Here is a 288,358-nt window from a genome sequence, read left to right on the forward strand (position 1 = left end):
TGCTGTTGCTTTCATGACAGGGTTTCATTGTGTTGTCCTGGCTGTCCTGGACTGCTATAGACCAAGCTGGCCTCGAACTCACAGAGATCTGCCTGCCTCTGCAGCTGCCTCCCTAGGGATTAAAGACAGTGCCGCCACCACCTGCTGTTTTTTTGTTCTGTTTTGTTTTGTTTTGTTTTCTCTGCACAGCACTCTTTTCAGTGGTCTCACTCATTTGCTTGGCCACCGGGGTTTTAAAAAACGCCAACAGCCGAAACTCAGTTTTGTTCGGCACAGTCTTCTGGGAGGCCCTTAAGAACGGTGGCAAACAGTAGGTACTGGGTAAATACTCCTGAAATGAACACACTTCTGAAGGAACTAGTACTTTTGACCTCTGCGAAGTAACCAGAGTAGCAGTTACTTTTGGTTCTGAAAGTGGTTCTGGGAGATAAGACACACCTTTCACCACCCGTACTTTGTTTGCTGAGGACAAGGGTTCAAGGTCATCTCTGGGAGGAGAAAGAAGTGGGGTGAAGGGAGGGAGGAGGTGAGGGAGGATTGCCATGAAAAGGTGTGTGTATGTGGGGGGGTGGGGTGGGGAACGGTTCTAGGAAGCCAGGGGAGCAGAGGAGATACAAAACGGGGCACCTTGCTTCCTGTTGGGACTGAGCAGGGCATGGCCTGACTAAGGGTTAAAAAAATGCACACAGAGAAAATGAAATCTAGCCACCCAGAGGTGCCAAGGGGAGACTAGAATTAGAAGTGGCGCGGGCGGGAGAGGGCGCTCAGAAGTTGCCCACTGGGGAGAATGCAGTCAAGCGCAGCCTACAGGCTGGGACCAGGCAGCACAGGGCAAGAGGGGTCTGGCCCGAGAGGCGCGGGGTGGAGCCGAGGGGAGTGGGGTGCAGGGGCGCGAGGGGCGGTGCAGCAGCAGGCGGGGCGGCCCCGGTGGCCAGCGCTCACTTCCGGGAGAGCCGGGCGCCCTGGCCACCGCCCGCTCGCAGCTGCCAACTAGCTGGGGCCGCTGAGCCTGTGAGTGCGCAGGCCAGGCCGCTGCTCGGCGTCTGCGCAGCTCGGTCCACCGTCCGTCACCATGGGGGCATCGGGGAGGCTGCTGCGCGCCGTGATCATGGGGGCCCCGGGCTCCGGCAAGGGCACCGTGTCGTCGCGCATCACCAAACACTTCGAGCTGAAGCACCTCTCCAGCGGGGACCTGCTCCGCCAGAACATGCTGCAGGGCACAGGTGGGAGCTGAGACCGAGGGCTGGCAGCGTGCGATCGTCCCGGAGGGGCTTTGCGGGAAGGGATCGAGGGTCCTGCGATGCGGGTGCAGCGCTCCCGACCTCGCCTGGGGAAAGAGCCTCTGGCCTCAGTGGGTAGCTTCGGGTAAATTACGGGGGTGGGGGTGGGACTAGGAAGTTCAAAGACCGAAGGAAAGCCCTCGGCTTTGTTCTAGGCACACAGCCGACCCGGCTGGCAGCAACAGCAGGGGTCCAGACCGAGGAACTGAACCCCGCTCTCCACGTGTACACGGAAGGCAGGCTTTGCTTCCCTCTGTCAGGGTTAGCTTTCTTTTCTACCCTTCCCCCCCTCCCCTCCCGCCCTTGGTAAACTTCGTGGGATCTTGTAGTTCTGACCTTTCTCTCTCCAAGGTCAAGTATTACTTATTCTCTTGGCAGTCACAAAGTTGGCTTAGATTTTGATGCCCCCAGACATTTCTTAGGCACGAAAGTTATCCCGGTGCATGGTTACATAAACAATTGTTGTGTTTCTCTTGCCAAATTCTTCCAACTCAGCACAAATCTAGTCAACAAGCTGCTCTTTACAATGGATGGGTTTGTGGTAAATTCTATTTTAGGAACGCATTTTAATTTTTTTGAGACTTCATTTGACGTAGCCAAGGTCAGCTTTAACTTAAACTTGAGATCCTCCTGCCTCAGCCTCTCTAGTGAGAGCTGGGATTACAATTTCCAGCCAACTAACTGACGCAGGCTGCTTTTAAAAGTTAACTCCAGATGTTTTCTTCACGCTAGCATTGACCTTCAATTCAGTACTATTGCCTATTTTTAAATTCATTTGAACTTATTTACATAGAAATAGTACCTGTTCAAGGTGAAAGAAAAAAAATGGAAGAAGTAAGCAAAGGTCCTGGAGAGAAGGGGAGACAGAAAGGAAGAAAGTAAAAAGCAAAGCTTCCCCTTAGTCCTGCCCCTACCCTGTTCTTCAGAGAGAAACAATGCATTTCCTTTTGGAAGTGTCTTTTTATGTCAAGCACATGTGTATACCCTCTGTGTATCATGTTACCATAGATTTACTCAGCCTCCGTGGTTTCACACTCTGATCTAGTCTGACCTCCCATATGCCCATTACCCTGTTTGGTTAGCCACGTTTTTTAGCCATGGTAAATTTACTTAAGCTCTCCCCCCAACCCCATGAGTCTATAACTAATTTCCTGGAAAGGCAGCTTTTTGTTGTTGTTGTTTTTGTTTAAAAGACACCGACATTCAACTGGGGGAGAAAAAAAAATCACCCCACTGTTTTCAGTTTCTTTGGTTGACTCCTCAGCACCCCTGGGCCCTGTTTTCACTCTCTTCTAATGTTGACCTTAAGAAATAATAAAGGTTGCAGTGAATTAAACTTTATCAAAAGGTTGTTTGACTCTTGCTAAATGTTCTTAGTGCAACAGATTGCAGTTTTATTTAGGGCAAACAGTCCTGAGTCCTGGAGACTGCCTGGTTGGTTTGCTGCTATCCAAAGTACAGCAGAAGACTTTGGGGAATGATCTGCAGGCTGACTCAGCGCTCACTTGACTGGGTGGCAAAGAGTGCTCACTGACTAGGAAAACACAGACCATTTTAAGAGTAAATGAAAGGGAATTTGAGGGCTGGAGAGATGTCTCAGTGTTCTCCCAGTGGACCTGGGTTCAGTTCCCAGCACCCACATGACAGCCCACAACTGTCTAACTCCAAGATCTGACACCGTCACAGAGACATACATGCAGGCAGAACACCAATACGCATAAAATAAAAATATATACATATATTATAATAATGTACAATATAATACATATATAATGTATATCTGTTTTTGTAGTATATGATGTATACACACATATATAATATGAAAGGGTATTTGAGTAAAGAAACAACACTTCTTGCTTCACTTTACCTGTAAGACTCAGGTATCGCGACTCTATAACGTGGAAGAAGGGCACAGAGATGTTCAGCACCTCATTCTGTAGTTTTAATGGGCAGTTTTTTTTCTTTTTAAAGACACAGAAGGACAAATACTTTCTTAAAACCTTGAAGATTCATTATCAGAAGTAGATGGGTTTTTTTTTTTGTTTTTTGTTTCTTTTGACAGGGTCCCATACAGTAGCTCTGGCTTGTCTTGAACTTGTAGCAATCCTCCTGCCTCAATTTCATGAGTGTGGGGATTGCGGACTCACCAGACTCAGCTGGAAGAATTAAGGTTTGTGAGAGAAGTCTTTGCAGGTCAAAGTTCAAGGTACACATGGGGCTTGGTCTCTGTTCAGTTGGGAAAAGTTACAGATCTCAGTGGGAAGCCCAGGCCAGGCCTCTCGGAGTTTCCCGGAGTCTGGCTCATCTAGCTAATTTCTGAAATCCAAAACTGGCAGGTTCTGAGATGGCTGGGTCACTGCTCTGCAAAGAAGTATGAGCAACTCCTTAGCCAGAATAGAAGACAGAGCTCAGGAGGTGACATGAGACTGTTTTCACAGATGTTAATAGTTAATACTTTGTTATACAGAGCATTCACTGAATGGTGGTATCCAGCAGGTTCTGTAGGTCAGGACTGAGGATATATTCCCAGTAAATATTTGTGAAAGGATTGAATATTTCCCACAGGCACAACCAAAGGAGAAGTAATCTTTAAAAAAAAATAAATGTAAAAGGGCCTGAGAATTCAGAAGAGGAAACTGACACCCTGTAAGTTGGCCTCCCCAGGAGACATGATGGACGGGCCCTGTGGTGTGCTCTTGTATTCTCCTTCTTTTCTTCTTGTATTTGTGTGCAGCGGGACAGTTGTTATCAGATGCTTTGTGTTCTCATTTGTTGTGAGTATGTTTATACAGTATCAAGTCTCAGACTTAATTTCAGGAAGATTGCACAATTAATTTAAACTTTGCTCCTGTTATTAGCTATTGAATTTTTTTTTTCCGGTGCCAGAAACTGAATCTGCATGCTAAGCTATCACTGTGCCCCGGAGCGGGGTCTCCAGACCCCTGTTGACTGGACATCTGTGTTGTTAGCCATTTTCTGATGTAATAAAGACCGCCGGGTACCTGAGCAGCTGGCTGCAGCTTTGCTTACTTTCCTTTGAGTAAATTCCCAGGGTGGCATTTCTAGGAACTCGCCATCATTTCACGGAAGTGCTGCTTTGTAACATCCGACTATACAATCTGAAATGCGTTTGGTGGCGGTGGGAGGGTCTGGTCCTTCCATTAGTAATCGCTTCACCCTTACCCATTTTCGGACCTAGACACCTTCCTCAGCTCTGTTAGATTTAAATTCGCACTGTGCTAGCATTCATTAAAACAAAAGGTGCGTGTGAGAACAACGGCTCAAGAGAGACAGTCATGGCTCCGGAAACACAAGGTGACCTGGTGAGACCCTAGCGCACCAGCCAGGACAGCGGACTCAGAAGGTTTGAGGCTGAGACTTACTCCATTGCCGTAATCCTCTCATTCCTTTCCTGAGAAAACTGAATGCCACAGAGGTTGAAGAATTCCCTCAGTGATAAACAGCCTTTCTGTACTCACCTGGGCAGCACCACGTATCTAGGTTGCTAGGATACGGGAATCCATTAGTACAGGGCCAAGACAAGGATGAGATTCCCATTCGTGAACTAACCCCAAGTGAAAATAAGCAGCCTTTTCTGGGGTCCCCGGGTGGAAACCCAGGCTCACAATGCAGTCCTTCCCAAATGGAGGTTCATAAAGTCATTTTAGATAGACTTATTTATTTATTTATTTCAAGGTGTATTTGCAGAAAAGAACTTATTGCTGTGAACATTTTAGCTGATTTAAAAACGTGTGTGGCTTAAAGGAAACAGTAATGATTCAGATGTGGCAGGCATTGTAAGGTAAGACATCGAGTCTGTGAGTGGCAGAGTCTGGCCTGGCTCACTGATGGCTGCTTCGTCTCTGGTGCCGGGCTAGAGGGCTGACCCTTTAAAGCTCATTTGCTATCATCTGTATGTTGGGAGACTCTAACTCAGTAGATAATCTCAGGCCCCCAAGTGTCCACATGGCCAAGCATCGTTGTGTAGGCTCTTGAAGCATACTGTGCATAACTAGACTTAAATCGAAGGTAGAACAGGTTATTTTTATAATGGGAATTTGTAATAGTCACTACATTTACATGGTTTGGCATTCCAAGACAAAACAAAAAACATCTGAACGAGTATTTAGTGAGGAGAGCCTTGTAAGGTATTTCATGCACACGTGACTTGGCGCTAACCTGTCTTCGTTAGTGTTTTGGTTTTCTGTGAGTGGGAGTACAGGGTCCATAACGTGTAACAGTGAACTTTCCAGGAGTGTTTCACACCCGCCCCAGCATTGGCTCGGTGAGCTGATTCACTGCCACCCAGCTTCAGCATTTAAAGTGTCTGTATGTATCACTGCCATGTAACTTCAACATTTAAAACATGTGCATGTAAAATCCAGTGCCCTTAGTATGTCATAGAGTTGGCTGTCACCACAACAGGTTTCAGAACATTTTTATTACCTACAAAAAAATCCCTTATACCTATGAGTCACTCCCATCCCCACCCACCCCACCCAAGCTTCTGGCAACACGACTCTATCTTTCAAATCTCATGTTTGGGACACGTCCCAGAAATGAAATGGTGTCTGTGGGCTTTTCTTTCTGGCTTCTTGCACTTAGCATATTATTTTTCTTAATTGTATTTATTTTACTTAGAATGTAGTGTACTTGTATATATGTGTGCCATGGTAGGTATGTGGAGGTCAGAGGACAACATGGGGGTGGGTGGACTGTCACTCTCTGTCATGTGGGTCCAGGAATCCAACTCAGGGTGCAAGGCTCAATGGCAAGCTTCTTTGACCTCTGAGCTGTGCCTGCTGTTTTGAGACTGTCTCACTGTGTTACCCAGGCTAGATATATGAACTCTGTGTTTAAGTGACCTTCTTATCTCAGCCTCCTGGGTAGCTGAAACTCAGGATGTACTGTACCCATACCCAGCCAACTCTATGACAGCCTGATCTGGGCTTTTTTTTTTTTTTTTGGTTTTTTTTGGTTTGGGTTTCTCTGTGTAGCTTTGGAGCCTGTCCTGGAACTAGCTCTTGTAGACCAAGCTGCCAGGCTGGCCTCGAACTCACAGAGATCTGCCTGCCTCTGCCTCCCGAGTGCTGGGATCAAAGGCGTGCACCATCACTGCCCAGCTTGACTTGGGCTTTTAAAGATCCCTTCATGCTATAATATTAGGACTTGGTTACTTTTTATTGTATTATATGGATGTTTTATGTTTTGTTTAGTTGATTTTTGAATTAGCTTCCTTTTCCCCATTATTTTGTATCTAAGTAATTCAGAGCAATCTTTAAAAAGAGACATTGGTTTAGGATTGTAAACTGTTCAATTTTTTTTTCATTTTTCATATTCAAAATAAAGTTTCCTGTTGATGCGCTCATGTATATGTGTTATTGTATTTTGCTGTCATTCGTTCCCCACAACACACTGCCTGAATTCATAGATTAATTATTTAATAAAACACCGTAGCTAGAAACTCAGAAGAATCCTCACCCTCGTCTGTGCCCACATACCGATCCATCTACCCAGTGAGCTGCGGGTCCATTAGGCATGCGTACGGAGTGTGGGGATTTATGTCACTGAAGGTGCTCACAGCCAGGGTGTGGGTTTGGGGTCAGGCGGGCACACAGATGTGTGTATTAGTCACCGACGCTGCCGTAATAGCACACCACAGACTGGTGGCTCAGATGGCAGAGCCTAGAGGTCCAAGATCAAGACTCTAGAAGGGCTGGTTTCCAGCATGGCTTGCTGTTCTGGCAGGTAACCAGCCTTCTCACTTTGTGGCCTTTCTTCTGGGCCCAGGAATCCCACTGTCTCCCCCTCAGTGTTTACAGTCTCTCTCAGATTGAGGCCCAACCCCTATGACCTCATTCAACCTCAGTTACCATCTTAAAGGTAAATATGGTGTAAATATAGTCACAGTAGGGTTTAGGTTAGGATTTCAGTATATGGACTTGGGACTGCTCAGTCCATAGCAGGATTAGACAGGTGGCTTCAGTTTACTGGATCGGAGGTGCCAATCTGGTGGCTGCAGCTGGCAAAGGCTGTGCTGGGTTATCCCATGCAGGTGAGCGGAAGGGCGAGCGGGTGCTTGAAGAAGAAGGAGACCACGTGAGCACTTGCCCAGGACCCACTCCCAGAGAACTCACCCAGCATCGTCATCTCTTCATGAGGGTGGGCTCCGGACCCAAACACCTCTCAAAGATTCATCTTTCAGCAGTGTTTCTCTGGGCACCAGACTTTATATTGAGTTCTGGCTCATGAGTGTCTGGCTACCCTAACACATATCTGTATCTTCTGATTTGCTTATTTTGGATAAGCCACATCCAAAACCTGGTGGAGAGTCCGATGATCTATCAAAAGAAGGAGCAAGAAGCTTCTGCTGAAGCTAGGAGAGGGCTGGGGTTTGTTACTCTCCCGCTAGGGGTGTACCGGAGGGAAGAGGGCAAGTGGGGAAGGGAAGAGGAAGGGTGAGGGCAGACAGCAAGGACCATGTGCATGCTAGGCAAGCGATGTGCCACCGCCAGACCTGTGGAACTGGACTGGGGCTGAACTGGGGGCAATCCGAATGTCTTTGCTTCCTTTTGGTTTGCTTGTTTTGAGACAGGGCACTCTGTAGCACAAACTGGCTTTAAGCCCGCGTACGTACCTGGGGCTGGCCTTGATCTCGGCATCCTCCTTCCTGTTGGTACTACAGGTGTGTGCCAATGTGTGAAGCATAACCTCTGCTTGTAGCAGAGAAGCTGTTGATAATGCCCTGTCTCACGGGCCTGACGTCTGGAAGTATCCTGTAGAAAATGAATTCCTGAGATCTGGAATAGGATAAAGCAAATACACTTACTGGCTTTTCCCTCTGCTGTAGAAATTGGTGTGTTGGCCAAGACTTTCATTGACCAAGGGAAGCTCATCCCAGATGATGTCATGACGCGGCTGGCCCTTCACGAGCTGAAAAACCTCACCCAATGTAGCTGGCTGCTGGATGGTAAGTGCAAATACGCAGGGCCCAGAGTATCTCTGCCTCCTGAAGTAATGAGTTCCGGCAGAATGAACACCTGGGACTAGGGACCATCATCAGGAGGGCAGCCAGTCACCTTTTGTCTAATTTTAAAATTTAATTAGTGAACTGATTAACTTGTTTTGAGACAAAGTCTTCTGTATCCCTCACTGGCCTCCAGGTTTCTATGTAGCTAAGGATGAACCACACTTTTGATCCTCTTGTCTTTGCTCCCAGTTGCTAGGGTTATAGGAATGGGTGGTCAAGCTTGTGTATGTGGCGCGGTGATCGAACTCAGGGCTGCCTGCATGCTAGGCCGGCATGCTACCAGCTGAGCGATATCCCAAGCCCAGGGGTCTGGTTCTTTACTTGAAAGGAAAGAGAGCGTGAGCCGCATGCTTTCTAGTCTGCTTTCGATGCGACTTTAGTTCCTTCCCCACGCGAAAGAATATCTTTTGACTTTTCAAACTTCTGTTGTTTGCCTTTTTGAGACAAGGTCTTATGATGTACTCCAGGCTGGCCTTGAACTTGTGAACCTCCTGCCTCACAATTCCAGGCATGCAGCACCATACCCAGCTGAGAATATTTTGTGCTTAGAAAGGATCTGCGCAAAAGCCAGTTAGACTGAAGAGCGACTTGTATTACGCAGTAGACTTTTCCCAGCCAGAGTCCTGGCAGAGTCTCAGGGCAGGGTGGCTTGTATACTCTGCTTTCGGGTATAGGAAGGACACAGAAGACAGGCCTTTAAACATGGGACACTTGCCTTCAAGATCCAAGTTCTAAAGCCATCTTGCAAGGGATATGCTAACGGCTCTTCTAGGGGCTTCATAAGGGGCTTATGGAGGTGAGGTGATTAATGGGGTTTTGACTGATGTCCAACTCACAGTAGGTCCAGTGGGTTCCTGAATTGATCCTGTGGTTATTTCCCCGGTTCCAGAATTTATAATTGGGACACACGTACTTAGAAGTTAACAGAATTCTCACATTGGTTCCCACCTGTGGACTGAGGAATATTCTGGTCAGAAAGGGTAAACGAAGTCTTTAGAGTTGCCTCTGCCAGGGGAAATAGCATCACATCCCTGGAGGAACTGCAGATGTTAGTGCCACCATCAAGAACTTGAAGGGTGCAGGGGTGGAGGTTCCTACCACATCTCCCTTTAATTCTTCTATCTGGCCAGTGCAGAAGACAGATGGACATAGAGAATGACAGTGGACTATCAAAAACTCCATCAATAGTGACTCCAACTGCAACTGTTGTAACAGATGTGGTGTCCTTACCTAAGCAGATCAACACATCTTTTGGTACACCGTATGCAGCTGCTGATCTAGCAACTGCCTTTTTCCTGGTACCTGTTCCTAAGGGCTCCTAGAAGGAATTTGCTGAGGCCAGTAGTACCCGTGCCTTTACAGTTTTACCTCAAGGGTATGTGAACTCTCCAGCCCTGTATCATAACTTAGAAGGTATCTTGATCATATGTCTCTTCCACAAAATATCACACTGGTGCGCTATATTGATGACATTGTGCTCATTGGACCAAGTGAGCAGAAGGTAGCAACCACTTTGAACTTGTTGGTCACATATGTGTATACCAGGGGATGGGAAATAAATCCAACCAAGATTCAAGGGTCTTCTACCTCAGTGAAATTCTTAGGAGTCCAGTGGTATGGAGCATGCAGAGATATTCCTTCTACGGTGAAGGATAAGTTATTGCACCTGGCCCCTCCCACCACCAAGAACAAAGCACAACATTTAGTGGGCCCATTTGGATTCAGGAGACAGAACATTCCCTACTTGGGTGTGTTACTCTGGCCCATATACCGAGTGACTCAGAAAGCTTCTAGCTTTATGTGGGCCCTGGAGCAGGAGAAGGCTCTTCAACAGGTCCAGGCTGCTGTGCAGGCTGGTTTATCATATGATCCAGCAGACCTGATGGTACTTGAGGTGTTAGTGGCAGATAGGGATGCTGTTTGGAGCCTTTGGCAGGTGCCCTGATAGATGAATCATAGAAGATACCTTCGGGATTTTGGAGCAAGGTTCTACCATCATTTACTGACAACTGTTCTCCCTTTGAGAGACAGCTCTTGGCTTGCTATTGGGCTTTAGTGGAAATTGAACACTTGACACTGGGCTACCAAGTTACCATTTGACCTGAGCTGCCCATCGTGGGCTGGGTGTTATCTGACCCAGCAAGTCAGAAAGTAGGGTGTGCATAGCAGCGATCCATTATCAGATGGAAGCGGTATATATGTGACCAGGTCTGAGTAGGTCCTGAAGGCACAAACAAGTTACATGGAGAAGTTGCCTATGGTTTCTACTCCCATTACAATGCCATCTGCCGCCAAGCATGCACCTGCAGCCTCATGTGGTGCTCCCTGTGATTGGTTGGCTGAGGAAGAGAAGACTGGGGCCTGACTTGATTCTGTACATTATGCCAGTACCACTCCCCACCCCCGTTTTTCTTTCTTTCTTCTTTTGTCTTTTTTTCTTTCTTTCTTTTTTTTTTTTTGAGACAAGGTTTAGTGCCTGTCCTGGAACTAGTTCTTGTAGACCAGGCTGGCCTCGAACTCCTAGCGATCTGCCTGCCTCTGCCTTCCTAGTGCTGGGATTAAAGGTGTGCGCCACCACTGCCCAGCACCGGCACCACTTCTTACAACTCTTTTCTGGGGCAACCCTGAAAGATACTGCCAAAGGGAAATCATCACAGCAGGCAGAACTTAGGGCAGCGGTGCACATGGTCATACATTTTATTTGGAAGGGGTGGCCAAACATGTGACTGTTCACTGATTTATGGGCTGTAGCCAATGGGTTGGCTGGATGGTCAGGGACCTGGAAAGAGCGTGATTGGAAGATTGATGAGAAAGACGTCTGGGGGAAGATGTATGTGGAGAGATCTCTGCCAATGGAGGAAGGATGTGAAGATACTGGTGTCCTGTGTAAATGCTCACCAAAAGATGACTTCGGCAGAGGAGGAGCTCAGTAACCTCATATATAGGATGACCCATTCTGTGGACAGTCAGCCTCTTTGTCACACCTTCCCTGTCATTGCCCAGTCACACATAAAGTGGCCATGGTGGCAGAGATGAAGGTTATACGTGGTCTCAGCAACATGGACTACAACTCACCAAGACTGCCCTGGCTACAACTGGTACTGTGGGCCAGATCTGCCCACAACAGAGACTAACAGAGTCCCAGATATGGCACTATTCCCAGGGGTGACCAGACCTGGTGACAGGTTGACTACACTGAACTGCTTCCTTGTGGAAAGGACAACATTTTGTTCTTCCTGGAGCAGGTACTTGTTCTGGTTATAGACTTGCCTTTCCTGCATGTAATGCTTTTGTCAAAACCACCATCCATGAACTTCCAGAATGCCTGAGCCATTGGCATGGTATTGCACACAGTGTTGCTTCTGACCAAGGGACTCATTCACAGCTAGAGAAGTGTGACAGCGGGCCCGTGATCATGGAATCCACTGGTCTTACCATGTTCCCTACCATGCCTGACAGAAAGATGGAATAGCCTTTTGCAGACATAGTAACTGCACCAGTTAGGTGACAGCAGCCTGGAGGGCTGGGGCAGGGTTCTCCAGAAGACAGTGTATGCTTTGAATCAGTGCCCAGTCTATGATACTATTTCTCCCATAGCCAGGATCCATGGGCCCAGGAATCAAGGGGTGAAAGAATATGGCCCCCAAAGGGAGTGGTACTATTAGGAGGTGTGGCCTTGTTAGAGGAAGTGTGTCACTGTGGAGGTGGGCTCTGAGGTTTCATATATGCTCAAGCCATGCCCAGTGAGACAGATCACTTCCTGTTATCTTTAGATCAAGAGGTAAAATTCTCAGCTCCTTCTCCAGCACCATGTTTGCCTGTATGCCGCCATGTCCCACCATGGTAACGGACTAAAGCTCCGAACCGTAAACCACACCGTTAAATGCTTTCCTTTATAGGAGTTGCTGTGGACGTGGTGTCCCCTCCCAGCAATAGAAGCTAAGACAGGAACACGGAATAGTTTCGCTCACTGTCCCCCCCAGTGACCCACTAGGAAGATTTTGCTTCCTGTTCTCGTGACCTTAAGTTCTGATGACCTAGAAGTTTTGGATCCAGAGCGGGTTGAGGGTACTTCTGCGAGGAGATACAGCAAACTTTCCATTGAGCTGGAAGCTCAGGCATCCCTGTGGCCACTCTGGGCTTCTGATGCCCTCAAGCCGACAGACTAAGAGAGGAATAACAGTGTTAGGAGGAGTGGTTGATCCAGATTACCGAGGGGAATTGGATTGCCTCTGCACAATGAAAGTAAGAAGGATTATGTGTAGGGCAGGAGATCCTTTAGGGCATCTCTTGGTGCTACCATGTCTTGTGATAAAGGGCACAGACCCTTCAGCAAGGAAGGTATGGGTCACTCCTCCAGGAAATGAACCAAGACCCACTGAGGTACTTGCTGAAGGCGGAGGAAATGCAGAATTGGTGTTAGAGAAAGGTAGTTATGAATACCAACTAAGTTGCAGACACGAGGATTATAATTGACATGAATGTTTCTGTTATATTTTATTAAGAATGCGATTGTGCAGAGACTTGTGTTCTCGTCCTGCCATTTCTTTCTAATGTGATATCAATTAAGAGAGTATCAGTGGTTATTATATTTAAGTTCTGAGATACTAAGAGTGTCCCTCCTGTTGTCACTTATAGTACATGTATAATACATTTGTAGTTGTACAAGGGAGAGTTATGTTAGGCATAGTTATGACCTGGTTAAATATATAATGTGTTTGTGATTGTACATGGGATAGGTAGGCATTATTGTGACTGGTTGTTTTCATTTGGAAAGTAAGCATGCAATAAAGAGATACAATTTTGTGTCAAGTTGACAAGGGGTGGCCTTGCGATGGTTGTTCTTGGTCGTCACCTTGATGACACCTGGAATGAACTACAACCCAAGTGGCTGGGTACACCTGTGAGGATGTTTTTTTCCCTTAATTCATTTGAAGTGTGAAGACTCATTTTTAAACTGGATCTTCTGAGGCGGGAAGTTACACTTTTAATCCAGATCTTCTGAGATGGGATGATCCACCTTTAATCTGTGCCACGCCCTCTGCTGGCAGCCTGTATAGAGGCCATGCGAGAGGGAAGCTTGCTCTCTCTGCCTGCTGGCTGTAGGTCTTGCTGCCAAGTCCATTCCTTCACGGGCTTTAGAGCCTACCGAAGACCAGCTAAGACACCCAGCTTCATGAACTGAACAACTATTGGATTCTCGAACTTTCTATTGGTAGACAACCATTGTTGGACTAGCTGGACAACAGCCTGTAAGCCGTTTTAATAAATCCACATATATGTACTCATTCTATAAGTCTGTTCCTCTAGAGAATCCTGGCTAATACGCACATAAACCAACGTTTGCAATTTGCATTTCAACTGAAGTAAACTACAATGGACAGGTTTGCCTCAGTGGGCTAAAAGATGCATTTTCTTGCATTTAGCATACATATTATACTTTAATTCCTTCCTTGAGGACTACTTGTGTTGCAGCCAGGTTCTCACTGTTTGGGACGACGCAGCAAAGCATGGCCTTAGGTTTCTTCCCCGTCTCTGGGTATTTTGAGTCAGGTCTTTTATGGTTGTTTTATTCCAGTTACTGAAGATAAACATCTAAAAATCTGTGTAGAGTGCTTGGCCTGCACACATGTTTGTGCACCACAAGTGTACGGTGTCCATGGAAGCCAAAGAGGGTGTCCGAGCTCCTGGCAGTGGAGTTTCAGGTGGTTGTGGGTGCTGTGTGGGTGATGGGAATCGATCCTGGGCCCTTCACAAGAGCAGCAGGGTGGACACTGAAATGAAGCTCAGGTCAACAGAGGGGTATTTTTGTTGAGACTCTTTTCAGTGTCGGCTCCTTGGTTACAGGTACAGGTGTTACCTTAGATAGACTGCTTGTGTTCACACGTGATTGCCACTGCCTAACAGCTTCCTCATCTGTCAAGTGGTGATAACAACAGCATCTCTCTTAGGGGCATTAGGGCAGTTGAGAGAAATGGTCCCTATAAAACCTTTAACATACGGATGTCGGATGTCGGCATCTGAAAGCCTTCTGTGGAATAAGCTACTATACTCTATTAGTCTCATTAAAGATATTACAATTGCTTCTCTCAGGATGACTTTCTTCATTAAAAATTTTATAGTAAATGCTTGTTTGTTTTTTCTTTTTTCCAGCTTGGGGCTTTATAAAGTGTTACGGGTTGAACTTCTTGCCCTTAGCTTTCTTTGGAGGCTGTTTTCCCTCGATCCAGATTCCTCAACAGTTGTTTTATGACAGTGTAAGGAAGGACTAAGTCATAAGCAAAATTTTCCATGTCCCAGCATCAGCAAGATATGTTTTTAGCTCTCACAAATCATTGCATATGCATTTTAGCCTTTGTCACCTTTGGGGAATTTATTATTCCCATCAATCTTAGCTTCCCCATGTGTTCTGGACAGAATGTTCCTCGTCATAACATTGTAAAGTGAAACACTTGGGATCAGAATACTATTTTAAATTCCCCAATGTACTTGTGTCTATTCTGGGACTCAATAATCAGTTCTAGTTGCTCTCTCCGTATTTTTGAACCACGTTGTTTAAACTATTTTAGCTGCACTGGCTGCATATCCCGTTTTTCAAATGCCTGAGGCCACATGTTTCCTATTTCAGAGTTTTGTGCTTTCAGCTGTGTGGACTACCAGCTGAGCATTCCTGAACACCCCAAGTTCCAAACTGGACACTTTCTGACATCACTGGATCTACATGTCTGCAACAGGGTTGTTCAGACTACAAAAATTGTTTCTTATGTCAGGGTTTGCCCCTCTGTTTGCTTTCTGTCATATTCCAAACACAGCCTTCTGAGATTTTGAGTGAAGATAAATCTTTTTCTTCTTTTTTCCTTTCTTCCTTCCTTCCTTTCTCTCTCTCTCTCTCTCTCTCTCTCTTTCTTAAGATAGTCTCACAGTGTAGCCCTGGTTAGCTTGGAGTTCACTGTGTAGACCAGGCTGGCCTTGAATTTAGAATTCAGCCTTCCTCTCTGCCTTCCTCTCTCCATTTCTGTCTTATTTTTAAAGGTGTGTGTGTGTGTGTGTGTGTGTGTGTGTGTTGTTGTTGTTAGCCTGAAGCTGTCAGATTCTTTGGAGCTGGAGTTATAAGGTGGTGTGAGCCACTGGAGGAGAGTACTTTGTGTTTGGCTGGTTTTTTGTTTTTTTGTTTTTATTTTGGAGGTCTTTTGCTTTTTTAAATTTCTGTTTTGTTTTGTTTTGTTTAGAGAACCATGGTGACTTACACTTGTTTCATTTAAGATCATTTGAGAGTATTATGCTTGCATGTTATGTATGTGTACCATGTGCATGCCTGGTGCCCATGGAGGCCAGAAACTAAAATCCGAACCCCTACGGCTGGAGTCATGGACAGTTTTGAGCTGCCATGTAGGTTCTGGGGACTGAACCTGGGTCCTTTACAACAGCAGCAAGTGCTTGTTTGCTTTTAAGACAGAGTTCATGTAGCCAAGACTTTGAACTCCAGATCCCCTTGCCTCCACTCCCCAAGAGCTGGGATTACCGGCGTGCTGTCACACCTGACGGATCCTGTGTGGCTGGTAAGCACGGTGGCAGGCAGCCAGTTCTCTATTACTTTTCTCTGCACCGGCTTCCAGCTGTTTCATCGAGGCTTACGCACCCGGAAGGGCAATGCGCTGTGTTACGCAGAAACGCCCTCACGGACACACTCAGAACCTGCACGCTACAGTCAAGCAGACACCACACAATTCAGTCACAGTTGTGTTACAGTTCTGGCCGACCTGCCTGGTTTCATTCCTTGGATGCAGTTTGCCCAACTAGTACTTTTTCTTTCTTGTCTCCCCCTCCCCTCTCCTCATCTAAAGGTTTTCCAAGGACGCTTCCACAGGCAGAAGCCCTGGATAAAGCTTACCAGATAGACACAGTCATCAACCTCAACGTGCCCTTTGAGGTCATTAAACAACGCCTCACTGCTCGCTGGATTCATCCTGCCAGTGGCCGCGTGTACAACATTGAATTCAACCCTCCCAAAACTGTGGTGAGTAACTGCAGCGGGGGCTGACATACAGCAGACTGTCCCCGAGTTCTCCTACCCTAGCAGGCATAGCCTCTGTAAGCCTGGACCGAGCAGGACTACTGTAGGGCATTACTTGATGAGTCTAGTGCACTCAAACTTGGTAGTAAAGATGCGTTCCTCGGCAGCAGGTCGGCTACCCACTCAATGTCCCCTATAGACTCACTGTGTTGACTGCTTGGTCCCCAACTGGTGGTGTAAGTTTTGAGGTGGAGCACACCCGGAAGAAGTAGGTCACTGGGGCATTGCCTCACAGATCATGCCTGATCCGTGTCCCTTCCCCCTCTCTGCTTCTTGTGCATCCTATGAAGGAAGCCACATACACACACATGTACACACACACACATGCAGATATACACATATAGACACACAGACACAGACACACACACATGCATACATGTATATGCAGACACACACACACATAGACACACAGAGACATAGACACACACAGAGACAGACATACACACATGCACACATGTATATGCAGACACACACACAGACACACATACACATGCACAGACATATATGCAGACACACAGAGACAGACACATACACATGTATATGCAGACACACACATATAGACACACAGAGACACAGACACACACACGCACACACTTATATGCAGACATACACACATATAGACACACAGACACACACACACACACCGTGATGTTCTGAAGTCCAAGCAGGCAAGCAGCCCAGATCTGAACCCTCTGAAACTATGTGCCCAGATAAACAGTTCGTCCCTTCTGCTTGTTTTTCTCAGGTGTTAGTTACAGCAATGAGAAACCTGACACCGGAAAAAAAAAACAAAAACAAAAACCAAAACATGGATTTTCTTAGTCCGTGCCAGGGTGTGAGAGAAGGGCAGAGGCAGTGGGGATTGCAACACTGGCTTATAGCTGGAATTTCTCCCACCTCCCAGAGCCCACACCTGGGAACCAAGACTTGAGAACCTGGGCCCAAGGATAGAGAAGGGCTTCCACATCCAAACCGTACAGCACCCTCGGGCTTCTCACAGCTGCAAACACCTGCCTCTAGTTTGGATCCTGTTTACTAAAACGTTAGCCCATTTTTGTGATTGGCTAGACTACAGAGGCTGTCTGCTCAGAGATACCGTATTGCTGAGCTGACGTCTTACCAACGCTGTCTTAGGGCATTGACGACCTGACAGGAGAGCCTCTGATTCAGCGCGAGGACGACAAACCTGAGACGGTGATCAAGAGACTAAAGGCATATGAAGCCCAGACGGAGCCAGTCCTGCAGTATTACCAGTGAGTTCTTGCTTTTTCAACTTCTCTCATACAATCAGTTTTGATTTTCCATACGTTACAGCTGAAGCCCCAGTCCCAGTTGGCTTAAGCAATGAAGAGATTTCTAGGCAGCTGTCACAGAGTGGGCGGGGCCTCAGTCTCCAGCTTTCCTCTGTTTTGCCATATTCTCTTAGTTTCACCTGCTTCTGTGTACTGACTTGCTTTGTCCCTCCTGCATGGTTGCTGGTTTTTCCCAGAAAGGCCACGCCTTCCTCTTTCCCGAAGGGCTAAGGAGCAAACCTTTATTTAGTGAACGAAAGCTCCAAGCATCACTCAGATGAAACACTATAGCCACTGGTCAGGAAACCTCTTTCTTACTGTGCTAGCCTGGGTTATTTCCAGCTCCAGAATCAGTAATGGGGCTTCGGAGGGTTGACACAGGCTAGTTCACATCCAAGGTTTGGAGGTTCATTTCAGTCCACATTCTGCCATGTAGTGGAGGGCTGGAACCAGTGCTGGGGCAATGAGCCCAGTAGAGCCCACCAAGCATGCCAAGAGAGGCCACTTAAGCACAGCATATCAAATGGCCGCCAACTGTCAGAATCATCTGTGGTCAACAGTATTGGAAAGCTCCCGCTTACATGTTTTTATCTGTTCTTCGAGGAAGTCAGTATCACACACGGAATATGAGAATTACCCGTCGCAGGCCAAGAAGCAGCCTGGCCTCCTTCCTCAGCCCTTCCTTCCTTCTTCCGGGGATGAGTGCTGCTCTTTGCTTTCTCTGCGTCCTGCTAATGATTCGGGGCCAAAGCAGTACATGCTGCTGCAGTAAGAGCATAGACCCCAGAGTCAGAAGGCCCAAGTTCAAAGCCCAGCTCGCTATTCAGTTAACATGGCCCTCACCTCTCGCTTAAGTTCTGACTGGTTTCTCTTCCGCAAAATGTGGATGAGGTTAGAGGCTTGAAAATGAGTTCATGTGTAGGCCTCATCACACTGTCCCGGATGCACAGGAAGCACGGGACATACATTAGCTGCTACTGTGGTGGCCACTGCTGCTACATTACTGCCACATAAGTATGCAGGGAAACCGGAACCAGTCTCGGGATTTCTGACAGCTAATTTCCGGAGGGTGAAATTATGAGAGTTGGCGATTCCCTTTTTACAGCAGCAATTACTTTAAGCTTGTGTTTGTATACTGAGCCTGGCTCTATATCCCTGGTAAGGTGTTTCTCCTCTGCGCCACTGACTCCATGTTTACGGTCAGCCAGTATTAAATACCCGCTTTACAGAACTCTTATGAAGGGGCCTGGAGCGAGAGAACTGTTATAGAGACTTAGAGCGGTCCTCAGCTATGGAATCAGTCACTGTTGAGGACTCTGCTGGCACTGCGCCAGGCCCTTGTCTAAGCAGACAATTAGACTCAGTTCCTACAAGCCTCCTAGTAAGTCACCTTGTATGGAAAGACAGGAAAAGTGTGCAAATACCATGTATTGTGCAATGAGATACAACACGGCTTATCATCAGAAATCATCCCCACCCTGGCTTATGCAAACCAGGGTGGGGGGGGTGTTAGTCCTATACCCAAGAAGTCCCAATACAGATGGCCGGCTCAGGGGCTTAAGGAATGCCATCAAAACTCGGCCCTTCCAGCTTCATTCCCTGTGCTGGCTTCAGTCCAGGTGGCTGTAGTGTCTTCTGACTTTAGCCCAGCTCCTGCCAGCTCTGCTGACTCAGCAGAAAAGAACCATCTCCCTCCTCCCACCCCAGCTAAAGTATGATTGATGGCGATTAGCTTCAGCCATGCATTGTCGAAGAGAGGGTGTGGGAGCAGTCTCACTTGAGCCTCGTGTACTGAGTGTGCGCCATTTGACTGTCCGTAGGACTCACAATAAAGAACACCTTGTGCCTGGGCAGACAGTAATACTCCCAAGAGGCCGGGTGGAGGAATGCCTGGAGGGAGTAGTTCTGATACAAGGTGGAGGTTGGGGAACACTACAGAAATTAGTGACTTGGGGGTCTTTCTTTCTGGGCTCCTAATGCTTCTTGACTTAAATTCACGCTTTTCTGCCTAAGATCAAAGCGCAGACTTACGGCTTGCACTCTCCTTATTCCCGGGGAACGCTCATCTGCCTAGAAATGCGGTGTTCTTACTCTTGGGAAGACTGGTTTTTGTAGCCGGTTCCCTCTCATTACAGAGAAATTACAACGGCAAATGTTCACACACAGTACAGCGTAGGAGGGAATGGGTGCCTGCAGTTCTGCCTCGGTAATACGTCACTCCTGGCACTGCAGCTGATACTGACGTGTCTCCAGGAAGCTTTCCCGTTCAAAGCTTGCTCTGAGTGCTCTACCTGCCCGAGAATATAGACGCGTAAGGGCTTCTCCTGTGTAGATACTCCCTTTGTATCAGTTTTTCTGTAGTAGACGTTTTCAACCGGAAAACAGCTGCCGTTATTTAAGTTAACCACGACAAATGTGAGTTGTCCTTTTGCCCCAACGACAGCCTAGTGAGATCAGCCACACAGCTATGGCAGCCGTTTCTGGAAAGCAACAGACCATGTTATTCATCTGCTCTTGGGTGTCCCGGCAGCCAGTGTGCACACCCAGAAATGTGTGTGGGTCCGGGAGTTCAGAAGCTTACGGTGGTCCGTGCGGTGCGAGAAGCAAACCCCAGGATTCTGAGCCCACACTTCATCCTCTCTCTCCCCTACTCAACTCTGGAGTAAAGTCACTCTTTGATGGCCGGTGTGTCATCATGACAAGCCAGACACACAGGGATACACAGGGAACTCTACCAAGAGGAAGATTCAAGAAGGTAGAATAGAAGGGAAAGGAACTTGGTAGAAAGGAGGCATGAGGACTGTTAGAAAAGTTTCAGACTTCAGTGGGCAAAGCGGTACTGAATGCTGGGATGATGTCCTGGTGGCCGACGACCGTTTCTAACCTGCCAACCTGAGGATTGAGGCCGAGTCCCTTCCCAGAAGGCATCTGCAAGTAGCATATAGGCTTACCTAGCCATCCAGGCCAGTCTGACAGCTGACATCTTTTTAAAGAGCCCCTTCCCTGATGCCAGAGGACAAAACCCGAACTAGAATCTAGATTTTGCTATGCCCAGCCAAGTTCCTTCTCCCGGGTCAGAGACCTAACCTCATAGACTTCTAAATTCACATGAATTTTACAAATTCCTCTGAAAAATCTCATTACCTATCTACTTACCTATTTTGTTTCTCATCTTTAGGAAGAAGGGGGTCCTGGAAACATTCTCTGGAACGGAAACGAACAAGATCTGGCCCCATGTATATTCTTTCCTACAGACGAAAGTTCCAGAAACTACCCAGAAAGCCTCCGTTACTCCCTGAGGAGGGCAGTTAATTAGCAGGGTGAAGCGGGGCCTCCTCGCCTCGCCTGTTTTCGAAGCTCTTTTCCTGAGACTTCTCTGAAAATTATGACTTACTCCTAATGACTTTCTTTTGGATGTTACTAAGGCCGTGCCAAATGAGTCAGACACTAAGGCTGATCTGTTAAAATAACCTCGTGTGTTTAATCTAGTTGTCTTCTGTGGATGTGCAATTAGAAAACATCAGAGATGCTGAAACTCAAAAAAGAAAATCAAAAGAGAGCAACTGGTAATTGTCCACCCCCCGTTAAGTCAGCGGCTGATCATTTTCATGTTTTTCTGAAAAAGTTTAAAAAAAATTACACATCACCAACCCCTCCCAAAATGTCTTCTAGCCCCATGGGATGTGGTATTTGGGGAGACTGTCTATAGATTCCAGAAAGCAAGCAACTGGCTTTATTTACAGATGTTGCCAGATGCAAACTCTGCTGCCTTTGCAGAAAAAGCAAGGGCACAGGCTACCCTGCAGTGCCCTCCATTTACTAGTTTCCAGTTTGCTGTAAAGATGCAGCCATGGCAGTTAAATGTGACTTCGATATGGCTTGGCTTGTTTTCTTTTCCAAACATGCATGAATCAAGGGATGTTATGTGTTGACTAAAGTTTGCACTGGCAAACGACAATCTCGCACGTCACTCAGGCTGTTTTAGGACCTACCTGTCAGCTTCTCTCTTTCATACAAATGGACTGTCTGCCTTGATGAGCAGTGATATAAAGAGAGAGGGTAAGAGAACACCCACGGCAGTTTGCCACTTAAGTAGATGTGGTATGCTGGGGACAGCCCCTTGACAGAAAGACGACCGATCAACTAACTAGCCACCACATACAGCAACAAAAGGCATTTGCAGCAGGGGTTAAAAGGCCCCATAACTGAGTTCCCTCAAGGACATGTATATCGCTATCAAGGTCCTTGATTTCAAGAGCCTCTTGTCTCAGCCTCTCAAGTGCTACCAGTTGTCACCCGACTTCACTGGGAACATCTAAGCAGCCTCCTCTTCCACCTGCAGCACTGTGGCTCCAACTCAGCCTTGTATGCTGGGCGAGCACCCTACCACTGCCATACCTCCAGCCCTTCGTCTTTTTTTTTTTTTTTTTTTTTGAGACAGGATCTCATTACGTAGTTCTGGCTGTCGCAGAACTATGTAGACAAGGCTGGCTTCAAACTCATAGAGATCCGCCTGTCTCTGCCTTTGAAGTGTTGGGATTAAAGGTATGGACACCTGGCCCCAGCCCTTAGTTTTTGAGACAGGGTCTCACTATGTAGCACAGGCTAGCTTGAAATGATGTAGTCCAAGCTGGCTTCATGTTCATGATCCTCTTGTTTCAACCTCCTGAGTGCTTAAATTACAGGAATATACCACTAAACCAAGCCTGAGAAACCATTTTAAAACTTCAGCCACTTCAGATTCCTTAGTGGGGCAAAGACATGTCCTTACATATTGTGGCCAAATGTAAGATATGAGAAATGGAAGAAAAACAACTCGACCTTCGAGGAAGATGTACTCTGTATTTTACTTGGTGCTAAATCAAAGAATCAAGCCCTTGTACAAGACTTTGAAACTTTGGCCAATTTTATTTCAGAAACTTTAAGTACAAATGCTAGCAAGTGGTTCTTATACATCTGGGAGTGGGGAAGGAATCTTTTGATTTTTAAATTTCACTGTTGAACTTTCAAAATGGACATGCCTTTAAATAGGATTACAACAAGCATCTTGTCTTTTGTGTTTCTATATGCCTTATCTGAATGTTGGTTAACTGGGTTCTAACAATGTTGTGAACTTCTCTAACTTAGGACTGATCAGCAGGTTCTGTTACACGTGGTGATTTCAGCACTGTGATGTTGCCCTTGGCTGCTCGACCCCCAACCCTGCTCCTGTCTGCTGCTGTGGCTTCTCACTGGCTTCTTTCTAATAAACCGGTCTTCACATAATGCATTTTATGACATTATCTCCTGCTATACTAATGCAGTCACACTAGCTTCCATGACACTGGAGATGCTGAGGTCAAGAGGTTGGAGAACATGAAGTGACAACCTTTTTCTTCCTTTGACCAGAACAACCAAGATTTTGTATGTACATCCATTTGGGAACCGTGTGGCTTCTATTAGAACAGACAAAGACCAGTTTTCTGCCGGATAGGTTAATGTCAGACAACTGATAAAGCTATCATTGCTGGGGATGGACAAATGGCTCAGCAGTTAGGTACAACGGCTACTCTAACAGAGGACCTGAGTTTGATTCCCAGCATCCACATGGAAGATCATAACATCTCTAACTCCAGTTTCAGGGCATCCAATGCCCTCTTCTGGCCTGCAAGGGCATCACGCACACACGTTGCACAAACACATATACAGGCAAACACCCATACACATAAAAAACCATTCCTGAATACATCCTGCTGAAAGTGCTGTGATGACCAGTGCAAGCTTTTATTTTTGTGCCACATGGAACAGCCATGGAGCTGAATACCCTGGGCAAGAGCACTGTGTTTTCTCATTTTCAAAATCTCTTCATTAATAACTACAGCTAGCACCTAAAGATTTTCAATCTTAAGTTAGGACTATTATTTTTTTTTTTTTTACAGAATAGTCTAACTGGGCTCAAAAGCGCTGGTAAAAGCCAGTAAGGTTTCTGAATCTGTGGCATTCTCCTGCAGTATTTTCTTAAAGGTTTCATTTAGTGTGTATGTGCGCATGTGTGCGGGTACCTGCAGAGGCTACAAGAGGACATCAGATCTTCTCAAACTGGAGTCACAGGAGCTTGTGAACCACCAGACATGGGTGTTGGGAGTCAAACTGGCCCTCTGCAAAAGCAAGTGCTCTTAACCAAAAACTCATCCCTTTAGCCCGTTTTTAAAGGTCTCTAAAAACCGTAAGTTTTTCTATATACAGCACCAAATAGTGTCATGTCATGCCAAGTGCAGACTGGCCCAGCAGCTTCCTATTTCCTCAGGGGATTCCAAGTGTCGCAAAAACATACCAGGTGAACCGGCTTCCTGGACAACCTATGAAGTAGTACAAGCATACCCACACACGTGGGTACTGAAGGCTGCAGGATCTAAGGGTCTTCTGGCTAAATGAATGGTATGCTGGAAAATGGAAATGGGAAACCCAACCCCAACCTGGACAAGTACCACCTTTTCCCACATCAATTTAAGAACTGACATCTGACTTGCTCTGAGAATAGTAAGGTTTTTTTTTTTCTGAAATACCCCAGGATTAACTTGAGAATCACCTTGCCTATATTACACTGTCATGAAAACCACTTAGTAATGGAGATATGTGTGCTCATTGGGAAGCATGTTAATTCACTTAAATTAAAAAAAAAGTTTTAAAAATAAACTTAAAATTTACAATATTTGTGTGCATATGTGTTCTCCTGTGCATGTATGACAGTCTGATGAAACTAAGGAATTGGTTCTCCTGCCACCATTTAGTCCCAGATACTCAACTCAGGTACTCGGGCTTGGCAGCAAAAACCTTTACTCAAGTGAGCCATTCCAACAGCCCTTACTCACTTTAAAAATGATAATATGAATGCTCGTCTGAAAAAAAGCCTAGTATTTCTGAAGAGAAATTATAGGATACTATAAGCTCCTTGGGCAAAATTTTGAAAGAACCACAGATGGTATAATTAAGAGACTCTCAGAGCAGTAATTCTAATCAGTGTTTTCTCCGTTATCAGCAACGGAATGACAGTTCACAGGGTAAATGGAGTTACAGCTATTTGTTCCTCGCTCTCCTTCTAAGACAGTCTCATGTAGCCACAGGCAGGCCTTGAACTTGCAATGCAGCTGAGGAAAAGCATAAGCCCTCATGTCCTCACCTCCTAGCAGGGCCGAGGGCCACAGGTATGTGACACCATGCCCAGTTTATGTGGTGCTGGGGATACAATCGAGGGCTTCATGCACCCTAGGCAAGAACTCTACCAACTGAAATTGTATCTTAAGTCTCCAGCTGTTTCGTTTTTTAAAAAATGAAGGAAATAAAAGGACTCAAATATACTGTCATTTTGTTTTGTTTTTTTGAGATAGGGACTCTTTATGTAGACCAGACTGTCCTCTAACTCAGAGATTCACTCCCCCCTGCCTCCCAAGTTCTGGGATTAAAGGCATGTGCTCCCACACCCAGCCCAATATACTGCTGTAATACTAAAGACCTGCCAATGATTAAGTTACCATCCCTAGTACAAATTATGACATTAATTAGTGGTTCCTCCAAACAAATCAATCACACTTTTACACACTAAAACACAGAACACTTCCTTTGGGGGAAAAAAATTCTAGTCAAATGTCAAAAGGTTTTTTTTCTTAATCAATTTTTGTCTTAGAAAACAAAACCAAAATAAACTTTAACTATATACTCACTTTGCTATTACTTTTCTGTCACCAGTTTTGGGGCTTTAAGAGTTTAAATTATAGAAGGCAAAAATGAAAGTCACAAGCATTTGACTGAGCACAGAGAGGCAGACAAGTGTGGCAGAAGTGAAGTCGGTGTGGAAACCTGTCAGCCCAGAACCACTTCTGTGAGACCAGGATTCTGTCTGTCTGTCTGGTGTAAAGAGGGTAACTGAGACCATGCTCAGACAAGAAGAAAAAAGAAGAGAATACAACAACGAAATACAACAAAAACAAACAAAAAAGTCTTCCATGATTAGGTCACTGATTAAAAAAATTGCAAGCCAGTGAGCACTACTATATAAATTAGTCAAACATTTTATTATAGAGTATATTTTTATATCAAAAGCACAAAAAGACTTTTATTCTGGGAACCAGGAAGATTGACGACATTACAGGAATATGATTCATGATTCCAGTCCATTTCCACAAGTACTGGGCACCCCATCACCTAATTCAGCCACTGGCTGAAAAGACAGATGAAGCTGAGGTCACAGCTGTGACCCAGGCAAGCAGCTCAGCACGATTTCCTTATCCAAACTGAGACCTACATTCCCAACCCCAAACACCCACTTTCCAAGTATTTGCTACAAATTGAAGTGGGTACTGAGCCAAAGATTACACTCAACTATAATGCTCCTGTAAGTCGGAAGATTAATCCTCAAATAATAAGGATATCATAATTGGCACTGTCATCTAATTCTAAATAAAAAGAATCATCAAACATCCTGGTGGATCTGCAGTGACTTACAGAGGAAGAAGTAAAGCTCAGAAGCATCTCGGAACTGAGCTAGAAGCGAGTAACAGCTGGAGTGAAACCCATCACAGCCGAGGGTGACTTATCAAATTCTTAGACGTGGTTGGCAGCTCAAGGCGGCTTAGTTCTACATTTCTCAAGGCTTCACCAGAGGGAAACACAGTAACGGTGACTTAACAATGATCTTACTCCTCCTGTTTGTTCTCACAGGCCGTTACTATTCTTCAAAACTTACTCCCTGAGAGGTCCCAGACTATGTCAAGTGAAGAAGTCAGAGTAAGCTTGCAGTTCATCTCGTTGGAAAAACAAATCTGTACGGCTCTCTACACACGCTACACTCCTTAATATTTAACAGTCATCAGGACAAAGTCAACTCACTTCTGAACAGTTTTGAAACTACTTGCAGGGTAAATGTCATGTTTTTAATATCAAGTTTATAGTCAAGGAGTTAACTGGTGGTGTCGAAAATACAAATGGTAAATATTACCGTAAAACAATAATTTGTGTCATCCAGTTTACTGATTAGTAAAGTAGGTTACCACTACTGATTTATTGCTTTTAATGTGATGAACACCAGATGTGACAGCTGAACTTTGCAGTGGGACACAAGCACACTTTTCGCTTTAATTCTCTCTGTGAAGCGGGACATGTACATATCCGTGTTACAACTCTGTAGCAGATACCTCCTCAGTCAACCAGTCTTGTAAACATTGCATTGTGCAGATTTTCATACTTTGATTCCAAAATTAAGAATAGTTAAAGGCAAATTTAGTAACTGAGGGGTGGGGGAGAGTCCAGTTTGACTTCCTGCAACATATGGTACCACTCCTCCCTTCAGAAACAAAACAAAACAACAAAAACCCTAGCAGCACATAAAAAAAAGTTGCAAAACATTTCAGTACTCTTTTCCCTCCCATCAAAAATCGAACAAAAATAAAGTGCAGCACCCATAAAAGTGTCAAGAAAATAGCCAAGCTCTTCCTTTCTTGTAACAAAATAGTCCTTGGCCTCAGCAGTCTTAACTGAATTACACAGTGTCCATCATTTTGTCCTCATCTTCTTTCTGCACCTCTGAGTTTAAACTGCAGAGAGTTGTGTTGATAGAACACTGAAGATAATCTGGATTCTGGGGGAGAAAGGAGAAGGAAGACACTTAGTAAGCAGCTCCATGCCAGCCCATCACCTGTGCATTTGGGTTCACGTTTTCTAGTCTGCTGCAGCTCAGCAAGTAAGAAAGAAAATGGGATTTTTTGAGTCTACTTGGGCTGAAACCCAAAGAACTAAGGGTAGGATAATATTATTTAATCCAAAGAGATGTGATAAAGCCAGAGTGGATATATGTGAACAAAATGTAATACTACCCTTTTAGCCCTTTCAACAAAACTAGCATAATTCTTTAACCATACAAGGACAAATTTCCCCATAAGCATATATTTTCATAAATATGGCTTCCGGGGGTCTGGAGAGATGACTCAACAGTTAAAAGCACCTGTTCTTCCACAGGACCAGGGTTTGGTTCCCAGCACCTACATGGTAGCTCACAACCACGTGAAGCTTTAATTCCAGAGGCTCCAATGCCCTTTTCTGACTCTGTGGACACTGCACGCACATGGTGCACACACGTGTATTTAGGGAAAACATCCATATATATATAAAATAATATTTTTTTTATTCTGTTAAAATAAAGTTTTTAAGTCAGGAAGTGGTGGCACATGCCTTTAATATAAAAGTCAATATTCTTGTTATATTACCGTATTTCCACAAAGTAGTGCTAGGTTTTTGCAGACATCCACTTCAGATTCCAGAGCCCTTCAAGACCAAACTTACAGTAACTCTAGCTTGATACTCAGAACTGAAAGTCATCAATATTCCTAACCTAAGCGACACTGAAATTCCACTGGTTGCCCCATGGGTCGGTCTGTCAGCATTTTCACTTGTCTCAGTACACATTCTCCCCAAGAGCACAGGACTCCGTGTAGTGTAGGACTCCGAACTGGGGAAGGATGCATCAGCCCCACCATTTACTGTGTTGACTTTAGGCAAACTAATTAACCTCTGTAATTTTCAATTTACTTATGTGCAAAATGATTTTAAATAATCACAGCGTTTTTAAGATTAAATAATACATTTCAACATAATGTACAACCCATGAAGTGATATAAAAATGGTATAGCACTATTACAGTAAGATTCTTTTCAGACTTCAAAACTGTCAGCTTGGTCCCTTGGGTGCCTCCCCCTTCCACTTCCTTCATCTGTCACTATCTTCAGCGACTAACAGCCATTTCAACAGTACTCCTCTCCTTGGGGCTGTCTAGGTCAGGGTGCCTAAATTCTCACCCTGTAAGGAGCAACTAGTCTATTAACCCAGAGTACTTAAGGATGAAGGTTCCTGATAATAATTCAAGTGATAAAATTCCATAACTCCAACCTTTTCTACACAAGTGACAGTGGAGGCCTAGCCACTGGTGTCAGCTGTAACTGCTATGTATGAGAATGACTTAATTCTCTCCGACCGGACATATCTTCTTGATAATACAGGTTGCTTAGACTTTAACATGTGTAAAGAACCAACGACATCCCTTAAGTCTCTTTTTCCTCTGCATGCATTAGGTGACTAAGTTTATCTACTGCCTTTGACATCATCATAAAACTCCTTGGAAAAAACTGCTTTCTCACATGCTACTTCTAAATATTGTAAGTAACATTAAAGAAGTAATCTGGGGGCTAGAGATGGCTCAGCAGTTTAGAGCACTTGCTCCCTTGCAGAGGTCCAGGGTTCACTTCCCAGTACCCACAAAGTGGCTCACAACCATGTGTAACCAATAATTTCAAAAGATTCAAAGCCCTCTTCAGTCTCCCTCTTTGGGCACCAGGCACAGGTGTTGTATACATATATACAAGCAGTAAAATATTTTCATACATATAAAATAAAGCAAATCTTAAAACATTAAAAATAAAGAAATGATCTGTAGGCATTCTTTAGGGGCATATTCCTGACATGTCTAATTAAAGGAGAACACTAGTGATTATTTAAAGTCAGAATGTGAATATTTACATCTTTGAAAATGGTTTTGGTTGAGATAAGTATGACCAATTGCTTTCCTTACTATTTTAGATCCTACATTAGGTTAAAGTGCTATTGTGAAATTTAACAGCTGTTTTAAATACATGTTACTAAAATGGTAAAATTATAGTGCCATAAGGTCAAGAAACGGAAAATCTCAATTTTTACCATTTTATGAGGCTTAAAGATAAATACAGGACTCTCCTCATATTGTCTTCTGAATGACACTTTCCATCTCCCAATGTAGACAACAGAATAAACTGGCTAAAGCTGGTCTTAAAATCTTGGAGCCTGGAAATGAGAGATAACTGGGCTCTATTAAGCTGCTAACTCTAAAATCACAATGGGCAGGGACTGTCTGACAGTATCGTAAAGCTCTGTCAACTATACTAGTGATCTGCTCTCCTCTTTCCACTGATGACATTCTGTCGTGTTAATAGTACAGCTTTTATCTTCATCTAACAGCAGACTCCGAGAAGGGTCAAACAGTTCATATACTATTACTGGATATATAACATACAAAAAGTACTGCTTAACAAGGTATTAATTACATAAAGCCATGCAAAAGATCGCTGTAGATACCATTCATATGTCTGCTTTCAAGCTAATTTCATCCTTTAGAAAATTGCCAACAGCGTATTTTACTCAGAAGATGTTGTGAGGAGCCACCAGAGTTTATGAATGAGATGACCAATAGGCAGTGACAATTGAAATTAAAATGTTTAGCTACAGCTCATCTTTTCCACATAAAATGAGACAGAAGAAACTCAATGCCAAAGCATGGAATGAAATAAGACTAGGAGTTGTTATTCATTCATTATTTCAGAGACAAGGTCTCTCAACATACCCCTCATTGGTCTGGAGCTCAACACGACCATCAGGTCTCACACTCACACTCACATCTGCCTCTGCTTCCTAAGGGCTTGAATTAAAGGCAGGAGCTACTACATCAACACTAAGGGTTATTTTTTTGAGGCAAGAAAATTTTAAGGAGTCATACATACATTATGGATGAGTGTGCTAAAGAACCAAATTATTGACATTATGAAATGAGTGTGTTCCCTTTCCCCGCTTACCTGTGATAAGGAGTCTAAGGAGCCTATACATCCAACACTAGAATGGGGAACATGATTCTGAACTGTTGCAGGTTGAAAGCTCTGTGATTGAGCATAAAGTCTTACTCTTGACTTGAAAGCTTCAAGTTCATTTTTGAATGCTTCAAAATAACCTTCTTCCTCTGCCTAGAACACAAAGAACCAGACAAGAAGACTGTTTCTGGATGAAACCACAGAGTGAATTTCAAAAGCACACAATAGAGTTAGAGCAGTGGCAGTAAAGAAAACATGCAATGTCAAAATGCAGAAACCAGTACAGTCTCCTGGCAGATTTGTGAGCAGTTTCTTTTATAGGCACATTTACAAATAGTTGGTCTGCTCTATGTTTAATTCTGCGTCAGCAAAATTAACTAACAGGAGACAACACTTCTACACATATACACGGAGTAGGAGTGGCCTGATGGTACAGCTTTTAAGACCAGATACTCAGGAGGCTAAGGCAGGAGGATGGCAAGTTCAAGGTCTGGTAGGCAAAAGAGTGAATTTACCATGAACAGGGAAACTTAGTGAGAGCCTCAGACGGATCTCTGTGAGTTCAAGGCCAGCCTGGTCTACAGCCAGAGCTACACAGAGAAACCCTGTCTTGAAAAAAAACAAAAACAAGTTATTTTTTATAACTTTTATTTTGAGATAGGGAGGGGCACTTGCTTGGCACACACAAAGCCCTAGGCTCAATCCCTACAGCTGCAAACAAACTATCAACCTCTCATGTTCACTTTATCCTCACTTCACTGGGGAGAGACGCCGTAACCTCTCTAGTACATCTCTAACCTGGTAAGTCTCTATTTGCAAAGGTTACAGAAGACAGACTCAGCATTCAACTTAACTATTATAAGGGTATTGTAAGTGTTCTAGCTTAGCAAGCGCCTGTCTGGCGTCTGGAAATAAACAAGCACGGTAACTCAGGCTGGGGTAGGGACTCGCTGTGGCATCCCATCATATAGGCGTTCTACATGAAAAGCCCCTCTCTACTGACAGAGGCCTCCTTTTAAACATTTCCTCTGTGTGTACCTGGCAGGGTGTGTGCCCTAGGCTAACAACATGCTGCCTTTAAGTTCAAGGGGTAGAAAGACTTTGTCAATGGAGTTTAGATTGCAGAATTTGGTTGAGATTGTACATTAGTTCCGGGTTAAATAATGGAAATTATGTTCTGGGAGGATATCCTGTCTTTTTAAGTAATTTCCTTAGTTAAGCTTAACATCTTACTGTAGTAACAACTAGACAGAACTTGAGCAGACCTATGCTACTGTCCAATGCTTGTATCCAAAGGTAACTGCTATCAAAGGCAAACAGAATGACTGCTGACTCTCCTGTAATCATAAGGCTAAGAGCTTAAATCAAGAAATCCAACTCTGTTTAATGAAGTAAGCTACAAGACTTTGTTTTCTTATGCCAGTTTCCTCCCTTATAAAATATGAGTAAGAACCTTCATAAAATGCAGAAGGATATAAGTTAACACACGCAAAATTCTTAAAATAATGCCTGTCATGACTCACTTTGTGAGTACTTACTACCTAATTTTTAATATTAAAACTGTTAAGGCTGAAGATTTTACTGAGTTTTCAGTTCTGTTTTATCAAAGAAGAAAATTTATAAGTAGTGTGACAATGTCCCATGACGAAATTAAGTATCGGTTGAAACACATTAACGTATCACCAAAAAGTATGGTTTTTATTGCTTCTTCTATGAGCCAAATAAAAATTTATTTACCATAAGCCTAGCTAAAATTTCAACCCAGTCGTCATCTGTTCATTAAGTCATTAAGTAAAATGCCTTAAGATCATAGGAAACTGCAGGCGTACACTGCACTTCAGAGTTTCAGCACTTAAGGTAGGACTACTGTCATTTGGTATTTTTTTTTCACATTTAAAAATACAATTAGTTTTGTTGTTTGTTTCTAACAGGAAGTATTCATAGCAGTAGATAATAAAGAAAATGAAAATAATAATTCTATCTCTTATGCATAATCAAAGTTAAACTTCTGGTATATTTCCTTTTAACTTTTAATTACAGATGATGAAATATGCAAAAAACTATATAAACATATGTGTGGTGCCCACAAAACATGTATGTGCAGTTTACTGAGCAAAAATCCCACTATGTACCCACAGAAATTCAGAACCAGTTCATCACCAGTACCTCAGACAGCAGTTCCCAAGGTTCCTCTCTTCCCCATGTCTCAGTCATTCCTTTGCTTTACTTTTCCTGCTCACACATGTGGTTCTCAAAAACATACCGTTTAGTTCTGCTTTTATAAATGCTGTATAAAATACCTAAAACTACCAGCTTTACAAAATATGTCTTCAAAACTGATACTGGCTAGCTTGTTTCATTCATTCCTATTGTTTGTCTTTTCCATCTATACTGATGATGGATTATATTAATCAATACACGCAGTTAATTCTTAGGGTTGCTGTAAGCAGACCTAGAGGAAGCACAGAACGGGGTGCAGAGATGAAGAGCTGCCCTGGGACAGTCACTCTCAATCTCACAGCTCTCCTACACCAAAAACGCATGACTTCTCCTTGTGTTTACATCAGTCAATACTTCCTGTGTTCAGACACTTAGAAGACCCAGGAACAAACTTATTACATGCTGCCCCTAGCAGTGCATTTTTGTTTTACACAACTGTGTTTTTCCAGAGCTAAATGTATGATGACGACCAATTATTTCTCCTTGAGACTAGGAAAAGGTGACCAGTAAAGCCCAGGAATGTGACAAGTCTGGGCAGCAGTGACACCTGTTCTAAAGCATGGGAACCCAAGTTTGGATCCTCAGCTCCCATGCAAAATCCCGGCATGATGGTACACATTTGAAACCCCAGCACTGAGGAGGGGGAAGGGGAGCTGACAAAGACAAGCAGATCCTGGGAATTTGCTGGCTTAGCCAAAATGGCAAGCTTCAGGTTCACTGAGAGACCCTGTCTTGGAAAATGGGATGGAGCTGACAGAGGAAGATAACATGTTGTGACTTCCGGCCCCCACACTATGTGGAGTAAACTTGCACACACCCAATACGTAATAGCTAAAGACAAAAACTGTCTGTAAAGCGCCCTCCCTCAGAGTGAGAATAGTAAATCTGCTCTCATCTTCTCAAGCTCCCACGTCTGGCTTAACAGACGATAACAGGCTCTGTCACCTGCTTCTGCACGAGTGCACACCCCTGAGAGAACAGTGAAAGCAGTCACCAGCACCACAGTAGCATTATGGAAACCACTGTTCCCAAGGGCCTCCTGACGTTCAGGGCCCCTGCGCACATGCTGAGAACCTGCTCTCGATGGTGCACTCCTCAAAATGGTTTTGCTATTCAGATGTGCACCTGCTCAGTTCCACCGGACGTACTTCCAAAGGGGCTGTTCTAATGTATACTTCTGTATTGCTACTTGCAGTAAATTCAGTTCTTACTGCTTTGCTTCTTAGCAAACTTTTAATTACCGATCCAGTAAACACAAACCAGTAATCTTTCTGTAAATACCTATTTTCTTTAGTAGGGCCAACATTATGTTTCCATAAACTAACTCTTTAAACATTTTCTTAGATTATTAACAATGTTCCATAAATATGTAATAGCTGCCTAATATGCTATGTACACTGTACTTTCTGAAAGTTGTCCTCAAATGTGACATGCTTAGGTGGCTTGCCTGCTTCCTTCTTTCTCCCTTTCCTGTCTCCTCTACTCTCTCTCTCTCTCTCTCAACAGGATCTTACTAGTGCAGCCTGTGCTGACTGCCAACTCATAATTCTCTTGCCTCACCTTCCCAAGTGTATATTTTTTTCATTACAAATTTGGTTTCCTAAACAGTGAGTTCCACATGTGGAGGATGCTGTATCTTTTTTACTTAACACTGCAATTGAAATGGCTTTGCTTTCCATTAGTAAATACTCTAAATGGACAAATGATGAAGTACTCCAGAAGAGTCACATTAATTTGCATGGGTTTCAAAAATATATGGTCTAGTGCAGCCGCTTACTCATTTTGTCTTAACCAGCACAAAAATCAAAATACTATATTGTATTATAAACGCTAACTTATATTGTATAACCACTATTCTAGTTTATATATACTAAGTACAGACACTATACATTTCTTTTCACTAGAAAGCCTACAGCACTTAGCAGCTGTATCTATTGCCTAGATAGCTTCCTGATATGCACAGAACAAAGAGAGCTCAGCTACAGTCCAATCTTCTTATTTAACAACACCAAATAACTACTTACTTTGGCTTTCTGGAAAAACAAACGAAAACAGCCTCTTGGATCCACATTACAGTTTTTGGCCATTTCCATAATAAACTGCATTACCACAGCTTGATGTGCTATTTGTTCCATTAAAGCACCTTTCTGAAAAAGACATACACCAGGGTTAAAGAAAATACTTCTGGAAAGAGACTAAACTGGTACAGGGCAAATTTTGAATTTGAGAGTACTTTTGATTTTACTCTTTATGGTTAAATAAAGCACTACATAAACAGAAACTGAACGTCTTCCTGCTGTATGTGTGCCAGAATAACTACATGCGTTTGTCCGGGTCACATTAAGATGACTTTCCACTCAGGAAGAACGACTGTAGTGCATGGGAGTGAGCAGAAGGCAGCAGAGCCGGCACACTGGGAACAACGGCAATAACACTTTATAATCCCTTTTAATAACCTTCCTGCTTTCTTTTCTTCTTCCAGACAGGGTTTCTCTGTATATCCCTGGCTGTTCTGGAACTCACTTTGTAGACCAGGCTGGCCTTGAACTCAGAGATCTACCTGCCTCTGCCTCTGGAGTGCTAGGATTAAAGGTGTGAGCCCACCACTGTCCAATCCCCTGCTTTCATTTAAAGTAAATAATGAAAAAAAGAAAAAGTAAAACCTTCTAATTCTAGTAAGGTTTCTAGCCACTGAAGGTTCATAAATACCTGCTCAGCTTCTAGGTGAAAACACCATAAAATAAGATATTTAGCAGTTTCTTCGCATACAAGGTATGGGTGGTCAGACAGAAATCTCTGACTATCGTCCCACCGACTCAACATACCTGTAAAAGAGAATTGAACCACAGATGTCAATCATCTCCTTTCTTCCTGTGAGGCGAGAAGTGGATTTTAAATGTTTCTTAAAAAGACAGTTCCCAGTACCAGAGCAGTGTGTTATGTGACAGGGTAAGCCAAGAGCACCGATACCCCTCAATAATATCCAGTAGGCTGGAATCTCAGCAAGTTTCATTTCAGATAATAAGTCTGATTTAAGAAGAGTGACCAGCGAAGTCCCCTGCTTATAGGAATGCCTGAAATCCCACATACACTTGCAACACTTGGTCTTCCCTTAAGGTTAAAGACAGCAAATGATTGAGATACTCAGTATCATTTACTAAGAGAACAGAATACTTTTTCTTAGAAAGATGGTTAAAAATTTGTTACTGAGTGGCTGGGACAAATGGTCACAGAGCCTGTTCAAGGACAGCCTAAGCAACTTTGCAAGACCTTGTCTCAAAAGAGAGGGAGGGGCATGGTTCAATGACAAAAGTATTTGACTATTATGATGCATGAGGCCTGAGGCTCAATTTTTAGTCCAAAAATTTTTCAAAAACAAAGACTTCAAAAAAACTATACTTAGCAAATTTAAGGGCTTACTAAAAATTCAGAATACTCTATTATCTCAAATTTATTTTTAGAGTGTCCAATATATAGTAAAATGTAGACATTTATTAATTTAGGAAACTTTATCAACTGGAAAACAAGTAAGTCAGTATAGCAGTAACTAACATACTGCAATTATTTTAGTCACATTAGGCAGTTACTAAAGCTGTCTGTTCAGTGTATACAGTAAACAATAATTTTTTTTAAAAATTAGTTGAACATATATGAAAAGCTACCATTTCATTTCAATATATTAAAAGAATCCAAAGTAGTACTTAGTATGGACCTGCATGTTTACCTAACTTAACAAAGTCACTATGACCAAGTAACAGAATCTGGAATGTGCTAGTTAGGGTTACACTTGAATGAAATGAGTATCACATGTCAGAAACCGTAGACTTGAGATCCACACACAGCAGCAAAAACAGTGTGGCTGTTACTAAGCTATCATCGAAGTTTCATAGAACTGTCTTGAGAGTATGACAACAAACCTTTGCTCTCAACAGAATGAATTCCTACATCCTAAATTTCACATGAGAACATAAGATTTAAACCAAAGGCAAACACCTTACACCGCAACATGTGGGGAACCAACTGAAACTACACTATCTTTAGAACAAAGTTAGGGGCAATTTCAGCATTTTGTTTGTTTGGTTGGTTGAGAAAAAAGGGGTAGGGGGAAGATCAGGGTCTTCTATATAACTCAAGAATCCTTCAACCTTTAAGCTTTTTGCCTCTGCCCCCAGTGCCAGGATTACTGACAACTGGGTCATTTACGATTCTGAGACACAGAATGAATCTGCAGTTTTACTTAAAACCACTTCCCCAGGAATTAACGCTGAGCTGGTGAAAGCACAATCCTTATTTCTTATACCTGAAGACATAAAGGGATCCTACGGCAGTGTCTGCCCCTTCCCCTTTCCCCATGCTCTCTTTTGAGAGAGTCTCATGGAACTCAGCTGACTTTTAACTTGCCACCATGCTTCTCTTCCTCTCCCCAGTGCTGGGATTATAGGACCTTGCTCCACCATGTCTGATTTTTGCAGTTTTAGAGATGAAACCTAGGGCTCCAGACATATTAGTCATGCACTCTACCAAATGAACTAAATTTCCAGTCCCTTTGCTAGCCTGCTTATACTTCTACAGAAGTAATACTTTTATCTACAATCAATCATCTTCAATTTCCTCAACATGGCAGCATTATGACTTTATTAACAAAACCCTGTCTGTTTGGATTCTGAATTAAAGACAGTATGAAAAGGACTGGCAACACTTGTTACCAATCTGTTACATGCTGAAGTTTTTATTTTTTTAATACCCAAGACAACTAAGACTAAACAAAGGTTTTCTGTATGTAAGTAAATTAGAACTTGAATTAGTATGAAATTGAGATGTTACAAGTAGTCCATATATGTCTTAAAGAAAAAAGGTGTGGAATTTATAACAAAGTATTTAAAGAAAATCCATAGTTACAGGAACAGAACATATCTAAAATTACTGTTATTTTGAAATCTGTAAACAGTAATACAATCGAGGATGATGGACAAGGAAACAGATGTTAGAGCTAAACAACCTTTGTTTTGAACTTCAGCTTCACCTTGGGCAAGTTCCTTTATATACCTCTGTATCTTCCCATGTAGAGTGAGGCTAAAATAGTACCTGACATGAAGGATTTTTATGAATTAAAGCTGTTAATTCATAAAAAGCACTTAGAACAGTGCCTCAGATTGTAAATACTCAATAGGAAGTATTAACACAATAGTGAATAATTTACTCATGTAGCAAATATTTATTAAGACAATCTTTTGGTTAAGGATAAGCCAGCCACTCAAACTAACCAATCAATTTCTCTGAATTCTTAGAATAGCTTACTTTGGCAAGTTAAAATAAGTTAATTACACATTTCAAACCATACGTCTTCCTGATGAACATCTAAATGTCATCAGTTCTCAACAGTCATTTGATTCTTAAAACTGCTCCCAGTAGAGATACCCTGCCTTCTGTTTACAGAATACACGTAACACTTTATACCATTTATCATAACTGCTTGATAAACTCCCCTAGCTACGAGGCAAGACCCTTGAGATTGTGACTACTTTTACTGCCTGAGCCCTCCCTGTGTTTCCCATCACCTATCAACAGACAACTGTTTTTCACTTCCATGCCTATGCACAGTCATGGTAGTTAAGACCAAATCCACCCTTCTCTCTGCCATCCCACAATACTCTGAGGTTCCAGGTTATCCCCTCAGGTATTCTACAAACTCCTCTGACTTTTCATTTCTCTAGCATCAAACTGACCATGAAGATCAGCAGTTATACTATTAGATGCTCAATACATTTTTTAAAATATTAAGCCATACCAAAATTTTAGAATAAGACCTTAAAATATTTTTCAGGTATTAAAAATGAAGTATATTTGTTGTAAAAAATTTGGAAAGTCCCCAAACTAAAAAAAATATATGCAATTGTATTACAGAGACAATTTAAATCCTATAAAAATTATGATTTCAATTCATTTTACTTTATATTTTATTCAAGTACCTCATAGCATGTTTTTCAAAAACAGGATATTAACATTTTTTAAAGTAAATACAATGACGATATTATAAATGAAAAAAGATTTTACATAAATATTTATAGTTTTTGATAAAATTTCCTGTGACCACTTCCTACACAGATTCAGAAAACGCTGAATCAAAGCTAACTATGCCTGGAAGGGAAATGATGTGCTCTGAAAAACCACTGCACAATTCAAAAAGCGTCTCTGAGGACCAAAGGCAGTGATGTAAAGGTGCAAACAACTGGAAACTGCTGTGAATTTAAAGAGTAGACAAGCTCTGTATCTATGTCTGCATTTTGTATTTCTAAAGCACAAGTCAACCAATAAACATGTAAAGGAAAATCAGATTTCAATAATCTGTATGTAACACTACAATAATGGTACCATTTACCATTACTTGGCAAATTGTACTTAAGTATAATGGTAAAAATAAAAGCAACAGGAAAACGAGAGTCATCAAACAGCATAAAGGACAATCAGGAAGAACTCTGAAGAAACTGCACAAATGAGAAATGTACTGGTGTGAAGTCCCTGCTGCCCTACACAGACAGCTCCTGGATTCACCAGACCCTCTTTTTCAAGAGTCTACAATGGAATCCAACTTTGGAAAGTTTTCACTTGGAAGCTTTAATTACAGCTACCATTCCAGATGGTTTTTTCTTTTTCATTCTATTTTTCTTTCTTTCTTTTGTAAAGAGTTCATCAATATACTTATCTGTAGCACAAATCTAACTGGTCTTAATAATAAAAACCTGGAGTCAGATATTAGGGGGTGAAAGCTGAAAGATCAGAGAAGCAGAGCAGCCAGCTACTAGTTCTTATTCTAAGAAATCCTCAGAACCAAATGGGCAAGAACCTGTCTCTACGACTCCACTATGACTGAATGCTGTCTCTGTGAAATCTCAGAGTGAATCCTGAACTCCTGTCTCTTCCCGTCTTATATTACTCTGCCTGCCTAGCTATATCACTTCCCATCTCCACCTCCTTAGTGCTGGGATTAAAGGTGTTAATCCCAGGAAAAAGGCTGTTTCTCTTTAAGATTGATTCAGTCTTGTGTAAACCAGTATGGCCTTAATCTCACAGAGATTAGTCTGCCTTTGTCTCTCCCAAGAGCTGGGATTACAGGTGTGTGCAACCAGTGCCTGGCCTCTATAGCTAAGTAGTGCGGCTATCTCTGAACCCTCATCTTCAGGCAAGTTTATTTGTTAAAGCACAATGTATCACTACACCCGACTAGCAGCCAGGCAAATGCTTTTTCCTTTACTAATAAGCATGCACTAGCAGAAGTACTCACTTTCTCCAAAGGTGAACAGCATCAAGCCCTCAAACTCTTGTCTCAGGCCTCTATCAACTGTGCTATCGCTTTGTAAATATGGATTTTGTTATCTCATCACCTCATGTAACTGTAAATTTAATCCACTCTATGCTGATGGAACTTGGCGAGCAGAAGTAGCAGATGCCCAAGATACCTATTTATATATAAGATACACAGATGCCAGAGAGTGGACAGTTAAACACATGGAAAGTTTGGGAGCCGACTACCTTAGGAACATTTCTGTGGATCCAATGTGCTGCAGCAAGTAGGATATCTCCTCCAAAGTGAAAAGCCAATGTGCATTTCCACTAAGAAACAGGTACAATGTGAATCTGGGAGTGGCTATCAGTCTGGTTGGATTTGAAGACAGCAAGGGTCTGGTTAGTATTATGAGATGAGATGCTGGAAGCTCACAACATGCAATGGTAAAACAAATGCTTATTAATCATCTGCGGAGGCCAAGCCAGCCTTTTTTTCCTGTCCATCTTATTAAACACACAGTAGTTTCATAAACTAAGGGGGCCATGTCTTAGGTGGGCATAGGGCGAGGTAATGCAGAGACTCAAGAGCATGGACTCTTCCCATCAAGGAGGTTTCAGTCATCTAGTCCAGTAGAATCAATGAACACTAAACTTTTCAGGAGCAAAAACTCATACAAAACCCACAATATGGCACCATATTCTATAGAATTAATTATCCAGTAATAAAGTAGGAGCTTGAGTTTTTGATCCAATTTCTTCTTGGAGGGATTAATAATCCCTCATACGAATAAGCCTGTTCTAGAACTGGAAATATCCTTTCTCTTTATTATACTTCAACCAGAATTACATTTTGGAGTGTACTAGATGGACTGGTTACTGTACCACATTATTTTTGATTCATTTTCTGTCAAAATAAATGATGAATATGAACTCATGAAGTTTACTGGTCTTACCATGGACTAGTCAGAAACTGCCAGTTTTACACAGGGAGGAAAGGGGCTACTGGAGATGGAGTCTCAGTGTCAGGTGACTACAACACCTTGTAAAACTGGGATGTATTCCCACATAGAACTGCATTGAACTGAGGCACTCAATCCACAACAAAGAAGGTACTATCTCTCACTTACTAGGTGACATGGCTTTAAAGCAGCCAGCCTGTGGATGCCAGGTGAGCAAAATCACCACTAGTGACACTATTCTACCAATGCCTTGTGTGTCCCGAAAGAAGCACATATTTTCCTGCAGCAGAGCACATGGGTCCTGGTAGCAAGGACTGTAGGCAAGAATGACAATGACAACACAGGACTCATTTGCAAGTTACTGTCTTCTATCCCTGTGATTCAAGACCCTGTTGGTTTAAAGATGTTAATATCTATCCGAGAGAGGGCTGCTTATTCCTGTTGTTTCTATTATATGAAATGACACAATAATATAGGTAGGAAAGTGAACTTGTGTTTAGCTCCTCAGATACTAGCCTTCTTTCTTGTTTTGTTGTTGTTGTTGTTGTTTGTTTTTGGCTATTTGTGACAGTCTCATAGTCCAGGCTAGCCCTGAACTTGTTATCGCCTAGCTCCAGCCTCTTCAGTGCTGGGATTACAAGCATGTGTCATCATGCCCAGCTGTCTTCAGGTACTAACTATTCTTACATTAATGCACAATTTTTTTCTTTTGAAGCAAAAGTAGTACTTTAAGGGGGTACAAATGAAAAAAGATTTCAACATATGCCAAAATACAAACAAGAACCATGTCTGTTAATTCACACAATACTTAGTGAAAAAATATAGTCTGAAATTCAACTCCTCACATTTCCCAGCAGCATTTTCAGGCTAGCATCATCACACTGCTTGCAAGTCTCAGAGCACAGCATACTTATTTTCTGCATTTCTAATGTTGTGGCCTAATCTCCATGGGAAATTCTTATCTGCCCTTCATAAAGAAACCCAAATGATACCTCCTCCAGAAATCCTTCATTTACTTCAACTTCACCCACAACTCTTCTTCCTGCAATAGAAAATGCCAGTTCTGGAACTAGAGAGACTTCAACCATTAGAAGTGATTCCTGCTTTTCCAGAACCTGAGTTCAGATGCCAGCACCCATGTTGGCAGCTCACAACCACCCATAACTTCTGCTCCAGGGAATCTGATGTCCTCTTGCAGTCTCCATTGGCTCCTGACACATGTGGCATTTACTTACATAGACACAAACACATACACATAAAAGAGGCTAAAAAATAAACCTTAAAAAAATGGCAAAAGTTGTATCTTAAATCCGTGTGTGTGTGTGTACACACAGACACATGCAGAGATGCATTTTTATTCTATTATCTGAGCATCATGTCAAGGAACTATGATTTACATAGCATCATATCCAAACATGAAGAAAGAAAAAAAGTGAGTGTTGGAGCTGGAGGGATGACTCAGTGAGGAAGAGTACTTGCCACCAAACCTAATGACCAAAGGTCAATCCCTAGAACTCACACAGTGGAAAAGGAAAAATCTGAATCTGTGAAGTTGGACTCTGACCTCTTCACATGTGCTGTGGCATGCCCCAACCCCTCCCTACTGTCTATGAAAAATATACATAAAATGTTTAAATGAATGCTAATCTTTTCATGTTTAAAAAAATATCAAAAGAAAAAAGAAAAAGAAAAACATCCTAGCAGTCAAGAAATGCAAAGCAGTGTCACCATCACAGAGAGCAGCATTAGCGGACTGAACTGGGCTTCTCTTTATAACACAGTTTAAGACACAAGCAAGGTGAAGCAGCTCTGATGACCCTGCCATAAGCAACAACACGAGTGGACTTGGCCATATGTTTTTCAGACCTTATCTCAGAGGCTCAATTTTATACACACACCAATGATATCAAACACAATAAAGAGGGAAACTTAAGTAGTAGACTCACCAAAATGTCGAATTTTTTGCTCATATTTCTGCATAAATGATTGTGATTTATCTTCATCTTCTGTTTTTCTTTTATCTTGATTAATAAAACTCTGAAAAAATTAGTAATGAAAATCAGTATTGTAACCAAATCTCTTCAGATACTAAATGCTTAGCAAACTTTACTATAGACGTGATGTAATAAAAATATGGCGTAGTACTATACATCATTAAACTAATCTGTTAAACTTGTCATTCAAAAGTTAAACATTCTCATATGGTAGTTCCATTTGCTTTGTTTTAAATTATAAATTTATCTAGCAATCATACAGGAGAAAAGCTGAATGAGTCTTTTCATTATGCAGATTACCCTATCAAAGACAGGAATGGAAAGATTCTTGATATGTGTTATTCATTTCCAATAAATATTTGCAACTCCAGCCCAATCTTTGGGTTTCTTGCTAGAAGCAAACTCAGCAATCCAAAACACAAAGAGTCAAAGACATTTACTATAAATTCTTTGAGAGAAGACAGAATAAAAAATAAACTTTGACTGCATTTCTAAAAACTCTCTCTTGGGAAGAGAGTTTAACTCTTAAAACTAAATACAAACTTCTACCGAGGAAGCATTTATATTTGTTAAGAAAGTCATGAAGCAGAACACGTTTCTCATCTTACCAACAAAACTGGCACAACAGTTACCCGGAGTATTCTGTGATACACCTTATACCCTGATACTATCACTGCAAATTGAAAAGCACAAGTTAGCTCCCTGCCAGCTTGTATTTCAAAATAAAAGCACCTTTTAATGTTTTGTTATATAGATCAATACTGTCCTAGTCACAAATACACCTTAAAATTTTCTACTAGCTCCATTAAAAAGCAGAAATAAATAAACGTTCATAACCTAATGTACTCAACATATTATCATTTCAACATGGAAGAAACACCAAAAAATTATTAACAAAGTATTTCACTTCTGGTGTTTTGGTATTTAGTAATGGAATCTGGAATATATTTTACAATTAGAGCACATTTCAAATGCTCAAAGGCTTGTATAGTATTGATTGGTATGGCCTGAGGATAATGTGCAAAATTATGAAGCATCCTATACTTAAATATATCACATATATTTATTATATAAAAAATACATATTATATATATTTAATTTTTAAAAAATTTATGCCCTGGCAATGCTGAAGCATGCATGGGCAGCCGTACATGGTGGTTCTATTGAACTTGTCCATATTGGGTTTCATGGTCTAAGCTGATGAGGACAACTGACCAGGTCTCTTCCTCAAGGGGACACCAGATTTCGCACCAGATCTCATTACAGATGGCTGTAAGTCACCATGTGGTTGCTGGGAATTGAACTCAGTTGAACTCAGAACCTTTAGGAAGAGCAGGCAGTGCATATATATTAGTTTTACTTCATGTGATGGAGCATTTTGCTTGTCTGCATGTATGTGTACAATATGCATGCCCAGTGACCAGAAAGGTCAGAAGAGTGTTAGAGTCCCTGAACTGAAGTTACAGATGGTTGTTAAGTTGCCATACAGGTGCTGGGAACTGAACATGGGTCCTCTGCAAGAGCAACAAGTGCTCTTAAGTAATGAGTCATCTTGCTAGCCCTGTTCTACATTTCTTAAACTGTGCATAATCATATTAAGCAAATTAAGTCAATCTCAGAAAGGGATTTTCTCTTATACGTGGGTACCACATTTTGTACAGATACATAAAATTACGTATGTATATATGACATGGAAATAAAAGCTAAACTGTCTAAGGAAAGAAGAGGACTGAGAGGAAGGTGTAGGGGAGCACAGAACTAAAGTCCATCATATACTTATTTGATGTGGAATGCCCCTCTGTATGCTATGAATATGTTTTATTACCATTGGTTAATAAAGAAGCTGATTTGGCCAACAGCCAAGCAGGAAATCTAAGGAAAGATAAAGGGAAAAAGAAAGTGAACTCGGGGAGATACCAGCAGCTGCTTGAGGAGTAAGATGCCTTTACAGTAAGAGCATTTCCGATAAGCCACGGGGCACATGGCAATACACAAATTATTAAGAATATGTTAATTTATCAATAAGAACCCTGAGCCATTGGCCAAACAGTTTATAAGTATATTAAGCCTCAGAAGGGCAGGCACGAGACAAACCTCCAGTTACAAATGGCGTACCAACTTTAGGCTCTTGAATTTCTATAGGGTCTAAGAAAGTTTTTAAAAAAGTTCTAAATGCTCAGAAACAGAGTCGCACTGGGCTCCCTAGTCTCATGCCAGGTACAGTACAGAGGCGCATCTCTGGACAGTCACCCCTCCAGACAGCCGCATGCCAAGATGGAGCCAGCAGCTAACTGCTGTAGGCTAAGCAGCAAGGTGGACTCGCGTGGTCTCTCACTGACACAGAACAAAGAGGCTTCTCCCAGCCATTGCCTGTGGACTTGAGAGCACAGCTGTAGGCCTAAGAGCCTGGCTTTGTGCTACGTGCAGTACTGCTTCCCAGAGTTGAAGAGGTACGCATGACATGCCTGGGTACCTCTGCCATGTTGAAAAGCCAAACGGGGGCTGGAGAGATGGCTCAGTGGTTAATAGCACTGGCTGCTTTTACTGATGTCCTGAGTTCAATTCCCAGCAACCACATGGTGGCTCATAACCATCCATAATGAGATCTGGTGCCCTCTTCTGGCCTGCGGGCATACATGCAGGCAGAACACTATGCACAATAAATTAAAAAAAAATCTTTAAAAAGAAAGAAAAAAGAAAAGCCAAAGTCTCCACTTTTGTCCTAGTCACACCTGCTTAGCATTTTAAACTCTCCTGATCAAAAAATGATTAGATATGCAATAAAGACAGATTCAGACAAAAGGCCTCTAAATGTGTGTTTGATAAATATGCATAGGCTTGGGAGGAAGGATAGACAGTCATAGATTAAAAGAATAATTTAAAGATAGTAAACCGAGGTTCTTAAAAAGGAAAGAGTAATAAAAAATTATAAGCCACATAAAGATGGAAAATATACAGAGTCTGGATTACATGTACTATTGTGTTTTCTTTGAATTTTTTGACTGTTAATAAACTAACTGCAGAGAGACATTTGATTGTGGATGCTGCTAAGCTAAACTAACATAAAGGTATCTTGACTTCAAAATTTGGGTCTAAGGATATTCTGGTATGGAAAAGAGGTTCTGCTTTTGTTTCCACAGAAGATGAAAAGCTATGGACTCCTTCTAGGCTATTATGGTTTGATCAAGTAAGACCACTGACAGATCTCCCATGGGAGTGATGACCCAGGTGATCCAACATTCAGAACAGCTTCAAGGCAACTGGCTGAGATGATGCAGCCTCACAGACTACCAGAGCCAATATTTCATCATAATTCTACATTTTCTCAGGGTCCCCATAAGATACACTTCTTGAATGTTTTTATGAAACCAGTGTTATAGTCAATGGAAGAAAAAAGATCATGTGGCAGCAGCTTTGAGCCCGAGAGCCCAGATTTAAACCATTTCTTTCAATTCTTAAGTTCCCACAAACACCAATGTACCAATTTTTGTAAATTACTTTTACAACCCATTTCTTCTTCAGACTCACAAGGAAAAGCTAAGGTTTCTACACACTAATGAGAAACAGAATAATGTCCTGAAAAAAACAAATAACTTAGAGCTGGTGAGGTGGCCAGGCAGGTCAGGGACTAACTTCACATTATGGAAAGAGAAGATCAACTCCAGTAATTATCCTCTGACCCTCACACATCCCCTGGTAAGCCTTACCTGTAAGTAATTATCCTCTGACCCTCACACATCCCCTGGTAAGCTGCTCTTGTGCACACACCTGTTCTCTCCCCATCTCCTCACACACACACACACACACACACACACACACACACACACACACACACAGAAAAAAGTAACCTAAAAATGAAACAAAAACTACGAACTTTGCCAGTTAGTGGCCCCATCACTCACAAGACAAGAAAGAGGGGTTGTTTGTTTTGCTATGCTGCTATTTATTTATTTATTTATTTATTTGAGACAGGGTCTCTCTACGTAGACAAAACTGTCCTGGAGGCTGTAAACCACACTGGTTGCAAATTATAGACACCCACCTGCCTCTGGCTGGGGATTGAAGGCATGTGGCACAATGCCCTGCTGATTGAGTTTGGAGACATAGATACATGGCAAGATCTAGTCTCAAGACTGGGTATAGTGTCACATGTTCTCTTTGGAGGGTAGGGAGAAGCAGAGGCAGGCAGATCTCTGAGTTTAACGACTGCCTGGGGTACAGAGCAAGTTTCAGACGGGCTAGGGTCTGAAAATGAGACCCTGTCTAAAAAACAAAGTAATACAAAACAAACTGATTATGTCTAAAGAACAAAACAAAAAACCTTATTAATTTAGCGAAAGTACTATTCTATTTAAGAGACTGAACTATCTAGATTAATTTTAAAGGACAGTTTCAATGTTTCAATACTAATACTTAAGTCAACACTGGCACCTAAAACAAGACAATACGGTGCTTGATGGCTTACAGCAGTAAGATAAAAGAAGACTAGAAAAGGAAGAAATAAATGTGTTCTTATTTGTAAATAATACAGTTCTACTGGTCAGAGACCCTAATGACTACATCAGAAATGTCTTTAAGTTGATACACTTTCAGCAAAATGGTAGGATACAAAACTAACATAAAAATCAGTAGCTTATAGACTAATAACATGCTAAGAAATAAATCAGAAAAAAAATCGTATTCACAATTGCATTAAATACAGACAAAAACAAAGACTAGAGGTTATCACTGTGCTTGACTTCAAATGTACTAGAGCCACGGTAACAAAACAGCATGCTACCATGCAGCCACAGCTGGAGATGTCGAAAATAAATTAACGTATCGGAGAAAAGGCAGACTCTTCAAGTGATAATGGCAAAATAGGATATCCACATGGAAGAATCTAGATCCTTCTCTCTCATCCAAATGGATCAAAGACCTTAATGTGAGACCAGAAACTGTTATTAGTAAAGGAAAAGGTACAGAAAACACTTTAAGATAACAGAACAGGCAAGACTCTGAATAGGACTTCAGTCATTCAAGAAGTAACACCAGCAATTAACCAGAGACTTACAGAGTTTCTGTGTAGAAAAACAAAGAGGGGACTGGAGAAATGGCTCAGGACTGCTGCTCATTTAGAGGTCCTGAGTTCAATTCCCAATGACCACGTGGTGGCTCACGACAGAATATGTGGGGCCATCACAAGAAAATTTCCAAGTGTTTCTCCCTTCACCATGTGGGTCCTAAGGATCAAACTCAGGTCATTAGACTTGGTGGCAAGTATGTTTACCTGCTGAACCATCTCACTCACCCTAGTATCTTCTGCTATAGTAGACAACCAAAATACTAAATAACAAGAAATCACACAACCCAATCAATTAATGGGCTAATGAAATGAGTACACAATTCTTAAAAGATAAAACACAAATGGCTAATATATGAAAAAATTTCGACACCACCAGTCATCCAAGAAATGCCAATCAAAACTATACTGAGAGTCTGTCTCACCCCAACCAAAAGAGCGTCGAGCAGTCATTACAAAAGCAGGTAACAACAAATGCTGGTAAGATTACAGACAAAAAGAAGCATTTACACACAATAGGAATGTATGAGAGCCCAGCTACTATGGAAGCTAGAAAGTGGCTTCTCAAGAAACGAAAAATACATCTGCCATACAGCCCAGCTATATTACTCTTGTATATCAGATATACTTGCATATCAAAATTTGCTGCAGCACTATTTTATTAGTAAGAACAATAGCTAAGTATGGGACTAACATGGGTGTCCAACAGCTGAATAAATAAAATGAGATTAAACATACACCAGTGCAAAAGTACACACACATATAAATATAAACATATGTTGTGGGAGTAACTTCCGCTGCCTCAACCAAGTCGCTGAAATACGAGCCCACAGTGCAGCGGGGAGCGACTTCTGCTCCCTCAGCCAATAGCTGCTGAAATACCAGCCCACTGGGGCGTGGTATATTTCTCTTTTAAAAAGAGAAGCAGATCCGGATCAGGCCCTCTTGGTTCCGGTGCTTGATCCCGGCTCCTGCTCCAGCGACTAGGCTCCCTTCCTGACGGTTTATGGTGTATGTAAGTTTTACCCCCCAAAATAAATAACCCCTTAAAACATAACTGGTGTGGGATTGATTCGCCGATAAACACATTACTTTATAGCCATAAAAAAAAGAATGAGGTTATGTGATTTGCAGGAAAATATATTGCACCTAGATATAATCATATTGCCTGTTTTCTCTCCTGTGTGGGCCCTAGATTTTCTATAAATGCACAAAATTCCTAAAGTACAGACAGTGTGAAACCATCTAGGGGTACAAAGGCAACTACAGGAATGGGAATGGGTGAGAAAAGGGAGAACGGAAAGGTATAAGAGCTGGATATGCCAAAGTGCATTGTATACCTGCATGAAAATGGCTTTATGTAACCCAGCAGAATGAAATTTAATTTTAAAAAAAAAAACAAAAAGAGAGATTGCTTGAGCTTACTAAACCTGTGCTGGTAAACTGAAGGGCTATATTTCTAAGTCCAGGAACTATGTGTGTTACAGAACTGATAGAAGCTGACAGGACAGCAACAGCAGGAGTGCTCACATTAGCTGCAGTGCACAGGCCCATGCTATCACAGTACCTTTGGAGACATCACCTGACTAATCTTCCCAGCTACTCTACATGTTGAAGAAAGCAAGGCTTGTAGATGTTTGCTGCTTAATGAACTTTGCTAACAGTTATTTACAGAACTATTTTTCCTTCTTCGTTTTTATTTGTGGAGCTGGGAATGGAACCCAGGGCCTCTTGCATGCGCTACATATGAGCCACATACCCAGCCCCTTCTCTTCTTCTTTTTTCTTTTATGGTCCAACAAAAGTTCATACCTTATTAAAAACATCTTTGCTAATGGCATCCATGTTCCACAGACACATCCTCTCTCTTTGGACCAGAGCCTCTTCTTTCTGTCGCCATTCTTCTTCTCGCTGCCTCAGTTCTGACACTGCGGTCTGTGCTTTGGCATGTTCCTGATCCAAGGACTCAGAGTTATGCAGTGCTAAGCTGCCAAGTTTCTGCTGGGCTTCAGCAAGATTCCATTTGCACGCCACAGAGCTCTTCACAAATTCTTTCTGTTTTTGGCAAGCCAGCTCAATTCCATCGCTATACATCTAAATAAAAATTAACAACAACAGTATTAGTGAGGAATGAAGGTGGCAGCAATGACACAGTTCATGGTTTTTCAACTCAAAGGATCTCTGTATGGTGTTTCCGGAGCACAGCATATCTGTATTCTTTGTCTACAATTACATTTTACATTCATCAATTAGACTCTGAGCTTCTTTGTTCATCTATGCCCCTCCCCTGACAACTAACAACACAAAGCCTGGCAACTGTCAGTAACTTGCATACAGCTGGCCCACAGCAAGTATCAGATGTGCAGGTTCCAGAATCCTTCACCAGAAAGAAAGCAAAGCTTAAGTCCAAGTTCATCAGTCACTTACGGCTCCTCCTCTTGAAAACCAGACCTTTAGAGCTTTAACCTGCAGGTCCTTCCTGCAATGAGCATCCTTCTACTTCAAAGCAATCACTACTTTATTTCTGTGTTATCACAATTTGTGGTGATGTGAGAGTTTGTAATAGAAAATTCTACTTATAAATGATTATATCATATAGACATACATTAACTTAATCCAAATCAAAAAGGTAAAGAGTAAATTAGGAAGTGCAACTAATCTATCCTGCCAACTCTGATCTACTCAGGAATAATTACTTTTAATATTTGCATAATCACTTATGTAAATGCAATAGGTGTTTATATCCCTTGTTTCAACAACAAAAGATGAGGGCTTTTTTTCCTTTCAGGATTTCGAGGCTAAAAGCACAATTTTATATTACTGAAAACCACTGTTGTCAATCTGTTCCCACAACTGTTTCAGTATTCAAGCCTTTATAACTTTACATTTCAACTGTGCAAACATAGCCTACTCTAAGTCTTCAGCAGCCATTCTCTACTGGGTGATCCTTAAGGGGGGGCGGGGCTCATGTTATTTACCAGAGTCCATTATTTACGCTCCAGTTACCTTTACCTCCTGGCTTTTTCTTCACACCCTCAGGACTGTTTTCCCTTTCCACTGATAACCCTCTGTCCTCTATCCAGCACCTGCCCAATCCTTAAGCCATTTCTTATCCATTCTCTCCAAACCCAAGCTATACACATTTCCATAGTACCTTTTTTGTTTTGGTTTTTTTGAGACAGGGTTTCTCTGTGTAGCCCTGGCTATGCTGAAACTCACCTTGTAGAACAGGCTGGCCTCAAACTCACAGAGATTCAACAGCCTCTGCCTCCTGAATGCTGGAATTAAAGGTGTGCGCCACCACTGCCCAGTAATGGTATTTATTTTTAACATGATACATACTTATTTCTTCTCTCTGACTATCAGTTAAGGAGTCAGAATTTAATAACTGCTAGATGAATAATCTAATCTTTATCTCTTGGACAAACTGTTCTGAGGCAGGTAGAAACAAGGCTGTCCTACTTCCTGAGTTTTCAGGCACAGTCACGATTCTAATGCATGTGTATGTGGACCGTGGCTGTTTATGTGGACACTCGCTATCCTGGTTCCTTATTTAGTCATGAGGGTTTAAAGCCCAGATAACAACATGTCTCTAAACAACCAAGTAAAACACTTATTTTTACTTTTTGATTCACTAGAAAAATTATGGGGTTAGAGAGTTGGCTTGGTGGTTAAGAGCACTTGCTGCTCTTGCACGGGACCTGGGTTCAATTTCTCCCACTATGACTCGCAATTATCTGTTAACTCCAGAGCATCCTGCACCCTCTTCTGACCTTGGCAGGCATCAGGAATGCATGGGGTACACACACACTCATGCAAGCAAAAACACTTACATACATGAAATAATAAAATGATTTTTTAAAAATGAAAAATAGTAAGATAACTAAACTTTAACATGGAGTCCCAAAAATGAGGAAAATGAAGCTGTAAAACTTAACTGTAAAAGACAAAACTATACAAATAAAAGCAATTATGAATAAATGGGGTATCTTCACTTTCTAATTATACAGAAACAAGTATTTCTCAAATCAAACCGAACACAAGAATGATTTATATTTAAATTATCATAGACTACCCATATATCATTTGGCCATACTCTCCAACGTGCATTGAGATGACTAAGTATAATATAAAGTATTTAAAAGAGAATCCAATACAGAATATTTAACCCAAGTTAGGTCAAGAACTCTCTGCTGAGCTACATTCCCAGCCCATATTAGGTCTTATTTTAATCACTGATCAACTAAATTTTTAGGAGGACATAATTTTAATGAACAAAAACTCTGCAAAGGGACCAATACAAAACAAGCTTAGTGGGGTTTTGTGGGCATTTTATTTCATTTTAGCATTTTAAAATAATTTTATTTATTTATTCTTACTGGTCTTTTATTTATTTTGATTTTCACTTGGGTGGTGGTTTTGTTTTTTGTTTTTGTTCTTAAGAGAGAGAAAGAACATAAAGGTGGGTGGATAGTGAGGTGGGGAGGATCTGGGAGAAGTGGAAAAACATGATCAAAACATAGTGTATGAATTCAATAAAAAGATACAATTTTTTTTTTTTAAGTTCTCAAATAGGACTTCCAAATTCTGGTTTGCCTTTTCACACATCACTTGTTATATTGAGACAGCGCGCTCTCGCTCATATGTGATAAAAACTAAGCCAGTCATTTCATACAGATTTTAAAAGCCTGTTGACTGGTTAAACATCTTGTTTTTAAATATTCTAATTCCTATATATAAGTCCTAAAGCTAACAAAAAATATAAGTAGGCTTGTAATTACTATAAGTCCTTAGGAATAATGACTTGGCAGATTCTGTCACCATTAAAAGGCCTTCTCATACAAATACAATTTCACAGTATTTCTCCAGACAGGATGTGCAGAAGTAGGTTGGAAAAAACACTGGACTAGGAGTTAGGAGTTCTAGTGGGGAGTCTGCCACTAACTAACCAGAAAGACCTCAGGGAAATCTTTTAATGAGGAAAATAAAAGCCTCCTTACTTTTAAGCCCCCACCACCTAGACAAATGCACTGGTAAAATGTGTTTTAAAATACTGCATTTCTTGGGTTACTTCTTTGATCCAACCACAGTGCGCTGAAATTCCTGAGATCATTTTCCCTCGCCACATCTGTTCAAACCGACACTAGCAATTGTCCACTTTCTCCCTCTGTCATACTACGTATACACACAGATGACACCAGCGAGCCATAATTAGTAGGTGACTACTGCCCCTCACTCATTTTGACTCACTTTCCCTGTGGCTAGCTGGATGAACATAGTCTGTGGTTATGAAACAGCACATTGTTGTGTGAGCCCGGCTAACCCAGCTGGCTGACATAACATCAGTATCCTACACTTGCTGGCAGACAGCTGAAACCGGTCATCTTTATTTCCAAAACCGCTATTAATTCTGTTAGAATATTGTACTGCGTTTTTGCAAAAAACGCCTAGGGGGAAAAACACACTGACAATCAATTTCATTGAACAGATTCGTGTTTTGTCTGTGCTCTTGAAATCTAGTTCAAAACACACCCAGGTGAGGAGAGACGTCAGGGCAAGGTGATGTATGTAAGCACTCCCGGAAAAACTATAAATGATATGTTTTCTAAGGCAGAAGAGCAGGGATGAAAACCACAAGGGACATCAGGAACCTGGGATAGAAGTCTGAAAGAAGAGCCAACCTATGGCTGTTATGTTTTCACTGGAGACTGAGGCGGAGTGAAACTATTTTTACTGTAAGGGACCAACGACTGAGCGAAAGGGAGGTGTGTGCCAGCGTCCAAAGTGAGGTTTACAGAATCTGCGGAGATGCCAGCGTGGGAAAGAGCACGTGAGATGTTTATGTAGGGACTCGGTGTACTCTCATAGAAGTACAATCACTCACTGTCCCCATCAACTGCACAAAGTCGCCGGAGCTGGCAATAAAGGCTCGAATGGAAGCACGCACAAGGGGACAAAGGGTCAATGTTCTACAGCCGGAGCCGCCCCCCTATCTCCTCACCGACACGCGAGCGAGAGGAGGAACTTCTTGCAAAGCTGAGGGGCAGTCAGCCGAGGTGAAGGGACGAGTGTGCGTGGACATGGGGGTCGGGGATGAGCGCGTGGCCACCTCCTCTCGCGGAAGATGCTGCCACAACTAGGGGCTGCCATCGGGGCCCCCGCGATGCCCGTGGACGGTTCCCCTCCTCCCCTTCCCCCCAAGAATGCAGGCTGCTTTTACCTGGGCGCCGCCGCCAGGCACCGGCGGGTAGTGGGACGAAGAGGGGGACACGTCCAAGTCGCTCTCCTCCTCCGCCTGCCCGTCAGTCCTCGGGAAGCTCCAGGGGCCCGGCGGCGGCCACGGCTGCTCCATGTCCCGCTGCTCCGGGCCCGACAACCGCCACCGCCAACTGCTCCGGCTTGAGTAGAACCTGCTGGGCGGAGCCAGCCGCCCGGCTGGCCACGGTCGTTACCCAGAATTCCTCTGCCGCCGGCAGAGCCGACGCACGCCGGGGAAGGCCTGGGCCGTGCCGCCGGCCGACTGCGGAAGAAGAAGTAGCTGGCCTGGGCGTCATTTCCGGTGGGCAAGACGGGGGGCGTGGCCTGGCCTGAGCATAGCGGTGAGGTTAGCCGCGGACGTCCCGGGAGGCTAGGGATTTTAAGGGTTCGGATCCCGTTGATCAAAGGGCGTTTTGGTTTGCTCCTTCTCTCGTGTTTCAAAATTGCAGCTCTTTCGTGTAGAGCGGTCTAAGTCGGCGTCGAGGCAGAGCCAACTTTGCCTTAACTTCGAGTTACCCACGACAAGACAGTTCTGCAAACCCTGGTATCGCGGGGAAGGACACTAAAGATAAAACACTGGAGCAAACACGTTTGTGAAGACTTGAGACAAGTAGTAGACATATCGGAGGGCTTCCTACCCCTCGTATCTTGTAGAATCGTGAAGATCCGTGTGCTGCTCTTTTTCTTCTTTTTGGGGGTGAAATTTTCCCAAATTCTAAGAGAAAGATTCAGAGGCCAGCAGTGGTGGTGCATACCTCTAACCTTAGTACTCCAGAGATAGAGGCAGAGGCAGGTGGATCTCTGTGAATCTGAGATCAGCTTGGTGTCCAGTGTGACGGCACAAAGAAATCCTGTCTTGCAAAGCAAGAGGGGGAGGGAAGGAAGAGACTGAGACCCAGGGAAAGGCCTGGGAATGTAACTTGGTGGTAATGGCCTTGCCTAGCACAGGCAAGGTCCTAATCTCAACTTCTAGAACCAGAGAGAGAAAGAGACAGCTAGGATTCAGGGAGTCTAACTTCACAACCTGCGTGTTTAACAACCAGGCCTGTTGTCTACTCACAATCAGACTAGACAACAGAACATCAATAGTTGAGTCTTTGATTGGCAAACTTTCACAGGAGTAGGCCAGATAAAGTCTCTCACCGAGCCCGGAGAACTCCCAGGCAAGCCCCATGATCCGTGTCACAGGCCCCTTACAGAGCCTTTTTACACGATTGTTGGGGATTTGAACTCAGGTCCTCCTGCTTGCAAAGCTAGCTTTCTTACCCACGGAGCCATCTGCACCTCGCAGAGTTGGTTGACAAACTCCTAAGATTGGTAAATCCTAATGGTTGGCCACTGCATGAGAAAGAAATGCAGCCAGAAATGCTGTGTGATGACCTCTAGGGAAATAGACTAACATGAGAGGCATGTGTGCTTTTCTGCTCTTTCGTGACCAGGAAAACACCCAACAATATTCTTACGGCAGTAGCCAAAGATTTATGCACAAAGATGTTTTGGGGTGATAAGAGAGCACTAAAAATAACTAACTAGAAGCAGTGGAGTTGCTCACAAATGAAGAGTAAAGTAGATCTTGTGTGCTGATAGGGAAATATCTTTGCAATGAACCAATGTGGTGGTAGGTGATACATGTCTGTAATCCTGGGAAAGGCTGGGGCGTGAGAAGTATCAAGTTCACCGCCACCCCAGGCTACACAGACAGGGCACTGAGTTAAGGAAATCTATGTAGAATGAGAACATCCTTATTTTTAAAGGGTGTGTGTGTGTGTGTGTGTGTGTGTGTGTGTGTGTGTAAAATTCTTGGAAGGTATAGAAGAAATTTAATTGTTTCCTTGGTGGATAAGGCCAGGAATCAAGTTTCTGAGGATCATACTTCCACTGTCAGCATTTCTGTATTGTGCTGATTGATCTTCCTACAAGTATATAACTTTATAATCATAAATAAAAGTTGAAAAGCATTTTACTCGACCTCTGTTGAGGTCAAGCTTAAAAAGCCACAGGGGAAAGTGTGACAGGCGAGAGAAAAGGCAGAAACTTTTTCCCCCTCTTCATTTGAAACCACAAAGTGCTTGGAGTGGCACCTGGCAAGGAAACCAGCTCTCTGTCGATGCAGAGTTCGCTGTAAGTTCTAAGTTGCCCTCCTCAATTCCCTTCTCCTCTGCCTGACCTCTAATTTTAGAACTCCTCAGATTTTTATGTGGGGGAGGATCTCGTCAATGACCGTAGCTTTAAATAACGTCTGGGTATTGATCGTTCCCAAACTGGAATCTAAGCCTTGACTTTCACCCCAGCACTTCAGCCTCATGTTGTGTGTCTGCAGTTTGGACATCCCCATTGAAATGGATTATGCACATTTAAAATTTAATATGTCCAAATATGAGCTATTTCCTTATAATTTAAACATTCCCCTCTCCTCACAAAAGGAGGGCTGTTCTAAGACCCAGAAAGTTACACGATTCACAAGTCCAGGCTCCCAAAGTTATCAAAGCAGGAAACACTGAGAAAAACCACCCTCTGTTCCTTCCCCCACCCCGCCTCTCTGCTTCTCATATGAGGCTAGCCTAGTCACTAAGTCTAAATCGGGTTCTTACTCCCTTCCTAACCTGTAACCCTTCATCTTACCACTTTGTATACTTTTTCTTGCTGTTCATGGTACTATCTTTTCTGGTTCTTATTTGTTATTTCTTCCCTCACTAGAATGTAAGCACCGCATGGTTGCAGGTTGCATCTCATTCGCACTTGCAATACTCCGAACTGTGCCACCTGCGTAGTAATGCTGACTACACACACGGTGGATAGATGAATGGGGGATGACAAAGGATGGAGGGAAACGGGATTAAATCAAGGCAAAAGAGGGCAGATGAAGGACATGAAGGGGTTTATTTTTTGACAGATGACTTTGTTACTTTTCTGATTTGTTATAAAATACCCAACAGAAGCATCTCAAGGAAGAAGGAGTTTATTTTGGCTCACAGTTTCAGAGGTAACAAGTCCATCATGTTGGACCAGCACCACCGGTGGTGGGCACAGGAGGATTCAGCTGCTCGCATCTTGGCAAATCAGGAAGCATATGGCTTGGCCCAGGAACAGACACACACATAACCTTCAGGGTCTACTCCCAGAAATCCAATTCTCTAAGCTAGTCCATATATTCCAAAGGTTCCACAGCCTTCCAAAACACTGAGATCAACTGGTATTTCAGGTGTTTAAGCACATGAACCTGTTGGGATATCTCATAGTCAAATCATAAATGATGAAGGGATGGATATAACAATATGGGAAGCCTCGTTGTGAGACACTGTTAACTTCAGGGCATAAAGCCTGTGCCTAGGTACAGTCATTTTTTTCATTATTACACTGCGTGTGTGTGTGTTCTTGCCAAAGTGTGCAAGCACGGAGGTCAAAGGTGGAATGTATGCTCTTCTTACACCTTTCCAGGGAGGTTCCATTGATTGAACTCAGGCTGCTAGGTTCATGTAGTAAGTACCTTGACCAGAGATTCATCTCACTACTCCTAATACTTAAAATAACAACAGTAATAAAACAAGTTTTGGAACTTCATCATAACCCTTTATCTTCTTATGGTTTTAGAAATTAATTTATATTATAATATGCCTACCAATCAGAAAGCTCGCCTTTCTCAAGGAAATGACTTTCCAACTGCAGAGTATATAGGACAAATTCCTAGAAGCCGTTTGTCCCCTAGGAAGGGTTTGTGTGCCATCATTGTCAATATTGAGGCCACAAATGCCACTGAGTCCAGCTCCAGCCAGGGTGTAGTCTGGCTCATGAATGCTAATGCCATTATAAAAAAAAATAGTCCCATGTGTAGGCTCAGATCCATGACAGATCCATGTTATAGGCCTTTGGTTTTAATTTGCTTTTTCTTTGGAAGCATTCCCAAAACTAAGGGAAAATTCTGGAGAACAGAGTATTTGTTTTTTCTTTGTTTGTTTGGTTAGTTGATTTTATTTTATTTTATTTTTGAGATAGGTTTCTCTCATAGCCCTGGCTGAGAGCTATGTGTTCATTAAGAAATATTAAAACTGCCAGTTTGTGCTTGGTATTAAGGCCACTGCTCTTAAAGTGCAGGGCCGCAGTCTTCTTTCCATGGTGTTCCTTCTGAAATAATTGCAAGATATTAATTATACTGTATAGCAATTATCTTGTCTGCATCTTCATTGAATTTACTAGCATATTTTCATTTTATATGCATATGATATGGCTATGAAAGGAGATGGAAGGCTGATGCCCACAGTCCTTTTAATGGGCTAGTGTAGGGCTGGAGGTTCATGTAAGCAGGTGGTAGCTTTTTCTATTTAAGCACATATTACAGATTGAAAGGCATATATTTTAAACACACAAATGTTTAGACTATAGAAAGCTCCTATCACCATCCCACAACTCAATCATTGTCAGGATTTTGCTACATTTGCTTTATTTTTTTTGCTTCATTTCCTGGAATACTTGAAAGAAAAAAATATCTCAGCTTTCCGTAATTTTACGCTACATGTCTATGATGATCAGTCTTTATTGACCCACACTTGAAGATGGGTGACCCCATCCAATGGACTGCTGGGAATGAAACTGGGAATGAACCTCCAAGTTTCATGCTGGCCAGGCAAGCAGGTTGCCAGTGGAGCTATCTCTCCAGCCTTGACAGGTTCTGGAGCAAGTGAAGAAGCCGCATCCATCTTCCCTCCCTGACTATAGACCCAAGCAAAGTGAACAGCCGCTTCAGTCTCCTGTGGCCGCATGGTACCCACCATGATGGACTATACTCTCCAACTCCGAGCCAAAAGCAAGCCTCCCTTGAATTGTTTTGGTCAGGCATGTTTGCAGAGTAACAAAAAGGCAATGCAATACCTGAATGTGTGTCTCTACACCAAGTTAATGTGTCTGCACAAAGACACAAAGGCTTTATCATACCTATCAAAATTAATCACTGGGTATTGTATAACTCCAAATATAATCAACAGTGCCTGGAATTCTCAAACACCGTTTGAGTTGGTTTGTTAAAATTCAGGGTGCAGGGCTGGAGAGATGGCTCAGCGGATAAGAGCATTGCCTGCTCTTCCAAACGCCCTGAGTTCAATTCCCAGCAACCACATGGTGGCTCACAACCATCTGTAATGAGGTCTGGTACCCTCTTCTGGCCTGCAGGCACATACACAGACAGAATATTGTATACATAATAAATAAATAAATCTTTTAAAAAAATCAGGGTGGGGGCCGGAGAGATGGCTCAGTGGTTAAGAGCATTGCCTGCTCTTCCAAAGGTCCTGAGTTCAATTCCCAGCCACCACATGGTGGCTCACAACCAGCTGTAATGAGGTCTGGTACCCTCTTCTGGCCTGCAGATAGAATATTGTATACATAATAAATAAATAAATATTAAAAAAATCAGGGTGCAAAAATGGCCCACATACAATATTTGGCTGTTGAGAGTTTGAAAATCTATACCATTTACTGCCAACACTTCCTTTTCTCTAACAATGCCATTGACTGTTTAGTTGCCAAGGCGAAGGCTCAACATTCTAGATGTGACTTCTGGGATGGCTTCTTTGTGAGGTTATTACTGTGCTTTTTAGCTGACCATGTTGCTCAGTGGTGGAGTCCTTGCTTGCCGTGCACAAAGCCTTAGGTTTTACCTCTGACACTGTAAAACAAATGAGAACATATTTGTCCTCCACATCTCCTTCAAGAGTAGTTAAGTCTAGCAAAATCCTTCACACTAGAACAGTCTTTGGTGATGGAAACGATCTCTTTGCGCCGTCACTGGGAATGTGACTGGTGCCACTGAGGAGCTCAACGTTTTTGTTACTTTGTTTTAGCTCACTTAGTTACATGTCGCCACCATATTGGTAACGTGGCACTAGCAGCCTGATTCAACTTAGTGCACATTTTCTCAGTCAAAATGCTTTCTATAGATCCATCCTTTTAATAAAACAGGTAGGTATGTAGTGTTACCATAGTGACAGAATTAGTAACAGCCTGACCCTTCTTGGAGAGTTCCCTAAAGGATGCAGTTTAAATAATATTTTAAATATAAACTTCTGCTTTACAGTTTGTTAAAACTGGAAAGAGCCAGGTACAGTTCATTTATTCATAGTAAAAAAAAAGGTAAAAGTTCTTCTTGACACATTGAGAAAGCTAAATTGTTAAAGAACGTTTTAAAGAAAGACTTTGGGGGAAGGATGGATATAAGAGATAGGTTTTTCTGTCTGAAGGCTTCGTTCGTGAACAGGGACAAAATTAGTGCCCTGGGAACATGTTGTTGCTGAGATAATCCGAACTGTCCATGAACTTGGTTATTTTTTTTCCAGCAGGCATTTCTCACAAATAACTCACTTTGGAAATCAATCTTCTGGCATTATTCATGCCTGCTGAAGGACAGTTTGCTGGCATGGAAGACTGGAGGGTCTAGCAAATCAGCCCACCGAGTGGAGACCTAAATAAATGCATTGGGACAGTACTTTAGAGGCCTTTCAGTCATGTATTATGGACCACGGCCGCCTTCAGAAGAAGGTATAAAGATGACGAACAGGCGGCCTCTCTCCTAACAGAAACTGTGTCAGATAACCCAGGTAGCCTTTCCACTCCACGAGAGCTTGGCAAGCATTCAGCCGCCATCCTTTGACATGAGGTGACCAGCAGTCCTTTGAAACTCTGAAGAAAACCTGTTTCTTCTTGGACAATCTATGTCAAAAGATGCAGGAAATGTCTGCTACTATTTCAGGGTGTGGGATTCCTGAAACACCTGTGGATCACAGAAGCAATCACTTGCCCTGGAAGTAGAAGTGGCAGATACCTTCTCATGGGTGTTTTTGTGATGAGGATACGCAGGCATTGGCTCCCACCATTGAAGAAGAGTGGGCTTTTGCTCTTTCCTATGCTTTTAGACTTCTCTTTTTTTCTGTTGTTTTATGTTTTTTAATTGTTTAATTTTTCCATTTTTGAATTCAGTAATAGAGGTTGTTGGGAATAGTACCCTTTAAAAGCACCAAAGGATATTAAATGAAAAGCAAGGTTCCCTTCAATCACTCTATCTGAGGCTCTTTCCTGTTGGGTGAAGCCACTTGTTCATTTCCCAGCAGCCCAGACACCCGAAATAATCACACAGAAACTATATTATTTAAATCACTGCTTGGCCAATCACAAGTATTGCTAGCTTATTTACTCATATCTTAAATGAACCCATTTCTATTATTTTATATTTTACCACATGGCTCATGACCTACCAGCAAGGTTCAGGCTGGCAGCTCTTGTCTTTCTCCTCTAGATGCTCAGTGGCTTCTCCTGACCCTGCCTTCTTTCTCCCAGCACTCAGTTTAGTCCAGTTCCTGCCCCCCCCCCCCCCAGCTCTACTCTGCCCTATCACAGGCCAAGGCAGCTTCTTTACTCATTAACCAATAAAAACAACACATAAACAGAAGGGAATCTCACATCACTTTCCAAACATGTAGCTTTATTAAGTTTGTAGTGATTCCCTGCCCTCCTGCCCCAGAAACACTTTAAGCATAATTATATACATCGTATTGCCTTCTATTTGAAATAGCAGTATACTAGATGTATTTTTTGTGCCCTGCATTTATTTTCCTCTTAGAGATTCTTTACTGTTGAAATCCACAGCTCTGCTTCATAGCCATCAGCTTTAATATGACTCTACTTAGTGAAATTTGCTTGATTCTTAATTTTTTTAATCCTAATGATGAGGCATATTTCTTCATGGTTTCTTTGTGAAAGTATATCCACAGAATAAATTCCTTAGCAGCAGAAATACTGAGCCACATTAGAATTTTTGAGAGACATTATCAAATCACTTTCTAGAGAAGTTGTCTGTTGTAAGCAGGAAAATTGTCCCCAAAGACGTCCATATCCTAATCATGGAGACTGAAAGGATGTTATTTTACCTAATAAAGGGGATATTAGGTTTCAGATGAAAATGAGGTTGTTAGCCAACCAATTTTAAAATAGGGGAATTATCTCGGATTCTCTGAGTGGTCCTGATGTAGTCACAAAGATATTTTTTAAATAAAGATTATCTTATTTTTAAATTATCTGTCTGTCTGTCTGTCTGTGTGTGGGTATGTGCACATGAGTGCAGGGGCCAGGAGAGGCCAGACTCATTAGATCTTCTGGAGCTTGACTTACAGTGAGTCAAACTTCATCAAGTGAGTCCTTCAACATAGGTGGTGGGAACCGAACTTGGGTCCTTTGCAAGAGCAAAGTGCTTTTAAACCGTGATCCAGCTCAATCACGAAGACCATAAAAAGTGAAGAACAGAGTCAAAATAGAGGTAGCATGGGCAAGACTTGATGTTGCTAGCTCTGAAGATGGAAGAAGGGAGCTTTAAGCTGAGGAGTGCCGGCAACCTTTAGCAGCTAAAAATTCAAGAGAACTAAAAGGTGATGGGGTACAGCCCTCCTGCCACCTACATTTTTGACTGGTAAGATGCCAAGTTAGACTGTTATTCCAAAAAACTGGAAGATAATAAAAAATTTTAAGATTCTCAGAATACATAAATTTGTTAGTCAAAGAAAACTCACACATTTTTTTTCATTCCCACCAACAATATGTGTTTCCTTATACATATTCCTTTGGTTCCTTAAAAAATTAGTTTCTCCCCTCATATAGTTGCTGTTTCTGTTATTTGAAAAGAAGTATTGATGATGTTAGGTTAACAATTCCTTGTTTTAAGTTAAAAGGAACATCTTGATCATAAGGATCCAGTTGTCATGTTCTTCCTTCTGGTTAACTCACTTTTTGGAAGGGGGAACGCTTTCATTTTCTCCTCTGTGGCCAGGATGTGGCCAGGATGGGTGAGGTGGCATCTCTGCAATGCTGAGGCCATTACACTAAACTGCAGAAATGTTCTGGGAGAAGCTGTTCGCTGGCATCTGTTTATTTCCACAAAACATACTGTCTCGAGGTTTCTATTGTAACACAACACCATGAGCACAGTCAACACGGGAGGAAAGTGATTATTTCCTCTTCCAGCTCTCAGGTCACATTCTGTCCCTGAGGCCAGTCAGAGCAGGAACTCAAGACAGAATCATGCGTGCAAAACTGAAGCAGAAGCCATGGGGGAAACACTGCTTCCTAGCTTCTCTGCTTGCTTTCTTATACAACTCAATGGTGTAGGAGGTCCTTCTTTCTATGTGTTGCTTATATTGGTTAATGAATAAAGAAACTGCCTTGGCCTGATAGGGCAGAACTTAAGAAGGTGGAGAAGACAGAACTGAATGCTGGGAGGAAGAAGGCAGAGTCTGCCTGAGACAGAGGCTGGGAATTTTACCTGGTAAGCCACTGCCACGTGGCGATACACAGATTAATAGAAATGGGTTAAATTAAGATGTAAGAATTAGCCAATAAGAAACTAGAGCTAATGGACCAAGCAGTGATTTAATTAATACAGTTTCTGTGTGGTTATTTCGAGGCTAAGCTAGCCAGGCGGCTGGGGTAAACAAACGGATCCTCTTCCTTTGAAACAACTCAGGACTCAGGGATGGCATCATCCTCTGTGGGATGGGCTCTTCCACATCACTCATTAATCAAGACAATCCCCACAGACTTGCTTACAGACCAGTCTTATGAAGGCATTTTCTCAATGAAACGTCCTTCCCAGAAATGTCTAGGCTTATGTCAAGTTGACAAAAATCAACCCAGTACAGGAGATGAAGCCATTCCTTTGACTTGACTTGGTGACAGTTCAATCCTTGAATGGCTTTACTTGGTCTCCAGCCAAGATGGACAGCATCACTGATTAAGGTTTGCAAGAGGGGCTTGAGACATTATGTCTGTAGCAACTTCCACCTTTCTGCAGAAGGTCATCTGGGTGTCCGAGATGATCATGGTGAGGAAAACAAGTAACCGGAATGGGAGGAGCTAAATAGGGATCTGGGTGGCATATGAAAACTTGTGTGCATGTTAACCAGTATCTGTATTGAGTGTCACCTCAGTAAAGGGCAGCGAGTTAAACAAATAACTCTAAAACTACTAGTTGGCCAGGTAAAGGAGAGAAAACACAGACAAAAAGAATGGCCAGAGGGAAATCCATAGAATTCAGGGCTCTATCATCCCATTCAGGTGAGCCTAGTGATAAACAAGTGTTAGAAAGGGAGGGGAGTCTAATAATAAATAGCAAGAGGTACAAAGGCTAGGAAACAAAGAGCATGTGGATAGGACACTGTCTCCAGGGACCAATAAGATCTCTGGGTTGTGGAGGCAGTGGGGGTAGGGGCCTGGACTCAAACATGATTGTTGTTATTAGTTCTGTAGCCATGAGAAAAAAAGGCTGTTTGGCTCCCAGTCTGAAGCTGTAATATACAGATAACATCTCCCTCAGAGAATTGCTGGGCCAGTGAAATGGCAGCATGCAACATGCCCACCTTTCTGTAGATCTTCGGGAAGAACTGGTCCTCCCTTTTGTTTTACCCCTGGAAACTTAACTATAAATTTGTTCGGCACAGTGTTAGTGTTATCAATTGGTGGTATCCCTGTGACATCACAGGTCCTGTGCCAGTTAGCTGTCATGACATATCTGTGCTCTGGGGATCCAGAGAGCTGAGCACCCATCTCTATAAGTCTTTGGGGGGGGAGAGAGAGAGAGAGAGAGAGAGAGAGAGAGAGAGAGAGAGAGAGAGAGAGAGAATTAAGAGCTGGGTGTAGACGTAAGGCTTCATTCTTCACTACTGAGTTTTTTCCTTTCAGAAATATGAACTACTATAGCTACTAAAGTGAATATCTTCAGCAGTATCTTTTTAGGGATATCCTCTTGCACCATTTCCAACTCATAGATCTCACTGTCAAGTATTAATAATAAATCACAATATAATGTCTTTAAAATTGTCTTATTGAGGCAGGGTCTCATGTAGTCCAGGCTGACCTCAAACTCATTAGCTGTTCCAGGCTAATTATGAATTTCTGATTCTCTTAACCGTGCTAGGAGTAAAACATCGATTAAAGACAGATTTATGCAGTTCTGGTGAACACTGGACTGGGCAAACGCTACTAACCGAACCACATGGCCCAGCCCTAATTTTTAAGAATATTATGTATTTAGTTGTTTAATCTTTTGAGACATCGGCCTTCAGTGAAATTTTGGATCTGCTAAAAGCAGCCATATTCTCCTCCTGCTCACTGTTGTTGTTTTAAAAGTCACATAAAATGGGGAAAAATGTCATTTCATTGCTGCTTGAGAAGTCATACTCTGTCTGCCCCTGCCCCCTGACGGATCTCCTCTGGGAGATGATGCAAGTCAAAGCCTGTCTTAAATTACTCGGAAAGGCTGAACTGTGCAGCGAAGAGGGAAGTCACAGCGTTGTTTCTAGACACGAGATTCCTAACTCGCCTCTTTAGACATGACCTAGTTCCAGTTAGTACATTGTTTAATTTCTTATCGATAGTGAGCATGTTTTCTGAGGCAAAGAAGGAGACATTTGATGAGGGAGTCCCCTAGGGAACAGGCACCTATGCTAAATAGAAATTGTCACAGGAATCTCAGGGTCGGAGGTCTCACAGCCACCAAAACATGATTACACAACAGAGCTAGGATCTCATTCCACTTTTGGGATGGAAACTGGTAAACATTTGAACACAATAACTGGGGTCAAAGAGCGTCCAGGGAAAGACCACAGAAGTTCCTTAGCTTCTGCAGACAGGTTCCCAGGCCCTTAGGCAGTCACTGGCCAGGCCACCTCAAGGAGGCTGACAAGAACTCCCGTTCCCAGCAGAGCATTAGCGCGCATGCGCCTAAGCTTGCCGGTGTTCCAGGGGGAGAAGGTTGAGCGTTTGAGTGTCCATGGCAACCCGACGCTTCAGCCTTCTGGAAGCTTACAATCTATAGCTTGTGAGATACCCGTCCTGGTGGGAGGGACCTGGGCTGGGGGACTGATGGGGGAACAAAGGGGTGGGGTGGGGGACCAGGGAAACTTGATGTAAACTAAGAGATAATTGATTCAAGGCTCAGCACAAAAGGATCTTGTCTTTCCGGTGCTTTCGCCCACCCAGGGAAGGATGCCTCTGGAGGTGGTGGTGGAACTCCAAATCCGGGCGGTAAGAGATCGGCGAGCCTGCGCTGCTAACCCCACATTTCCCATCCATTTACTCCACACACATCGCTTTTGGCACACGCTGCACTTCTGTCCCTAGGTTTCTGCACATTTATCATCCGTGGACCTCTTAGACTTTAATTCAGCTCGGTCTGTCCCGAGTTTTATTTTTCTTTGCAAGACCAACGTGTTTCTTGGTTTCTTTAAAATGAAGGACTTTTGTTCCAAAGATAAAGGATTTAACTTTGTTTCTTTAAGTAATCAAAGAACATAGAATTTTAAAAGCTCCATTCTTGACCAATGTGCCACCTCCAAGAGGCAAAGCGTGTTCCCTTGGCTTTGGGTTGTTAATTTCAACAGGACACTCAGTCTAACAATAAGCTTTGTAATTACCCACCAACTCCTCCTAACGCTGGAGCCCAGAGACGATGCTCCTATTTGGGAGCCAGTCAATCCTTTTGTATCATTCTCCCATCTATAGTAACAAGACTGGCATAGAGCTTGGCCTCCTAATTATAAGAGGCTTCACTACCTACTGGCCATAGTTACAGTGGATGCTAACAGGACCCTGCATGGAAATTCAGCTAGATGCCATACAACAGCAAACTCTAGGGTTTCATGGAGCTTGTTGACCTTAAAGGGCCCTGGTTTGGTTCCACTTTACTGACATTATCAGTTGCGCTGTATCAGTTTCAAGTGCTCAGGAAGAGGAAGGAATCCCTACAAGGCCGGGAGATCTCTCTTACAGCAAGACAAATTAAGATTTCATCCCATGTCATTCAACATTACTGGTTAATTTATTTTGATTTTAAAAAGGCATCCTTCAGTGTGCAGTAATTAACAAAAAAAAAAATCAGTTTTTTACTCGAGAGAATTTAGAATGATCCATGAAGTCAGGTAACTTGATCCGTTCTGTGCTTTAGAAAGCTGGCAAATTCAGGCCCCAGCAAACAAAACATGAAATTCCAGAAGTGTAACTAGAAACCAGAAGATAGGCCCTCAGTAATCAGACCTGGGGACACAGTAAGAGAAAACACCATCCTTCAAATGCCTGGCCTGAATGTTACAATTAAGAATGATCTCTGAAGGTGGGTGGTGGTGGTGCACGCTTTTAATGGCAGCACTCGGGAGGCAGAGGCAGATCCCTGTGGATTCAAGGCCAGCCTGGTTGGTCTATAGAGCGAGTTTCAGGACAACCAGAGATACACAAATAAACCCTGTCCCGAAAACCAAACCAAAATAAACCAAACCAAAATCTGAAAATTTAAACCACACACTCAGACCACTTAGAACCTCACAGCTTGGCAGAGTCAGTAAGCAACGAGGTAGTTAGTGTTCAGGGTGTTGTGGAAATGCAATGACTGTTTTACTCAGAGAAAGAACTGATCCTGTTGGTGTGCCTAGCCCCCACTCTCTATGGTCCTGCCTCCTCCCAGTGAGAACCGTTTAGCACAGCCATTCTGCACAGTCTGGTCCATACCCTTGCATGTTAGATCACATCCAACAATCCGTTCTATTTATAAATGCCAGAACAATTGGTCACTAAGATTATCTGACGACCCCACTGCCACTGGGGATTTAAAGGTTTCCTTTCCCGTCAGAGCAGCATTTACAGATTTATATAGCACATACTCCTTTTGGTCTTTCCAGGTTAGACAGGAATCAGAAACCTACCACATTATTTGGTCATCTTTGGTCTAATGATTGGGGGAGGCGCGTGGACGAACACCTTTCCATGTAAACAGAAATTTAGGAGTTATCCCGGGTGCTCATGTAGGGCAACAGGCTCTCCCGAAGAATTTCAAGTTAAGTACTGTGATCAAAAATGTGCTGGACACAGCAAAGTGGAACTGATGAAAATGGGTAGCATACAGTCATCCCTGTGACATACACAAGGACGCTATGCAGCATGCTGAACACCACACCTCTTTTCCATTTTTTTTTCCTTAGTAGAGGACCCTATGCTCTATTCCGTAGAGATGATGGGGAGCAGGGCTTCATCTCCTGCCCCTGGTCATTGACATTGAGGGTCTGTCTGTTTCCAGATCCTCAGTCTCCCCAGCAGCCCAGCTTCTTGGCCCCCTGCTATTCATGGCTACTGATTGTCATCAGAAATGAACAGTAGTCTCATACTTACATTTCTGTGGGACCCTTAGACAAGCCCACTTTTTCAGTATGTCTTCTTTAACATCTTGGCTTGTTGTACGAATGCTAAAAGACACTATTAGAGAGCAGTGGAAAGTAAATATCTAAAGACCTTTTGAGAGCAACAGGAAGAAAGGCAAGTGCTGTGTGTAACCTCTTATTACCTAATCCACAAAGGTAGGAGACCTTGTTAAGCAATCAAGATACAGAAAAAGCTCCAATTATGGCAACAGATGTTCAGAGAATAAACTGGAAAAAATCTGCCTCAAATTTAAAAAATACTGCTTAAAACCTACAACAGGGAAAGGGACGGGAATAAGCACATGGTTTATCTGGAAGCTCATGTCTCTTAATATTCAATTTACAAGTGGTAACACTGTTTCTTGGGATTACTAATTAATACTAATCTGTCATCTTTAAATAAATAACAATTGTATAATCAGCCAGCTTGATTTCTTTGCATCTGTCTTGGAGATAAACAGCTGTTGAATACATACACAATAGACTTTCTTTCTCTAGTATGCCTGTGTTCAGAAATAGCCAGCACGTGCTCCCGCCTAGGAACAGGTCAAGACAGTGTGATCCCAGAATCCCCAAAGGTGTTTGAAATGGCTGAGGGGGACAACTGGATGGCTCTGGTTTAGGTCAGAGTCTTCGAAGGTGGAAACCTTTGGACCTCCTGGTGCCAACAATTAATGAGATGGTGTCACTGATGATTCCATAGTACGAAGAGAACAGGAACATTGTGGGGTGACAGCCAGCAATAATCCACAATGCTGTACAGCATGTAGCCCAGAAAAAAGCCAAAAGCTACATCAGTGACGTTGTGCCGCCCAAGCATGACCCTGGAGAGCCCCAAGACGAAGGCCCAGAGTACCACCAGCACCCGCAGTGGAATGGCCAGTACCAGGTGCTTCAGGATGAATCGCGACACCAGGGCGGCCCTCGTGGCATGGCCCGAGGGAAAGGAGTACTTGTCCACCGAGACGGTGAAAAACATGTCCATCTGATTGTGCGCTGGTCGGCGCCTGCGGACCAGCCCTTTAATCACAGCCACCATTAGCAGGTCCAAAAGCAGGGCGAAGAGCAGGTTCATCAGCACTTCGCGCCCGGCCCAGCTGTCGCTCCTAAGCATGCAGTAGAGGGTGCCCAGCAGCCAGGGGATGCCGTGCCCCGAGATCTCCAGCAGCTTCATCAGGGGCCGCACGCTGCCCCAGGCCGAGCTCTCCCCGGCACACACTCCCAGCTTCTTGGACAGCCACAGGTCGATGGCCAGCAGAGAGCGCAGGGCGATGCCCAGGAAGGACGGGTTCAAGTTCATGCGGTCCTCCTCGGGCGGCAGGGCCGGGGCTGCTTGTGCGGGGCCCGCGGAAGCCAGCGGGAAGGAGCCGCGCCGGTGCACCGGGCTGTCGGACGCGCGCAGCCGGGCGCAGGCAGGATCCGCGCCCGCGCGGCAGCTCAGCAGCGACTGGAATTCGAACCTGCCACCGCCTGCTCCGTGGGCCGGGCTGCCCGGGACACTGCTCCCGCCGGAGGAGCCCAGTGGCCGTCCCTCGATGGTTCTCCTGGGGCTCGGCATCGCGGCGGGCGGCGGGTCCCGGGACCCGGCCAGACCGGAGAGAGGCTTCCCGGCCCCGCAGCCTCTTCCGCTTCCGCACTGCCATCCTGGAGGGCGGGCCGAGGAACGGCAGAGCGCGATTGTGACACCTGGCGGAGACGTGGGAGGGGACCGGGTTATCCAGCTAGAGGAAGAGCAGGGAGGATGCTAAGGCTGGGAGGTACAGGTGAAGGATGCAATGATGGGGTCATTTCAGAGTCTGTGGGAGCTTAGGAGATACACGGCCCTGTTGCACAAAAACAAATATTGATTGCCTTCCTCTTCTTTTTAAGATTTCTTGCCCGGGAGTGTTCCTGCCGTATAAGCAAGGTGTGTACCTTGGAGTCTACCTCCTGAATCAGTACCTGGAGACAGACTGCTTTCCTTCTGTGTTCCCTATTGCGATTCAACAGAACATGAGATTTGAAAAGGTGATCTTGACTTCTCAGTGAGTTTGGCTGTCTGAAGTCAGCGGAATACTTACTATAAAGAATAGTGGTTTTGTACATTTTTTTTCCTTTTTAAAAAAGTGACCCTAAGGCAATTCAGTATAGTTTAAAAGTACAGGCGGCCTTGGGGCAAAACCATAGGTTTAGAAGATTGCTTTTGCTCTGCAGGTCCGAGCCAAGTTATATCAATCGAGTGCTGAACACCCCGGTGGATGCTTTCTATTCTTGGCTCTCCCTTGGCATTTTCTAACTGGAGCAGAGAGCGTTTCTGAATGTTCTTTGAGGTGTTAGAGACAGTTGCATCACATTTATGAAAGGGGCTATTAATAAACCACAGACCTTAAGAAAACTTTCTTAAACCCAGAAAAATAATTTAAAACTCTAACTAAGTCAGTTAAATCTTGTGGCTGAAATCTTGTAACTAAATAGAAGAAAGCTGTTCATATGTTCTGAGTTACCTTAAGTGTGTTATGTAGCAGTAAATAGTAAAGGCTAGATTCCACTCCAATGAATGCCATCATGATTCAAAAAATACAGCCAAACACTAGTCAGGGCTTCTCATTACACTGTGCTGGAGAATATTCATTCTGTTTCATTAATCTGCAACCACCAACTGTCCCCTAAGGTTTTGGATTTGGAGATGAAATTGGAGTTATCTTTAGTAAACCTAATGATTTTGCCCCAACAGTGTCACTGAGGGGAGAGGGGTTGGGGGCCCAGGGAAGACTGCATCACATCACCTTCAAAGGCCTGGAAGACAGTGCCTTTTGACCCAAAGATGGGAGAAAATATGAAGATTATTTGAGCATTTTTTTAAAAAAAGTACAGCCTATTCACTTAAAAATATGTCAAGCTGGTTGGGTAAAAGAGCAAATGGTTATTATCCTGGGAGATGCAGTCGAACCCAGACAATCCTCCTGAACACATGTGGGCGATGGGCATGGTGGAGAAGTAGGTGGTGAACAGTGTTTTCCCTCCCAACATTTCTCCACTTACCAGTTTCAGTGGACCTGTAGAAGATTTCTAAGATATGGCAGTAAGAATCTCATAGATATAGAATTGTGAAAGCACAGAACAACACATCCATCGATCACCTTGTGGACTTACCTAGTCCAATCTCATTTGTTTTTTAGAAGAAGAATGTCTGAGACTAAGACTTTAGATGCTTCTCTGCTGCTGTGTAGAAACGCTGTTGTCCTGAGATTACTAGTGAAGCATACCTCAGGACCATTTCTTTCCTCTTCTGAAACCAATTTCTTTAGGTTCACATTCTAGTTTCTTCTGGTTCCAGGTTTCTTGCAATGTTTCATTCTTTAGGCGAAAATATTTTTATAGCAAGTAGCAAAAGCATTTTCTTTCCCTACAGCCTTTGCAGGACTCAAATTTGAATATTTAAAAGCATCTGGGTAAACAAAATTTTCATAAAAAATTATAAGCCATTGTATTTGAATGGACCAAGCTGCCCCACCAAGTGCCCTATGGTCACAGGTGAGAAAACCCTTTCATGAGACATATTAGACTCTTAGAGCAGGCGTACTGAAGTAACCCGTGGGCAGCAGACTTACTGTGGCAGTACTGGGATCTAGAAGTCAGAGCAGAATGTTGGTGGGGTCGTGGTACTTCCCGAGGCATAAGGAAGGATACTCCCCTGATTTATAGCACCGCAGCGCCAGTATACACCATGACACCATTTCTTCTCTCTAGTGCACGGAGTTAAAAAACATTCTGAGCATTAGACCAGAGAGACTCCAGTTCTTTAAATCAAAAGAATATATGTGTGAATAGTAAAATAAAAGCAGAGACTTCGTGGATGAGAAATGCCAGGTGATCTAGGCTCGGTCTGTCTGCTCTGACCAATCAACTGCATTAGCTTTCTCTGCTTTGCATACCCAAGTAGAAAACTGTGCCCGTTTGTAATAGTGGCTCCTCTGAGCACTGCCTGGTTCATGAATTTCTCTCTGCTCAAGTACATTCATGAATTTGTTTTAGTTTTATTTTTAACTTTAAAAGCGTGAGTTTTTGTGCTCAAATACTTACTTAAATAAAAAAAAGTCATGTGTTAGGTGCCCAACCTACTCCAATATGACATCATTCAAATTTGAACTAAGCATATCTATATTGACTGTATTTGGAAATAAGGTCATATTCTGAGATCCTGGGGTTAGATGTCAACCTGTGAATTTTGACAGGGACACAATTCAACTGATAGCAGTTGAAATGAAAAGATGCAATTATTGAAATAGTTTAGGCAAAAATAATGTTGTCCACATTTACTTAATAAATGCAAGCAGCAAAACAGTGTCTTCTTTTGCCCTTAAAAGAGACCTGACTTTGAAACCTCAGGCAGAATTTTAATCGGGCTTATCTTTAAACATCATTTAAGTCAGAAGTCTAAAGGCTAAATGTACCTCTGAAAAGCTACTGGAAACCTCTTGTTTTCAGAAGGTCCTTGGGGACCTGTTCTGTTTCAGTGATGCTTCTGAACCTTTTATTTCAATAATGAAATATGCAGATCTGACAGTGTTAAGGTGATATAGTAATGTTTTCCTGGGGTTTCTCCCACCCCCGGCCTCCACTTGTCTTTATGTTACATATGGTTAAAATTTTTATTTGCCTTCCTATTTAGTGTAACCAATTGCATGGGCAGAGGAGTCACCTAGTTAACACTCGATGAGTACCTGCCGTGTGCAGGATGCTTTTCTATGCATCAAGACTCAGGTTGATGATGGTGTTTGCTTGTATAGTAGGTCAAACTGATGGCACTCTAAGCATGCGATAGAGTTAGCTAACTCAGATTTCTTTGTACTTAGCATTCAGATCATTTTAATTCTCCTATACTACAACCATTTGTTGTACTTTTACCACAGACCTCCCGAAAATGTTCCTGTTGAAACCTAAAATATTATATGGCTTGGTTTTCTATGTGTTGATTACTTGAAAGAACATAAACTATGGTTTATAGAAATACTTTTTACTAAAACCTTGAAAATATCTCTTCCTTGTTTTTCTGTAGGTATTTGAAAATGCAATCGATCCCGGAGCAGTTGCAGAAATTTTAGAAAGTAGGTACTTAGCAGAAAAAAGACTCATATGTAATTCCCAGGTACAGAATTCTGCTGCTTCTGAAGTGTGATATTTCTGTGTTTTAGCAATATTTAAATTTAGGAAAACTCTAGGGTGAAATTTTGTTCGTGATTTATTTGTTGTTGTTTGGCTTTTAGAGAAATAATCTTGCTATGTAGTCTAGACTGGCCTTGAACTCCCACCTGTCTCCACTATACAGGGTCCTGGGATTATAGGCCTATGTCATTACACTAACCTTTAAATTTTTAAATTTATTATTGTTATTTTGTGTGTGTGCACACACAAGTGTGAATATGGGTATGGGTGTGCCATGTGTGCTCGAGACAGCGGACTCTGTTGGTGAGTTGGTTCCCTCCTTTCGTTGTGAGTTCTTGAGATGGAACTCAGGTCCTTGGGCTTCTGTACCTTTACTCACTGGGTCATCTTCCACCTATCACATCTGCCTTAAATAATTTTTTTTTGTTATATACATTTTCTCAGTATAGATGTGAAGCCAGATGTGGTGGCACCTGATTTTAACCTTAGTACTTGAAAGACAGAGGAAAGAGAATCAGGAGTTCAAGGTTAACTTTGATAATATATCTAGCTTGAGGCTAGCCTGGGCTACCTAAGACATTGTCTCTAAAACTACCACCACCACCACCAACAACAACAACAACAATAAAGTCCTCAAAATTTTATATTATAGATATGATTTTTCTGGATGATATGATTTTGTTTGGTTTTTGTAAACATTAAGGAGATTCTGTTACAGCAATCAATTAGATCATTTGATCAATTAGAACATTTTCAATGCCACAAAAAGATATTCTACACCTGCTAGCAGTCAGCTTCCTATACCCTTTTTACTGTCCTGTCAAATGCAAATGCCAGTTTCTTCATCCCAGAGCCCAGACTGTCCTCAAACTCCTTTCTCTGTCTCTGGAGAGCTGGGGTTACAGGAATCTGCCACCTTGCCCAGTGAGCAGAGGTCTGCTCATTTTGGATATTTCATTTTCTTCGTCCTTCTGCTCCTCATTTGGACCTTGGGGGGCTCAGTCCGGTGCTCCAATGTGGGTCTCCGTCTGTATCGCCATCCATCGCCAGATGAAGGTTCTATGGTGATAAGCAAAATATTCATCAGTATGGTTATGGGCCAAGGCCGGTTCAGGCACCCTCTCCTCTGTCCAGAGATCAAGGGGATTCGAATTGGAAAGGATGAAGTTAAACTTTCATTATTTGCTCACACTTTGTTTTTCTAATCATCAATTAATGGTGAAAACATTTGAATATAATACAGTATATGTGACTATTACAATATATACATATATGTGACTATTTGTATATATACAATATATACAATATATGTGACTATTTGTGTATAAATTTTATATGGAAATGTGTTTCCAACTCTCTTGGACATGCTCATGCATACACATGTACACATACATACAGACATATACACGTTTATATAAGTGGATCACATAGTAACTTACAGTATGTTTAGAAACTTTTAAACCTCCTACACTACTTACCAAAGCAGCTGGATCATTTTACAATGAACCAACAGTGTTTGGAAGGTTCCCTGCCCACCCCATGTTTTGGACAGTACTTGTATCTTGCTGTCATTTTGATTAGTCAAAGCCTGTGGGTAATAAGGGCTTTCTTACCATTGGTTGGATGTTCCTAATAGCTAATGGTGTTGCATGTACTTTGGAGAAATGCCTATTCATATTTTCTTCCTAATTTTAATCGGATTGTCTTACTCTAAAACTGAGTTATACGTATTCCTTATAAAGAATCCAAAGACTTCCAAATGAGAGAAAATATCTAATATTTGCCTGTGTCTGACTTTCACTTAATATGGTGATCTACAGTTACATCTATTTTCTACTGCTAGTAACTTACACTTCTTCTTCTTCTTCATGTCTGTGTGGTGGTTTGAATGAGAATGGCGACGAAGGCTTATCTGTTTGAATACTTGTTCCCCAGTTGGTAGAACTACCTGGAAAGAGGTGTGACGAGATGTGTAGGCTTTGAGGCCTAGTGTCTCTTCCTCTGCCTCCTGCTTGTGCCTCAAGGTGCAAGCTCTCAACTCCTACTGCTCAGCACCGTGCCGTGATGGCTGTAGATGGCTGTAGACTCTTACCCTCTGCAACTATAAGCCACAGATTCAACGTCGTCTTTTAGAAGTTGCCTTGGTCATGATGTCTTCTCACAGAAATAGAACTATAACCAAGGCAGTAGGAATAAATATCCACTGTGTATCTGCACTGTTTCCTTTATTCATCTTTGATAGCCAATTGGGCCGATTCCACAGCTTGGCTGTTGTGAATATTGCCGCAGTAACCATGAGGATCTATCGTGGTGTATACTGCCCTGAGTTCTCTGGGTATGTACCAAGAAGTGATAGAACTGGGTCATATGATACTTCCAGTTTTTAGTTTTTTGCAGAATCTCTACACCGACTGGACTAATTCACACCACCAGCAATGTATAATGGTCCCCCATTCTTCTCAGATTTTTAATAACATTTATTATTTTCTTGATAATTTGACTGGAGTGAGATAGATGCTTCATATAGTTTTAATTTGTGTTCTCTTTATACCTAAGGATGTTGAACATTTTTCCATTTTTTTTTTGAGACTAGGTCTCATGTAGGCCAGGCTGGTCTCAAACTCACTATATAGTTGTTGGGTAGGAGGTCCTTCTGTATTTGTGTTGCTTTCATTGGTTATTTAAGAAACTGTTGACAGGGCAGAACTCAGGTAGGCAGGGAAGACAGAATAGAATTCTGAGAGGAAGAAAGAGGGAGATAGAAGCTGCCAGGTCAGACATGCTGAATCTTTCCCCGTAAGCCATGACCTTGTGGTGACAAACAGATTATTAGAAATGGGTTAAATCAAGATGGGAGAGTTAGCTAATAAGAGGCTAGAGCTTATGGGCCAAGAAGTAATTTAATTAATACAATTTTTGTGTGGTTATTCCAGGGGTAAGCTAGCCAGGCGGCAGGATGTGGCCCACTCCTCCTACAACATAGCTGAGGCTGTCCTTGATTGCCGATTCCCATCTCTGCCTCCTAACTACTGGTTTATGGGTGTATCTCACTTGCCCTTCCTCATGTGTTTATTGTTCATTTGTGCTTCATTGCTTGACTATTGTGTATTCCTTTCATTATCCCATTGTTGATCGTTGGATTTTTGGTGTTAAGGTTTTGGAGTTCTTCATACGTTCTAGACATTAATCCTTTGCCAGATACATAGCCAGTGAAGACTCCCCTCGACTGTGCTGGGCTTTTCACCTAGATGCTGTGGAGAAGGCTTGATTTCAGGCGGTCCCATCACCTGTCAGCTCTTGGTATGAATTCTTGAGTCGGTGGAATCGTTTTCACAGAGTTCTTGCCTTTACTTTAGAGTATTTTCCTCTCACACTCTCAGTCTCCTAGTAAGATCGCCACTCTCTTTCTAATCGATTTTTTATACAGGTTGAGATGTAAGAGTCCAGCTCCGTTCTCTGTGTGGGGTTCCAGCAGCATTTACTGAAGAGGTTGTCTTCTCTGGTATAGATTCTTGACATTCCAAAAAGTCAGATGGCTCTAGCTGTGAGGTCTTGTACTGGGAGGCTCCATTTGATTCTATTGCTTGCCTTTACTTTTCCTTTTTTGTCGTTTTTGTTACTGTTACTCTGTTGTAGAGACTTGAATCAGGCGTTGTGATAGCCCCATCAGTGTTCTCTTAGCTCAGGATTGCTTTCACTCTCTTTTTTTGCAAACTTTTTGTTTTTTTCTTTGTGGTTTCCACATCTTGATCCCATCTACCTCCCTGTCTCTTCATATCCACCCTCTGCCTTTGCAGCCTCCCCCAACAAAATAAAAAAATTTAAGACAAAATAAAAAAAGAGGAAAAGAAGGAAAAGATGTAGTCATTGAAGCTGCAGTGTGACCCAGTGAGTCATGCAGTAAATCCGTTTGTCCGTCTATCCTTACTTACAAGCGTTCATTGCAGACAATCATTGGCCCAGTTCTAGGCCTCTGGTTTCGGCTGCACTGTTGATACTGGACCCTCAGTGGGACTCCTCTTGAATATCCTGTTGTTGCCCTGTGTCATGGAGATCCTGCAGCTTTGGATCTGCAGGACCAGCTCCGTCATGTGTTCCGGCAGATCATAGATGAGGTGGATATTGGGATGGGGTCAACTCGTAGCCCTGGTTCTGGGTTTGGATGGCTGCAGGGTTGGTCAGCCTGCCAGCTCTCCTCTATTTTTACCACCAGGGTGAGCTCTCAAGTGTTGCCCCAGCTAGTTACACAGCCAGGAGCAAGGGGCAGGGCCGGTTGGTTCTGTTCTCACACCCTCAGGGCCACCTCACTCACACCTACACCTCCTATACCTCTACTGCGCTGCCCAGGTGAGGTGTGTGTGTGTGGGGGTCTCATCACTACTTGGTAGATGAGAGGAATGGGGCAGCTCTCCTACCTGTCACAGGTGGCAAGGAGGGAAGGGTATCTCTCCCTCACCTACACTAGCTATGGCAGATAAGGGGGGTAGGGCCTGTTTTCTCATTCTCATGCCCTCAGGGCACGCTCACCCAAGCCCCTGCAAACAGGGTCAACTCTATTGTGTTTCCAGGATTAGATGTAGGACCCATTCTTCAGAGTGCTGTAGCTGGTGAGGGTCAGGGCCAGTTCTTCCTAGTGGGGGTGGGGCCAACTCTGAGTAGCCCTATCTTCTTGGCCTTTGGTGGTAACAGGAGCCATGAACCACAGGGTAGCAGGGCCACAGACCCAAACATGGCTCTTGGCAGCACCCAGGTCAGTACATCACCGTGGTCCTGGGTGGTAAGGAAGCCACCCACCTCAGCTTGCTCCTTACTGCCTTCACCCCTTTAGATCTGCCTCTCTCCACAGGACACGAACTATTCTGTCTCTCTCTCATACCTACCATATGTTTGCGCACATACTAGAGCCTGACCCAGCATCTTGCTTCCTCAGAGAGGTGTGTGGGTCTCCTTCTGATCAGTTGTAGTGTGTTTTAGCTATCTTGTGTGTGTGGCTTCCATTTGAATAGTTCTGTGAAGAATGTCACTGAAATTTTAATGGCAATTGAGCTGAATCGGTAGATCACATTTTGTTACAGAAATTTTTATTATATCCTGTCAATCCATGTGAGCATGGGTGGTTTTTTCATCATCTAATTTCTTCTTCAGTTTTTCCAGGTTTTTAAAATCTGTTAGTATACGTGTGTGACACATGTGCAAGTATGTGCATATCACAGTGTGTGTGCGCGTATGTACATGCATGTGCTATGTGAGTGTGGGTATGTATATAAAACTCTAAGAATAACTTTAGGAGTTTTTTATCTGCTGCTTCTGTGGGTTCTGGGAATTTGTCACCAGGTTTGAATGACACATGCTTTATTCTGCTGAGTCATCCCTCCTGGCCCGAGATTTAAATTTTAGTCATGTCTTTATAGAAGTATAGATAACCTCTTTAAAAATATTTAAATCTCAACCTCATAGAAGAGAAAGTGGGAAGTACGCTGGAACACATTGGCACAGGAGACCACTTCCTAAATATAACCCCAATAGCACAGACACTGAGAGAAACAATTAATAAATGGGACCTCCTGTAAAAATATTTAAATCTCATAGTAGCATAGTAAGATACATTTTATGACACAATTGTATGGTCAGACAGCATGGTTTTTAGTCACGCTGAACTTTTTCATTAATTGGTAACATTGACTTTTCAAACTTAAAATGAAAAGTATGTTGCTATTTTAGTATTCTATGAATATAAATGCTTTTTTATGTTTGTCTGTGTGCCATGTGTGTGCATAGGTGCCCACGAAGGCCAGAGAGGGAATTCGATCTTGCGAAGCTGGAGCTACAGGCAGTTGTTAGCTGCCTGACATAGGTGCTGGGAATAGAACTTGGGTCCTCTGCAAGAGCTGTGTGCTCTCTTGACACTGAGCCTTCTTTCCGACTCTGAATATACCTTCAAGAGACAAGATATACTATACTTTGCAGGAAGTAAAAAGCTAATTTTGTAGCATGCTTATCTTTGCTCCACCTCCTCATTTTGTGAAAATCTGCTTCATTGTTGCCATGACACTTAATTTAAATTATAGTTGTTCTTTGGTGCCCTTGGGACAATGGTTCCAGGACCTCCACACATACCAAAGTACATTGGTGCCCAAGGACCATAAGTAAAATGATGTAGAATTTGTTTATAATCTATGCATGAATGTGTGTGTGTGTGTGTGCATATGTGTATATCCCACAGAATTTGGATTATCTATATATTATATACTGTAAATGTTGTATGAAGGTGTTGTTCTGTATTGTTCAGAGAATAAAGAGAAAAAAGTGCGTGTTAGTACAGATACGAGCACTCTGTAAATGTTTTCTGTTTATAGTTGGTTATGGATAGCTATACAAACTGTACATAGGGAGCCTGTGACTATAGAGGGTCAATACTGTTGTTATCAGTAGTGTAAATGAGATACAATAGTTTTAGTTTAGCATATATTAAGAAACACAAATTTTCTAAATATTAAAGTCTCATTTTCCCCCTTTTTTCTTTTTTAGGCTTCCTAACCAGGTTTGAATTGATCCAGCTAGTGTCTCCAGGTAATATGCCTGCAAACATAGGAGTAAACATATTGCTAAACGAACAATTCACTTTGAAGGATTTTAACATGAACGAATGGGTACAGGATTTCAGTGTTCTTTATGACTGAGTCATTTCTAATGATCTACTCTATACCATCATCATTGATAGGTATAAGGACTTTCAGTAATTTACATGTGTGTATGTATGTGTGTGTTTCTGAGGATTGAACCCAGGGCCTCATACATGTTAGATAAACATTGTACCATTGAGCTACACTCTTAGTCTTTTAGAAAATGGTTTTAATTTTGAGGCAACATCTCATTGAAATCACTTAGGCTAACCACCTAACCTTCCTGCCTCGGTCTCCTGAGTAGCTGGGATTACAAACATGCACTCCCGTCTGGCTACTTGTGTGTCTTCATAGACTATGAACAATGTGATTATATTGTATTTTGGGCTTTTGTTTTCTTAACCTTGTTACAAAAGTTGATGGTTTATCATTTTTAATAGCTGTTTCTATAGTATTATTATCCTTAATTGTTATATTTTCTTTGTCTTTCATATAAGCACAAAAATTCATTCTTTCCTCTCTTAATATATTTACAGAGTAGAATCCTAGACTGAACTGTGCCTTGTGAGCCTGGGACAAACTGGTTCCCAGTGGAGCATGCCTGCTCCTTATAGCTTAGCTAAGCTGGGCATTATCATTTGAATTTATTACTTTTGAACTGTACATTAGTTTTGATATATTATACCATATTTTTATGATCCCTTTTTAGATATGATGTGTAATCCTAAATTTAAATTTTCCTTCTTAAAAGTTTCAATTTTTCTTATAGTATGATTTGCTTTTTTTCCTTCTGGTCATTGTTCTTGATTACCTACAGAATGAGGTCTGGATGTGTAGTGATGTTTCATTTGCATTTTAATAAATAGAGCTTGCCTGAAGATCAAAAAGTAAAGCAGCCATTTTAGTCAGCCTGTATATACAGGCAGTGGTGGCACACTCCTTTAATCCCAGCAGCCACACTAGTTAGCTGTAGAAGTCAGGCAGTGGCAGTGCATGCCTTTAATCCCAGCTCTAGAGAGGAATATAAAATGGGAGGAGACAGCTCTCAGTCTCAATTTCTTTCTCAGGATTCCTGGAGGCAGGATCGCCATTTTGATCCGAGGTAGAAGTAAGAGCCAGTGGCTGGCTACTTTCCTTTTCTGATGTTCAGGCTGAACCCCAATATCTGTCTCTGGGTTTTTATTTTTTGTGCTACATATAATAAGTAAGTAAGTACTTTCTTTTTCTATAAACTCATATTTTTATTGGAGTCTTAAATCAATTAAGATCAGTATGAACGTATTTCTCATTTTCATTGTGCCATTTTGATATTTTCTCAAGTGATCTTACTTTTTCCTATGAGAATTACTGAAAAAAGAGTACTGACCTGAATAGAAGTGTAGTGAAGGAGCTGCGGGCAGGCCTGCTTTTCATCCCGCCCGGTTCCTGCAAGGCTAGCCCCAGAAATAACAACACACAAATTGTATTCATTTAAACACTGCCTGGCCCATTATCTCTAGAGAGTTAGTTACTGACTAACTCTCACATCTTGATTAACCCATTTCTAATAATCTGTGTAGCACCACGAGGTGGTGGCTTACCGGAAAAGATTCAGCATGTCTGACCTGATGGCTGGCTCCATGGCATCTGCCTCATTGCCCTCTTCCCCGCATTCTGTTCTGTTTACTCCGCCTACCTAATTTTCTGTCCTATCAGAGGGCCAAGGCAGTCTTTTTATTAACCAATGAAAATAACACATAACAGAAGGCCCACCTACATCATAGAAGATGTCTCAGCTAAAGCTAGGGAGGGGCACTGTGACTGAGTAGAAGATTTTTATGAAGGTTGTGGATCTACCCATAATTGGATACCTGGGGCAGGTAAGGGCCTGAGAGAGGGATGTAGAGCTAGGCACATGCTCCTTGGTCCTTTAGCAAAAGTAGCCCTGGAAACAGTTAAGAACTCTAGGCTCTGAGAATATAGGGGTAGACCCTCGAATTATTGCAATGTGAATCTAGTGATAGACAATTGGCTATTACGGTATGATCTAGAGACAGACTCTCAAATATTTTGGTCTGAGTCTATAGATAGATGTTTGACTATTACGGTGTGAGTGTAGGGTTAGATGCTCTGAACGTGGACACAGATGTTGCAGTCTGAATCTAGGAATAGTCATTAAGATACTAGTGTGAATCCAGAGAAAAATTCTTAAATTTGTGGTGTGAATATATTGATGGGCACTTAAATGTTACCTTCTAAATCTAGGGACAAATATCTGAATGTTACGGTGTCAACCTAAGGATAAACAAGACACTCAGATACTATAGTGTTGATTTGCAGACTATGGTGTGAATCTAGGGATAAAGTCTATCTATTCAGGATTTACTTGATTTGGTAGACAATACAGAGAAATGCTTCCTATCTGCTATTCAGAAATTCTCACTGAATGGCTTTTTTTTTTAGACCAAAAAAAAAAAATATTACAGGCTAAAACCAGGCCATTGAGTTTTTTTCCATAACTTTTTTTCTTGTTTGACCCAATTTTATGTTTAAACATACAACCCTGTGAACTGGTGAGTTAGATTTTATGTTAACAGAATAGGAGCATGTTTATTTTGGTCTTATTTAATTTTGTACTATTTAAAATAAAAACAAACAATAAAAAACCACCCAGTGAGTTCGAGGCCAGCCTGGTCTACAAGAGCTAGTTCCAGGACAGGCACCAAAAACTACAGAGAAACCCTGTCTCTAAAAATCAAAAAAAATAAAATAAAATAAAATAAAAAACCACCCAGGACAAAAATTTCAACTACGACATGGTTATATATACTAAAAGTAAAAAGAACTCATTCATTAGCAATTCTTGACAGATACCTTAATTGGCAATTTGCTGTGTATTCTTTTAGACATTAAAAAAATGTACTTAATATATGATGTATTAGCATGTATACCTAACTTTAAAGTAACACACACAGCACCTATATCTAATTATCTGTCCTGTACATAGGATACTGTGTGTAAATATATTGAATATAAATGTTTTGTAACATACTTTTTAGAATTTTATGTGTTAAACGTAATTGTACTTTTTTTTAAGTCAAGCCCATGGTGGCTTTGAACCTGTGATCCTTCTGTCTCACCCTGCTGAGCACTAAGGTTTACAAGTCTTTCATGTGACCACATAGCTGTCTGTGAGGTTATGAGAATAGTTGCTTGGACATGAAGACTGGGGGGATATTCAAACTGACAGCATGCGTACTGTTTACAACTCACAAGTTAACCGTATGCAAAATGGGAGCCTTGTTGTGTGTGCTCGCTTTTCGTCCACAGCCTTCTAATTTCAGACTGTGATTTCAGCAGCACGCAATTTAAATTACTGAAAACAGCAATTTCACTCAGTGTCAGGTACTGTGCATATTAATCAGTTAATTACTTCAGCACGGCATATGCCAGCAGCCATGGTCCTTGGTACTAAGTAGGTAAAAGAAATCTGCTTAGAGTCTCATGTAGGGTCCTATGGGCCATTTTTGAGTTTTTAGAGACTAGTTCTTTTACTAGCCAATCAGCCAATTCATTACCTCTTTATTTTGCTGTAGACATTGTATTTTGTTTTGTTTTTGTTTTTGTTTTGTTTTGTTTTTGGAGACAGGATTTCTCTTGTGGCCCTGGCTGTCCTGGAACTAGCTGTGTAGGCCAGGCTAGTCTCGAACTCACAGAGAGTCGCCTGCCTCTGCCTCTGCCTCCCAAGTGCTGGGGTTAAAGGTGTGCACCAACCACTGCCCAGCTTAGACACTGTATTCTTGTGTGATAGTTTTTGCAACATCTTCAGACACACAGGCAGAGGGCGTTTGACCATCAAATCAGGGATACAGTAGTGATGCTCAGATCTGTTCGTAGCTTACTGGAGTGACTACAGAGACGTAGTGACTTTGCTCTCAATCAATGGAGACCAGCCTCGGGCTGTCAGTTCACAAAGGTGTGAGAAAGTGACGGACACAGGGGGGCAGTGTAATACTGTCTGACTGTGAGCTTGGTGCTTGCTTTTTATTAAACTCCTAAACTAATGCTTTCTCTTTGGCAAATTATACCTAGTCAGTATAACTGTAACCCCCTCTTTCCTGGGCACCTGTGTACTTAGTCAGAGCTCAGTTTTCCACCGCGGTTTACTAACTAGAAGGCAGCAGGGGAAGACAACCTGCAGACATGGCTTTGAGTTCCTCCTTTGCCATGTGGCATAATGACAACAGCTTTGTTAAACCCTCCATCTCTAAGGGAGTCCAGTGAGCTTCTCTATCTGGAAGCATGGTGTTCACTGTCGTATGCTCTAGAAACGCAAGATGGTTTTCAAACTGGTGCTATTACTACACTTCTTTTCTTATAGACTCATTTCCTTCTGGGGAAGAAGTCATTCACTGATGGCACCGATGACATCACTGTCTAAGTCATCAGCCCATTGAGAACTCTGAGTGCTTTCAGCCACTTTACTTGGCCTTTAAGATTAGGCAGTAGGAGCCCTGTCATTATTTATTGCCTCGGCTCTGAAACATCTCAGTATGTGCTGACGTTTCCATGTTGGCTATGATTTGGGTTACTGAAAACTGATCAAACTCGGGAGACGGCTTTAAGACACTTGCTAGCTTTCTCACTACTTTTTCTAACTCCCCTTTCAGTCTAAGTTACTTTACTGCTGTAATAAAATCTCTAACAAAAGCAACTCAGGAAGGGATGACTGTTATAGTCCATCACTGAAGGGAAGTCACGGGGTCAGCTGGTCACATTGCATCTATAGTCAAGAAGCGAAGGGTGATAAATGTTTGTGTTCAATTTGATTTCCTCTTTTTATATACTCCAGTATCCCAGCCCAGGGAATGGTGCCACCCACAGCAGACTAGGTCTTTCCACATGGATTAACCCAATCAAGATAACACCCCACTGGCATGCCCAAGCATTAGTCTCCCATATAATTGTGTCTCAGTAAGCTGACGATGAAGATTAACCATCACAACTCCCCTCCAGTCAACTTGATACCCAAACACATCACTTAAAAAAGAAGTTTGTTTATGTATCTTATGTATATGAGTGCTTTATCTGCATATATGCCTATACAACAGAAGAGGGCATTGGATCCCATTGTAGACGGTTGAGAGCCACCATGTGGTTGCTGGGAATTGAGCTCAGGACCTCTGGAAGAGCAGAGTAACCAGTGCTCTTAACCACTGAGCTATCTCTCCAGTTCTCCAAAGATATCACTTTAAAAAAATTTTGTATATATTTATCTATGTAAATATAGGCTATGGATGTGTGTGTGGGTGCTTGTGAAAGCTAGAAGATGGTCTTATCCTCCCAAGCTGGAGTTACAGGCAGTTGTACGACATCTAACATGAGTGCTGGGAATTAAACTGGGGTCCTCTGGAAAAGTAGGAAGCCATATTAGCCACTGAGTCTCTTCAGGTCCACCCCAACATATTACTTTGAATCGTAATCTTCCATCCCTTGTCTCCAAAGTCTCAAGTTCATCTCAGAATGCTACACAATCTATCTTCAAAAGTTCCCTTGGTCTTTAATAGTTCCAGGGCTTTAAAAGTCCAAAGTATATGTTTGAGACTCAAGGCAATCTCTTAACTATCAGTCCCTATAAAATAATAAAAAAACCTGTATACTTCCAACATTGAATGACATAAAATAAATATTCCCATTCTGAAAGTGAAAGAATCAGAGTATGGGAAGGAACAGTCAAAGTCAGACCAAAGTCCAACAGGAAAAACATCAAAGCCTGTAACTCTATTTCCAGAATCTGGGCACATGAAGAAACTGGTTGTGCTCCATCCCTCCAGATATGCAACCTGTAACACACATAACTTCTCTGCTGGTTTGATTCCACTCCATGCCCACAGACACCCTGGATGGGTATCCTACAGTCACGACCTCTCCAGTGCCCAGGGATCTGCATTGGAGCCTGGTCTACCTTCATAGCTTGTTCCAGTGGCCTCTCAAGGCCTCCTTGCAAGGGACTCTGATCCCAGAACACGTTTACTTGTCTCACTTACTCTCGGAGACTACGGAACAAAAGGTCAGGACACCTTCAGCCTTGCATCTTTCATGACTCTCAAACCAGTGTCATGCAGATGACTTTTCCAAGTATTACAGCCAGCTCAAGATGAAATGTGGCTCCCTTGGACTACGGCTGTATCAACTTAAATATGGTAACCCTTGGAAATATTCCTCCAGGTAGAAGCCTTCAAGGAGTAAGGAACCTTTTCAGTTTAGGCTTTCTTCCCCCCGATTATGTTTGAATCTTCATAAGACAAATCTTCTAGAGTGTGGGGTTTTGCCCTTAGGGCACCCTTCCTGTTGTCTCAGCGAAGTAATCATCTCTTTAATGATTACACGTGCTTTCTCACCACCAACCTGAATCTTCCCGTGTTGACATTTCCTCCACAGATCTAACTAGTCACTTACCTTTAAATACAACTTCACTTCAAGTTCTCAGGATAAGGGCAGAATGAAACTAGGTTCTTGTTCAAAATGTCACATGAGTGACCGTCTTCCAGTTCCAACAGAGTGAGTGCCTCATGAGCTGGGCCTCTACTGTTCGCATTCCTTTCGGCACTTTTGGCATCAAAGCTTTCTCTATAATGGTCCATTAGGCTATGCGTATAGTATAGTATCGGAGGACTTTCTAGCCCGAAGTTCCAAACTCTTCTGCATTCATCCTGCAAATTAGCTTCAAATACCCAGGAACCACAGATCAGGTTTGTGATATAACAGTCCCACTTCTGGTACCAATGCTCTGTCTTACTTTTCTGTTTCTGGGACAATAGTCTAACAAAAGCAACCTAAGCAAGAAAGGCAAGAACCTGTGGCAACTGGTCACATTACATTCACAATCAAGAAGCAAAGGGTGTGTGGTGATTTGGATGAAAATGACCCCCATAAGTTCATAGGAAGTGGCACTAGTTGGAGATGTGGCCTTGTTAGAGGAGGTGTGGCCTTGTTAGAGGAGGTGTGGCCTTGCTGGAGGAGGTGTTTCTCTGGGGGTGGGCTTTGAGGTTTCAAATGCTCAAGCTCAGCCTAGCAGTTCTCTTCCTGCTCCCCGCTGAGATGTAGCACTCATAGCTACCTCTCCAGTACTATGTCTACCTGCATGATCCCATGCTTCTTGCTATGATGATAATGGACTAAGCAAACCCCAATGCTTTCTGTAATGAGTTGCTGTGGTCATGGTGTCTCTTCACAGCAATGGAACTTTGACTAAGACAGGGTGATTTATTCATGCTCTTGCTCTTGCTCGGTTCCCCCCACCTTTTTTTTACTTATATAACCCAGCATCCCATTGAGGGAACAGAGTCATCCATAGTGGATGGATTTTTCTTTCTCAATTAAGGAAACTAAAATAATTCTACCCATGAATAGAGGCCATTTTCCAGGTGATTCTGGAATCTGCAAATTGGTAATTGTAACATAAGGGCCGGCTTGTTGGGGTTCTGTCCCCCCCAGTACCCCACAGCCAGCAATTCCCAAGGAAAATCACTCATAAGACTTCATAAGATTATAAACTGATTGGCCCTTAGCTCTGGCTACTTATTAGCTCTTACAACATATATTACCCCATTATCCTTATCTACGTTAGCACATGGCTCAGTACCTTTTCCAGCGGGGCAGCTTACATCTTTCCTGTAGTGAGGGGCTGCGGGCAGGGCTGTTTTTCGCCTCACCCGGCTCCCGTACGGTTAGCTTAGTCCCAGAAATAACAACACACAAATTGTATTCATTTAAGCACTGCCTGGCCCATTATCTCTAGAGAGTTAGTTACTGGCTAACTCTCACATCTTGATTAACCCATTTCTAATAATCTGTGTAGCACCACGAAGTGGTGGCTTACTGGAAAGGATTCAGCATGTCTGACCTGGTGGCTGGTTCCATGGCGTCTGCCTCACTGCCCTCTTCCCAGCATTCTGTTTTGTTTACTCTGTCTACCTAATTTTCTGTCCTATCAGAGGGCCAAGGCAGTCTCTTTATTAACCAATGAAAATAACACATAACAGAAGGCCCATCTACATCACTTTCCTCTCCGGTGGTCTGGGCAGAACTGTGAAGGAAGCGTCTTGCTTGCCAGAATATTCCCAGTCTCTTTGCTCCACCTCTACTTCCTGTCTGACTTTCCCACCTATACTGCCTGCCTGGCCAATCAGCGCTTTATTAGAATATGATTGACAGAATACAGACAATTCTCCCACACCAGGTAATTAATTTAATTATCATAAGTCTGTTCTTGTTATTCTAGAGACAGTGAATTAGTTTGTCTATACTTCTCTGGCTTCTTGGTTTTTGTTTATTTAAATTCTTTTTTACTTTAAATTCTTGGTAAATAAATGAATACTAATTGAGTAGCTGTAATTTTTGCATGCACTGACAAGAACTATCCAAAAATCCCCGAAAGGGAAGGGAACATAGGAAAAGCCTAATGTGCAGTGAGTGCGATATGCCATGTGCCTGGCGTATGTTCCTGCAGGAACGTACCGATGCTAACACAGACCATTGCTAGAATGGTATCATGAAACAACCATGGTGATGTCAGAAAATGACTTATAGTCTCTTGACTATTTTTCACTCAATAGCCCAAGGGGCTATGTCTTAGTTTGGTTTCTATTGCTATGATAAATTACCACACCCAAAAGCAATTTGGGGAGGAACGGGCATTTTATTTTATTTCCAGCTAACAGGCCATCATGAAGGGAAGTCAGGGCAGGAACTCAAGGCAAGAACCTGGAGACAAGAACTGATGCATTGGCCATGAAAGAGTTCTATTTACTGGCTTGTTCCTCATGGCTTGCTCAACCTGCTTTCTTATAGCTCTCAGGACCACCAGCCCAGGGCACTTTCTACAGTGAGCTGGGCCCTCTAACTTCAATCATCAATCAAGAAAATGCACACAGGCTTACCCACAGGCCAATGTATCACTCTGAGCATGCAGTAAGTTCTCAATGATTGTTTCTTGAATGCGTGAATGCAAAGAGATCATTGAAGGGTGAATGGCAAGCAAGAGTTAAAAGGATTTTAGAGAATGTTTGGTCTTTGTAACTTGTTTTAATGTTGTGGAAAATGAATCTCAAAAAGAGTGATTGTTTTAAGAGTGACTGATACAAGTAGGTAATTAAATTATTTCAATTTCACATACATATTTCTTCATGAGTGGAGATAAGGATTGTGTTTACAGAGTCTCCATTATGTGCATACTTCCATGGGTTTGGGAGCAGCATCTAGGTAGGACATTTAAATCAAGGCTATGTTTTGATGAGAGGGAGCCAATCATTCAAGGATTTGAGGGAGGAATGTTAAGGGGAAATGTGAATAACAGAGAGATAGAAGGGTGTGGGCGTATGTATCAGGTCAGGAGTTCAAGGCTATCCTTGACTGTGTAGCCAATTCAAGGCCTGTCTGACTTCATAAAGCCCTGTCTCAAGAAAAGCAACCAACTAAACAAAGAAATAAACCCCCAAACTTTAGAGATGACTTTGACATGTCTACAGTCTGGCAAGAATGGCATCAGGGATGAAATGATGTAACTAAGAGGTAGGTCATTAACGAAGTAGCAGCAGTGATTAAAGGCCTGATTTACATAAAATCTTGAAGGCCAATTGAGGCACTAGGTTGTACCTTACTAGTGTTTTGTTTTGTTTCGAGAGTAGGTCTCGTTGTAGCCCCGTTAGTCCTGGAATTTGCTATGTAGATCAGGCTGTCTTGACCTCACAGAGATCTGCCTGTCTCTGCCTCTGGAGTGCTGGGATTAAAACTGTTCATCACCATGCCGAGTGGTACATGGGTTTTATTCTGATATGCAGAGAATTCTAATGGAAGATTTTAAGTTGATTGTATAGTGAAACTTGAAAGAACAGGATCTTAACCAAGGGAAAAGCCCAGTTCAAGCTGTGGAAGTTCTGTGTGGAGCAGGGAAGACATCCTCTTTGGTCTACTGTAGTGAAGCCTGCCTGCTCAGCAGGAGTGCAAAGAAATGACACAGGAACAAAAACAGGGAACATTATATTTTATATGTTTTACAATACACTGACTTTTCTAGAAGTATGGGTATTGCATAAATAAAAGGACAATTTTGTTTTTTCATTGTTTGGCCTTCTACTGAGACCTATTTAGCAGTTTGAAAATCCCAGCACATCTAAACACATCATTTCCAGTATTTACATTCTAAAATGAATCCTGTTTCATTATAAACCACTTTCCTTTTGTATTGTAAAATTATAAACCGTTCTTTGTAACATATTTTTAGGCTCAGATAACTATTAGGTTATTTTTAGCCTAAAGAAATGTCTAGTAGGACATTAGAAAGTCATGTATGATAGAGAAAGTATGTGGGGGTGTCTTGAGCTCCCCAGGACACTGTAGCATTGCTGGCTCCTTCTCATAAATGATCTTAACAAATGTCTAGAGTATCTTTGGGTTGATACCATTCTCACCAAGAACTTCAAGTCTACTTGCTCTCTGGGCCATTGGCACCCTTATACCCAACCAAACATACAGAGCTCACTCAAACTATAAACTTTGTGTGAGCAGGATTGTGTCTGTCTCATTCCTGTCTGCCTTCAGGGTCTGGCTCAAAATTTGTCTTTGGTAAATATTTGGTGAAGGAAAGGATGGATAGGTGCATGGATGGATGGAAAGATGAATAGATTCATTTTATTTTGTTCAACTTTGTGTAACAGCCTTCCTTTTTTGCAAGAAGACTATCCATGAGCTAACTTATTCAAAAGATAAAAAGTAATAGAAATTAATTTATTTTGAATGACAAATGCTAGGTTCAAATGTCTAGTTTGACCTAAGTGCCCTCCCTGATACCATCAGTCTTAGGGTTACTGTGGCTGTGATGGAACTCCACGACCAAAGCAACTTGCAGAAGAAAGGGTTTATTTGGCTTCCATTTCCACATCATTGTTCATCATAAAGGGAAGTCAGAACAGGAACCTGGTGGAGGCAGGAGCTGATAAAGGCCATGGAGAAATGATGTTTCTTGGCTTTCTCTCTGTAGCTTGCTCAACCTCCTTTCTTATACTTAAAGAGCTCAGACCACCAACCCAGGTGTGATACAACCCACAGTGAGCTAGGTCCTCCCACATCAGCATCCCTTGCAGGCTTACCTATAGCACCATCTCAAGGAGGCATTTTCTCAGGAGATGCTCCCTCCTCTTAGATGACTGCAGATTGTGTCAGGCTGACATAAAGCTAACCAGCACACCATCTGAGCATCTATTTTGTTAAACTTGAGGCATGTAGAATACATTTGCTTATGATTTTTCTTCTTTCCTTCTAGCATGGAAAGAGCTGGCCTACTATGAAGAAAACACACGAGATTTTCTGTTCCCTGAGCCCAAGCTGACATCTTCACACCTTGGCATGCATAGGGAGGTGCTTATGAAGACAGCAATAGGTTTTCCAGTGAGTGACCCTCCCCACTTGGGCTTCTACAGGGAAAGAAATTCTCAGGCCCTGAATATTTTAGTGTTGACAGGGTTGGTCTTGGGCAGGTAGCTTTGTCTTGCTTAGTTACCTCAGTTCTGTTTTTATCCATGGTCAGATGCCCAGCTCATGACACCAAACTATACTGATTTCCACTATTGATCCAAAAGCTGAAAGTTTTATTATCTAACCACACTATATCATTGCAATAGTCAGTTGTCACACAATGTCCCAAAAGGTTCCTCTTTCAACTTGTCACAGATTGTCAGATCTGTTCGATCATAGCTTTTTTTCACTAAATAGTGTAATGACAAAAATGATATTATCTTACATTTGTTTTATGCCCTTCAACCTTCTCCATTTTTAGCTATTCTCTTCCTAATAATTTACAAATTCCTCAAGGCTGGTATTGTTGAGCAGGTTCCCTTTGGCAGAGGGGCACTGATAGAGGTTGACGTTATTGAGGAACCATGCATGGTGTGGCAGATAGGCAGCTGATAGTCTGGAGGCATTTGTCTGAACCCAAATTCAAGACCTTCATTTTGATATTATAGTCCGTGATTTCTGTCTCTGAAACAATTCTTTTTCTTTTCTTTCTTCTTTTTTTTTTCGTGGATTTTTATGTCTTTTGGATGACCTCTTCTTTAAGGGCCAAGTGCTTGTAAATTATTAAAAACATTTTTGCACTGGTTTTCCTTCCTTCCTTCCTTCCTTCCTTCCTTCCTTCCTTCCTTCCTTTCATTTCTTTTTTGCTGTTTTATTGTGTAGTGAAGTTTCTGTCCCCTCCCTACTGAGAATCGTCTTCAGAGGGTGTGCTTTTTCTTTCAATGCTACTGATGACTGATACACCAAGCACAAACATTCACCCAAAGTGATCCTAATCAGAATTCTGAATGCCTGTAACTTTAAGCCCTGCCTGTTATCTTTCAGGGTCTGGCAAATATTCCTAAAATCACTTATTTTTTTCTGACATCACGTTCATGTATTTAAGTCCATGGTGTCTGTGAGATGCTCCCCTTTATTACGTCATGTTATTGGCATATTGCCCTTCAGAATTGAAAAGGGAATAAAGGTGGATGGGAACTGGCCTGCGGAAGCGCTCAGATTAACTTCATTTTCCTCAAATTCCCAGTTAAGTAAGAGCCATCTTCAAAATCAAAACAAGGAGAAACACTTAATTTTTCCTCAAGTGTCACTCACCTGTTGAATGTTCTGGGCGTGAGCAGAAAGACTAACCTATATGAAGTTGTATTTAGAGTTGTTTATAAATGGAGGGGATTATCAGGAAAAAAGCTTTAGAATGCATTGAAATACCTTCAGAACTCAGCATCATTTCTTGCAATTCAGTTTATCATGATCAATTTGGTAGATAGATTAAAAAAATAGAATGGTTTAATTCCTTCAGAACATTTCACAAATCAAAATCAAACCACTTGCTTCAGGAGCTTCAGGAGCGGCTGATGCCTGTGGTATGTGCCGAGCTACGTGGCTGGCGTGTGCCGAGGTCACAGCATGGATCCTCTTGTTCTGTCATCCTGGGGAGAGACTGTGATTCCTTTCTCCATCGTATTGCAACAGACACCTACTTGGACCGACAGGGTTTACAGTCTTAGGCCCAAACACGCTGCTAGTTCTCTGGCATTTATTTAAGTTCTCTCTTCTTGGTGTTCACGGCTACTGGAGAAAATGAGAAGGACTGACCTGGACGGGTCAGGCACACCAGTAACCTGCTAGCGGTGTTTTATCAGTTCCTTAACAATGAGATTGGTTTTCCCCACGGTAGTGGGATTTTTCTTTGCATTCCCATACATTGTGGTTTTACTTCACTTTTTACCTCAACAGTCATTTGGATGATAAAACACCACACCGAATAAAACAGTTTGAGAATAGGCCTGATGAGTATAAATGTTTGCTAGAACACGAAAGCCAAGTTTTCCAAGGCAAGTAGGCAGGGAAGGAGACCTGTTCCGCCCCCTTACTAATCTCATTTTCCTGTTCCTGTATTTCAGATAGAGTAGTTAGCAGCATGGGCACTGGAGGGCCCCTGCCCTGGTCCTGACAGGCTACATAAGCTGTCTGAGCTCATTCAGGGCCAAATGAAAATTTAGGACCCACTTCACAGGGTTGTGCTAGGAGTATGAGTGTGTATTCCAACTTGACTTAGGCCTCGACTCAGTATAACAGACACTTTGTATAACAATGTATAACAATGTATAACAATGTATAACTTTGTATAACAATGTACTTTGTACATTTTAAAAAAGGTATTCTGATTATGCTGAGTACAGAAGGACATTTGGGTTCTTAGTGGATTTCCAATGAAGAAGAGATGGGCAAGAGAATTGTTTCCAGTAATTTTATTTGCTTCTCTTTATGTTGCCTTATTTTTTAGGGCATTGCTCCCAAACTAGAGTTTTCTACAAGGACAGCCATCGGAGAATGCGTATTCCCACATAGAAACAGATTTTTTGTAAGTATAATGAAAAGGGTAATGACAGAAATGACAAGAGCCCTCGCCCCCAATTTAAAGACCCTTGGCCTGAACTCAGTTTGCTGAGTTTATGTGAAATTGAACGTACTGTAACCTGGGCAGTGTTTTTGCTAGATTTAATTTCTGTATTCAAACCATTTGCTCGGGCTATTCCATTAGAGTCCATCTGCTGTGTATTCAGTGGTGCTGTTCAGGTGAATGATGGTTAGTGATGTGTCAATCAGAATGGGAGACCATTAGCTCCTCTTCACCCCCACTCCCGGCCTATCACAGACACACCAAACAGAATGGGAGACCATTAGCTCCTCCTCACCCCCACTCCTGGCTCATCACAGACACACCAAACAGAATGGGAGACCATTAGCTCCTCCTCACCCCCACTCCTGGCCCATCACAGACACACCAAACAGAATGGGAGACCATTAGCTCCTCCCCTCCACTCGCCCCCCATCACAGACACACCAAACAGAACAGCTGGAAGAACACACAGAAGCTCGACAAAGTCTTTGCTGTAGTATTACAGAACTGAGGTAGGATTTCAGCTAAGATGGTTGTTTATTCACAGAGATATTTTTAAAGCCATTTTAAGCTGGCTGTGGTGACATCCATCTGTAATCTTAGCCCTCGGGATGCTGAAGTGGGAGCTTGCTCCTGTAGAAGGGCAGTCTAGGCTACATGGTGAAACTCTGACTTCAAGAAACAATGCCTTCAGTTCTGTGCACAGAGCAACACTAATTACTTTTAATACACTCCTTGAAGTGAAACGGTTGGGTCCACCTGTATATGCCATTCATGCTTCTCGGTGTCTATTGTCTGCCTGTGCTTGGAGTATGCCTGTGTGCATCTGCCTTCTCAAACTTTCCCCAGTACAAATAAACCTTACTGTTATTACTTAAAATGTGTGATTTTACACATACTGATTATGTTAAGATTATGTTAAGTTAAATGGTAGATTAAGTAAATAAATGCCTTTCTTTAAAGGGTTCTTCTATAAATCAGAGGCAGTCGTTTCAGTTTTTAAATGTTCAATTAATTATTATAGTCCTGACTGAATTATCATCTTTTTCTTCCAATAATATTTTTGGGCTGGAAGTAGAGCTCACGGGCCGAGTGCCTTCCAAGCATGGTCAAGGCCTAACAAGAAGAAACAGCGTGACAAATCTGTTTGTTTGTTTTCTGCTCTCAGGAGGAGAACTGTAAATCCCAAAAGCCTTTATCGAAATCACAAGGGGAAAGAACTCCCACAAATAACAGAAAAACGAAGCTGAAGGAGAAAAGTCCTGACCGACTTCCCAAAGGCACACAGTCCCGGGTCCCCTCCCCGTCTGTCCCTAGACGTCTCGTCCAGCACCAGCCGACTCAGCTGAACCTTGGAAAAAGCTTCAGACTCCCTGGAGCAAGAAAGCCTCCGTTTGTGGTTAGACATGTGAGCTTGAAGCAATTTCTCAGAGTGACTTGCTGCAGTGAGGATGTGGATAGGAGAGGGAGAAAGAAGAACTGAGCCACGCCAACACGTGGCGATAGTGACGGGAGAGGGAATTCAAATGAATAATAGCTGTCATTAAATTATGTTCATTTCCCAGCGTCATTGTTAGGCAATGTCTATAAAGGCATCTCGGAGGGGATTTGCTCAATCGCCCCATTTTTAATTTTAGAACATTATTAATTGAGTATGATGTCTGTAGATAACTCACCATTACTCAGAGGCGCCTGTGAACTGCCAGGAACTGAAGATGTCAATCAAAGGCTGGCTGATAAGGTGCCTCAGTTCAAAGTGAAGGTCCAGCCCTATATAAGAAACAGTTTTTGCCTTCTCGATGAGATTGGTGCTCAGTAGCCAAATGCTGAGCAGGGACAGGATGTCAGTGGGGGAAAAGCAAGGATGGGCCTCACTCAAAGAACTTTCTGAATCTTAGTCACCAGAAGCAGTGGGCATGGTTAGTCACTGTAGTCCTTGTGGCTATCTTGAAAATTTGTTTTTAATTACTGTATTACAAAATAGACATTCAAGATAGGTTTATACATCGGCTCATCAGTTTAATTACAGAAATATCTAAAGTCATGTGTTGTGATGTACCCTTGCAATTCCAGCACTTGGGAGGCTAAGGCAGGAGGATAACCATGAGTTTGAGGGTAGCCTGGGCTGCATAGCCTGTTTCAGAAAAATCTGAGCCACTGAGTTACACACACACAGCCACAAATCATTAATTTGATTATTTTCTTCAGTTTTTTTTTATTCATAGCCTTTATGTTTTCAATGAAACTGTCTGTAATTATAGTAATGGAGGTTTATCTGTCCTGCCTTGTCCCATAGCCACTTCTAAATAATCATTAAAGGGCTTAATATTAATTACAGAATGTTTGGCCTGTAGTTTAGGCTTATTACTAACTAGTTCTTACATTTAAATTAACCCATTTCTATTAATCTATGTATTACCACATTCCTGTGGCTTTTACCAGTCTGCTGGCATCTTGTTTCTTGGGCAATTGGCTCCAGTCTCTCTCGACTTTGCTCTTTCTTCTCCATGTATTCAGTTTGGCTTTCCCACCTAGATATATTCTGCCTTGCTATAGGTCAAATTATCTTTTATTATCAACCAATGAGAGCACCATATATTCACAGCGTACAGACGGGTTATCCCATAGCACCATATAGATACATTCAAATTAATGTTTTTGTTATTTCACACCCTCTGTGAACTCTATCACACATTCCAGTTAGTGACTATCTTCAGAATGTTAATGAATATAAGAAAGATAAGAAAAGTCACTAGAAATTATGATCATGCATTTGACACAGGTTATGAGGTGTGGGGTTAATCTCAGTCAAGGCACTATTGAGATTGATTGTCGTGTGTAATTTGTTTCTCGGTAGAATTGAGCTTTCTGGCTAGAAAATACCAACTAGCTAATCTCCAAATAAGAACTATTCATAGACACAGAAATACTAAATGGCTGTTTTCTTTTTGTTGCTCTTGGTAAAGATGCCTGGCAAAAAATGTAGTAACCTATCATTAAATATGGCTCCATAGAAGTGTTGATAGCTTGCATTTATTTTGGACGGTGTGACTTATTCTGTTCCATACTCATGCTTATCAAATGCAATCCCTGCCACCATGGAGTAATTCACTCTGTAAAAACAATGGCTAGATTTCTTAGGGAGTGAAACATTTCCATTTCCATTGGTTAACAAGTCATTGTAGTTTTGACTATAAGCTAAGCTCTGTATGCTAAGATCATCTTACACACTTGATTAGCCAGATTTTCTGATTATATGGGAGACATCCTTAATAGAAGCATTAAAATTTAGAGAACTTGTGTCTTGAAAGGTGGCTCAGCAGTTAAGAGCATTGGCTGTTCTTCCAGAGGACCCAGGTTCAATTCCCAGCACCCACAGAGCAGTTCCTGTTGGTAACTCCAGATCCAAGGGATCTGATGCCCCATTCTGGCCTCTGTGGATATCAGCACACATGTAGTACCTGGACATATATGCAAACAAAACACTCATACACATTAAAAAGTTTAAATTAAAAATTTTAAGTTAGGAAACATAATCAGCCTGTTTCTTGACATTCAATAAACACTGGCATTGTAGTCTGCTTTGCAGGAAAAAAATAAAAGTTTCAAAGTCCATTTCAAAAATTTTAAATTTACGCTGTAGAAGAATCTCTTTTTCAAGCATTTGACCTGCTTTTGCAGGTCATGTTGGCCAGTTTTGTCTTAGAAGCATGGCCTGTCACTTTAAGTAAGAGAGTAGTCACTGCTATTGGTGGGCTTTCTTGGTTCGTTTTGGCTTTGAGACAGGGTTTCTCTGTGTAGCCCTGGCTATCCTGGAACTTGTTCTGTAGACCAGGCTGGCCTTGAACCTCAATCAGCCTGCCTCTGCTGGGAACAGAGGTGTGCGCCACAACTGCCCGGCTCTATTGTGTTTTAAAAGAATCTAGATTGGAGGAGAATCTGAATAGTGAGTCTCTTGTTTTTGAAATACTCTGTGCAGGCCAAAGGATTCTGGGCCAGGTGTGGCGGCTCACACCTTTATCCCAGCTCTCAGGAGGCGAAAACTCTGTGCTGATTTTTATCAACCTTCAGTTCTCTGTGCTCACATTTGACACCCACCCTCTGATCTAGCCTTGCTGGAGATGGTGGGTGCTTTCTTCTGTGGCGTAAAATGTATCATACTCCGAGACTGTGATTTAGGCTATTTTCCAAGTGTCTCTCTGGATGGGGGTAGGGGAGAGGCATTGTGGGTAATGAGAAGGTAGTCCAAGCTACTGCGGGCAGAGTCTTACATGTCTCCTTCACTTTCAGGTGGACAGTGAAAACCCCTTTGGTGAAAGCAATTTGGAACATCACTTACAGAAGTCTAGGAGAAAATCGGAGTTTTTAGACTTCGCTTTTCCAATGAGAAGAGGTACTCGAGTTTCTTGTTACTAACATCCCGTTAATGAGCATGAGTGCATTCCCCTTGTTAGCATCCTTCGTTCTGAGGAACTACAGGTTACATTGGAAACTGTGGACCTGTCTCCCCGAGTCTCTCCAGCAGAGACATTCCCATGGGCAGAGGTAACTAACAAGCAGCTTCCTTTCAAGATGACCTCAGTACTTGCAGGGGACTGAGCTGGGTGGAGTGACAGATCGCATGTGGCCACAGCCCACGGCTAGGCTGGCAAACAGGCAGCACTTCCTCCTGGTGTGAACTCTTTGTGAAGGCATCGCAAAGCCGTTAGCGAATATGTTGTTTGGTTTTGCCATTGTTCCGAGGGCGAAGGAGCAAGACACTGATAGGGGTCCTGACACTGGCTGACCGGATTCCACGTTAGTTAGTGAGGAGGGAGCCAGCTCTAGCAGCAGTTGGGATCCACTTGCAATGATGTTGAGGACTTGAAAGAGCTTTGATTGACATGGACGATGGCTAGCCACATTTAGCGTGCTAGAAATTGAAATTGAGTGATTGTAAAATGTAACACACCAGTGAGAAAGATGCTGGCCATTAGGATAATACTGTTATAATGCACTGTGGTGGCGTTTGTTACACTGTGGGGAATGGAGGAATGAATCGTGTCTTCATGTAATTATGAACGCAGGTTTTAAATCAGAGGTTTCATCAGGATCCCCACCCCAGCTGAGATTCCTGGACTGTAAATTACTAATTGACAGTGTCTGGGGTAAGGCACCCCTGGGGGGCTTTGACCTCAGGACTGAAATGTGTAAGTCTGTTCCCAGTGAAGGTCATGGCAGTTTGCCTGGAGTTCTTAGTCTGGACAGGGCTGGTGATGATCCCTTCTGTAACCCCGTGGTGGGACTAGACATGGGATGTCCTCACAGTGGAGTTCCCTGTAAGTGTTCGGCTTGACAGTTTGTCCTTTGAAAGGATTGCAGTGTGTTTTGGAGGTAACTCAGACCAGACAGAGTGACTAATGACTGCTGACCCGGACAGTGTGGGGCTGGGAGGAGAAAGCGCTTTGTCACCTCTGACATTTAATTTAAGCACTGCGATTGAAAAATCACTGGCGCAGTCTGTAAAAGCAGGGCCATCTTCCCTGTCACAGCAAAAGCAAGCAGCAGCAAATGTCCTTTCCTGGGAAGGACAGTGGGGCTTGCTTAATACTCGCTTGCCGCCGATGGCCTGCGTACACCATGCTTCTCTTGCTCCTGGTGGGTGAGGATGTTTCCCGAGGTTGTGGGTATGAGTGCAAGTCTTACACCAAGCTGTGAGCAGAGCTACAACCTCCGGATGATCAGCTCTCTGGACTGAGGTCCTGGAAACCCTGGGGCTCCAGGCTATCTCTATGTTTAGGTCACCTCCAGATCTATGAGAGAATAAAGCCATGCTTCTAAGACTCCGTTTGCCTCTGAGTCAGCTGGGGTTCTTGTTGAACTGCACATCTTGATAAAGTGATGGGATGGGGCCTGGGTCCTTTTCTCACAAGCTTCCAGGAGGTTCTTTTGCTGCTGGGCCCTGGATTGCCCTCTGAGAAACAAGGGCCAGCAGCAGAGCAGATGTTAATGCAGTTCTGATCTCATCGCAGGGGAGTGCCCAGGGAATCCCTAGGCCTGGATCGGTTTGCAGCTACTTGGCAGCGCTAATTCCCTGTCCAGTTTAGTGTGGTGGCAGTTGCGGCTTTTCCAGAACCATGTGGACACACACAGATAAGTGTGCCCAGATAAGGACGTTGACAGGCTGTAAAAATCTGTTCTTCCTTATTGCATCTGGTGGTGTAAGGGGATGATAAACCCGGAGAGTGTTTTGTCGTTAAACTTGAGGAAAAAATCGACTTGCTTTGCCGTTTTTTAATGTGCATTTGTTACTCTACTTTTGGAGGGTTTTTTTTTCTTAGTACTGCAATATTTTGTTTTGTTTTGGAGTTAGGCCTTGTATGTTTTAGGCTATTGCTTTGCTCTCTGGTCATCCTTGCCACTCACTAGTATGGGATCTACTTACGTCTCATAGACATGTCTCATAGACATAGAGATGACAGTGATTTGTGGTTTGGATGCATTGGGTTTCTCTGTGTTCTTATGTATTACTGGCTCGATGTCACAGCCATGTTTCCCTCAGACAAGTATACTCAAGAGCTCCTCTGTTAACTGATCTCCAGAAACCAACCAGGACTCACACAGCAGAGCATAGGAACTTTATATTAGATCCATAGGGTTTTCTTCCAGGCTCTGGGCATCTGGACAGATAGGTTTTCTCTGTTTAAGGCTGGAAGGGTGCTGACCTTCTGCTCCATGGCATGTTTGTTGTCCCCAGCCCCTTTCCAACTGGACTGTCGTTGGAAATATAACCTGACTGTGGACCCCAAGAAGACATAAAGTTCCCTAGAATTACAGTGCCCCAAGAGAGACTCAGTTGCGAACTTGTGTTTTACAAGGGAACATTTAGTCCCTCTGTCATTCATTTATTGTCTAAAATCTTGGTTCTTCTGTGGGGTAAATGTGCCAGCAGTTATATGGCTCACTGGTAACAACGAGCTCCTCATACTCCTTCTCCTCTCTCTTCTAGCATCTTCTCTTGAAAGCCTTGCAGCAAACGTAAAGGTAATTGTAGCAGTGGCGTCTGTAAAATAATTTATTTCCAGTGTCTAGGTCAGGCCCTGTGCAGTTAGTGGGGAGAATATGTTCCTCGCTGTGCTGCTCATGGGGGAGCACAGGTTCGGTAGGGTTTCTGCCGACTGGTGCTCAGGCTCCACTGTCTGCTTCACCGTGGGGTTCATTGACTTGCTCCCCTTCTTTTATTGCCAAGAGAGAGTTTATATAGGCCGATCATGACCTTATCACCAGTGACTTACGTGGCCTGTCTCCAGTCAGATCCCTCTCTGCAGTGAGGTACTAATTGTGTCCTCAAACTTGCTCAGTTGGCCAAACTGAAAGCTGCCGCTTGTACGCGACAAACCGAGAGACGCACGTGAAGGACGTGAACTGTACACTCCACTGCCTCTGTACAGGATCATCACACTTTGCTGGAAAATCCCATCTTTCCCAGAACCCAAAACTCAGGGTCCTCAGAAATCAAAGCTCTAGTTGGGCAGTGGTGGTGGCACACCCTGTTAATCCTAGCACCTGGGAGGCAGAGGCCGGCCCATCTCAATGAGTTTGAAGCCAGCTTGGTCTATAAAGTGTGTTCTAGAACAGCCAAGACTGTTAGAGAAACCCTATCTTGAAAAACCAGAAAAAAAGAAAAGAAAGAAATCAAAGTTCTAAGTGCGAGTTTACTTTGGCTGATTAACGTTGCCAAACGCAGAGCCTTTCGACTGTGTCCCCCTGACCCATATTCCTGAGGCTTCTGTACCATGGTCCCCTCTTTTATTTGTGGGTGATCCTTGGCCATGTGTTCTGTTATCTTACCTCAATTTCCTTCCTTGTCCTAGCCTGCCCCTATCTCTGTATTAGGCAAATCAAAACCAAAACTACAAGTCAAGAGTAATTCACATTGTCACTCAGGTCATCAGAGAGCCTGACGAACGCATTGTCTTAAGGAGTCAGACATCACCACCTCTAGATCCGAGGAAGTCCAGACAACCCTCGCCCAGTCACCGGGGGGATGCCGAGCTCCCCCTGGATGTCGAGCTCCCCCTGGAAGCTTCACTTTCTACCTCCCAGCATTCCAGATCTCCCAGCCCTCTGGATCAGCCTCTCCTTGGAGAAAGGTAAGCAGCTGGTGCCTATCCCCTTGCCTGATGAGTCTTGTGCTCTGTCAGGAAGAAAGTCTGGATGCCCTGTCTGTTTGTTTTGCTGCGCTATTCAGACATTAACTGTGACCATTCCTTTCCAAACCTATACAAAATGTATTGTTCACTTCTTCTCTTTCCTCAGGAAAGTGTTGGAGGGCACCTGGTGTAGGTCTAGTGTGTAACTCAATGGTATAGCACTTGTCTAGCACGCATGAGGCCCTAGTACCGCCAACAAGAAAAACCAAACCAAACCATCACGGCAAACACCAGAAAAACAGGCGGGAGAGGGACCCAGTGAGTAAAAGTGCAAGCACTCTTGCTACACAGGGATGAAAGCCTGAGCCCAGAATTCCAGCACCCACATAAAGCAGCCAGGTGTGGTCCTGCTGGCAGGGGTGAGTTGGGAGGAGTTGGGTTGAAGACAGCTTGAGCTTCAGGTTCGGTGAGAGAACCTGTCTCCAGAGAATCTAGCCTGAGTGACGGGAGCGCCCTACATCTCCCGTCTTTTGCTGCACACGCATACATACACATACAAGAATGCACACATGTACACATACTCATTTTCCTTCTGTCATAAATTTTAAAACTCAAAATTTTGGTTTTGCACTATGAAGAGGTTCACTAGACATTTTAGGAGCTATATACCAACAAAAAGGAGTTGAGGGAAAAATCACCCATGGCCCACCAATCAGCAATCAACACCACTAATGTGCATCTATCTTTTTTGCATAGACATAGTTTCTTGGTTTGTTTACATTATAGCAAGTAGTGAAAAACATTTGCGTAAGACTCTGTCCAAAAAGGTGAAGTGGGGGTTCCATATTCGCCAGTCAGCATTTCAAGTAAGTTGAATAGCCATTTGGTTTGCTTAATTCTGCCAGGGTTAGCCAAAGCCCTATGTTTTGGGGGACCCTGTTACTCAGGCACACCAGCAGAAGGGGTTGATCACTTACTCCATGTAAAGAATCAGAAAATAATCAGAAATCAGCTTTGAAAGAAAGACATGCCAGTCGGCTTTTCTCTTATTGTTAGTGATGAGAGCCAGACATTCCCTGACCCAGAAGACACAGTTGCTGAACCCAGAACGACCCACTTTAAACAGTCCCAGAACATACATGGCCCTGGAAATTTAACAAGAATTATACTTGAGTTTGAGGTAGTATAAAGAAATAGTAGTCTATTTTTTTAGTGTTTTTCAGAAATGATAAAACTCCTATATTAAAATGTTAAATATTTGGGAAAATTATATAAAATATACTAATAATGTAATGCCAATTCTTGATTATTCAACCGTATTGGAAATGGTGTAACAGATTAAAAAGCCTCAGGTTTGCCAGGGTCAGATGATCAGAGTCACAGTTGTTCCTGCCGTGGGCCTAGTGTCCTTTACCTCGGGCTTGTGCTTTCCCCGGGAGGTTGGCGAGGAGAGTGTTATTCAGTATTCAAAGACCTGGAGCACGGAGCTGGTGCTGACCTAGAGAGGCAGGCTTGTCTGTAAGTGGCATCTGATCTCAGCAGTATTCCTGTTTCATTTTGATGATGACCGTGATGATCAAAGGCTCATCTGTAGTTCGTTGTTGTTGTTTTTTTTTTTTCCCCTCTTATTTCACTGCTGTTTGGGAGGTCCTGTCACCCAGCTCCTGAATAATCACACGGAGATTTATTCTTTGTTATGAACACTCGGCCTCAGTTTGACTTATTTCTAGCCAGTTTTTCTTAAACTAGCCTGTCTACCTATTGCCTCTGTGCTTTAGCATCTTTCTATTTCCATAACATATCTTTTCTTTCCTTCTTATTCCGTGTCTGGCTGTGGGACTGGGTGACTGGCCCCTGGCATCCTCTTCTCCTTTTTTTTTTTGCTCATCCTTTTTCTTTTTTTTCTCCTTCTATCTATTCTCTCTGCTTGGCAGCCCTGCCTATCTCTCTCCTGCCTTGCTATTGGCCATTCAGCTTTTTATTAGACCAATCAGGTGTTTTAGATAGACAAAGTAACACAGCTTCACAGAGTTAAAGAAATGCAACATAAAAGAATGCAACATTGGCCATGGGGTAGTGGCACATGCTTTTAATCCCAGCACTTGGGAGGCAGAGGCAGGCGGATCTCTGTGAGTTCAAGGCCAGCCTGGCTTACAAGAGCTAGTTCCAGGATAGGCACCAAAGAAACACAGAGAAAACTTGTCTCGAAAATCTTTTTTTTTTTAAATAAAGAATGCAACACATCTTTTTACATCATTAAGCAAATGTTCCACAGCATAAACAAATGTAACACATCTTCAGCTAATATTCCACAACACCCATCTGCTTCCAGGCACAGTGCTTTTCTGCAGCAGACGCTTGGTAGCCCAAGGCTTTTGTCTGTGTGCTGTACTTGGAGATACCTTCCTAGCTCCTAGAATTAGTATAGCGGCTTTTTTGACACTAAAGCACACGTGAAATTCTCAGACAACTATTTGTAATGTACCTGCTCTCACACACCTCTACTTTCCAGGGGCTCACAAACTAGACGAAAATATAGACATAACCTCATCCCACTTGACATGACACAGATCATGGGATGCCCTCAACAGTGATCCAAATGCAGGGGACGACAGAGCAGAAAGAAGCTAATTCCCACGGGAGGGAGGGCAGAGCGAAGCCCTGCTGCTTCTGAATGTGTTAGATGGAATATGCATTTATGTATTCATCCAGCTCCCCCTTTGATGCATGTCTTCATGTAATGGGCCAGATGATCCTCAGTTTTGACTGATGGAAAAACTGTCTCGTGTTTACAGAATCAAATAGAATCAACTGGGATTGGAGTTGAGTGTGCAAGAGAGCGTTGAGATTGATAATCCATTTACCAGTCCTGAAATGGAGAATAACATGTATGTAACACATTTCTCCTGTCCCTTAACAACTTACAAAACAGCAGAGAATAAAAATACTCACACACACACAGACACACACACACACACACACACACACACACACACACACACACACGCCTGGTTTCTACAAGGCAGACCTTGATGGATGCTTTTGGAAAATAAATGAGAATGGCTCTTACAGTTTGGTAGAGGAGGTAACATTTCATGTGGGTCCTGAAAAAGATTGTTTCATGACTGAGTTAATAGAGGGTAGGGATGGGAGGTGAGAAGACAGGGGTATTGTTAGCTTCCACCAGTAAGATGAATTTAGGAAATTATTAGGTCCCAGGGCTCCATAATCTGAGGATAATTGGAAGAGCAATGGAGACGGAGAAGATAGGAGCACTGCACAATGTCTGGTCAGTGGAGGCAGGGCGGGAAACACAACAAAAGCGAGAGGGCATTCAGTCGTCTCAGATGAGGCAGCAAACTTGGTGTCATTAAAATGGGTGACTTTGGACCTAACTAGATGGCAAAGTATGTAAGTAAGAGCCATGATCCACAATGACAAAAATCTGTGACCACAGAAAGGCCATCCAGTCAGACTATGGCTGTCCTGGCTTTGGTTCCCAAGTGCTGCATTGTGGGAAAGCCCTGAGTCCTGGGTAAGCCACGTTAGTTGGTTACCTTTCCACTAGAGGAGCGGCCTTAAATACCGTCTTTTAAAGAAAGCTCCTTTTGACAGGCAGTGGTGGTGCACACCTTTAATCCTAGCACTCAGATCTCTGAGTTTAAGGCCAGCCTGATCTACAGAGCAAGTTCAAGGACATCCAGGCTTACACAAAGACATCCTGTCATGTAAAAAGGAAAAGGAAGAAAAGAGCTGTTTTTCTATGACAATGTGTGCTGGCAGGAACGTGGGGAGAAGGGGGCCTTCATTCACTGATGGGGGAAAAGGAAACTGATGCGTCCGCTGTGGAAACCAGTGTGGAAGTTCCTAATAATAATAATAATAGCAACAATAAATAATAATAATAATAATGATAGCTGTGCCTTTCATGTGCTTTAGGGAGACTCCATTGCCCCTTTGACTGATCTTTCACAGCAGGGCCTGAGGACCAGTCCCTCACTAGGGGGCATGAGAAGTATCTCTTAAGACTCCGTTAGCTTCACCCCAGAGGCAGTCAATGCTCAGCTTTTGGGAATGAGAGGACCCAAGATAATATACAAAGTAATGACTCTCATTATGGCATTTCATATATATTTTGTTCTTTTTTCATTTTTTATTGATTTTATTGAGCTCTACATTTTTCTCTGCTCCCCTCCCTGCCTCTCTCCTCTCCTTCAACCCTCTCCCAAGGTCCCCATGCTTCCAATTTACTCAGGAGATCTTGTCTTTTTCTACTTCCCATCCTCATTGTGTCTAGGTTCTCTGGGATGATGATTTGTAGGCTTGTTTTCTTTGCTTTATGTTTAAAAACCACTTATGAGTGAGTACATATGATACTTATCTTTCTGGGTCTGTGTTACCTCATACAATATGATATTTTCTAGCTCCATATATTTGTCTGCAAATTTCAAGATGTCGTTATTTTTTTCTGCTGTGTAGTACTCCATTGTGTAAATGTACCACATTTTCCTTATCCGACTGGATCATGGTGGATGATGGTTTTGAAGTGTTCTTGGATTCGATTTGCCAGTATTTTATTTAGTATCTTTGCATCAATGTTCATGAGTGAGATTGATCTGTAATTCTCTTTCTTTGTAATGTCTTTATGTGGTTTGGATATCAGGGTAATTGTAGCCTCATAAAAAGAGTTTGTCAATGGTCCTTCTGTTTTTATTGTGTGGAACAATTTGAGGGGTTTTGGTATTAGTTCTTCTTTGAAAATCTTGTAGAATTCTGAGCTGAACCCATCTGGCCCTGGGCTTTTTTTGGTTGGGAGATGTTTGATGACTGTTTCTAGTTCTTCAGCAGTTATAAGTCCGTTTAATTTGCTTATCTGGTCTTGATTTAATTTTGGTAAGTGATATTTGTCCAGAAAGTTGTCCATTTCCTTTAAGTTTTCCAATTTTGTGAAGTACCGGTTTTCAAAATATGACCTGATGATTCTCTGGATTTTCTCTGTATCTATTGCTATGTCCCCCTTTCATTTTTGATTTTGATAGTTTGGCTGTTCTCTCTGTGCCTTTTGGTTAGTTTGGATAAAGGTTTGTCTATTTTGTTGATTTTCTTGAAGAACCAACTCTTTGTCTCATTGGTTCTTTGTATTGTTTTCTTTGTTTCTATTTTATTGATTTCAGCTCTCAATTTGACTATTTCTTGCCATCTAGTTTTCTTGGGTGAGTTTGCTCCTTTTTGGTCTAAAGTTTTCAAATTTTCTGTTAATTCACTAGTGTGAGATTTTTCCAGCTTCTTTATGTAGGTGTTTAGTGCTATGAACTTTCCTCTTAACACTGCTTTCATTGTGTCCCATAAATTTGGGTATGTTGTGTGGTCATTTTCATTGAATTTTAGGAAGTCTTTAATTTTTCCCTTTATTTCTTCCTTGACCTATTGATGATTCAGGTGAGTCTTGTTTAATTTCCATGTGTTTGTGGGCTTCCTGGAATTAGTATTGCTGTTGAATTCTAGTTTTAAACCAGAATTCTGATAAGATATGTGGGGTTATTCCAATTTTTTTCTTTGTGTGTGTGTGTCTGTTGAGGTTTGTTTTGTTACTGAGTATGTGTTCAATTTTTGAGAAGGTTCCATGAGGTACTGAGAAGAAGGTATATTCTTTTCTGTTAGTTAGTCCAATATTTAAAAATTAATTAACTTTTTATGTTTTTAATGTAATTCATCACTTTCTCTTGTCGTTTTCCTCCCTCCAACCCCTTCTTGTGTCCTTCCCACTCTCAAGTCGATAGCTTCTTTTTTATTGTTACACACACACACACACACACACACACGCACACACACACATGTATGCACACACACATGTATGCACACACACATGCATGCACATAAATAAATAAGTATACAGGTATAACCTGCAGAGTCATATATATATATATATACACATATATATATATATATTCACACACACACATGGTTTCAGGACTGACTACTTTGTATTGAATAATCAGTCATGTGCTCATTCCTGGGAGGGGCAAGTCCTCCCTTTCTCAGAAGCCATCAGTTGCCTACAGTTCTTTGTTTAGGGGTGGGGCCTGTGAGATTTTTACCCCTTTCATGTTAGTATGTCTATTGATATTTTCCATTGTTCAGTTCCTGTTTATACAACAATTTCTAGGGAAGGCAGCCACACAACAGACTTCCTCATAGTCTGGCTCTTTTAAGCTTCCCACCCTCTTCTGAAATGTTCCCTGAGCCATAGATAGATAGAGGAGCTATGCTACAGATGTACCCACTGGGACTGGGCTCCCCACAACCCATTGGTGTTTTCACTATGTCACTTGTAGTTTTTTTTTTTTTTTGCCATGGTATCTGTTTGTTGTAGAGAGAACCCTCTTTTATAAGGGGTGATAGCTAGACTTATCTGTGGGCATAAGATTAAAATGCAGTTAAAGAATTGTGCTGGTGTAGTAAAGTGGCAATAGAAGATTCTCTTCCAAGATTTATAACCTCACTAGCCCTAAGTAGTTAGCTAGAGTTCTAGTAGTAGGCATGGCGTCTCTCCTGTTGAGTAGACACTTAGACAGCTGTTGGTCTCTACAAACGTGTGCGTGTCACTAGTGCACCTGTATGGATATCTTGCTACTCTAGTCATTGTTGTGGTTCGTAGGTGTTATAGCTGATAGGACTAGTAATTGCTGCCCTCCCTTGGCAGCTGGCACAGTACTTTATGATACTATGTAAACTAGACTGCAGGGAGGAAGCTTTTATATTAAATCCAATTCAAATAATCCATGTCTTGTGTCCTAAGTGTTCAATGCCTTCAGCAATAGGGCCTGATCATTAACCTCCGAGAGGCATCCCAGGGCAATATCAATAGCCTATATTGTCTGGGAGTCATTCGGACTACCTTGACCAACCACTCAAAAGGAGGTTTCTTATGCCTGGTACTGTTGCTATATTGTTCTTGCATGGAGCATTGTGAACTCAAGTGGCACAACTTCATTTAAGATGCACACACACACACACACACACACACATACACACACTGTGTATAATTTTAGGTAAATATAAAATCAATCTGACAACTTTGGTGATATTTATACTTCTTCCCATTTTTCTGTTTTCCCCTGGGTATCATTTGTATCCTATTCCCCGCTCAACTCCCCACCTCTCACAGTGTATTATAATTTGCTGGTTTCTCTGGTTACTCATGTTGTGTACGTAGATCTGGAGATTTGGGGCTAGGAGCCTCTGATAAGAGAGAACATGTGACTTTTGTTTTCCTGGGTCTAGGTTACCTCATTCAATATCATCTTTCCTAGTTCCACCCACTTACTTGAAAATTTCATGATTTAGTTGTTCTTGACAACTGACTAGTATTCCACAGTGCATACGTAGCACATTTTTCCTATCTATTCACCAGTTGAAGGATATGTAGGTTGGTTTCGTTTCATAGCTATTACAAGTAGGGTGTAAATAAACATAGCTGAGCAAGTGTCTGTGGAGTAGGGTACCGAGTCCTTTGAGCCTTGCCAAGGAGTGGTGTTGCTGGGTCATGTGGTAGACTTAATTTTAGATTTTTCAGCCCAAGATTTTAGCGGAAGATGGACAAAGCCTTTTGAATACCAGAGTGAAGAATGTAGTCCCAAAGGAAAGAGCCCCCACTTCCATCCCTCGCATCTTCAGCATGTTCTTGTGTGTGTGGACAAGGAGAATCATAGAGAATTCTGGCATGAGACAGTTTTATTCCTTGTATGCAGCTGTAGCATCTTCAAGGCCTATGTGTCCCACTGGTGACTAGTTCTAAAGTCTTGCTGTATGTCTCATAAAACTCTTAGGGAGAGCAGTAATTATGTGTATAACGTTTTCTGAAACACAGTAGAGCATTGAGGTTGCAGCCATTTACTGCCTATTGTTTTCCTAGGTTGGTAATTGTACGAGGAGGGGGCCGCTTGTTCGTCCCGGCCACCCAGAACCAAAATAACCACACAGAAACTGTATTCATTAAATCACTGCTTGGCCCATTAGCTCTAACTTCTTATTGGCTACCTCTTACATCTTAGTTTAACCCATGTCTAGTAATCTGTATATCACCACAAGGTCGTGGCCTACCAGCAAAGATTTAGTACGTCTATCTCGGGCGGTGGATCTATGGCATTTCCCGACTCCGCCCTTCTTTCTCCCTGCATTCAGTCCAGTCCTCTCCGCCTACCTAAGTTCTGCCCTCTCAACAGGCCAAGCCAGTTTCTTTATTCATTAATGGCAGTCACAGCACACAGAGGGAACTCCCACATCAGGTAATAGATGTGTAGACTCAGTCTTACTCAGGGCCTTATGTTCTCGCTCCAGAGAAGGGTGTGATGAGAGGTCAATGGGCATGAACCACGGCCAGGGGGAGCTGCAGGGGGTCAGCAGCATAGTGGCCCTAACAACCACTCCAGACTTCTATCGTCTGCTAATGAACAGTTCTCTATATATCCTTGATGTCATCCATGTTGGCATCTCAAATACGTGTGCCACTCTAGTGTCTCTCATACATTAACAGAATGATTTACCTGGATTGCTAAAACTCTTTGAACATTTTGAGGAAACAGCATCTGTAATTTTCATCATCACATTTCTGTGATGATCATATCACCTTTAGCTTCGTGATACCTCAGAATTTTGGACCTGATACTCAGATACAGAATGAATGAATTCACTACTCAATATTGTTTTTTAATGATTTATTTTGTGGACTGACTGTATATCTGGGTATCATGCATGTGCTCATTCCCATGGAGACTGGAAGTGGATGCCCTGGCACTGGAGTTAAAGACAATTGTGAGGCAGAAGATGGAGTGTCGGGAACTGAACTTTCATCCCCAGTCAGAGCCACGAATGTCCTTAACTACGAGTCACCCCCTCCAAGCCCTCAAACAACACTCTTCAGCCCCCACTGTGGTAGTCAGTACCTGTCTTTTGTATAACCAGGCTACCCTCAAACTCAAGATCCTTCCACCGCAGTCTCCTTAGGGCCAGGACTACAGGTGTATGTGCCTCCATACTTAAGTTTGGGATGAGATATTAACCAGCGCCTCCATCTGGGTCTCAGTCTAGGGGACATATTAACCAGATGGGGCCAGTGTCCACTGTCAGAAGCATCGTGAACCAGCTGACCTCTGGGGGCGGGGGGGAGAGGGGCAGACTTGGGAAGGACTCCCTGAGAAATGGGCAATGGAGTTAATCCCAGAAGAGTTGGCTGAGAGTTAGTGAGGGCAGGGGCTTGGGTGGGAAGGTGGCAGTATTCTGCACAGAGGCGTCTGAGGGAGAGGGAAAGCACAGTGTGTGGGTGGCCTAAACTGGATGAGATGTAAAATAAAGTCTTTGCGGCAGAAAACAATTGAGGTTAAGTTTTTTAAATACAATTTGGGGTTGAAAAAGCAGAATTTTTCTCATTAGCAAATTCCCTGAAAACCAGAACGTCCAAAGAAGAACTGCTCATAGGCGGACACCAAGCACAGTTTGTTTTAACCTTGCTGGTGGTATGTATTCCTGTGATCCTGGCATGTAGATTTGATGCCAGCATTAAAATCATAGGTGTACCATTTTGCATCCTGACACTTTCGCTTATGGTTAAGTTTCAACCCATGTTTAAATACTCTAAGTCAGCATCCTTTTTAGCAACTGCATAACGCTTCCCCCATTTTCTCTGTCGGGCAGGTTCCAGCCTCGCTCCCAGTCCACGTGGAAGAAGATCCATGAGAGGGTATGCAGCCTTCTGACATCCCATAGAGCTCACTCAAAGGTTAGGGCTTCTGGTGAAACTAGATCCTTGCTGGTAAATGTGGGACCTGGAATTCGAAGTCCAGTGAGGGCAGCAGACATTAGTGAAATGACCATAGAAACCATGTGACACTGTGACACTCACCCAGGAGAGAACGTGGTGTTCTGAGCCTGACCATGCAGGTATCTGCCTGGTTGGGAGTCAGGGCAGGTTTCCAGAGGAAGAGACATGGAGGAGGTTAATGCGGGCAGTTCATGGGCACAGCATTCACCAGGCAGAGGTCCTGGCGCGCTCCAGTGGACTGCGCAGGCTCTCTCACCCTCTGCTCACAGAAGTTCCAGCACAGGGAAGAAAACATTTATGTGAGGGTCCCTGTAGGTCCACAATTGGGAAGAAATGGCTTCTATAGTTTAATAAGCTGTTTTGGCTGCTTGATGTTTTCTATAGGCCTAGGGAGGGTTTCTGACCTATGGTAGATAAACCCAGTTCTTGATGTTTCCTGCAAACACGCAGCTTGGTGGTCTGGACCTGAATTTAAAGGTCTTCCAGTGAAGTGTCAAAAGAGTCCTCAGTTTTTAGAGCTGATCACGCCACACAGTTTAGCTTATGCCAGGCTGGCAGGATGACATTTGTCACTGGGTATCGGTCATGGTACTCATGGGAAGAGTCATTTTCTTTGCTTCCTCTCTGACTTAATCTTAATCTCCATTAGATGGAGAGAGGGAAGAACACACACACACACACATACATACACACATGACCCCATTTATATGACACATAGAGGGAAGCACAGATCTCTTCACACCGAAAGCCACATGTCTGGGTGTTACCAGTCTTTATTACATCCTGGGTGATGCAATGGCTGGGTGTGTTTTGTTGTAGGAAGATTTTATCCCTGAAACAAATTATATCTGCGAAAGACCAAGCTACCCCCTGAAGAAACTCCCACTGCATGGACAGAGATATTTTTAGCTACTATCTCCTGTAAGTAAGCAGCTTAAGTACTGTTCGTTATTGTGGCTTGCTAAAAACAGTTTCTGTCTGTCTCCTGCTGGCTCTGAAGTAGCTAGGAAATGTGGAGGAGGTGGGAGGAGCGCTGAGAGCTCCCCCATCCCCCAACCCATCCCCCCTCAGGGGCCTGCCTGTTCTCACATCCCCTCCTCAGGCACCTCCCTTTATGCAGGGGGCACTTGAACTTCTTTTCAGTTCCTTGACCACAGCCTCTGTCCCGCATGGGCGCCTCTACATGTTACTTGGACTACTGCTTCCTGACTCCAATGGAGTACCTTTGGTCTGTGACTCTCATTTTTGACTCTCCTTTAGCACCGTGCCTGTTTCTTTCCAAAGCAGAAACAATGTATTATTACTGTTTAAAATCCATCTTTTATCCTAGACAGAAACAGAAACCCAGCATTTAACTCAGTACAAGGAAACCCAATCACGCACCCTGGGCTGGGGTCCTAAGCAATGTCCTCCCTTCCCACACTCACCCTCCTACTGTCCTTACATCTGTGGACCCTCCAGAGTGGTCCTTAGCAAGTGCACTTCTGCATGGATGCTGAAGGAGGTGCTGAGGTGGGTCTAGAACGCTGATGTGTGGTAAGGTACCTGGCCATGGGTGGCGGCTCACCATTTCTGAGTTTTCCTCCTTAATCCGTGCCCCTAATAATAATTGCATTTTCTCTGGAAGTGGCATGCGTGCCGGTGGACAGTTGCAGGTTGGATTTCTGTGAATGGGAGTGAGGCTGGGGAACGTGGGTTCTGCCATCATGATGACAACTCTCCGCTCTTCCTTACGTTGTTTCTAACATAGGGGCAAGAGCTGGCCAAGTTCGTCCCATGAACTAAATGAACTAATGTCTAACTCTTACAGCCCTATGAGAGGGGTGCTTCTACTAAGTTGAAGGTAGGGAGACTGAGGTACAGAGAGGTCAAAGTGACGTGGCTAGGCAGTGGCAGGGCCGAGACTATGATTGGTGGGACTCCTTGGCACACAGCCTCAGAGACCATGCTCTGGATTGCCATATTCTTTCCAAAGCTAGAGGATGACAGAGAATGCTGAGGGGGTAGATGCGTGTGTAAATGACAGCCCTTTGGCCCCCCGGCAGTCGGAGGGGGCGGGGCTGGCTTTGAATGTTTCCTCTTAGGAGTAATTGTGTTCTATCTTACGGTCATCAGAAAGGAGCAGGGTTTTTTAAGCAACCAAGGAGAATGGGGTGACCTGCTGGAGTTTCCCAGTCAGGCACCTGAAAGTCTGGCTTGAGGGTAATTTATGCTTCACCCTTGCCCAGGGGGCTGGCAGGCCTCTCTGCCTCCAGCACAAAGGAAGGCGGACATCTTGATAATTGCCCATTCCGTAGGCTTTACTGCAGAACGTTCTGCTTCATAGGTTAGAGGGTGGATTCTAGGACACCCTTAATCTCTTGTGGCAAGAGTCTCTATGCTTTCATTGGGCTGTTACACGGATCACAGCACACTTAGTTGCCAGATGCCAAATTACATTCAGTTTCTACGTGGGTAAAATCAAGTTGCATCAAGCTGATATCTGGGCACTGGTGTGAGGGCGCTAGGAAGGAAGTACATTAGACTCCCACCCCATTGTCAATTCTGTCTTGGAAAATGGGTTTCTTTCACAACAGGATGTTCATAGACCTTTCCCAGATGTGCCCTTTCTTCCTTTGATTAATGTTACTTTTTGAATCCTGGCTCCCTAGTAAGTCAAGAATCCCAAAGGACAGAGCTAAGGGAAGGGTCTCCTTGTTGAAAGAAACCAATCCAAACAAGACGGACTAGGCGACTCTGAAGGTATCCCAGTGGATCTGGGGAGAAGCAAGATGAAGGATTTGTGAAAAGAGAGCTAGATCTACCCCTGTTGCTTGGGAAGCCAGATTCCAGAGTGGAGGACTCCATGACACACAGTGGAGCATCCTCAGTTTTCACCATGTGTTCCTCCCTGCCCTACTTTGCCAAGGGCTCCTTAACGGACCCTATCCTCTTTCCCCTGATGCTCCACAGCAGCTCCTTCACTATGGTCATCTTTCCCTCTCCTGCATCCCCTGTGATCTCAGCCTCAGGGAAAAATGAAAAAGATCCCTAGTCACAAAATTACCAAGAAACTTTGAACCCAAAACAGGGAGTCCCATTGTCTGTCCCGGTAGACATGAAATAGGGAGGAGGTAGGCAGAGGAAGTGTAAGACATCGATACAGCTTTATTCTGATGTGTCAGGACTTGGGACTTGGGGTGTAGTGGATTATTTCTGGCATACTTTAAAATGAGAAATTTCCTACCAAACAAGCATAGTCCCATCCCCCCTGCAACAAACAGGAAAATTTCACGACTCCCCAAAACTCCACAGGTGCCCCAAGATCTCTTGAAGACATGATTATTCCTGTGATATGACCGTTAGTGAGCTGATGCCATGTCTAGTGTCATGACTGAGAATTCTCTATAAGAGGGGCTTATCCTCTGATGGTCCCCAGTCCCTCAGGCAGTGTCTGGCCCTCATTCTCTGTACATTGCGTGACCACCTATACCAACTCTACCCACTGAATGCTTACAATCTCCTCATCTGCTCCCAGATTTTATCTGGAGCCCACCCTCAGTGGGAGGGAGCAGGAGCCAACACACCACTGTCATGCTTCTAAGTAGACAGTAGACATGGAACTCAAGTCAGAATTTCTTTTTTTTTTGTCTTTTATTTTATTTTTTTTTATTAAATTATAAAAGTTTCCATTTCAGCCCCTCCCCCCAACACCCTCCCACTCCCCCCACTCCCTCTCCTCCTCCCTCTCCATCCCCTAGAGCAGTCAGGGTTTCCTGCCCTGTGGGAAGTTCAAGTTCCTCCGCCCTCCCTCCAGGTCCAGGGAAAGTGAGAGTCCAAACAGACTGGAGCGCCAAAATCCAGTATATGCAGAGGAAGCAAGTCCCAGTGTCATTGTCAATGGCTTTTCAAAAAGGCTCCGGGCCAGCCACATTCAGAGAATCTGGTTGGATCACGTCCTCGTTCAGTCCCAGTCCAACAGGCCTTGGTGAACTCTCATTATATCAGTCCCCTTGTATCAGTGGGTGCTCGCATCCCTCGCAGTCCTGATTACTTTTTTTATTTTCTTCATCCTTCTGCTCCTCATTTGGACCGTGGAGTGCTCAGTTCGGTGTTCCAATATGGGTCTCCATCTGTATCGCCATCCAACGTCGGATGAAGGTTTCCTCTGCCCTTGCCTTCTTTGCTCACGTTCTCTTTCCTTCTGCTTCTCATTTGGACCTAGGGAGCTAGGTCCAGTGATCCAACGTGGTTCTCCGCCTCCATCTCCATCCATCACCAGATGAGGGTTCTATGGTGACATGCAAAATATTCATCAGTATGGTTGTGGGCCACGGCCGGTTCAGGCACCCTCTCCTCTGTCCAGAGAACCATCTGGGGATCTCTCCTTGGACCGGGGATCCCCTTTATAATCAAGTCTCTTGTAAACCCTAAAATGATTCCCTTAGTTGAGGTATATACTTGCCTGATCCCATATCCATCCTTCCTCCCTCCCCCCCATCCCAGTCCCCCGATCTTTCCCCAATCCTCTCCTACTCCCTTCTCTCTAACCCTCTCCCTTTCCGACAACCCTCCCACCCCCCATGCACCCGAGGTTACCTGGGACTCTTGTCTATTTCCTACCTCCTGGCGGATAGCTAAATAATCTTCATCAGGTTCATCTTCTTATTTAGCTTCTCTAGGATCACGAATAATAGGCTCAAAGACCTTTAATTATGGTTAGAATCCACTTATGAGTGAATACATACCATGTTCCTCTTTTTGGGTCTGGCTTACCTCACTCAGTAAAGCGTTTTCTATTTCCATCCATTTGCATGCAAAATTCAAGATGTCATTGGTTTTTACCACTGAGTAAAACTCTAATGTGTATATGTTCCACACCTTTTTTAACCATTCTTCTATTGAGGGGCACCTAGGCTGTTTCCAGGTTCTGGCTATTACAAATAGTGCTGCTATGAACATAGTAGAACAAATGCTTTTGTAGTATGTTAGGGAATCTCTAGGGTATATTCCCAAGAGTGGAATTGCTGGGTCCTGAGGGAGGTTGACTCCCAGTTTCCTGAGAAACCGCCACACTAGACAGGGGAAATTATAGCCTCCTGCTTTTTTTTTTTTTTTTTTTTTTTTTTTTTTTTTTTTTTTTTTTTTTTTTTTTTGTAAAACTAAAGAAAAACAGCAAGAAAGTACAACAAGAAAAATGAATGGTTAAATTGCTAGTTTAAAGCGCTGGTTTCTTATCCTGGCATAGCCCATAGCCCCACCTCCTGAGACAGTAGTGGCCATGGGTTTTAATCTCACCAGTCTTAGAGAATCCTTTATACCCGTTACCCTCACCACAGCTGAAAGCAAACCAACCCCATCTTGCAGCCCCTTCAGTCAGTGTTTTCCATCTAGATTTGGGCTCCAGAATCTGAGGGACTTGTCATTTAGTGGCTTGTGGGGGACTGGTGTAATGGGTAATGTTAGCATCCAGCAGACCACACAGGTGGTCAGCAGATTCTCAGGCCTACAGGCCTCAGAGAGCCTTCAGATCATCCGGGGAGCTCTGAAAACATAGCGCCCACTCTCTATTCCATACCAGTTTATTATATGTACTGTATAGTAGATCTCAGTTTTGTGAGAATGGGAAATTCACAAGACCCAGCCATCACCCAGTTCCAAACTTGACCCCTTCCACGCTCAGCAATTGCTCTACCGAACAGTAGATTGGAATGTGCTTTATAAACTCCCACTTTATAACATCCAGTAGGCGCGGGCACATTTGCCATGAACCAAGGGCTTTCTTAACTCTGCACATAGCCCTGGGAGGAAGATGCTCTGAGTGCCATACAAAGAGATCAAATTCTTTGCCTTATTCTGAACCAGAGACATAGGGAAGGGACTCAGAGAACAGGCAGTTCCGAGGCTGAGTTGGGTCTAAGGCTAGGACAGTTCATGTTTTTCTCCTTGGTCATGTCAAATATTCACCCCTTTCACAATACCATATGTAGATGTGATCTTTAAATTTTACAGGGGAACATGAATGAAAACCAAAGAAGGATGAAGGGCCCAGTCATCAAGACACGGATGCATCCTTGGAGAAATGAACATTTTTTTGTAGACTGGGTTGTGTTACTGGTGCCTGGCCCCCATTAAATCAAACTTTATACTGAGTCTTTTGTGCCCAAGGTAAGAATTGTTGATTAAATTCTGTTTGGGGCTCTCATTCACACTCATCACCTGGAGAATTTGATTATTTGAGCATGAAAAATAGGAAACATAATAGAACATAATAGAAGTATATCAGGGGCTTTTCCACTGGGAAAGCGTTTTCCAAAATTGTACGAAAATATGTTGTGGGATATTTGTATGCTGTGTGAAGATGTATTACTGTGATTGGTTTAATAAGGAGATGAATGGCTGATAGCTAGGCAGGAGGTATACGTGGGACTTCCGGGCAGAGAGAGGACACAGGCAGAGATCATCAAAGTGCAGAGAGACACCAATGAGACATGGAGGGAGTCGTGTATATAGAATGAAAGAAAGGTAAAAAGCCACATGGTGAAATGTAGATTAGTAGAAATGGGTTAATGCAAGTTATAAAAGCTAGTTAGGAACAAGCCTAAGCTAAAGCCAAGCTTTCATAATTAATAGTAAGTCTCTGTGTCATTATTTGGGAGCTGGCTGGTGAGACAGAGAAAGACTCATTACAAAAGAATTTTAAAAATTGTCTTACATGAAGCAGGGAGTTGGTTATTTATGGAAACAACCTGATAAACCAACTGGGAAAAGACCAACAACCTCATTGTTTCTTTTTGATAAGTCTGATTTTTGTGTTTCATTTGTGTGTGTGTGTGTGTGTGTGTGTGTCTATTAGGCTTGAATGGCATCAAGTCCCTTAAAGTCCGGGGTTGGGGGAGAAAGTATTAACATCTGAAGAGTTCAGGTCTCATTTTAAAGCTAAATCATCCAAGATGGGTTTGCGAGAGGGGCTCATTTCTGTAGTTTAAACCCTCTCCCTATCGCTCTGTCCCAACCATTCTTATTAAGTGTAGATCAGAAACCAAATGCTTGGCAAGCATTTTTCTAAGAGAACTGCTTTAAGTGAATAGACTCCACAGACAGTGCCACCCAGCCAAACTTCAGGCTGTTTAGGCTGTCTGGGGGAGCCGGAAGAGGAAGAAGCTGGAAGGGGGATGGAGGCATGCTGTCTCCCTTCCACCTTCTTATTTATTACTTCCGCGCCCTTCTCTACCTCATTTGCTGCAGTCTGAATGCTTGTGTCTCCTTGAAATTCTAACTTTAAAGGTGATGCCTTTAAGAACAGGAGCTTTGGGGGAGAGGAGCGAATCATAAGGATAGAGCCCCGTGGAGGTTGTAGAATTGGCTATCGGAACTTTGCTCCTAACACACCAGGACACACACAGTGAGGTGAACCAAGCAAAGGTCGTACCAGATTCCAAATTTGCTAGCACCTCGATCTTGGGCATCCTGAACTCTAGAACTGTGAGAAACAAATTTCTTTCGTTCATAAGCTACCTAGTTTATGGAGTGTTGTCCTCCCATCCCAAATGGATGAACACAGTACACTAAGAACCTTTTAGCTTTTGTTTTGTTTGTTTGGTTTTGTTTTTTTTTTTGAGACAGATTTCTCCGTAGTTATGGAGCCAGGACTGGAACTCTCTCTTGTAGACCAGGCTGGCCCAGAACTTACAGAGATCCGCCTGCCTCTGCCTCCCAAGTGCTGGAATTAAAGGCGTGCGCCACCACCACCCAGCAAAATGTTTTAGTTTTTATAAGACATGTGGGAGCCAGATATTGTTTTTTTCTCTTTATACCATAAAAAATTGGTTTTTGAAGGTAAATTAGAAATAAATTGTAAAACACAAAAAAGGATACTCTCAAAACAAAGTGAAACAAAACTCATTTATTCTCCCCTCAGAATTTCAACCAAAGAAAGGTGTATTCCACCTTTGGAAGCCTAAGTTATGTGTCCTTTTAAATGTTCACAATGTCTCTAAAATAGATCAGTTTATTTTGATGTAAATTTTGAGTAGTCATCAAAAATCAAAGCCACTAAAACTAAAACTGGATCATGCTAAGGTTTCAGGAGAGTTCTCAGATCATCGTAAGGTTTCAGGAGAGTTCTCAGAAGAGACCACCTGCGTGAGCAACTGATACAAGTCAGCCCTGATGAGTTTGCATCTAATTACAGCTTCAAAATACATGTTGAGACATTCAGTATTGGTTTTAAAAACCTATTTTTCCAAATTGTGTATCTATATGAGGCTGTGTACACATGAGTACAGGTGCCTGCAGAGGGTCACAGGTGTTGGATTCCCCTGAAGCTGGAGTTACTGGCAGTTGTGAGCTACTAAACATGAGTGCTAGGAATCGAACTTGGGTCCTCTGCAAAAGCATCACATGCTCCTAACTGCTCAGCCATCTCTGCCTAAAGTGTTCCCTTTTGCGGGGGAGGGGTGTTGAGCATGATTTTTTAATTTAGTAAAAGTATAAATGCTCATTTTTATAGGAAGCCCCCTGTTTTCGTTTTTCTCAACAAAGTATGACCCTTTCACATCTTGTGATCTGATAATTTTTAAAAATTATTTTAATTTTTTATTTTTCAAAGAACTGTGAAGCTTTGAGGAGCCCTACAGAGGCCAGGTTTGAAGTTCAGGTATCTTGCTTTTGGAGTCTATGATAGCACAGATAATTTTGTGATGGTTGGGGTTTTGGTTTGCTATGAGGAGAACTGTGTCATTGTGGTGGTTGGAATGCCCCCCATAGGCTCATATATTTGAATGCTTAGTCACTAGGGAATGACACTGTTTGAAAGGATTAGGAGGGTTAAGAAGTATGGCCAATCCTGGAGACTCAGCCTGTGATTCGGGTTGTAGCTCTCAGCTACTGCCCTACCTCATTGTGTGTTGATGCTTCCACCACGATTGTAGTGGACGAAATCTCTGAAATTGTAAGCAAGTCCCCAAATTAAATTAAATGCTTTCTTTTATAAGAGTTGCTTTGGTCATGGTGTCTCTTCACAGCAATAAAAGAGTGACTAGAACATTAAACATAATGAAAAAGAATTCCTGTCTGTCATATTTTGCTTTATAACTCCTTTCCTGACTTTCAAAGTTGCAGATCTGACAAATCCAGGACAATATTTTATAAGTGCATCTCGTGGTGTTTGGGTTTGCATAAGCTGCTGGGACCGCATCCTTTGTTGATCCTGTTTCTTCTAAGAATAGTCTCTCTACAGCAACACCATTTCTCTCTGCTCACCAGACTGGATGAAGCCAGTAGGCTTTGAATTGTAACAGAGATAAAAAGGAGAGAATGAAGGATGATATCTGACCTTTAGGTGCTGACTGGAGGAGCTTGACAAGTTACCTGTGTAAGGTCATCTTAGTCCCTGGATGTTGGGGACCCTTCTCAGTGTGTCTATTCTCTAAGCCAGGCTCCTTTAAGGGACTTGCTGTGATCCAAACAGAACATGCCTTCAGTCCATGCTGTGACCCACAAATCTGCTAGCACTGCCAGATGGGACTGTTCTCCTTCTTGATTTGGGGACCCATTCCAGCACCCCTTGCAGGTTTTCAGGTCTTGTAGGAACCTTCTCTCCTTTCTCCTTTGTCCTGTTCATAAGAAGAATGGTGGCCTCTGCTCTCTTGGTCTGGGACCCTTCTTCACTCCACACTGGCCCTGAAGGTCCCAAATTATGGTGGTAAAATTACTTTATCAGAGGGAAGAATCTGTGTTTGGTTTCACCTTCAGAAGTGGGGAATTGGGCCCAAATGAGTTCACATGTGTGCCAAGTGGGTCCTTTTTTAGGATGGACGCCTTGACAGAACCTCTCACGGAGTGGGTGGGTCCAGTCACAGAGATTTCCACCTTGTGATCTGTATCTTTTGGAATATTTCATCAACCTCTCTGTAAGTCCATATTTTTCTTTGTTTTCTAACAGCTCTGGGAACTGAACATAGGGCCTTGTTCACAGTAGGCAAGTGCTCAACCACATCTCCTGCTCCTAGTTTTTTAAAGCAGACTCTCCCTGTTCATGTAGGATGGTCATGACCCTTCTCCCTCAACCACCAACCTACTACTATTGCAGGTATAATATCTTACCTGATTTTCTTATGTTTGTGTGTGTGGCACAAGTTCTAATTCATCTTAATAATAGAAACCCAGAATCAGAGATAGGAGTTAATGCTGAATGATCAGAGAAGCAGAGCAGCCATTCATTAGAGAGTTCTTACCTCTTCCAATGCTCAGACTAAAGGGGTCATCCTCTCTCTACAAATCCTTAGACTGCTGCTGTCTCTACAAAACCTCAGACTGCCCCATCTCTATGAAACCTCAGACCCATGCTCGGACTGAATCCTCAGACTGTCTCTGAACTCCTATCTCCTCCTGCCTTATATTCCTCTCTGTGCCCAGCCATATCACTCCTGTCTCCACCTCCCTAGTGCTGGGATTAAAGGTATGGACTCCCAAGCTGGGATCACCTTTGTCTGAGCTCTGTTTCTCTTTGAGACAGATTCAATCTCCTGTAGCTCAGGATGGCCTTGAACTCACAGAGTTCCATCTGCTTCTGTCTCCTAAGTGCTGGGATTAAGGTTGTGCACCACCACTGCCTGGCCTGTATGACTAACTAGTGGTTTATATCTTCACTTTGATCTTCAGGCAAGCTTTTGTTAGATTATAAACAAATCATCACTACATATGTGTGATTTGCATGATATGGTACATGTGTGAGTGCTCACTCAGAAACCAGAGCAGGACATCAATGGTTTGCCTCTATTACTTTCTTGTCTTGAGGCAGTGTCTCTTACTGAACCCAAAGCAAATCATTCTGATGGGTGCTGAGGAGTTGAACACAGGTACTCATGGTAAATAAGCAATGTTAACCCACTGAGCTATCTGAATGAAAAAATAAAAAAACAGAAATAAAAAAGGAAGGACATGACTGGTCTTAGGTATGGTGGAGAAGAAAGTTTATTGTAGATAAAAGGGAGACATAGCCAAGGCAGAGACATCTGAGAGAGTTCAGAGTGAACAGGAACTGGGCCATTTGAGAAGAGGGGGGAGGGGAGAGAAGAGAGCCAGACCTCAGGAAGGTAAAGGGTAGATCAAAAGGACCAGGCAACCAAAATGGCTGGGTTATATAGAGAGGGCAGCTGGGGAAAAGGTAGTCCAGCCCCTGGACTGAAGTAGTTTAGGGTAGGTGGTGGGGTATGCCAGCTGAACCCTGTCGTAATTGAGGGATACTGGGAGAACCTGGTGGCCAGGTCCACTTTGATATGTTAAATAGCACTTTAGTCACATGCCCCAACTTTGAGACCTAACACCATCTCTCTATCCCTTGTCTTTATTTTTAAAATGCCTTGAAACTCATAGTCAAATACCGCACCTTCTTGTCTATACACAGGAATATCTGTGTGCTGGGGCACAGTCACAATCAATAGCTTTGTGGCCACCACTCAGTTTTGCTTCCCATTAAGGCTGTGCAGCCACAAGACAGCACAGGACATGCAGTGCCAGGTTTGCCTTACATGACTGAAGAGGGGGGAGGGTGTCTTATCATCACCTCGACAATGCCAAGAACTCTGCAGTGACAACACCGTGGGGTCCCCATGGGTGCCCCAGAAATAGTGATGAGGATTCTGGAGCTTGTTGGCCCCCAAGACACACCTAGGTTTCAAACAAAGAAAAGGCAGGCTGAGGATATAGCTTAGTGGTAGAGTATCTGCCTAACAAGCTCAAAGTCCTGAGTTCTAAGCCCGGCACTGCTCTTAGAGAGTGGGAAGAGAACCTCTAGCAATGCAGAGGGTTTACTCTAAACTGAGAGAGTTGAAATACAATCGGTAGGGTAGATGGGTGAGTGGATTTTAGGTCTTTGGTTGTGATTGATTGGGGGATATTTTTGAACCAGGCAGGATGTGTGTCATTGTATGTCCTAAGTGGAGGGTAATTTGTCTTACATTCTTCCACAGGAAGGGGCCAGGAAAAGGAAAATTTTGGGGCAATTTGGAGAGATATGTTTTTTTTTTAAATATTTATTTATTTATTTATTATGTATACAATATTCTGTCTGTGTGTATGTCTGCAGGCCAGAAGATGGCGCCAGACCTCATTACAGATGGTTGTGAACCACCATGTGGTTGCTGGGAATTGAACTCAGGACCTTTGGAAGAGCAGGCAATGCTCTTAACCACTGAGCCATCTCTCCAGCCCGAGAGATATGTTTTTTAGAGACCTCATTTTCTGCTTTGGTGATGGCTGGGTGGGTGGGACCTGAAATGCCATAAACATAGATGAAGGGTCTTTCTTCCCCTTTGCATGACTCTTATCTACTCTCGTCCCCTGGTCCCCGTGCTTAGTGTCTCTTGCATGTACCTGGATCCAGCACTTTCCAGGAGCACATCAACCTAGGTTTGAAGATTGAGTGCCTGGTTTCAGAACCATCAAAGGCAAGGACCTTGGACAGATACTGTAACCTCTGCATCCCTCATTGTCCTTAGGTTTGAAATGGAGGCCGTGATGCTATCTGCCTCAGAATATTGAAATGTGGATGACTCACTTAAAAAGCACATTACATTAGTGCCCGGCACAAAAGCAGGACCCAGCAAGTATTAGCCGCTATTATTTCCATCTCTGATACTCATTTAAGGAAAAGCTTATTTCCTTCCATTTTCTGGCTAAGGCCATCAAGGCTCAGAAAACCAAATGTCAGAGCCAGTTTTCCAACTCTGGACTCTTGTTTCCAAATCACATGGTTTCTCTGTTTCCTTTTGCTTCTTGGTTGGTTGTCGCATGCCTTATTGACCCCAAGGCTGAGATTCCTAGGAATTGCACCTGGGAGCTTGAAAACCATGCACCATCATCCATCTCAGAGCTCAGGGTAGCTCAGGTCTCCTGGCAGCCTTAAGAATGAGGTCGGTCACCTCTTTGTCAACTAGAGGCGCTTTCTGTTATTTCCTGTCCTTGAAATGTTGTGTTTGTGAACAGCGTCTTTTAGGAAGTTCTCCCCCCACCCCCCGCCCCCTTCAAAATAAGCCTCCCGGTTCCTTTTCCTTCAGGAACTGACACTTAGATCAATGTTCTGGACTGAGATAAATATCACACCTGTTTTAGTGGGCTGACTTCCAGGGACAGAATGTAAGTGCTAAGTGCTATTGGTGGAAAGGCTTGACTCACGGGGGAAACTCGTCCTGTAAGATCATCTGACTTTGCGTAAGGGAAGTTCAACCCAGGCATACGATAGCATCCTCTGTGCACTGGATCAGGCTGTGTCTGAGCCCTGACAACCGACCCCCTTCCACAGCCTTGTGGGGGAATCCACCACTTTTCACGAACCAAGTGGAAAAAGGTTCCTACACTGTGCTCCGTAGAGAACTCACCCCCGTGGGGAGGCAGAGGTCCAGTTAGGGTGCAAGATACGACCGGTCCCCTATTTGGAGTTTCTATCCTTACTAGGGAACAAGATGTTCTAAGTGTGTTTCTCAGAAAATATTGCAAGCTCTGTGGGTGGATTTGTGACTGTCAACCACAGGGGGTTTGAAATAATGGTGGCTAGGAACTGGAGTGAGACGGATCACGTAACACCCCCTCCAGTCTCCCATGAGGTGTTCAGATTCTCCAAATACAAATCTAAAACAACAGAAGACTCCATGGTAGTACTTAGTAGTAGAAAATAATGATATCGATTGAAGTGAGGCTTGTAGACTCAATTTCATTACTTTTTAACCAGGTTTCATATTAACTTAATAAAACAATGCAATATCTGAGCATGTGACAAAATGCTATTATTTCTCTGTATTCCAGGAGGTAAGAAACACTGAACAAATCAGAAAAAAATTATGGAGAAGGCATTCGTCGAGGACAATGTCCTGTGTAAGGAGGAGGAATTGTCCCCCGGGGGCACCTTCTAATGTGTCTTTGATATTAGCCCTAAAGACTTTAGACTTTGTGCTATGGGCTCTAAGGTTTAGGGGTGAAAAAGTCAATACTTTCTAATGAGTTTGCTTCGAGTTTGGAAGTAACTGGTTAAGCTTGGGGTGGGAGGAAATCAAGAGACAAATTATCTTAGTGATGTTTCAAAGCATATGGGTGTGTGGTGGGGGCTCAGATCCGAATTCTCCAAGGAAACAGTGGGACTGGTGACCTTGGCTGGACTGTAAGGCAAGCGTGAAGTGTGTAATAGGAGCGAAGCATTGGCCGAGAGGCTAACCCCTTGTCAGTAGATCTCAGGACACGGGCTCCTTCATCTCCTAACTCTCTGTTCTCCGTAAGATGTGAGGCAAGATGTGCTCCGCGACAAGGAGGTCAAGTAAAGTCTTTTGGAAAAGGAGTTTTTCTTTTTCTTTTAGTAGTCTCTTTTCAGCAGGGAAGCTAGAATAGGGAATACTCAGAATACTCGGTGTGGGGGTACTGAGAAGAGAACAGGGTTCATATACCCTGGAGGGATGGCCTTTTTAAAAAAAAATTTTTGAATCTCTTTCTCATTATGAAGGTTTCATTGTTGTAAACAGGATTTAGAGGATTTTTCAGGTTCTACTATTCATGTCTATAGGGCAAAAATCCTGGGCAGCAACTTCAGAATCAACATGGTCCCCCCAGGGGTTTCCACAGAAGCCCGCAGCAGCAGGACTCAAATGACTTCACTAACCTCTACAAAGGTGCACAACTCAGATCTGAGGATGTCAAAGGCACAAGAACCATCACCACCTACCACCGGGGGGAAATGGTTCAGGAGAGACGTCTGGAAAAGGTCCTGAGCTTGGTGCGGAATAAGTTCAGTTTCAAAGCCCAGTAGAGGTTGGAAATGGGATCTGAAGTTTGGCTGTGAGGCCAGGGCAGGTGGCGGCTGCTTTCATCAGGTGGCCATAGAGTTTTAGTTGTCAGCTGAGGAGAGCAAGGGCAGGAATGGTGGATGGCTTTCTGGGCGGATGGCACAGAGAGAGATACCAGAGTGATACAGAGCTTGTTCGCTCAGCCCTCGGCATTCAAGGGTCCGATGCATTTGTTAGAAGCAGAGATTGTAAGTCAAAAGCAGGAGGAGGGCAGTTTAGGAAGGAAGGTGTCAGGAAGTGCCAAGGAGGGGGACAGAGGGCTAGACAGATGTAGGCTCATCAGTGGTGATGAGTATTGCAGAAGACAGGGCCGAAGGCTGATGACCGGGGATGTGCCTGATGGGTTTTGCTAACAGGGCCCTGGTTACCTTGGAGGTTTAGGAGAGCCGTGTGGGTGTGAGGCAGACTGCAGGGGATTAAAAAAAAACTGTGGAAGAAAAGGAAAAAGAGGAACCAGGCTCCAGTTTCTGTTCTGGTATCTGCCTGCCTGCCTCTGATTTTGTAACAGATAGCCCTTGTGGAAAAACTTGCTTGAAGGACTTAAAGGGGACTTGGGTGGAGGGATGTGGTATTGACAACATTAAGTCAGCCATAAGGAGCGGAGGCCAAGCCATTAGCCAAAGGAGGTCATAGATACGATACCCATAGTCAGAATGGGAAAGCGGGGGTGGAAGATTTGCATAAGGAAATTTGTTTGGAGCAAATTAAATGACATTAGAAAGCACAAACAACACTGGAAGAAGAAACTGGATGCCGACCTGCACCCTGCCTCGGCCTTGCAGGCATCTTGAAGCTCTGTAACTGGATAGCCCGGAAAAGACTTGGTGTATCCTAGATGGGCCAACTTGGGCAACTACCTTTGGTAGGCCAATTTCCTGGTCTGGAAAAATGGCAATAGGAATATTAAAAGAAAAGATAATACATGTAAAATGCTTGGTGTTAGCAAGGATCTTATTAATGTATTTAAATCACTTCATTCGGGCATGATTGTCATGCAGACAGCTGTAACTATTCAATGTGTGTAACTTCAGGTTATACACCTGTACAGTCACCCCTGTCACCATCTCCAAAGCAAGCTTCCCTTTCTTCTTCCCTCCCCCTCCCTCCCTCCCTCCCTCCCTCCCTCCCTCCCTCCCTCCCTCCCTCCATCCCTCCCTCCCTCCCTCCCCCCTTTCTTCTGTGCTAAGAACCCTCTTAGCAAAATTGTAAGTATTGCAATGCAATATTTTTAATTACAGACATTATGCTATAAAGCAGATCTCAACAATGATTCTTAAATGTCTTGAAATATTTGGGTCACCCAAGATTTAAGTTAAAATGAATCATCTGCCCCACCTCTGTTCCTTATGTGACCTTGGGAAATTGTCTTAATCTTTTGTGCTGCATTTGTTTGTTTGTTTGGAGAGGGCGAGCATCTTAGATTACTAGAAAAGATCACGAAGGTGAGAGAGTACTGGACTTGTGTGCCCACCAGTAACGACTCTTTTTCTGTCCCACCAGCTAGCTCCCAAGTAACGACACAGAGACTTATCAATTATGAAAGCTTGGCCTATAGCTTAGGCTTGTCACTAGCTCTTATAACTTAATTAACCCACTTAATATTAATCTACATCTTATTACGTGGCATCACCTCTCTTCCGTCTTGTACCTCCTATTTCTTCTCTGTTTCTCCTGAGGTCTCCCATGTACCTAGATTATCTCCTATTTCCTCTCTCTGTCGGAAGGCCTGCCTGTGCCTCCTGCTTAGCTATTGGCCATTCAACTCTCTATTTAACCAATCACAGCAATACAATCTTCACACGGTGTACAAACAGCCCCCAACACCCACCAGTTATGTGTCTCTTGTGGTTTCTTACTGTGCTATTATAAGTTGCAGAATATCAGTGTGGATATTCTGCCAGAGGGAGGGTTCTTAACCACCTGCAAAGCCACCATTCCTTCTGCTCCCCTCTCCTGCTCAGCAGGTCACACTATTTCCCATGGTGACCTAAGAACAGAGGTGGATTTTTAATAGCCCAGGGAGTTTACAGAAAATTAAAGCCATCCGTTGGTATTGGTAATGACACTCTCTTTTGGGAGACAGCTAACATCATGTGCTGGGCGTTGGCTCAGCTGCACCAGCTATTCCAAACTTTGCTCTAAGGAGCTGTGTTGTTGGGAATGTCCCCACCCCCACACTGTACTCAAGACTCTGCCCTATATTCCTGTGCCTAAAGCAACTGGCATTCTTACACTGTGCGTCTTCAGTGGGGCCCAGGAATCTGTCTATTCCTTTGACAGCTGTCACATAAATGAGTCCTGTTCTGCAGAACTTGCTCGTAACTGGGATACGCAGGTAGAAGCATGAAGGGCACTTCAAATTCTGCCACTCATGGTTGGTAGTCCAATCTCAGAGGGCAGGATTGGCCCTTCAGTGAACCAAATCATCATGCTATTTGAGATACGGCTGGCTGTCTTCCATGATAGCAGTTTCTAAGGATCGGTATGTTTTCCTCAAGTCCTGACCTGCCATGCTCAGGTGGTAAAAGGTTTTCAAACCAATCTTCTCTGGTCGTAAAGCCAATAATGATAGCGCTTCTTGCATTAGCCGGCATTTCCCCTTCCCACACCTACCCAGGTAAATGAAAGACTAGATAAGAGGCCGGAAGATAAGGGGACAAAGTGTGAGAAATGTTTATTGAGAAGGAAATGGAACATGTCCTCTTTCACGAGTTAACAGCACAGTGTGGTAAGTGGCTGGTTTACAAGGGTGAACCCAGTGAATTTGGGGACAGCTCTGCCAACTCTAGTGTCACTAATGAGAGCCACCTGATAAGGGGGCTAGACCCATTTACTCCTAAATAAAATAGTCGTTCAACTTCATTTAGATTTATGTCCTATAAAGAATACCGACATTTGTACTTCCAATTTCAGAGTCATGGGCCACTGTGATGTTTAGTCGGTAACTTAGTGTCATTTTCTTGTAGCTTTCAGGTGCAGGTGGCCGACACTGAGCATTCATTTACCCCCCTGCTATCTTTGGCACAATTTCTGACTTCGTAAATATAAAAGCACAGGTTTAAGGTGGCTAATGATACTACAGAAAACACTGTTGATAAGAATCTATCTCCATGTTAAGTACAAGTTTTTGTTGAGCTTTATTTACAAGATGGGGGCAGAAGTGTAGACTTTTAATAAGCTATCTTCAGACATGAGCAGGAGAAAGACAGCAGAGGATTCGAAGTAGCAAGGCCAAGATTCTCCAAACGATTCTTTCTGAAGGAGGAGGCAGAAGGAAATGAAGCGTTTTCCCTGAACCACTGGTACCAGTAGCTCATGGCCTGGGTTTATTCTGTAAGAATACATATAGAGTTGGCCATGATGGCACATACTTTTCAGCCCCATACTAGGGAGGCAGAGGCAGGAGAATCTGTATGAGTTGGGCCAACCTAATCTACATCGTGAGTTCCATGACAGCTAGTCCTATGTAGAAAGACCCTCTCTCTCAAAAAAAAAAAAAAACCAAACAGTAATATATATGCAATGTGAAATGTGTGTGTGTGTATGTGTGTGTGTGTGTGTGCAACATGACTTATTCCATTTAGGCAGCCCATTTTGAAATGCAACTTGGTGGTGACTTGCCAATGTTGTTTCTGCACTAGTGGGCAGAGAGAACCAAGGGTAGTGAAGTAGCAGCCTTGTGAAGTGGGCCTGAGTGTACTTGAAGCCTTCTGTTTGGATCTGGGCATATCCAGCCTTTGGGAGAGCTGCCTTTGTCAATGCATTTATTCAATGCCTACAGGGGGCGCCTCCCCTGGAGGGAGCTTGAACCTGGAAGTTGTAAATGATGGGCTGTGCCACCATAGAGTTTCACCACAATACATTTCTGTTTTAGGGCTGAAACCCAGTAACCCAACAGCTTGAGTTCTCATCCTAGAGCTCTTGACAACCTTCTGGTGAACTCCGAAGTACACCTCAGCTGGAATTGCAGGCTTTGTTTGCTTGGTTGGTGGATTGGTTTTTTTGAGACAGAGTTTCTCTGCGTAACATTCCTGGTAGTCCTCGAACTCTCTTTGTGGGCCAGGCTGGTCTTGAACTCACAGAGATCCGCTTGTCTCTGTTTCCCGAGTGCTGGGATTAAAGGTGTGCACCCATGCTGCCTGGCTTGGAATTGCAGTTTTGATTCAAGTACAAGGAGAGCATCATATTTCACATTGATAGTTCCTTACTGATCTCTGTCTTGCGAATTATATGAAAATAATAAATATACACACATATACATATAGTTCTATGCCGAACACTGGCTAGACAGCTGCCAGCATCCCAATACAGTACATGGAATAAAAACCCTCTCCCTTCCCCTAAACCCCACAACTATCTTAAAACTATTATTGCAGAACTATGCTGATCCTTTTTTTTTTTTAAAGAGTAGGTTGAGAGTGGCTGAAGATGAGGTCAAAATGGAGAATTTGGCACTTTAACACGGTGGGGCTGTTGAGATGCATCGTAATCTATAAAAAGAGAGACGGCAGAGGAAGTCACGCCAATAGAAAGTCTGAGTAAAAATTTGTAGCCAATAATAATATTGTTTAAAAACCCCCAAACACTGGTCTATGCATGAGAAAGCAATTTCTCTCCCACGTCCATTACCTAGTGCCAACAGCTAACTCTTCCATATACGTCCACACTTGGTTTTATAGAATTAGAAAATCCAGATAACACAGTTTTCTTCATTTCCCTTCATTCTACCCCACCCCCAATTCCCAAACCCAGAGAACAAAGGCTCTAACGCCAAATATAGAAAATAATCTGGAGGTCTGTTTATCAAACTAAATGTACAGTTGATTCTTAGTGTTTCTCTCATTCCTCAGTGTTGGAGTTTGCTAAGAGATGGCTCCCGTGGAGTTGTCTGTCCTCATCCCAGCCATCTGGAGCCTCTAGAACTGTGAGGTCTGAGTGAATGAGATGGTGTCGGATTTGTCCACTGCAAAGCCGCCATTGACATAGGACTTCTTGGTATCTGAGTCTTCACTGTCGAGGATTGCGGGTTCCAAGGCGAAGGGGTTTACGATGTTGACTTCAGATGAAACATCCATCTGCTCTAGCTCCTTCTTGGAGAGCTTCTCCACGATGCCAGTTCCAAATGCGTCACCCAGAACATTCACCATCGTCCTGAACCGGTCCCTGGCAAAGAGACAGGAGAGTCAGAATGGGCCCAGAGTTCATCTTCCTTCACTGATGTATGGAGAAAGAAAAGGTTCTGATGAGTTCAGTTAAGATTTAAGTTAATGCAGAATGCTGTCCTCCTGGCTGGCCAAATGCCTCACTGGCCTGGGGGCAGAAGTGGTTCCCAAAGGAACAGAAGTAGAAAATGGGCTCTACTTGGACCATGCTCCCAGACAGTAGCAATGACCTCTCAGTTTCCAGAAATTCCCTCCTTTCTTCCCAAATAAGAATGGGGTCTCCAGAGATACATGGAGGACACCAAGGATGACTCAGAACTCAGTAAGGCTTCGAGCTCTGCCTTCTGTTTTATGGCTTCCCTTGGTATCATGCACTGGAAATATGGGCTCTCTCTTGACTAAGGTGAGGGAATCCAAATATTTGGTTGGGGTGTATGGTATCAAATAAGTGAGCCTCAGGTGGTATACTCCTATCTTTACCAAATAAGGTCACTCCATGAACAACCCGGCAAAGACATGGAAGAACATGGCATCCAAAATATATAAGCCAGTCCAGAAACAGATTCCTCTTGGATACACCCTCTTTTTGTCTTAATCCCTGATAGACCAGAGAAGAGGCCAGTAGCAGGACAGCCTATAGTGAAGGCCTACAGAGGGAGTGCCCATTTTGATACTGAGTATCTGGTATAAGGACTGTGACCATGGGCACACTCATGAGGTGACACCGTGAGAACAGTGACTGTATCCTTAGAAGGATGCCCTTCTAAGAGGCACAGTGCCACAGACTACTGGCCCAGCGTCCTTAGATCCTGTAGTTTGGAGCTTCCCCTTATCCTGGTAGTGAGAGTCACTGACTCTAGGAAAAGCCAAGGTTCAAGTCAGCCTGGTTTCTTCCTTTACCTGAGATGCCCATTTCTGTGCCGTGGTCACAGCTTCCAGGCCAGGCACAAGCTTGGAACCTCCACAGCATGACTGCTTCCCTTTCTCCAATCTTAGCTGCTGTAAAACTCTACAACCCTGGTCGCTCTCTATTCTGAAACAAGGTTCTATGGAGCTATATACTACTTACTCAGATGGCCAGCGGCAGAGCCACACCTTGGTACCGGGAAGTCGATGTATTGAAAATAAAGCCAGAGACCAGGCTGCTCCACTTTCAATTTTGGGCATCAAGGAGGCATATCCTCATACAGATATTCCGTGGATGGGGTATGTGTGCATGAGACAGGAGAGAGCTGTCTGGGCCTAAGTGGTTTGACTCATTGCCATCATAATAAAACTTTCCCTATGTTGAGCCTGTACTGAACTGCCAGGCATACCTCTAGACAATTGGCTCATATGAACCCATTTTGGTTTCTACAACAAGCCTCTGAGGTAGGCATAACTTTTCTCATAAATAATTCAGTTGGGCCTCAGAGGGGTTAAGGATCATGCTCAAGATCCCAAACCTAGTAAGATACCCGATGAGGATTTAAACAGAGGCATATGCTAAATCTTTGCTCTTGTCACCAGCCCAGAGGACTCCAAGATACCAGGACAGGTGCAGGGATTTTGAAGCAGCTGGTGCTGTGTTTACGAAGGTAACTTGAGGCTGGATACAGGATACATGGGATGGCAATGGGGCCTCGCCCAGCTCCTTCACTATATTGTCTCGTATTTAAGCGTGCCCCCTAACCTCAAGTGTCACCACACACACCATGAACTGATGGAGCTCACTGGCTTTTGAGAACCCCCGCTGAAGTGATGAAGAGTTAAGTTTAAGCATGTTATCCGATGGTTTCACCAAAAGGAAATGAAAGCCGCGACAGATGGCTCATTAGGCAATGTCAGGAGAAAAGCAGGGCGCAACAAAGCGTTTGCCTGGCTAGGAAGCCGCCGGCCCAACCAGCGGAGGCAGGGGTATTCAGTCCAACTCACAGGAGCCAGTCCACAGCGATGATGAGGGTGACATCCTCAGCAGGCAGGCCTACCGCACTCAGCACGATCACCATGGTCACCATGCCAGCTTGGGGCACGCCAGCAGCTCCAATGCTGGCAGCGGTGGCTGTGATACTGTAGCCAAAACACAATGGCAGGAAAGGGTTAGATCTCTCTTTCTCCCAGCAAGGCCTCAAGCCCGAAACAGGCTCCGTGGCTGTTACTGTTCTGTTCCTATAGTGGACAGCTAACACTTGTTTGTTAACCAGTTCCGACTTGTGTGTATCTATTTATCTGCCTACAATCCATCCATCCATCATATATATATATATATAATATTATATATATATTACACAACACATACATACATATATATCACATGATGGGAGCTGCTGGGGCTTCAGAGGAGCAGGATGTCATGGCAGCAGGAGAGCATTTGTCAGATCATCCTAAAGCAAGGAAGTACAGAATCACAGCCAGTGACATCAAAACTGCGGCAGACTTGCTCAGGATAGTCGGAATTTACCTACAGGAGCTTTTGTGCAAGGCTTTATCTACCTATCCAGTGCCCCCATCCTAAGCGCCAGATTCCTCTCACTGGTGGCCTTCCTCCTTCAGTCTCTGCTGTTTGATCATTTACAGAACCTTCAGTATGTGCCAGGGTCTTCTGCTACCTGGAAAGGTGAGAAGAGGGACCCTGGAGTATCTGATGGTCAAGGATGCCTGAGGTGACGGCAGAGGATAGAGCCGTGGTTAAGCAGCTTTTATGTAATTTTCCGATACCACAAGACTCTTGCCTTCTCCAAGAACACCTATTCGGGGCATTGAATTGAGACACTGTGTGACTCCATCCAAGGCACAAGCGTTCCTGAAGACATTCCAGCAGATGCACTTTGTGCAAAACGAGAACTCTGGACTCCAGGGTAGGTAGCCGGAGGAGCTTCATTACCATGTATCGGACAAGCTCCCCCTTGAGCACACAGAATAAGGCACAGGGATTTTTTTCTCCTGGCAGTGTGCAGTCTCTCACCAGCAGTATGTTTATTTTAATTGGGCCATTCTGGAGAAATGAAGGCCCACAGGGCTCCGAAAGGACTTTGAACTGAATGAGCAGGTGGGGACTCCCACAGTGGTTTCTGGAACTGTGACCTCACCCTCAGGCTAAAGTGCCACTCCCGGACGTGGGTGGGCTGAAAGGCAAAGGTGCAGAAACTGATGATCTTCAACTAGCTGAAGCCTGGATCTAGCGGCAAATGCAGATCCCTCTGGGTCCCAAAGGTCTCCGAACTCTCAGAAAACAGATTCTGCTGCCCGTTCATCTGCCTGGTACTGTGTTCTAGAGGCTGCTCACGGGTCAAATGCCAGCCAGGATTCTTACCCAGCATGTGTCCCTTTAGTGGTTATGGCTACCGGTTTACAGTGACTTAAAGAGTTCGAGAGCTGTATCAACATCTCTACAAGTTTTAGGCTTATATCATCCATCAGGGCTCTCCTTCCTAAGTCCTCTTTGGAAAATCCAACTTTATTTCAATGCTGGTTGAAAAACAATTAAACAATGCATCAGTGAATTTTTTTTGTCAGAATAGATAAGTGCCCAGGCTCATTGATCCCCATTGGGAGCCTCAACACATCATGGTTAGCCATGCCCTTACAAGCTTGAAGCTGGGCTTCAGAATCCATTCAGCCTGCCCTTGAGTCTTGACCTTGCTCACAAAACTTCTGTCATTTGACGGACTTTGGTGTGACCTTCAGAACACTATATCTTCAGATAAGGGGAAATATATGAAGACCTATTCATCTGCTCCGACATATCCTGCCTCAGCAAAAGGCTTTCCAGCTTCTGACATACAAGGTTCTCTCCTAGCATCCAGGTGCAGTGGGATTGGTGCTGGGCTGTGACGTAGTGTGGACACAGGTTTCGGTGTTAGACACATCTGGCTACGTTCTTGGGTCTGTCAATTTATGATGAGTGTTTTCTTCGGCCAGGGGTTTCTCTGAATCTCAACTCCTTGCCTGGATTTGGGAGGTTGGATGTCTGCAGGGCTTTTATGTAGACGAAGCTCTGTAATGATCAGGATGGTACCTGGGCAGCGAACTGAAAATATTTTTGCTTTTCTGCTAGGATCAGTACACATGACATTCTGAGTGCAGCAGCCGCTCCTCACAGCTGGTTGAGCATCCTGAGGGACCAGGAGTCCGGCAGCCGCCTGGTGGGCAGGCAGACAGCAAAGCGCTAGGTTGAATAAGGTGCTTTCCCATAAACATTTAAAATGACTGATTCCCTTCTCCCTCTTTAAGAAAAAGACTTGAAGTCTGTCCTGCAGGAAGGGACATCTGGTATTGACTTTTAAAAAAAGGGAGGGGCTCTGATGGTGGGAACCAGTCAGCTTTTCTTTCTTTGTCTGAATTACCCAATCCATGGCAACAGCCCAAACCAGCCAATCCTGAGGGAGAGAGGGAACTAATCCCACCCTCAAACATGTGAAAGTTTTGGCTCTGCTAGGAAAACTCAGATTCTGACTTCTGGATCCTCTCTCCTACTGGGGGAGCCTGTCTCTTTGTGTGCTTTGGTGCATGGTGTGCGTGCGTGCGTGCGTGCGTGCGTGCGTGCGTGCGTGCGTGTGTGTGTGTGTGTTTGCTTTCAATAAAGCCTGGCTGAGTGCTGAGACCTTGCTTGTCCTGTCTTTTTACCATTGAAACCAGCAGAGAAGATGACTCTGTTCCTGCAGCCCTCGTCAGCCTCACCACGATGACATCAATACCTATTCTGGAAATCCAATGGGCTAGTGGCTACAAAATGCTGCCCTAGGAAACAACAATGCCATTTCTACCACCTCCTCAGTATTCATTTGCCTCCAATTCTTTTTGGCATCAGACATTGAACCATTTCAGTCCTTAAAAATAAACTACTTGTCTCTAGGTTTCCACAATGATCCTGGCTTCCTCCCACCTCTCATTCTGTCCCCCCTCCCTCTCCTTTTCTCCCTCCTACCTACATCTATTAGAATTCTCTGAGACCTTGCCCTCAGTTTCCTCTTCTCTACAAAGTCTTCCTGAATAATGTCACCTATTCCTCACAGGTGGGGACTCACCGTGTAGCCATCAAGACCTCATAAACATCCTCTTGACATGTTTGAATAAATCGTAGGCAGTATTATTTCCTCCACTTACACATGAGAAGGCAGTACTCGGAGAACTCAGACAGCTTGCCCAGGGTTATGGTTATAAGTGTCACAGTGTTCCTGATTCAGACACCGACTCCTGGCTGGTCACCCACGGGTCCTATGGCCACTGGAAGTGGCTGACCCTGACTTTTGGTTTGTAGTTCAGATCTATATTCTCAAACATATCTACATTTTAAATTTAAAAAAATCTAATGTTTTAATTTTTTATTTTCATTTTGGTTTTATGAGACAGGGTTTCCCTGTATAGCTCTGGCTGTCCTAAAAGTTCCTCTGTAGACCAGGCTGGCCTCAAACTCAGAGATCCACCTGCCTCTGCCTCCTGAATGCTGGGATTAGAGTCAATACCACCACTGCCTGGTTTAATTAATTTTTATTATCATTGTGTGTGTGTTTGTTCATACACATGTGAATACAGGCATCTATGAAGGGCAGAGACACTGGATCTCCTAGAACTGAATTTCTAGCAGTTTTGAACTGCTAACTTCTTGGGTCCTCTGGAAGGGTAGTTCTCTTAACTACTGAGTTATCACTCCAGTCACCTAGAATTCTTTTTTATTTTTCATCATTTATTTATTTATTTGATTGATTTTTTGAGACAGGGTTTCTCTGTAGTTTTGGAGCCTGTCCTGAAACTAGCTCTTGCAGACCAGGCTGGTCTTGAACTCACAGAGATCCGCCTGCCTCTGCAGGGATTCAAGTGCTGGGATTAAAGGTGTGCACCACCACTGCCTGGCAAGCCCTAGAATTCTTAAAGGTATCCAAATTCAAGTTCAAACTACCCATCTCAGCCTTTTCCTGTCCCTTAGCCCGACTCCAAATGGTGGCCCTTTGGTAGACAAATTCAGCGGTGTGCCCAGTGTATGTCTTGATATAGGCTGTTTAGCAACTTGCTGATCTAGTTTGTGGTCCCTGCTCCCATCCAAGCTTCCCATCTACTACTAATTATCTCTTTAAAATGCAAATCTATTCATGATATGATAAACTGGCATACTAGATCCTCCACACAGGGCTCTTAGGGCCAAAGAATCTGGACTCTGATTAAGCTGTGAGATACTTCCGTTGTTCTGAGCTCTTGGCGCTTGTCCTTATTCCTCTTCCCGACCCTCTAGGAATCCTTTTGTTTTCTTCCCAGGTACAGTTGATCCTTTTCTTACTGGGACCATCCATGACCACCCGTCAATTTTCCATGAGAGTCCTACCACAGACCCATCGTTTATTTGAATATCTTCTAGCCCTCACCCGCCAGGGACTTCTGTTAGAACAGGAGCAGATACTTATTTAACCTTGCGTCTTGGGTGTCTAATCTGCGCCTGGCACTGTCGGGCACCTACTGGCCACACTAAACTGAACAGAGAGATGCTTCAGCTACCCAAATCCTGAAGCAGGACTCATGTGTCCCACGAGTGTACCCCTTGTCTTCAAGATGAAACTTATAAACCAACGGAACATCCCATATCCGGGTCCTTCTTGGTCTGTCTTCCCGGAGCCCGTTGACTTGAGGCAGTCCAAGGAGCAGTAATGCAAGTCAGAGTCAGACCATGCCTCACCTGATGGTGATGATTTGCCCAACGCTCAAGTCGAAGCCATTCATCTGTGCAATGAACACAGCCGCCACGGCCTCATAGAGCGCGGTGCCGTCCATGTTGATGGTGGCACCAACGGGCAGCACAAATCTTGTGATCCTCTTGTCCACCTTGTTCTTCTCCTCTGCACAGCGGAAAGTAACTGGTAGGGTTGCTGAACTGTGGGATCAAGGGAAAAGAATTTAGGTCCAAGAATGTCAGGCCTCAGTCCCTCCCCAAAAAGAATCCCTGTGTTCTAAAAAGTGAACCAAGAGCCCCAAAGCACGATGGTAATTTTAAAAAATTATTTTTATTTTTATGTGTATGGGTGTTTTGCCTAAATGCATATCTTTGTGTCCGGTGCCCTTGTAGGCCGGAAGAGGGTCTTGTAACTCCCGGAATTGGAGCTACAGATATCTGTGAGCCACTCTGTGGGTATTGGGACTTGAACCCAGGTCCTCTCCAGCCTTTATGCTGGTACTTTTGGCCAGTCCAGGAATCGGAAGGTGCTGTGCCTACCACTACCTCCAGTTACACCAGAATATTTTCTGGGTATCAGGCCACCGCAAAAGTGTAGGAAGTATTCAACAGGGTGGAGAAATGCATTCAAAGAGATGGACAGAGAATACAGGCGCCATCTCTCAAACCAGAAGCTGGAGTCATCTTCACCAAATGATAGAAGCTGGCGAAGGATCGTTTGGAGGCTTCTCCAAGACACTCTTCTACTTACCTGGAAGATATCATGAGTGCTGTCAGGAGAGCCTGCGACATGCCCAGCGCGAATCGGAAAGGGTTCTTCCGCACGATTATGAAATAGATCAGGGGCAGTACTACAATGCAGTGGATTGCAAGGCTGCAGACAAGAGAGATAAAGTCTTAGTGCCACTTCCTCAGACTTGAGCCTAGTTTTCAATCAGATTTTAAAATGATGACATCTTTAAACTTTCCTAAAGACCCAATAAGATGGGGATGCTGGTCGCGAAACCATGTCCCCATTCCACAGCTGGGGCTGTCAAGGCTCGATCAGCAAATGAGCCCCTTTGTCATAGTTGTCTGGGAATCATATAGCTGAATAGATTTCCAAGCTCACTGAGGGTCAAATCATCTCCATCTCTGTAATCGACAATTCCTGCTCGGTGTGCAACGATGTTCCTCTCTGCTGCCTTCCACAGAATTCATTCTCCCTTCTTTCTCTCCGTTTCTCTCTCTCTCCCCTATGGAATTTTTAAGCCCCTCCCTTAAATCTCAGGTAATCGTCCCTCCTGTCCACACCTTCCCTGGCTGAGCTGATCCTCCCTTCAAGGTCACATTTGTCCCCAACCTTACTACCTCATTATAGCTTTCATCACAGCCCACCCCATCCTGGGCTCTGGACTAGGCTTGGCAACCGTGTCTACCCTCTAAGAGGGAAGTCAGACTTGCAATAAAGAGAAACTTATACTTTAGGTCTGACCCTCATTTCTTTGCTATTCCTGCCTTCCCAAGGCGCCTCACATAAGAATCTACAGGTTAACCTAAATGGGGCTGACTAAACAAGACCCTCCAGCAGATGGTGTGAACATGTAAGAGGCAAGCTGGCAGTTCAGTTAGACAAGATCGAATCATAAGCAGTGATTACTACAAACAGGAACCTTGAGGGTCTGAGGAGAGAGTCCCCTTAGTCCAGAGAATCGTGAGATCTTAGCTATAATGTTTAGTTGTCCATTAGAAACATAAATAAAGCAAGAGACGAGAACTCAACAGAACCCCATTATGAAAGGACTTATTATGCCAGACCTTAGCCACATCACTGCGCATCCCACCTCGTGGTATTGTCTGTCTCAGCAGCTCCAGTGCAGGGCTGTAGAAGGTAGAAGCCCCACCTCTCTGATCTCTGTGGTCTAACAGTTCAACTCTGACCTTCCCACGGTAGGACCAGGCTGCTGCTGTCTGGCTGAAAAGCTATGTTTCTGGCACACTGGGTTACCAACCAATACCGTGTTGTGGGAACTCGTCACTGTAGCCAGGGTCTGAGAGGGAAGCTGATGGCTCAAGCTGGGGGTTTGAGCCCACGGAAAGCAAAGCAATGTCATTTGCTCATTCTCTTGCTCCACATTTCTCAGTAGGTAGGACCGTTCTGTCCTTGACAGGATGTTTAGGGGCACCATTCATAACCTATGGTATCTCTTCTGAAGGAGCCAACAGCTGCGTTGTGAGAAATAAAAAGGGACTCAACCCTGTCACCTTCCTATTTGTTTGATGGCTTCAGAAAGGTCTCAAACTAATAGACCTGATAACCCTGGTGACACAAATCACAGCAGCAGCTACCGGCCCAGCAAGAACATCAGAACCAAAACCAGTCCTCCATGCTCGAGATGGAATTTATTTAGGTCCTTCTAATTTCTTTCAGCCTTGGGTATGTGGGAGGCATTCTTTCCTGTTTGATTAGTTTACATTATAAAGGAAGAAGAGAGCAGGAACCAGCCCCAAGAGCCTAAATGAGTTCTTCGCTTGTTTTAAACCCAAACCAACAGCCACAATGCAAAGTCTGGTCCAAGCTGTTCTGCCAGGAGCTGGCAATTAGCACAGCACGATCCATCTACGAGACAGCTGTTAAAGGGCAACCTCGATGCTCCCTTAGCTCCAAACCCCATCTTTCCCCCCACACATGGGAGAAAAGTCATCTAACCAGCTACACCCTGGCCTTTTTACAGCAGCCCCGGTGCATCTGCAGAGAATTCTGTTTCTTCAGTCAGACGTACCCACTCAGGACAGTGGCCATGTAAAGGCCCAACTTGCGGAATATTTCCCAGTCTTCAACTTCAATGATCTTCCCAGCAATTAGGAACAAAATGCCAATGGGCATGTAACTAGAAAGCAAGCACAAGAAAGGCACAATTGAGTCTTCGGAGCGTTTCTCGGACAGGTTGCTGGTGATGGAAGAAGACTGCACGGGACTTCTCAGTGCGCATGCTCACGCCACTGAGGGTCCGGCAATGAGGAAGCCAAGCGTTCAGCTTCAAGCCAGCATGCACTGCTGTCCCCAGTGTCTGCATGCTCTCTTCATTCTGCTCACCCCCAAATGAAGGGCAGCCGGTAAGAAAGGGTACTACAAAAGCACATAAACAGTGCACACACGCCCTAGTGACGATCGTATCTGCTCATCGCATATGAGCGTCATCTCTCCAGCTATGATCGTCTTGCTTCTCAGATGTCATCAGTAGAGGCAATGGCAGCAGTAGTGATGTGACCACAATGGCTCCATGTGGAGCTCTAGCTAGCTAGGTCTTGTGCCTGGGAAGCTTCTTACTGGCATCATTCCCCTAGCCCTGGGGTAGGTTTTATTCACTTATCTAACAGGCAACGAAGCTGAGGTTTTAGTGGGATTAAGTGACTTCCTTGGAGGTTACCACCGGATATTTTGCTTTCACTTTCTACCATTTGGATTATAAAATGTTGAACCAATTCCACACAAGCTAGGGCAGGGAAGAGTGGCCCAGGAAAGCTGAACTTTGGGGCGTCTCAGAGACAGGACAGACAGGTGGTATCACTGGATGCTGGAAGACGGTTTTCTTGTACAGATGTGATACCCAAGCTAGCACACATATTATTATAAATGAATTTCATTTCTGCACAGGGCCTAAAAAGAAAAGCACCTTATTTTCCTACACTCCAGGAACTTTCTCAGATCCCTGACAGGAATACTGGGTAGCTCCAGACCTCTGAGGGAAGAGACAATGGCTGACAGACTTCCAGGGCTAGACCAATTCCCGAGGAAGGTGTGAAATTAGCTAATACGCCAATCTTGATCTTAAATGTCCGCCTTCTCTAGGAAGGGCGACTGAGGAATGGAAGCCTCTTCCTCCCAGCTCTGAGAAGGTGTTATCAGGGGAAGCAAACCCGTGTCAGTAGGCGCTGCTCACCACATGATGATCTGGACAATTTTCATGGTCGCCTCATTCAACGCGTTGAAGAAATCCACGAGAATCTGCCCCTTTTCTCCCATCTTTCCAATGACAAGTCCGAAGACGAGGCAAAAGATAATCAAGCCGAGGACATTGATGCCATCTGAGTACAGGCCCACGATTTTGTATTCCTTTGTCTGATTCTGTGGGTCAGAACAGAGAGAATCCACTGAAGCATTCTAAGAACCAGAGGTACAATGACAACGAGGGAGGCCTACACATGAAACACTCTGTCCCCGCCACTGAAGTTTATGGGGTTGTTGTTTCTTTCTTTTTAATAAGCCCATCTGCGAACGTGTCTTTTGAAAAATTCCAATGCTGAATGTTGTGAATTTTTATGAATTTTAGGATCAGGGCATTTTCCAGGGCTAGCCACTAACTACATTTGGAGACTTCTTTTTAAAAGGTAGAAATTAATAATGCAAGAACTACACGGTGTTTACCAGCATGAACATTTGGAGGACATCTGTTCCTTCCTGAGAATGAAGCCGAGGGAATTCATCACTGCCTTCAGTCTGAGGTGACCGTTGGGATTTTAAAGACTTAAAAACTAGCCAGACATCTGATGCTATGAATCATTTCTTTCTTCTGAGCAAAAGATAGCCTGCGGTTTACTAACAGACAACATAATCTGTGTGGGGCAGACCAGGACTATAAAGAATTATGCTGATGAGCCACTGGGGCACCTCTCATTTCTTATTCATGACAGAACAAATGTTTATGGTGCAGCTAGAATGTTCCAATGGCATAGGCTACAGCACAAGGTCTTCAAATGTCACTGGAGAAACAGGATGAGCTGTGAGAAATCTGAGCCAATATTGAGATGGTGTTAGTATCTTAACTGCACAGCCATACAAGAGTCTCACAGAAACTAGGGCATGAATGCTGTCTGTGAGGTTAGGGAAAGCTAAGTAAGGCATGGGTACCTGTCTTAGTTAGGGTTTCTAGTACCGTAAAGAAACATCATGACCACCACAGATCCTATAAAACAAAGCATTTCACTGAGGAGGCAGCTCACAGGTTCTGAGGTTTAGTCCATTATCATCATGGTGGGACACGGAGGTGTGCAGGCAGACGTGGTGCTGGAGCTGAGAGTCCTACGTCTTGATTGACAAGCACATGAACTGAGTCACTGGGTGTGGCTTGAGCATATATAAGACTTCAAAGCCAGCCTCCACAGTGACACACTTCCTCCAACAAGGCCACACCCACTGAACAAAGCCACACCTCCTAATAGTGCCACTCTCTTTGTGGGCCATTTCCTTCCTAGCCAGCACAGTACCCAAGAGACAGAGCATATTCAGGAAAGATGCATGCCATAGGCCAAAGGTGTGATGCACTGGGCTTCTGTAGCCTGCTCCAATAATGCTCCCAGAGCACCCTGGTTTCTCTGATGATGACATTCATCACTCATTGCCCAGGGATGTGACAAATCTATCACATGTCACATGATATCTGTTCTTCCACTATCCTCTTAATGTGCACCAGCAACTCCAATATGGAGGGTGCTCAGAAAACTGTGAAATCTTATCAAAAGTCAGGAATAAGGAGCAAGCAAAGGGTGGATCTACACAGCAGAGAGCCCAACACTCACTGTGGGAGGCAAGTAGAAGCCGGGCCACAGAGGGCCTATGGCCATAGTTGGGAGAAATGAAGGCTTTTTGCAGTAGAAAGCAGGAAGCCAACAATGGCTTACTAAATTTAAATTATATTTATTCACTTAGTTGTTTCTTTTGTGTGTGTGTGCGCACGCACGAGCGCACGCACGCATGTGTGAAAGTGTGTGTGTGTTTATGCTATGTATGTGGGGATTCCCATGGAGTCTAGAAGAGGGTATCAGATCCTCTGGAACCGGAGTACAGATAGTTGTGAGCTACCCAATGTAGGTGATGGGAACTGAACCCAGGACCTCTGGAAGAGCAGCAAGTGCTTTTAACCACTGAGCCATCTCTCCAGGCCCCTACTTATTTATTTAGACAGGGACTCCCTCAGTAGCCCAGGGTAATCCTTAACCTCTTGAGTTCTAGGCTTATAAGCATGCACTATCATATCCAGCTTCAATTTAACTACTAAGTTGCCTGAATAGTCTTCTCTTAAATCTCCCTCCTCCCCTCCCCACTTCTTTCTCCCACTTTAAATCCAGAACAAATACTTCCTTCGGGCCTACTAGGAAACCTACTATACTTCAGCAGTCTCCTATGGGCCTACAAAGTGTCACTTCAGGTCCACAAATTTGATTCCCCAATCCTGAAACCTCAATAGCTCTCAAAGCCTTGATAACTTTATGGTCTACTCTGGTGACGAAATCTCTTCTGAGTGGAGATGAGGCCACTGTGTTTCTCTGACATGGCAGAACAGGCATGAATTGGTTGCATTCTGGAGTGGCGCTGGATCCCACATAGAGAACCTGGCACATATGCCATGAGGTTCTTCTGAAGTCCAAGATGATACGGACTCAGATTCACATACAGAGGAGAGACTGAGACAAGGAACCAGGGGCCTCTATTCTATGTTGATAGCCTTGCAAACCCAAAACAGACCCCAAAGTCCCCAGCTGGAGGGAGTGGCCAAGGTAAGGCGACAAGGTTCATCTTCATCTCTATGATTAGTTGATGCTTTTATTCCTGGTAGTCATCTCCTATAAAGTCTCCACAGTTACCATGTTAGTACTCCACAGAGAAATACAGGAGTCTTGTTACATCGTTCATATCAAGCTGTCAGTGCATGACTGTTTAATGTGCATTTTTGTTTAGAGATGTCTGGTTTTCTATATGTTGATTCATTAGCATGAAACTCACAGCTAACAGGACTGTACTTGTGCCTGAAGCTTCTATAGCACATATAGTTTCTCTGCAAAGGGCATCGCCGTGTTCTTGTACTTAGAAACATTAGGGAGCATTTTATTACTTTGCTTCTGTCAATTTTATATAGTAAAATCAACAACTAATCAATACATATATGAAAAGTGTGTAATACATTTCACCATCAGGGAAATACAAATTAAAAGTACACCAAGAGTCCATCCTACCCCAGTCATAATAGCTGCTGTTAAGGAAACAAGGGCTGGCAAGGACACAGAGGTGTCGCAGATAAACCCAACACCACTCCTGGGTACACACTCAGAGTCCCCTCAGCACAGAAATACCTGCGCACTGATGTTTGTTGCAGCACGAGCCACAACAGCAAATATACGACCTAGGCGCTCACGGACAGGTGAACGGATAGAAGAAATCCATCACCACGTGGTACATATACACCGTGGAGTTTCATTCATCCATAAAGATGAGTGGAATTACGTCATTTGCAGGAAGAAGTATAGAGCGAACTGAAACTCTAATAGTGCATGTTTTCTTTTCTATATGGGATCCAGATTGAAAAGTCTATAAGGCTGGGCAGGAGCTTAGTGGTCAAGTCGCACATACATGCAAATACACATGAGAGTAGGTGGGGTTCTTACAGAGGACAGAACAGAGAAGTTAGTAGCGGTGACTGAGCGAAGTGCAGGAGAAGTATGTGAATACCCAAAATTACAGCTGTTACTATGCAAGGGGAGGGGGGAGCATGCACCCTGGGGAAATAGTGCAAGGGCAGAATGTTTGTCACACAGGAGACCCAAGGTTCAATTCCCAGTATGACTAACCAGCCGCACACAGCTCAAGAGATCCTCAGTGTAATACAGGACAAAGTAAAATAAATAAACAGACCACGAAATCACCAGGGAAATGCACGATAGTAAATGAAAGTGGGATAAAACATATACCAATGTGGATGTATGTTTATTTATTGAATAAAACCAAAATGACAAGATATACTAGCCTCATCCCACCTCAGTTCGAACTCAGAACTCAGGTACTGTGGGTGACGCAGTTTTGCGCCACTCTTGGGGACTGCAAAAGGTTCCAGGGCTACAGATACATTAGGAGAAGAGGAAAGCTCAGAAACGTGGATTCTGTGCGTAATAAAACTGAACGTCTTAAAACAAAAACTCAACGCCTTTTCTCTCCTGCCACTCAAGACTGGCACATGCATGCCGGGGAAGGGTAGGGCAGCAGGTGGTACCTTAGATATTGTTGTCATGGCGGCGGTGACAGACACCTCTGTCGCGTTCCCCCCAGGATCACTGACAGGCTTCACTTCTTCACGCATGGTTTTGTACTGCACGTTGGAGAAAAGCAAGTGCACATAATGTAAAATGACTTTTTTTTTTTTTTTAAAGCATTCAATTGGGGCTATGCCACAGGGATGTTATTTTGGCCAAATATCTGTCACCTAAGGGTTCTACTCATGGTACATCTGCTGCTTCTAGGTTTTGATGATCCTTCCCAGGAGGCACTGGGACTAAAAATGAGATCTGAAAACCCAAATCCCAATAATACCAGAATGTTCTCCCCGTTTTATGACAGCGGAAAGTGAGGGAAGAAATAACACAGAAGGAAGAAGGCTTTATCTGTAGGTACTTTCACAGACAGGGAGAGTCCTGTCAATCATTTTTGTTTTTATAAACTGATTGTCTTTAATCTGGAAAAATAACCTTAGCACTTTGATAAAAATAGCCGTGGTGACTAATAAGTTCCGAGAAAGGTGTAACTGGGTGGTCGTGTCCAAATCAACAGTTCCTCTAGGGCTGTGCTGTGAGTGAGATTGCTGCTGAATTTCTCCCCTCAGCCAGCCCTGTTTGGTTCTGTGAGGCTTCCATCACGGTGGACTGTGAAAAAGCTACTATATTATGATGCTAAGAAGAACTGTCCCCCAGTCAACTCCAAACTCTGCCAACTCCGAACCCTCCAAAGGACCGCTGGAGCTGAGCTGCAAAGGCACCCCTTAAACAGAGGTGTTTCTGTTCCTGATGGGGACTGCAGGATAGCAATGCAATCGCTGCTTTTATTGGTGTATATATAGAGGTCTCTGTTCATGTAATTTATGTAAATGAATACAGCAGTTTGTGATAGACTCAGCTGTCTTAGGAGCCCAGATAAACAGGGATTTTCCGTGGGGTGAAGACAGAGGTAAACATTCATGAGAAAAAAAATCTAAAACAGCCATGAGTTTGCTGCAGAGCTTCAGCACCAGACACCTAATGATGTTAAGAAAAAGTCTCAGTTCTAGGTGGACTGGCCAACATGGTGTGGGTTAGATACCAATGGTCACCATGCCAAGGATGGAAAGGAAGAGTTGGACAGCTCCTCTATCCACTGCACTGCATCTGCAAGAAGTCCAAGTTCTTTACAAATATAACACGGCTTTCCAAAATACAGACAAATAAAATAGACCATGTCAGCAAACACTTGCTTTTCCCTATGTGAGGGGAAGAGCATACATGAGAAGAGAGCTGTCAATCATGACATGTATTTGACACGGTCCTAAAGACAGGAGTCACCTGAAATCCCATCAACCACAGGTGAACTTTCTGCTCTCAAATTTTGATGGGCTACTTTCATTTCTTGTGTCGTTGGAGAAAATGAAGTCTCAGTGGGTCATGGGGACAGAGGGGTAACTCAAAAGCAAACCCATGGGTGTTACCTGCTGAAAACAGGCTTGAACCAGGTTCTCAGGGAACATGTTCCTGTTGGAGACACGGAGAACACGATTATATCAGGGAAACAGATACTTTTGGTTGTTGAACTGTATGTCAACAGAATTAAGAATAGCATAGGATGGATATTCCGGTTTCTCTTCTGGGCTCTGCTTTGCATAGTGCCCCTTGCTGAGTCTCTCCTAGCCAACCGCCACTTCACAGATTCTTTAAGTGACACCCTTGCTGTTCTTGGGAAAATGCTGTACAGGCAAGATGGATACAGAGTCAAGGCAGTTGTTTGATTTTCTGTACCTTTTCATTTTTATAACAATCTGTTGTATTTGCCAGTATTTGCTGCATGAGCCTAAGGATCTGAGTTCAAATCCCCAGAACTCATGTAAAGCTTGGCACGGTAGTACATATTTATAATCTCAGTGCTTATACGGTAAAAATGGAGGCAGGTACAGGGGAATCTGCAGAAGTTCAAGGGCTAGCGGTCCTAGCATGTACAGCACAGAAGCCAACAAAAAGACCCTCACTCAAATAAGGCAGAAGGAGAGGGTCAACCATTGATGTTGCCTTCTGACCTCCACATATGTGCACCACACAGACATCATTTAATGTACACCTAAAAATGTTAAGGCATCAGAGCATTCAGTCACTCACAGGGCCTTGTGCCACACTATACAGATGACCCACCAAGGAAATCACCCACCGGCGAGACTCACCTGATCAGGTCCAACATGGCATCCACTGTGCTGACCTCAGCGCTTTCGCCTGTCCTGTCGATGTCACTCACTGTCTGAGTGACACCGGGCTTGATGCTCACAACCAGCACGATACCTGTAGCCAAGGACAGTAGTCAAACAGAATTAAAACCTTCCAGGGCAGCTGGTATCCTGGGGCGGCCCTTAGAGAACCAGGTGACATGGTGGCCAAGGCAATACTGTGACATGGAGGGCCCCATGTTCCCAAGGAAATGCTAAGCCCTAATTATCACTCCCCCCCCCAGAAGCCAGAGTGCATGCAGAAAAGAAGTCTTCTTGAACTGCTTTTGGATACACTAGGTCCAGCCTTCGTCCTGTTCTTCAGTCTATGATATCAGCCACAGAAGGCTTTGAAGCAAAGGCACACCATTTGTTTGATGTCTTTCTGTTATTTCTACGCGCAGATACACGGCAACCTTTCCGGAACTGTCTTCTAGTAATGTTCTATTGCTTCTAGGAATGATAATTAACTCCAGGTTAATTATCTGGCTTAAAATTATATAGACTCTTGGCCTTACTTCTTTCTCCCCAGTGATACTGACAGAGCACAGAAATGTCACTTCCTCTCTGTTTTTACCAGAGACTTTGATACCCAGAACCACAGTCAAAATTCTGTCTGTAGTACACTTTGTTTGCCGAAAAGGTGTTGTGCAGACTTGAAGGCAGCAACAGCCCAGGATCATTTTGTACAATATTGATTTCTGGCTAAAATGTGCACTTTAAGAAGCCCAATTACTTTTGAACACCAAGTTACAAGTACATAGGAGGAAGAGGGAGTCAGAAAGAAGCATCACCGATGATCACAGCAATGAGGGTGGTGCAGAAGTAATACACGACAGCACGCAGCCCAATCTTTCCAGAGACGTTGGAATCCAGGGCAGCAACACCTAGAGGGAGAAGGACAAAGGTCACGCTGCAGTTAAAAGGTGGATTTCCAGCACTAGGGCCTCAGTAGAGCAGTAGGGTGCGCCGCACAGTTGATAAGACATAGAAAACATTTTAAGATTGCAAATGCAGAATTCAGGAGTGGAAGCCAGGGTGGGGGCATAGACTCACTACACCGTCCACTTCCATAGCCATGGCCTCTGGTTTTCTTGGGGTTGGTCATAAAACAGAAGGAGACCCCTTCTGTAGGTGACATACGGACACTGTCAGAACACATAGATAGTATCACTCAATAGCAGAGATAAGCTCCCATTGAAATTCAGTATTGAGGAACCATTTATCTTGAACCAAGTTAACGATCTTATTGTAAGTGACACCAGGCAAACCACAGTTCCACTGGTCTCTCTGTCTTTTCTGTCAGAAGGCTCAAACTAAGAAGATACTATCGGTCTACAATTATTAAAGTAATAGATATTAATCACCCCTGCCCACAAACACACTTCATCTCACCAACCATAGTTAACATTCTACTAAATTTTCTTCTCAGTCTTGTAAACATAGATAATTTTATAGGTAACATAAAAGTATTAGTCTTCACTGTCACAAACATACCCTAAAGGTAATTTTAATTCATACATAATCATCTTGACACGAGGCTGGATTATAATGTGCTTTTTGGTCCCTTGTTGTTGGATCTTCAGATTATCTCTGAACCTAATACAATCATAAACCATGGTCATTTCATTATCTACCCTAGCATATGTCCCAGCTCTTCTCATGACTTCCAAAATTATTCCTAGGTGAACAAATGTATTATACATGTTTGCTACTATGAGATACCTCAAAAATATCAGGCTGAAAGGACATGAATAATTTCCATGGTGCTGGAAAGTCAAGAGACATAATGGCCACATTGTTAGGTCTACTTTCAACTAGTCTTAGCTACCAACAAATAAGTGAATGTTGCCTAGTCCTGAGAGGTTTGTCTGAAGGGATGGCTGTTACAGGCAGGGGCATCTGTCTCTGCTAGAGGCATTTTCCCCAGGGATGCTTGTACAAGTCGCGTCGACTGATGTTCTCTGAGTTTCTGGGAGAGAGACGGGACAGATTGAGAAACTCTGCAGCAGGCTGTCGCTTAGAGATTTCAAATTCTACACTGCCTGATTTCCAAGCTGAGAATCCTATTTTAAGCCAAAGCGTCACCATTGAAAATGATTTTTCATTTTAACATGAGATGTCCCACCACTGTGTGCAAAGCCTGGAGTTCAGGGCAGCAGCGGGAAGGGAAGAGGTCGTCACTAGACAAGGCCAAAGGGAAGCCACTGGAGCTGAAGGGCTAGCAGCATGCCCAGGTGACTGTCAGGGGCATTCCTCACACCGTAAAGTCCTACCCATCTTCTGAAGTGACTGGAGGACTGGCTCCTCATAGCTCCTGGTGCATGTCTGAAGGGCAGGGGAACTCTAGGAGGATGTCATTGCTGTTGGAGCATGGCAGAACAAGTCACTTCTCATCCTAAACACTGTTCTTTGACCTGTGGACTGCCTGTCTGGAAGGTAGTATTTGGAGAGAAGGTCTCTGGCCTTCAATACTCACCTAAGATATTGTTAAGCGTCCATTTACCAACTTCCAGGACAAGACTGAAATCTAGCCTCTTTCTTTCTTCCTTCCTTCCTTCCTTCCTTCCTTCCTTCCTTCCTTCCTTCCTTCCTTTCTTTCTTTCTTTCTCTCTCTCTCTCTCTCTCTCTTTCTTCCTTCCTTCCTTCCTTCCTTCCTCTCTCTCTCTCTCTCTCTGTCTCTCTCTCTCTCTCTTTCTCCTTCCTTCCTTCCTTCTTTCTTTCTTTCTTCCTTTCTTTTTCTTTTTTTTTTTTTGGGTGGGGAAAAAATAGAGTTTGGTGTGCTGAGGAGAACTTATTTTCCTGACAATGAGGCATTCAAAAGTAGCAGTTGCAAGAGTAGAAACAACCAAAACACTCAAGAGAGCTGAAGGCCACAATTCAAAAATGAATGCGCTTGTTGTTATGGAAGATGTCACATGTACTTTACAGGAGTTTTGATGTAGTCATGCCTTAAGATTTGCTGTGTACAAGGGATTGAGTTAATTATCACCAGGAAAATTTCCCCCCAAATTGTGCTGTGCTTAAATATACTTAAAATAAATAACTCTGATTCAGACTCTCCATGGGTTTTTTTTTTTTTTAGATTTTATTTACTTATTATGTATACAGTATTCTCAGTATTCTGTCTGAATGTATGCCTGCAAATCAGAAGAGGGCACCAGATCTCATTACAGATGGTTGGAAGCCACCATGTGGTTGCTGGGCATTGAACTCAGGACCTTTGGAAGAGAAGGCAGTGCTCTTAACCACTGAACCACCTCTCCAGCCCCAGACTCTCCATGTTTGAAGCAGCATCAGCCACTGAGTCATACTGAGCTAAATTTCCTTCTTAGCCTCCTGAAACCGATTCTCCCTGGACCGACACACCCAGGACTGACGCTCCCTGGAATCGACTCTCGCAGGACTGACACTCACTGGACCTACACTCTGCAGGCCACGGTGTTGACAGAGACCCCCACGCGGGTCAAGCTCTTCTCTGGTTCCTCCCCCTTTCTCTCTGTTTCTTCTTCCCAGGAAATGAAATACCTTTCACCACTATGAATTCAGTGCCTCAACCTCAACTTAAGGACTCAGCTGGCAACAAAAGGCTTCTAAAAACAGGATTCTTGGTGGGAATATCTTAAATCAACATATCCGAGCAGTTGCGGTGCCTGTCTCGGGCTCACCCTTAGGAAGAGCTTTGTTCCCATGTTTCCCCATCTGCCTTGGTCATTCATGTTCCCCAGTCAGACAAAAATTTTCCTATAATCAACAATCATACTTCTCTATATTCTCTACTCTCTCTACCATTGTATTCATAAAAATGAGAAGGAACCACAGCCCCCAAGCCCAGGCTTTTGGAAGACTTACAATGGACCATGGTGGGAGGGTGTTGAGGACTACTACAGAGAAGGAGAATAGGGAAAACAGCGATATCCTCAAAACTATTACAGCGACAGAGACAGAATTCAGTGATTAGGAAACGTCTGTCTGGAGAATATAAGTACCCCATAGCTGCAGAAGATGCTGATGATGGTAACCAACATTGCCTTGAGCCATGACTGCACATTGATCACAGATTCCCTTTAATCCTCATTTTAATTCAGTGAGGTAGGCATTATTAGCCCATTTTTAGAGAGGACAAATCTTAGGCTCAAATGGGCTTTGCACCATGCCACCACGCTGAGAAAGGAAGCAGTGGAGCCAGGCTCTCAATGCAGATTTGACCCCAAAGATCACATTCTCATGCCCCATGTACAACACATCAACTCCCTCCATGTGCCATGCAGCCCTGCCCAGCAGACCTTCCTGTGCTGTCGAAACTGTATCTATGTCGCCCACTGAAGAAGCCTCACGCTACATAGGGCTAGCGAGCATTTGCCAGGTGTCTGAGAGACTGAAGCACTGAATTATGATTTTACTTAATTGAAATTAATCTCTATTCAGATAGCCATAAGTGACCATATGGACAACACGGCACAATCTCCACACCTTACCAGACTGTTCAGCATGAAGTGGGCACTCAACCATGTCAAGGGAACACACTTAGACTCAACGCCATTAAGGAAACTCCTTGAACCCTCTCGACCTTCTCATCATAGAGGCGGGAGAGAGGATTACACAGTTAGTTACATTCTCTTGCATGCAGTCCCCTGCTGCTTCACATCCTGAGCCTTATTCTTCACTAGATCAGTGCGGTAAGTAAAGTACTCAGAGTGTCTGTACTCCAGGCTTTCCACGTGACAGGAAGAGTCACACTTTTATAGGTTATCCCCCAGCTACTACAGGTTCACTGTGTCTGCTGAGCAGAGCAAAGCAGGCAGTCTCCTCAGTTAGCTCTTACACAGGGTGGCTTGGTGCAGTTCCCGGAGAAGCCGATGAGAATACTTGTCACCAGTAAAGAAGTCCATGGAGGAACAGATTTAACCTCTCAGTGTCCCTCAAGTTATTTGCTTGTTTCTTTGTGTTTCAAGATAGGGTTTCTCTGTGTAGCCTTGGTTGTCCTGGAACTTGCTCTGTAGCCCAGGCTGGCTTTGAACTCACAGAGACCTACTACTTACCTCTACCTCCCGAGTGCTGAGATTAAAGGCAGGTGCTGAGATTAAAGTTGGTTCCTCGACTTTTTTTTCTTCATTCCTGTACACCTACTTCCTCAGAGTTGTTGAGACATTTATTTTATAATTCCCACTTCCACAAAATTTATTGATTGATTATTATTTAGACAGGTTAGCTAGATCTGTGGCAGGTTAGAAAGTTTTCCATACTACTTTATAATGAGATACTTCATGAAGTCCTGGAGTAGGGTCCTCTCAGGAGTGCGAGGTGTCACCAGGCAGAGGAGACCAGGACCGACATGATGGAATCAGATGGAAAACTCCTAGAACAAGATCGCCATTCATAACCTGGGACAGTTTTGAGGCTGGGCTGTGGCCGGGAAACAGGGATAGAACTCAGGGTTGTCCTTAGACATTCATGGCACCTGCTGGCTCTTTACTTTAGGAGAAAAGCATTTTCTTTATTTACCACAGGAGGAGGCCCTGAGGAGTGAGCAGGGATGTTGGCGCTGGGCCAGCGGGATAATAATCTGCGCTTTTTATAACAGCACTATAAAGGAAGCAGGGTGGGCTAAACAATAGCAGCCTTTAAAAATAAACATCCGAGGGCCAGAGATTCCTCAGAGCGCTCTTTGATGAAGCTCCCGCCCACCTGAGCATGAAGCTTTCGCGACAATCTCTGTACTTTCCAGGCAAGGTGTCAAGACGAACTCTGTCACTGTGGACGTAACATCCAAGCTCAGGGTGACGCAGGAGTTGAACCACCATATGGGTGACTCCAGCTTTGTCACCAGCAGAGAAGTCAGTTGCACAAAGAGAAAAAAAAAATGGGTTTTATTCCCAAACTCGATTTACTCATGGACACGGTCATCTTTAAAAGCCTGGGCTTCTCCTTCAGGTTAATTGCAGGGAGCAAGTTGAATAACCTCAGCTTGTACAGCCTGTGAAGATTAGAGCTGCCGTCTACATCTGTGGTGTCAGTGGTCAGTGATGTGTGTCCCTGAGCAACAAAGCACACTTGATAAACATTCTCACATCCATTTCCCCTCCATCCTTCACTGCACAGCCATTCAGTAAAGCTTTTAAAGCAGCAAAAGTTTCACGCTCCAGTGTAATCCTCCAGGGGCACTGAGGATAAAATAATGAACTCTTACGCTGGGGGATGAGACCCCACGGACATCTCTCCAGCCTGCATGCATACCTGCTGGATATAACACATCACCCAGCCCTCTTCTCTGTGGGACCAAGCTCCTCCTCAAAGCCCTTCCTCTCTAGCCGTTATTCCTCACTCCTCATCTGGCTTTGAAGTCCTTTCCTTGGGGCAGTTGTCTGAGCACCAGGGGGCCATGCTTGGCCTCCTGGGCCTATTGTGTTCCGCTTAGAAATAAGAGTCAATGAATGCATTAACATTTGCTGTGACACAAATAGTAAAAACTCAGACAGATATTGGGGTTCAAGCTGAAAGATCAGAGAAGCCAAGTAGCCAAGTCACTAGAGAGCTTTTGCCCCTACGAAACCTTCAGACTGAAAGAGAGCAAGTTCCTGTCTCATCCCGCCTTATAGTCCTCTCTAGCGCTGTGATTCAAGGCACGCTCGGCCTCTTTGGCTAACTAGTGTGGCCGCTGGGATTAAAGTGTTCCACCACTGCCTGCCTGACCTGTGTGGCTGACTAGTGTGGCTGCTTTGCACTCTGATTTTCAGGCTTTATTTATTAAAACACAAAGTATCACTTTAATTTGCCTTTCTCACTAGACTGTAAGCCTCATAGTCTCTGTCTCTGTCTCTGTCTCTCTCTCTCTCTCTCTCTCTCTCACACACACACACACACATACTATTTAGCACATTCATGTGTGGTTGTCTACCCCAGCCTTCTGGGAGGCAGAATGTTCTGTTCCAGGTGTTACCCTGTGATTTATGTGATCTCGGGAAACTGGCTTAATCTTGTTCCAACCTCCGGTTTCCTTATCTCTACAGATGGAGACGAGACCCCGCCCACTTGGCTACTTCTTAGGGTTGCAACAAGGAGTAAACAAACATGTTATCATTTTTTAAAACTGTGAAATGCTTTCTTTTCATTCTCCAGGGGGAAAAACAAGGCTGGGCATAATCTCATTGCGTTAATCTAGAGTCCTGGAAATCTCAGCTGTTAAGATGAATACTTCTGGGATGGAAAAGGCAGAGGGAGCATGCAGAATGTATTATCCTTCTGTTTGCATGCTTCACCTGTGGCATATGTGTTTCTTCAAGACACTCATACAATTGTAGAGCTCCCTTTAAAAAGTCTACACTTCTCCGTGAAGTTAGCAAAATAAACTCGTCCTCAGGTAGATTACAGAAGAATCAGTTGTAGTCGCTGTCATCTGGTCCAGGTTTTGCCTCAAAGTCGATCAAGAAACAGTGAGTGGGGCTGGGGAGATGGCTCAGTGGCTAAAGGGCTTGCTATCCAAGCATGAGGATTGGGGTTTGGATCCTCAGCACCCACAAGAAAAGCTGGGTGTGGTGGTGGCAGTTTGCAGCCCAGCATCATGAGGGGGAGACTGGGGGTCCTAGGAGCTTGCTAGTCAGCCAGCCTAGATAAAACGGCAAGTTCCTGGTTCAGTAGCAGATTCTGTTTCCAAAAACAAATGTAGAAGAATGATAGTGGGAGATATTGACCTGTGGGCTCCCCATATGCACAGGTGTGCACACCCCTATGACACCCTCCCCCATTGACTGCAGTGTGTGCATGCACGCATGTACACACACATGCATGCAATGCATGGTTCTTTGGCTGTTTGGGTTTTTCTTGTATCACAGAATGTTGGAGTCATTGGTGTTTGGGGTCAGTTGTTCAGAAGATTCCGCAAGCTCTTTGCAAGGCTTATTATTCAATGAATGCATTCTAGACAGTATAAAGCATTGGTTCTTAACCTGTGGGCCACAACCCCTTTGGGGATTGATTGAACAAGTTGCCTAAGACTATTGGAAAATAGATATCTGCATTATAATTCATAACTATAGAAAAATTAGAGTTATAAAATAGCAATGAAAATAATTTTATGGCTGGGGTCACCACAACATGAGGAACTGTATTAAAGGGTCGCAGCATTAGGAAGGTTGAGAACCACTGCAATGGAGGACCTGAGTAACTCAACTGTTCTCTCCCAATGTCCACATGAATGTTTTTACAGCAACAGCTAGCATAGAGCTCAGGGAGGTGATTTTTGTTTCATAACGCAACTGTATTTATCCTCCTGTGCAGATCCCAATTCTACAAAATTGGTAGCTGAGGCTTCTAGGTAGAACTGGCGAATGTCACAGAGTCTTTTAATGTTGGCTGCATTTCTTGAATGACAGCTTTCACGCCTTCAGTGTTTTACTGAATCCTAATTGTAGTGAGGAATTGGTTAATAAAGACCTAATATCAACCTTTGCAACTTCTGGTGCCAATTTAGAGACCTTCTGGAAACCTCTGACAACTGACAAAAAGCACTAAGATACAGTTTTTACAGATGAGTACCGGTGATGTTTCTGGGGTTTACTGTGAATGGCAGAATCAGTGTTGAAAGTCAGGTGGCGTGGCTCCCAGGTCTGACTCTCCTGTTTAACTGTGACAGGTCCTTCTCCATGAGGAGTGTCCTTAAGGTATTCATTTGCAAAGAATGACCCAGGTGAATGTCATTGTAATTCTCTTCCTGAGTGTGCAGGCTTGTCGGAGCCCTTAGTGAGTTGTATGAAGTCTTATGTGCATTCTCCCATCTTACGCCCTCCCATCCCACGTTTCTAGAGCTCTGGTTGGTTGAAGTCTTACTTCTGACCTGAGATGCTATGGCTTCTTCCATTCCCTTCTGTATTGAATTCCTTTCCCCTCTCTCTTTTGATTTCTATCCTTCCCTCAAAAATCCCTTCTTATGTTGCCTTATTCCCACAAAATATCCTCTTTCTCATTAGGATAGGCCTTAACTTTATAAATTGTGGATATAGCACAGAGCATGGATCATTGAAGATAGAATTAAATTAATGGTCTCCTAGGTCCAGACCTATACTTTTAGAACACGGCAGAGTCACTAAAATCTCTACAGTATTTCACCCTCCCTTGGGGGTGGGGGAGAGTTTCAAACAGTCAAGCGGAACCTCCTGGCACCAGTTCCAGCAGGAGGCATGCCCACTCGTGGTTGATACTCTGGGACTCCGTGTCTTGGGAAGAGGCTGATTGGGGTAATTTTTCATTCTGTTTCTGTGCAGGCAGCACATTCATGGGAAGGCTACTGCTTCCACAGCTCCCTTGGGTGACGAGCATTATAGAACCAAGTTAATATAGTCAATCTGCCAGCTTCAGAGCTATGTCCCTGATGGTCTCCAGAAGATGCCTAAGTCATCTTCGTAAAGATACCCCAGCTCATTTCCAATTCCCAAACAAGGCTGGGAGAAGGAAATGGGGGGGGCATTTAAAATGCAGGATAAGCCCACTGGTTCTAGATGCCATATCTTTGCCTTCTTCAGCACAGGGCTCTCAGTCTCTAAACCATCTTGAAACGGTAATTTCATTTTAAAAAAACTGAGTAGAATAATAAACTACTGAAGTCTCAGGAGAACCATGCAGGCTTTCTTTCTGCTATTTACCTGCAAGCTGTCAACCACCTGTGTTTACAAACAAGGTGACTTCCAGCAGATATCAAGTTGTGCAATTAAGTGATACATGCATTTTCAAGCCTTCCTGTCCAGATGAGAACACCCAGCTTGGCTCTCAGAGGAGCTTAGTTCCATGGACAGGTGGGTGGCTGGAATTCACTCTCTTAGAAGTGTGTTTGCTATCCTGCTAGTTTTCATGTAGTTGCAGTTAATAAGCATTTATTAATAAAACTGAATGACCCCTGTCTGAGAGAGGTGCGTAACAAGGCTCTTTCTGCTGGATATGAGACTGTTTCTGGCATACAGAAGACCATGAGTAAATGAATATGGATAGCCTTAAAAGAAAGTAGACTTTGAGTCTGCTTAGTTTGGTATGTGATGCTTTTTTTAAAATTTCAAGGTTTTTTTTTAAAAAATAATAAAGCTAATGTATATAAAAGAGTGCCTTCATCAGTCAAAATGATCTGATGAGTCGTGCAAGACTCAATGTAAAAAGTGAGACACTTCTGATTCTTCAAACCACTTCCCTTTGTTCTTCTCCACCATACACTCTACAGCACCTTCTGAAGACATTGACTAATATATTTTTTTTTCTATGCAGGGTCTTATGTAGCCAGAATTAGGTTCAAACTCACCATGTCACTATGCAGCCAAGGCTGGCCTTAAATTTCTGCTCCTCCTGTCTCCACTCCCACATGCTAGGATTACAGGCTTGAGTTACTACACCTGCCTTAAAACCATAAGGTCATATAAGGCCTCAGTTTTTCTTGGTTAAGAAGTAAGAGGAAAACAGAGGTTTCCTTTTGTGGTGTAAGGCAAACCTGAAACATTTTGCAACCCTAATGTAGGAGTTAGAGTAACAATCACTTTCTAATCTCTGGCAATGTTCTAATCTTCTGAATGCAAAGTCAGAATACCTTGGAGAATCTCTGCAGATATACGCCCAATCATTCAACCAGCGCTATCTTGGCACTGTTGTTTTTGATAAATGGAGGGCAGAGTTTGTACTGATATCTAGTGTTTGGTGATATGTCCTGCTCAGGAAATGGACTTGGTTCTGGTATTCACACACTTGGCCTCAGAGAGACAAGGAGCGAAAGAAGAGTGTTTTCTCAGCTTGGCATAAACTTGGAATGCCCTGAGCCATTCACAAGGGACATTTCCTGACTTGCTCCGCACACCCTTGTATGCTGTAGGCATTTGCAGGAAACAGTTAAACACGAGCTTCTTCCTGATCTGGGGAAGAAATACACACTGAAGCCAACATCGATCTGATTCACCCTGACCTGGACATTCTCCAGGATCTACTGGCTGGGTGGAGAGCCAACAACCCAGCCGGTACTAGGGTTAAGTACTTCAGTGGGCTTTAAAAGCAAAGACCTACCCTTCAAGACAGCAAAGGAGGTTTTCTCTAAGGTGGGTTGTCTCCAATGGCACATATTAGAGAGGGTACACTTCCTGGGACAGGAAGTCTGGGTGGGGATGAAGCCTTTCCTCATTAGAATCAGGTGTTGGGCCTGAGGTGAACCATGTTGGAACACTCTGGTGTGGAGGCAGATGCTTCTCTACCATCTTCAAAGCAAAGTGGTTAAGAAGAGGGGAGCCCTGTTGAGGAGCACAGACTCTGAAGAGCCCTTTCTGGGAGTGACTGAATGCCGGTGTCTTAGCTGCTTTTGATTATGCCTAAATCCTTGGCAACACTCGGTCCTCATCCATGCTATGGAGAATTGCTGAGACCCTTGATTAGATGAAGGAGTGAAGAGGAACCTTGTCAGGACAGAGGTTGGAGGGCAGCCACAATAGACAGCAGGGGGCACAGCTGTGCCTTAGGGAGCACAGCTTACCTGGGTGGCAGCTAAGAGCTGCCAGGAAGATGTGCCTTGGAATCTTGGAATGGGATGAGAAGGGCTGATCTTTTCTTGTGCTGGTGGTGGGAGGCTCCAGCCATCAGACTGAATAAATGTGACCCAGATATAAGCTGATGAGTTGTGGAGAGCTATTCCTGAGTTTTCACAGAGCCACAGTTCTCAGGCAGCTCCATCATTTCCCCCAGGATTTCCCAAGTGGTTTGATAGAACTTAGCTTAGAAACCAAAACTTTCAAAGGGCACACACACACACATCTCCAATCATGGCAGGAAGGTACTCTTGCTTCAGGATGTAAATCATGGTGAGAATTCTGGCTTTCTGTGACACTCTGTCTCTGGAAATGCTGCCACTATACCATGCCCCCCACTCCTGCAGAGGGCTATGGGGGTATACAGCAGGTGACAACTAGTGTTCAGCAAGCCGACCCACTAGATGAGTGAGTCCTGATAGGGAGCCCCACCAGGCAAGGCCGTGGGGTTACTGGTTGTAGATAACTGTTTGTCTCTGTCTGTAATTTCTCTCATGAGCCACTTCATGTCTTCTCTAATAACAGCTTTGGGTGTTTTACTCGTGAAAATATTCCAACTATTAGGCACACATATAGCTGTGGATGGTCAGGAAGATGATTCCTGCTTATCTGTATAATTTTATGAATAGAAATAAAAGTACAATATTTTACATTACTCAGATTGACATAGGATTCTCAGTCACAAAGACAACCTTTTACACACATAGCTAATTTTAGACTCCAGAACAAATTCAAAACGTGCTGGTTGCCCCGGAGATGAATATCTGGTTCCCTCTAGAGACGAATACACAAGGCCATTTCCCCAAGTGTTTTGCTGATTCAAGGTCAGGACAAAAGCATCTTTAGTAGACATAACTTTCCCAGTAAATGACTTTTTGCAAAAGGTTCAGCCAATTGCTTACTGTTTGGGAACACTCACCAACTTAGAGCTATGTGCATGGTAAAGCATTACTCATTGGGTTGCCAATATGACATCTGTAGCCTAAGAGAAACCACATGATTTGTCTTGTGTTATGAGAATGGGTTGGGCCCTGAAAATGTAACTTACAATTGTCCAGAGTTTGCCTGTGAGAGGAGCAATGGCAGTGCAGGGGAGGCAGCTGTTTTGAGCTATGTAGGGGGCTGCTGGAATGAGAGGTGTGCAGAATATGTATACGTGTGTGCGTGCACACATGTGTGTATGTGTGTGCATGTGTGCATGTGTGTGTGAGTGCATGCATGTGTGCATGTGCGCATGTGTGTGTGAGTGCGTGCACGTATGTACATGTGTGTGCATGTGTGTGTATGCGCGCACATGTATGTGTGCATGTGTGTGTATGTGTTTCTGAGTGAGAGATGAAGAAGAAGCTGAGAGAGGTGTGAGGGAGGGAGCGGGTAGAGAGTGGGTGAGTAAAGAGTGAGTAAATGATACAGAAGTATGTGTGTGAGTGAATGTGTGTGTGAGCAAGAGCTGTGCTACATAAAGAAACTGTAAAGAGCTGTGTGAGAGAGTGTGAAGGAACTGTGTAGCTATGTAAGCGAGATGTATAGCTGTGGCTGTATGGAGGTATATAGTTATATGTAAAGAATGTAGCTGTGTGGAGACAGACAGATTCTAAGAGAGCATTTTAAAGATGAAGTAAAAGAGAAAGTTACCATCAGAAAGTGTGTATATTTCCTCATTTCCCCCCTCAGAAAAGGTCTAGCAATCAGATAGATAAGAATGCTTCCTAAGCATTTGCTGCATGCATGGATTTTTGCTGTTGTTGTATACCCTGGGTGTTGACTGGAGGCAGGACCCGCTAAGTCAGTCGTACCCTCCATTCTAAAGTCAACATGAGATCTTAAGTCAGCTCACCTCTACACAGTGCCATGTGCATTCAGGAAATAAGGGCATTTTGTTCATATGCTAGCATCTCATTATCACCTCTTGACTGAATGATTAACAATCACCTTGATGTGGGAGTCCCCTCTGTACGCTGTGAATACTATTGGTTAATGAATAAAGAAACTAGCTTAGCCTGATAGGATAGAACAGAGCTAGGAGGGGAAAACTAAAGTGAATGCTGGGAGGAAGAAGGCAGAGAAGAGAGAAGCCATGTAACCCCGCCAGGGACAGACACTGGAAATTTACCTGGTAAGCCACAGCCTCATGGCGAAACACAAATTAATGGAGATGGGATAATTTAAGATATGAATTAGCCAGAAATATGCTTAAGCTATTGGGAAAACAGTATTGCAAGTAACACTATTTCTGTGTGATTATTTCAGGAGACTGGGTGGCTAGGAAACGAACAAGCGGGCTCTTACAACATTACCCTACACCATTTTCTATCAAGTCTAAATTCAAATTTCCCAGATAAACATGATTTCCTAATCACATGTCACCAAGGATACTTGTTCTTAAAAAAAAAAAACAAACGGCTATAGCCAGGCAGTGGTGGCGCACACCTTTAATCCCAGCACTGAGGAGGCAGAGGCAGGTGGGTCTCTGTGAGTTCAAGCCCAGCCTGGTCTACAGAGCAAGTTCCAGGACAGGCTCCAAAGCTACAAAGAAATCCTGTCTTGAAAAACAAAAACAAAAACAAACGGAAAAAATACAGCTATAAATTATGCAGTTTTATCCCACAGGAGGCTTGGATGACAGATTGGTTTTGTTGCTGTTTATTTTTTCCTACAGGAGCTCACTCTATTGGTCTTGGGTCTGAGTCTCAGCAGTTCTTCTGCTTCTACCTATTCCCAGAGAACTGATTAAACCCCGCCCCTAACCTGCAGCTTCCCTGACACTTTCTTCTGTCGTAGCCCCCACTCCCATGCCCCTACCCCGTCCTACCCCTCCAGGAATGGACTAAGGCTATTGACCTAGGGAAAGGCTTTTGTAATGGGATTGCCCTATCTCTGGGTGCAGAGGCAGAGATGAGTGTAGGGCTTGGAGAAGGACTGGCATGCCAGGGTCAAAGCGGCATTGCTTTGGCAGGGAAAGCAGCTGGGAAGGGAAGGAGGCAGGAGAAAAGTTTGCGCAGTTTGAAGTACACAGAGAAGAACTCATCCACTGTTCCATTTCCTTCTTAAACAAAAGAAAATATGAAATAAGACAAAGAAACACCATAACAAAATAACACATGTTCACCTCAAAAAATGTGAAGAAAGCATAATGAATCATATTTTATTTCTATTCTCATTAAAAGGTTGTTAATCTTTCAGTTTTGGGCTAACTTTTAAAAATGCAAATACTATATAATAAAGTCCAGATGACCACAATGTCTTTTGTGTTGTATAATTTGTTTCTTTCTTTTATTCTGAGCTATACTGGGAATGTTCTCATCGGCCATTCGATATGTATGCAAGCCAGCCTTTAGCAGTTGCAACATGCTAACTCACGTGTGTAACACACATTCACACTGTTTAGTATCATTGTGAAAGCGTTATCCCGAGGGTCGTATACCTGAGTCTTGGAATGGGTTTCTATGAATATACTCCTTTAGGATAAAACCTGTCAGGAATTATCCTAGCCGGAAATATCAGAACATGTTCCCTTCCAGCGTGCTTCTAAGTTGACATGGTAACAGAAAAGGTATAAGTGAGTCCTCTTCCCCACATTCCTGTCGACTTTCCCCGTCTAACCTGACGATTAGACACACGCATGTGAAATTGCCCTCCCAGCCTGTTTCTATTCACATCCCTCAAACCTTTGACCTTTTATTGCTTTATATCAAACGAATAAGGTATGTGTTGGCTTTGGCTCCCAGCAATTGGCAAAAGGGAAGTGAAGAGCTGTGGGCTACTGTTGGGATAGAGGAGTTGGGCTACCGATGGAATTTGAGAGCTGTAAATTATTTCCTTACATAATTTGCAAGGCCAAGCGACACACGAAAACCTCCAGCCTGCAAATCTGGAAGAGTGATTTACTACCGAGAACGATGCTGTCTAAACACACACCATTATAGATGTAGTATATTCACATACATATTTTTACCCTTTCTTCTAAACTTTGGCTTTCTATATGAATTCTGGTCTATTCTGGGTTGGATTTTGTTTGTTTGTTTTTTAATCAAACCATGTCATATTGTTTTTTAATCAAACCATGTCATATTGTTTTTTAATCAAACCATGTCATACATCACATAGCTTATAAGCTTTATATAGATACATGCAAAATAGTCTCTATATGTACAAATGTGAATACTTTTCTTTTTAAAGAAGATTTATGTATCTGTTTTATGTATATAAGTGCTCTGTCTGCATGGATGGATGCACACCAGAAGAGGACATCAGATCTCACTACAGGTTGTGAGCCACCATGTGACTGCTGGGAATTGAACTGAGACCCTCTGGATGGGAAGTCAGTGCTCTTAACCTCTGAGCCATCCCTCCAGCCTGTGAATATTTTTCTTGAGAGAGAAGCCCAAGACTTCATATTGTCTAAAAGAGTACAAGAACTGATTTAAGGATCTTCAGCATGGAGAAAATTCTAAGTTATATCTGCAATGCTTACAGGAGCCAGGCAGGCAATGAGAGAGTACAGAATACAGAATGGTGGTTGGTGACTTTGGTATCCTCAAATGCATTTGTGCCAGCTACATCAAACAGTTGTCTCTTGTTCCAGGACACTATCGATATGGGGAAACATGGGCCCTGTTTGCAGATCTGATTTTTTTTTAATGCCAGAAATCTGGGTATTTATAAGAAATCTTCCAAACTTCAAATGCTTTTAATAATTTAAATAAGCAAATATTATATGAGACAAATAATGGATCTTCTGTTTTCCCCACCCCAACCCCTCAGGCTACTAGGCTTGAAAGAAACTATCAACTTTTAACCATAACTAAACCCATAAGTAAAAGTAATTAAATGTTCTCTTTAGTATTCTAAAAAGCCAAGAACAGCAAGGTTACTTAAGAAAAATGATCTCTGGTCTGCCTGGACTTTGGCACTTGGGAATGGGTAAATGTGACAGCTTTTCAGAGAACGTACCGGATGACAGTCAGTGCTGACACTCTCCCTGCCACCTCTAATGTCAGACTCAACAGACAGAGCCTTTGCTCTGAGAAGAGAGTTCTGGAAGGAGGACATGTCAAGGCTCCTAATTGCATAGTTACATAAAGCCTTGCGTTTTCAAGCCCATAACACTAGTGAGAGACACCATGCCACATTTTATCAAGTGTCAGAATGAAAGTCAGTGTAAGAAGCACAGAAGGTGCACAGCAGCATACCAACTTCAGATAAATGTCACTAAAAAATATGTCAATCTGTACATAAGAATGCTCGGTTCAGTTTGAAGGAACTCTGCCATGTCTCATTTGGCCATAATGACCCAAAAGACAAATACACTTCCAAATCCAACTGTATTGTAAGTGGAGATTTAAAAATACTAGCCTTTTACACTAGGATGCAAACTCTGATTAAACCTTTTTCATAGCTCTTGGCTGCTGACACCATGGCAGGCTTGCAGGGCAGGTACATAGAGCTAGTCCTGAGCTCTGTGGAAGAGGGAGTGGGTGACGAGCCAGGAGGAGAGGCACCCTCAGGACAGCTGCCCAGAAGTTAGCGGGCCAGAGAGCTGAAGCTGGGAACCAAAGGAGCCAGCTTCTGAAAGTATTATCGAAATTGACAACTGCGTTTTTCCTGAGGACATAAGCTGACATTTCCATGGCCAAATATGCATTTCCCCATTCTGTGCCCTAGATAGAATTTTATACATAATATGTTTAAAAATGGCATCTTGCTCACAAGACATCACATGCTGAACAAATGAAGGGTTGAGCTGGGGTCAACAGTGCCAGAGGGACAGCGAATCCCACTACACTTCAAATCAACGGAATGTGCTTTGCAGATGAGCTCTCTCTCTCTCTCTCTCTCTCTCTCTCTCTCTCTCTCTCTCTCTCTCTGTGTGTGTGTGTGTGTGTGTGTGTGTGATCTGTATGCATGCCTGTATGATGCACCTAATGCATTTTTATTTTTCCATAGTTAGTAAAGAACAGCCAAGGTTCTCATGGCCTCCTTAAATAATCAGAGAACACAAAGTACCTGTGATCATGCTGGATATAATCAGTGGCAAAATGACAAGCTTCAGCATCCTCATTAGAATTTCTCCAGGAAAAGCAAAGTAGAATTTATCCAGACTTGAGAGCTCACTGTGTTCACGAACCAAGACTCCTATGACAATGCCTAAGGAAAACGGGGAAGACAGAGAAAACACTTTTAGATCTCTTGCATATAATTTGATGAGAAAGTATCACAGAATGCAAATTTCAATGGCAAGAAAAGCTGTTTAGACCATCTCTTGCAAACCTATAAAGTTTAGAGTTGCAAAATCCAGAAGGTAATGAATAGGAAGCACGCAATAAAAAATGTAAAAAAAAATCCTTCACATGAAAGATTTTGCTTTGATTTCCTCCTCATTGGGTCTCTATTGAAATGACACATCATCAAAGGCGACTATGGGAAAGAAAAGATTCATCATCAGAAGCTCCTTGCTCTCCTTGCCTCTCTTCATCTCTCTCTCTCTCTCTCTCTCTCTCTCTCTCTCTCTCTCTCTCTCTCCCCTTTTCTCTCTGTAGTACCAAACAGCAGGCAAAAGTTTCATGTAGAGATGTTTTGTTTGTGTTTTAACAAATAAAGCTCGCCTGAAGATCAAAGTGCAGAGCTAAGCCACTAGAGGCTAGAGAGTGGAGGCACACACCTTTAATCCTAGGACTCAGAAGACAGAGGCAGAGGGATCTCTGTTAGTTCAAGCTACCTTGGGCTACACAAGATGGAGTCTGTCTAAAACAGAAACAGAGCTCACACAAAGGTGATTCCCGCACTTGGGATCCCACGCCTTTAATCTCAGCACTAGGGAGGTGGAGACAGGAGCTAAGCTGGGTGCAGAGAGGACCGTAAGATGGGAGGAGACAGGAGCTCAGCGCAGCATGATTCTTCCCACAGGCCACCTTATACTTTATCCATAGCAGAGACCTGTTACGTATTTTGTAGTTCGTTTATAGTTGCATTTTTCTCACAAGTGATATTACAAGATAAATTTTGGGTACTAGAGAGATGGTTCAAGGGTTAAGAACACTTGCTGTTCTTACAGAAGATGCAGGTTCAGTTCTTAGTACCCACACGGAGTGTCTCACAACCACCTGGAACTTCAGATTCAAGGAAGCTGACTTCATCTCACCACTTTAGATGCCTGCAGGCATGTGGTGCAACACACACACACACACACACACACACACGAGTAAATAAATAAATCTTTTAAAAGATAATTTTTATAATAAATTTATCTGCTTATGCATCTTTTATAATTTTAATGGAAAAAATAATTTCTGTTTGGTTTTTAGACAAGTCTCTATATATTCCAGGTGGTTTCAACCTTGAAATCCTGCTGTATTAGTGCTGAGATTATGGTATGTGGTACCGCATCTAACTAATTTACTGTCACTTTGACAGGTACCACATTTTAGAGCACCAATATTATCTAATGTTTCTCATTCATTATTCCAGCATGCTTAACTCTATCAAACCAAGAGCCTTTTTTTTTAAAAAAAAAAGATTGTATTTTATTTTTAATTATGTAAATATGTGGGGGGGTGTTGCACACATGATTGCAGTGTCTGTAGAGGCCAGAAGAGGGCATCAGATCTCAGTAACTGGAGTTACAGGCTGTTGTAAGCATCCCCAAGTAGGTGTTGAGAATTGAACTTGGGTCCTCTGGAAAAGTACTAAATGTCCTTAACCTCTGGGCCATCTCCCCAGCCTCAAGATTCCTTTTATGAAATTTCTGATCCCAATTTCATTATATTTGAACTTTGTAATTATGCAAATAGAAGGATGTTTTCATTATTAAAAAAGCTCCAGGTTCACAAATTAAGGGTAGTCTCACGAAACTGCTCTACTTTAGACATCAATCATAAGCCCTAGATAGCCTGGGTTTCTGGCTGAACTTCTCTAAGTCACAGTTCCTATGGCCCTGCCTTTGGGTTCGATTAGTTTGCTAGAACAGATTACAAAACTGAACTAAACCTTAAAGATATTACAAAGCACAGGGATGAAAGGTCAGGGGAGCTGACACACAAGCCCATGAATGGGAGAAAGGGTACAGAACTTCCCTGACTCATGGCATGCCACTTTCTAAAAGCTCAATTTGTTCATTTATCTAGAAGTGTGAAAACTTAAGCTTTCTATAAAAGTTTTATTATATAGACATGATTGGCTACATTATTGACTACTGGTTTATAAACTTTTTCCCCCTTGTGGAGGCCCAAAAATGTGAGCCTATTTCCCCTTTGACCAAAGGTCAGAGAGTTGGAATTTACCTCTAGTTCCTTCAAGGTCATCATGCCTCTGCCTCAGATATAGATCAGAGAGTTCTGCTCTCTCAAGGTTATTGTCAACAGGTGTGGCTAATAGCTAGCCCTTGTATTCCAAGAAAAGAGAAGTAGATTGCTCCCATCTCAAACAAAAGTCCAAGGATCCAACTAAGTTCTAGTTCCTTTATGGAGATAACTGAATTCCACCCAGGGAGTGGTTTGCTTACACAATGTTTTGGTCTAGGGTGTGAGCGTGGCTTATTTTGTTCTAGCAACAGAATGTTTAACTATGGATGTAGTCTGCAACCTTCAGTTGGTATGTTCATTTCCTTGTATCATGTTAATGCAGTTTTTTTTCTTACTTCTACTTTTTGGGGTCAGAGGTATTTAAAGCAATTTAAAATTAAACATGGGTGAATTTCAGTACTCACTGGAATTCCCTCCCGATACTATCCTATATGTTTCTGTTTTATTATTTTCCTTTGCATCTTCATATTCTTTACTATATTTCTAAATTTCCATACCTTTACCCTGGCAAGAGGTACTTTTGTATAGGCTGGTCCCCAACACCCCCACCCTTATGAATGCCTTGAATCACAAAGTTGGTTGGTTTCCCTGGCAACCGAACACATTTCCTAGCTAGGAGGGCCCCTCCTTAATCTCAATGATCCAAGGATTTTACATGTTCAGTAGCCCTGGGTCTCTACCTTTTATGTACTGTAGTTTCAATAACTTACACGAATCTCATTCTTAAAATACTGCATGGAAAACTCCAGAAATAAATCACAGGTTATTTATAAATAATTTTTAAAGAAGAAAAAGAAACAAGAAATATTATTGATTCTCTGAAATCTTGCCTTAATATGTCTATGTGAAAATTCCCTGCTGTATAGAAGCTCAACTTAACAATGCTTTTGATTACTAAAACTCACAAAACATTAAGATTTTCATATTATCTTGTTCCGACTACTTCAAATAACATCTAACTGCTCTGTCTTGCCTTCCCCTCAACATACACACTTTTTTTAAAAATCAAGAAATAAATGAATTAGATGAATATCATATCTTTCTTCCTGTGTGACATGTTAGCCTGATGAATGACATGCTAGCTGGAAGGGAAAAATGACTAAAATCACAGGAAGATTCAAAGAGGATATCGCTGAATATGCAAATTTAGAAACTCAGATAGTTTAAGAAAACTCAGAGTCATACGGATACAGTTAGTCACCACAGGGCAATGACAAGGGAACTCAATTATAACAGACTAGAGATAATCTTCATTCAAATGCAGGTATCCATCCTTCAGCGACTTCTAGTTCAAGTGGACGAACCTCACAAGATTCATTTTTAAGTACCTTAGTCTTTACCTAAATTTTATTCTTCTATATATTTTGCCTTGACACATTTTGATATTTAGATATTTCCCAAAGTGTAGCTATAAAACAGAAGAACTGTAATTCAATTCAATGTAACTACTATGTTAAAATCCAGAGTTAGAGATTCATAAATAGTTAAGATATCAAGTATCCAAACTCTTTTAAATAAATTTAAAAGGTATGACATTCTCATGTCTTGCTTTGTGAATTGCCTGTGTTTAACTGTTTCATAGAATACCAACCGGTTGCTTCAGGAAAATTTTGTGCTTTTATGTAAAAGGAATCTTGGTATATAAAAATAAAGGTGCCTCTATGTACTCAAAACCAATAACACCAGCAGCCCCAGAACTGCTACATTGAGCAGCAGACCCTATGTGTTCAACCTTTGCATGTACACTAATAATGAACAAGAACTATACCTGTAATCGTCTCCAACCCATACGAGTGCAGGCTGGCTAGGAAAAACTGTATTCTTTTTTTTTTTTTCAGTCTTTAGCCAGATATGTATTTTTATGGGAGAAACAAACGAGCTGCTTTGTGGAATGGTTGGGAGTCATGCATGATGAATAAATAGAGCACTATGTTTGGTAATGATGGCTATCAGGCTCTTTGAAGTTGAACGCCACAGGACCCTAACAGCTCTCCTTTCATTGCAGAGAGCAGAAATGTCTCCCAAGCTCCGAGGAAGCTATCGGAGGTTCGCAGCTGGCACCCTGGCATCCTGACCTAAAATGGTCTGGTGAGCAACCTTAGCCTAGGGCACAGCTTGAAAGTGAATGTGTTTTACTTTAGCTTCCAGAAAATTGGGAAACATCAGATTCGGGACAACGGCAGCAACTCAAGCACCTCACAAGGCCTACACTAACTACAGATGTCTGCTCAAGGCAGCAACAGTAGCTGGGAGGGAAACTCAGCAAGCCCTGGGACAACCTGATTCTGGCAGTCCGTGAAGTATAAAGTCCATGAAGTATAAAGCCAGGGTGTTAGTGCATAAGCAGAAAGGCATCTTCTGAATGCTTGTCCGTGACTAATGGAATGCTCCAAACTTACACAAGCAAGTGAAATGCTTACCTCCTCCTTTGTTTACCAAACAACCTGTTCAACTCTCTGGTCCTCACTGGCTCCCAGTTGCTTAGGAGCAATAGTTTCAGCGAAGCATTGCCTATCTTGTTTGCCATGCTTGGCTTGTTTCTTATTTACTGTTTCTATGTCAACAAGTGAAGTGGAATAATTCTTCTGTACACCATGAATATGTATGACCCTCATTACTTAATAAAGAAGCTGATTGGCTTATATAGCAATACAGGATAACGCTGGTGGGGGGGACAAATCAAACTGAGGATACTAGGATGAAGAGGAAAGGAGTTAGAGCATTGCTGGCAGATGCAGAGAGCAAGATGGGCATGCCATACTGAGAAAAGGTACCAAGGCATGAGGCAAAGCATAGATTAAAAAAAAAATCTGGGTTAATTATGTGTAAGGGCTAGTGATAAGCCTGAGCTATTAGCCAAGCATTTGTAATTGATATTGAGTCTCCATGTTGGTTATTTGGAAAGTGGCTATGGCACAGAAAAACTCCACATACAAACAAGTGTCCACATCTGTTATCAGGAACCTTGGGCTGGGTAAAGGTGTACAAAGTCTCCGAAGCCAGAGGGTGCTTTGAAGAATTGCTGACCTGGAGGTGACAGCCAAGTTCACCGGGGAGGGACAGTTCCCCAGCTAGGGAGGGGGAAGATCAATGACCTCTCTAAGGAGAGAGAACTTTGGCCAAGCCAACAGAGATCCTCAAAGCTGTAGTCATTAACTAGCAACAAGTTGCCTTAGAAACGGACACAGACCTTATTCTGGGGCTTCCTTCCCAAGCATCTGCTCGTTGGTCCCTAAACAGGTCCAGAGGTAGATTAGGAAGAAATCTACCAGAAATACTGGTAGTAGCTGAAGGAGTTCAAATCTAGTTCTACCGATTGGAAATTTTAACTTTTTTTTTTTAACTTAACTCTCCACTTAGGCTGGGGCAATATTCTATTAGCTGACCCCAGAGAGGCCTTCTACCGCCCAGGAGGCTGGAGCTAACTCTAGCCTTGTTTCTCTCACCTTAGAATAGGAACACAGAACGTCAGCTGAAACTTACATATGCTCTCTCCAGCTCTTATGCTAACACACACACACACACACACACACACACACACACACACACACACTTGTTATAGGTAAGAAACAAGAAACATGGGAAGAAACCAGCCAAGACCTCAGCTAAGGAGATAAGAACTGCACTGGGCTTAGACTTATTCCTTTTGAGGGGATTTAACAAAAAGATTCTAACCACATGCCTTGCCCATACCTAAAACAGTTGATAATAGTTCACTCCATCTTAAATTATAGCTCACTAGTACATAAATTAATGTGAGCTTGAAATAGACATTACTGACAAAGAAAACCATCACCAGAATACTTGCTGAGCCATGTTCTCACACTGGGCATTAATATAAGGGGCCTTTTTGGCCTTCTGGAGCTGTTCTGAGCTGAATTTTAGTGACAAGCACAGAGGGAACTTTCCTTATGGCAATGCGCATATGTGGGATGCACAGGGCCGGCTCTCTGTCTGGCCTCATACCGCAGTGGAGCTGGACCCTTCCCCCATCTTTCTGGCTCTTAAAGCTCATCGTAGGAATTTTGTTCTAGAAACCAAATGCATGGATTTGCAAAGCTTTTGGTTTTTTGTTCGTTTGTTTTCAAGTTCTTAAAATCAAAACCACTGTTCTATCCATATTGGTAAAACATAGACTGTAAGTTAAGCAAACCCAAAAATTCACCCACAGACTCACCACCTTTAATATGCAAAAGGTGAGACTGTTTTTATTTTCCTGTCTTCTACCACTGCAGCTACCACGCACTCTGTGGCAGTCACCCCACTGAACAACTCAAATGAATTCTCTCCTACAAGAGATGCCATCTCTTGTCATTTTAATGGGTATACAATTGGAGACTATTTTAGGGATGTGAGTTGTTTATGGATATTTGTATGTGGGACTCATGAATCTATGTAGGTGTGTACGGGGACAGGTGCATGGGGGGGTTTACATGTATGTGCACATGTGAGAAACTACCCAGCCTCCATCTCAGGCTTAAAAGCCATCTTGTAGTAAAGATAAATGAGATTCAGTCCTGTTTATGATTTAATCTGTTTCTTAAGGGATGGGCTATGCCCCACCTGTAACCTTAAATACAAATGTTTCTACACTGCCTGTTCCAGGAGATGGCAACCTCATCTTCATCTCAAAACGTTGTTTATAACCATCTTACCTTTGTTTCATATGACCACCTACGACTAGCTTGTTATGACTGCCTGTTAGGATTACCTTGTTCTGATCACCTGTTATGTTCTGCTACTGTAACCCCGCCTATTTTGTCTGTTCAATATCCCTACTATATAAACTATATAAACCCCTGAGCTATAAAAACCTTGTCTTTCTCACAGTCAAGGCTAACTAACCCTGCCTTAGGGGGGAAGAAGGCCGTGTGCACAAATAAAAAAGCTTGCTTTAATTAATTGCTTGCTTTAATTGATTTAACCATGATGATTTGGGTCATTGGCCTTTCTCCTCCCACCTGTGGGATTAACACAGGCATACGAAGACCAGAAGGCAGTCACGTGAGTCAGTTCTTACTGTCTAGCCCACATTTAATTCACACTGATTCCTGAAGCAGGCTGATTTGGGTAAGAATCTAATAGGCTTCTTTCTCTGCCATAGAGGTTTGAATTCTGTGACCTCGTAGTTTAAGTGGTCTCCCGCTGGCACCACTGAGGTAAACCAGCATCTTTAAGTCCCCCCCCCCCCCCGCCATACAACAAGGCTGCTCTTGAGGTAGATTCTGACCCACACACTGTACTTCATTCTCCATCATTGCTCTGCTGAGTATCTTATGCTTTGCTTTCGCTGCTCTGAAACATAGTGGTCCATGCTGGAGGGCTGTGTTCATAAATCTTCACTGTCACCGTGACTGGGCTTAGAATTATATACAAGACACGCCTTTTGGTTTATCAGGAGGGAGGGTGGGGCACCCTGAGTAGAGGTGATATCATCCTTTGGTCTGGGGTCCATTATTGAACAAATAGGGGGAAAAAAGAAAGTAAGCTATGAATACAAGACCATCTGTCTCACACTTCTGCCATAGCTGAGAGGAGCCCCTTCAACTCCCAGGACTTCAGCTCCATCTTCAAACTGTGAGTTAAAATTAACCCTTCCCCCCCTGAGTTACTTTTGTAGAGATGAGAAGAGAAAGCAGTGGGGACAGGGACAGAGGACAGCTTCTATAAAGGAGGAAGCCGGCACCAGGACTCCAGCTGGCTTTGTATGTGACAATTATTGACTTTCAATCTGCAAGCATTTGCAGGGGCATATGGGGTGGGGGGGGGTGTAACCTGACTTTGAGTCCCCAGAATATTTACTACCCCCAAACTGGTTTATCTTGTGTGATTGACAAAGTGATGGATGATAAAATTCTTAAAAATCACAACTGGGCAGTCTGCTTTAATTAAAATGTGAAATGGTCTGAAAAAATCTGATAAGTCATAGCAAGTCCTAAAAAAATACTACAGTGAGTTAAAAGGAGATGCTGAAGTAAGAAGCTAATTTTAAAAATTGGAGTTTATATCAAAACTAAAGATAAATTCTAAAAATGGCCCTACTCATCTCTTTCTGGGGCCTCCCTTCTTTACCTCCTACCCATCCCCAGCGCACATTAACTTGTCTTTATTACACAAACCAGTCCTGAGACTCCTTTGTCTCTGTTCAGACTGCACTAGTGTTCCAAAGGATTTGTGCTGAAAGCCATCTTCAGGCTTTGTGGTGAATTATCCTGTCTGTCTTTTGGCTGATTCTGTTACACACAAGTTTCTGTGTCCTTTGCTTCTGTTTTTTTTCTGACCAGAAACTCACTAAATATCTGAAAACCACTGACACAAAACAGACATTTCTTACACACTCTGCTCCTGGGTCACACTACTTTCCGGGTAACGTTATAGTAAACCTGATCCCTCATGTACCTGTATCCTATGCCAGTTCCTTACCTTCTAGAGGGCAACCTGAGACACAACAGAAAACAATTCCCCCCTCAGAGAGAGAGAGAGAGAGAGAGAGAGAGAGAGAGAGAGAGAGAGGAGGAGGAGGAGGAGGAAAAGAGGAGGAGGAAGAGGAAGAGGAGAAGGAAGAGGAAGAGAAAGGGATGGAGGGAGATTACCTTAAATCTGCACTATAAGCAGATTTCTGTGTTTCTAACCCTTACACCTTAGAGAAACCACAGCTATGTAAACTTGCTACTCTTTGTTTTTATTTTTTCTAAAGCAGGTGTACCCAGATTTTGTGTAACTCTGTCCTGCGTATCTATGATAATTGTTTTCATATGTTGTTTTTGTCAAAATAATTTTTTTAACAAACTGGGACACTTCAGTTCTCCTTTTTAAAAAGATTTATATGATTTATATGATAAAATTTTTATCATATTTTTTTGGCATATCCAATTAAAATGCACTTGCAGACTAACAAATCTAAGTGTTGATATATTAAAAGATCTAATACAAACACACTATCTTATTAATGTGAGTACTCTAAGCATCTTAAGACATTCAAAATGATATCTTTGGGTATATTAAATGTTTCATAAAACCTTAAAATGCTAATTGTTTACATAAAACAACATTCATTACTCCTACGATTTGATTAAGCTATAAAGTTCAATATCAGATAGATTTTAATAAAGATTTAAATATATATATGTTACAATCTATATTTCATATAATGGGTAGCATAAGAATCATGATTTCTTTTTCCAAAATATTCTTAGGATAACATTTAATTATAAAATTTATTTATTAAAGCTGGACTATATATGAATTAGTAGATATATATGTTTACTAAAGATCCTTGTGTTAAGTCTCCTTTTCATGAAGAGGACTACAGGAAATACAATTCCAACAAATAATAACATTAAAACTATTGGTTTATAAAATCTGTCTTATTTATGATTATGCTTATGTGATTATGGTTTTGTCATTGTTTTATATAATGTACTTAGTGCCAAATTTGCTTATAAATAAATGTTTGAGTTGTTAACTTGGCATAGGTTCCTCTTGACTCTGTGTCCAAATCCTGGCCTCACCACCTTATGAGCTATGTTATCTTGGCTAAAAATATCTTATCCTGCTGCCTGTACCTCACCTGGCCTAATGGGCATATCGGACTGTCAACTATAGAAAGTCAATAGTAGCATAAAACCAAGACCATGTGTAATGAATGAAAAGTAATGTAACTCAATGAAAAGCACCTGACTCACACAGTAAGTGGCGATAACTAATATCGACTAGTATTGATTTATGCATTCTTCAGAGAACTTCTCATGAGATCGTCAAACACAGTTATGGCTCTGACAGGTGTCATGGCCACAGACCTCAAAAGCAACAGAACTAAGGTTGAGAGAAGTTAATGTAAAAATATTTTCAGTATGTCTAAATTCACAAGGTCAATTCCTCAATCTAGCCTAGTTATCTGAACAGAGAGACATTTACTTACGTCAAAACCAAACCAAACCAAAACAAAACAAAAAACAAACAAACCAAACAAAAACCCCAGAATTGAAATTAGGATACTTAAAAGATCTAAGAAGTTCATTGATTCACTGAGTGTGACATCAATTTCTATACCACTACCATGGGCAGTCCCTGAGATAAAATTCTCAGAATCTTGTTAGGAACAGAAGAAAAGCCGTTTGATGTATTTTTGGTATCTTCTGAAATACTTTCCCTTGTAGTTCAAAGACCTAACTAAATCCTGTCACTATTCACTGCATACAGGGATCTGTTTTAGGCCCAGGCACGGGTTTAAAGACACCAGAATGGTTGACACACACCCCCTCCTTCAAAGAGCTCCCTCCGGTGAGGACCAATCACAGCTGCAAACCAGAGAGTGGCACTCTTATGGAACTGTGGACAAACCCGAGAGAACTCCATGCCAGTTGACTGGGATTATTTTTACTTGCCCAGCAATGAAGAGAATCTAGAGTCAGAATTAAGATGGCACCAAGAGTATACTAGACCAAATCAGTAGAAGCTATGGAAAATGATGAGGACTGACTCATAAGCTATTGACTGAACCATGTGATGTGCACAGGAGAGAGAACAGAGCACACAGCTATGCACATGCATGAAGACTTGAGTTCAGATCCCATGCATTAAAAGTAGGGTGTGGTCACATGAGCCTGTAATACCCATGCAGTGATTCACCTGTCAGCCTGGGTCCAGAGTCAGTGAGGAGCCTTGTTTCAAAGAAATATGATGAAAAGCGATACAACAAGACACCTGATGTCCTCCTCCGCCTCTGTCCAGGTACCATCACCACCCCCCACCCTCTCACACGCACAAATCTATTGCTCAAATTAGATATGCATATAAACCTGCTGGGGATCTTGTTAAAAAGAAAGTCCAAATGCATTAAGACCAAGACTGGAGTAGCAGACGTATGTGAGTCTAGCTAGCACATCCACAAGGGACATCCTTGTCGGTACTGACAAACACCTACAGCAGAAGAAGAGAAAGCTCCCGCTGCAGGCAAGAGGACAGGGAACATGGCTTAGTACAAGTGCAAACAAGTTCACTTGTCCCTCTATAAAGGTCTCGAGGACAATAGTATTTTTGCCCACTCTTCTTCCCTTCTCGGTTTCCATCATCATCAGTTACGGTCTGTCCTTCATCCGCTGTAGTCTGTCTTTTCCTGTTTTGCCTCCGTGTGGGGCTTCTCTGCCTGATGTACTGCTGAGATAACCGTGGAAAGTGGATGAAGGGTGGCTACGGCTAGCTATCTACCTATGTCAGGGCTTCGTCACAGCACCTCCAACAGGCAAGTTTGTATCCACAAGAACTGTCCTGTAAACATCCTTCCTTGCAATTCTGAAGCAGAAACAGTGTCTCCTTCTCACCCTGCCTAAAAGTGTGATAAACTATGTGGCCCCAGTTTGACCTATAGCAGCCATCTTGAGCTGTGACCGCCATGATGTGCCTGACTCATCCTGGTTAGTTTTCTAGTGTGCTGCAAAGAACAGAGCCGTGAGTGAGGTATGTGGAGTTTTACACCAGACTCTGCAGTTACTGCGCCAGGAATGTGCCTGGCTTCACTGAGAGCAGCCTGAGACAATTCAGCAACATTCAGCTCAGATGAAGTCACTTTACAACTCAATTAGCAAGAATCTCTTCCTGCAGTGCCCTTAACTATGTTTCCATCAGCGAGTCTCCAGAAACCTGCACTCTGCAATTCCGAGTCTTCCAGTCTTAATGGCTCTTAAGACAACTATGGCTGGATCTCAGTGCACAGTAGGACCAGGTTTTGCCGGTCTAGGAACCCACAAGCCACAACATGCGTGTTTAGCATTGACACCACCTTCCACCATGGGAGAGGGAACTGTAGCCTTCTTCAAGGTGGTGGTGGGAAAGATTGGTGCGAGACCTCCACAGTAAAACCCTTCAAAAGTGCGGATCTTCCTTCTTGCCCCCATTTCTATTTTCAAACATGAATTTGGTTGGCCTTCCAAGAATTAGCAGGTAAAGACACAGTAGGACTTAGCTTCACATGGCGGCAAAATAGAAACATTCTGAAAAGTTTTATATTTTTAACTAACCCAACAAAGGCAGATATGCAAATCATGTACCTGATAAAGGATTAGCAATGTTAAAAAAATCTCTAAAAGTCAGAAATAAAAAGACAACCGCATTTCTCTGGGGCCTACAGCAGCTGCTTCAGTCACAAGGGATGGACAGCAGTTACTAACCTATATGGCTTTGGTGTTGGTTATTCATGATGAGTTTAACCCCAACTTTTTCTCAATGGACAGGAAAGTCAGTGATAAAGCTTAAATGGGAAACAGAATATAAGGACCACCTGGAAGATGGCTACCTGAAAGCGCAGCTGGTAGATACCAAAGAATCTGTGGACGGGACATTGTCTGGACTTCTGGGTGGAGTTTTACTAGGGTATAATAATGTCCTTTATAGCAGGGGCATTTAAGAAGGTGAGGGCATGAGATAGTAGCTCTGTTTGTTAGGGAATTTTAAATATATATGTATTTCTATACAATAAATATCTGTTGACTTTTTTAAAATAGAAGATAATCCTAGCCAGGTGGTGGTGGCGCACACCTTTAATCCCAGCACTCAGGAGGCAGAAGCAGGTGGATCTCTGTGAGTTTGAGGTTCACCTGGTCTACAAGAGCTAGTTCCAGGACAGCTAGGACTGTTACACAGAGAAACCCTGTCTTGAAAAACAAAACAAAACAAAAAAAACAAAACAAAACAAAAAGATAATTCACTTCAAAACAAGCAAAGATTTTGAATTGGTATTTCTCCATGTAAGATATACAATGGCCAATAGGTACACAAAAAGAAAGGATTAGTTACGAGTAAACCAAAGTCACAAGATACTATTTTATACTCATTGGGTTGGTCCTATTAACACAACAAGAATAACAAACTCAAGTTAGAAACAGGTAAGGATGCGGGGAAGCCGGAATCCTTCCATACTGTGGGTGGGAACGTGGAGCGGTGCAGACCCGGAGGAACACTGGCAACTCATCATCAGTTAGCACAGAACCCAGCGGATCCACTCCTAGGTGTGTAAGCTATACACCCAAGGAAACAAAACGCACCCACACAGAACCCCACAGGAAATGTTCACAAGAACAGTGGTAATAATGCCCGAAAAGGGGAAGCCATCTGAATGTCCATCAACTTCTAAACAAAGTAAGGCATGTCTCCACAGGGGAATGCTGTTCAGCTATAAGAAACCATAAAGCACCGACGGGCACACACTCCAGCCTGGCTGAGTCCTGAAAACCTTAGATAAAGAAAGACAGCAAACGCATAACGCTATTACTATGTGGCTTCGTCAATGTAGAAAGTTCAGAATGGACAAATCAAACACCCACTGTCATGGGTGAGGAGAGGCTGACACTGACGGCAGGCACGAGTTTTCTTCTGAGCATGACTGGAAATAGGAAATCAGATAATGATGATGGCCGTACTAAATAAACCTCACACAGCAAAAGCCGTTGAATTGTATATGGAAGTGGTAACTGATGTGACTCACATTCAGGGAAAAGGATACATCACACAGGTAAATGAAGCTTTCATAAAAGGCTTAGGTTTGAACATGTCTAGATAAAAGAGCAAATTGATTAAAATGGGAAAAAGAGCCAGGAGGTGGTGGCGCACGCCTTTAATCTCAGCACTCCAGAGGCAGAGGCGGAGGCAGGGAGATCCCTGTGAGTTTGAGGCCAGCCTGGTCTACAAAGTGAGTTACAAGACAGCCAGGGCTACACAGAAAAACCCTGTCTCAAAAAGAGGGGGAGGGGAGCATTTACTAACGTTGACTGTGATCCATTTACATTCTGATTGGTTAACAATTGGATGGCTTTTCCTGGGGTGGGAGGGATGGCAGCAACATAAGGAAACGTGTTTATTCTTTTCATCATCATATTAACGGCACAATGATTGCCAAAGCTGTGGCATTTTGTTCCACTCGGTCGGCTGCATGAGAGCTTATCAGATCTGAACGTCTCACCATCTGGAAATAAACGCTTGAAACCCCGATTGGAGCCAGACATGTTTATTAACAGCTTAAAAGGAGACTTGTTGGTCTCCGAAAAGTTGTGATTGCAGATTGTGGTTCATAACTTGCAAGGGAGTGTTGGAGAGATTCATTTTCACTCACACCGTATAAAAACGAATCACAACGACCAATAGAAATCCAGGATTATTGTGAGAAGGATGTTAGCTGTGAAACACTGGAAGACAAACAATCAACACAAATGATGTAAGAAAAATCATCTGTTATTAGTGAAAGAACGACCTGTGTGCTTGCTACTTCCAATCTTCCTGCTAAGCTTTGTGGAGACTACAGGTCCTGGTTCCTACACGGTTTACAGCCTCAGCGGGTCTGATGTATTCTATTTTATGTCCATTTTGCATGCATAGATGTGTACCACATGTGCTCACGGAGGCCAGAAGAGGATGTTAGATTCCCCCGGCACTGAAGTTGTGAGCTGCTATGTAGGTGCTAAGAACCGAACCTGGATCCCCTGCAAGAGCAGCCAGTGCTCTTAGCCACCGAATCATTTCTCTAGCCTCCCTGATTTCTTGCAAGGAATTTCCAGGGGTTTTCAGACCTGGAGCTGAGTCCTCCCTTTCAGTTTCTAGTGCTGTGACTGTAAGCTACTTAACGTCAGTGAGCCCTAGTATCCTTACCAGTCAAAGGAGTCACGTCCCCTGGCTGTTGGGAACACCAAATGACGTAATGAAGGCAAGACTCAACCCTTCCCCTGGCCCAGAGGAGAGCTCAATCCGTATTTGCTATGACTGAATAGTGACAGGACGTGACAAAACTAACAGCAAAAGTAGACAGAACAGCATTTCCCAAACCCTGTAGCCCTTGGTACAGATATAAACAGAGCCAGATAATGGGAATGGAATCAAGGGTCTGGGTTTTAATTCCATTTGTATCACCAAGCTTTGTCATTAATCCTTTTGTTTTAGTTGCTTTCAGCTGAAAACCTCACAAAGTTACTTAGGAAAGACGAAAACGGAGGGAGAAAATCCACATAAGAAGCACTTTGCATTCCAAGTCAATATTGTCCACTATTCATATTTCAGAACATACCGATCTTCTACGGTTATTCTTACTTCCCAGAAAACCACTCAAATTATAGAGATATTTTGGGTGTAAAATTTGGAGGCCTAAGACATTTCCCAGTGGATGGCAGAACAAAATTTTCCATTGAGAACAGGAAGGAACCCAACTTCTGTTTATTTCAGCTCCGCTCACAACATTCTGCAGACTCACAAGCATCTGTGCGAGGATCAGGCTTAGAGACGAGCCAGAAAGATGCTGAAGACCCCACAGCAGGCAGGAAAGCGGGCAAACATGGGATAAAGCCTAAGGGCAAACATGTACAAGGGCACACGAGGTGGCCCAAACGCCACTAAACCCGTATTTCCTAGCTTCAGACAGAAGGCACATGACAGCCTCCTTCTATCTTTCTCACACCATAGGCCAGGAAGGAGTGACACCTGGCTTGGAGACAGGTTGAGTGCTAGAGGCTGGTAAGACATGGAGTCAGGACCCTCCCCTCTGTCTTCCCTGTCACACTGGTCCTTCTCTTCAGGGAAAGTAGAAAGCCATGCTGGAAGTGACAACGGAAGCAGAGTTACCTGTCAGCTCATGATGGCTCCTCCATCTGAAAGGAGCCGCAGGCGCGACATGGGCAGATGACTGGAGCTGGAAGGACTGAGGTCTCCTCCACAACAGACTCTAAGCCCAGAGGTCTGCAGATGGCTGGCACAGGGACGGTACACAAGTAACAGCAGAACCTTCCCGTTGCTCCAGGAAACCCCACTCCCTTGGTCATCTGTCCTAGACCCCAACAGTTAACTGAGTCTCTTTTCTACATTCAGCCCTTTCAATTCCCGACACAGAACAGCATGCAGGCCTCGTGGCTCACTCCAGGCTCTCCTCCACCCTTGCCCCACCGTTTTAGTTCTGCCCACGGCACTGGGCCTTTGTTCAGTGCTCCTTCTGCTCAGATGTGATTGCTATGTCAGTTGCTATGAATCACAATATATGGGTGTTTGGAAAACCTTCTCAATCTCCTCATGAGAACCATATTCTCCCAACTGAAACACTTCCTCTTAGAAAGAGGAGGGAGGTTCATAAAATTCAGGAAGCTAGCTAGGTGGTGGTGGCACATGCCTTTAGCCCAGCACTTGGGAGGCAGAGGCAGGAGGATCTCTGAATTCCAGGCCAGCCGTGTTGACAGAGTGAGTTTCAGGACAGCCAGGGCTACACAGAGAAACCTCGACCCCAACAACAACAACAATTAAATGCTGGAGGAAGGAGGCCGCTAGTTTCATTCCCAGCTGCTCAGCACCGAAATAACCACACAGAAACTGTATTAATTAAGTCACAGCTTGGCCCATTAGCTCTAGCTTCTTATTGGCTAACTCTCATATTAATTTAACCCATTTCTATTAATCTGTATATCGCCATGTGGCTGTGGCTTACCGGGTGAAGTTCCCAGCAATAGTCTAGGTACATAGCAAATGAAAGTCAGTACATTTGTGGATATTACCATTCAGTATCTATGTCTTTGGCTGTTAATATTAGATCTTCCAGTTTTCTTACACACCAATAGCAAACCCCCTGAAAAATGAATTAAGAAAGAAAATTCATTTCCAATAGCTTAAAATAATCTAGGATGTCAGGCACAATGGTGCACGCCTTTAATCCCAGCACTGGGGAGGAGGAGGCAGGAGGATCTTTGAGTTCCAGGTCAGCTTTATCTACATAGAGAGCTCCAGGACAGCCAGGGCTAAATAGAGAGACCCTGTCTCAAAACAAACAAACAAGTCTAGAAATAAATTTAACCAAGAAGGAGAAAGACCTCTATGGTAAAAACTAAAATAATGAAGAAAAAAGTCAAAGACACTAAAAAATTGAAACAACCCCCATGTTTATGAATTGGCACATTTAATATTATAAAAGTGTCTATAGTACTGAATAATGCACATATTTAATGTAATCTCTATAAAAATTCCAATGCCAGTCTTCACATAAATAGAACAAAACAATCCTAAAATTCATTTTTAAGTACTAAAGACCAAGGAGAGCTAAAACAATCCAAAGCAAAAAGAACAATGCTGGAGATATCACAATGCCTGATTCCAAACTATACTACAGAGCCATAGGGACATGACTCTCGTGGTGCAGGACAACAGCAGATGCGTAGACCAATGGCCTTGGGGACTCAGAAATAAACCTGCACTGTTACAGTCATGTGATTCCTGACAAAGGTTTCAAAAATATGTTGGAGAAAAGACAACTCCTGTAATAAATAATGCAGGGGAACCTGGAGATCCATTAAAACTAGACTTCTACCTCTCACCTTGTGCAAAAATCAATTTAAAGAGGATCAAAGATCTCAATGCAAGACCAGAAACTTTGAAACTACTATACTGTGGAATGATCTTTTTGTACACTGTAAAGATTTGTCACTTGAATTGGCTTAATAAAGTACTGATTGGCCAGTAGCCAAGCAGGAATAGGTGGAGTGACCCAACTAAGGATGATGGGAAGGAGAATGGTGGAGTCAGGAGCCACCAGTAAGACACAGAAGGAGCAGGAGATGAATGTGCCATGCTAATAAAGGTACCACCATGTGACAGAGCATAAATAAGGAATATGGGTTAACTTAAAATGTAAGAGCTAGTTAGTAAAAAGCCTGAGCTATTGACCAAGCATTTGTAATTAATACAAGTCTTGGTGTGGTAATTTGGGAAGTGGCTGCTGGCTATTTGGGAACAGCTGGTCAGGATAAGAAACTTCCGTTTATACTACTGGAGGAAAAGATAGGTGAAACTGTTCAAGACATGGCACAGGGAAGAAGTTTCTGAAAAGGACTCTAAAGTTAAGGAAATAATAGCAAGAGTTGGCAATCAGATCATACCAAACTAAAAAGCTTCTGTGCAGCAAATGACCACAATAAAGACAGAGAGTAAAGAATAGGAGAAAATTTAACCAACAGGAGATTGATACCTAGAACTCAAAGTAATTAGATATTGAAAGATCCAAATAATACAACCAATAAATGGGCAGTTGAGATGACTAGCTAGTTCTCTAAAGAAATATGTGACTAATAAATACAAAAAAATGAAAGTGTTCGACATTCTTAGCTATAGGCAAAGCACACATCAAAACTACACTGAGATTCCATTTCACCCTACTCAGAAGGGCTATCAAAATGACATCTATATATTAAGATGCCACGATGAAACCCCAGACAGAAAACAAACACTTGTACACTGTTGGTGGAAATGTAAATTAGTGCAGCCACTCTGGAAACCGGTAACAAAAAGGTCCTTCAAAAAGCTGAAAATAGAGCAGCTTCATGATCCAGCCACACTACTCCTTGGTACGCACCTGAACGAACCAAACTTAACTCAGCCCTGCTAATCACTACACCATTCCCAATGGTCACATTATGGAATCAACCCTCGTGCCTGTCAGTGGATGAATGGACAACGCTGTATGTATTCACCGAGTAGAGCTATGGAGGATGCTTATGCCATTTGCAGGAAAACAGACAGAACTAGAGGTTATCATGTTAGGCAAAATAAGTCAGACTCAAACAGGTATTGCATGTTTTCTTTTATATGCAGAAACTGGAAAAAAAAAAAAAAACCAAGCCATGTAAGTGAAAAGTGAAGTACTCTGGAAGAGGTGGGGGACCAGGGAAGGAGGATGACACGGATGAGATGGTCCAATGCCATGTGCGTGAACTTGAGTCGTCAAGATGAAATCCATTATCTTGTATAATTAATACATACTCTGAAAACAGGAAATATAAAACAAGAGAAACAAGCACACCTCCTCCCAGTCAGCTCCAGGGGCAGCCAGTCCCGCAGCTCCTGGAGAAGTGTGGGGGAGCAGAGTGGGATGAAGGCCTGACCCCCAGTCCCGCGGCCCCTGGAGAAGTGTGGGGGAGTAGAGTGGGATGAAGGCCTGACCCCCAGTCCCACAGCCCCTGGAGAAGTGTGGGGGAGCAGGGTAGGATGAAGGCCTGACTCCATCTGGCCAACTCTTCTTGTCTCAGGACTTAGTTGAGAAATGAGTCTATGGCCTAATTAGAGTTGAGGGAGCCTGGGATGTGCTGTCTGAACCTACAGGGATCAGAACATCTCATGCAGGGCAGGGAAAGGAAAGCGCTGAATATTGGGAACTGGCTTGCTAACCAGGGGAGCCTTGTGCTCACTGTAAACAGCACAGGGATGCAGACATGCAGGAAAGACGGGGTCATGGTGTCAATCCAGGGATCCAAGCACACCTGAAGCTAGGTGCTATATTTTTGGATGCCTAAGTTACGAGGGTCATAAATCCTCTCACTCTCCTCTCTGTTTGAACTGGATTTTCTGGCCCTTGCAATTAAGAGTCCTAAATTACAGGTGCGAAGCAGGTGTGAAGGTGTCCTTGGTACCCTGAGTAACCCCTCCACTAAACACCTATGCCCCGGTTGCAATGAAGAGAGGCTAGCGATGTGGGCGTGAGGTCTTTCAGATATAGTGCCAAGACATTTGTGGGGCAGGTCAAGGGAACCAACATGGCCATGTTGGTATTGAGCTACAGGAGGATAAAAACCATTATTATTCCCTCCCCTCCCACAGTGGCCATTTAGGGACAGCCCCTAATTATCACCAGTATTCCGGAAATAGATTCCTGGCCACTCATGGACCTTCTATCTCTTTTCAATGCTTGTTTCCTGAAAATGCTTCGGCGTGGCATCTGGTGCCACTTGCTTCTTCTCTGTGGCTTCGTGTACACTTGCCTTGCAGCTTCACTTTCTGACCCTCTGCTCTGTCTTGCTCCATGTGCTGGCCAACTAACCCAGGGTTCCTTGCCCCCTGGTTTCGGCTGGGTGTAGTCAAGGAGCAATACTAGCTGGAGATTGTGATGGCAGAACCAGGAACAGGAATTTATTTTCTCCTTTCCTTCCCTCTTTGCTAGGGGTTCTGGCAGCAGCTTTCACACACACACATACACATACACACACACACACACACACACACACACACACACTTGGTTTTTTGACGCAGAGTTTCTCTGTATAACAAGAGCTCTGACTGTCCTGGAACTGGCTTTGTAGATCAAGCGACTTTGTTCCTTGAGAGTTGTAAAAGTTCTGTCATTCTGTAGTCTCCGCCCTTCTAAGATGGTGCTAACACTGGCTGCTCAGGCCCCTGGGGAGATGACAACTTGCCACAGCTGTTGGTCCCTGGGCCCTCCCAACCTTCCTAGTTCCTGCAACTCCACCTGGCTCTATGATAGCCCTGTCACGGGATTCTGCTTGGTGAAATCTGTCTGAGTAAGTGCCAACAGTTTCTTGCCGGGTCCCTAACTTTGCAGCCCACCTTCCCAACCTCAGTCTCCACATTTCCAGTCACCACAAACTTCCTGATGCTTCTCGAAGCTGCTCTGCAGTGTTCTGCTTCCACACCCCTGTTCGCTCGCACACATGCTCCTCTTTGGAACACTTCTACCCTATCACTGCCTGGAGCCATTTTCTCATTCCTACTTAAACTGCTACCTTCCCCATGAAGCCTTTCCCAGGCCTGACCCTGAACCTTAGTGTCGCTGGCCCCCTACTGAGTCTGATCTGCATCTCTTACCCTCTCTGAGCAGCCCCTGTCTCCCTGTTCCAAACTGGAGGCTGAAGCACTCTGTGCCCAGCCCTGTCCTCCACCACCCGGCACTGAGCTTCACATCCGGTACATCTCTGGTCCCTGATACACTGAACTGAATCAGTGATGCTTTATAACCGCAATTTACGCGTATGTCCCGGCAATCACTGCATCGTCCACTTTGCACACATCAAATCGGATCATGACAGGCTGGGAAGAGGTCACTGGGAGAAAGCTAGGCACAAGAACGAGCATGGGGATAAATCCTGCCATTTTCCCACGAAAATTACACTCTTAAATGTGAACCACACAGCGATCCTGACTCATGGACTGGTTCTCCCTTGACTATGGCTAAGGAGCTGTGAGTATAAAGCTCAGGGATTGGTTCCTACACCTGGGGGCTTCTCCCAGGCTTCTGGGGGCCCTGGAGTCTGGCGAACCTCCTGTATTCAAAGGAAAGTGGAACTGGCTGGGGAAAGTCAGCTAACAGGAATCCTGTCTCTAGAGCAGGCACCCTACTGGTTGTGGTGATGGCCTCTGTCACCCCTGTGTAAGCCCGGCAGTGTTACGCGCGTGCTTAGTTACGTTAGTTCCTGAGAGATTCATCTATGGCATGAATAATGGCTTCTAAACTTATGTATTTCCTGTCTGGGGCTGTCTATTCCTCTTATTCCTCTCTTCTTAGAGTTCTCCTTATCTGCTCATCTCAAGGCCAAGTCTAACAACCACGTTTTACATATTCTGATAAAAATACCTTCGTCTACCTTGCGGTCATATTTCATTTTCTTCTCTATTCAGTGACTGTTTAGGCACCAATCACACTTGTATGACCTTGAGAGGCTCTAGGGTCCTCTGTTTGCAAGGTATAACTTTTCCTCAAGTGAAACAGGACTCCCAAGTCGACACACAATTTCGCAACCGCTGCAAAATATGGTGGCTCATTACACAATCTAAAGAAGCCTTTTCTCAGCCTGTAAATAAAACCCAACTCCGTCTCCAGCAGCAGAGTTTCCTTAGGAACCACCTGAGACTGGATTGGCTGCAGGGGGAGGAAGAAATCAACCGTGCTTGGACTTTCTGGAACTGCCACAGTTCTGGGATTCCCTGCTCTGATGGACTTCAAACCAACGTCTGAGTCTAGCTATCTGAGAGTTCTTCACTCTGCTCCCACCTTCGCCTGTGTGCGAGTATCTTGTACAGATACCTTGTATCACCTTGAACTCTGTTCTCCAAGATTAGGATTTGAGCAGTCAGCTGGCCAAGTATACCCTCAGCACTCCTAACCTGAACGAAGCTGCATTTCTATCCTCCATTCCCATAAGGACCCCAGAAACATTCACTTTTAATTTCAAGTGAGTTAAGATACATTTCAAACATTTGGTAATGGAGTCAAGATGAAGGCACCCACCCAATCCCTGCCCCAAATGTTGAAAGATGAAACGAGGAATCATCTGTAATACCCTGTAATCCTCACTGGAAGAATGGCACAGGCACGTCGGTTTAAATGGTGACCGGCCAGCCCTTCCCCTTAGTGTACAGGGCCCTGAGCAGGACCTAGGTAACTGTAAGAGTCGGGAATGAGCACTGCTAAAGCAAATCCAGAGTTCTAGATATGGGATGAAGCCAATGCTGAGGCTACTGATTTAAGAGGTTACAAAGAACAATCAGACCAAACAATCACGACCACTCCAACCAATGTAAATAACAAGTGAATTGGGGATTACTGGAAAATATTAATGTTCAATGTAGGCAACAAACATCTCAGGAAATTCTCCATCAGTGGTGGTGGTGCACACCTTTAATCCTAGGACCATGAGGCAGAGGCAGGTGGATTTCAGTTCTGTGAATCTGAGGACAGCATGGATTACCCAGTGAGTTCTAGGACAGTCAAGGCTACGTGGTGAGACCCTATCTCAAAAAGAGCACCTCCCCCAAGATAAAAGAAAGGAATCCATGGCGTGGAAGCAGAAGCCCGTTACACCTCCTGGTCAGTAATCACCTTATAATAAGAAAACAGAACAAAAACCTTCAATCTTTAGTCTTTAATGCAGTGGTTCTCAACCTTTCTAATCTGCAACCGTTTAATACAATTCTTCATGTTGTAGTGACACCAACCATAAAATTATTTTGTTGGTATTTTATAACTGCAATTTTGCTACTGTTATTATGAGCCATAATATAAATATCTGATATGCGACCCTAAGGATGGCGGTTGAGAAACACTGCTTTGATGACTAAGTCTAGTGTTTCAACAGTTTGCTCAAGGTCAGCTGTAACAGCAGCCCAGACAGGCAAAATTAACCTATTATCGTAGAAATTGTCTCCAGACTGAGAGGAAGTGGAAGAGGAAGGACTCTTGGAGGAGGGGAACCTAGGCATAAATTCACTCTAAGGTGTCGAAGCAGCTAAAGCTCACTTTTGAAAAATCTCTATGCATCTGCCGCTGCGCTAGCCCTAAGTTGAGATCCAACTATTGGAATGATCTACAGAGCAGGCTGGTTCTTGCTCTGATTTCATCTCGTGGGGTGTGGGGGGACAGGTGTGGGGCATGCACACTGACATGGACTCTTCCATGAGTACCAATCCCACCCCATGCAGACATCACTAAATGACGACAATGCTCTTTACTACTGAGCTCTGCCATGGCCCCAGCACCCTTGAAACTGTGCTGCCGACAGCTTGGGCCACACTGAGCTCTCACCACGGGGCCTGTGGAACTGTTCGTCATCAGGATCCAATTTTCCCTGGTACTTTTAAACTGGGACCTAGAAAACTAGAACTTAGATAACAGTGTCCTCCACCACTCTCTAAAATCTCATTCAAGTGTGTGGGTGATAAAGGACTGATGGAGTAGACTCATTAAGGGCTTACATATTTTATTCTTTGATAAAGGTTTTGTCATGCATCAAAAACATTTTTTGAGCATCTCTTATGAAGCAGATGCAAGGCTGCATGCCATCTGAATGATGTGCTCATCAAAGACAACATTTCTAGCCCCTCAGCGGATGGAGCTGAGAAATCCAACAGTACATATTGCTATGAGCTGGGTATGGTCTGTCCCCTCCCCGAAGCTCGTTGCTATGGTGGTGGTGTTGGGAGGCGAGGGGGCTATGAGGAGTGAATACATCACAAAAAGATTAATCCTTTTCTCCCTATGTGGGTTCTCACTCTCTCAGCCTGATGTATCCTTGCAGGAGCAGGCTATTAGGAACTAAGGCTATTTCCTTTATTTCAGTGGTTCTCAACCTTCCTAACTAATGCTGCTGCCATGACCCTTTAATACAGTTCATCATGTGGTGGTGACCCTTCAACCATGAAATTATTTTCGTTGCTATTTCATACTGTAATTTTGTTATTTTCATGAATCAAGGTGTAAATATCTGATATGCAGGATGGTCTTAGGCAACCCCCTTGAAAGGGGTGTTTGACACCTAAGGGGGGGGTGACCCACAGGTTGAGAACCACTGCTCTATTTCAGTTCTCACGGGCACACCTACTTATCTTGTTTTTCTATCATGAGCTGACACGTACCACCCAGTCCTGTGCACTTGGAACTCTCAGTTTCCAGAGCTTTGTACTCAAATACACTTTATTTTTGTTGACCCAGTTTTGGATTTTACAGCCAACTGAAACAGAATAAGACGATAGTAGTTCCATGCAGCTTGAACATCAGATGTGAAAGAATAAAGGCCTGTGACTAGGATCTGAAACTTCCGTGTGACCTTGACATTGCCAATATTCCAGCGCAGAAACCCTGCCCCACCTGCTCACAGCTTAGCAGCTTTGGCTCTGCCAAGAGCCCCTCCTGAAGCGAAGGAGCGTTGGAGCACCCTCCAGCACCACCTTATGTAGACTCACGAGTGTCATCCTTGCACACGTATTGCTACTAACAGACCGAGGCAATCTATAACAGACATCTGACTCAGCATCTCTCGCCAGTCATGCCCATTCTTGTTCAATTCAAATTGCTTTCCTCGTGAGCTGCTATTGATTATCCTAGCCACAGACCACACTTTTCATCTCATATGACAATTCTCTTTGATTAACAGTGGATGCCTGGAACAGAGCTTGAAGTATCCAAGCAAATTGCTGTCCTCAATTAGTGATATCTGCCACTGGGTAGGCTCGGGGTGATGATGTGAACGCTGAGTATTTGTGAATATAAATGTGTGGCTGTAAGGGTATGAAGAAGGGAGATGACCTGACTGAGCAATCAGAGAAGTCTATATGTAAAAACAGGAACTAGAGCTATCATCAATAGGCAGGTTAACGGTACATGAAACATCTGGGCATTAGCACCACAAAGTACAACCCACCCTGAGAAAGCAAGTACTAGCTAAGTTCATTTAAGATAGAACTTAAGACAGAGTTTATATAACAGAAAAGTTGTGGAACAATCTTTTTGTACACTGTGAAGAAGTGTCACTCAGATTGGTTTAATAAAAAGTTAAATGGGACTAAACCAGTGACCTAGTCCAGAACAGGACTGAGGCAGCAAACTCCACAGAAGCAGGACTGAGCCAGTGACCTAGTCCAGAGCAGGCCTGAGGCAGAGAACTCAACAAGAACAGGACTGAGCCAGTGACCTAGGCCAGAGCAGACTCGAGACAGTGAACTCCCAGGAGCAGGTACAGGGGAGCAACTGCTGAGGGAGTGGGCCTGTGCCAGAGACTTCTGTGGGTTCAGGCATGAATCTAGGACTTAAGAGGGTGTAGGCAGGAACCAGAAACCTCGGCAGGTTCGGGCATGAATCTGGGACCTTTGAGGGAGTAAACCTGAGCACCCCTGAGAGTCCAGGCGTGAGTCTGGGACCTCCGGGGAACTAGGCCTGAGCCAAGACCTCTGCGAGTCGGGGAATGAGACTGGGACCTCCAAGGGAGTAAGTGGGAAACATAGACCTTTGTTTATGAGGGCGTGAGTCTGAGACCTCTGACAGAGTAGGCCTGAGCCAGGACCTCTGCAGGTTCAGGATTTGGTCTGGGAACTCTGAGGGAGAAGGCAGAAACCAGAAACGTCTGCGGGTCCGGGCATGAGTCTGGGACCTCTGAGGGAGTAGGCCTGAGATAGGACCTCTGCAGGTCTGGGCACACCCAAGTCTGGGAACCCTGAAGGAGTAGACTAGAGCCAGAGACCTTTGTGGGACCAACCCCAAGCCATGGACCTCAGCAGGAGTGAACCCAGAACAGGGATATTTACAGTAACAGGTCTGAGCTGGTAACCTAGGCCAAAGCAGGCCTGAGAGCAAATTCCACAGTTGTGAAGCGAACCCTGAGCGCCAAACAACCTCCAGGAACACGGAGTGACCAATGGAGTGACTGGAACCATAGCACTGACTGTACTATGAGGAGCAATCATCTGAGCCTTGGATCCACTGACACCTGGAAGACTGATTACCATAGTCACAGACAACCACAACTACCCCAAATAGAGAAAAGATGAGTAGACAAGGTAAACACAAAGGGAATACCACAAAAAGCAGCACACCACCAGAACCAACAAAAGCAAAACTTGAACAACCAAATATAGGTGAAGAAGAAGAAAATGACCTAAAACATTACTTCAAGAGAATGTTTGAGGCCCTTAAAGAGGAAATGAGAAATTCCCTCAAAGAAATGGAGGAAAAGACAAACAAAAAATTGGAAGACATCAACAAATCCCTTAAAGAAAACCAAGAAAAAGCAATCAAACACATGAAAGAAACTATTCAAGACTTGAAAACTGAAATAGAGACAATAAAGAAAACATAAGCCAAGAAATTATAGAAACAGAAATCATGAGATAACAATCAGGAACCACAAATGCAAACATAGACAGCAAAATACAAGAGATGGAAGAGAGAATCTCAAGCACTGAAGATACAATAGAAGAAATAGACTCATCAGTCAAAGAAAACATTAAATCCAACAAAAGCTTAACACAAAATATCCAGGAAATATAGAACACCATGAAAAGACCAAACCTACGAATAATAGGTATAGAAGAAGGAGAAGTTCAACCCAAAAGCACAGAAAATAAATTTGACAAAATCATAGAAGAAAACTTCCCCAACCTAAAGAAATATATGGCTATGAAGATACAAAAAGCTTACAAAATACCAAATAGACTAGACCAAAAAAAAAAATAAAATAAAAAGTCCCCTTGCCACATGATAATCAAAAACTCTAAACATACAGAATAAATAAAGAATATTAAGAACTGTAAAGGCAGACCCATCAGAATTACACCTGACTTTTCAATGGAGACAATGAAAGCCAGAAGGTCCTGGTCAAGAGTTATTCAGACATTAAGAGACCACATATGCCAGCCCAGACTATTATACCCAGCGAAACTTTCAATCACCATAGGACAAAACAAGATATTTCACGACAAAACCAGATTTAACCAATACCTAGTCACAAACCCAGTCCTACACAATGTACTAGAAGGAAAACTCCAACCCAAGGAAGTTGGCTATATCAACAAAAACACAGACAATTGATGATCTCACAGCAGCAAATCCCAAAGAAGGGAAAATCACACAAATTAACATCACCATCAACAAAAACTAAATTAACAGGAGATAGCAATCACTGGTCATTAAAATCCCTTAATATAAATGGACTCAACTCACCTATAAAAAGACACAGGCTAACAGATTGTATACAAAAACAGAATCCATCCCTCTGTTACATACAAGAAACACACTTCAACCTCAAAGGCAGACATCACCATACAGTAAAGGGTTGGGAAAAAAATTTTCAGTCAAATGGACCTAAGAAACAAGTTGCTGCAGCTATCCTAATATCTAACAAAATAGACTTCAAACTAAAATCAATCAAAAGAGACAAAGAAGGACATTTCATATCAGTCACAGGAAAAATCCATCAAGAGGAAATCTCAATACTGAACATCTATGCCACAAATACAAGGGCACCCTCATATGTAAAAGAAATACTTCTAAAGCTTAAACCATACATTAAACCCCACACACTAATAGTTGAAGGCTTCAACACTCTACTCTGGACAGGTCAGTCAGACAAAAAATTAACAGAGTAATAAGGAACTAACAGATGTTATGACTCAAATGGACTCAACAGACATCTATAGATTATTCCATCTAGACATAAAAAATATACCTTCTTCTCAGTACCTCATGGAACCTTCTCAAAAATTGACCACACACTAGGTAACAAAACAAAACTCAACAGATATAAAAAAATTGGAATAAGCCCATGTATCTTATTGATCACCATGGCTTAAAACTAGAATTCAACATCAACACTAATTTCAGAAGTCCCACAAACACATGGAAATTAAACAGTGTTCAGCTGAATCATCAATGGGTCAAGGAAGAAATTAAGGGAAAAATTAAAGACTTCCTAAAATTTAATGAAAACCACACAATATACCCAAATTTATGGGACACAATAAAAGTAGTGTTAAGAGGAAAGTTCATAGCACTAAATGCCTACATAAAGAAGCTGGATACAACCGAATAGAAGACCCAGATATCTATCCACACATCTTCGAACATCTGATCTTTGATTAAGAAGCAAAAAATATCAAATGGAAAAAAGGAAGCATATTTAACAAGTAGTGTTGGCATAACTGTTTATCAACATGTAGAAGAATGAAAATAGACCCATATCTATCACCATGCACAAAACTCAAGTCCAAATGGATCAAAGATCTCAACATAAAGCCAGCTGCACTGAACCTTATAGAAGAGAAAGTGGGAAGTACACTTGAATGCATTAGCACAGAAGACTACTTCCTAAATAGAACCCCAGCAGCACAGACACTGAGAGAAACAATTAATAAGTGGGACCTCCTTAAACTGAAAAGCTTCTGTAAAGCAAAGGACATAGTCAACAAGACAAAACAGCAGCCTAAAAATGGGAAAAGATCTTTACTAACCCCACATCAGACAGAGGTTTGATCTCCAAATATACAGAGAACTCAAGAAATTAGTCATCAAAAGAACAAATAATCCAATAAAAATAAATGGAGTACAGACCCAAACAGAGAACTCTCAACAAAGGAATCTAAAATGGCTGAAAGATACTTAAGGAAATGCTCAACATCCTTAGCTATCAGAGAAATGCAAATCAAAACAACTCTGAGATTCCATCTTACACCTGTAAGAATGGCCAAGATCAAAAACACTGATGACAACTCATGCTGGAGAGGTTGTGGGGTAAAGGGAACACTCCTTTATTGCTGGTGGAAGTGCAAGCTGGTACAGCCCATTTGGATGCCAGTGTGGTGATTTCTCAGAAAATTAGGAAACAACCTTCCTCAAGACCCAGCAATACCACTTTTGGGTATATATCCAAAAAATGCTCAATCGCGCCACAAGAACATGTTCTCAACTATGTTCAAAGCAGTATTGTTCAATAAACAGCTCAATAAATAAATAAATAGCTAAATAATTTATTCAATAAATAGCATTGTTCAATAAATAGCTCAATAAAATAAAATAAAATAAGTTAAATGGCCAATAGCAAGGCAGGATTTTGGGTGCAGTGAGAATGCTGGGAAGGAAAAAGAAGGAGTTGGGAGAAAATACCAAGGATACAGAGGAAGGCATCAAGGGCAGTACAGAGTAAAGATAATAAGGCACAAGGCACACAGTAAATGAATAGAAATGGGTTAATTTGAGTTATAAGAGCTGGTTAGTAGCAAGCCTAAGTTATTGACCAAGCTTTTATAATTAATAAAGGTCTCTGTGTGGTTATTTGGGAGCAGGCAGGTGGAACAGAAAAATATGCCTACAGAGAAAGGACTGAGCAGTGTGGAATACTCCAAATTAAAGGACAAAGTGAAGAAGAACCCAGGGACATCACAGGGAGAAACCCAGAGGAAGTCCAAGTGCCTTTAGCTCCCTTGTAAGAAAAGAGTTCTGTTATAGTGTTCTTAACTCCCAATTAGGCATATCAGGGCTTCCTCAAAGGGAAGAAGCCTTGTTTAAGGGCTAACTTAAACTTCAGAAGCAGGCAGTCCTGGGTTTGCAGTTCTTACCCCCATGACCCAAGATCCGAGTTTCTGTTTCCTCATCACAAATTGGACCCTCACTGGTGGCAAAGGAAATCCACAGGACTCCCCACCCACCCAGTCAAATGAGCATTGCTTTGCTCAGCTACAGACAAGAACGTCTCTAAGGAGATGTCTCTGAAAGTCTCACAGGAATCCTATAGGAAACCTGCAGGTTGCCTACCTGTCTCAGAACATAATTAGACGAGAGACACACAGAAAGTTTTCTAGGAGGGTGGACAGGCTTCCTGCAGCTGGACATTTCCAGTGAGGGTACCTTTGGTCATCATTCTTGGCTAGAGATCTGCTGAATTATAAGTAACCAAATAACTTCCAGGCGGTTGCACAGTAGAGAAAAATAATTGGACTCACCTAAGCTCTCTCCCCCGAGGATTTTCCCCTTGACTGGATACACGCTATAGTTTTAAGTACCTAAACACTGAAACCAGATGGCTCTTTCAGCAGTCATAAGAACATACTGTGGATCGTCTCTAGGGTGGTTTCCCAGCTCCACTCCCCCACAGTGACCATTTTATGCCAACCTGTAGGCCCAAATCACAAGAAGATGGTGCCAGACCCTTCCTTGACTCACAGAGTTCTGTGATGAACACTGCCATGCCTCTGGATCTGAGGACTAAGGGTATAAGAAGGGGCGCAGGACCACAGCCTCAGGCTAAGCAGAGCGCTGCTGGAGGGTCTTACTCCTCAGTGCTGGTTCTGGTGAAATGAGGTCCACTGTTCCCCACTGGGCTGAGTGGTGATGGCTCCCTGGGGCTCACACAGCTGGGGCTGGGAGTGGGAGGGACCATTCAGGACAGGCTGTGTGAAGCATCTGCAGGCCAAGACAATGGTTCACTCCTTCTGAGGTTTGCAGGAGTGTTGCTGGCAGGATGGATCCTACCTAAGGTAATGGGAAGGCAGTTGGCAGGTACTGAATCAATGGGGCAGCATGTCTGGGAAGGACTGAGCCACAGAAACACCTCTTTACTAATGGAGGTGGCACTGTTGAGCGTGCTGATGACAACAGAGCCCTCTGTGGCACTTAAGGCTGTTCCCTCAGCAAGTTGAATGAACACACTCCTTCGAAGGCTACCGTGCCTTGCTAAACTCCGGGCGGGCCTCGGAAGAGAATTGTGGGTTCATAGTAACTGTCTTCAGTGCGGTCTTCTATTACATGCATATTCGGCATGCAAAACCCAAAAGGCATCTAAAGAATTTGCCGCTTTAACAGACACCACTGCAAGGGGTCAAGTGGTCACTCTGCTGTATCTAACCAGCACATTTCCCTCTATGAGCTATGGTCCCCACAGCCAAAGCAGTCCTCAGTCTCCAGTGACACTAGGAAGATTTGCAGCTCCTTAGGCAAACCCTGCTTCTCTGGCACCCAGCCAGTATGTTGCTACTCTCTAGGACAGCTATTTTCAGTCTCTACTAAAGGTAATCACAGTTTCTCAAAAGTAATTAATATGGAACACGTTATCTGTATGGGGAGTGCATGCGGGTGCATGTACACGTGTATACACACACACTCACTTACATACGCTCCATAGCTGATTCCTAACCCTACTTCTTCCCCCTTCCTAGGCGTTTCACCCACCTTAGCTATTCTCTGAGTGTCAGCATACACTAAATCAACACATAGAATTTTCTACACAGCGTATCTCCACTTGGAGCTTCCTTTATTTGTTATGCCCGGTGCTCAAATTTTTGAAAGGTAGGTAACTTTGATTCTAGGGTTCTGCTAAGTCAAAACAAAACCAAACCACCAACAAATCACTGTGTTTTAGATGAAATAGCATTTGGGAAGATATTTCATGTATGCCAACTATTAGCATTTACATTGACTGCGTTCTCAAATGGCAGCCATCCAGATGAAAGGGACACATACAGTTGCAGAATCTGGTATGTGAAATCATTCATGAGAATCACTCTATAATTTTCGCCTAGATAATTTGTTTTGGGTTTTGATCTAGTAGGTTTGAGGTACAGAAGAACATTCCAGAATTAGAATCTTTCCAGAGGTCTTACCAATCCCTGTATGATCTGGTTTCATTTCAAATTGAAAGCAGTCACAGACATGGAAAGCCCATTTTTTCTTTCCTGTTTAAAGTTTCCTTTTAAGGTCAACATGCAAACTAAGGCATTTCATAGGTGCACCTCATTATTTGTTCTCAGTAATCACTCCCCCCTCTGCTCTCCCCCCACTAACCCTCCCCCAAGGTGTTCTCCTCTACAGTTTGTTCCCTTCCACTCTCTCAGCACAACTATTCCATTGCCCTCTCTGTGGTCACGTCTCTGAAGATCTCGTACACATTTTTCATGATCTAGCTTCTACTTTTGTGACTTATGCACACACACACGTACAGAGTCTTAAATCTAGGTTCCACATGTAGGAGAAAAAAAATTTTTCTGAGCCTGGCTTATTATGCTTAACATAATGATTTCTCGTTTCATCCATTTTCCTGCAAATGCCGTAACCACCTTTTTCTTTATGCCTAAATAAAATTCCATCACACGTCTGTATTGCATTTTCTTCAACCATTCATCTGTTAGTGAACAGCTAGGCTGATTCTATTTCTCAGCTATGTTCAATAGTGCCACAACAAGCATGGATATGCAGGTTTCTCTGTGGTGTGCTGACTTAGAATCCTTCATATAAGATGGGCCTCCTGGATGTACAAGTTGGATATCTGGGTCATATGTAGCTCTGTGTTTAGCTTTCGGAGGAATCTCCATACTTATTCCCACAGTGAATGTACAAGTCCACTTTCCCATCAGTACTGAATAAGGACGCCTCCACCTCTACGCCCTCTCCTGAATTTCTTCTCATATTTTGTTGTTCATAGCCATTTTGGCTAAGATGAGAGAATTAAAAAGCATTAAATTTCATTTCCCTGATGGCTAACGATATTAAGCACTTCCCAAGTGTTTTTGAACTCTTTCTCCCTCGAGCTGTGTATTCAGTCTGTTACCCCATTTATTGATTGGATTACTAGTTGATCTCTGATGTTTACATTTTGCAGCTTTAAAAAAAATTTCTATTTTATTTTTACATTATGTGTACGTGCATGAGAGTGTGCACATGTGGGGGGTGCCCATATGGATCAGAAGAGAGCATCAGATACCCTGGGGATGGAGTAACGGAATTGGGAGCTACTTGACATGGGCTCTGGGAACCAAATTTGGGTCTTCTAGAAAAGCAGCAAGCACTCCTACTGGGACATCTCTCTGGCCATTGAAGTTCTTTATATATCCTAGATCTTAAATTACTGCTTGGTGCAATATTGATAAAGATTTATCCCACAATGTAGATGTCTCCTTAAGCTGATGATCATTTTCTTTGTTGTGGTGAGGCTTTTAATTTCATAGAACTCCTTTCATTAGTTCTCAGCCTTCTTCCCTCCGATCAGAAGAAAGCCCTTGTCTGTATCTTTAACTGTTCTATGGATGTTTTACTCTAGTAGCTTCACTTTAAACTGATTTTTAACACAGAGATAGCCTTACGCTTTTACACATAGAAACCCAGTTTTCTCAGCACCACCATTAAAGCGTTTATCATTCCCCCATCTACGTTTTTGACAAACTTTGTCAAACACTAAATGGCTGTAATTGTGTGGGTTTATCTACATATCTATTTTTCTCCAAGCACCATGCTGTTTTTATTATTATGACTCTGTTATATAATTTGAGATAGGATATTGTGACACATCTACCATCACACCCTCTGTTAATGATTGCCTTGGCTATCTGGGGGACAGTTGCCCTTCCCCATGAATTTTATGATTGTTATTCTAGCTTCACAACGAATGATACTAGGATTTGATGGGATTGCTTTTGGTAACATAGTCATCTTCACAATATTGATTATTCCAATCTATGTGTATGAGAGACTTTCTTCTTCATTGTAGAGAACTTTCATCTCCTAGTTAGGTTTATCATAGTTTTTTTTTTTTTAACTATTGTGAATGGGATTTCTCCCCTGAGTTCTTGGCAAGTTCACTATTGATGTTGTGGTGGTTTGAATAGGAATGGCGCCCACAGACTTATGTGTTTGAATGATTGGTCCACAGAGAGTGGCATTATTAGGAAGTGTGGCCTTGATGGAGTAGGTGTGGCTCTGTTGGAGGAGGTGCATCACTAGGGGGTGGGCTTTGAGGTCGCATATGCTCAAGCCAGTTCACTTCCTTCTGCCTTTGCAGATCAAGATGTAGGACTCTCGGTTCTTCTCCAGCACCATGTCTGCCTACATGTCATAATGCTTTTCTTCATGATTAAGGACTAAATCTCTGAATTGTAGGCCAAATTCAGCTACATGTTTTCCTTTAGAAGAGTTGCTATGGTCATCATGTCTCTTCACAGCAATAGAAGCCCTAACCATGGCAGAAGTATAGAGAAGCGTCTGGACTTCTGTTCTTTGTTTAAACTTTACTTTTATATTATACTGCTTTGATCAAAGGGTTTATTAGTTCGAAGCACTTTCTGGGATTCTTTGGAGTATTTTAAGCGTAATATCCCATCATCTGTAAGTACAATAATTTGACTTCTTCATTTCCCATTCTACTTCTTATCTGACTGCTCTAGATAAGACTTCGAATGCTAAAATGAATGAGTGGAGACAAGGCATCCTTGTCTCATTTCAGATTTTAAACCAAATGCTCTCACGTTTCCATCATTTAGTATATATAATGTTGGGCACCCGTTTGTTGTAATAGCCTTTATTATATTGGTGGGTGTGCCTTTTCCTCCTAGTTTCTTCAAGGCTTTTATCATGAAGGGATGCTAATGTTTTTCAAGGACTTTTGTTCTGGCATCAGTTGAAATGGCCGTGTAATTTCTGTCCCTAATCTTTATGTGCTGGATCGCATGCATTGACTGTGCACATGTTAGACAATCTCTCATCCCTGGAAATAAAGCCATCTTGGTCATGGTGCATGATCTTATTATGGTTTTGAATTTGGTTTGCAAGGCTTTCCCCACCCCCGACTTTTATTTATCCTTATCAGGAAGACTGGCTAATAGCTTGCTTTCCTGATTTTCTGGTGTGGTATATGGGAGCTGGCTGTGTAGAAAGGGTATCATTGTGCCTTTCCATTTCTATTTTATGGTGGCAGTTTGAGGTCAAAAGCCCATTCTTCTTGTTTCAGCTCTTCAGTGTGTGGAGCTTAGATCAAGACTCCTGGGTACTGCTGAAGCAGATATTGATGAGGGCAGATGTTATATAGCTAAGTACTCCGGAAGGGATAACATAAGAAGTACTTCTTTAACATGTAAGAATATGTGCATATGTACTTAGACATCTATATATGAGACAAATGTAACCAACAAACTATCAACCTCAAAACTTCCAGAAGAATGTCACAAAAACCCACTATAATAAGCATCTTTTTGCTGTCATATCTGTAGTAAGCTGTAGATTAATTATGCTATTGTAAGTAAAATGTACTCCTAAATTGGCATTTTTTCTCCAGTTTCTAGAAATATATAAACATTCTATTCATCACCAAAAGCTCAAATCCTAATATAGATATCCCTTATTACAAATGAGAAGTTATGCCTTTTGTTTTCCCTTCATCAAATTATTTATCATATGTCACAGAAATGAGTGATTTTGAAAATACAGAACCAAGTTATTCCTATCACTTTAAAGAAAGATCACATGATACCTTTTTTTTTGTTTGTAAGTTGGAATAGTCTGTTTCAGTAATATTTTAAGCTAGAAATACATCAAGGCCAAATGCCTGTATTTATTCGACCTCTGATGATCGCTGGGACTCATTTGACACTGACACATTACCCCGGTAAGTAGCCTCACGTATGACTAGTATTATTTTCTCTAAGTCACAGGACAGTTGATGGGACATCAAGGTCATACCATCTTCATGCAATACCCCTAGGACTTCCTTAGCACCCTACACGGGAGTCCCTCTAGTTCCTGGCAGTGAACTAAGAAGTGACTATATGACCATGAAGCTACAAGGATGCTCAGAGGTTTCCTAATCCAGGAGCAAGTAAGTATGTAGCACGCCTATTACTATGTCCAGCTCTTGAGTCCTTAAGAGACATTAATAATCAGTTTCAGAACTTTCACTTTCAATTTTTTCTCAACAAACACTGCACCAAGTCAGACAATCTACTACCTATAAACAAATTAATATGTGAATGAATTCATCTTTTCTCTTTTTAGATAATATAAACCCTTTTCTTTTCAACACGAAACAAAGCCCCTCAAAGTACATTTCTTCATGTGGATTTTTAAGAGTCATTTGCATTCTTTAATAATCTCATTCTGTTTTTGAGTACCTGTAGGTATTATAAGAGCATCCCAAAGGGTCTGGAATCTAGTTTGAAAAAGGAAAATGAGGATGCCTGATGTATATGCAGACTAATTAAGTGTTAAACTGAGCTACTTACGTAGATCAGAGGGGACTGGAGCAAGACGAAAAGAATCAATGGAGGACATGAAATCTGGTGTAAACAAACAAGGGCCATGCTTCTGGGTCCCAGTACCCTGGGCCATAAATTGCTCAACAACTCAACAAATGTACAAAACCTATAACTCGGTGAGACAGTGCTGTGGGCAGAGTCCTCCATCAGGGGCTGCGGTTAGTGGGGAGGCAGAGAAATCAGAAGACAGAGTTTCAAACACACAGCGCGTACGGGGTTTGTATATCAGAAAGCACAGTGGACAGTAGCAGAATCTGTGGAGCCAAACAAGCAGGGTTTGAACCACAGCTCTGCCCCTTGGTCCGTTTCCTGTCAGTGCCTCAGTTTCCTGGAAGTGTGCTTGCTGGAAAGATAAGAAAGGTTGAAGTACACACAGCCCTTATGATGTGACACCAAGTCCTAGATCTTATCAAAGGCAAAACAGGAAGGGAGGGTGCTTTGTATCTCTCAGAAGAAGGTGCAGTATTCAAGATGTGCGGAGCTGTCTGCTGAAGAATGAGGCTGCAGGATGGATGTAGACCGTGGGAGGTTTGGGATGCCACGCTAGAGAGATGGCCTATCTACCCTAGGGTGGCAGCAGCCATAGGTTATTTTAAGGCCTCAAATGAGAGAATCTGATCTGCTTCTAGGCAAGGTCTCTTGGACAGTATTCTCAGCTCTTCCCATAGCAGAGGTGTCAGTGGTGGCCTCCAAATGGACAGGCTATGCCTTAGTCTCCGGAACCTATGAACAGCATCCTCTACAGTATGATGCCAGTTAGTTAAGGATTGTGGAGGAGCGAGACTCAGACAGGCTCTGCCAACCAGAAGAGGCAGATCAGGCATACAACCCTGCGCCTTGCTCAGGGCAAGCCGTCACCAGGTCCCTCTACCCTGTGGGCAAGCATCCAGTTCTCCTGGGCCTTGTTCTACTCAGCATAATTCATATACAGTCTCTCTTCATAACCCCCTGTCTTTCCCCATCCCTTTATCTTCTCCCTCTCTCTTTCCCTCCGTCTCTTCCTCTTCCCCTTTTTCATCTCCACCTTCAAGACTGCTTACTTTTGAACAGACTCAAAACCCAAAATGAAACAAAACAGAACAAGAAAAGGTTCTCTGGCCATAACACTTAATCACCACTTTCTCCCAACTCCTTCACACCCCAGTGCCTCCAAAGAAAGTCTCCCCGGGTTACTTGGCCTCCTCCACTCATGGTGCACTACTGAGTGTCCTCCCCAGCTCTGTTTACGTCTTAACTCTGGTTCCTGGTCAGCAACCCCTGTCTGCACGCCTCAGCTCTGGGTCTTTTCACCTCCCTGTTAAAATGGGTTCATTTGTTCATAAAGAGCTTTTAACCTCTTCCTGAGTTTGATATGATCTACCTAACACTTACAACCTGTCTCTAGACTGAATACTCCCTGTTTGCTGCCTAGTTTCACCCAAAGGACCCTGGAGGTTCTTCCACCTCCATTTGTCCACACCCACCCCTTTTCTGGAATTCCTGATCCTGCTAAAGACCCTCACTCTGACCAAATTCCACCAGGCCCTAGTGAGTTAGTTTGATGGCCCTCATTATGTTCTACTTCCACTGCCTGGATGAGGCCCTTTCTCTCCTTGCTTGGACATGAACCTGGCCCACCCTGTTGTCCAGTTCCTTTCTCACCACCATCTCAACCTTCTAGTCCACCCAAACCCCAACCTTTCCATGCTATGTATCCAAGGAGCCAGGATGTCCCAGATATCTGTGCACCTTGTTTCCTAACTGGTTTCTGACTCACTAAGTAAACCAGGCTGGCCTCACACTCACAGAGATCTACCTGCCTCTGCCTCTTAAGCACTAGGATTCAAGGCATGTGCCACCACGCCAGGCAGATACACTCCTAAATCCTGCTGTACAAATGCCAGCGAGATGAAGAGCTGGGTCTGGAATCATCTGAGTCATGGCTGGCTCCAAAATAGAACGAAAAGCAAAGGCTAGGTCCAAATGAACACTGTCAGGCATACCCAGAGCCAGTCCCAGGCAGAAGACACAAGACTAAATAAGGCTTTACTCAGAACTTGGAGTAATTAGCTCAGAGTTTTACAATAGAGATGATTGATTCTTTGGAGCTCATAAGGATGGCTTTACAATGAACAAGTTTGACAGCTCCTTGGTGCAAGCAGTATCTGTGGCCTTTTCTGAAAGCCCCCAAGCAGAGCACTGCAGATTTCTCTACTGAAGGCCTTGGGGAGGGGGATGATACTGCCCATGGTGAGTGCGATGGAGAACCCATGAGCATCTCTCCCCGTACTACAAGCTGCCCTAGCCTTGGTGGCCAAATTCTCACACACAGGAATCCTGCTTGGACATTCTTTCCGCTGACTTTCTGCCTGTTAAGCAAGTTGAGAATTTGTCCATAGGGTAAAAGACAAAGTCATTAACTTTTTCTATTGCCTCTTTTTAAAGTGACAAATGCCAGGGAGATTGGCATTGCTTCGGCAGAGCATGCCATCAAATGCCATTACAACCATTACTATGGGCTTGGAATTATAAACTGGACATTAGGCAGAATAGAGACTCAATTTCAAAGCAATGTATTAATTTTCTCCTATTTAAATTCAGACTTTCTTCAGTGTAGCATTGACTGAATGTCTATTGTATGCCATCCACACACTGGGAGATTCCACAGTTTCCTAATCATCTCTGGTCACACAAGTTCCCGTAAGGTGAGAGGACTGAGAATCCCAGAGAATAAGCAAGGAACCTAGATAGCAGCAGGCAGAATCCGGGGCTCCAGCAGGGTTCCCGATTGTAGACACCATGCTATACTTATTCTGCTGTGGGAACAGGGAACCCAAATAAAATGATCCTCTTAGGTGAAAATATTATTTTCAGGATCTTGTAGGGTTCCACAAGAATTATCAAAGACAGTCACCTACTTAATACCAACTTTGCAAGTAAGGGCTTGTCAAACATTTATCTCAAAGATTCTCCTCGGCCATTAAAAACCAAACTAACATCACACTAATGAAAGTGATCTTTATCTGTATTTTCCCTCCGTAGCTATATCTCAGAAAATCAGACTTTAAATAGGAGTTCGAGGGCACACGCATACATACGCACAGTCTCGTATAGCTCAGTAGCTCAGTACAGCCTCAAACTCACTACGCAGCTGTGGCTGACCTTGAACTCCTGATCTTCCTCTCCAGCTCCTGATCCCTGACAACAGGCTTGTGCCATCTTGCCTGGCAAAAAGAAAACTTTGCCCTTAGTTTCACTAACCAAAACAGTTTACATAGTAATAGCTGCTGGCTTATTTGAGGGGGCGGTCAAATATTTGAATGGATGTGTTCAGCAGATTTCACAAAGGAACTAACGGCATTTAACATTTCCCCTTTTTTAAAGGTCTACCTGCCCAAAAACTCCCCAAAAAAGGCTTCCTGAGAGCGCTGGTAATTTTGCTGGATTAATTAAGGCATCTATTAAAGCAAACAAACAAACTTGGCTATCACAATCTGGAAAGGGCTCATAGATTCTCAGGACAAGTGGCTGGGATTTCACTGTTTTATTAAACAGGAAAGCCAGTGTAGACTGAACCAAGGAGGTTTGAGTTTTCACTCTTACGAAGGGACTCTGAGTGGTAAAGAGGAGGACCCCAGCTTGAGCACCCCGATGGGATTCTAATACCAGATGGCAACATGCCTGAGTCTGTCTTCACTTCTCAGAAAGAGCAACTGATTGGGAAGACCTCAGCTGGGCACTTGCAATTTTAAACGCTGGATTTACGGCTAAAACAAAATACCAGACCCATGTTCCCGTGTGGCTCACCCACACTCAAACTGGAAAAGGGGGTTCACCTGAGACCACAGGCCATGCCTGAGAAATTGGAGGGAACCCTTTTTTTGGCCTGAGGATGTTGCTTATGCTGCTGGTTCAAAGGCCAGCGAGTAATGGCTGGGCTTCCTTTCCAGAGTGGCCTCTGGTGAGCTGGGATGTGGGCTGTGGGGCACCAACACTCATGCCAACTGTTGGGTTGGAAACATTTGGTGACCAAGTGGAATCGCTGGAGTGCCCAGGGTTGCAAACACACCCAGAACTGGGAAGGAGACACAAGTTTTAGTCACCTCCGAGGCTTTCAAAACGAATTTAAAAATAAATTCTATACTCATCATTGGGAAAAACAAACAAGGCATGTCCTCAAATCCATCCACTTTCTCAGTAGGGCCTGTTATTTAATTGTGGTGACGCAAGATAAGCCTTCCCCTCCCCCCCCCCCATGCCCCAAACCACTTGGCACCTGGGAAAGTGAACACTAGTGGTTCTACTTCCCCCCTCTTTCCTCCCACAAAGGGCCTCTGGTAAGGCGATTTCAGGATGTTATTTATTTACTAGAAGCCCAACTTCCTTTTGCATAAGGTTCCAGAGGAGCCCAAATGACCCCAAGGAGTCCATTAATTTCCAAAGGCATTTTATTTCTGGCGGGGAAGACCTTGGAGGAGAGCAGGCAGCACCAAGTATTCTCAGACTCAAGAGCAATGTGCGACACCCCGGGAGAAGAACCTTTGGCGGCCCCAATCCTTTTCCAGCAGAGGCAGCTGCAATTTCCAGCCAGAGGGTGGAGGCTGCCTAGGAATTCACTTTCCCTCGAGGTGCACCTGCCGGCACCTGCTGGGCGGCTCCACCGGGATTTAAAGACCCACAGGGCTCCCACCCTAAACTACATTATCGTGCTCAAGTTAGACAGACAACCTGATCAGAAAATGAGATTTTAATACGAGTAACTCAAACCTCGGAGCAATGGCTCAGACATATGTCAGGCGTGGGTCACTTAAATACACGCGAGTGTGAACACGGATAAAGAGGCTTGTATTATTTCTAATAGGAAAACGTGGTGAACAGGTAGCCCAGGAGAAAGAAGGAGGCTGAGATCTCTTAGCACTGGTTCTTGTGGCCTCCCTCGAGCCACAACTGCTAGGTGGGAATTCAGGCATGAATCCGACTGAAGGGGAATCCTGTCAGGGGGCACCTACCCCCTGGCAGGGATTTCAACATTCCCGGGGTCTCCACCATTCCGCAGGCCCAGATGTCTGTTCAAATCCGACGGAGAACTGTAATTCATACAATCTCCGTCGGGCACGAAAGTGGTGGTGGTGGTGGTAGTGTTTGTAGTGGTGGTGGTGGTGGTGGTGGTGGTGGTGGTGGTGGTGGTGGTGGTGGAGGTGGTGGTGGTGGTGATGTGGTGCTGGTGGTGTGTGCCTGTGTGGGAACAGTTAAGGGTGAAGATCAAATTAAATCCTGCTTGTTTTCAAATGACCCCATCCACCTTCCAAGCCCCTTTGATCATTTTGGAGAAAGCAGGGACAGCAATTCGCGGAGTACCCGAAAGGGGCTTCCCTATGAGCATTGTCTTCTCCCCCACCCTCAATGTGAAAGCAAAGCCCTCGGGTTATTCCCCAAGCTTGGGTGTCCAGGACCGGAGGACGCGCGGGCAGCACGCGCTACGCCAAGCCCACCCAACCCCGCACGCGGCCTGTCCCCGGGCGTGCGCCTCGCCCCCCGCGCGGCTCACCTAGCACCACGGCTGCCACGGTGGAGAGCAGCAGCCAGTGATTCCGCAGGAAGCGGCGCCAGTCCCATCCAGAGCTCGTGGGCTTCCCCATGGTGGGCACTAGCGCTAGCGGGGACTCGGAGAGCGTGGCGAATGCAGGATGCGGGATGCTGGAGGCTGGGCGCCGCGGGGATCCAGCGCACGGGCTGCTGTCAGCGCTGCCACAGCCGCTGGGAACCGAGCACCGTGGTTTTGCGTGGCAGGCGCACCGGCTCCTCCCGCCGCCGCTCTCTGCAGCGCCGCGGCCAACCAGCGAGGCCGAGGGCGGAGCGTCCCGGTGGGGCGGCGCGCGTGGGGCAATCCGGTCCCCCTCTGTTCCGTGTTGAAGGCTTCCCACTGACGAAGCGTCTGACCCACAGCTATTCCACACCAGCCTCCTTGGAGACACTCAGCCTTGGCCCAGTGCGAAGGGGTTCAGTATGCGGACGCGTTTCTGCCTTGGTCAGTATGTAGGGGAGTCTCAAGGAGAAGGGGCACGGTGTGACTTCAGAGAAGGTTTGTGGAATTTTCCCAGCGGGTCTCTGATTTTCCTCGCGGCTCAGACTAGATCCGCCAGGTCCTACACCTCGCAGGAGGTGGTGATCAATTTAACAATTGCACTCCTAGGTGCCTTGCACAATTTAACAATTGCACCCCTAGGACTCGCTCTGTGGTCACCACTTGGTAATTAGGGCTGAGAACCAGGCCTGACTGGTGTGGGAAGGTGGGCGGGCCCATCCCAACCCCAAGGCCAAATACCTTACAAGCTATAGTTGGAGAATCTGGGTTAGTGTGAATTTCTCTTTGTTTCCACCGGCATTTAAGCATACTCTTTTCTTGTTCTAAGAAGCCTAACACCATAGTAACTAAGTGAGCCCTCTACATTTTTGGCGTTGTGGAGTTTACTCTCCAGTTAGGTGTCAGGGGAATACCCTTGTCTAGATTACTTGATCGCTAGAACCCCGCAGATAGAGACATCCTTTGGTTTAAGCTGATTTTTAAAAACCCTTCAAGATATAGTGGATTAGGCTTTATTAGCTGTGTACATTACAGTATGAAAGATCACCTTCTTTCCAGGGCTTGAACTCTCAAAAAAGTCAGGAGAGAGGAAACCCAAGATCATTGGGTGGCCTGGCTAGAGCTGGAAATAAAAATGTCCGAAAAAGGCAAACTACCAAGAAAAAGAATCATTCTACAGAAAGAAAAAAAAATGGACAAACTCAAATGTTCAACATCAGGAAAAAAATCGAATTAAATGTATTATGGAACTTCATGCAGCCATATGCAGTCTACGGGAAGGAAGGTGCTAATGGAGTCCCTTAGTACCATAGGGTAAGAAAAAAAGAGTTAAAAACTATATGTGTAATTTGATCATATGTATACAAAAATAAACCTATAAAGCAGAGCCATGGGCTTGGAAAAGACTCAGTGAAATATGCCAGGATTCCTCAGTGGTGTATGACATTTTCGTGCCTCCCCTTCCCAGTGTCCTGTGATTTGGAAGTGTCTACCATAGCTGTTTTCCAGGGTGCTCTACTGTATTTATAAAGCTAACACACCCTGGAGATGGGAAGCAGGTGAGGGATCAGAGATGGACCTTGTCTGCCTCATAGCCTTTGAGCTCTGTGGGGAGGAACTCACTTTCAGTGCCCGCCCACACTGCCTACTACTGAGATAGCTTGAACCTGTTGCTTAATGCCCATGTTTCAGTTTACCTGTGACACAGGTGCTCAGATCATTCCTGGGGTTTGTGGAGACTGTGAGACTCCAATAAGATGCTTGCCTTCCCTTCATCATGTTGGCGGGCAAACCAGGCACAACCGAGTTAAAAACTCTGCACAAATTTGCTGTGTTGCAAGGAAGAGGAGGAGCAAGGATTGAAGTGAGAAGCCTGCCTCCATCCCTGGTCACTGAACTACTTCCTCCTGGCAGGGGCACACACAGAACTGTGATGGGGAGGTTGTCTTTGAGTCGCTGGTTTGCTTGATGCAAGGTCCTTAAGGATACATCCTGTCCCCTTGCAGGAGACGCTTGGGTGTCTGAATGAGCTGAACTCAAGGCAACAGCAAATCCATTTGATGGGAGTAGGGAGTGAACTTCTGAATTCACAGTCACTGTGGCTGGCATCTCATACTTTGGGATTTCTCAGCCTAAACCCAAAAATGGTGGGACCAAACCCTACTCTGGAGAGAGAAGTTGGAGATCCCTAATTTGTTCTCGCTATCTATCCATCCATCCATCCATCCATCCATCCATCCATCCATCCATCCATCTATCCATCCATCTATCTATTCATCCGTCTATCTATCTATCTATCTATCTATCTATCTATCTATCTATCTATCTATCTATCTATCTATCTATCTATCTATCTACCTACTTATCTATCTACCTATTCATCCCTCTCTCTGTCTGTCTGTCTGTCTATCTATCTATCTATCTATCTTTCTATCTATCTACCCATCCATCCCCCCCTCTATCTCATTACCTCATCTTCTTATCCTGTAGTCACGAATACAAATAATGTCAGATGGGATGAGATTGGAAGGCCGTTTCCCCTGTATGTGCCACACCTATTTCTGGAAGAGGACTTTTTTGTGCTAAGAGCCTGAAATTAAGGAGAAAGAACCATTAGAGCTGTTTTTCTACAATAAATATGAACACCTCCCTTTTATTCCTAAGTCTATCAAATTCCTTTCTCCAGAGAAACCTTTGTCTGGTTTCATTCACTAAATTTCTCTAATGTGACAACACCCCCTCCTTCTTCTAAGAACCTGCTGTTCCTGATTGTTACTGTTTTTCCCTTTTTCTTTTAAATGTTGACTCATGGAATAACTAGTTAACAATTAAAGAAAAGGGACTTTGACTTTGTCACATGAGGTTAAGCAGCAGGTGACAACCTGGCCTTTCATATCAACAGAGATAGAAATGAAGAAGACACTCAGAAACCAAAGGCCAACTCTTTCAGAAGTGACTTGCTGACTGCAGTTCCCCCATCACAAGGCAAATATGGTTGCCCCGAGTCACACAGCAGTGATGGAGGAGGAGGCCACAGGCACACAAGTGACCTTCAGCTTCTCAGGTAGCCTAGGACCCGAGGACATTGTCAGTGTGTCAGATGCCCTTTGATATGGGCTCTTCTTTACCTTCTAATCTTGATCTGGACCCAAGTTATCTTGGAATTACAAGCCAAAGACATTAAATGTCACGTAATTCTCCGAATAGTTGTTTGCCAAGTTGATCTGGGTGAAAGGAACTTAGTTTCATTAGATGCTCTTGAAATCTGGACTTCAACAGAGCTCTTCCACCTTGGCTTTATTGCTTACTGGGGAAAACTGAAGAACAATTTTATTTTGTTTAGGAGATGAAAAACAAACTTTTAAATTTACTTAATACAAGCAAATTAGAGTAACTTACTTAACCGCCTTTATTTTCTTTTTACTTCTCTCAAGACTCCACATTGGGGCTGGAGAAATGACTCAGAGGTTAAGGATGCTGACTATTTCTTCCAGAGGTCCTGAGTTCAATTTCCAGCAACCACACAGTGGCTCACAACCATCTACAATGAGATCTGGTGCCCTCTTCTGGCATGCACTCATACATGGAGGCAGCACACTGTATTGTATACATAATAAATAAAATCTTAAAAAAAAGACTCCACATATGGCAATATCTGTAAAGGACATCTTCCCATCTTCCTTCCTTCCTTCCTTCCTTCCTTCCTTCCTTCCTTCCTTCCTTCCTTTCTCTCTCTCTTCTTATCTCCTGTCTGTCTATCTATCATCTACCTATTATCTATTTATTGTCTATCTATCTACCTATCTTTCTATCATCTGTCTATTATCTATCTATCTATCTATCTATCTATCTATCTATCTATCTATCTATCTATCTATCTATCATCTATGAATCTGTGGTAGTTTGAAAATAAATGGTCCCCAAAGGGAGTGCCACTATTATGAGGTGTGGCCTTGTTGGTGTAAGTGTGGCCTTGTTAGAGGAGACTGGATGACATACCTTTAATCCAGACCTTGAGACTGGAGGGTGCACCTTTAATTTGGACTACACCATCTGTTGGAAGTGTGTCACTGTGGGGGCAGGCTTTGAGGTCTTTTCTCAAGCTTCACTCCCTGTGACAGTCAACTTCCTGTTGCCTGCAAGATATAGGACCATAGGGCCACATATTGTACAGGCCCATATGTCTACATTGTATGGCAGCCAGACTTTCAGGCCAGTTCGCACCTGACCACACAGAAGGTGGTCACCTGGCTTTCCAGACCTAAACAAGGCATCAGGATATGCTAATATTGTTATGCTATCCTAAACAATGCATCAGGATATGTTAATATCATTCTGCTCCGTTTTTGTAATTATAGACATCACCTGGGAAGAGGTATTAATCCAGGCTACCTGACAGAGGAACCATAGTTGCGGACATGATTTTAGTCCCGCTACCTAGGAAACAGAATGCTAATGAATTTCCCCCTCAGTTTACATTTTGGTATAAAAGCTAGCTGTTTGGAGAATAAACGCGGGTGAATTTTCAGGATGTGAACTCAGGATTTCATGAGGGATCACTGAGAACTCCCTCCCGATAAAGCCATGTGAGTTGTGTCTTTATTCCCATGCCTCCCCTCCGGTCCGGAGAAATAATTTATGGTCTGGGTTGGCACTGGACCACGACATAGAACACTTCTCTATTTCTCCAGCACCATGCCTGCCTGTATGCCACCATGCTCCCTGCCATGATGGACTGAACCTCTAAACTATAAGCGAGCCACCACAATGAACTGTTTCCTTTAAAAGAGTTGCCGTGGTCATAGTGTCTCTTCACAGCGATAGTAACACTAACTAAGATTCTATCTATCTATCTATCTATCTATCTATCTATCTATCTATCCATCTATCATCTATCTATCTATCTATCTATCTATCTATCTATCTATCTATACATCTATCCATCATCTGTCTACCTATCATCTATTTATCATCCATCTATCTACCTACCTATCTTTCTATCATCTATCATCTACCTATCTGTCATCTATCTATCATCTATCTACCTATCCATCATCATCTATTTTATCATCCATCCATCATCTAGATATCACCATCATCATTATCTACCATTCATCTATCTAACTACCATCATCTATCACCTATCTATTGATCTCTCTGTCTATCTGTCTGAAACAAAAAAGTTTCAATTTTATTGGAAGTCAAAGAAATGCAAATTTAGCCCCAACATGTTTACCCAGTGGACAAAAGTCTGAGGATAAAATACATAGTTAGATTTTGTATAATTTTAATGTTTGTCATTTAATATTTAGGAAAACCCGGAAGAAATGGACAATAGTGTGCCCTGCATTTCTGTATCTAGAAAATACTATGATTTCTTTCTTGAGGATAACTATGCAATATGTACCTTTCTTTTTTTTAAATCGGAACTTTTCGACCAGTTTTGAGTTTATGTCACTGAGGACTGCTGCAGGGAGCTTTTCTGACCAGGGCTGACGACAGCACTAACCTGTGGGCACAAACACAGTAATTTAACTGTTGACAGACTTAGATGTCTGTGTCGCAGAACAACATCAGAGCCTGTGGTAGGGCCTGTGACCTCCCAGCTGTGGCTTTTTCTGTGGATTTACAGTATCAGATATGACTTATCTCCTATGGAGCAGGTGTCAAATCAGAGAATGCTGTAAACAACCCTGGTTAGTCTCGTCAGAAAAGCCATGAAAGTAGAAAGGTAAACTGGGAAGAGGAGGATTAGTGTTAGAGGGAGCAGAAGGGGAGCCGAAGGTTATGGGGGACATGAATACAATAGAAATAAATGCTTTATGTACAAGTATTAAAATGTCATAATGGAACCCATTATATGTATAATTCATATATGTTAAGAAAAAACTTTTTTTTTCTGTTCTGTTTTGTTTTTCGAGACAGGGTTTCTCTGTGTAACAGTCCTAGCTGTAACGGTCACTGTAGACCAGACTGACCTTGAACTCACAGAGATCCATCTGCCTCTGCCTCCCAAGTGTTAGGATTAAAGGCAAGCACCACCATCACCCATCAAGAAAAACTGTTTAAAAATCTGCTTATCTTCTTCACCCACCTGAACTAAAACCTGTGAGATTTCTACCAAAACAAGCAAACAAACAAACAAACGCCATCCAAAGATGTGAGCAAAAGTTGCTTAACCCAGGTCTTTGGAATTCTATTAACTAGCACAGAGACTGACAAAGACTCAGTGTGCAGAGGCTGAGAGCAGAGTGCCAAGCAGAGAATGAAAACATTGTAGCAGAATGTTGCTTATAAGCACAGGTGTGCATCCTAGAGCTAAAGGAGGCTAAGACAGGGTCTCAACTTGGAGGTCAGTCTAGGTCACCTAGCAGAACCCTGTCTCTTAAAAACAACAATATCAAATTACATGGGAAGCACAGGGGAAATATTAGGTTGATAAACACAGTCGGGTGCCTCTTTGCTTGTTTTTGAGACAGTGTCTTCTGTAGCCTGGGCTGTTCTCTAACTCACTATATAGTCAAGGATGACCCTGAACTTCTGATTCCTCCACCCCGCCCCCACTTCCCAAGTGCTAGGACGACAGGTGTGTACCACCATGCCTGCCATAAGGCTATACTTGGAAGTGTCAAAAATAAGCTATCAACCTGGGCCGGGTGTTTCCATACAATGAGGATACAGTCGTTTATCACTCATGGACTTGAAAATAGTAAACTACGTTTGTACATCACAGTTCCAGTGACATGTGGAAGAATTGTGACATGCTGTTTGTGATGTATCTTTCTCCTGCACCTGCCTTTCCAAGCACATACATACTCTTTGCTCAGCTAGCTGAGATCTTCGTATGCTTGGTGGACCGGGGGGAGGGGGCAGAATGTGCTACAGAGGATTCGAAACTGACCACAGCACTCCTCTCTTGCATATACGCATGATTAGTAATGGAAACCCGCATGATTAGTAATGGAAACCCGTGTTACTATCGGCAGGGACATGCACTTTCTTTTGTTGTCTCCCCATTTGCTATCAAAGCCTAACGTGGAAGATCTCTGCCACCGAGTTCTGCATGTGCCCCAGACAGGGAATGAGACATGGTGAAGGAGAAGAAGAACTCACCACAAGTGACCCAGTAGGAAGAAGAAGGGGTGTAGGGAAAGGGTTAGTGGCTTTGTCCAGGAAGAGGCTGTGGGTTAGAGAAAAGAGTAACTACTCTGTACCCTGTTGCCTATGTAGGAAACTGTCTGCTGGTGACTCCTTCCCATCCCAAGTGCACCCATCAGCTCACAGTCAGAAGAAAAGGTTGATGAAGCTGAGAACAGTGTGTGAACCCAGTGTGTGAGTTTGAATAGGTATCCCCCCCCCCCCCAATAGACTTGTGTGTTTGAATACTTGGTGCATAGGGAATGGTACTGTTAGGAGGTGCGGCCTTGTTGGAGTAGGTGTGGCTTTGTTAGAAGTGTGTCACTGTGGGGGTGGGCTTTGTGGGTCTCATATGCTCAAGTTATGCCCAGTGTGACACACAGTCTCCTTCTGCTGCCTGTGGATCAAGATGTAGAACTCTCAGTTCCTTCTCCAGCACCATGTTTACCTACATGCTGCCGCGTCCCACTGTGATGATAATGGACTGAACCCCTCTGACCTATAAGTGAGCCACCCCAATTAAAGGTTTTCTTTTATCAGAGTTGCCATGGTCATGGCATTTCTTCACAGTAGTAGAAACCCTAAGACACCCAATTATCCTATTCTTGATGCCTGTGTACTGGCCTGGGAGTCACTATAAATGAAAAGATGACTTAGAATCCGGGGAACCTGTATGTACTGCCTCCACACAGACTCTTTTTGCTGTGTTCCCAGCACTGGCGTGAGGCCCTGGATCCTACCAGGAGAAGGTATAAAATACATCTTCACAGCCACAAATTTCAGCCATGCTACATTGTAAGTCTGTCAGAGCCATGGAGAATGACCAAATGGATGTCAGACTCTAGATAAATCCATACGTCACTTTCATTATCCAACATTTTTTGTCCTACTTAACTTTTTGAGGCAAGCTCTTAGGTAGCATAAGCTGGCCTCAAACTCACTAAAGATGACCTTGCACTCCTGATTCTTCTGTCTGCAGCTCCCACGGGATTGCAGGTGTGTACCGCCACACCGGGCTCGCTCGTTTTTCAAGGCCTCTTTCCTGCTGCAACTGTTCTTGGTTTCATCTACTTGTTAAAGAGACCAGGTTATCTGTTCCGCACAGTTCCCCACATTCTGTACTGCTGCCTGGTGACAGCCTACTTGATTCTCTATCCTCCGTGTGTTCTGCAGGTGGCTAAGTCGGAGGTCGGATATCCAGCAATCTGCAGTTTAACACGTGAACGTTGGTGTCCGCTGGCTCGCCCGTGACACGTTCCCCCATGACTTTCCTCGGTGTGTGAGCATCTTCGGTGATGATGGAGGCCACTCAATTTAATTCATCCTGATTTTATTATTCCCCTTTGTGCATGATGCCAAGGATTTTACATGTGCCCCCACCCCACCCCCGGCCGCTTCTTGGTCTCTGTCTCTCTTTATAAGGTACTGGTACAACTGGTCTCCAATTAAAGATCCCCAAACGGTCTTCCAGGTGAGTTCTGGGATCACAGTTCCTTTGCTACCTCACTTGGTTCTTGCCTTCGCTCTGAACACATTTTCTGAAATGAACTATTTGGTCGGCCTGAAGTAGGTTTCCTACAGAAATGATGGGACCGTTTGGTTTTCTCAGGAACAAACGGGCGCACTAGCAACTTTGGATTGGGACTGCCGGGAGCTTTCTCAAGGTACCATTGTGAATACGTGGATTTAACGTGTTACGGGTAGATGAGAGTGTTCTAGTCACATGTGCAAGCTGCCCCATATTTAACCAATAAAAGTCCTCGCATTTTATTTTCAGAGTTTCAAATGAGCATTTGTCTACAACTACAGTCTTGGGGACAGGGTTCTTGGGGACCATGCTGTCCGTGTTTCCTAACTTTTGCAGGAGGCCTCCTGCCTCCCCATCCCTGGTGCTGGAACCACATGTGGACGTTGTCATGCCTGCCTTTCATATGTGGCTGCTGGGGGCTTGAACTGAGGTACTTATACTTGTGCAACAGACACCTGACCCGCGGAGACAGTGCCCCTTCCCCAAAGTTTTTAGTTTTATTAAGTCTTACTAGTTCTAGTAACAAGCCCACGGACTGAAACTTGATGTCCTGGTGGTCCCTGTGGCCCCAAGACCTAGGGCGTTAGGGGATGCGCAGTCAACATATGCAGTTAGGGGTCATTCCACACAGGTCAGCGATGTATCTATGCCCTTGGTCTGACACCCAAGTAGGATTATGGTTTCCGATTTGCTTTTAAATTTTAGAAATTCATTTCTAAAAAGTTCAGTAAACACTTTAAGAAGACATTTATTTGTTTTTCTGTTTATCTTAGGGGGCATGTGCATGCCACAGAGTGCATGTGAGACTCAGAGAGTCTGGGAGAGTCCTCTCCTTCCTCCATGTGGGACCCGGAATTGAGCTTGGGAGGTCAGGCCTGGAATTAAGCTAAAGGCTTAACCTTTGGTTGCTGAGCCATCTTGCCAGCCCTCAATAAATTTTAAATGATGTAAAAAAGAATAATAATAAAAAAAAAACAATAACAAAAACCCTCCCCTTAACTCACCAAAACTCTGGAAGAACACAGCCAGAAAGTTTTTCTTCTTCTTCTTTTTCCTGAGTCCTTCCCTCCCAGGGCAGGTAGTGATTAGTTCAGTTTGTGGAAGCCTTTGGTTGGGCCTGTCTTCTGTCTTAGAAAATACAGACAGGCGCTTCCATTCACACCTCCTCTGTTGATTCCACACAGGTGGCATTTTATGAGCCCTGCCCTGTGCTTGCTTTTCTTCGCTGAACAATACAGCTTAGTGCTCATTCACAGTGAAGAATTCTTCCTCATTCCTTCTTCTGCTTAACCCTGCTCTGTGCAGCCCTTGTTCTGGAGGTCTCTTCCTCGTTCCTTCCCATGCTTGTAGAATTGAACAGTGTGTGGCTGTCCCTGGGGTTTGTTTAACACTCTCCCTGATGATGGACATTTGGCTTCCTCCCAGCATTTCTGTCTTACAAACATCATCTCAAGGGGTAGCATTCAGCCCTCTCAGTGCTACTGTGGTACAAATGTTTGCCAACAAGCTCTCTGGAGGAAAGAAAGAAAGAAAGAAAGAAAGAAAGAAAGAAAGAAAGAAAGAAAGAAAGAAAGAAAGAGGGAAGGAAAGAGGGAAGGAGGTAAGGAGGGAGGGAGGGAGGGAGGAAGGAAGGAAGGAAAGATCGAACAAAAATGGCCTGATACGTAGTCTCTGATAAATACCCCATTAATTGCTACCTCCCTGGTTGGGCTCAAGTCAGCAGCATCAGGTCAGGGAATGTGGCGTCAGGAAGAGATAGATGTTCAATCTCAGGTTTTATCTAGTTGCTTTCTGGGAAAACAAGGCAGATGGAAATCATCTCAAGGGCATGCAACCCATAGTCTTTATTAATATTGCTTAAATATAACTTATTTAGTGTAATATTTAGTATATTTAGTGTTTTTGAGACAAGGTTTCACTGTGAAGCCCTGGATGTCCTGGAACTCGCTCTGTAGACCAGGCTGACCTTGAACTGAAATGCAGAAATATGCCTACCTCTGCCTCCCAAGTACTGGGATTAAAGGTGTGGGCCTCCACTGCCCGGCTTGCAATTTTGTTTTATTTAGGTGTGTGTGTGTGTGTGTGTGTGTGTGTGTCTGTCTGTCTGTCTGTCTGTCTGTCTGTCTGTCTATGTGTCTACATAGGGGAGGCCAGAGATCGGTGTCAGCCGTCATCCTCAGTTACCCTCCTCCTTGTTATTTTGAGACAGTGTCTCTCACACCCTGGAGCTTGTCTATTTGACTTGGTGGTCTGACCAACAACCTGCCCCCCAGGTCCTCCTGTCTCTCCTTCCTCAGTATTGGGTCTACAAATGTATACTATCATGTATACTATCACTATTTGGTTCTCATGTCTTGGCTTACGTCAACACATCATTTTATCTGTATCTGTTTTAATAGCAGGACAGGAAGTTGTGGTCTTTTTGGCCTAGGTTAGCTAGCACGAACATCATTTGAATAGCTGTGAGGACACAGGTTCTATTTTTCTCTGAGGACAAAAAGTTTAAAGGCAAGCAGCCTGGGGTCTACATAGAAGCTTTCTGTCAGCATCCCCAGCTTTCTTTCTGCTCCACAACTGAGGTGAGCAGCCTTGTGGCTGAAAGCGGATGGCAGGATACCAGATGTCATGTCCATAAAAATAGAAATGGAGCCGCAATGTCCAGACAAGTCTGCTGTCTTCCTGGGACCCTGTGAAGCATTGTGCTTATAACTGGCTAGACACCAGTGGTGCGGTCAGACCTGGCTGTGAGAATGAATGGAGTCAACTATACACATCTCAAATAAAACCAGGGCTTTCAATTGTTCATCTTTAGCTTACTAACTAAAAAATGGACAAGTATTAGGTGGGAAACAAGGAGACTGCATCTTTCTGCCTTTCTAGCTCCCCCACATCCCTCCCTACCCTGCAAAGATGTATCTGGTCACATACAGTTCCCTGGCTCACAGCATTGATGCTTCAGGGATGGTCTTGCACACAACATCACATAAAAGCTTCTTATGCCGTTACATTGATGTTTCATGTATGTGCTGAGTTTCCATGCTCTAATTCCTTTGTATTCATACACATTTATGAAACAGCACAAGACTTGTGTTTTGCATGTCTTTCTTGCTTCTCTTATAGCTTAAAAGGGAATCGTGAAAAAACAGTCCGCTCAGTAACACAACACTCTTACTGGGGAAAGAGAAAAACAAGACACACGGAAGACTGGAAGCTGTGGGGTGCTCCGCTGATTACATCTCTCTCCTCTCTTACCTCCCCATCATTCCTCTCATCTGTTTTTCCTTCCTCCTGTAAAATGTAAAGAGGAGACCAAGGAAGGTGGGATGGGAACCTCTCTCTTTGCGGAGTCAATGCTATGTGCTCGTCACTAGATGTCTTCTGTAGTTGCTGGTAGTATCTTGTGGGGGTTTGAACTTCCTCTTCTAGGCCCGTAGCTAAATAACCCTTTGGGTACATTCCCACTTTCCTACTCATTATTAACATATATTATTTTTTCTATCCTTGGTTTTGACTTCTTTCAATCCATAAATATATCTGAGTAATTTATCTATGTGGTCTTCATGCATCATGAGTTTCCATTGCATAAACAAGCTACAATTTATTTTCCCTCATGCCGTAGACAAACTTTCGGATTGTTTCTGGTACCTGCTAACTATTATAATTAGGTCTGCCCAAGCAATCTTACACATGCCATTGTTGTATATATGTATTGGGTATATGTGGGGACTGTGCGCCCCAACACCCAGAGCTCCCTGGTTCTACAGCTTCCTCAGTGCTTTATGAGCAGAGGGTGTTGTGGGACACTTCTCGTAAACCCTTGGCTGAGCATGAAGGCCCTTGTTCACTGAGTCAGGGATCATTCTTGGCTGACAGCTGTGTGCTAAGGCTCCCTATGACAATCACTTTCACACAGATAATGGCCCTACCTGCCTCAGGCAGGCCCTGTGCTGACTCACCTGTGGTGGTGGTGGTGAGGATGACTTTGGCTGTGATGGTGCTGGCATGAAATAAATCACCATGGATAATGGTGGCTTCTGCCACTCCATTTCCAGTGCTCTTGGGCAGAAAAATGGATGCTTTGGGGACATAATTATTCCTTTTGCCTCTGGCACCCTCACACCTCTAAACAGCTTCTCAAGAGAATTTTGGAAAGCAAAATAAACCTTTCCAAGTACAATTGGAAGGCGTTGGTCTGTTCCCTCCAGGACCTGACCTAGTTCTGTATTCTCAGATTTTAGGAGATTACCTGGGAGGCTGGGGAGATGGATCAGTTAGTAAACTACTTTTACAAACATGTGAGGTCAGAGTTCTGTCCCTAGTTACCCGTGTAAGATACCGGACATGGTAGCATATACTTGGCTTTTTGTTGTTGCTGTTATTTTTGGTTTTTAACATATCTTTTATTGATTCTGTGGGAATTTCACATCATGCACCCCAATCTCACTCACTTCCCAGTCCCTCCATATCTGCCCTTTACCCTTGTAGCAACTCCCCCACCCAAAGGAAAACTAGAAAGGAAATAATAAAGATAAAGTAAAAATAAGAACATTAATTAAAAGCAAAGAACAAAAACAAACAAACAACAAAAACCACTTTGCTCCCTCTTTCTTGCCTCTCCATCGCCTCTTCATTTGTCTTGATGGCCTTGGGAGCTGCTGTGTGCCACACAGTGGACCCTTTGGTCCAGACAGCTTTACTTGCACATGCTCACTGTGCAATGTGTTGTTGGTCAGTTTCAAGGTCTGTGGCTTCCGATACACCAGCAATACTGGACCCGCACCGAGACTCCTCTCAGATATCCCGCCATAGTGACAGTAATGGAGATCCCATGGCTGTGCTTCTGTGGGACCAGAACCTTCAGCCCTACTGCAGGTCAGAGATGAGGCAGATGTTCGGCAGATCACCTCAAAGCCCTGGATGTGTGTTTGGGTGCTAGCTGAGCTGGTCAGGTGGGTCACTGGGACCAACCAGCTTTCCCAAGTGCCGGAGTAGGGGTGTAGGGGAGAGTGTTGGGGGGCAGCTCTCCTATTAGGAACAGGGCCAGCTCTTCCTTGCTGGGGTCAGGGATCTAGCTATCTTGGGGCCAGCCAAGCTGAGTCAGCTCTGTAATCCTAATGCTAGGGAGGCAGAGACACAAGGATCTCGGGAACCCCTTGATCAGCATAGTCTGATTGTTGAGTTCCAAGCCAAAGGAGAAACCCTGTCTCAAAGGAGGTGGACAGTGTTCCTGAGAACGACACCTGAGGTTGTCCTCTGGCCTCCCCATGCATGTGCACATGAGAACACACAAATGTGGACACACATCCTCACACACTTTTGTCTGTGCATACATAACATACATGTATATAAAAAAATAGTGGGCCCTGTGGTGGGGAAAGATGGTATGCCATGTGCTTTTAATGTCCATTTCCCAAGCTCTCAAGAAGCTAAGCCTGTTCCACACCATGGAATGGACATTTGGACTCCATGACTGCCCAAGCATACAAGTTGACTGAAAGACAACAATCTTCTTCCTATGACACAAATCCTTTATCACATCTTCATATTTATCCCTTTTCTTCCCCTGGCTTGTCTTTTACTCCTCTAATGATTTCTACAGATTTTCTGAATTAATGAATTCTGGATATCTTCCAATTTAAGTTTGGAGAACCAAGGATTTTTGCTTAAGAAATGTTTGCCTACTATAAAGACATGAATATATTATATGCCTTGTTCTAGAAGTTTTATTTTCTTTCTCTAACTTTTGGTTTAAAATCTATCTAATCCATTTTTCTCTGTGTAAAAAAGAATCTAACAGCAATTTGTGAAAGAGAAATCGTCATTGTTCTCACAGCTAAGGGTGGGAGAGACACAAAAATATATCAAGGAAACAAAACCCTGCCCAGGAACAGGCTCCTTCTCTCCAGCTGTAAGATAAAAGAATCCCCTTCCTCTCCAAGCTGCTTTGGCCATGGTGTTTTGTCATAGAGATAAATAAACACCCTACTTAAGATATGCTACAATTTTATATCTATGTTATAATGTTACATAATTTTATTTTCTCCTTATGACTTTGCCTGGTTTTAGAATCAGAGAAATTATGGTCTCCCCTAGAGTTTCTTTGTGGGAGATTGTTTTCTAAGAATTTATGTATTTGTTTGTTTGATACAGGGTCTTGCTATGTAGCGTAGGGTGGATTTGAATTTACTCCACAGCTCAAACTGGCCTCAAACTCAGTCCCTCTTACCTCAGTCTTCCAACCACCAGGATTAATAATAGACACCACAATGCCTGGCTCTGAATTTAATTCCTTTAATTAGTATCGATCATTCAAGTTTTGTTTCTTCTTGAATCAATTTTTGTAATTCATATATTAGTGGATTTACTCATTTTTTCTAAGCTGTGAAACTTATTGTTATAAAGTGGTTCATAACACTCTCATGTGTTAATGTCTTCTAAGTCCACAGTGAAGTCTTACTGTTCACTCCCAATGTGGTGTAGATGTTGGTATCGTGTTTGCTAGCGCTGAGAACAGCAGGAACACTGACCTGCTCTGTGTCATTTATTAGTGCCTGCAGCCTTGGATGCCAATGTGAAGGAATTCTGGGTTCAAGACTTATCTCTGGTACTAGTGCTGCTATTACAGCCTGAGGCAGGTCCCACAACTCAGCGAAATATCAGTTTCCGTCTGGAAAGTCTTACAATGTTTCGGTAGGAACTAAGTCATTCAAGTGAAATTGCTTCATGAGCTATGATAAATTTCATAGACAATGCACAGTTCAGGTTTGCTTTCTGCATCTGTGGATGCCTTGCAGGAAGAAAGCGACTCTTTCTATAGTTCTGTAATACCTACCAAGCACAGTTCCCAGGACACTGATTTAATAAATATTTGTTGACCTCAACGTTTCATACATCAGTAGAAACAAGTCTCATACCCTGACTCCAAAGTATTATTATATGCCCAAGTCATTGATGACCTCTGCATTAACCAAGATCATACTGTTGTTTTTTATTATCATTATTTATACTAAAATGCACATAGTATTGTACGTAAATTTCCTGGCGTCTTACAGGAATAGCCTTTTCTTACGTAACTAGAAAATAAGTCTGATAATCTGTAAATGACGGGGGAATCCCCAAGCACTGTCGCATCCAGGACGCTGAGAAGGAAATGCCCAGACTTTGGCAATCCAGTAGGCAGAGTGGGCAGAGTCGGTAAGCAGTTTCCTAAGAGATGTGTCACTGAAGTTTGCAAACTCTGCAGGTGGCCACGCCCCTTTGTTCTGCTGCAGATTTGTCTGTGCAGAGTTCAGTCCACCAGAGACAGGTCTGGACCTCATCTTTACACCCCACTGGCCTTCCCTTGTCCATGCATGTCCACCTCCCACATCTGGTTTAAGTTCAAGTGTGAGCTTCATGCAGGTTTTATCAGTGTTTCCTGACCGCAACATTTGGCATAGAACTCTCTGAAGTCTTTGCCACACTTAGTTGCTACAGTCATGTGCTTTGCCAAAGATTGTCTTCTGATTTGTTTTCTTTTACTTAACGGGGTAGATCTTAATGGAAACAATGTTATCATCAAACATCAGAAACCAACAACACTCCTCAAGATCATATTTTATTTTATTTAAAAATAAAAACAGTGACAATGAAACAGATTTACTCAATGCTACCCAGAGACTTACCTGTTGAGGATTCCGAGGCAGAGGTCTGCTCTCTTTATTGCCATGAAAAGTAGTTAGAAATGTGTTAAAGCTCACATTGTTGATTTAGCTTCAATATAACAAAACTCCCAGAGAAACGGAAACCTGGGCGATCTCCTCACTGCCTGATTTCCTGTTGCTTATATCCCTCAAAGGAAGCTCTTGAGCCTCTCTTTGAGATATGCTCGCTCACGCCTCAGGCCCCTTCCACGTTGCAACCATCTACAGTGTCCTGTTTTCCCTCCTCTGAGCATTACTACCTTCTCCTTCAGTTCTCACTCACAGTGTCCCTGAGCTACAAATGGCTCCTCTTTACCTATGGATGGCCACCTCCTCTCTAATGCTGTCACGGTGGGGAAAAAAAAAAAAGAAACCTTGGGAATTTTATGTAGAAACAGTAATGGGGAAAACAGAAAAGCGTGAAGTGGTTGGTGACCTCAACTCAGATAAATGTCATGCAGTCTTCCTGCCCGGCAACATTTCCAAGCGTGTTCTCTTCACTTTCTGGCACCTTTCCTTTGAAATTTACTTGCTGTTGAAGTAGGCACAGTCTTCTAAAGTCAGGGCCTCTCCAGCATTCTTAAGAAAAAGAGCTGCTATTGTTCTGTCCTGTCTCTTTAAAGCACCAGGGACAGAGCAGGGCAGGGCAGTTGTGAAAGGATTGCCACTGAGACAATGTGAATAGGGCCTGTAGATTACGTAAGGGTATTTGGAGGAATGCTAATTGCCTAATACCAATAAGTTATATGAAATCTATAATGATTTCATAAGAGAATGTCCTTGTTTTAGGAAGTACATACTAATATCCTTAGAGTTAAAGGAATCTTTTGTCTGTATCTTACCACGAAGTGGCTGAGAATAATTACAGGTGGGCAGACCCTGACACGTAAGGAGAGAGATGATTGAAAGAGAAGCTGTAAACCAGTGGTGGCGGCGCACACCTTTCATCCCAGCCCTCGGGAGACAGAGGCAGGAGGATCTCTGTGAGCTCGAGGCCAGCCTGGTCTACAGAGAGAGTTCCAAGACAGACTCCAAAGTTACACAGAGAAACCCTGTCTTCAAAAACAAAAACAGAAACGAGAGAGAGACAGACAGACAGACAGACAGACAGAGAGAGACACACACAGAGAGACAGAGAGAGAGAGAGGCAGAGAAGCTGTAAAGAATTCACATTTCCATTTGGGAGAAGAATATATAATTTTTACACAGTTCTTAAGTTTCTTCTTCCTCCTGCCCCTTCTCCATTCCCTTGTTCCTCTTTTTCCTCCTTTTATACTGTAGCCTTGTCTGGACTTAAAGACTCAGTAATCATCCTGCCTCAGCTTCATGCACACCCAGATTGTAAGTGTGAACCAACATGCTTGATTCTAAACTTGTATTTTTCTGCAAGTCTGTATTTTTTATATAATCTGTCCTAAAAATCTGCTCTGCACTATAATAAAGACATATCTGTTATGACGTTTTGCAGATGTAGTTCACTCTAGACCCACATTTTCCAGGAAGAGCTAGAAGAGCAGAGTAGGTGCCGTGGTTTGAATGTGTCCCCAAAGTCTGTGTATTTGAAGTTTAACTCTTTTTTGTTAGCCATGAAGGTCAAACAGTGGTGGCACACCCTTTTAATCCCAGGACTCAAAAGACAGAGGCAGATGGATTTCTGTGAGTTTAAGGTCATCCTGGGCTACACAAGAGCGAATCTGTCTAAAAGAGAAACAGAGCTCACACAAAGGTGATCCCAGCACTAGGGAGGTGGAGACAGGAGTGATAAGGCTGGGCGGAGAGAGGACTAGAAGGCGGGAGGAGGCAGGAGCTCAGCGCAGTGTGAGGAACACCGCAGTCTGAAGATGAAGTCTGAGATTGCAGTCTCAATACACAGTCTGAGGAGGCAGCCCAAGAACAGGATCACCCTTTGGTCTGAGCATTGCTATAGGTGAGAACTCTCTAGTGACTGGTGGCTCTGCTTCTCTGATCCTTCAGCTTTCACCCCTGATAGGTAATTCCGAATTTTTACTATTAAGACCAATTAGAATTTGTGCCATAGTACTCTTTGGGGATTTCAATTTAGATGGAAGATTAGCAGCTGTCCAAGAATTCTCCAAGACTCACTCACCAGTTTGGGACTGTAGAGACATCCAGCTTCACAGACTGACCCACTACAGGATTCTCAATCTTCCATCCCGAGACAGTCATTGTTGGACTCTCCTGCATGCCAGTCTAATACGTGTGTGTGTGTGTGTGTGTGTGTGTGTGTGTGTGTTTCATTCTATCAGTTCTGTTCCTTTAGGGAATCACAACTAATACCACAGCCCTCTAAGACTGCATAAACAGAAAAACAAATTTTTCCCCAAAGTAAAGTAGGAGGTTGAACCACAAAAGAGATACAGGATTCTGGCCAAACACAAATCCATACTGATCTAAATTATTGAGTACTTGAGCAAGGCAGTGCAGTGTGTTACAGCTACCTCATAAATCACAATCCCTAACCTCATGATGTGGAATTCCCCTCTGTATGCTGTGAATATGTTTTATTATCATAAGTTAATAAAGAAGCTTCTTTGGCCTATGGCAGGGCAAACTAAACTGAATACAAGGAGAAAGAAGGCAGAGTCAGGCAGATGCCATGTAGCTGCCGAAGGAGAAGAAAACCAGAACCTTACTGGTAAGTGACAACCTCAGGGTGAATCACAGATTAATAGAAACAGGTTAATTTAAGATGGGAGAACAAGCTAGGAATACACCTGAGTCATTGACCAAACAGTGTTGTCATTAATACAGTTTCTGTGTGATTATTGGTCTAGGCAGGAAAAAAAAAGCATCTTCAACCTCATGTCATTTAGGATAAACTGGAGTCGCCCTAGTATTCAAATCCTACCTCAGTTGACACTGTAGTCTTTATGTTTAATGCTATCTACCTGCAGCCCTGCAAAATTCACCTTTCAAGGGAATCCCTCCACAGACCAGCCAACAAAAAAGACATTGACACCCACTGAAAAGAGCTTTGGAGAAAATATGCTGACCCAATGAGGAGCTGAGGAACTGAAGAACAGCTTATTTTACTGTAGACATTTCCAGGTGTCTGAGTAGAAATTCAAGCCAGTACATTGTAACAACCCTATTCAGCCAAAACAGGTTGTCAGGTCTTTGAAACACCATGATCAGCATTTTACTGTCATTTGAAGAACCATGGACAGCACCCGGGTTTGCATAAGTTCTTAGCCTCTGAAACAGAGAGAAGTCTTTGCAAAAGTATGTGAAAACTACTAATTTTATAGACAAGGAAAATAAAAGCTCCCCTCCAAAGGTTACATTTGATTTTCCACAAGGTTGGGGAGAGCTGTAACACAAATCTAAGTGTTTAAATCTGAGTCCGCATCCGAGTGTGTTTGCCCTTTCTGTTTCCCACCACACTGGGGTAGCACATGAGAGAAGACAAAGGGACAAGTTCAGGAGACAGAGGGGAGATGTTGCTACTCCCCCTTCCAACCCTGAGCCTCCTCTTACCGTGGCAAGTGTATCTTTGTCTTTTGTTTGAGGATCTCCCTTTCCCATTGATAATGCAGGGAACTGACTGCTCTAGTAATTGTTCTAGCTTGCTTTTTATTGCTGTGATTAAAAAAATAATCAAAAGCAACTTGGGGAGGAATGAACTTATTTGGCTATCGTCCATCATCTAGTGAACCCAAAACAGAATCTCAAGGCTGGAGCTGGGGGCAGGAGCTCCAGCAGCTAACACAGAGGAGCATTGTTTATAGGCTTGCTTCCCATGGCTCACTCAGATTGCTTTCTCGTCCAGGAATAGCATCATTCAGCATGGACTTGGCCCTCCTACATCAATCATTAATCAAGAAAACGCCCCACACACTTGTCTACAGGCCCATCTGGTGGAGGGATTTTCTCAGTCAAGGCTCCGTCTTCCAAGATGATCCCAGCTTGTATCAAGTTGACAAAAAAATAATAATAACCAGTACATCCATCATTATTAACCATCAAAGAGGGAATGAGTCAAGGCAGAAACAAATGCTTGAAGGATTATTTCAATACTCACCACAAGAGACGATGAGGCCTGGGCTAGGTGGTAAAGTTGGTTAAAAGTGATCAGATGTTGACAACTTTGAAGGCTGTCAGTATTACATGCTGAAGTATTGTATATGGAAGTGTGAGAGGAAAAGAGAATCAAAGGTCAATCAAGGGAGACTGAGGGCACAAGAGGTTGGAAACCTGTGCTCTCCACACTTGAAGCTGGGAATCTGGGGACAAGGCTGCAAATGAGCATGGGAAGGAACAGCCATCAAGAAAGAGAACCAAGAGAAGGGAGAAAGTGGAACAGGAAGTATCCAGACACGGTAAATACCGCTGCGTGGCAGAGAGAGTGAGGTTTGAAGATGAGCACTGGGGATGACCATCAGGCCACAGATGGCCTCAGCAGAAGCCAGCTGGTGGGATGAGCACTGGGGATGACCATCAGGCCACAGATGGCCTCAGCAGAAGCCAGCTGGTGGGATGATGGAGAACAATGGTCTACAGGCTTGTACCACTGAACTCTCAGTTCCACTAAAATATAGTTATTGTTCATTTTGAAAATTGTGTGCATGTTTTGCCAGCATGAATGTATGTGCATCGTGTGCCTGCAGTGCCCTTAGACACCAGAAGAGGGTGATGGATCCCCTGGAACTGGTGTTAGAAATGGTTGTGAGCCCTGTGGGTGCCAGGGATCGAACCCAGCTCCTTTGGAAGAGCAACCAGTGATCTTAACCTCTAAGCCCTCTCTCTTAAAACTCCCCAGCTCCACTCTTACAACTTCCAAGACAGAAACTGATTAACCCAGGCAAGGTACTCATCTTTAGATGAAGCAATTATGGTCTCAGAGAAGGGCCTCCTGATGACTCAGAGATAGGCCCATCAGCAGTACAGGGTCTCCAAAGGTCATGTGAGAACATGGGCATTGCTGTATGGGCATGTATGGACGAAGAAGGAAGGCAGTTCTTGGTGAGAAATAGAGCCATTCTCACAGTTGTGTGTAGGAAGGCAGCAACTGAGGCCTGATCTTCCCTCTATTGGGTCTGTGACTTAATGTTCAATTGTAAGATAAGGTAGAACGTTTGACAGAATCCGTGTCAGAATTAGATAAACGAGAGACTGTGGTCAGGGAACTCTGTGCTTGCTCTGACTTCAGTATGAGGCCAAGGAAGCATAAAGGTTCCTAACATATTTTCAAGATGGAAGCCCATACTGCATGACCCTTCTTAAGCGTCATGTTCTGTGCTCTGTGCCTCATGGTCCATGAAGAAGCTGCAGACACGTGAATGCAAACAAGCAGAGCTGGACGTTCTGGCTAGTGCAAGAACAATGGGACACCCCACCCCCAGTTTGTATTTCAGATACAAACTAGATAGCATGCTCTTAATGTTTTTCAAAACCTAGCAGAAATCTATCTCAGGAGGAGCTAAAACGCTGTAGCTATAAGAAACCTTTCCCACCAGCTCAGAAAGAGCTAATATAGTTATTAATGGACATTGTTTTCTGATTTGGCCTTCCCTCCCTTTTAGGGTCTGATAAAGGCATGGCCTTCATGTCCAAAATGCACAAGACCCTGAAACAAAATGATTAATTGTTGCAGTATATTTGATCACACTGCAAGCCTGAGATTTTGTCCCTAGTGCTCCGCACCTGCTGTCATACTGGGCAGAGAAAATTGGGAGCATGGGAGTGAGGGGAAAAGTGAGGGCAAGACAGGGAATCATGGCCAATGAGGAAGAGGAAAGGGAAAATAAAAAGCCCCATTGTGATTGGTTCTTCAGATTCCTCCATGCTGTGGGGATTTGTCCCTCTTCCCTCTTTCTGGTTCTGGCAAAACCTTTCATCTAAAGTAAGCTTAAATAAAGAGACTTTAAAGATCCACAGCCTCAAATGAGTCCCTGTGCTCAAAGACTGTATGTTGCATTCTTAAGGAGGCTTAGCCTTTGATACAAATGAGTCCCATTTGAAGAAAAGCCTGAGGGAATTTTGTTCTTACCTACACGGAATTGAGAATAGATAAAACCCAGTAGGACCGCGTGCCTGGAGTTGGAGATGCCCTGTCCATGGCCCTGCAAGAGAACGTCTGACGAGCCTCAGAGCACAGATATACCACTCTTTTCCTTTCCTTGATACTTTTCAGGTATATTTGCAGTATAACATTGTATGTACCTATCATGTACAATGTATTTTGAAGTATGTATACATCACGGAATGGTCATACCCAACAAATGCATTGCTTCCCAGTTACCGTGTTTCTCAGAGCCACTGCTGAGAATTTTTAATGCTACAATATGTTGCAGTTAACTATAGTCACAATCCCACCGATCTCCTGATCTTAGTGGTAATTATGCCTCCTCCTCCTCTTCCTCTTTCTCCTCTTTCTCCTCTTCTTCCTTCTCCTTTTGTGTTAGCTTTGCCTTTTTAATGATCACATAAATTAAGATGCTGAAGGTTTGGAACCTCAGGGATTAGTTGAGCTGGTATCAGACTAGACTTTATTCTTAATCATATAATTAATACTTGTTGTCATGCTTATTTGTATTTGAGCCTTCTATAATTTTGATATAAGGATAAATCCCCATGATGTTTCTCTTTTTAATATAAATTCTTACACAAGAGAATTTACATTTTACATTATGATGTTTTAGAACAATTTATTGCTATGTCTCACTACATCTTGTGTCCAGGCGGTTCAGCATACCCTTCGGGCCTCTGGCAATAGAAGAGGCAGTTATATCTTCTAGAAGGCACTATGTACCCCTATCCTCCCAGTATTCTGTGATTACTGACTGTAAAGCTGTATTACCGACTTTAGGAAACAAACTATAAATGTGGACAGCATGGAACTTCAGAGTAGATGTGGACCCTCTGGCTTATACCTGTTGGGTGATCCTTGATCCCCAAGAAGTCAAATGCAAGAGGTGGATCAATAGCTCTTAGAAATTTCTTCTATTGAAGGATGAAAAACTTAAATAGTTGTTTTAAACTATGAAATTAGGGAGTGGATTCGTTGCTACACGTAACTCAGTGAGTCCGGACCCAAACATCTAGTATGTTCTCAATATTTTCACTTTGATATGTTAGCTAGAGGGGCTGTTTGTCTATACAAGTAAGAAACCCTAAGTACAAACAGCATTATTACTGTAATGGTCATTCTACTGGCTTCCTTGTTGTTTGTATCTTCTGCCCACCACAGCCTAATCGGCACCCAATTCACAATGGATCATTTACTTCTTCTTTATTCACTGACACGAGCTTGAGTCTTTCCTTATCCTCTTGGCTTTATCTTCCCTATCGCCTTCGCTCTAGAAGCCTGTGTTCTCTGTCCAGAACAGTCTATACTTGGTGTTCTGAGGCTCTGACCATCTACTCCTTCTATCAGGGGAGTTACTTCCTCATTTTAGTAATATCTACTCATCTCAAATGCTAGCTGAGTTCTTTCTTAGCCTTTTGAAGGCCCTGTTATTCTGTTTAAATGTTTGCCCATATTTCTTTTTAATTCTAGCCTTTGTTTACTTGGTTGTCTTTTCTGTGAAAGCTTTTTGAAAGAAAAAACAAAATTGTCTTAGTCTTTGGACTCCTCAGCCTTAACATCAGTCACCCAGAACCTTATCTGGAGTTTCCAACATGAAAGGCTTCCTGTTGAGTGTGTTTTCTATCTAGCCTCATGACTGCCAAACTTCTTTAACTCCTTCTGGTACAGGGGATAGGTTCTGATTGGTGCACGGGGCAGGTGAGGTATAAAGCAAAGAAAGAGACTGCACAAAATGCCCCGTTCCCCGACAGACTCCTTAACAATGGAGAGCCTCATTTTCCTCCGCAGGTTAGGGCCAATCATATTTAACTTTCAGGGCCCCAGGCACAGGATATTATGGGTGCCAAGAGCAAAACATCACATTCCTCTCCCCTAACAACTCAGAGATCAGGGAAATGGAATACTCAGTGTCAGTGAAAGGAAAAGTATCTGCTCAGGACCCCAAGGTCAAGTTCTCTGACCAAGTTCTCAGCACAAAGGAGGTTTGCTCCAGAGACACAGAGGGCAGGGATAAGGATACAAGATGGGAAACAGGAAGGGAGAGGAAGAGGGAGTACGGGAAGGGGACCAGGAAGAGGAGGAAGGGATATTTCCCAGAGGATAGGGGGAGACAGACATGGCACTTAGGCAAATGGCGGTTTATAAAGGTAAAATGGGAAGCTTTGTGTTAGGATGAGGTGTCTAAGTTTAATTGGGCATATTAGTTAGGTGAGCCAGAGGGGGCTTCTGATTGCTGGATCTCAATACATTGAAAGCTGGATCTTGGTAGTCAGCCTCACTAGGAAGAAGTGGCCAAATAAGGGAATGGACCTTGGGGACTAGTTTCAGGAATGTAATATAATGGTTTTCAGCAAGGCAAAGGGTATTGGAGAGAAGGGCAACACCTGTCAGAGTCATATGATCATGTGGGCTACTGTCCCTTCAGTCAGTTACTTAAAGATTCATCTCTTGGTAAAAGTAGAATTTTATTCATTGCCGGATTTCAAAATTTCAAGATATAATATTTAAGTGTTTCTAAGAAGCACTGGTGAGATGGCTCCGAAGGTATCACGCCTGTCATTCAGCATAATGACCTGCATTCAATCCCTGGAACCCATACAGGAAAGCAGAGGACAGTGGCACACATGTACGATCACAACAGTCCCACGGAGAGATAGGAAATAGAGACAGAATTACTCTGAAGCTCACAGAGCAGCTAGCATGGGGAATTAGGAACATCAGAAACAAAGAAGACTTTGCCTGAACAAGGTAGAAGACAAGAACTGACTCCTTAAATCTGTTTCCTGACTTCCACATACATGCCTTAGTGAAAACATGCCTGTATGTGTATGGGTACACACACACACACACACACACACACACACACACAATTGTCTGTTCCTTCCTATTTCAGAGACAGCTGCATCTTCTCATTCAGGGCCAGCCTTATCCCTGGGACAGAAGGGTAAAGTTTGGAGGGAAGAGATTTGGTAGTATTGGGTGCCTAGTCACTAGGGATGCCTTTAACTTGGGCCAAGTAGATACTAGTCCCATCAAGGATCCCTTCGTTGACATTGAGTACACACTATACATGTTCTAATATGGCTCTACTCATAGAAAGTTCCATCACACAGTCAAGGCTGAGAATAGGAAACTTGTCATCAACAAAACTATTTCCATCTTGCAAGGGTGAGATCCCGCCAACATCAAATGGGGGACGGTTGGTACTGAGTATGTTGTGGATTCCACTGTGTGTTAATTACCATCTCTACTCCTTCTACTGATACATCCATGTTTGTAATGGGTGTGAACCATGAGAAATATGAAAACTCATGAAATAGTGTCAGCAATGCCTCCTGCATCACCAACTGCTTTGGCATTGGCCAAGGTCATCCATGATAACCTTGGCATTTTGGAGGGACTCATGAGCATAGTTTATGTCATTACTACCACCAAGAAGACTACAGATAGCCAATACTTCTAGGAAATTGTGGTTCAATGGCTATGGGGCTGCATAGAATATCCCTTAATCCACTGGTCCTTCCACGGTTGTGGGCAAGATCATCCCAGAGCTGAACAGGAAGCTCACTGGCATGGTTGTTCATGTTCCTACCCCTAACATGTAGTAGATCTGACCTTCTTTCTGCAAAATGCTGACAAATACAATGATCTCAAGAAGGTGATAAAGTAGGTGTGGGTGGGTGCCCCTAAATGACATCCTGAGCTACACCCAGCTTGTCTCTCGAAACTATAACAGGGATGACTCTCATTCTTCCACCTTGGATACTGGTGTGTCAATGACATCAACAGCCCCAGCAAGACTGTTTAACTAATTGGTTACAGCAACAGATTTGAGGACCTTGTGGTTCATTTGGCCCCCAAGGAGTAGGAAGTTTTGAATTGCTCATCCCAGCAGGAACAGAGGAGGAAAAGGAGGTCCATAGCTGCCAGGAATTCATCCACAAGCTCCTCCCTTCACAGATTCCAGTGCAGAAAGTGAGAAGGAGAGGGGCTTAGGAAACCCCCTTTTGTCCCACACCGTCAATTAAGTTCACTATACCCAGAAAAATTATAAATAAATGAATAGAATATGCATTTAAATTATGTACTCTATTTAAGGAAACAAGCTTAGTTTTGATAATTTTTCCTAACATCAGATTGGTAATTCTAAATTTAAATTCAACAAAAATTTAAATAAAAAATCTAGTAGTCATCAAATTTAAAAAGAAATTACTTCTTCCAGAGGATCCATTATAGTTCTGTTTTTATTTAGATGTTTTTTGTGTTAAAAGTGTAGTAAGGAGTCTGCTATTTTGTTCTGGCCGTCCAGAACCGAGATAACCACAGAGAAGCTATATTATTTAAAACACTGTTTGACCCATTAGCTCTAGCTTCTTTTTGGCTAACTCTTATATTAATTTAACCCATTTCTATTAATCTGTATATTGCCACACAGCAGTGGCTTACCAGGTAAAATTCCCAGCATGTCTCTGGCGGCTCCATGGTATTCCTCTTGACTCTACCTGTCTTCCTCCCAGCATTCAGTTCCATCTTCCCTGCCTACCTAAGTTCTGCCCCATTAACAGGCCAAGGCAGTTTCTTTATTCATTAATGTTAATCAGAGCACACAGAGGGGACTCCCACATCATAAAAGAGTCTTTATTTTTTTCTTAATACTTTTAATTTCCAAAAAAGTCTTGAGTATCACCAAAAGTGAGATTTAAATCACAAAGTCCTGAGCCTTGCCTGTGACTTCCGGGCACTGGGTGCGTCGAGCTCCAGTGTTCAGCACTTCCTTGCCTTGCATGCATTAATGGCTGTGGAATACACATCGTATGAAGGCCTCACATTCTTTCCTGATTCTGAACTTTTGCAAATTGAGAAAAGAGATTTTAAAAACAAAGATGAATCATGGGCTTCATGACTGAAGGAGGAATGTGGGGAGAGTTTCATATGTCTTGGGAATGATGCTATTCTAGGTCAAGATGCTACTGATGGGACCCCTCTGCTGCTGTGTGCATTACTCAAGAATGAAATATCAAAGACTCAGGAGTAGAAAGCTAGTCAAGCATGGTGGCATATGCCCTTAATCCCTGTACTCTTAAGGCAGAGGCTGGCAGTTCTCTGTGAGTTCGAGGCCAGTCTGGCCACTCTGGCCAGGATAGCCAGAGCTGTACAGTGAGACCCTGTCTCAAAAACAAAAAGTAAAAAGACAAACAAAACCCAGAAAACTATTATAATTTAAAATCATAATATAAAGATACTGTTAAGAATCATAACAACTTGGGATTTAAAAAAAAGATGGGTGTTGAAGTCCTTAGTCCCAGAACTTGGGAAGCAGAGGCAAGTGAGTTCAAGGCTAGGCAGGTGGGGTAACATAACAAGATCCTACCTCAAAAACAAAATGAAACAATAACATCACCCCTTCTGGTAATTATTAAATAAATATGGTAAATATGAAGTTGTGAAGCACACCTAGAATTCACGTACCCTGTCATCAACATGTATGTGTACATGCCCTAAAAAGCTATAGTAACAATCCCCAAATGTTTTATTAAAAACAATTATTTAAAAAATTACTCTCTTAAGTTATACATTCAAGGGAGGCAGTAACAAAATTAGTCATAGTCTTTTGGGGAACTAGACAGTTGGAGACCCTAGGTCAACATGGTTCTGTCACTGCTGATGTTGGAAATGAGAAGACATGGTGATTTTCACACAGCAATTAAAATTCCTTTCCAGAGTGATCCAAGCCATTTTGATTCACAGTCGTTTTTCTAAAGATATGGCTAGAGGGCCACGAGAGGCACGCGCCACCAGTCATTCAAAAAGACATGGAAAATGGCTGTACTGACAGCCTTCAGGAACAAAAGGGATGGCACTGTGCCGAAGTAGAAAGTCACCTTGAATTCCTGACTGCCTACATGTCACTTCCATAGCGGGTTCAGCGTTGACAGATGGCTCCTTCTCTCCCCAGAAGGTACAGATGGTACTGATGTGCCCCTCATCCTCTGTGCTCGTAGACTGGGGAATGGAATCTGTCTATCTATGTGTCTAGGCTGACTGACCCAACTTGTGTGAGTTTACTGGGTATGTATCTGACTCCAGGTTCTTCAATCCCAAACAAACACTAGATGGAAGATATCCCTGCCCAATATGCATTTATGCTGTGGATTATACTCATTGTTAATAATAAATCTAATTGGCTGATAGCAGGACAGAAAGAGATTGGACAAGACTGCAGTGATGGAGCTGCAGGCAGACCTGTTTTTCATCCTGCCCAGCTCCTGCACGGCTAGCTTAGCCCCGGAAATAACAACACACAAATTGTATTCATTTAAATACTGCCTGGCCCATTATTTCTAGAGAGTTAGTTACTGGCTAACTTTCACATCTTGATTAACCCATTTCTAATAATCAGTGTAGCACCACGAGGTGTGGCTTACCGGGAAAGATTCAGCATGTCTGACCTGGTGGCTGGCTCCATGGCGTCTGCCTCATAGCCCTCTTCCCAGCATTCTGTTCTGTTTACTCCACCTACCTAATTTTCTGTCCTATCAAGGGGCCAAGGCAGTCTCTTTATTGACCAATGAAAATAACACAATAGACAGATAACCCTACTCCATCACAAGACAGCCTGAGACTGGGAGAATGTTGGGAAGAAGAAGGACAGAGTCAGATAGTTGCCAGCAAATGCAGGGAAGCAAGATGAGAATGCCATACTGAGAAAAGGTACCAAGCTACAGAGCAAAGTATAGTTAGAAATATGGTTTAATTTAAGTGTAAAATTTTGTTAGTAACAAGCATGAGCTATTGGCCGAGCATTTATAAGTAATATTCAGCCTCTGAGTTGGTTATTTGAGACTAGGCAGTTGGGAGAGAAACATCCAATTATACATGTAGTGTAATCAAGGAGTTAGATCTGCAGCTGAGGAGAATGTCTTAAGAGACAACCAGAGTTAGAAACAGGAAACAAGGACTCACGTGAGAGTTCCAGGGAGCTGACTTTAGTGACTTGTGACAAGGAAAGTTGGGCTTCATTGGACAGAACATAGAAGAAATGAGTAGTGAGAAAGAATACAAGAGGAACTAGGAAAGAAGAATCCTCACATGAAACACTGTGGTCTTGGCACTCAACAGAGGGATGGGTTCAGACGGGCTTGCTGCTTTCTGTGATGTCTTGCAATAGAAGATGCAAAGACCCCTGGTCTCCTGCAGGGGCGTGCTCTCTGTCGAGCCATCTGTTGCACAGAAAACCCCACCTCTTGCCTAGATCAGCAAAACTTAGTGTCCGAGACAATTCTTTAATGGTGAGGTTCAAGAAGGGAGATGAGTGGTTGCTTCTGACCAAGAAAGACCATGAAAAACATTAGCAAAGGTTCTCATTGGAACAGACGTCAAACGAGGACTCTAGGTCCTACAAGGTAAACAGAATAGGAGATGTAAAATAGCGTGAGAAGACAACGGAGGTACATCTGGTCACCGCGCAGTGGTAGCGATTGTTCAGGGACTACGTCCTGGCAGGAACAAGATCCAAACCATCTTAAAAGAAGTATAAGGGATGGCAAAAGGCTCAGTGAGTAAAGGCGCTTGCCACCATACTTGATGACCTGAGTTTGATCCCTGGGACCCACATGGTAGAAGGAGAAAACTGACTCCCCAAAAGTTGTTCTCTGACCACCACACATGATCTGAGGTACATATGTGTGTCCCCTCCCTTCTATACACATACAAAAAGTAACACAAATTTTACAGAGAAATATAAGAGTTATAGCATAGATGTTTGTTGTAGGTGGAAGGTAAACTATGAACAAGAAGCAAGGGCACCAGGGTGGGAATCAGAGAGTCATTGGGCATTTGTTCAGTGCCGTTGGACCCCAAGCCAAAGGCCAGAAGAGGTAAGAGGTGAGCCAAGAAGGAAAACAGATCAGAATCCTGGAACATGTTTGATACCACAGTAATTAATTTGGATGTTTCTTTGTTGTCTTAGTCTGTTTGGGCTCTATAAGAAACTTAAGAGTAATTCATAAACAAAAAAATTAATTTCTCCTAGTTCTGGAAGCTAGGGATTCCAGGGCCAAGGTGCTAGCAGATTGGTGTTTGCTCTCTTCTTTGTTGATGGCACCTCTAGTTGTGTCTTCGCCCAGTGGAAGAGGGGCAGAGATGCTCGTTTGTTCATTTTGTTGAAGACACTCAATTCATTTATACTCTACAGTCTTTTGGATATCATCACTTTCCCATGGGCCTGGCTTTATAGACCAGTGACGTTGAAGTGAATGGGGAAGAGAAATCAGGAAATGTAGGAAGCTCAGGAAATGTGGGAGTTTGACCTTAACAAACTGCATGAGACTGGCAGGTCAGAGCCCAAAGCTTATTTTTCCTATTCGCTCAAGGAATGTATGAGCTGAACTAAAACTGAGATAACAATGCTAAGGAACCCAGATTGAAAGTTGTGGTGATATTTTGTTTGTATTCTAACAAATAAAGCTTGCCAGAAGATCAGAGTGCAGAGCTAAACCATAGAGACCAGACAGTGGTGGCACACACCTTAAATTCCAGGACTTGGGGAGGGGGCAGAGGCAGATGGATCTCTATGAGTTCAAAGCCACCCTGGGCTACACTAGATTGATCCAGTCTCAAAGAGAAACAGACCCAGGCAGTGGTGGCCCATACCTTTAATCCCAGCACCAGGGAGGTGGAGACAGGAAGTGATATAGCTGGGCAAAGAGAGGAATGTAAGGCGGGAGGAGACAGGAGCTCAGATACAGTCTGAGGTTTGGTGGAGACAATTGCAGTCTGAGGATGTAGTCTGAGCATGCATCCTGAGCATGCAGTCTTAGAATTAGTAGAGACAGGATTGTCCCTTCTGTCTGAGCATTTGGTAGCAGTTAAAGGTCTCTCTATTTGGCTGGCTGCTCTGCTTCTCTGATCTCTCAGCTTTCACCCCCTAATGTCTGACTCAGCGTTTTTATTAAGAACAGTTAGAATTCAGGCTACAGAAAGGAAAGGGGAAAATAAGCCTAGCACGTGATCACACACCTCCTATCTTGGTAGCACGTGAGTGTCTTTATTGCTCTGTCTGATACGCATAATAAAATAATAATACATAATGCTTTTGTAAATTAAGTGGCACATATCACTTTGTAGAACCTTTGTCTGTCTGATGCAGGTTGGTGGAAGGGCATCATGAATTGAATGAAAATCTGAGATTATATTTCAGACCATTAGATCCCTTCACTCCTGTCGTTGCTATAGTGGCGACCGACTGTCAGATCAAGACATGTCCCCTCCTTTGATTGGCCTCATTCCTTCCTTTTTCCCAGGGCTGGTTTCCTGAGGTGGCTCACTCACACAATCACAGTCTCAGGAATCAAGTCTTTTTGACTGCACTTTAGAGAGGCGTGGGGAGGGAACTACCTTAACAACAGAGTATAGGAACCCCCAGTCTGAATTTAGCAAATGGAAGATGGAGTAATAATTTTGAATTTTTTTTTTTTGAGCCAAGCTCTTAGATCAGAGACCAGGTCAACATTTTTCTCTTGGATTTGACAAACACAATGGCCCTTCTGAATTCTCTGCTCAAGCCAGAGTTTAGGTCAAAGCAGCTTTCTTAACAATCACTTGACATATAAGCGTATTATTTCCTTTTCTGGCCCCACAACCACTTCTGAGCCAGCTGGAGACTCTCTTCACGGATTCTCCAACAGTGTGGTCTTTATTCCCATAATTCTGCCTGTTCCCATTTCAGCCCTGGTTTTTCTTCTCTGTCATTGCTCCCTTGTCTAATCACCTTAATTGAATGGCACTTATTTCCCATAATCCTTTCCTTTGGTCTTAAAATCTCTAAGTCCTTTTTGATTTTGTTTTCTTTCTGTGAGCTAATTACTGACTCATTATGAATATGAATTTTCCATTAAGAGAGAGAAATGACTTCTAGTCAAATTGTAAAAAGTAATTTTATATTTTTACATACTCCTCCTACTTTACGATTTAGATACAAGGCATAAGCCATGGAGAAGAAACACTACTAACTTGAAACTCTTGTAGCTTAAATGGTAGCATTTTAGTAATTCTGTAACTTTCATCTTAAAACACAACTGAACTAAAAAATGGGTGACTTTCTTTGGACATTAGAAATGAGCTCTTGAGAGCTGAAATTCCAGGCCTATGTGGTTCTGGATCAGAAAATATGAAGTAGCTTATACTGAACACGGGTTTCTGGGATCATCCACAGATGTTGAAGGACTAGACACAAGTTTTATTGAACCAGGCACTGGAATGCAACCTGTATTTCAAATACCACCTTAAGGCCTTTTGAAGTACAGTGGGTTGTCTTCTGGACTAGGGTAGGAAAAGATGTGGAAGCAACTTCCAAACTCCCACAATAAAAGAAAAAAAGAAAGACAAAGAAAATGAAAATGAATTCTGCACAAACAAGCCTCCGAATTAGGAACTCCAAACACATAAATAAATCTAATGCTAAGAAAGACATAAATTCTTTAGAAATGAAGTCAATTTATGGTGAATTATAATGATGAATATTAGGATGCTCATCTCATTGCCCTTATAAATCTTAAGAGTGCTTTTTTTAGACATAAAGTATTTAAGGATTCAGGCAATGTGTTTGCCTTATTATGAGAGTTATTAATTGCAAGCAATGAGTACCCAGGTAACAAGTGCTCTACCTTTAGACCACTACCCCATAATCATTTTAATAAGGAGGGTTCTATGCACCAAAGGGTTTGTAAGATGATGGCAGTGTGTTTTTTTTTTATTTTACCTTGACCCCTATTCTTAATTAATTTTATTATTTTAATCTAACAGGAACATTAAGCTGTTTATATTTAAGATATTCAAGGAGAAAAAGAAAGGTATACATTTATTACAAATAAAGAACTGTAAAGCCAAAATAACAAATACAATCTAAAATAAAAGGAATGAATACGAAAGCTTGGACATAGGAAAAAAATTCTTTGAAAAGTAAAATATCATCCTTGCAGGGGTAATTAATAAACTGGAAGGTAGCGGTGAAAATTTTATTCAGAGTGGCAAAAGGTAACAGGCACACTGGGGAGACAATGAGTCACAGAGGACCACGCTACTTTAGATACATTTTGAGGGTGTGTATCCGTTCCTAAACACTATGTTATATTTAAAGAAAACCTACATATGTAGTAGGATTACGTAAAACATGCAAAAGAATAATAAATGCCAGATTCAAAAAAAGCCGTTTCTTCTGAAGTAGGATGGGGGTTGGGGTGAAAAACATCATTTTGGCGCCATCTCACCGTTCCTTGGCTTCCTGTTACGCTCCTTAGAAAAATGCTTCTGAAGCCCGCAGGTTTCTCTGGGACACAAATATAATCTATCTGCTACCTGGCCTTTCACTACATGTCATTACCATCTTCTGTAAATTACCAGGCAAATATGTCACCTAGAGCTACTTTCCCCCAGTTATTATATATCTTAAGAAATATAATAAAATGTTAAGATCTATTGGGACGGCATGATGGGTAACAGCCTCCGTTTTAGTTTTATTGATATATTTCTTTGTCAAGTGGAAAAATTTCATGAGTACGTCAATTTATGAGGTAAAAAATTCTAAGAAGCCAGGTAATTAGCCTAAGTGTTTCTAGCTCTGTCTGTCGACAGAGCTGCTCCTAGTGTATGAGCATCTCCAAATCTCTCTGGGGCTTAGTTACCTCCTCTGTGTGGAAGCAAGATGGCAGCCATGGCGCGTTCAGCCCAGCCGTGTTACAGGAACATCCAAACAAATACGACAGCGATGCAGGTGCCGAATCAGCTTCACAGCGATAAGGAAACCCTGGGAGTGACCACAGTGGCTGCTCTTAGGAAAGCAAACGGAAAATGCTGAGGGAGAAGGCAAAGTTGCCCTCCATCCCGCCTCCAATTGCAATTAACACCACTGTGTTCTGCTTGAAGGAGGAGGAAGAGAACAGAGTTTAGCGCTTTGACGTGCTGGACCAGGTGCACTGCCGTGAAATCCGTGCTCAGCCGAGCCCATCCTACTGCCAGGCCAGTATCAGTGTGCTGAGCAAAGGTGGACATTGGAGCTGCGTTAGACCAGATGGCGGATAGCTTCTACCACCCTTCTCCTAACCTGGGAGCCAGGTCTCAGGATTCCACCTTTAAGGAAAGGCCTGGTACCCAGCAAAGGCTTTTGTGTTGGAGCCCAGTGCCAGACCGTTCATGGTGAAGCTCATCACTCAGTATAACCTGGAGGGTCAGGATTAGCAGTCCTGGCCTATCTAGAGATCTGTGTGCCAGCTAGAACTCGACTTTTATGCTACATTCTGTGTTGTTTTGCTTTCGTTACAGCGGCTGTACTTTAAACTGCTAGCAGCCAGGCTGAGGCCACATTCTAGGTCCCCCAGAGAATGGTTCTAACTAAATCTCTAGGGTGAAAACCTGTGAACTCAGAGAGTTAGAGTAGCAACTGGCTAACTTTCTTTGCTGGCATCCTAGACTTCCACGCCACCCAACTAAAAAACCCACGTTAATTTTATTTAATTAACACAAATGCAATACATCTTTACATAGTTAACAAATGCAGCACATCTTTGCCTGCTTAAAAATATTTTCACAACCATCAAGTCTAGCTTGAGTGGACCAGAGGCAAACCCATCTCTGTGATTGTGAGGCTCAAAGATGCAGCTTACCCTTAGCCTTGATGAGGGACTATCTTCATCAACCATCCACCAACCTCAAATAGCATAGCTATCACTAACCCAGTTCTCAAAGGGAGGGTTCCAGATCTTTCTCAATTTGCTTCCTATTAGCATAGACCTCCTTCCTATTAGCATAGATTCATGTTTTTACCTATTGGTATTGGCAGGCTATTAGCTTAGGGTACGGCATATCTTGGTAGCACTGGCAACCCTGGTATGACATAAAGGTCTGGGGCTGGTACATTCACAGTGACTGCTAATGCTTGGGCAGAATTCCTTAGTGTTTAAAGCTAGAAACATACAGACCTACCCAGGCCCAGGGAGAGGCTTTTGGTACTAGACTACTTCTGTGTTGTTTCTTGTTTGATTTGAGCAAAACTTGAATAGTGCATTTTGGGAAAGGCTTAGTCTTAGATTGCCCTCCAGCATTGAAATAGTGACTGCATGTCAGCAGCTGATCCCAGCAACTGTGGACCTGGGCTCCATCCAGCGCTGAGGTAGTGTAAGCGACTGTAGACTCAAGGAAAGTGAAGAGGCTGCTTGGAGCTTCTGGAAAGACAGGAACAAAACAAAACCAGGTTAGAAAGAGAAGAATGGGACTGATCCCTCAATCCAAGTCATGTCCCAAGAACTTTGAGAAACTCATGACCTTCTCTCATAAGGTGTCTAAAAATGGCCAAATAGTAATCGATATGGGAGAACTCTTGGAGAATTTACAACTGTTTCAACTTCCCAGCTGATACTTTCCAGGACAGGAGAGAATGGTATAATATGTCCAAAGTACTGAAGGAACAAGCCAAGCACTCTGAATGAGCGGAGCTATTCTTTGGAGATGAAGGTGTGATGAAAATCCCCAGACTAGCAAAAACATAGAGAATAAATTTTCACAAGCTCCATTCTGTAAGAAATGCTAATGGAGGCCTTAATGAATGTTAATGATTAAGAAGAAAACCAGGAAAGACTAAACTCATTGGTAAGGGGGTAAAAAAACAAATTCAAAAGACTCTGTTTAGTAAGAACAGTACATAAACCACTCATATTTGACTATAAAAACTAAAACACCACACAAAAATATTAAATATGTTGATATGTTTTACAATATAGAAAAACTCTAAAGCGGGATGGCAAAAACCCAAACTTGTGGCCCGCAGGAGTGGTGGCGCACGCCTTCAATCCCAGTACTTGGGAGACAGAAGCAGGCGGACCTGTGAGCTTCAGACCAGTCTCTGCATAGGGAGTTTGAGAAAAGTCAGGGCTACCTAGGGAGACCTTGCCTCAAAACAAGCAAAAACCTCAACCTAGAGCTGATGGTTGATGTGAAGGGGCCCAGTCCACCATGGGCGGGGGCATCCCAGGGCAAGTAGTCCTGAGTGTATAAAAAACGCAAACTAAGCAAGCAAGGAAGTCAGGAGGAGCAAGTCAGTAAGCGGTGTTTCTCCGTGATTTCTGTTTCAGTTCCTGCCCTGGCTTCCCTCAGTGATGAACCTGCAAACTGTAAGCATAAGTTAACCCTTTTTCTCTCCATGTTGTTTTTGGTTGTTGAAGGAGGCTGCTTGTTCATTCCCGGCTGCTCAGCCCCAAATAATCACACTGAAACTGTACTAATTAAATCAGTGCTTGGCCAATTAGCTCTGGCTTCTTTTTGGCTACCTCTTACATATTAATTTACCCCATTTCTATTAATCTGTGTATCGCCACACGACAGTGGTTTACCAGCAAGATTCCAACTGGTGTCTATCTCTGGCAGTTCCATGGCTTCTCTCTGACTCTGCCCTTCTTCCTCCCAGCATTCAACTTAGTTTTCTCTGCCTAACTAAGTTCTGCCCTGCTATAAGTCCAAAACAGTTTCTTTATTCATTAATGGTAATCACAGCATACAGAGGGAAATCCCACATCATTTGGTCAGTTTTGTTTTTGTTTTTAATCACAGTAACAGAAAACAAATGAGAACAGAAATTGGTACCAGGTTCACAGGGAATTCCTGTGACAGACATGACCATGCTGCTTTGGAAAAGGTTGTGGAAAAAGTTCAGGACTTTGAGCTGGAAAAGCCACTGAGGGACCCTGGAAGACAAGAATACTGAGAGCAATATAAAGGATGAAGACATGGCATATGAAGTTTCAGAGGGAATTAAAAACTCTACCAGTCTCCAAAGCTACAGAGAAACCCTGTCTTGAAAAAAAAAGCAAACAGATGTGTGTGAGTGCACACATGTGCATATGTGCGTGTGTGTGTGTGTGTGGTTCTGGTCAGCTGGGGCTGAAGAACCAACTGTGAGTAACAAGAGACCAACACCACTGAAATGAAACCCTTCCTTCACTGGGACAGTTAATGCCAGTCTGCTGAGGCCAAGAAGTCAGTGGTGGTTAACAAGGGAAGACATCTCTGAGATCTTCCAGGAGTATTTCTTCAAGGTTGGCACACAGAAGAAAGGGGGTCAGGGTGCATCTCACGCTGGCATCCAAACCTGGTGAAATGTATGAGTCTCCCACACAGCACTGGTTTTGAAGGCATGAAGGGTTCACGGAGAGCAGCTGAGGCTTGGCACTGTGAGAGACCAGGCAAGGCCATTGGTGAAGGGGTGGCCTCAGTTGTAGCAGCAACCGTGGGATTGAAGGGGTTTGGAGAAGGCTGAGGTTTTGCAAGGTGAGGGGCCAGGAGGCCATCGGTTAAGGTGCAGCCTGGTAACCCTGGTATATTGGATTCTAGGACCATGAGATGACAGCTAAGGAGAGCAGCAGCCAGCCTGAGCCTATGAGATGAGCTATGAGTATTGCTGCTGGCAGAGCTGAAGAAGCAGGGCTGCCAAGGTGCTTCAGAGGACTGCAGATCATGGACAGGAGCTTAGAAGCCAATCGGTGAACTCATTACATTGTTGAAGTTTGGTTTTGCTTCCATTTGATTATGGCTATGCCTTGGTTCTTCCTTCTTTGAGTCATAAAGTATATATCTTATTTTTTATTTTACTGTTGCCCACTTAAAAGACTTCTGTCTTTTAAGGAGACATTGGACTTTTAAAGAAAACTTGGAGAAGTGTGAAGTTTTTTTGGGTTGTTTTTTTTTTTTTTTTAAAAAGAATGTGGGACTTTTAAAGTTATACTGTGTTTTCTATTGTGGTATTAATACTAATTGACATCCTGGGCACAGACAAGAAAGGAAAAGCTTGTGCTTTAAGTGATGTGTTCGTGTGTCACGTTAACAAGGGGGCACCTGCGTTTTTATCAACTTCACACAAGCTAGGGTCACCTGAGAGGAAGGAACCTGAGCTGAGATTGGCACGTAGGCAAACCTACAGAGCATTTTCTTGGTTGATGATTGATGTGGAGGAGCCCCGCCCACTGTGGTAGTGCCACCCCTGAGCTGGAGTCCTGGAGTGTATAAGAAAGAAACCTGACCAAACCTGGACTAGCAAGCCAATGAGAAGCATTGCTCTGCTTCTGCTCCTGTCTGCAGGTTTCTGCCTTGACTCTCTTCTGCCCGGACTTCCCTTCATGATGGACTGCAAACTACATGATGAAGTAAAAACTGTCCTCCCCAAGTTGCTTTCAGTCATAGAGTTTTATCACAGCAATAAAACCATAAGACACCCCCCAAACCCGTACTATAGTCTATGACATTCCTAGGCATTGGCTTTTGACAAGGCTGACAGCACCAGACATTAATTCCTTTCTGTGCAGAATGTCTCCAGTCCAATCAGAAAGTGGTTGATTCCCCATAAAAGCCAATTCACTATTGTACCCGTGGACTATCTTGCACGACAGGTGGGGGACACAGCGTGATGAGTCCGTTACAAGGTAAGTTCACTGATGACCTTTCCTACCAGCAGCCCGCATATCACTTTCTGGTACTATGGAGAAGCTAGACAGCAGGGAGTGATATTGTCATTTTTCTGTGTCCTCGAATCAAAGTGTGTTGTGTCCGAGTCTTGCCATCTAGCTATAGACGACAATCAAGAGCAATAGTCACGGCCTCTGATGTTTTGGAGGCCTTTGGGGCATCCCTGACCAAGACCTCATAGAAGATCTCCTACATCTGGCATCTAGATTTTCATCCAAAAACCCATGCCTTCTGGGGGAAGCATTGTCCATCCAAGCAGCATACCTCTGTTTAAACTTTGCACCCATGATTATTGCTGATCTATTCACAGTAGCTAGGAAATTGTTTCTGCCTAAATATGCAGCAAGTGAATAAAGGGCTAGTGAAAACATGCCACATACAAGGGAATTTTATTCAGCTATAAACAAGGTGAAATTATGAAATTCATAGGAAAGTAGATGGAACTGGAAAGTATGCTAGTAACTGAAGTCACCTGGACCCAGAAAGACAACTGCATCACATTCTTACTCATAGCTGAACCCTAGCTTTGAATTTTTAGATTTGTGTGTTTAATTTACAGTGTCTTCAGAGGTCAGGAAACTAGAAAGTGCCTGTGAGGGGAGGTGGGAGTGGGGAGAAATCTTTGGAGGGGAGAAGACAGTAGAACACGAGTGATCTAAAGGGAGAAGTGGGGATTTCTGGGGGAGTCTGGAGGCTGAAGGTTTAAGCAGAGAGGAGAGCAGCTGGATGGGGGAGGGGTGTTAGGGAAAGGGTTAACCAAAACTAAGAACACATGAAGAAGGCTTATGAAAATCCCATACTTGGTGAACTAATTCAAAATAATTTGGGAGAAAAAAAAAACAAAAAACAAACAAACAAAAAAAAAAACCTCTTTCCCATGCACTTGTAATGACTCTCTGAAGCCTGGCCACAGATTTCAAAGGTGTCCAGGAATGTTGAGAATTCCCGCACTAAGATGTGTCACGTGGGTCTGACTCAACACTTTAACACCTAGGCTTGCATTCTTGTGGAAGGAAGAACAGTCTTCCTGCTCCTGCTCCTTCCCAGCACAAACTCGCAGAATCAGTGAATGAGTGCGGAGGACGGGACAGTCAATGAGTCAATCCTAACAGAGAGCGCCCTTCCCTGGTCGGTTCCAGTAATGATGCTGTTTCGGGTGAGGTCCTTTGCGTTCCACCGAAACCGGGGGAGTGCCCCAGGCACAGCCAACCTAGAGCACGCATTTCAATGATAAAATGTCTCTTTTGGAAAAGACAGAAACACACCTCTAATTAAGCAGGTCCGGGAAGCAGAGCTGTGACGTGTCCTCGAACCAGTGAGTGTCCTTGTGTAGCCTTGTTCGCCTTTCCTGTCCTGTGGGAACAGAAGCCCCCGTGAGAAAGCAGGCCTGCTACAGATAAGGTCCTATATTTTGCCAGATTATTCTAGGCTCTCAAGAACCCCAATCAACTGAGAGGCCAGCCCTGTGTGGAGTGTTGTTCCCGTGGTTCCTTCCGACGCGCCAGCGCTCACTGACTCTAAGGAGCGCTCAGCTGGTGAAAATGAGATGAAGTTCACAGTATCGTGCTTCAGAAAAATCGCGCTGTATTAGCGGCGCAGAAGCCAGCGTCCATCCTTGGTTGCAGGCACTTCCCGTTAACAGTCGATATTTATGTAAGCGCAAGAGAAGTGAATTTACTGGGGTGGGGGCTGGTAAACAACACAGGGAAACCCGTGTAAATTTAAGGGGGCTGTGAAAACGAGGTGCTTGGCTGTGATTACACAGTGTAATCAAGGTATCGGTGTCATGCCAATCAAATAGTTCTGGCTAACCCACCTTATATAATGCTCACTGTCGTTCTTAATGCCAAACCAAAGAGTGACTAATGACATACGTCCTGGGTCCAGGTGCCTTACAAGTGATAGTTAAGGTCTAGAGATGCTTTTGTGGCTCTAGCATCATCCTCTAATTATCCCCCTTAAGCTCTGTGGGTAGACGCTTTCTCATAAGCTAGGCAAACTAATAGAATACAGATTCAGTAATGGAAGAAAAGTATGTCCCTTTTCCTTGATCTCCACCAAATTTCTGTCCTACTCTGCAAATGTGGCTGCTAGGAACCAAATTTGGTCCTCAGGAGGGACAGGATCTGAACCTCTTTGTTGGTCTAAGGTAACATTTGCCTCAGCAAAAAAATTTTGTCTTAAAGAAATCCATTGTCAGGCAGAGCTGGCGGTACAGGCCTGAAATCCTGCTGCCAGAGCAATCCCCATGTAACAGAGAGTTACCTAGTGTGCTATGCTCCCAAGCTAGTGTGCTAGTTCAGATCTCGGGGGCTTGACAAAACGCAAGCTAACTTGTAGCTTACACAGATCTACGTGGTGAGAAGGGTTGGAAAAGAAGGGCATGCTCCTCAGAGCCACTCAGAGACCCACGACAGAGGCCCTGCCATCTTTCGCAGGTTTGTGAGGTCACTCTGTGTGTGACATTGTGTGTTATTGCTCAAAACTATTTCTCTGACTTTCTAGCTTGTCTGGTATTGAGCTAACTTATTTTATATAAACTAGTCAGGAACATAAATGAGCCAAGATAGTAAATGGCATATTTAGCAAAATACAGTTCAAGAATAATTTCATTTGCTCTATAACTTAGAGACAATACATCAAATAAGTTTAAAGAGAGGAGGGTCACAGATTAAAATAAAAAGTAAAAATAGCCTATAAGACGGTGGTGGATAGTGATTTAAGCCAATTGCCCACAGGTTAGTTTTTTGGGGAGAATTAACTGTCAGTTTTTGTGCTTTGGGGCCTTAGAAAAGGACTGGAAATAGTTTACCACAGAGCATACAGCGCAAATCAAAAATAGGAATTTTCTAAAAATGATGTCAAGTAGAAAATAATAGAACAAGACCAAAGGGAAAGCTGTTTGCCCCTAGCCCCTAAATCAGTGGCTCCCAAACCAGAAACAAATGTCTAAATACTCAGCAAATGCTTCTTTTCTGTAAGCATTTAATACTTTATTGGTTTTCAAAATGATTAAAGCTAATACATTGGCGGGCAGCTAAATAGGACCTAAATTTTTCCAGGGATGTCTATCAAGGCGATGTTGATGAGCTCAATCTTTAGCATCCTTGGCAGCATCTCATGGCCACGAAAGCAATGAAATGACACTAGCACTGCTTCTGTGGTATCTTTGCCACGTGATGACCGAGGACAATGCATTGGTGGAGAAAATAATCACTCAGGAGCTATATTAATCACAACACTGCTCGGTCTAGTAGCTTATGCATATTTCTAGATCACTCTTACGTCTTAAATCAACCCATCTCCATTAATCTGCGCATCACCACGAGGTCGTGGCCTACTGGCAAGGTTCCGGCATCTGTCTCCTCTGGTGCTACACGGCATCTCACTCACTCTGCCTTCTTTCTCCCAGCATTCATCTTTGTTTTCCCGCCTAGCTCTATTCTGCCCTGCCATAGGCTCAAGCAGCTTCTTCATTAACCTATAAAAGCAGCACATATACAGAAGGACTTCCTACATCATTTGAAGACAAAGTAAAGTCTTCAGTCACTTGATCTTTTTGTTTTTAATAAGTAAAATAAAATTATAGCTGGTTTGTGTGAAATCTTTATGATTTTATTTCCAATCATAGTTTTAATGTGCATATTCGAAATCCTAACACTTAATTTGCATAATTGAATTTTCCTTTTTGGCCAATACATATAAAGAAATAGGATCATACCAAATGGGGAAAAAACAATCAGCAGTCACTTCTGTGTCATAGAAACTTTGTTACTATCTGAACCTTGATATAGAACTCTGGTCTTCAGATCCATCATCCATACATTGTTTGAGAAATCATTCCTCTGCTTGTGAGTACTGCCATAAAGATACCAAACATCCCTCACAGGTATTTGGGGACCAGGGAACTTCCTCAGCCTGAACTACCTAGGAGTCACAGCTTTTGCTTGTTTCTCCTGGGGACAGAGTTTCTTCTTGGACCCTCTTTGCGTCTTCTTGCTTGCATCCTTCACAGTGATAGTTCAGGGTTGAACATTTGTTCCTTGCTTTTCAACCTGCTTCTAATCATTCTCCAACCAAACAACCCCAAGTAGAAATATGATTGGGTCAGGATTACTGGAGTCGTGAATGTGTTTCCTGCTTGGCGATCTTTGTTTGGATACCATACTGTGGGTGGTGATGGTCACGGTGTCCCCACCACAGTGCAGTTACAGTGAGCATTTGACCTCATAGTCATTCATTTAGGAGACTTGCTGTAATCGCGACAAAGGGCAGCTATGGCAATACCTGTTAGTAGAGAAAATGGTGTTTGTTAACTCACCTGGAAGTCAGTGGTAGGACTGTTTCTTCTAGTTCTGTATGTGCTCCTAACAGCTTTCCCCAAGCTGGAGAATGCCCTCTTGCGGTCTTGAGTCACATCTCACTAATGAAGCCCTGTTAAGATTTACTGCACAAATAGTCTTGCCTATCTTTTCTAACTTTCCTGTATTCTTCTGGTTTGGATCACCATCATCTCCCATCCAGATTATTACACCTGCCTTTTAACTCTCCAGTTCCTTCAGGCTCTCTCTTTCATCCATAATCTTTCAAAAACATCATGGTCATGTGGTTCCTATGCTAAAGACCTCAATGGCATTCCTCGTCCCCAGAATGAGGAGCGACTGCTTACATGGTTTCTAAAGCTCTTAATAATTTGGATATAGATTGCATTGTATCTCTTTTCCCTCTTTTCCTCTCATGTCCCACAGCCCATCCCCGATCCTACTCCAGCCACCAGGTCTTTCTCTTCATTTCCTGACTCAATCACGTGGTCCCTCGCCTCTGATCGTTACATTTCTTGTTTCTTCTACTCAAATATGCTCTTCCTCATCCTCTCCTCTCACAACTTGACTATACTGTCAAATAAAATAAACCCCATACCCTGGATCAGGGTAGATGTTCCTCCCAGCAATGCTAAAGCATCCCACACGTAACACCACTATAGCTCACTCTTGCCTATGTTGTAATTTACTTGTCAGTACCAGCCTCTGCTGTGGGTTGCATGGGGAAAGGGACGAGGTATCGAGTGAAAGAAAGTCTCTATAAGAAAGAAATACAAATATAAACGAATACCGTGGCCTGAGCATCCAGCAACAAGTTACAGAACTTCACCCAGCAACAGTAGCTGCGAAAGAAAGGTAGCATGGCATGGGGGAACAGTGATGAGGGCTTGGTCTTGCTTCTGTCTTCTGACCCATAATTCAATCTTATATATGTAGTGATATTTTGTTTGTGTTTTAACAAATAAAGCTTGCCTGAAGATCAGAGTGCAGAGCCAAGCCACTAGAGGCCAAGGAGCAGTGGCACATACCTTTAATCCCTAGACTCAGGAGACAGAAGCAGCTGGATCTCTGTGAGTTCAAGGCCACCCCGGGCTACATAAGATTGAATCTGTCTAAAAGAGAATCAGAGCTCACACAAAGGTGATCCCAGCACTTGGAATCCCACACCTTTAATCCCAGCACTAGGGAAGCAGAGACAGACTGGGCAGAGAGGAATATAAGGCAGGAGGAGACAGGAGCTCAGTGCAGTCTGAGGTTTGGTGGAGACAGATGCAGCCTGAGGACAGGATTGTCCCATCTGTCCGAGCATTGATAGAGGTAAAAGATTCTCTAGTGATTGGCCACTCTGCTTCTCTGATCTTCAGCATTAATCCCTATATTTGACTCTGGATTTTTATTATTAATACCAACTGGAATTCAGGAGATATATATATTATATAATATATAATTATAATTTATATATTATATAAACATATAATATATATAATATATAAATATAATATATAATTATATTGTATTTAGTCTTCCTGGATCTTAATTGTTTTGTTCTTTCAACTAAATTTAAGGATAAGATTGTCACTTTCACCTTTTTAAATAGGGTTAAAATGAAAACAGCACGTAATAAAGCACTTAGCACAGTGGCCTGGTACACGCACAAGACAACTCTTAGGAGTTCCCCTCCCCCTTCCAAAGCCTAACCTATATAGAAGGAGGGTATGAGAGGAGCTTCAACACTTACACTAAGTCTCAGAGGGTGGTGCTGGAGGTGGGGCAAGGACTAGTCTAAGAACCACTTTTAGCTAAGGAGGAACCAAGGGACACAGCCCCACATTTGAGCCGCCCTGCAAACTGGAGCTCATGGGTACATGTGGGTAGGGGGAGGGGATTGGCAATGTTCTCCTGGTTTAACACTGCAGTGCCTGGATACACAAAGACAACTTGTGAGTGGATGGAAAGGCAGTGAGGATGGTATGGGTGAGAGGCTCTGAGATGGTGGTAGAGGACACTTTAATGGGCAGGTAGATTGTCCAAAGACATTGTTTGAAATACAGTTCTGATTCAAATCCTTGGGAAAGGCTTACAAGTCTGCATTCCTAACAAGTCACCAGGTAATGCCTAAACGGCAGCTCCACATAACCTACTTTAAAAAGCAAAACTGTAGAAAATATCCGTTTTCCCTTGCTATTAATGATCTGATAAATGTTAGCTTCCTAACAACACTGTGTGCTTTAAAGAAATATAGTGATAAACCACCTGGGTTTGGGCTGAGGTGACTCATCAGAACATATCTTGAAATCATAATAAACAGTCTTAAATTCTTTTTCCAGTGGGGGAACCTTTGGTTTCAGGGCCTTTTGCATGTTTATCAGGATGAAGAAGGGCTCAAAGAAGGAGGAGGAGGAGGAGGAGGAGGAGGAGGAGGAGGAGAAGGAGGAGGAGGAGGAGGAGGAAGAGGAGGAGGAGGAGAATAAGCAGAATGGCTCTGTCTAGGAAGAGAATGGAGAGGACACTAAGAAGTCATATTGGAAAAATGGTCATGGAGAATGGTCATCTGCTTGCTCGATACTATACTCACCTCCTTTCATTCCTTCCCAGAAGTCCTTGGGCTTGCTTGCCAACGCTTTGGTACTTATAGTTCCTTTCTTTGTTCTCTGCAGGGGGTGTGGGATTGAAGAGGCAGACTAGTGGGACAGATCACAGCAGCATCACACTGCCTTGAAGGCCTCTGCTAGCTTCTCTTTGGCAACTGCTGAGTGTTGGGTAGGCAGGAGGCGTGGGTGGGACTCCGATTTCTATTGTCGAGCAATATGACTCCACTGCTACCCAAATCAGCAATTAAAGCAAAGAGCAATAATGGGTTGGCAACCCCACAGGGAAAGACTATGGCAGGGGAGACAGAGAAGATGCCTGGAGAAGGTGAGGAGTGGCTGGAGCAACCTCCTAGAAGAGACAGAGTTACAGAGCAAATCCATTGTCAGGTCAAACTGTATCAGCCACATCCAGGCCTGCAGTAGTTCCTAATCTCACAAAACCATAGCACAAGGGACTAGCATTAGCTTTACAACAGTTTCAGCCTAGGATCCATGAAAGGGCTTTAAGAGGTAGTGTACCCATTTGTTTTGGTTACCTGGAAACAAACTAGAGTTGCTTGGGAAGAGGCAGCCCCAACCCAGGAGTTGCCACCATCAGATTGCCTCTGGGCATGTCTGTGAGGCACTTTCATTTATTTATTTATTTATTTATTTATTTATTTATTTATTTATTTATTTATTATGTATACAATATTCTGTCTGTGTGTATGTCTGTAGGCCAGAAAAGGGCACCAGACCTCATTACAGATGGTAGTGAGCCACCATGTGGTTGCCGGGAATTGAACTCAGGACCTTTGGAAGAAAAGGCAATGCTCTTAACCACTGAGCCATCTCTCCAGCCCCCAAGGCACTTTCTTGATTGCTAATTGATGTAGGAGGGTCCAGCCATATGTGGGCAGGTGGTCTAGAGCTAGATGAGAGAGAAGTAGCTGAGTTAGCCGTGGAAAGAAATCCAGTAAGCTGCAGCCCTCTGCAGTCCCGGGTTTGATTCCTGACTCCAGGATCCCACGTGAGTTCCTGCTCTGACTTCTCAGCCATGAACTGTTACCAGGGAGTTGTAAGGTGAAACAAACCCTTTCCTCCCTGTCCTGGTTAGGTTTGTGCCAATACGACACAAGCTAGTGTCATCTGAGAAGAAGGACCCTCAATTGAGAAAATGCTGCCACTAGATTACTCTGTAAGCAAGCCTGCGGGGCATTTATGTTAACTAATAATTGATGTGGGGAACAGGGCGTGGCCTACTGTATGTGGTGCCAATTCTGGGCAGGTGGTCCCGGTAGTATAAGGCAGGCTGAGCAAACCATGGGAAGGAAGCCAATAGCCAGTGTTTCTCCATGGCTTTGGCTTCCTTTCCTACCCTGGACTGTAAGCTGTAAGATGAAATAAACCCTTTCCTGCTCAAGATGCTTTTAGTCATGATGTTTATCAAAACGACAGAAACCTTAGACATACCCCAAGTTGCTTTTGGTTGGTGCTTAATCACAGCAACAGGGAAAAGCTAACTAAGACAATGTCTGGGACTCTCCTAAAACTACATAAAAATGCTGTGTATATGTGCACAAGCACACACTTAGGGAGAAGCCATGTGTCTCTGCCAAATATTATATGGTTGTAGCACAATTAATAAAAACCCAGAGACAGAAATTGGGATTCCACCTGAAGGCCAGAAAAGCAGAACAGCCAGCCACTGGTTCATACCTCTACCTCAGTCCAAAAGGGTAATTCCCCCCCAGGAATCTCAGAATGAGACTGTGTGTGAAAACTGACTCCTCCCGTCTTATATTCCTCTCTAGTGTTGTAATTAAAGGTATGTACCACTACTGCCCAGTTTCTATGGCAAACTAGTGTGGTTACTGGGATTAAAGGTGTGCACCACAAACCTGGTCTGTAAAGCTTTCGATAGGGTTGTTTTTACTCTCTGGTCTTCAGGCAAGCTTTATTTATTAAAATACAAATGAGATATTACTACGTATGGTGATATAAAAAGAGTTAAGAATCACTGAATTCAAAGTGATGCTAGCTAGAAAGCTACTCTTTAGTATTCTTGCCTTTAAAACGGGTGAAAAAGTGCTGGGCGGTGGTGGCACATGCCTTTAATCCCAGCACTTGGGAGGCTGATAAATTTCTGTGAGTTCGAGGCCAGCCTGATCTACAGAGCGAGTTACAGGATGGGCTCCAAAGTTACAGAAAAACTCTGTCTTGAAAAACATAAACAAACAAACAAACAAACAAATAATAAAACTGATGAAAAAGAACCAGAAAACAAAACAATTGACTCCAAATTATACGGCCATTGGTTTAGAAATCATGAAGTCTAGTTAGACGATACTGAATTCTGTCTGCTAGAAAGGTAGAGGTGACCTCTCATTTTTAACACCTGTCGTAAATAACACACCAAAACCTGACGTGAGAACCCAGCAGACCAAACCTAAGTTCTGTCTGTAGTGTTGCCCCGTAGAGACTCTGACAATGTCTGGGGATGTTTTAGAATGCCTTTACTAGCTGATACTATCGCTGTCAAGTACATACAGGTCATCCCTGACACCAAATACCCAACAGCGCCTCAGACACTTACAAGACGTGTCTTCACAAAGCGATATGCCACAAATTCAGCTTGCTGGTGTTTCTTGAGAGGATGGATAACTGGGTCTTATCTAATGGAGATGGCACATAGATTAGAAGCAGTCACCCTGCAGCAGAATCAATATAACTTTCCAGGGAGAGATCACTCACCACAATTAGAGATTAATAATGGAAAGGCTCTTTGCTGACAAACACGCAGCTGACTGTGGCTAATGCCTAAGGGAGAGTTGGCCTCAAATAGAAATTTTTACCAACCTGTATACACCTTAGGCTTTCGTATTTTACGTACTCTGTCATCGTTAAACCTCCGTTAGGTCCTTGCCCCTGGTTACATTTCAAACAATTTAAACAGAGACAAGAGCCTGCAAAGATATTGCCAGTATTCTTTCATAAGTATACCGGTGTTGTTCTTTCTGAACAGTTGTTACCCAGGGTCATCTTGCCCACCTGGAAGAATTATGCTTTTCCTGGTAAGATCAAAGGAGATTTAATAGCAGACCAGGACTTAATGGTAGCTGTGGCCCTGTGCTGTCTTGTCCCCTTGACCTGCCTGTCAGATGTCTGCTCTTTGAGGATGGGCCTAAAGACTGGTCAGTACTGGTGAACAAAAATTTACATCCTGGCATCACAGATTTCGCTCATCTCTAACAGGCCTAGTTAGCATACAACTTATATTTGTGGTATCATGTATAGGTAAATTCTACATTGTGTGATTTAATTTCTCCTAAGAAAATCTCCTACTAATTTACTATTAGTAGTAAATCCTTTAGAACATCAATTCTGTTGCCTCGAGTTCCTTCTACATAAGCCAGGGATGACATTTAGCCAGAGCTGTGTCAAGTGCCTGCTGGAAAGTGGCAACCACCCTCACACTATACCCTCCACACAGGCCTTTCCCAGAGCCAGTTAGAGGGGTTCCAGCCCTTTTAGGAAAGAAAAACATCACCCCTCAAGACACACGTACTAATGTTTGGAACCCCCTTTCCTTTGAGCTTGGGTGGTAGAAACCCCCATATATTCACACTGCTTGCTGAAGACATCCAAAGCTAACTGCCTTGTAAGCTCTTGAAGGGTCACATGTCCACACTGAAATCCTGCAGGGAGTGATAATGGGAAATGGAAAATCATGTCAGTGTCTCAACAAAAGCAATCGGGCGAGGCATGCAACTCATGTGTTTTAGGGGTCACATAAATAATGACAAGTTAACAAATAGGTTTACATTATACTTGCAAAACAGTGCCTTTCAAAGGAAAAGATGTGACTGGGATTTTAAAAATGGAATTACCATTATTTACCTTCATGGAAATAATTTGTAAATTCATGAACAGGGTCTATATAATGCCCTCAACATTAACCTTTACTCTATTGCATATAGGCAAGAGCTGTCCACTCAATTCTTAATGAGTAATTAGGAAACATTGTATACAGTCACAGACATGCAGGGACTATGGTTCTGAATTTTTAAATCAGCAATTAGTCTTCTGTTGAATATTTAATGCAAGAATCATATTCAGCGTGCTCTCAGAGACCAGACTGATTAAGTAGCTAATTATAGCCCTGGCTATTGTGGCCTCCGAGTGTAGAGATGCTCACAATACTTAGAGGTGGCAATATTTGGTGGTGTTTAGCTATCACTGTGATTACAGGGACAGCTCAATGAGGTTGTAATCATTCTTCTTTGCAGTGAGAGGAATGAGAAGCATGTTTGCTTAAGTCCACACTCACTAAAAAACAAATTTGGTATCAGCTGTGATGGATCTGATTTTCCTTAGGCAATGTGAAAAGCCCAGGCAGGCTTTTCGGAGAAACTTTGAAGTGGGATATAAAGCTGGAGGGTTATGATTGCTTGGTGTAGGAGGGTCTTCTTTTTATGTGTTGCTTTCATTGGTCAAATAAAGAGACTGCCTTGGCCTTTTGATAGGGCAGAAAATTAGGTGGGTGGAGTAGACAGAACTGGATGCTGGGAGGAAGAAGGCAGTGTGGCAGATGCCATGGCTCTACTCTCCGAGATGGATGCTGGTTAGACTCATGCTGGTAAGCCACAGTCAAGTGGCGATACGCATTAACGGAGATGGGTTAAACGAATATGTAAGAGTTAGCCAATAAGAGATTAGAACTAATGGGCCAGGCAGTGTTTAAATTAATACAGTTTCTGTGTAATTATTTCAGGGGTTAAGCTAGCCAGGTGGGACAGGACGCAGCCCACTCTCCATACAACAATTGCTTCTCACATGCAGTCGACTGGATGAAAGGTGAGCCTAAAACCTGAACATAGTTTTCCTTTGCTTGTTCTTTAAGAACTCCAACCATAAATAATTCCCTTTTAAAAGCAGACACCTGAAGTCTACCACTAACTTCCTTGATAATATAAAGACTGAACAGCCACAAATGACTCCTTTGGTCCTGGAGACAGGGTCTTGTCTCTGTTTTGGGTTGCTGTGATAAACACCATGACCACAAACAAGTTGGTGGGCAAAGAGTTTATTTCAGCCTACAGTCCATCACTGAGGGAAACCAGGGCAAGAACTTGAGGCAAGAACCTGGAGGCAGGAACTAATACAGAGACCGCAGTGGAATGCTGCTTACAAGCTTGCTCCTCATTGCTTGCTCAGCCTGCTTTCCTATACCATTCTGGATCACTTACTCAGGGACCACCCACAGTGGGCCAGGCCCTCCCACAACAATCATTACCTAGGAAAGGGAATGCCCCCACAGTCTTACCTACAGGCCACTGTTACAGAGGCGGTTTCTCAGTTGAAGTCCTCACTTCCCAGATGACCTTGACTTGTGCTAAAGTTGACCAAAAGCTAGCCAATGCAGGGCTCTAGAATTAGAATGCTTCTTTTTTTTTCTGAATTGCACTGAAGTTATCTAGAACAAAGACATGATGCTGCTATGCCCCATCTCAAACATCCTGTACCCTGTGTTCCAGGAGAACCCCGAGTCCTCAGGGCCAGCAGTGTATGAGCTACATTTCTTGTTGCTAAGACAAAAGAGCTGACAGGCGCTACTTAAGACAAACAATGCCTTTTTGGCCCACAGTTTGAATTGTGTATTATGCGTTGCTTTATTTGTTGGTCTGGTTTAAGTCCTTGAATCTCCAGTAGTTTCTCAGCTTTTCTTTCTGTTTTGACTTGTTCTTTTTTATGTTTTGGTTTTGGTTTGTTTTTCTGAGACACGGTTTCTCTGTGTAGCTCTGGAGCCTGTCCTGGAACTCACCGTGCACACCAGGATGGCCTCTGCCTCTCTGCCCTGCTTGGCTTGATCTTGCACAAGCCTTATGTAGGTGTCCACACTACTATGAGAAGACACTGTTTTGCTCTGGTTATCCATGATTTATAGATATCTCTTTTCTACCACAGTGGAAATAGTGTGATAGCACAGTTATAACTGAGGATTTCAAAGATACTTATTATTTGTGTTCTGACCAGTTGTGAGCTTTTGTGTTAACCACCATCCATTGCACATAGAATAGTGCCCAGTCCTAATGGCACATGCATTTTTTCCAAGTCCCAGCTCTCAGGAAAAGCAAGGCTGGTGGATCTTTATGAGTCTGAATTCTAGGCCAGCCTGGTCTACATAGTAAGTTCCAGACCAGCCAGTGTCACACAGCGGGACCCTGCTAAATCAAAGGGGAAAAAAGCAAAAACAAACAAAGAAAACAAAACAACAACAAACCAACAATTCATAATGTAACTAGAACACCAGAGCTCTCTGCAGACTGTCAGAGATAGCAATGGATAGAGAAAAGAAGTGAATCTTTAAACTGCTTTACGGAGATCACCAGCAACCTGAAAGCAGATCGACATGTTAACACTGTCTTCCTTCTCATCTCTAGTCAGTAGCTTATGCAGAGAGAATCAGGGGCCAAAAGTAGTCTGTTACTGTGAGGCTGATCCTTGCCCTTCTGGTCAGAGATCCCTTCAGCATGAGGGGCAGAGACTCAGCTCCACACTGCCACTCTCAGCAGTCTGAAGAGTTTCCTTAATCTCTTAGAGACCTCAACTCAGGCAAACCCAAACCTATGGCTTCAGCAAAGAAATGAGTTGCAGGACTAGACAGTATGAAATACAGTCAAGAATTTATTAAAAGTAGAAAGGATCATAGGAATAAAAGCACACTTGAGAACATGGGTGTGGGCTTCTCTGTTATTAGATAATATTATCTGTTAATAGATAATAGTTATTATCTATTATTTTGGGGTTTTCTTTGGGACAGGGTTTTTCTGTGTAGCCCTGGCTGTCTTGGAACTCATTCTATAGACGAGGTTGGCCTGGAACTCAGCGATCAGCCTGCCTCTGCCTCCTGAGTGTGGGGATTAAAGGACTATGCTGCCACTGCCTGGCAGAAAGAAAGAAAGAAAGAAAGAAAGAAAGAAAGAAAGAAAGAAAGGAAGGAAGAAAGAAAAAGACTAACATGGATTTTGATCGTGAAGGGTCAGGAAAGGTAAGATGTTCTCAAGTGGGTTTTCCGAGGAAGAGTTGTGGTTAATTACCATATCATCAGCCAGATTGACCGTTTCAGTGGCTCTCAAAATAAACCTCAAAAGTAGAAACCATTCCCTTCATTCTCTGTCTTAGTAAGTGAGGTTGCAGGATGGCTTCTAGACGCCTTATGTAATCTGATAACACTCTGATAACAGACCAGGGACCTCTGCAGTTGCACAGGGTTTTCTGATGAGATTCTTAGAAAATTGCAGGTTCTCAGCTTTGGAAAGAGAAAGGCCTTGAGCAGTCGGTGACTGGACTGAGGTTCTTGCTTCCCGGCTGGTAACAAGCTCTAACCCAATGGTTCTCAACCTGTAGGTCACGACCCTTTTGTGGTCAAGACCCTTTCATAAGGATCACTTAAGACCATTAGAAAACACAGATATTTTCATTATGATTCAATATAGTAGCAAAATTAAAGTTATGAAGTAGCAATGAAAATAATTTTATGGCTGGGGGTCACCACAACATGAGGAACTGTATTAAAGGTACCGGCATTGAAAAGGTTGAGAACCACTGCTCTAACCATGATGTGGGATTCCTCTCTGTATGCTGTGAAGGCCATTGGTTAATAAAGAAGCTTCTTGGGCCTATGACAGGGCAGAATAGAGGTGGAAAAACTAAACTGAATGCTTGGAGAAAGAAGGCAGAGTCAATGAGATGCCTTGTAGCCCCGGAGGAGACAGACACTGGAATCTTGCTGGTAGGCCATGACCTTGTGATGATGCACCGATTAATAGAGATGATTGATTTAAGATGTAAGAGTTAGCTAGAAATATGTATAAGCCAAGCAGTGTTGTAATTAATATAGCTTCCGAGTGATTATTTCAGGTCTGGGCAGCCAGGAAACAAATGAGCAGCCTCCAACTACATAACCAGACCACAAGGTGAGGGGTTCATCTTGCTTCTCCCAGCCCCAAAAGGTTCCTCCCACCTCAGTCACCTTTAGGAAACCCATGAGGTCAGTCTCTCTCTCTCCCCCTTTCTCTCTCTCTTTCTCTCTCACTTTCTCTCTCTCTTACACACACACACACACACACACACACACACACACACATACACCTTCTGCATTTTTCCTTCATTCTGTGGAAGTTTTTGGCTCAGACACTTCCTGGAATGCTGAAGGAATCTGGTTTCTACAGGGATTAACCTTATCTCCTCAGAGACATGTGGGTTGGAGTTAACATGCAACAAACCATCAGTAGTCTGTATGGCTATGTTAATAACATGTGTGGGCAGATTCCTTCCGAAACATGGAGAACAGCGTCTTTATAAAAAAGAGTCTTAAAGTGTCCCCATCCATCTCTCCTGTCCCCTAAAGCAATTTCTCTCTGCTTTCCCAGTTTGGGGCTTTTCTAAATAAAGTGCAGTTTAAAGAAAGGTGCAATCCCTGCTTTGTGTTTCAGACAGGTGGCCTAGTCCAGGGTCTGGTTTTAACAGCAAAACAACAACAAGTAACAAAAACAAACCCAAAAAACAAAGAGAGCTGCAGGTGCTAATTTGTTTTCCTTTGCCATAAATAGCTGGAATTTATGAAATTTAACAGTCTGGTCAAAGAGCTGATACTTAGAGCAAGTAATTTCTTGAAAGTTTTTAAAATGAAATAGGTCTATGGTGACTGCTTACTAAAACACAAAAATAGTTTAAATTAAACACTGAGAAATATCTGTTCTTCTAAAGGAAGTGTTTTAAAGAGTCACTAAGTGTTACGGAAAAATTAAAAATGATGCAGGATCCCCAGGGGCAGTAGGCAGCAGAAATGCTGTAGGTCCCCAAGCAGTGGTGGCGGGCCATGTGGTGCAGTGGGCCCTGGGAGCAGCCAGTCCCAGGCAGAGACGGCTGCTGGTCCCCGAGCAGTGGCTGGTCCCACGCAGGGAGACACATGGCGAGCGGGCAGGAGATGGAGACATGGATAGACATGACATGCAGAGTGAGATTGAATATTTATTCAGGGGGTTATGGAGGGGGAAGGGAAAAGGGGAGAAGAGCAGAGAGAGGAGAGAGAGAAGAGAGAGAGACAGAAAAGGGGGGAAGGGGAGGAGTGGGGAGAGAGGCAGAAGCTGCCCCTTCAAGAGAGGGACCAGAAGAGAGAGAGCTCAGGCCGGAAGCTGAAGATCAGCCTGCCTCAGTGGATGGGGGAGGGAGTGGACATGGCTTGTCTCTTAAAGAGACAGCACAATCATTACACTAAGAATTTAATTACTTCAGAGAAAACATACAATTTCTTCTTTATATAAAACATATTGAGTCATAAGATAAAAGTCTTGTTAAGTTAAAAAATTTTGCAATCATTGTGTAAATTTTAACAAGGATTTTCTTCTAAAACAGATACTAGAAATAAATTAAATTTTGTTTTTCCTAAGAAGTCAAGAATAGTAAAATAAGAGGATACAAAATGCTTTATGTTAATCAAAATGCAATATTTTAAATGTATTTTAAAACTAATGCCTAAAAGTCCAAATATGTTTGTGTTGTGAGATTTTCTTGATGTATGGAGGTTATCAAGCATAAATCTGATATATATTGTAGCGAGTCTTTCTCTGTCCCACCAGTCAGCTCCCAAATCATGACATGGAGACTTAGTAAGTATGAAAGCTATGCCAATAGCTTAGGCTTGTTTTTAGCTAGCTCTTATTACTTAATCAGTTTCTTTATCTATTAAAATACAATCAAAATGCCACTATAAGTGCCTATCATCCTTTCTGAAGTAAATTGGTGCTGCCATGAAATGCCTGAACTCATGATGTATACCAGGCTGGCCTCGAACTCACAGAGATCCTTGCCTGCCTCTGCCTCACAAGTGCTGGGATTAAAGGCGTGGGCCACCAGTTTTTTGGGTTTATGAGGTACCCTTTATCACCTTACTGGGGGACTGGAATTCTGTCTAGTAAGTCTTCACCATGTCTATACTTTGTAGCAAACTCCCACTGTTTTTCTAGCCCCTTAGGATTTACATTGAGGCTTCCATCTATTTGGAGTTTAGTTTTTTGTTTTTGTTTTGTTTTGTTTTGTTTTGAAGACATGGTTTCACTATGTAACTTTGACTGGCTTGGTACTCACACAGACTAGACTGTCTCATATTCACAGATATCCCCCTGCCTCTCCCTTCTGAGTGCTTGGTTTAACTGTGTATACCACCACACCCAGCCTCTGGAGTTTTTTGAGTGGTGTGAGAGATTAAGAGTCTAGTTTAATTCTTTAATATGTGAGCATACAGGGTTTTTTTGGGTTTTGGTTTGTTTGTTTTTTTTTTTTGCGACAATGTTTCATTACATAATAGCCACCTGAATGGGTGTTAGGAACTTAACTCAGGTCTTCTACATGGGCAACATGTGCTCCTAACCACTGAACCATTTCTCCAGACCTCTAGTTTCATCTTCAGAATCTCTTAATATATATCATAATATCATCTGCAACAAAGGATATTCTAACTTATTTTTCTATTTGTATCACTTTTGTTTCATTGTCATGTTGTTCTACATAAGAATTTCAGAACTATATGGAATAGAAGTGGAAACAGTAGACGGCCTTCTCCTGGTTCTAATTTGGGGATAGGATTTCTTTGAGTTTTTTTATTTAGGAAAGGATTATCAAATATGGATATGGATATATATACACATATATATCAAATGTTGATATGTATATATATATTTATATATAGGTAGTGGAAGAAGCATACCTCAATATAATAAATAACATATTTATAAATACATATATACATACATAAGGATTGTGGTTATGTACATATATCCATATATATGCATATATAATAATTTATTAAATTGAGGTATGCTCCTTCCACTACCAAATGATAGTTAGGCTAATGCTAAGATAAAGCAACAGTCAAAAAAAACTAACCACCCCTAAATGCTAATCACTTTAGGAAGCAAATGAACCTTGATAGTACTGTGTACACTAATATTAATAATGTATATTAATTACTATAGGTATAAGTTAAAGGAAAAAATACAGCAAGACTAGAGATTATTATATAGATAGAGGAAAAAGAAAAGGAGGGAAAAGTAAAGGGGAGGAATATTAGGGATGAGGCGGCAAGAAATGAGGTAGATTTTGCTAAATACAGAATGAAAAGAGATAAAGAAATGTAATCAGTTAACCTAATAGAGTCCTCTGTCTCCAGGAGCTGAGACAAGGAGGCCTCTAAACGAGGCCAGCCTATATTCTGTGGGAAAGCTTTTCAAAGGGAAAACAAAGAAAGGAATTTACAGAAAAAAATAAAAGGAAGGGTTGAGGAGTAAGAAGGGGATGGGGAGGAGGTGAGAGCCCACATGCTGGCCTGCGATATTGCCCATGTGTTTTAAAGGAAGGAGGAATCAAGGTGAAGGGGAAACAATTGGATGGGGGTAGGGGATAAAAGTGCATTTGGGCTGCTTGTGACTCCAATCTGGACTCTGGTTCTTCCCAGCCTTTTAGATGTGTGCCACACCCCTGGACGCCTTCTGCAAGGCTAGGTCATGGAGGCTGCCTCTCTCAGTGGACTACCCATCACTGGGTTGTCTTCAGGAGTCAGGTTTTGAAAACTGTTATCTCTTGCTGGTCCTTTGTGAGGTCTGCTCACAGATGTTTATTATATGTTTGAATGGGATGGAGTGGTGGTAGAGCGCACCTTTAATCCTTACCCCGGGGAGGTAGAGGCAAGCAGATGTTGGTGAGTTTGTGGCCAACCTGGTGTAAAAAGAGAGTTCCAGGACAGGGCTGTTACACAGAGAAACCCTGTCTTGAAAAACAAAAACAAAACAAAACAACAACAACCTCTTTGAATGGTCCATCAGGAGTTCAGCTGCAAATGCTGGGCCGGGGTTGTCCCTCTGATTCTTGGCATGCTGCTTGGGACCTGTGTCCATGTTGCCCTGCAGACTGGCTCCAACCAGGGTTCTATCTTGCCAAATACTGGACAGCTCCAATTCAGTTTCTCCTGGCACAATCTTGGAATGTTTGACTGGCTGGGGTTTTAGTGGAGGGGCCCATAGCATGTGCTCTGAATTTCCAGAGAGTGAGGTTCATGGACAGCCTGGTACTGCTGATTCACCAGCCCAGCAGAAACCTTTTGAAAAATGGAATCCGTAACTATGGCTGACAATACTTTATTGCATAGTTCAATATAGCAGGAACCTGTTGAAAAATGGAATCTGTAACTACGGCTGACAGTACTTAATTACATAGTTCAAACTGCCTCAAGTTTATGACATAGCTGAAGATGACCTTGAACTTCTAATCATCCTGCCTTTTCCTCTACAGTGCTGGATTTTCAAGCTGTAGATCACACCCAGGGTTCTGTGCATCTTAGGCAGTCACTGTATCAAATGAAGTACGCTCCACTCTAGAACTTGAATATTCTTAACAAAGTAGCCAATGAGTTGTTCACTATACAGCCCGTGTGTGTGTGTGTGTGTGTGTGTGTGTGTGTGTGTGTGTGTGTGTTGAAATAGACCAACAAAAATACCACTGTAACGTGACAAGAAGAGGGGTTTCCCTGGTGCCTTTCTCCCTTCTGCCACTGTTGTGTGCAATTGTCATCTCCCTCCCTTCCTTCCTTCCCCGCCCCAGCCTTCTTTAAAATATCTGTTACTAAGAAGATTGGAATGCCAATCTTCCGAGACTCTCTGTTTTAAGTGTTGTTCTAGACATTCCTCCCATTTGGGGCTATTTTTGAAGAACTAATTATATACGGGCAGAATCTGTGGTTTAAACTCTGGAAGAATCTACTTCAGCTGTTGCTTGCAGGTAGATGAACTCTGGGACCCTATGTAGTATGAGTTGCTTTGCTCAGTGCCTCATAGGAGTGTGGAATGTTTCTGCTAAATCTGCTGGGGTTTTTTCCTCCTTTAAGTGGTATTCCCTACATTTTGGAATACCTTAGAATTCATTAGACACACCATGATTTCTCATATTGAAGAATAATGTAATCAATTATTACACACTGATTTATTAGTGATTGCCTATTTGCCAAGTGTTAGTCTTCTACTGCCACTTTAAGAACTAACCACGCCCACCCAGCCACTTCTGACCTCCCCCTTTGCCATCTTTCTTTCTCTCTTGTGCAGTTGTCTCCTGTCGTGTGCACACGTTTCTCTCTGTCTCTGTGTCTTTATGTCTTTATATTTGTCTATCTCTGTCTCTCTGTTTTTCTATTTCTTTTTAAGTAATAAATGTTTACCCTTATGTTTATTTACTATGTCTTGTGAGCCTTTTATACGTCGTAACTACCCGCCTGACTCCCCCGGCCACATGGCACTGCAGGGACTCACGGCCATCCTTGCCGGACTCCGCGAGCCACCCGGGACTTCCCATCATCATATTCATCATAAAAGAACAAAACCAAGTATGATTTCATTTGCTACCTGGAGCACAATGACCCAGAGTAATGGCTGAAACAATGGGTCATTGCCCATAACAACCTTCTGACTGCCAAGTACCCAGATCTTGCTTGTTTGTCTGCTCTGCCTTTCAGAGTTTAAAATGAAAAAGCAAATTGGACCCAGGCGGAAGCCTTTCAGGAGCTATTCTGGCTTCAGTATCCGAGTGTTTATTCCAAAAGGATTCCTGCAACAATGTGTACATGTGGTTTCCCCTTCCTAGAATGTTTCTTTTTTTCTCTTCTAGTGGGAAATTTTAATTTGTGCCTTGGCCCATGACAGCATGTAGTATTTGTTCAGAATGTGTTAATGGAATGAATGACTATGAATGAATGAATGGGTCCTTCATCTCTCCCCCAAGTAATTTCTCCCTTCCATTTAACTTAGAACCTTCGAATGTACATTTATTTTCCTTGCTGTGATAAAATACCTGGTAAAAGCAACTTAAAACAGAGAGGGTTTCCTTTCTTTGGCTCACAGTCTGAGGCACAGGATCCTGGTGGAGAAGGAAGGAGGAGGTACTTGAAGCAGTTGCTTATCCTGTGTCTGAAGTCAGGAAGAAAGCAATGCACGCATACTGCTCAGCTCCCTCTCCAGTCACACAGGTCCGGATCCCAGTGAGGCAGTCACTCACAATGGACAGATCTCACTCAATAGCACAATCGAGGTAATTCCCAAAGGGCATACTAAGCAGCTCATCTCCAGGTGATTCCAGGTTGGTCAAGATGACAACACTGATCGTCACATGTTCAAAAGTGTCAAACATTTCTCTTATACTCTCCCGTTTTGCCTCCTCGGTTGTCTCTCTTCTGCAGGAAGACTCTTGATCATTGCTTTATTCATCAATCAATAAAAGCAACACATAGGCCAGGTGGTGGTGGTACATGCCTTTAATCCCAGAACTCAGGAGGCAAAGACAGGCAGATGGATTTCTGAGTTTGAGGCCATCCTGGTCTATAGAACAAGTTCCAGAGAATCAATCTCTCTCTCTCTCTCTTTCTCTCTCTCTCTCTCTCTCTCTCTCTCTCTCTCTCTCTCTCTCTCTCTGTGTGTGTGTGTGTGTGTGTCTGTCTGTCTGTCTGTCTGTCTCTCTCTCTCTCTCTCTCTCTTTGGTTTTTTGAGACAGGGTTTCTTTGTAGCTTTTGGAGCCTTTCCTGGAATTAGCTTTTGTAGACCACGCTGGTCTCAAACTCATAGAGATCCACCTGCCTCTGCCTCCTGAGTGCTGGGATCAAAGGCGTGCGCTATCACTGCCTGCTCACCTCCCTATTCTTAAGATAATTTTGACTGATGTTTCTTCAGAGTCATTGTTTCATCCACATGTGTTATTTAAAAAAAAGAAAACCAAATAGAGAGGGCATGAGAAATGATGTGTGAAGAGGCCTGTTCTGTCATTGGAGGACTGATCTCACAGAGACCCAAGTCTGGGTTGAATTCTGGAGTATTAAATCTTGGCTTTGAAATGCCTTTCGTGATTGTTACCTTTTCAGTTTGAAGTGTTTGATTCTTATCTGAGTTCTTCCTGAAGGATTCCAGGGCATTTGCAAAACTTAGTAATGAGAGGAGTTGGCACACCAGGAGGCCTCAGGGCTGAGGACCGCTTAAGCAAATGATTCCTTCAAACAACTCCAGATAAGAGGTTTTGATATATGGGAATTGCTCGCTAAAGGTGTAAATTGTGTAGCAATAAAAAAGCTTTTAGCAAAGAAGCAGTGAGTCTCCAGCAGATTTTGCTAAACCTAATCCATCCTAGAGTGACCCTTTTTCTTCTCCAAACCTGCACAAAACAGAACGCCGACACAGATTTCTTTGTGGCTTTTAGGTATAAGACCACTGCCCATAGATTAGAAGAGATAGGGCTTTTTGTTTGTTTTGTTTTGTTTTTTCAAGACAGGGTTTCTCTGTGTAACAGTCCTGGCTGTCCTGGAAGATCTTATGTCCTGGTAGATCAGGCTGGCCTCGAATTCACTGAGATCTGCCTGCCTCTGCCTCCCAAGTGCTGGGATTAAATGCGAGCACCGCAACCACCCTTCTAGAAAAGACAGTTTTTAAGATAGACATTAAATGGGTTTTCTGATGGCTAGAGTCATCCAAAGGTGAAATATTCGCTGTCTGTGACAGCACCCAGGCAAAGGCTAAATAATCCTGTGGGGAGTGTTGAATGACCTAAAAATTAGATGAAGGCTGACCGTATGGACAGTGACAGCTTCCTCTCAGTGTAGTGTCCTTTGGTTCACTCCATTGGGCTTAATATACTGGTCATTCCGAGTAGCAGGGTCAAGAATCTTCCTGAGTAATGGAGAGAGAGTGTTTGCGGGAACAGATCTAGATCTGAGCCAAACTCCATGATCTTCCACCCCTTTTCTGAAAGAATTGGTTCACTTTACAACACTGTTTCTTCACGTTGAGGGAGTGTGCGCCTTCACACCCACTACCTGAGATGTGCAGGCACAAAGCAGACAACACAGAGTGACCAGTGGGTGGAGGGGTTTGCATTAACAGTATTGTTGTAGGTGTTAGTATAAAGCAGCTTAAAAGTTTGATCCATCAAGTTTAAAAAAATGACCTCTAAAATCTTTCATGGCTATTTGTTAAGATTCAGTGTTTTAAAAAAAAGGTCACTGCAGTCCTGTTGTTGACATAATTTTTATAATAACAGTAAAATAATGCTCTTCGTCACTTAAAGTTCCTTCTGAATGAGGCAATTACAGAAGATTCTGTTTTTATTCTACTTTCCCCTTAAAATTCATCTGTGGATATGTTCTTATAAAGATATTAATGAAGATGAAGTGTGGAAGGAAGGGGTTGAATCCCCATACTCAGCGATGATGGTGCTATTGTTAAGTTGCTGTGGGTAGAGAAGCAGAGATGAAGTCCCCACCAGATGTGACTATTGATGAAGCATCTTAAGGTACGTCTTTAGATCTGTCACACAAGTAGGACAGCTGGCAAGTGTTTCATTATAAAAGATAAGAAAAATCTCAGGGACAAGGGAAATCTTTTTTTAAAATTTATTTTAATTTTATGTTCTTAGGTGGTTTGCCTTCATGTTTATTTGTGTGAGGGTATCAGAAACCCTGGGACTTGACGTACAGACATTTGTGAGATACCAAGTGTGGGCTTGGAATTGAACCTGGGTCCTCTGGAAGTGCAGCTAATGCCCTTATCTCTTGAGTCATCTCCCCAGCCCTGACAAGGGTAATCATTAGCATAGAAAAAAAGAATCGTATTTTCAAAATGCCAGGTCCATGGAAAAAATATATATGAAAAAGATTGAGTCAATAAATAAAACAAACACTTTATGGTAAACCTAGATGTTTGCTTAGCCCAAGGATATATAGCCGCGGCAGACATAAAGGAAAATTAAGCTTTCTTCAACTCAGATGTTACTGAAAATGAGAAAGATTGTTAAGGGTGAATTAAAAAGACAATGTGATCAAAATCCAGCTTCCCTCAAATGTCCGTTAAATGGATTCTCCTCTGGGCATCAAGATATCTACACCTGGAGGTTAACACAATGCTGTCTGCTCTCGTTAGTCCTTATTTCTGCAGTGAGGCCAGAAAGCTCGAGCAACGACTCGGCTCCCTTTAGTCCTTGCTTCTCCAGTGAGGCCACCGAGTTCAAGCCATTCTTGCTTTCAGAGAAGCCAAGCTGCGTAGATTTTTCTGTTTTCTTGGCAAAGTTTGTACACTTGAGAAGGGGAAATAAAGAGAAAGTGCAGAGTCCAAGTCAACTGTGGGAGATGCTTTCCAGGGAGCTGGGAGATATTAATTATGTGGTAGTGACACCACCTGGTCGTCCTGGGAATCTTCCCGTATGTGGAGCATTAGGAAAAAATCAGTGGACTTTGGTTTTCCACATATGCTGTGTTAGATGCAATTGAAGTTACACAGGAAATGTAAGGGCCTCCCTGACCCTGAGAGACTCAGTCCTCTAGATAACAGAAAAACCAACTTTGATTCTGGAGAGTGGGGTCTGTGGGGTCCTGAAATCTAGGCTTTTCTGGGAATTCTAATGAACACTCAGATTTGATATTCCTGATAAAATACACAAGAAACCCAGGAAACCCAGATCATTTGGAACTCACAGAAAAACCTCCTTTGAGGAAGAGATCCTTGTAGGTCTGATGGAAAAGCAGAATAATAATAATAATAATAATAATAATAATAATAGAAAAACAGCAATATGATATGATTCAAATTTAGATTTTCTGGCAAGCCTCTTCTTCTGTAGACTCTCTGGCTCATTACAATACTATTACCAGGAAACCAGTGCAAACAGTGCAGTCATGCAGCCCTGTTAGCACTTGGGAGGCTGAGGCAAGAGGAGTTCAAGTTTGAGGGCAAGTTCAGCTATATAGTGAGTTTGGAACCAGCCTTAACTACATAGTAAGACATTGCTGAAGTATTTATTAAAGTTATTCTTTTATCAATAAAAACTCGGGAGTCAGCTATTGGGGAAGAAACCTGATAGATCCACGGAGCTATGGAGAAACGACCAGGTGTCCCTGCCTGCTCTCACTTCCAGGTTGAAAATGCACTCAAATCTTTCTAAGCCCCTCCCTATTCTTTCCTGTGTCTCTCTGTCCTAATCTGGATCAGCCAAAGACTCTATGGTTAATTCTGGCCAGTTGAATGTCGACTCCACCCTCGGAGCCTCTGTTTCGAGGTATAACTTTATGGGCAATCTCAGGAGTGTCAGAGTGCAAGCAAACTATCCCACAACACCCTGTCTCAAAACAGAGGAAAGATTAAGAAAATGAACAGTACTAGGACAATGGGAACAAAGGGCCATTCCAGCTTGGGTAGGACATTCTGATGGTTACATGTGCAGCAGCCAACTTTCTACTACTGAGGAAAATGCTTGAGACAATCAGTTTCCAAGAAGAAAACTTATAATTTGACTTACCATTTCAGTGGGCTTAGTCCATGCTTTCTCAGGCACGTTGCTCTGGGCCTGTGGCGTATAGCGTATCATGGCAGAAACATACGGGGCAGGAGACTTGTTCATCTCAAGGTGTCCAGGAAGCAAAGAGGGGAAAATAGCATCACCACATCCCTTCTAAGAACATGTGTTACAGGGAGTTAGCCTCCTTCCACCAGGCTCATATACTGAAGTTCTAGCACTCTCTAGTAGTGCCATGGGGTGACAAGTGAGGTTTGTCACAAGTGAGCTTTTGAAGGACAGTTATGATCCAGACTGTAGTAGCATGCTACTTAGTAGTGATGCAAATATCCAATTTAATTTCTACTCTGGATCCCTCTAGAACAAATGCTCCCATATCCACTCTTCCTCCATCTCAACCATCCCATTTTCCCGAGCTCTCCCCAATCCTCCCTTTCTCCCTTCTCTCTCCCCATCTCCCCTTACCACCACCCCCGTGCTCCCCACTTTTGTCTGGCGATCTTGTCTACTTCCAATATCCAGGAGGATAAATATATGCTTTTCTTTCGGTTCACCTTCTTATTTAACTTCTCTAGGATCACGAATTACAGGCTCAATGTTCTTTGTTTATGGCTAGAATCCACTTATGAGTGAGTACATACCATATTCATCTTTTTGGGTCTGGGTTATCTCACTCAGGAAAGTGTTTTCTATTTCCATCTATTTGCATGCAAAATTCAAGATATCACTGTTTTTTTACTGCTGAGTAGAACTCTAATGTGTATATGTGCCACACCTTCTTTATCCATTCTTCTATTGAGGGGCACTTAGGTGTTTCCAGGTTCTGGCTATTACAAATAGTGCTGCTATAAACATAGTTGAACAAATGCTTTTGTAGTATGACTGGGCATCTCTTGGGTATATTCCCAAGAGTGGAATTGCTGGATCCTGATTTAGGTTGACTCCCAGTTTCCTGAGAAACCGCCACACTGATTCCAAAGTGGTTGCACAAGTTTGCACTCCCACCAGCAATGGAAGAGTGTTCCCCTTATTCCACATCCTTTCCAGCATAAGCTATCATTTGTGTTTTTGATTTTAGCCATTATGACAGGTGTAAGATGGTATCTCAAAGTTGTTTTGATTTGCATTTCCCTGATTGCTAAGGAAGTTGAACATGACCTTAAGTGTCTTTTGGCCATTTGACCTTCTTCTGTTGAGAAGTCTCTGTTCAGTTCAGTACCCCATTTTTTAATTGGATTAATTAGAGTTTTAATGTCTAATTTCTTGAGTTTTTATATATTTTGGTAATCAGACCTTTGTCTGACGCGGGGTTGGTGAAGATCTTCTCCCAATCAGTAGGCTGCTTTTGTCTTAATGACGTATCCTTTGCTTTACAGAAGCTTCTCAGTTTCAGGAGGTCCCATTTATTCATTGTTGCTCTTATTGTCTGTGCTACTGGGGTTCTACATAGGAAGTGGTCTCCTGTGCCCATGTGTTGCAGACTACTTCCCACTTTCTCTTCTATCAGGTTCAGTGTGGTCAGATTTATATTGAGGTCTTTAAACCATCTGGACTTGAGTTTTGTGCCTGGTGATAGATATGGATCTATTTTCATTCTTCTACAGGTTGACATCCAGTTATGCCAGCACCATTTGTTAAAGATACTTTCTTTCTTCCATTGTATAATTTTAACTCCTTTGTCGAAAATCAGGTGTTCATAGGTTTGTGGATTAATATCAGGGTCTTCTATTTGATTCCATTGGTCAACATCTCTGTTTTTATGCCAGTACCAGGCTGTTTTCATTACTGTAGCTCTGTAATAGAGTTTGAAGTCAGGGATGGTAATGCCTCGGAAGTACTTTTATTGTATAAGATTGTTTTGACTATCCTGGGCTTTTTTGTTTTTCCATATAAAGTTGATTATTGTTCTCTCTAGGTCTGTGAAGAATTTTGTTGGTTCTTCTTCTTCCTCCTCCTTTTTCTCCACCTCCTCCCCCTCTCCTCCTCCTCCTTCAACAGGGCTTCACTGTGTTATGCAGCCCTTGTGTCCTGGATCTCACTCTGTACAGCCAGGCTGGCCTCAAACTCACAGAGATCACCTGCCTCTACCGGGATTCAAGGTCTGCACCACTGCTGCCTGGCTCATATTCTTTTCAGCACAAGGTATTTAACAACTTGACTATACTCTCATTCACATGTGGTTGATAGTGACTAGTATTTCTCCATGTGTCTTCAGCATACCACCAGAATCTCAACTTTGATGTGTGAAAATTTCCCCTTCAATTTCACTCATTCTACTGATTCAGTCTCTGGGATAAGGGGCCCAGAAAAACCCCATGTTTAGCAAGCATGCCAGGTGGCTCTGATTGCATGAACACGTGAGTCGTACTGAGAACTGTCTTTGTTTTCAGCTCTGACACTTTTATTCTTTCTTCTTTGGGTGCTTTCGGAAATATTTTATCTTTCTCAGCAGATTCTCTTGTCATCAGACATCTAGATGGGCAGTGATGATGGGAAGTTTGCCCCCTTGTTTCTGAAATCATTTTTCTTTGAATCAATTATCCTTTTTATATGTGACAAGGGTTTTCATTACGTATAATAGAAAGTAGAAAGCCATTTTTAAAAGACACAGCACTAAATAATTGTCTAATTAGCATGTATCAAGAAGACAAAAATATTCCATTAGATATTCTTAGAGAGAGCTCATAATAAACCAATTGTATAAGCTTTCTTCTTCTTGCATATAGCAAAATGCCTTCCAGGCTTGATGCTGTGTCAACATAGGCCGGAGGAGGAGAGCAGACATTGGTGTTCTACAGATGCTAAAAGTAAGGCTCGGGACAACTAGAGATGCTTGTGGAGGTCACACAAGGAGTTTAAAATGCAGTACTGACAACGGAATCCAGGTTTACTGGGGCCCCTTCACCAGCTTCACCTCCAATTCATAGTTGATATATTTTGCTAACACGAACATATATGCACTTCACACACACACACACACACAAATTGACTATAGGCTCCTCCTTTGCACCCACTGTTTGTAAAGGTAACATGTCATCCTTTATCCAGATTTCTTGGACAATAGCTCAGCATTCCCAGTGAATTACATCTTACTCCCCGAGGGCTGCGGACTACAGATTGGGAGGCTGAGGCATGATGTGGTGGATCAGACAGCCACAATCCTTTCAAAGTCCACTGACCCAGCAAGAAACAAGTCAGTTACCACCAGCCAATGGGAACGAGGCTGCTCTGGGTCAACTTCCTGGCCCTGAAATCTTCCAGTTCAGAACAACCAGCAAGCATTTACAGGAGTACCAGTGAGCGTTTCCAGGTGTGTGCTCCCATCAATGACAGAAGAGACTGACAGAGTCAATTTTCCAAAATGACTAAACTTCCAAAATCATTTAGATTTGGCTTGGAAGCATATTTTCTTTTATAATCTTTTTATTATATTTATGTATTTTTCATGTCGAGCTGTGTGGAGGTCAGAGGACAATTTGCAAGAGAAAGTACTTTCTCCCACCAGGTAGAATCTGGGATGGAACACAAACCGTTAGCCTTGGTCACAGGTCCCTTTAGCTGCTAACCCATCTTGACAACCACACAACACATTTTTGCATTTAGTATTTGGATTTTTGATTAATATATTTTTGAGAAATTAGAATATTTTAATATGCTAATAATGAGAAACATGGCATAATAGCCTGGCTTTCTCATTCTGTAACACTCCTTCTTCACGTAAGGAGTAGTAGTTGGTGATCTCAGATGAACAGCCAAACTGGATATCTTTTGCCACATTACATACGTAATTATTGTATCTATTGACATATGACTGCCAGTAAACACATTACACTCAAGGAAATTTTAACACTAGATAAACATTAAGTTTAGCTTTAGTGTTAAATACTTAGCCTTAAATTATTTCAGAGAAACTCTGATCATTGCACATTAAAATTATTCATGTTTTGTTTGTTTTTTGCCTTTTTCTCTTCAAGACAGAGTTTCTCTCTGTAGCTTTGACTGTCCTAGAACTTGCTTTGTTGACTGGCCTCAAACTCACAGAGATCCACCTGCCTCTCCCTCCTGAGTATTGGGACTAAAGGTGTGCACCACCTGGCTAAATTATTCATTCCTTATTTGACATCAAATTTAACTGGAAAAATGTAATTTTATTTTCTAAACCTGGTAACCCAGAATGAAGATTAAATAAGATAAAATATACACAGTTTCAGAAGGCAATAAATGTTCATTAAAATTATTTTGTTATTGAGTTCCTATAGACCCTAACAAACAGTAGTAAATGTGATTTGTGTATGATTTGCCTGTGTCCAAAGCCTTCTTGCATTCATAACCTTGCTCACCCTCTTAATGACTGAGTTGTATCCCCTTACCAGGTGAGAAATTAAGTCTTGCAGCCATGTTCCACTGACTGCAGAGTAATCTGAATATTTACTGTGTGGGCATCCATTTTATGAGACAGATGTGCTGTGTACTAGCTAAGAGGGCTGATGGACACAGTTTTAAATACTGCAGCCACTATAAATATTATGAAATGAACATCAGTTTCTGTGGCTTTGATGTTAGTTTGTTTTGAGACATCTTCTGTGTAGCCCTAGTTGGTCTAATATTCCTTATGTGGACCAGACAGGTCTGCAATGTGCAATATTCCTCCTGCCTCAGCCTTCCATGTGCCGGGATTGCAGGTGTGCACCCCCTGCCTGCCTGAGCATGGTTGCTTTACAATTGCACCGTGAGCCCCTTTCACCAGAGACCATGGCTGCCTTCTCCTCTGTTTTCTGACTTCTAAGGAAATATTTTATGAGAAAATCAAACTTACAGATTATTGCTACATTTTTTGAATAATAAAAGTAATAACAATGCTAATTCCATCTATAGTGAACCAAGCTAATTCTAGATGGCTCATATTTACTAATATTTGCTAGTTTGTGAAATGGATGGTGTTAGCCCATTTTATAGATGGAGAAACTGGGCATAGGGATCAGTCATTTTCCTGTCTGACTATTTGACTAGTATATAGTGAGCTTGGATGGTGTTTCCAGGGTCTGGATCAGAGTCTTTACTATTTATTTATTTATGTATTATATTTATTATGTATACAGTGTTCCTCCTGCATGCCAGAAGAGGGCACCATATCTCATTATAGATGGCTGTGAGCCACCATGTTGTTGCCTGGGAATTGAACTCAGAAACTCTGGAAGAGCAGCCAGTGCTTTCAACCTCTGAGCCATCTCTCCAGCCCTGCATTCTTAATCATTGTCCTCTTCAGCCTCCAGCGGTGAAACACCAGCTCTGAGAGCGCAGGCATCAGAAGTGTCTTCATACATATGGTCAGTATGCTGCCTCTGTGACTAGGAACTTTTTGCCTCCTTTACCTAAAAATAAAAAAATCCAATAGTTCTCTTAAAGTTTTATCTATTTGCTTATTATAACTTGGACATTTTTCATATGGTTAAAATAATATTTCTTCTTTGATATGATGAATATTTACAAATGTGCCCTTTGACCTATGAGGATTGGACGACTACATTTTTATTTTCATTTCTGGAGAAAAAAGTTGTTTGCTTGCTCTTTGGGTTAGTGTTTGAAACTCTTGCTCAGTGGTTGTCAGATTTCCTAATGCTATGACCCTTAACACAGTTCCTCAAGTTAGGGGGACCCTAACCATAACATTATTTTTGTTGCTACTTCATAATAGTAATTTTGCTACTGTTGTGAACTGTAATGTGAATATCTGGTGTTCAGGAAATCTGTTATGCGACCCCAATGAAGGGGTCAGTTCGACCCCCAAAGGAGTCGTGACTCACAGGTTGAGAACCACCACTCTAGCAAACGATGTTAAGATACAAACACAGAGAAATGTGTCTGAGTGTCCCTTTGTGTCTTCCTCCCTTACTCTTGTATTTAGAACGAGAAACACAGATCTTGGTCTAAACTCAGTACTGTCTGCTACGGCTTTCCAAAGACTCTACCCAGGAACAAAAGCGTACGGACACCAACCTCTGATGTCTCTCCTTGGTTCCTTCAAGCTTGAAATGTTTGACACCTAAAGGTACAGGTTAATTATTCCTTTCTGAGCCATTCTACTTTTCTCTGTCAACCTAATCCTCCTGCTGTCTCTCCGGTGCTGGGGCTGGAACCCAGGACCTTGAACACACTGTGCGACTGTTCTGCCTCTGATCTACATGCCCTGCCCAACCTGTTTGCACCCTAACACTATTCCCCTGAGTGGAACCTTTTACATCATCTTCAGGAACAATCTAAGCTTTACTAACATTGTATCTGAGCACACTAAAGAAGTACACACACCGCTTTGCGTGTGCATGTGCGCGTGTGCAGTGGTGCATGCTTATCCCCACATGTTCACACAAAGACCAGAGAGAACATAGAGTGTCCTCTTTGTCACTCCCCTCTCGAGACAGAGTCAGTCACTGAACTTGGAGATAGGCTGGCAGCCAGCAAGCCTCAGTGTTCTTCTGGTCACCAGGCCTCACAGCATGGGCTACAGGTGCATGTGCAGCCACACCCAGCTTATTCTGTGGATTCCAGGGCTTTGAACTTGGGTCCTGGAACTCAGAGCAGGTGCTTTCTCCCAGTGAGTCATCTTTCCAGTCCCACACAAAGATGATGATGATGATGATGATGATGATGATGATGATGATGATGATGATGGTGATGATGATTTTGTAGATTTTTTTTGAGACAGGGTTTCTCTGTGTAACAGACCTAGCTGTCCTGGAACTAGTTTTTCAGACAAGCCTGGCCTTAAACTCACAGAGATCCACCTGCCCCTCTGCCCCAAGTGCGGGGATTAAAGGCATGCGAAACCACTGCCCAGCAAGAAAACCAGTTGTTAATCCAAACTTTCAGAACAGCAATAATAAGGGTTTGTGCTTGGTCCCATGCTTTAGCAAATTTCGTCCTGTCTCTCACAGATGGCCCTGACCTCACAACACAGACTCTCTGTCTCCTGCACACATCAAACTGAGATCAAACATCACTGCTTCTGAAATCATAGCCAGCACTGGGACCTGGTTTTTCTAACAGAAGTTGCTGTGACTTTTTTTTTCACCTTCTCCAAAATTTCTTGTGAATGAAACAGTATCCAACAGGGGAGCTAAATGCCTACCAAACGTTTTTGCTGTCAAATATTAGTGTTCTAGAAGGTTCTGGAACTGTCTCATACCTGCCTGCCTGTGGCTGGTTGAGTGAATGCTTGAAGCATTCATCCCACCTGCACTCAGTTTGCAGAGGTGAGGAAGCCACACGTGCACGTCCTGCCACTGCAGAAGTAAGTGTCTCTTCGCAGAGGGCCTTGCAGGACATACAGCACGTCTCGTGGCCTCGTGGGATACAGAGCTTGATGCCGTCTGGTTATCTTTTCTGCTAGCCACAAGATGGTACCATTGCACAGCCTAGAGAGAGCATCAGTCAGCAGAGACCCTCTAGCGGATGCAGCCCCTGTTAAATGTCCCACAGAGGAACCTTGTCTCTGTCCTCTACAGTATGAACATATTGCTCTCCTTCCCCACCAAAAGACTGAAAATGTCCATGTCTTGTAACTTGACCTGTTTTGTTTCTCTCACATCAGGATTCTGTTTGGCTTACTGGAGCTTTAGGATTGCCTTCACTTCTACTGAAGCGGAAACTTGTCATTTGAATGTTGGGAGTCGGTGAGGCTTGACTGAAACCCTGTTACCCTGGAAGCCTGTGTGCGGTTTTTCCCTTTCAGGAGGGGCTGACTCTAGGAGGCATGGGAACCAGCTCTCTGAAAAGGATCTGAAGTTTATTTCTGCAACACGAAGAATGACTGAGAGCAGTATGTTATGTTGTAAGACAGAATTTGGACTTAAGATCCAGCAGAAAGAGTGGATGGAACATCACTTACGGTAGTGGGAAGCTGGAAACACAATGGTAAGGAATAGGGTGGAATGGCCACACCAGAGACAGGCCGCTTCAGAAGACGCCAACTCAGAATGTCTTATCAAGTGGGACAATGCACAAGACATATTGTTAAATGAAAAAAATCAACATTACAAAGCAGTGTATTCAATTGCATGTATGTGTCTCTGGGAGGACTACAAAAAAGGGGGATAACAGCAGCTCCATCTAATGTGGTTAATTTATTTTTTTGGAGTAGCATCTACACTTGCTGCTTTGGGAATGTGATCTTTCATCCAGTAGATGAAATGATGCTGCAGCCAACTTGGCTCTTATTCCTCAACTCACAGGGGGAAGAAGAGATGCCTTGATTGACAGTTTCCTCAGAGTGATGAGTGGGGACAGGGTAAAGTGCCCTATGGAAGGTATGTGAGGGACACAGCTGCCACGTGTGAGCTCTGCAGAGGTAGAATTCACTGTCTTCAGGACCTCAAGTGGGTCTGTGTGAGATTATGTAAGATGCTCTTTTAGGAACTGGCCCAAAATTCTCAGAAGTATAATTTCTATATCTGTTTCTTTCTCTAATATGTGTATGTTTATATATATATATTACATAAATATATATGCAGATATAGATATAGTGTGTGTGTTACCTGAGTATTAGTTCTTTTAAAATGTACTACAAAGTAGAAGGTCAGGACAATCAGGAACACAGAACATGAAGCTGATCGTCAGCCCTTCCCACCATTTTGCTTCAGAAGGTTAGGTAGAGTAAGGCCTGGGACACAGAGAGGTTTGTTTTCTGCCGTGATGCTTCAGAGAAAGGGAACTGTAAATGGAGGAAGAGCTTTACTTTGGTCCTGACTGTCTGGTCCCAAATAAACACACAAAAGCTTATATTATTTACAGAATCTTTGGCCTATAGCTCAGGTTTATTATTGACTAGCTCTTAGAACTTAAATTAACCCATTTCTATTCATCTATATTTTGTCACATGGCTTGCAGCTTTACCTGTCCTCTAGTGCCTTGCTTCCCTGGTGGCTGCTTGCATCTCTCTCTTCACCCTGCCCTTCTTCCCTGTATTTTCAGTGTGACTGTTCTGCCTAGCCTTACTCTGCCTTGCTATTGGCCAAATCTTCTTTACTATCCACCATATTTACATATCCACAGTATACAGAAGGATTTTCTGCAGCAGGAATTGTTCTAACTCCTTTTGTAATTTGCCTTAGAGTGGAAACGCCTGGCCAGGATTGCATTCAGTCAGAAAGTGGTTTCAAACATCAGGGCCGCCTCTGCGTTTTAGCAGCAAGATCAAATTGTAGATGCTTGTGGAAAGAGACTTCAGCATCACGGTTGCTTGTTCCATTTGACTGATGGCCTGGGAAGTATCTGTAAGAGGGTACATGTGACAGTGTGAGCCATTCAGTCAAGACCGACTGAAGTCCTAACCCTGTACTAAGAATTCTTTAGCCCCAAGTTATTTAGCTTTGTGTTGCCTGAGGCAATCACCTGATAACTATGCAGGCTGATTTTGGCTCACAGTTTCAGTGGTTCCAGCCCAAGTCATTTGATTTGGGTTTGTAGCCAGGTGACCCTGCCTATGTGCACAGTGCAGCCAGGAAGCAAACAAGAGAACAAAGATGCCAGGGTACCACAGTCTCCTACAAGAGTGCATCCCAAATGAGGGAAGACTCCACTGTAAGTGGCTGCCTTTTAAAGATCCTACCATCTTCCCTGACAGTGAGACCTTCATATTTAAGAAGTCATTGATAGGCAGTATCTGAGAACAATGTTTGCATCCCCAGGCCCCACAGTGCTGCCAGGAAGGTTCAGTTTCACATAAGCATTGCTGAAAGCTGCAGAAATCTCAGAACCCCTTGTCTTCACATACTTAGATCAGGAAACACATAGCCACCTTCCTGGGAGTGAACACTGTCCTGAGATATGGTGTTGGATGTCAATCAGGCTGGCCTCAAACTCACAGAGATCCAACTGTTTCTGTCCCATGAGTGTTGGGGTTAAAGGCGTGCGCCATCACCACCTGACTAGACCCTGTTTATCTTTCTGATACATTTCTGTGCCTTCTGCAGACACTGATAGGAGACCTACTAGTGCCTCGTTACCGCACAAGACACCTAGGTGACTATCCCAGGGACCTCACAGTCTGTCAGAGGCTCAGAAGGGTGGAGGCATTGCTGCCACTATGACGGGAGGTGGCAGGAACATGAGTGGACGAGCAACAGCCCCAGATTCTATCTAGGATAGATGGACTCTCGGAATTATATCTCACTTCCCAACTATTTTTAGAGGTCTCTAGGAAAGCAGTCTACTTCAGCAGATTCAAATCCTTCAGAAATACTGCTGGCAGCAAGACTTTCCCCTTTTGGTCACCAGACAGTCCCCCAAATTAGTCGAATCTAGAAAGTTCTAAATCTGAGACAAAGTTTTTAATGCATAGTAGTTAGAATTTAAGTGCAAATACGGTGTGATTTTTTTTTTAATGCCGGCTTTTTATATGCACAAATGGCTCATCATTCTTGGCTACTCTCCATTAACGAGGGGGCAGCTGTCTTAACAGCATGTGTCTGCTCATCCCTCCAGGGCACGGTCCACTTGCTAAAGCCTTTGGTGAACTTGTGTCTTTTCTAACCAAATCCCATTCCTAACTGCGCCAACCAAGGCACCCCTCATTCAGGCACTTAGTGAAATTCCACAGTACTTTCCTTGGTAAGTGTACTTGGAGGGCTTCATCATAGTCAGGGTGATGAGAGCCTTCCTGCCCCCTCCTCCAGCTGGTCACATGATTTTTAGATGCAATGGGGAGTAGAAATGCAGGTCCTTCTTTCAAAAGGCAGAGAAAAATATCATTAAAGATACTTCAATAAAGTATGAAGTGTTTTTCTTTCGTCTACAGTCTTTTTTTTCTTAACTTGCTATAGTGTTTAAAAATTGGTACACAGTGCTAGTCTGGGTGATGAAAATTTAAATTTTTAGCATCCATCTTTATATTGTCAAAGCCAATTTCATTCTTTTGGTTTTAAAATAAAATATTTTGACGTAGCACTGTGCTGTTTATCATATAAAGCTGATGTTTTGGAGTGCATATGCGTTGTGGAATGGTTAAATCCTGCTGATTAACAGATGCATTACCTCACATAGTTATCATTCTTGTGGCGAGAGCAACATAGCATCCCTCTCTCTCCATCTCTCAAGAGCATAATTAACTGAGGTCAGCTGGGAGGCAGGAGGAATGAAGGGAACATGTGGCCCAGGGCCTTTGCTAGGGTTTTCATGAGAAGCAAAGGGAGGGGAAGGAGCAGCCTCTGAGTGTCCCTGTGACTATCTAGTGGTAAGAATTCTGGGGGACTCTGAGCTACAGGAGTGGTTCTCTAGCTGTCCAGTACCTGACCTTGGGGTCATGAGTGCTGAGGAATGTTGCCTCTCACTAAAAGTCAGCCTGGAGACATGTGTTGGAGTATCTCTCTAGACTAGCTGATTTGCAGAGCAAAGTCATACTCAGAGATACCTTGCTTATTGATTCTCAGAATTAACTAACCATGGCATGGACACTCCTAGCCTGGTTCACAATGTCCCCAAGATGTAGAAGCATCATTAAACACAGAAAATTAAAACACATGATTAATACAACACATACAGCAGAAGCTCAAAACTAAAACTGTTTAATACATCAAGATGGCGGCAACAGAGTGTGAAACCTGGTACTTTTGAGCCAAGGGCCCCTTGTCCCTGAAGCTGGCAATGTCTTTTCTTTTGCAACTTTCATTTACTTTCTTTTGTTGCTGAGACAGGGTCTCACTATGTAGCTCAGGCCAACTTCAAATTCACTATATAGTGTTTGGGAATTGGGCCTGATAAGCCAATGTTATTGGAGTGACTTAACCCTGTGGGCATGGTCTTCTCTGGGTAAGGGGCTGTGACAGGATAAGCACTTAGGACTAGGGTCTCTCCTTCTCTCTCTCTCTCTTTCTCTCTCTCTCTCTCTCTCTCTTTCTCTCTCTCTCTCTCTCTCCTCTCCACTCTCCTCTCTCCCTCTCCCCCACTTCTGTCTCTGGGATGGGGAGGGAACTGGCAGAGCCAGGACAGTGGCGGAGGGCTGGTTCCCCAGTGGATCTGAGGAGCAGTTTGTGACGACCCAGGCTCCTCCTCCTGTCTTGTAATCATTGTGCACAGATTTGACTTAATAAAAGGTAAAGCAGTCTTCAGGATTCCTGCTACAATATAGCTCAAGGTAGCTTTGCCTCAGGATTCTCCCGCCCCAGATTCCCTAGGGCTGGAATCACATGTGTGCCAGCATGAATTCCTTCCAAATTAGTTCCTCCTGGCTCCATTACACACAGAGCAGAAGCAGGGTTGGTTTATAAGTGTTACAGGGATCTTCCAGGATCAGGGCAGACAAGACTAGAACCAGGCCTCTCCAGGGATCAGAAAGAGACTCAAAAAAAGACCAAGGTGCAGGTCTGGCCAGTTGCAGTCAGCGGACAGGCAAGGCTGAGCATCAGGGATTTCATGACAGAAAGCAACGGTTTAGCAAGAATTTCTTCAGTTCTGTGTAGGATTGAGATGCAGCCTGCACCTTGGAAGCAAAGGACTGAGTCTCTAGTGGTGCTCCAGGACAACAAGCAAAATTCATCTTGTAGAACGTGAGGAACTTGTAAAGGCAACACAGAGTAATCTCTGTTTTATAAGGATGCTTTTAACCAAAGTGCCACCGTGAGCAGTGGGAGAGACAGGACAGAGGACAGAGGCAACTTGGAAGGCTGTAGTAGTAGTCTAATATAGAGTGAATAATATAGAGCTCAATGAGAGCTCAGCAGAAGGAGGTCAGCCTGTGGGTGCAGGGGAGGCCCTGCTGGCAGGTCTGGCAGGGAAAAACTTTCAAACTATTAACATCGGGTCGAGTTGGCACCGACCCCTAGGTATGGCGTGTTCAGGCAACATATGGAGTGTGAGAGTGTTAGCACATGTGAAGAGAGGCCAGGACTTAAGAAGAAGGTGGTATCTGGCGAGAGGAATGGGGGTGGTCAGGGGATAGGAAGGGTTCAACAGTGCCTCCTCCAGAAGGGTTCCATTGACAGCTGCTTGCAGGCCTCCGTTCTCTCCAGCCAGGATTTGTCCCAAGTGGGCACAGAATGTGCAGCAGGAAGATACTGTTTCTCTTAGGCAAACCTGGAAGCCAGACAGACTAAAAGGTTGGATCAAACATTTATACAAAGACTTTTAGAAAATGTGTCAAGATACTACATTTTTTTTTATTATAAAAATTTGAATCTTAGGCCAGGTGGTGGTGATGCACGCCTTTAATTCCAGCACTCGGGAGGCAGAAATAGGCGGATCTCTGCGAGTTCGAGGCCAGCCTGGTCTGCAGAACAAGTTCCTGGACAGGCTCCAAAGCTACAGAAAACCCTGTCTAGAAACACCAAATAATTGAATAAATAAAAATTTGAATCTTATAAATAAGTAAAATGGAAAATCTAAGTAAGTAAGTACAAGTTTGAGTCACTGTTAACCTTTAATATTTTATCTTGTATTCTCCCTTGATTAGCAAAAACGTGAGTCTTTTCATTATTTTGGAGGAGCCATCTCTGTTACTTTGGGGGTTCTATAAGAGCTAGTTCCAGGACAGGCTCCAAAGCTACAGAGAAACCTGTCTCAAAAAATAATGCTGCTCCCTTTGTAATCTCCAGGACCTTACAAATCGCTCTTGAAGTCTTCATCGAGGACCAAGCATTGGTGAACAGAAAATGGGTACCTGGGCACTTCAAAATGTGCACATGGGAATTGGACAGTGGGCACACCTTTAATCTCAGCACTTGGGAGGCAGAGACAAATGAGTGAGTTTGAGGCCAGCCTGTTCTACAGTGTGAGTTCAGGACATCCGGGGATACACAGAGAAACCCTGTCTCAAAAAAAAAAAAGTGCACATGGAAGATGATGGAAGATGATAACAATTCAATTTATATAATTAAATACAAACAATATGCTGCATTCATTAAAAGAAACAAATACACATATTTGAAATATATACATATTAAGCATGGTATGTTTGCTATCTCAAACCCCTGACCATGCCCAGCTCCTGTCTTTTCTGTCTTTCTCCACCAGTCGCAAGTTTGAGAGTCATCAGATTCTCAGAGAACAGAGACTGTGACCAAACTCAAATTTCTGAAAGTCTTGGCAGTTGGAACAGTGATTCAAATGAGCTGAGTCTAGAGAGAGTCAATTTAGAGATAAAGTTCTTCAGATGATTGAAAATCTAGTAAGAACCATGAAGAAGTGCACAACACTGGGGCAGTGATGAGGCCACTGGGGCAACGATGAGGTCTCTGAGGCAGTGGTGAGGCTGGTGGAGAAGATGTGGAAGAGTGTGATGCAGATGATAGTTTCCCTGTCCTGCATCCTCTTCTAAATAACCACTCTGAGGTTTATATTAATTGTAAATGCTCAGGCACTAGCTCAGGTTTATTACTAACTAGCTTTCACATTTACAATTAACCCATAACCCTTATTTTCGCTCTGCCACGTTCACCTCCTGCTGTCTGTCTGCATCTTCTGGCGACTCCTCTGACTCCACCCTTCCTCATCCCATCATTCTCAGTTTGGCTTTCCCATCTAACTGTATCCTGTTCAGCTACTGGTCAGTCAGTTTATTTATTAAACCAATCACAGTGTAAAGGACTATTCCACAGCAGCATGATGCTGCAGAAGTCTGTGGGAATGATGCTCTTTATTCAGTGCAGATAGCTGTGGACAAGGAAGCTCCTTGCTGATACAGAGCCCACAGATGTACGAGCTTTGGGGGTGGGGCGGGGGTCATAACATGCTACCGATCTGCATTTGGCTTCAGGTCTCTGATTCTTTTGACTATCTCTCCACTCATAGATTGCTTTTTAATTATTTGTTTTCTTGTCATGAACATGAGGGCTTTGTGTCTGTTAGATGACCCTCATTCACATATGGGTCATGGTTGTAGCTCATCAAGATCCTTTAGAATTCCGATTTGGTCACTGAGACTCTAAGCCAACTCTGCCAGCCAGGTGTGCATTTGATCAGCATGCTAGTTAGATTACAAACCTCTGTAATGGATGAGAAGTGAGGGATCGTGAGCCAGTCACTCCAGCCAGGGGGTATCAGAGCTGGGTCTTTTGACCTTCAGGCAATCTTCCTTCTCTGAGGAACAATTTTCACTGAGGAACACTTTGAAACTATGGGTAGATGTATCAGAACTCACATACAAAGACTTGTCTCTCAAGTTGATATTTTTGTTTTCATTTCTCAGAGGAGACTCTCGGGAAGGATTTCCGTTCCAAGTGAGAGAGCAAAGCAAGTGCTCCACAAGAGTTCTCACAGTGGATACTTACGCGAGAAAGATAATCTTCCCTTTCTGACAGTCTTCAGATGTCTTTGAGGCTATGTTTTTGGATGACTGAAGAGGGTGGGTGAGCAAGATTATTAAATGGAGAGGACTGTAGGTCCTAGTGGGTAAAGCTGCTCAGCCATGTATGAGAATTCCACGATGGGACTGGTTTCAGAAAAGGCATTGCTGCGAGAAAGCATGGAAGCCTCACTTGGGATCCTGACTCAGGATCTCTGGCTTTCAACTTAGAGAGGCTGAAGGGGTTTTCGGTTTATTCTTTGGCACCTGATTTGTTCTGTTTAATTAAAGTTTGGGCTACATCAACAAGATGTTGATTACTCTAACTGAAAAGTGCTTGAAGAAGTCTTTTAACTAGAAACAAAATTACAGCCTTGCCAGCAAGTTTAGGGCACCCAGCTCCACTTCAAATAGAACAATGGAGGTCGAGACCTGCACCTGGGGAAGGCTCTTAAAAGTCCCTTCTAGCCTCGGCTTCTATCCTTCCAAGTTTTGGCACAGTCTGGCTACACAGGCTAGGCAGGCCTTGAACTTCAGGTCCTCCTGTTTCAGCCTCCCAGCTACTGGAATTGCAGGGGAGCTCC

General features: G+C 43.2%; 4 protein-coding genes and 2 long non-coding RNA genes across 12 annotated transcripts; 4 read left to right on the forward strand and 2 right to left on the reverse strand.

The window, feature by feature from the left end:
- Positions 1-964: 964 nt before the first annotated feature.
- Positions 965-24,367, forward strand: Ak3 (adenylate kinase 3). The gene is made up of 5 exons (XM_087908009.1): positions 965-1,223; positions 8,131-8,250; positions 16,155-16,327; positions 17,519-17,637; positions 20,855-24,367. The coding sequence occupies exons 1-5, from the start codon at positions 1,073-1,075 to the stop codon at positions 20,973-20,975; spliced, it is 684 nt and encodes a 227-aa protein (XP_087764135.1). The 5' UTR covers positions 965-1,072; the 3' UTR covers positions 20,976-24,367.
- A 1,341-nt stretch (positions 24,368-25,708) lies between these two features.
- On the reverse strand, positions 25,709-54,324 carry Cdc37l1 (cell division cycle 37 like 1, HSP90 cochaperone). Of its 2 annotated transcripts, XR_007232952.3 has the most exons (8): positions 54,056-54,324; positions 49,648-49,929; positions 42,727-42,817; positions 35,247-35,362; positions 34,562-34,684; positions 30,306-30,470; positions 29,398-29,520; positions 25,709-27,289 (listed from the first exon to the last, which is right to left on the reverse strand). XR_007232952.3 is itself a non-coding variant. In XM_048438785.3 (7 exons), the coding sequence occupies exons 1-7, from the start codon at positions 54,185-54,187 to the stop codon at positions 27,191-27,193; spliced, it is 1,008 nt and encodes a 335-aa protein (XP_048294742.1). In that variant the 5' UTR covers positions 54,188-54,319; the 3' UTR covers positions 25,709-27,190. The 2 variants fall into 2 exon arrangements, 1 of the variants encoding a protein (XP_048294742.1); XM_048438785.3 differs by lacking the exon at positions 29,398-29,520 and having other exon boundaries at positions 54,056-54,319.
- Positions 54,325-66,008: 11,684 nt separating this feature from the next.
- Positions 66,009-118,120, forward strand: Spata6l (spermatogenesis associated 6 like). Of its 6 annotated transcripts, none has more exons than XM_048438774.3 (13): positions 66,009-66,150; positions 70,182-70,319; positions 73,351-73,399; positions 79,986-80,027; positions 91,383-91,507; positions 93,921-93,998; positions 95,206-95,445; positions 98,328-98,430; positions 101,026-101,060; positions 101,964-102,169; positions 111,863-111,947; positions 112,809-112,910; positions 117,981-118,120. In XM_048438774.3, the coding sequence occupies exons 1-12, from the start codon at positions 66,112-66,114 to the stop codon at positions 112,896-112,898; spliced, it is 1,230 nt and encodes a 409-aa protein (XP_048294731.2). In that variant the 5' UTR covers positions 66,009-66,111; the 3' UTR covers positions 112,899-112,910; positions 117,981-118,120. The 6 variants fall into 6 exon arrangements, with proteins under 6 accessions (XP_048294731.2, XP_048294733.2, XP_048294732.2 ...); XM_048438776.3 differs by having other exon boundaries at positions 111,863-111,908; XM_048438775.3 differs by having other exon boundaries at positions 95,206-95,436.
- An 11,331-nt stretch (positions 118,121-129,451) lies between these two features.
- Positions 129,452-208,539, reverse strand: Slc1a1 (solute carrier family 1 member 1). The gene is made up of 12 exons (XM_048438773.3): positions 208,299-208,539; positions 166,401-166,541; positions 149,646-149,738; positions 148,813-148,927; positions 148,090-148,132; positions 146,629-146,724; positions 142,528-142,712; positions 141,367-141,474; positions 139,356-139,478; positions 138,611-138,805; positions 133,879-134,013; positions 129,452-131,965 (listed from the first exon to the last, which is right to left on the reverse strand). Exons 1-12 carry the CDS (start codon positions 208,387-208,389, stop codon positions 131,719-131,721), a joined length of 1,572 nt encoding a protein of 523 aa, XP_048294730.1. The 5' UTR covers positions 208,390-208,539; the 3' UTR covers positions 129,452-131,718.
- Positions 208,540-208,591: 52 nt separating this feature from the next.
- LOC125403438 (uncharacterized) lies at positions 208,592-217,241 on the forward strand. The gene is made up of 3 exons (XR_007232949.3): positions 208,592-208,778; positions 216,645-216,942; positions 217,081-217,241. It is a non-coding gene; the product is annotated as an uncharacterized LOC125403438 (long non-coding RNA).
- A 61,182-nt stretch (positions 217,242-278,423) lies between these two features.
- On the forward strand, positions 278,424-283,280 carry LOC146893622 (uncharacterized). The gene is made up of 2 exons (XR_015002972.2): positions 278,424-278,552; positions 280,092-283,280. It is a non-coding gene; the product is annotated as an uncharacterized LOC146893622 (long non-coding RNA).
- Positions 283,281-288,358: the final 5,078 nt, after the last annotated feature.

The sequence above is a fragment of the Myodes glareolus genome, chromosome 7 (assembly GCF_982192425.1).
Source record: "Myodes glareolus chromosome 7, mMyoGla1.1, whole genome shotgun sequence".
Taxonomy (NCBI): domain Eukaryota; kingdom Metazoa; phylum Chordata; class Mammalia; order Rodentia; family Cricetidae; genus Myodes; species Myodes glareolus.

Bases quoted from the DNA above. Each gene is read 5' to 3' on its own strand.
- Ak3 (XM_087908009.1), top strand. From the start codon at position 1,073: ATGGGGGCATCGGGGAGGCTGCTGCGCGCCGTGATCATGGGGGCCCCG. The intron at 1,224-8,130 runs GTGGGAGCTGAG...CCTCTGCTGTAG, and splicing joins GAACATGCTGCAGGGCACAG to AAATTGGTGTGTTGGCCAAG. The intron at 16,328-17,518 runs GTGAGTAACTGC...ACGCTGTCTTAG, and splicing joins TCAACCCTCCCAAAACTGTG to GGCATTGACGACCTGACAGG.
- Cdc37l1 (XM_048438785.3), bottom strand. From the start codon at position 54,187: ATGGAGCAGCCGTGGCCGCCGCCGGGCCCCTGGAGCTTCCCGAGGACT. The intron at 42,818-49,647 runs GTATGAACTTTT...TAATTTTTTCAG, and splicing joins GCAAAGATGTTTTTAATAAG to AGTTTTATTAATCAAGATAA. The intron at 34,685-35,246 runs GTATTTATGAAC...TGTCTTTTTCAG, and splicing joins TTCACCTAGAAGCTGAGCAG to AAAGGTGCTTTAATGGAACA.
- Spata6l (XM_085693761.2), top strand. From the start codon at position 69,455: ATGCCGTGCCCCGAGATCTCCAGCAGCTTCATCAGGGGCCGCACGCTG. The intron at 93,999-95,205 runs GTAAGTATAATG...TTCTGCTCTCAG, and splicing joins CACATAGAAACAGATTTTTT to GAGGAGAACTGTAAATCCCA. The intron at 102,170-111,862 runs GTAAGCAGCTGG...TCTGTCGGGCAG, and splicing joins CAGCCTCTCCTTGGAGAAAG to GTTCCAGCCTCGCTCCCAGT.
- Slc1a1 (XM_048438773.3), bottom strand. From the start codon at position 208,389: ATGGGGAAGCCCACGAGCTCTGGATGGGACTGGCGCCGCTTCCTGCGG. The intron at 141,475-142,527 runs GTGAGCAGCGCC...CTTGCTTTCTAG, and splicing joins ATTGTCCAGATCATCATGTG to TTACATGCCCATTGGCATTT. The intron at 134,014-138,610 runs GTGAGGCATGGT...TTTTGGCTACAG, and splicing joins GGGCAAATCATCACCATCAG to TATCACAGCCACCGCTGCCA.